We start from the raw sequence: 244,320 nt of genomic DNA, 5'->3' as shown, positions 1-244,320 counted from the left end.
TGACAATTCTTTGAGCCAGTACAGTAGATCAGACAAGTCCATGAAAATGATGTAATAGAGTAATGTATTTTAAAATAAAATTAATTTCAATACACTTTATTGGCATCTAACTCATTACCAGAAGCACCTTAAAACATGGATGTTCACAGAAAAATATTTTGCTTTGTATTAAAAATAATCAAACCCAAATAATTTAACTTTTAGTGTTAAAAATGTGTATGTATTTATATATAGTATTTCAGTTTACATAATAGCATATTATGAAAATAATAATAGCATATTATGAAAATTTCTTGATATTGCTGCAGCTGGAAACATAAGAACTTTACAGTTTGTTTCTTTGTAATTTCACATAGTTTAATGGATTGAAAATACTCTGTACTTGTTTTTAAATCACTCAGCTATCTCAGAGTTACTATCATGGTGTAAATCTATTTGGCAAAGGTTTCAGCCTGCCCAGATGTGAAACGGTGTGTCAGAATGAAAAACCGCTATATTTCATAGGATTGGGTATCTGGCATCTTGGACAAGAGATCTAATCAGCTCACTCAGGTTTCCCTAAGGGAGGTTTCAGACAGTCTTCATTGTGTAGGAGGGCACCCTGGCTGCGCACTGAGATTAGCCTGCAGAGATTTCATGGAGTTGAGAAAGAAAGGTAAGCTCCCTCCTGCTGCTGGTAAACACTGTTATTGTTCTCCATTCTCTGCTGAATGGCACAAATGCAATTCTGCAACCTTAATTACTGCAATAACGAAAGAAATGACACAAAGTGACAAGGAATGTGCTAATTCAGTAAGACTCAAGTAATTGACATATTAGTCCCTTTATTGCTTGTTGCTACTTTCAGGCACGTACTCTTTTACTCATAAATATGGAGTGGATTCTGTGGACTTAGCATGTAAATAATAAATCAGTTAAAAAAAAAAAAAAGTGGAAGAAGTGGTGCCAAATGATCTTTTAGAACCTGTCTGGTCAGTACCTGAACACAGAACATGACTGATGAAGTATATGAAAAAAGGACTTAGCCATACTTGCAGGACTTGCAAGCTGCTTCCCTTTCAATGTCCAAAGATGAAGACTTGCTAAATGTTATTTATATGCTAATCATGAAGAAAAAGGAGGTAAGTGAATAGGCTTCACCAAAATACTGTATTTTTCCCCTGCTTAGACTTCCCACAGTACCATGAAGGAGATGAGTGATATTAATGTTTTTGTGAAGGTCTTACATGTAGCTGCGGATGACAATGTGTGAATCTGTGTTTACACTGCTTGGAAACCACAGTCCTGTGAAACAGTGACAGATCTCCTGTATCTGCCGCCCTGTACGGGCAGTGCGGAGCGCCAGAAAGCTTCGGCACAGAATCAACCCTCTCTCAAGGTCTCAGAACTCAGTGGGCATATTTTCAACTCTTTTTTTTCTGAAAAGGACCACTGCACTTAGGTAACAATCCTGTTTAAAACCCACATATACACTGAATATGTAAATTCCCTTGCAGAAGTCAAGCATTACCTAGCAAGAATGTACAAAGAAACAAATTCTTCTAAAGAACTGAATAGGAAAGCAAGTCTTCCATGCCACAATATGTATCTCTAAAATCATGAAGAACAGGACCATTGGGAATTGCTAAGTTTCAGCTGCAACACTGAATAATCTAAGTAATCCTTTTTCTATTGAACCAAAAGGAAAAATGAAAAGACTTTCATTGAAATACAGTCATAAATTCCATCCATAAGACTTTTCCTGCAATTAAGTTACATTTACTGATCCACTACCCCCTTAAAAGGAGAATTAACAAAGACTTCAATTATTCATGGTCAAACAAAGTTGATTCTATTGCTACAGTCAAAGCGGCATTCTCTTTTACTGTGGTTATTTCTGTGGTATCTTCAAAAAGGGCACAGAGTCTGTGAAAACATGTCAGCTTTTGAGTAAAAGCTATTTCCATGATCAATCCCAACTTCTTACATTTAATACTTCTGCCATTTGCTCCTTTCATGAGAATGAAATTTGCTGGACTTTTTGCCCCCTTCATCCTTTAAAGCGTAAGCTGATTGAAATACACCACTTTTTAAAACCTTTTTCAAACATCCTGAGAAAAAGAAGTCTTTCTCTCTCTAAAACAAAAAACAATAAACAAAACTCACGGGTATTTACTGTTATGGAAAACTTATCAGTGTGGAACTGCACAAAATAAACTCTGTGGAAGGAAGTTAGTGGTTCTTGTGCTGTCAGCAGAGGGCTTAAAAGAGCTGCAGAGGGCCTAACATCTATGAAGAGCTGTACCTACTTCTTCTGCTGCTAAAAGCTTCTGCAGTACTTGCCACTCACTCTTCCACAATTCCCAAGTGCTGTCCATTTCCGCTCACAATGCTGTCCCCCAAGAGTTGGCACCCTCTGCTGTGCCAACTGCTGCCCAGCTTCAGTCTGAAATACCCTAAGTGTAACTGCCTTAATTAAGCAGTGGAAGTATGTGTTTTAAAGGTCAAGAGTTCCCAATCAATCCTAGGAATTTAAGAAGGGGATACTATTGCCCAAAGACACTAAGCAAAACTTGATCTTCTAGAGATACTTGTTTCATTTTCAAAGGTCGAGAATGGATACAGATTCTCGATATTCCCTGGTATAAGAAAATAGCAGGGATATATTTCTTTGACTCAGTAAGAAGTCTGGCATATGAGCTATTAAATGTAAAGTTAACAGGGAGAGAAATGCTTTCCTCAGTAGACCTCCCTAATAAGCACAACCCTGAAAGATGACAGGATGCTATAGAGACAGTGTAAGGATGTTATACAGACTGTTGTGTACAAATGTTTTCATGTAAATGTGCTACAGACTGACAATTGATTGAGACACAGACACATAATAACATAAATACTTCTTCAAAAGGTAGTAATTTGTTTCTACAATGTCATGCTCTCTGAGTCACGTCTTTCATGGAAACATGGAAGTTAATGAATGCCTACCAGGAGTAAAAGAATTCTGCCTGACCATCTTGCAGATGTCAGAGGTTTAATAGATTTAAGTGGGTTTTTTGGTGGCTTTTTTTTTTTTTTTTTTTTTTTTTTTTCTGGAACTAGGTATCATAAAAAAAAGTAACTGAAACAGAAAATAATGCCTAATGTGCAAGAGGTAGGAATTTGTGTCCCAGACATACTGACAAATTCTCAATTAATATCTGAATTCATAGATTTTCCTCTTTTAAAAGGTCTCATTGCTGTTTTGTACAGAAAGTCTTGAAAAGAATGAAGACTACAAGTCCAAAAGGCATATTGCTCCTTTGTACAGGAAATATTTAGAAACTACAGGCCTGTGAATTATGACCACAGGATTCAGCAGTAAGACTTAGAAGTTTAGGTCCTTATTTAAAAAGGCAGTTATGTTTCCAATTTTTTCCTCAAACCAGATTAACTTGATGCACTCCAGCTTCAAACAAGGGACAGAAAGGTGAGAAAGCAATTAAGAGTGTTAAAAAAACCCCTAAATCTTAACCTGTTCTAAAGCATTGTCTTTCTTTCTTTCCTGTTCAACCCATGTATTTATGAAACTTATCACTTAAGTAACACCGACTTAATGTACCAAGAAATGTAATAGTGGATAGAGATTTCTTCTGGCTTTGCTCCCTTTGGTTTGAAAAAGAGGAACTGAAGATGATTATGTGGGTTGGGCACTTCAGTCACAAGTTGCTTACATGCATGACTACCCTTTGAAATTTCTCTTTACTTCATTATTTTTGACTCACACAGCATTGACACAAGGCCTGTGACAATAGGAGACTGCAAAGACCATGAAGAATTTTGAAATAATTCATCTGACAACTATGTTTGTGGGAAAGAACATCAGTAAAAGTGCTGTGCAGGTACTGCAACTGAGCTTTTCATAACACGAAGAGCAAAAAGCGTCATTAAGTTTTGCTGTAGGGCATCTCATGTTTGAATAGTTATATTTAAGTGACATTCTAGCTTTCTCGTGAGAAGCTTAGAAGGTTTACTCCTAGATAATTAATTATAGACTTGCAGTCTAGTTTAGACTCACAGGAAAAATACAGTCTTCAACTAAAAAAACTCCAACATATTGAGGGTCCTTACACAAGGACCACATGTATTACAAGAATTTACCAAGAGCATTGTGTGTTAGCAGTATATTCCAATAAATTACTTTTATTTTTGCATATTTAAAGATAGATCTTGTTAGTAATTACAAAAAAACCCTAAAACCCCCAACCCTTTGACAGGATAAGTCACTTTGTCATCTGAAGAACTGTTTAAATATCACTAAAATTTCACCACAAAATCAGCCTAATTTTTTGTCAACCTTCTTAGAAAATCAGGCTGCCTGGAGGACACAGAAATTTACAATGCACTGTTATTCTCTAAAAGTAAAAATGTTCCTGTGTATTGCATTTCCATGGAAGAATTAAACAGAATTTTGCCTTTTGGATGGTACAAAGTAAATTAATGTCACTATTTGGTATCAGATTATTTAGGAATAACACCACAGAGTAATTTAATTGGAATTCTGAAAATCAGTCATCTAGTCCACCTCTAAGTTAGGCCCAGTTATAACCAGCTTGCTCAGGAGTTTGTTGAGTTCCAAACATTTCCAAAGATCAAGATTTCACCATCTCTCTAAGCAACCTGTTCCACTATTTGACCATCCTTACAGTAAAAGCATTTTTCATAATGGCTGATTGAGTTTTCTAGTGCTCCATCTGCTGTCCATTGTCTCTTATGCTATTGCTGTGCACCTCTGAGCTCAGAGTCAGGCTCTGTTGTCTCTGTACCATCCCATTTGGTAGTTAGAGACTACAAGTTCCTCCTGTAAGTCCTCTAATAGCAACACTGTACAAGTCCAGTTCTTTCCACCTCCATTTCTACATCAGGTGCTTCAGCCCCTGGTCATCTTGGTGCACTTTTGCTGGACTCACTGTGATATGTCAATGCCTTTCTTGAACAAGCCCAAAACTGGATGCAAGACTCCAGATGTGACTTCCCATTTGCCAAACAGAAGGGAAGGATCACTTCCCTGCATCTGCTGCCTATCCTGTTGGTAATAACCACCCAGGATGTGCCTTGTTGGCACATTACTGACTCCCATTCCATTTGTTGTCCACTGGGACCTTAAGGTCTGTTTCTGTCAAGCTGCTTTGCAGCAGTATTGGCATATGGGGTTATTACACCCTGGATGTGGGGCTGCAACTGCCTTTGTTGAACTTCATACAGTTCTTGCTGACCCAGCTTCCAGCCTGTTGAGATCCTCTGAAACCTTTCTTTCCAGTGTATAGACTACTCCCTCAAATCTGGTATTGCCTGTGAACTTGCCAATGGATGGCACTATTCCAGCAGGACATGGCATTGTTGATCATGTTTTGTTCAGGTGGGTGTGTCACCCACCTTACAGTCTGTATCTCACCAATTAGTCTATAAAGATACCATAGGAAAACAAATGGTAAATACTTAAGATTCCAAAGAGTATCTTGCCTAAAATAGTTCATAGTCCTAGATAATACAATTTATTAATTATTCACTAATAACAGACTAACAGAATAGTATGGGAAGTTCAGTTAGGGACTGAATCATATAATGTATCTATTACAATCTAGAAAATTAGTATCTGCATATGGGAGCTGTTTCATAGGAAAGAAAAGTTAAGAAGTCTAGTCACATAAAAATAGATGTTGGATAAAACCTAGACTTCACGAAACCAGCTATTCATAAATGACTGAAGCTTTGTGAGCCCAAAAGTTTGTCTAATTTTTTTCCCAGTGAACAGCAGTTAATCTAATAAATGATTATCACCTCTGTCTACACACTTGGCTCCCTCACTCACAGAATGATGATTTTAAACCTGTGATGCGGAATTGCCAACATTTTTACCTTGCTCTCTCAACAAGAAAAGGGGAAAAAAAGGAAACTGAAGCTTTCCTGTAGGAGAGGAAGCACTACTGTGCTTCTACTGTTTGGAAAATGAAGGACAGTATCTGGGAAACATAAGCTCAGTATTATATAGTAAATAATTATTGGTCATGTCTAGGTTAGAAAAAAATAATCCATTTAAGAGATATTCTCAAGGAAACAGGAGTTAAGAAGAATGAGCATTCTCTTAAATGAAATCTGAGCAATATTTTCCTTATGCAGTACTTAAAAGATCTATATTTACATTATACACAGAAATGTACCACATGCAGTCAAAATGCTTTGAAAAATTAGAGAACTTTTGTATAGTCAGAGTAGATAGTGGAGTGAAATAAACAATGTGTTCGTGGACTTTGGGGCTTATTTTCATACAGTTAAATATGGTAAGTTACCCATTTCCCCATTACACACTACAGTCCTCACCCATCATGGTTCTACTTTTATTATTACATTGATGCAACTACACCATTGTCTAGCCCATTAAGTATCAGTGCTGATAATTAAGATGTGTTTTATTGCTTCTTTAAAGTATTTTTAATGCATGTGTGGTTATACAAATGACATCAAGTCACAAACTACAAATTAAAGCCAGTAAGAATTTTTTTTGCAGCTGACATGAAATTTCCTTCATAGAAAGTACAATATAGTTTGATACTAATGCATGTATATTTTGAAAATTTCCATTAGCCAGAATAGTTGCAAGGAATGTGGAAAGAAACACAGGGTCCACGAAAAACAATATAAAAAGGCTGAAACATGCATTAATTGGAACACTGAATAACACATCAACTGCCCAGATTATAATGTGTACAACACACTAGTGTTTATTTATCTTTTAAAATTCAAATAAATCTTAGTAAAATTATTGCATGCATTATTTTCACACATTTTATTCATGTGACAGATCTAGAAATTATTTTATGAAGCATAAGATTATTTGACAGCTAAAAAAGAAACAGCTAAAACCAAAACAGTTGTTTGCTTTTATAGTAAAATGGGCATCATTATGGTGAAAATAACTTTCTTTAATGAAAAGCTTCCTAAATGATTATTTTGAATAATTTTGGAAAATGCTACGGTGAGTTTTTCTTCTGCAGCTTCTTGTACCATACAGGTGCCTCTTTATTTGTCTGTAAAAGAAAGAACATTTAGTTGTGAGAAAGTGAACAGAAGAAAAACATGCAATCTACACAATTTAAACAATCTACACAAGTCCCCCTCCTTCCTATGTAGTTCACAGTTGAGTTCTTTGCTTAAATGCAAATGTCAAAAACAAGACTATACATTTAAAGTTACTATTACAACATACCAGTATTAAAACCTCCCTATTTCCAGGTTATAAAAATCAGATTATATGGTGAAAATGAAATAATTTTTTAAAAAATACCTCTCACAATGAAAACAGTAATCAACTGTGCCATAAATAGGCTTAATTTGAAATAACGTAATTTGTGTTTTCCAGCTGAGAAACGAATGGATCTTAGAAAAGAGATCTTAGGTGTGCCAAAACTGACCAACACTTTACGCAGAAATATAAAATTTTGCATAAAAGTTCTTAACAAAAATTAATGGAAAATAAAAGAATACAGTAGTTTTTCTGACTCTGTAGAAGGCATTTTAATTGCAGAGACTTATCTGTGAGTAACTTTTCCTTGTCTTCATAATCCTATGGGTTAATGCTACACAGTCAGGACTGCTTGTGGCAAATTCAGTGGTGGTTTGTATAAAATAAAATAGTTTAAGTTTTAATAGAAATAAAACTAATTAAGTGGAGGTGGAAAAAGGTAAGGACTATTCTGCTTCCAAGGTTGGGTATAATCTATAGAATTAGTGAGCACTGTCTCAGTCTGTTGTCCATATACTTGTTCCTTTCTAGTTCCCTTTTCTGACAGCTCCCTATTCATCTTTCCTCCAAGATTTAAAAAGCATTCAATTTAAAAATCTACTTTATTAATTTTGAGATTTCAGTAACAAAAACAAATCTGCTCTATCTGTGTAAGCTTTCAGAATTTTAGAAATTGACCTAAACTGGGAGGATTTTCAAAGAACTACTGATTTCTTTTCCTATCTAAGAAGAAAACTTGTGCCATCTGCCCATTTTCCGTTCCCTACTCCAAAGTCTGTAAAGGCTAGAGTTTTTCATAGAGAAACTGGTTACAATTTTTTAATGTAAATGCAGTTTTTCTGGATCTCTACACAGTTTCTATATCCCTAAGCAAGACAGGACAGATTATGCACTGAAACCCTGGATCATCTACACAAACTATTTGCTTATGTTTCAAATCACTGAATAGCTCCATCAAAAATAATATTTAGGCAGTATGATTTAGCACTACTAAAAGGACTACGGAGGAGACAGAACTGGATAAGCCTGTGTTTAGTCTAATAGTGCTATTCAAGCAAAATCTGAACTCCTAAAATCCCCCAATGTCTTCGCATCATGTCCCAGAGTTGCTACTGTTTCCTACTTTTTATGTTAAAAACCCAGTACGTGGTGTGCTACACTACAAACCCAATATCACTTAAGACACTGTATCTTAAAGTCTCCACCAAGAAAAAAAGGAAAAAAACACAAAATAAGAAAAAAAAAAAGACAGAAAAGAGTTCTTTTTGGACCAAATCAGCACATATGCTATGTCATGTGGATACACCCAGTCCGCCTCAGAAAAAGGTAGCATCATGAAGTTTGTAAATAAGAGTCATGATGTGTTTTGTGATTCAGCATTGCAGCTTGGCTGTCTTGAATCTATCAGTTCAGACACAGTCATAGTCAGAAACTTCTAAACCACTTTCATGAAGCTTTCCAGTACCAGAGGCACTACATCTGAAGTGGGCCACTTCAAATATTAAAATCCAAGCTTTTAGTGTCTGAAGGAATAAAACAGGGTTTTATAATGGTTTTATAGTATTAGGCTTCTTAGCAATAGAAGTGATATCAATACTGGTGTTCTATTTTTTAAGTACATTTAGACACATACACATTAATATACATCAATGCAAGTATGCAGAAATACACCTACTTCCTCGCTCCTGCTTCTCAATGTAGATATGCATAAATCCCACTTATACACAATCATGGCAGATTTAAATTAGTATACATGGTCTGTGAATCTCTACAATTATTAAAATCTTGGTAGCCACTCAGTATTTCAATACAATGGTATTTTTTTTTTAAACCTGGTTTGCTGTGAATCTAAGATACAGAAAGTAACAAAATAGCTAAAAAACATCACAAACTAATTTTTCTCCTCAACATTGACTGTTTCCATAAAGAGCTGAATTAATTATATATCTCCCTTAAGGATGAATCCTCATTTTTCTTTTTAAAAAGTGAGGAGAACCATCAGAAGTTTTGGCACTTACACTTATCATAGTACTTACAAATAATGTTGGCTTGGGTGTAAATATATTTTCTTCTTCATGTTCTGGCAGCAGTTTTACCAAAGGGATTGATTTTTTTCCAGTTGCACTTTTTACATCAATATGAGACTGAGGTAGATTTTGTTCACTGTGTTTACCACTTAGAGTAACAATAATCTGCTTCATTGTGGCTAGTTCCTGTAAAACCACAAAAGAACAATGCTAAGTTATTCAGTTAAATTACATTTGAACCTATAAATACTGCTTTTTTAATAATAAATTTATATTCAGCAAACATGGATCAGTAAATGGAAAAAAGAAGATATACTTGCTATAATTAATAAGATTATTACCTAAACCCTAGCAAAGTAAGAAAATAAAATAGGCACAGAGGATTATACAACTCAAATTTTGTCTCACTTAAAGGCTGTAAAAGAGAACATTTACTGTGTAATAAGAAGCACATTATCTCTTTTAACTTACACTTCCATTCCATTTAAAAGAATTCTTTTGCATTTATTTTTTCAGGCTGAGGGAGTGTACACATCTAATTTGAATGACTGTGACAACTTGTACGTTTGAGCACTAGGTCTTGCACAGAAATTTTATAAATACGTAACTAGGAATATTTCTTAATATCCAGATTAGAGAAAAAAAATCAATGAAGAACCTTTAGAGGATATACAGCAAAAAGAGGATCCGAATGGAAAAGTAGTTTCATGAGAAATGAAAGTTCCAGTGTGGAAAAAGGAACGAGAACATATTGAAATGCAGCCCTTTTTTTTGGCTATCCTAGTAATTTGCTTTGGAAACAATTTGAATTAAAAAATATAATCTTTCCTTAATACTTGGCTGAACAAAACAGATTATTCAAAATGTACAGCAGAGTGACAAAGGAAAAAACATAGCAATTTCTGACTTTACCAGGACATCTTCTTTTGTCATCTTTCACCACACCTACCTCCTAATGTTGCCCCTCCACCCCATGTAATAGGTATGATTACCATAAAATAAGTTACAGAATTTAAAACATTAATTATTATTATTACTATTAGTAGTATTATTTAGAACATTCATTATTGTAGAATTAGAACAGCAAGATCAGTACAAAAGCATTTCAATGTAAATTTTAAGATTATTTTACATGTTTTAAAATATTAGTTTTTGTTTGCTTGCTTTTTACAAATGGTGTTGTCTTCAATAAGCAACACTATTACTGTATTAGCCTTATATATAATTAGCATTCTGTCCCATCTCTCAATCAAAAAAAGGTAATTTGTGTGTATAGCTAAATGACGAATATTTGTTAAATCTTACCTATTTAATATCTCCTGGAAAATTACACTGATGCACATTCTATTTTCATTGAAATATTAGTAATGAACTAAAAAATCCCTCAGCCTTTTAAAATATTCCTGCCATATCCTTCTCTCTGTCCACTGCTGCCTTTAATACAAGAAACAAAGTCAAAGAAACATGCTGAAGCCTTTAAATTGTTGAACACTAACTCAGTTACATGAATGGAAGTTACACTCCACAGACCAGCTTTATCGAGTGTACAAATTGTTCTTGTATCTCAGTCATTTAATATTAACTATTTGCATAATTCAGCCATGTGTGGTGGCATGTTGAAACAGCATGACTGCAGAGCAGCTGTTTAAAAGGACTGCATAGCTGATGCCAACATGTTTTTCAAAGTTGTAAACTCTGCAAAGATGTTGCCAAAGCAACACATAGACAGAATTTCTTGATGAAAATAACTCAAGCAAGTATACAGCAAATAAATACACCATCACAAGAGATTAAATTGTACATAAACAATGTTTTGACATTAGCAAATGTTGTTCCTATACTTAAAACTGTCTTATTCTGTGGACCAAACAGTTGCACGTTTGAACAAGGCAAAACCCAAAAACTCTCACACAGATTTATTCCAGAAACAGAGCTGAAACTTGTATGAGTAGGGTCAAATTCTCTTGTGTCAAGATCCACTTGACAGTTTAAAGTCTTCTCTACTTCATAGAATCTGTCCTGTACTTGACAGCACTGTCTGTTTTCAGACTTGGAATAGGCTCTGGAGAGTCAGCTCTCACACAAGCTTTCCTTGTGACAGGAGGATTCTCTAATGTGAAGCTATAGGAAGAAATGACAGGGAGTGGGGTGAAGAAGCTATTTTGACATCACAGCCAAATTTATCATGAGGATTTAGCTAAGGTTGCCTTAATATTTGTTTAAAACCCCCTCCACATTTAGCAAGAAAGACCTCAAGAAACTTGGCAAAATAAATAGCACAAGAAACACTGAATCCAATAGAATTACTGGTATGTGTACTGCTAAACAAGGAAAAAAAAATGCCAACATATTTGCAAGAGATTTGCTGTTTTCAACAAAGGATATATTGAAAACAAAAACAAAGCTCTGTCTTGAACTACAGTGATTTTAACCAGCTCTTTAGATTTCTCTGCTCCTGAACACAATCTTAATTCTTACCTCCACTTTTCAGTTCCAAACAAAACGTCATGAGTATCTGCTACTGCTGGCATGCTAGCTTGATTCTATGAGTATTATTTTCCAATCTCAAAATCCAGCAAGTTGGTCTACAAAGCTAGCAAGGAAAAAACAGCTCTGGAGATTGTACTTAGCAGAAATATGTGAACTTGTTCCAATGGGAACAAGACCTTTTGAAAGAAGGAGAAGGTAGGGAGAGGGTTCAAAGCAGATGGGAAGAATCTTTTGTGGAGAAGGACATGTACTAGTTTCAGGATAAGGTAAGTAAAGGAAGATGTGAAGAGAAATGGATGATTAAAATTCTTCTAATTTTTATTGTGTCAAGTCCATGTTTCTATGTCCAGGCAGAGCTGTGCAAATTGTTTACTTACAATATTCTCTGTAGAAAACCGTGTTGCTAAAGCTTTGTGTTTCCCAATTTCTCTGGGGAAGTATTTGGTCTTTGACATGCTGGCTACGCAAGCTGTGTGTTGAGGCTTCCAGGTCTGAGGGCTTTGGCTTTGGCGGGCCAGACAGCAATCCTTCTTGGGCAGATTATGAGTACCAACACCTCTGAGTGGATTCACCCAGCTCCTCCCTGGGCTGGCTTTACACCTTTGGTCTCACTGTCACAAACTACGAGAACACAAGCACCCACTCACAGCTTACGCAACATTCTGTGGGGACGTGGCAGTGCGGATACATGGAAAACAATGCAGTTGGCAAAAAAGGTGGGTTAAGATGACACAAGGGAAAAAGTAACCTATGCAGCTGGCACAAAACCGGTGCTTATATATAATTAGTGTCACCCATACAAACAAGTATCAGGACTGTATTATTAAATATTTGGAAAGTCTGTGCACAGCTACCTGATGAATTTTTAAGGAGGTTGCTATGTGTACCAGCTGAACTGCCAGAAATCAAAGTAATGATTCATATGACACATTAAGTGGGATTTCACTCGAACTCAGAACACCTAAATTGCTGTATCTAAATGTAAGTATCTAACCACGAGCTAAGCATTTAATTTTCTATTATGGACAATGTAGCTTGAAAAGTGACTCCATTTAGAAGTGGGACACCATTGGTGTTGTAACATTAGCCTTGCTGATTAGGCTGCTGTTAACTCTAAAGCACAAAAAGGCGTCACCACAGACACTTTCGTTTTGATACTTAAATTTAGTTGTGATAAGCTGAATTAATTTCTCACCTCATTCTCCTTATCATTTACTTTTCTCAGGCTTCTACTTCACCTAAAACAACTTTCATCCTGAATAGCCAGCCTGCAATCATAATTCCCCTTGCACACAGATTTGAAGTATCAAATTATTTTCTTAAAAAGAACTGTGTTTTTAGAACAAGCTTTCACACCACAGATTATCTACTTGGTAAGTTTTCCAAAACATACAGAGATTCATACTTTAGGACAATCTAACATCCTGTATTCCACTTACAGATATTAATTCATATTTAGTAAAGATTATTTAACTATAAAAGAATACTTGAAAATTCTGCATACATAACCAGAAAGGAGTTGGAATTCAAAGTGAGTGAGTAGAATGAATGGACTGGGAACACTGGAAGTGACATAGCAGGAGGTGAAGTAAGGTAACATGTATTGCATTGTAAATAGTACCAGAAGAAACTACTTGCTTATTTCCATTTATTTTTGGTAAGTTATGTCCAACAACCTTAGTTAAAAATAGCAAGAGCAATTTTGTGTGCCAATACACAAGCAGAGGAAGAGATATAAAGGTTGACCTCAATGATCTTAGAGGTCTTTTCCAACTTTAGCGTTTCTAGGACTTTATTTACGTACAGACAAAGGATAGACAGCAGTCTTTTCCACAGTGTCCGTTAATTAATGTTTTCTGGTTTGGCATATTTCCTAAATTCTACCTTGCTAATTTATTAGGCTAAACACTGGTGTTATGGAACTAACTGAAAATCATCAAGCTTTAAAATAGTGTTAAAAGAACCAAACCAAAGAAGTCTAAGTCATTTTTAAAAGGTAAAGTAAAAAAGGGTATTACCTGCTCATATCACCCATACTTCAGAAAATTCAGAGACTTTTTAATGATGTTTGAGCTTAAAGTAAAAGTAAGTTGTAGTTTATTTAAAATAAAAAAGATTGCAATCTACAAAATTAGTAACTGCATACAGGAGCTGTTTCATAGGAAATAAAAGCTAAGGATTTTACCTGTCCATTATGGATAATTGAAACAGTGCCTAGAAAAATGGAGACTGAAGATCAGTTTTGGAATACAAAGGATAAAGTTTGATTCCTTCAACTAGCAATGCAACTAGAACATACGCAAATGCAAAAATACAGCATGCAGCCATATAAAATAGAAATGTATTTTGAGTTACAGATACTATAACAGGAACTCTATTAACATGGGTTTTGATATCCTTGATACACACTCAAACATACATGTACCAAAAGAGCAGCTTATATCTTCCTAATTCAAAATTAATAGAATATTAAGTATTATAACAAAACCACAACTTACATCATCAAAGCAAAATGAAAAAGAACTCTCTCATGTGGGAAATGACTGAGGCACAAAAAGGTGTTCTTTGGTCATATAACTGATAAAGTATGTGAAAGAAATGCCTACATTAAGCATTGTAATCAAGTATAGTATCAAGATATTAATTTCATTTTTTTTCAGTGATTTGTCAACAGTGTAATTTTTTTTCTTTTTGTCTCTGTCATGTAACTATAATCAAAGGAAGAAAGAATCCTTTGTGTGCACTCAAAAGCTTGAAATAGCACTTAATATTATATATGTATATATATATAGTTATAGTAAGTATATAAATTTATACAAGCAGTTTATGAGACATATCTGTATATCATGCTTAGGAAGCAGATGCAAACCAACAGTGTCAAGAAAAAGTAACTGGCTAACAAGAATCATTCACATACATGTCAATTCTTAGGTTCTTACAGCATGGAAGTCTTGCACCACCAATAATCTCCATAAAATGATCTTGAAAAGAAGCTTTACGTAGCTCAAACCAAACAGTTGGAACTCCTCAGTAGGAAGAGACATATACCTATGAGGTCTCAAGATAGCTCATTCTAACGGTAAATTTATGGCTTTTTCATACCATTAAAATCACAGAAGAAGCCAATAGGTGTTGGATCCATCTGACTCTTTCCTCATGCAGTAAATCTCATGGTTGCAGTACTCAGGTAAATGTCCTCTAAAGCAAAAGGAACCCTGATAATAGTATGTCCAGTTAATTGAACCTTTATAATGGCAAGTGGCATTCTACTTTTAGTTCAGCATATAGAATTTAGGAACTCTATATGCAATTTACAATTGCATATATTTATGAATTTACAATTGCAAACTTCACTGTAGATTGTAACTCCAATTTAAAGCAGAGAACTCATATTGTGGAAGCTGAAAAAGAGATTTCTGCCCTAGAAAATGTATCAGGTTCTGGCAGAACCACTGAATTTTGATGACTGACAAGTGTTCCCAGATAAGAACACAGCACAGAATAACACAGAAAACCAACTTCACTGTCAAAATCAGAAAAATCAGATGAAAGACGAATAAAACTAGAGGTCTCCTCCCTCAGTGATGCTGATAAAAAGTTAAGGTCCCTCAAAACTTGTGAGTCAAGCACTAAAGTGACAATTTTAGATGTGTATTCGCACTCCCAATCTTTAAATCTCCTGCACTGTGAGAGCAAAGAATGTATGGTCAGGACCTCCTTTGGAAAGCTGGTATTCTTCACTTTAACTGCCATATGGTCCCCATGTGGTTAAACTATGACTCAAAATAAAATATGTATCCAGTCTGGAGCTTGACTGTACATTCTCCATGCATGGAAGGGATTGAACAAAAAACTGCTTCACAAAAAGACTTTTAGTGCACCACAACCTGAGTCCAGAGACTGGACTCTGCTCAATGTGGAAGCCAAATAGTAGCTTTGAATCTAACAGCCTGGTGACTATTATGGCTGCAGTAACTTCTAAAATAACGTTAACAATAAAAACAATAAATACATTAGAACATACAACTGAGGGAAGATAGCCATATTGGCATGAAAAACACGTTCATAGCAAGTCAGCGTAATCTGTCTTCACATGCATGTTTCCTCTTAGTTATTCAGCTATTGTAGTCTTCAAACAAGTCTGCACAGGGAGAAACAGAATTCAGAAATTGAAGCTACAGGTTTGTTAGAAAATACTGATTTGAGAAATTTAAACAAGCCCTTAAGAATGTCTCTGAAGAATTAAAAGTTCATGTTCAATATACAAACGTTCAAGAGAAGATTTGGGGAAAAAAAATCTACTTCCTCTATCTCTTTCTTGAAGGAAAATTATCTTAATCTGGAAAAAGGCAGGGCAGGGTGGTTCAGAAGGAACCATCTTCAGTTGCCTGTCTCAAGGTGTTCACTATGAGCAAGCTTAATGGGCATATCAGGTGATGGTAGAGAAAATACTAAGGACATTGCCCTCTATGAAGTTCTGTGCGGTTCCTTACTTGGATCCCTCCTACACTCCTACTGTAACTTTTGTGAAAGTAAGGGTATATTAAAAATAAAGTTATATTATTTAATTGCTAATACTAAGGTGGAGAGGTGTTCTCTTTGTGAGAAAGCTGACTGCAGTTTGGCTTTGAAACATGTGACTGTATTCTTGGTTGGATTTCCTCACGTGCATCTTTAGGTATCTTTAGTAATAATATTTAAACCTAGGCAAACTAGCTTGTCTGATTCCTCTATATTGCTGTTGGTGATAAATTCAAAAGTAGTATTAATTTTGCTTATTTTAAATGAGGTTATGGTAAATCACAGTGCCTGTTTCTTTTTTTCTGACTGCAAATCCCTAGATGATTTTCAGATGTAGATACCTACATGATATATATTTAAAATTAGGCAAGATCCATCTCTGCTACTTTGCCACTTGATAAGCAACTTCTCAGATGATCTTTACATTGGCAGTATTCTTTGACAGCACTGGAGTTCACCAATTAAAATGGAGGTAAACAAACAAAGCTTACTGTATGGATTCCTGGCATAAACTCTTTCTGCACAGCAACAAACTAGATGACTGAAACAGAAGAACCTGGTTCCACCTTTCAACATATACAATGACTTGCATACAGCACTTTGAAGTTTGAGTATGGTACTCAAACTTTGGTGTGCACTAGAGAAAGGAGACATATGTGTCATTATCAGGGAATGAGACTCTCAAGCAAAAGTAGTACCTAAAATGTCTCCTCTTCAGAAGTGCTGACAATTCACACAACAAACTACTTTAGAACTATCCTTCGGGGGTTTTATTTCTGCTAGAGACATACTGCAGAAGACAGCCTATGGCCTGGAATGAATTATCTGTTCCCTTTTTTGGCTGGAAGTGGAAAAAAGATCAAGACCAATAGCACGAATTCACAACACTGGGCAGTAACATCAATGATGACAAGTTGTGAAATAGGTGAAAGACACTGCAGAAGCACCATTTTGACATGACAGCAAAATGAAGCAAATGGGCACTCAGTCCATTCTTTAAGCCTTCTTTAAGACTGCAGATGGATAGGAAGCAGTGGCACAACTGGTGCAAACTCAGCTTCAACAGTGGAACTCCTTGAGCTTGTGCCTAGCAGGAGCACAAGCTTTTTTAAAAAAAAAAAGACTGGACATGGCACTTAGTGCTATAGTCTAGTTGAGGTGTTAAGGCATAGGTTGGACTTGATGATCTTAGAGGTCTCTTCCAACCTCATTATTCTGTGTGTGATTCTGTGTGGGTAGAATCTACATCCATAACAGAGCTCAAAGAAGCTTTTAACAACTGCCTATGAAATCAAGAAAACATCACAAGTCATTGTTCAATCCTTCAAGTAAGGCAGAGTGTATTTGACATAGTTGCATCCTAATTGCAGCCATGCTGGAAATGTAAGAAGTCAGCAAGAATTCCAGTGTGAGAATTGCACATATGGTCAATCTAAGGCACATGGATACACACTATAAAGCTGGAAACTGGAAGACAGTATGAAATGTCCCAATCAAACAAATGAACCTGATAACTGGGTGGTGGAAAGATGCCAGACCATATGCAGGATGTTGATAGCTTCTCTGCACTACACTTAATTCACTAGTTCTCTATATCTCAGTGCAAATAAAAACCTTAAAATGAACTGACAGATCTGTGACTATATGGATCTACAAACTACTTCCACTTTCATAAAGTGAATGCATTAGAACTGTGGCAACAATCAAATGTTCCAGCCACTGCAGAGAACAGCTTCTGTCTTTTTAGACACATAAAAATCTCTGCCTATTTCAGCTGTATCTTAGATTTGTTCTTAAGAGTTTAAACTTTCTAACTTCTTAAAAATCTAGGAAATAATCTGTCTCATAATTCAGAAACAGCATGTCAAATTCTTAAGGTTTTTTCATTCTTGTATAGTAGATCAGAAATACATTTTTAATTAAAACTAGGAGTAATTCTCCAAATACTTTTTTTTTTAATCTGAGCCATTGTGATACTCATTTACTCAATATTTAATAAAAAGTATGCTTTCTTTCGTAAGTTCACCTAACAGGAAATGGATGCTAACATGCTAATTTGTTAAAACAGTTTTATTTTCATAAATTATTATATAGAAGTTACTGTATTTTCTGAGACGGTAATATTCTAGTTTAAGTCTCCCTGTTTTTGCTATTTCTTACGGAGTATTTAAATTCACTTTCCATTGGGTAATAGTCAAATGCTACCAAAAAATGAACAAAAGTAAAATTTTTACACAGCTGGATATGCAGTAGAATGAGACAGAAACATATATAGCCAATACAGGATATATATATATACATAAAAATATATATATAAAAGAATGTAACATGGGATACATGTTGAGAAAATCTGAACAATTTCAGATTAATCAACAACTAACAACTTCGTATTTAAAAGTTTATCCCTTTGATTCTAACCCTATCAAAACATAATTTAAAATACACATGCCAATATTTTTATATATATTGCATTTTGCCTGTGAAACCTCCTATTTAGTATACACCTGCTACTGAATAGAAATGAATATATTCACTATGAATAGAAAAGATAATTCTTGCAAGAATATATATGAAAAATAGGAACACTTTCTGAGTAATACAGCTCAAAGAAAAGAATCAGTGGCTGTTAAGTCCTTCCTCTTCCTAAATTCAGTACTATACGGAATTCAATTTTTATTAAAGCTTGACAGCAACAAAATAAGATAACAAAAAGATGAGAAATACTGTTTCAGAGCAAATTTTTCTTTGTAAAAAATGAGCCAGAAGCTTCTCTACATTAGTTTAGCAATGTAAATGTCACTTTGTTTCTCCAAGCTTAAAGCTGAGAATAGCTCCGGGGCTTACTTGTGATGCAGAAATGTCCCTGTAATCTACTTAGAAAACATGCAGAACATTAATAGAAACTAGAATCCTGGAACATAAACGTAGCATAAGAAAAATGATAATTACTCTGTGGCTTAACATTTAAAAAGAGAGTTAAGCATTGTACATCAGCATTTTTTTTATATAAAACAAGTTGCAGCACATAGATGAGCAGGAAGTCATTCACTTTAGAAACACAAATAATTTTGACATTATCGGGTACAATCTTTTTACACAGAAAAGAGGGGGAAGAGGCAGAGATAGAGATTGTTTGAAGGCACCTGTTACCAATCACATCTTTTCATTCGTGTCTTCCCAACCCCTGCAGATACCCCTTCCTTCCCCTCTCCTCAACAAAGCAGTTTTCTCCTTTTATCCACTTAGCTTCCATCCCTGATTAAACACGTACTGCCCTCCCCCTAACGACTCCAAAGCTTTTTATGAGTGTCTGAACTTCTCTCCACCTCTGTTTTTTTGCAGATGGCAGCTGTTGCTACTCTCCAGGTTCCTAAATCCAACATATTGGCTTTCTGTCCTAGGTTATTCCTAGTCAATCTTCTTCAGTGTAACTTAATTACAGCTAAGGATAGTATTAGCCAGACTTTAAAGTATGACTAATAATGAAATGCTGAAAACTCATTTGGAATTTTCAAGGTCATTGCTATGATGGAATTAAAATCTGGGCACAGAGAATTCAGCAGTGAGGGCCAGTCCCCATAGGCAATGTGAAACTAAGAATGGCAAACCTAGTAACATAGAGTGGAATGCTTGAAGTAAGATAAAGCAGAGATACTTCAGGACACCTTGCATTTCCATAAGAGAGGAAAAAAAAGAGTAAAAACATCAGATTTTTCTTTCACTCTTGTGGGCAAAAAACCAGGATAACTATTGAGAAGTACTTGGATTTTGTGCAGGATACTGACGTAAGATGAATGCAAGCACAGAGACTACTAGATTCTCAAACACTGTGAACATTAAAATTTTGGAACAATGTCATGGAATTCTGAAATTAATATGGCCACGTTTCAAATATAACATTCATAAACATTTATCTAAATCCTTCGAAACTTTAGCCTGCTCATTTATAGAAGCTCTGAAAAAAATGTTTAGAGCCCTTCACAAACTACGCATAGCCTAATATGACTAATTAGTAACTGTTTCTCCTCTCCATCACGTGGGCTCAATAATCTTAAACACATTTGGAAATTGCATTTGGCAACCATTCATCAAGAACTAAAATGTAAATCATATTTTTTACATTTTAAAGATAATGAAATAAGTATTTTCTGTTCTTAAGTTCATCTTTTTTCACCTATTCTGTCCTTTTCTCTGTGCTTACTTATTACCTACACAATATTGCCTTATGCTTATCTCCTTTTCTTGCATCCCACCACATTCTCTCTTTGTTTGGACAAAATAAGCCAGACCTTTAATCTCACTCACATGAGACCTCCAGCCTGTTGTGAAATTTCTTTTTTTTTTTTAATCCAGAAAATATTACATAAAAATAAAAAATATCCATCTCACAGATTAAATAAAACCCTTTTTAAAGTTACAGCTTAAGTTTTTAAGATGTAATCTTTAAGAGACTGGCAAGACATTGGAAAGTGGCCCTTTTCCGGTGACATTGATTAAAAAGTGAATGTAAATTCTCAGAATGATATAAAGTAAAAATGTAATTGTTTGTGAAACTGCTTCCAAAATGCAATCCGTTCCTATATAAGATGATGACTTAGAGAAAAGAGTTAATTTGTATCTAGTTAGGAAAAATAAACACTAAGGACATTTTCTTTTCACGCTTTTGAACTGAAATGTAAGAAACAAAAAATGTCTGTGAGTAAGATACTGCATTAGGACACATGAACTTTTAACCTCTTCCATGAACAGGGGAGTTCTGGACAACGCACCGTTTCTTTTATTTTGATGATTGCTTCTGCAAAACAGGGACAGTAATAGCTTTCTGCTTAACTTGTGGCTATAATATTTGTGAGACAGGTGTTCAGTTACAGTGGTGAAGGCCACAGAAATATTCAGTTAACAAATAGGATTATTTTGACATATTGATAAGAAACTGTGAAAGCCTGGGACAAGGAAAGACTTACATGGTTTTAAAGGAAAAGCATTAGGTTTACTCATAAATGCTGAGTTATATATCACATGTGCAATGCTCCTCACCTGCCAATTGGAAAATAAGCTCAACATAATAGTCACTCAGGCAATTAGCATTTTAGTATTAATCTGGTAGACTATTTTCAGTACAAACAGCTCACTAAGAGTTTTTTATAATTTAATACGTTTTTAATAGAATAAGAGCCCCCAATGGTTAACCAAAATAAATTTTAACCCGACCTAGTTGAAGATTCCTACCAATTCGGGTACACTTATTTAGACAGATTTAACACTCAATTTGAGTGACTGACATACTGACATAAGTTAATTGGATTTAAGTAAACAAATAGCAATCAAACTCCATGTCTCTGTAGCCATTTAACTGATTGATATTAACCAGGTTTATTTAAACTACTGCTACATGTTTTCTACTTTGTCCCCTAGCAGACAGCCAGAGCCTGGTTTCTGGTTGCTAACTCCACTTGAAGAGCTTTGGCACAGTAACACATGAATGTGTCAATAAGGCAATAAGGTGACTAGTTCAGCAAGTTTACATTCTATCACTTGTATGCACAGCTGCTAATGTACGGTGAGTGCACAGATGTGTAAAGCAGATAAAATATCAGCAGGTTGTCATATCTTCTTACCTGGTGTATAATATTCATGGGCTGATAATGAAGCATGTCTGCATAAACAATTGCATGTAGGAAATTAACGGCTACTGTAAAGAGCCTGAATTTGCAGATTTTATGTCATAAATGTTGCCTTTCTATTTCTTACGACAATGATTTCATAGTATTAGTTTTCATTATTATTTCATATTTCATTGTTAGTTTTACTTTTTTAGGTTAAAAATTACCGTATTGCCAGACTGCATCACATACTGGAGATTTCAAGCAGTTTAAAAATAGTGCAAATGAAATATTCACACAAACAGAACGTGATTTTGAAGGAACATCTAGTAAAGTCTTCTATTGATGTCTTTAACAATACTGTCTCAATTTTTGTTTTAAGGTTTCCTACAGTATTTCTATTTGAAACATAAAAAGAATTCCATTTTTTCTACTTGCTCTGCTTTTTTTTTTTTTTCCCAAAACCAGTGTTTTCTGAACTTCACATTAAAAATATAAACTCCAGCTAGTTAATTTTCAAGATTTTAGAACTCAGTTTCTACATTCTGTTTGAATTGGAAAAGCTAAAATAGATTTAATTGTGCATGTTATTGGTTTTCTTTATTATGACACATCTGCATCTTAAATTTCTGAAGATATAGTACAATGGTACACATCAAAGCATAGCAAATTTATAACCTCTTAAATGTAACCTCAGGAAATTATTACTAAAACTTCTTGCCAAACATCTGAGTGCTGACAGACTGCCCTTCCAAGTTTTCATCTGGAGTTAGAAAGCCAAGGGATAAAGTCTAGAATTGCACTTCTGATGTTAGAAAATATTAACAACTGTATCAAGCATGAAAGGCAATGGAATTGCCAGGATCACAGAGCTCATTGTACATATTTCTTTCAGTCAAAGGCTGACCATTGGAAAGCAAAAATAAAAACCCCAAAACCACCAACTAACTAGATAAAAGGAATCATGTTTCAAGAGCTTCACCAAAATGGTTTGGTGGATTCATCCCACTTAACTCGAGCACTTAAAAGAGAACTGCATTTCAGTGCCTTTAAATTACATATGTCCATTATGTGCACAAAAGGATAATCTTTGGATGCAGATAAAGGATGGCACAGAAGTTGGTGTTCTATACAGTTTTGGACACAAAAGGCCCTCTTTATCACAGGTAAGTAAGATTGACATATTAATATTTCTACTTGTTTTTTTTTTTTTTCTTTGCTGGACTCTTTCCAAAGAACATTCAAACTGCTAACTTAACAGACAGCAATACACGTTTGTAGGGTTTTTTTCTGGCCGGGTTAGGTTTTTGTTTAGTGATCTGAATGGTCCTACTGCAGCAGTAGAAGTGTGTCAGAGCTCATGCAACAGGAGGAGGGAGGGGGAGAATCAGGAGCAAAGGGGTAAGGCAGTGTTATAGCTGTTGGGTCAACTCAGGCATGATGTATAATTTCATCTAGATTTATGCTTTGAAGAAACATCTTTTTTACTTGTTCTTCCCGGACTATACAAAGACACGTGGGCAGTAAGTTCCAAAGACAGGGAGAGGTCATGAAGTTAATTAGTGGGAAGAATCAAAACTACAAGGTGGGGTTGGTGCAGTTTAGTTATTCGAGTTAAAAGTGTCAACAGTGTGAAATTCAGCTGATTAAAATGAGAACGGAGAGTACAAATAATAATGCCAAAAAAAAAATTAATCTGGAGATCTGAAATATCGCTTTTTAAAAAAAACCTCCACACTATTTACCGGAAGGTTATTAATGAGAGACCCCAGTGTTCATCCAAACAATGTTTTATGCTTTTCTGATGGATCTGGAAAAACAAATAATAATGCCTTGTCTTGACATATAAAATATCTTACTCTAAAATCAACTGAAAAATCTGGCTGCATTACCTTGCTGTCTTGCACTAAGGGATGTACAAATAGCATCAGAATAATGTGCACCCCAGACCCTTCTGAGAGTTTAAAGAAGACAAGGGGCACCGGGAAGGCTTTATGATGAACCTCCAACAGGATCTCAGCATCATCCCAGATATTGATCATTCACGGTAATGCCACTGAACTCCCTCTAATTGGAAAATTTGTATTTACCCACAAGAAGTACACAAGAAATTTTGTCTTAGCAGCTGATTCTCAGTGACCTAAACTAGATTAAAAGGTTTTCCACATTCATTTACTAATTAATTCAGCAAAAAAAGAAGCAGCAGGCCAAGAAACAATCCAGAATTTGGGTCATGAATATAGTCTGAAGAAAACCCCAACTTTCCTTTTTTCTCCTTCATGGGTGGACAGAAGCTTTTAATGCTTTACATGATCAAATAACTAGTTTTCACTTTGATTCCCACAGCAAAATTAAGATTCATCATCAAATTAGACATCTATATAATTTGAAATAACGAACTATTTTATGACATTAACATTTAGTGTAATTTTTCCTGTAATAAAAGAGCTCATGTAAGAATCCTACATAAATTCTTCCAAGATTCAAAGTAGAACTTTCAACTTTCTTCTTCTAAAATTAAAATCTGTGAAAAGAGAAGACTAATCATGAATGTAAGTTCTTTATTTAAAAAGTGTATAAAATGCTATAATTGTCTCCAAAGCAACATTATGAATGTAGCTGTTATCACAAAGAGATAAAAATAAAAATACTTCCAACCCCTCAAACTCTAACATTCCATTAGAAAGAGTTAATACAGTCTGAGACCACACAGGCTGGAATACCTTAAGTCAAAATTGTGCACCTATTGAAACACGTTGCTGGAAGACAGCATTAACATTGTTTTGGCATTTTGCTTGTACTTTTAGCATTTACTTTTAACATACCTAAACTTCATTTTATCTTAACTATGAATATCTTTGGTTTATCTATTCAAGAATTCTAATGTTTCTACTTGCAAACATGAGTGCAACAAGGTAATTCCTAACAAGACATGACAGTTTAATATGTGCAAGGACTGAACAAGGCTGATAGTAACCCTGTTACATGATAGCACGTACCAAACACATAAACCCATAATTCATCTTTTTTTTTTCAAATTGTATGAATCTGTATTTACAGGTTTCATGTCAGTTTTATTTAAAATCGCAAAATGTCTAAATGCACTTAACTCTCTATTAACCCAAAGGGAGAAAATTTGTATTCCTTATTTCTGTAAGCAATGATAACTACTGGAAAAATGTGATGTTACTGCCATTTAAATCTTTTATTAGGATGGCAAAGAAGTAATAATCAAAGACTAACTCACTATCCTGTACAAAGATTTCAATACATGAGATAACTGCCTTTTAGAGAAATTCAAAGTGTAAAACTACTGGAAGAAGTTTGCATTAGAAGTAAAAAAAAAGAGGCTGCTTTAGGAATAAACAGAAGTGACTAAAGTTAAAGCTACACACAAACACAAAAGCTACCTTTTCAGACATTTTCCTGAATCAATTTATCTTATATTTTGTTTCTTAGGAGATTTTTTTGTGCGTTGTACCGGCATTTCAGTTTTCTTCTCTCAAACATGCAACTTCTAACGTTTCTTTTTCACTATTTATATCCTTTCCTGCAGAGGTATCTTTAAACAACATTATCACTGTTTGACAAAACATTTGACATATCAGTATGACTAATATGTCATAATATTTAACAGATGTACAAAGAAATTGGTGAAAACAGTACTAATTTTGGAAATATTTGCTCAATTTCTTAACATTCAGGGTATGAAGAACATCGAAGAAGTCTGTTTCAGACTCAAGTATTTGCTTTTTTATTGCAATCAAGCCTTCCTCCGCCAGCTTTTCTTGAGCATTTGACACAGTTTAAAATTTGAAATTGTGAAATGACACAAAGCAAACTGCTGCAAATCAGGAATCGTTTATGAAGGTACTTAAGGGGCTAATACAGTGTGGATTATGTAGTGGAAACAATGTTGCATAGTTTGAAGTTAGAAAACACGGCAACATTTTTCTTTTATCACTTTCTACTGTTTTTAATCAGCTGCAATGCATGCTCATCGATACGAAACTACTAAAACTACGCACTCAAGGTGTGACAGCTTTGAGAGCATAACTAGTTGGCAGCACCCCCGCTTGGGAAAGAAAGAGTAGGAACAGGAAATTTTGAAAGATATTAATTTGAAAATAGGTCAAGGGCCTCTCACATTGGAAAAAAACCTACATATTTATACAATTATGTCATGTTTCCTCAGAGTATTTTTCATATCATTAATATAAGGATATGATAAAGCATGAATATAATGGTAAGGTTTATAAACTATCTAGAAATGTTTAAATCATAAATTAGTTTGGCTTGGAACTCAGCGAACAGACTTAGTAGTTTTCATTTAAGTTGAGGCTCACTTGTACTCTGCTGTCAATGAAACTGTTTTGTTTTGGTTCTAACAAAAAGGGTTTTTTTAAGTGCTTGGGAGAGAAAGTAGTTTGGACCAATTAATGACACGGATTTTGGTTTATTGATCTAAAAAGGGAATGTCATGAATAGCATGAAAAGGAGAAGAGGGAAAATAATTTTGGAGGTGGACTGAGACTTCATGAGGTGGACAGTCAGTTGTCAATGAATATAATGTATAAAAATGAATGACAATCCAATCTCTGACACCATAATTTAGGGGAGTTATACCTTCCTTGAAAGGAATCTCTCCATCTTTTCTCTGGTGAGAGAAAAGAAAGATGTTGTGAGAGAACTATTGATATACCTCTATAATCACTTTCTGAACAGGTAAGTAAATAGCTGGGTCTCATCGCTCTGTATCTATAATTTGCACTGGTTTTCCTCAAATTCATAATTCCTGATTTGTTAATGTATTTTCTCTGCAAATCCCTGCCAAATCATTCAGCAGCTCTGGGAGAAGATTTAATAGCTGCTTAGGTCTGCTTTTGGTTTTGTATTTTCAGTAATCTTTAGCTTCAGAAAATTCTATGATATTATTCACATTCTCAGATTCCTGCAGTAAACTTCATTTATTTTCATCCTTTGTTTCAGACATTTCAGCAGATTTTCTCTCATATGCCATGGCATATTAGTCTCTTAAGACTGTTTAGATAAAAATCTTGAAAAGAGCCTTTAGGGTTCCCTAAATGGCACAACTTTGTATACTTTTAGATCTGAGAGTCTATTCCAGTCCAGTAGCAACCTGATTCTTGCTTGGATGAAACTCAGGTAAGCATATAAAAAAGTACCCCGACTCTTCTTGGAAACCTGTGTAACTATTGTCTCGTTTCCTCTACCTAAACCTTATTTTGGAGTTGAAAAGGAATTCAGAAGAGCGTATGGGAAATGAACTGAACAATGCTTTGGTCCAATGTTTGGCTACAAGGATTGGGGAGCACAGAGAGGCCCTTAGGCATGCTGTGGCACCTCACAGATTACATGTGTAATAATTTCATTGTCTTTATCTAGATTCTTGTTAAGTGCTTGCAATAACCAAACGCTGTTCAAGGCAAAATAAAAGAACGAGCAGAGACAATAAATCATCAGAGACCTTAACAACTGAGAGTTCAACACAGACCCTCCCCAGTACCCGACAGACACGATCACCTGTGATGCTGAAAATGACACAGAAAAGAAAACCCCAACAAATCAAACCAAAGTAAACAATTTTTTTCTCCATGGTTTAAGGGTCAGTAGCAAAAAAGTGCACTTATGGTAGTAATGCTAAAAGAAGAAGATTACCTCACGGTCATTTAGAAGTCTCTCCAAATCTGCTGCCATTTGATTCTTGACACGCAGCAAAGCTGTCTTGTCTTTACTTAAAAGACTGATAAAAAGAGGATAGGAAATGCAGTAATAGCAACAGATAATCTCTTTTAATCTTGTGTTCTGGCTGAAACACGCACTTTCTAAAGCTAAATACTGGCAACAATAAAAATCTGCTCAAGTAATTGTATCAAATGATCCTTCCCTATATTCAACCATTGAAATTTTTATAAATGGGCCCAAATGTACTGATACACACAACATCTTATTTTAGTCAAACAGAAAAAGTATTCGAAGCCTTCATAAAATGCTTTTTTTTTTTTTTGAAGGGTAATTTAAATGATCAGAATCTTCTATTATCATTTCTTGGTTTCTTCTAGGCAAAATGAGATTATTTTATATGCAAAGTCTCCTTATACCTACATTTCCATATCAAAATGTGCAATTCATTGTTGTGTTAGTCACTAGAACAAACACACTGTATGAACTCTTTTTATACTACTGTATTTAGAATCCTGAAAATAGCAAATACAAGAAAGAAAAACATCCAGCTCTTCCTCCTTTAGCTGTGTAGTTTCTGCAGAAATTGTAAACGTATTTTTGTTATATTTATTTTTTTATTACAGCATAATGCATGGGATCAAGTTTGTCCTATGAACCAAGTATGAAAACTGATTTAGCATGAAGGCATGCCTTTATAGCAGAATGTAAAGCAGAATGTAACTTTAATCATTCTTTGTCTTCATAGTTATAGAACATGAACATTTGAAATGTTTAGCATACACATTATGATTCCAGGCAGTAGTTCTATAGTAATGGAATGTATTCTCCTATTTAGCCCCAGTATCAGTTTTTAACACTAAATTTTAGACTAATGCATGCATAATACCACTATATAATCTATTTTGTTAAAACAGCCATAGAGGTTTTCTTGGAAGACATGTTATATATGCCATTAGAATGACTTAATTAAATAGATCGTACAATATAAACTCTAACATAAATCAACAACTACGCAAAATACAATTCCGCATATGGAATTCAAATATGTAATACTTCAAACAGGTCAGAAGTTCAAAACCAAATATATTAAAATTTTATAAATGAAGCAATTATATATGTTGCAAACACAAATTATTAAATATTTCCAATATTTGATCCAGAAATGGTAAAAATAAACAATATTTAATTGGCCATCTGCTTGTTTCAAATAAGCAACATCATCCTTTGCCCCAGAGATTTTCTGGCAGCTCCTTACAAGCTCTGTATTGTAAATTACGACTGTCAATTCCTTCTAGGCATTAATTCTCAGAAAAAAATGTATCCTTTTGCCAAACTGCTCTGTTTTGTCAACTATTTAAAAGAAAAGTATTAACATTTTAAAAATCTATAAAAATATTTTAGTATTTTCAAGAATTTTATTTTCTGTCACATTTTTAATCATGATGAAATTGCTGTACCTTCTGTTCTTGGGTTCACGTGTTGTAACTTACATATCACTTTTTCTTGGATTTTTGTATTCCCTAAGAACATAAACTAATCCTTCTAGAGGCTTACAAACTTATTAGAGAAACAATTATACAAGTTTCTCTATGACTTAAGTAGTGTAGTGAATAAGCATAAGCATCAGTGTTCATGACTGAACCAGAAGTTCATGCTTGAGGTTCACTTTCATCTACAGAACAGAACATATTCTACTTATACTTCTTATACCTTCTGAAATAATACGACATGAGTGAACTATGTAGAGCAGTTCTAATTTTCTTTGTTTATAGTCAAATATAGGACATAGGTTACTACATCATTCAGTAGCACTTGATGTGTTTTCTGTCAAACACATTGATACAGAATTACCAAAACATGTGCAGATTTTGGATTTTGTAGTTTTGTAATACTTGTGCTTTTTTGTCATTGCAGATAAAAGGGAATAATTCATGTACTCCTGAAAGAATATTGCAAGAGGCATATACACATTTAACGGAGTGAGAAAGCAGTTACCAGACAGAATGATAATATATGACAAGGTTAAACAGAAATACATTCAAAAGTTCCATCTTGGGAAGAAGACTGTTTCAGTCTCAGGTTTTAAAATGCTCTGAACCAGCATCTTGGACAGCAGCAAAGAGGTTCTAGCTTTAACCTACCTTACACTCCCATTGAAGAGTTGTTTAATTTAGTCCAGTGTGACAAATCAGAAAGGAGCTTTACAATTTTAGCTGACCTTAGTGAGAGCTGCGGAAGGATTATCCTTCCCTCACCACATCCGGGTAACCTACTCTTTCAGTTGGCACTAGCCAATTTTTCACCACATAAGAAGGTCACTTCACTGATCTGGATGGACACTGGAGTCTTTTTAAAGGTTATCTTTCACACGGACCACTAAAATAACTCGATTTACCATGTACAGTGGAGACCTGCATCTGAAGGCAACGATGAGCTGCTCCATTTGGTGATGGTGTGCCTCAAGTGTCTTCCTTTGATTCTGAAACTACAGTCTATGAGTCTAGGCAAACCAGGTTCTCACACTGGAACTCAAGGGTTGTAACTTTCACCTAAAAAGATGGGACCATGATGTGCTCCACAGTGGTCAGTGACGGCCTCACCCTGAATGTGGAGAAGGTGCCTGTTGGGAGATGTCATAAAACTGTGGCCCCAAAAGCCCAGGTTAGAGAACTAACTGAAAAGCAGTGCAGGTCCTGCTCTTTCTGTGTGCTTTTCCAGAAGAAACCAAATTGTCTGGGAGGACATCATGCTTTCATGTCATCATGCTTTTAAAGTCTAGCCAGGTATGAATCCAGGTACCAGGAATGCAGGCTTACCATAACATACACTTGTGATATGCATACACATTGCTCATAGCAACCACTGGCTTGTTTTGTCTTGCCTCAGTCAGGATCTAAAGCCAAGGTAGCTTGGATATTGTATCTAAGACATTTTTAGATAACATGATTTTTCTGCAGAATGGATACTAACATTTCCTAGTTTCAGCCTTGTAAACTCTTTTCAATTTGGCCAACTAAATCATTTTAATGTTTAAGTGTAAATATACTAGTTACTATCCTGTTCAGAAGCTGCTATAATTAGATACTCTGAATAATACGTTTATGCTGGACACACAAAATAAACATGGGTTTATATAGTACTGGATTTCATTATTACTTTTATTCAGTTTGAAAAAAACAAAGTTTCTTTTTCAGTGAACTGTGTACTCAAGACGCTGTAAGAAATGGATTGTGCCTTTCTGTTAATGTGCCCTTATAGCATGAAGTTGAATAGTCCAATATTGAATTTTTTTTGGCATTTTATATTCAGATACAGCATTACCATTTAACAAATCAAATACAAATAGTTTATATAAAGGTTTTGTACATATAACTGAATATATAATATAGCTATATAGTGAAGCTATCCCCTGTGTGCAAATTACAGATGGATAGCTCAAAATAGGCAGTTAATATTAGTCTAGGTCAAATTTTGTTCGTAAGTCACATAGTTAGAAAGAGAGGTATAAGATGTTTTGCAAACAAAAGTTCTTTACAAGACAGAATACATGTCAAATCAGTGATCTCTCATTGTGCAGCTAAATAACCACAGCTCAGATTTTAAACAGATTTAGAAGCGTATTACTTAATGATTTTAATTGGAATGCTTCAGGAGGTTTAAAAACCTATTCATGAAGTGTCCAAATTAAAATTACTTTATCAAACTATAAAAAAAAAAATCCCAAACAGCTTTTTAGAAGTTGTGTTACAGGTTAGAAAATGTATTAGAAAGGATATATTTCTACAAATTTTGCTTGGAGCATTTCTCTGGTAAGCTGCAGTACTGTTGGACTAGATGAGGCACATTTCACAGAACGGTAATGTTCTCATAAAGAGCTCATTGCCCATTCTTTGATGGGAAAAACTCATCTAACACTCTACGCAGAGCTTTATGTTTGGATGGCAATTAGAGAACCCAAAATGTTTAGGTAAGGAACCTTTCAGTACAAGGCCTCTTAGTGAGCAGAATCCTTATATGGCTACTGGATTTGCCACACAGTTAAGGCTTTTGAGTAGTGCTTTTTGGGTAACTGAACCTCTTTTAAAACCAGCCATTGGTACTGAGAAATTTGAGTAACTGTATTTAAAATAAATACCCTCTCTTTATGAATGAAGTCCTTCTAACCTCTCCAGTTATTTATAAACCTAGATGTTTTTAGCAGAAAATTATGTACTAAAACTACAATTACTTCACTACACACATAAGAATGAAACTCAGAGATTTGTTTTCCCACAGCATGACATAGTTACAAGCATTTCTTTCCAAAAGGAGTGCTAAATGCGATGTTTTCATTACTGGTTAAAGAACTGTATGCTAGAGAGATTTCTTTATAGCAGCAAGGAGTCATCCTCACACCTCTCTTATTAACCATCACTATTTACTTTTATTAACGAGAGTGCTATGTGGTCTAATATAAATAGGAAATTACTTAACAGAATATTTTGAGATATGTAGACCACCTATAAATTCACCCTGCAGATGCCCTGTCACTCAAGACCAAAGTTTTGTATCTGAAACGTATCTGCAGGTGCATGGCTCAGTTCAGAAGTACATGAAGTGTTCTGCTCCCAGAGCCAAGCTCTGTTTGAGGCCAAGTGTCCATGGCCTGCCTGGGAGAATCCCTAGAGGGATGGGAATGAGAGTGGGAGTGAACACTGTATGTGGGCAACACCTAACAGAGCCTCCATTACTCCAAAACAACCTCTCCTTCTCTTTGAGTGGTAATATGCTTGTGCCTTCACACTTAAACCTCAGCAGTAGTATCAGCATGCCTTTAATAACCTGGTGATGGGTCCCCAAATTGCTCATGCAAATCACAGCAATGGCAGCAGCCTAGCTAAGCATTCACCCCAACCACAGCAGCTCCTGCAGCTCTTATGAAGGTCTGGCTAAAGACCCACAGAGCTGTGTGGAAGATGTCCAGAAAAGACACACTCCTCACCAAACCAACAAAGTATGTCCAGCTCTGCTGGATATACTACTTTAAGACTTTAATGCTGTGTGGTAAGTACTCTGACTGTTTCTCTCCTTTCAGTGAGAAGTCAAATGGGGCTTTGTGCAACCTATCTAATGGAAGATGTCCTTACCCATGGCAGGGAGGTAGAACTAGATGATCTTTAAAGGTTCTTTCCAATCCAAACCACTCTGTGATTCAGTCTGACAGCTACTGACACAGGCAACCTTGAGCACCACTTGAACAGTCCTTCCACGGACTTCTGATATGAAGGCTCTGAAAGACAGCCTTTCCTCTGTAGGTGTGACACTTAAGGATGAAGGCAGGTAAGCTGCTCTAGTTAAAGTGAACTTTGAAGACCATGCTGGAAAGAGACTTAGATGGGCAGGGCTCGTCAAAAATTCTGTATCAAAATGATCTGCCTGAATCTTTCCCATTCCTCTTGCAGAAATAATTGTCAGAAATGACACTTTAATAGAATTATGAGTAAGAAGAATCCTGAACACATCAGTTGCCTGTTAAAGAACCATTATATGTGATTTTACACCATTTTGTGAAAAATTGATGAAGATATGGCCCAAAAACATCCAAAATGAGATTTCTGTCACAGATAGCCTTCCTCGTGCTTGTCTTCCTCTTGTGCTGATTCAACAACAGTCTGTTTCATCACAGAATCAAACTCACATCCAGTACAACCAACAAACTTCTTAATAGAAAATTCAACAGAAAAGTGCTGCAGGTTGCTGCAAAACATTTATAGGTTGCAAGAAAATACTGACTTATCATCCTGGGAAATCTGCTGCAACCTAATCACCCCAGGAGTATGTTCTAAAAAGACTATTGGCCATGATCACTGTGTGCAGAAGGTAATTATGGATTAAGACTAAAAAAGTAAATTCACTTGCAAATAAGTCTTTGCTGATCGCTCCACACTCAAGTTAAGTGGGAAGTGATAGAGAACACTGGCACCGATAACACAGATGTGCCTGTTCTGCTTGGGGAATCCATGATTTACATAATGCAGAACCATCTCTCTTGATGAGCAGATGAGATAAAAACACAACAGAAAAAGAACACTCCTCCACCATTGAATCTGCACACTAAAGAAGGAAGGAAAATTATAATCAAGCATGGAGCAGCTGTATGGATAAATTAAGTATTCAGTCTTGATTCTCAGGGTGCAGGCATATCAACACAACACTGATTTGTCTCCAATCTGGTACTCAAATATGACATTAAAAAAAAAGTAACCAAAAAAATCACAAGTATTTTTGAAGGTCTGCCAGAAAACAAGAATTCAAGCACTATTTTTCCTTTCTTGTGAAGAGTTCTTGTGAAATTGCTGTTTAGAAATAAAACTAATGCATTATTGTGCTTAAAATTTAAAAAATAAAGTACATTGTGTAATTGTAGCACAAATTAAACCTGAGTTTAAAGGGTGCTGCAGAATTGCAGTATTAACTATTAATCATAGGTAATGGTTGAAATGAAATGAACAATTTCATTTTGAAATAGTTTTACAAATATTTAAATTTTTCCCTCAGCTCTGAGATACAGAGAACCCAGGCTTCATAAACCATGTTTAGTGTTTTCACTAATACTTTTTTAATAGCACCAACATTATCAGCAGAATTTAAGGCTCTCCTTGAGGAGCATTAATTCTCTGAACTCATCCTCTCAAAAATATTCCACGCACAAACCAACAAAATGCTGTTTAATAAACTAAGAGGGATAGGAATAGTGAGCTAAATCTTTTGATCCAGCAGAGCTTCACTTGGCATATATTTGGTAGGGATTATCATTAATTTACTCAAATCTCATTCTGATTCAGTTCTGGAATATCTGAAAGTAATCTGAAATCACCTAAGGGATATTTTAATTTAAAACTGTCAACAGCAGATTCCAAAAGGTTATCCTCATGACAAAAGATTTCTTGAATGTAATGGTTCTCTGGTTAGAAATTCCTACCTCTAACCTTCTTCTCACTTATGGGAAGGCAAAGGGCCAACATTATCAATCTTATCCCAGAGCACGACTTCTCATGTGTGCCAGGGAATATCAGCTAACAATTTAGGACCTTTGTTTTAAATGCTGAGTCATAAATAGCAAAATTAGGGATTACTAATATGCACCAAAAGCCCTAAGACATTAGGCTGTTACCAAGAATTTCTCTGGTCTATGAAACTAGGCAAACTTGTGATAGCGGAGTAAAAGCTATTTTCAGTTTACAAGGAATACTGGAAACTACAGGAAAAAAAATCCTACCAAAATATTTGATGTGCAAAGTGTTACTTTTTTTTTTTTTTTTGCTATAATATTTTTTGTCAGGCCACACTTTCATTTACAGAAACACAGACTAATGGTGAGAACACCCCAGCTCCCCACAGTAGAGTATTGCTGGTATGTTTACCATGAACGATCACACTCTGGGGCAGACCCATTTTCTTTCTTAACCTGAGGCCATTTAAGATGCAAAAAATTTCCTTTACAGTTAATCAAGAGTAATAGGCATCTCTAGGAAATAACTTACTCCACCCAAAATCTGAATTACATTTTCGAGATGTCACTTCCTCCATGAACAACTTAGGAAAGTTGACCTAAGTCTGTAATTTAGGTACCTTAATTTGTAGGGTAAATTTAAGAAGAATATCTAAGCATACAGATTATTGGCAATGAGCCATTTAACTCAAGAAAATCAATGTTAATAACACATTTAGATTCTTTTGGATTTCAAAGCATGAAACATACTCTTTCAGAAATTACCTCACCTATTTACTCTCTTTCTATCTTCCTTTTGAAAAACTTTTGGACTACTTAGTGAATAATGAAACCATTCCATCATTATTACCATAATCCAAAAATTTGTGACCAATGTTTTGATATTTTTCACAATTGGAAAGTTAGACACTGTATATAAAGAACACCGTGATTTTTCATTTCCTGGAAAAATATAATTTATCTTTGAAGTGCTTCTTATAATGTAACAAGTCTAGGAAAATATTAAAAACCACTTGATTTTGGAATTTAAAAAAAAATCTAGTCTTACTGAATCAAAATTAAGCCCAGTGAAAGATGTTTTGTCAGAAAGTATGAATGAATATTTCAGTTTATTTATAAACTTATTGATTCATATATAGATTTGTTTGCATAATAAGCATTCTTAGGTATTCCTCAAGGGATAACAAATACCACCCCTAATCATCAAAACACCCTGAATAGATACATATGTAAGACAGTATGTACAGTTAAATACTATCTAGGGTGAACCCTGCTTTTTTATTTTAATTGCTTCAGTAGATTAGTGGAAAACCCTGTATTTTTCATGTAATTGCTTCATAATAGAATCACATTAATGTCTCCTAGTAGTTACTGTTTCCTTTTCCTAAACCAAGACACCACATAAACACCTAATACTTAAAATGCTAATTCTTCTGTAGAGCAGCGGGACTCAGCTGTCAACTTCCTTGAAAATCAAGGGACATATTATTTTGTAACAGCTTACCTGGGAATCAGATGTTAAGGAAGTTGCTGGCAAGTTGATGCTGGGAAGTTGCTCAGTGGTCAGAGAGCAGATGGATACAGCAGCAAATCAGAAAGTCTCCACGAGAGCATATGCTCTAATTATGGCTGAAATATCCTTTACTGGTAGACTATTATTTTTCTCTGACTTTTCTCTTTATTTTTACTGTTGTACAGTTGACATGTCATTCTTTCCTTTTACTCTTCTGAACTTTTCTCTACTTCATGAGAGCTCTTCTCAACTGCAAACTCACTTTAAACCTGCCACAGCTACTTTTCCAAACTTTAAGCACCTTTTTCTGACATTTCTGAGAGAAATAGCAAGTGCTACAGTTCCAGCACTAAGACTGGAGTTGGTCAGTGATGGAGTGTTAACATCTCAGCTTTGTGGAAAATAGCACCATTTTTTTCTAATGATAAAAATATAAGTGATTTTACCTTCAGTTCAAGAGAAAGTAAAACAAGAATCAGTGATTTTAATTACCTGACATCTTTTTCAAGTTGTGCAATATGTTCTTTTTGTAGACTTATTTGAGAATCTCTCTGTTGGACAGTTTCAATGAGGTATTTGTATGGCTGTTGTGCTTGGTTCAATAAAGAATTTGCTCTGTCAAGCTGCAAAAAAACCCCCATATAAGTACTATACATTTTTTACCTTAAAAACACAAGTGCTTTATTATTACTGAATTATTATTAAATATTATTGATTTTTACCAATGGTGTATTAATATAAACTCCAAACCTGTTATTACATACACAAAAATGAAACATAGCACCTTCAAACTGATAACTAGTACATTATCTTCTCACTTTTCTGTTCCAGTTGTGTGCTATTTTCACAGCAATAAGGGTACCACTCTCTACACTTCCCTAATCTGCATTTTCAAGGGTTTTAATGTAACAGTTTTAACTGATTAAAAAAAAAATAAGTAGAGTTAATGCCTCTATTTATGGTCTTATTGACTTACAGTGGCCTTTTCCTCCCTCCTTTAAAAAGGTGAAAAGTTGTATCATAAATACTGCACTTACGTAGCAGTATTTGAGTCAAGTTCAAACCAAAAGCTGATAAAATCACTTTTGGGTCAGCTTTTTAGCCATCTTCTAGACTTCATCTAGATGACTGAACAAACTGTCAGTCAGAAGAATAATAATGGGCTACCTAAGCATGCTGTAGTCTACAGGATCTCTGGTTTGTTCTTACATTAAAAAAAATCAAGAAAGCCTGGGATAAACACTATGTAAAGACAGCAAAGAGAAGTTGTAGAGCTTTAAACAAAAAACCCCAATTAACCCAATTAACTTTGTACTGGATTGTATTGTGATTTAAATTATACAATTATATGGTAAAAGATCAAAAATTTAATGGCAGGATAAAAATGAGCTGAAGATGTTCCTGTGGAAAGTTGCAGGAATTTGAACAAAGGTCACTGATAATGAATCTTTCATCAGTGATCTAGAAGCAAGTATAAAACTGCTGTGGATAAGGAATATATTGAAGTGAAATACAGAAAAAATTTAAGATAAAGAATAGTGATATGGAAGAATACCAAAAATAACAATGGATTCACCAATTTCCTGATGTCTTCCAAGTAAGAATCTGACAGAATATGTTTTAGTCGATTAAAAATTATAATTATACCTGATTAGAAATTATCAATTAGAAATTAGAATTATACCTAAGAATACATAACAAATTCTAGTATTGGCTAAAAAATCCCCAAACTTCACTGTTCACATATCTTTCACTGAAATAATCTATATAATAATATACATACGTATAAAATTTATAAAATTCATGTAATTTAAAAATATGTAGAAATTCCAGTATTTGCACTCTGTGAAGTGCTTAGGTGTACTAATTCTAATTTGTAATTACTGTGGCTTTAAAAATCAAACTGTTAGCCACATTCCTGAAATAGTAAGCCTACAAATTACATACGGTGGCAACATCTAATAGCAAACCTAGTTGTCCTTTTGTTCCTATGAGAAAAATTAAAAGACAATCTTAAAGATTTTTTAAAAATTAGTTTGACCTAATTCTAGGACACTTCAAGCTGAGGCTTGTTAAATATCTTCAAAAGTGATTTAGCAGAAGATCTGTGTAAGAAGTAGCGATGACCAATTAAGTATCAAACAGAACAAACTAGCTTGGCTGGCTGTTGTTCTGTTCAGAAATCAAAATGTTGTCTGTCTGGCTCACATTCTTGTTTAGCCTGTAAAGTAGTCCTCCCTTCAATATTAGTTGCAAAACACGATATAAACTTCTTTGAGAACTTCTATCATAGAGTTTTGGTTAATCATGAGGCCATTTCTTTAACATCAAATAGATAAAAAACACTGTTTAGAAAATATTTCATTTTATGAACAGCTGTTCGGCAATGTTTCTACATATTTGAATTTTTTTGTAATAATGATTTACCTCTTGTGAAATCTGTGTTACTTGTTCCTTCTGATGTTCCAAATCTTTTACAAGCAATGAGTTTTGCTTTTCTAGCTGCAGTAATCTTCTTGCCAAGTGAACACTGTGCCAATAAAAAGCAAGCTCAACTTGAATTTTTTCCAAAATAGGCAAAAGAAATTCACACGTTTATGCTTCAAGACTTGATTGCCTTAATTTTTCACCAATGCTTAAATATTAACATATATAAACTACATAGTCAAACATGCTGCATGGTCGAAGTTAGAAAAACTGTTAGAAAATATCACAAAATTTAGCACCACTAAAGTAATATTCCCACAGTTATGCTATTGTAATATTTTATTCAAAGTAATAACCTATACAATTTGTCAATACTACATAACTGTAGAAATACTGTCAAAATCCTTCATCTAATTATGATTATTTACTTTTTAGCAGATTTACAGACTCACTTTAATTCTAACTTAAATAATTGTTTTAAAATGCTTATTAATATATGTTTTGCAGTAAAACACTGAAAACTGTAGTATTTTATCACTTTCAAAAGAGAGGCAAAATTGTTTTGTCTGACATTTAATCTGCTAAATAATTAAATGTTATTGCCAAATTTGTTTTGAATAACCTCCTATGTAGAGTCACAGATTAACTTTGAAGATAAAGGATAACTAAGCTACTTAAACAACCTAGCTAAAAAATTAGATCCTCAACCTCTTGCAAGCTTCATGTCCACAATCAAAGAGTTTATAATCCATTCAAGTGCACAACTCCATAGGCAGTAATGGGAAGATTCAATATGCACCGCAGAGCCTACTAGATGTCTGCACCGCAGACATCTAACCTAGTCTTCCAAACTCTTATGAATCACAGAATGGGCAAGGTTGGAAGGGACCACAGTGGTCATCTGGTCCAACCTCCAGAGCACGTTGTGCAGGACTACATCCAGGTGGGACTTGAGTAACTCCACAACCAGTTCCTGACTATGATACAGAATATGAGATGGTAAGTGGTCTAAAGCAGACTGACAGGGAGCTTACCACGAAGCTCAGGTTTAAGAGTACGTAAATCTAGATGAGTATATAAAGTTTATCTGAAAATTTGACCAGTCATAACCTCCATCTCTTCCTCAGTAAAATGGAATAGACTTCTGGATTTGGCAGAAGTCTTAATATTCTTCCTCTGTGTTATAAACATACTCTTTCATGCAGTAATCTCATTTAGTATAACAGAGAAAGGAACAATTTCTTTGACTAGTAGCTATTAGAGTGTAAGGGAAAACTTGGATACCTCCCCCTGGCAAATTTAGGAATGCAGCTCATCATAATTTTCCCAGCTACAACCATTCAGTGAACTTCACCTGAATTTGCAAATACTTATGGATAACACAAGTACATCTCTCAAGTATACTTGTCAGTATGATTTGTGACTAGTTTAAAAGGACATCTTATGCTAGAAACATTTGATTCCAACTATACTAGAAAATTATGCAGTGCTCAAGAATGTGATAATTCCTTGTTAGCAAACCACCAAAGTCATCCTGGTAGTGTTCTGCTTTCTCTCATTAACACCTCCCAAGCAGTTCCTAGGCATAGCTAAGAAGTCAGCATGGGCAAGCAAATCATTGCCACTATGCTGTTCACGTGTTGCTTAACCTACACTGAGAATTGTTTTATGGCGATGGGCTACTACATACAGGCCATTTGGTCTTGATGCTTCAAGAGTGTTCCCAGCATAATTTAGCATGTTTTATTTAGTAGTATGGGTGTACAATGCCTACATGTGAAGTAACAAAACAGTTGTTTCTGGCAAGTGGGCAAAGTGGGCAAACTGCTTGAAAAGGTTGGTTTTGTACAAACTTTCAGAGACTGAAGTGGATGATATAAACTTAAAAGAGCTTCTCATTTAGCATCCCATATGTCTGGGATTAAAGAGCAGGTAGTAGACTCCAGAAAGATTATTCACATTTATAATAGATTTTCTTTCCTTAAGTAATCCTAGAGAGCACAAAATTTATCTGTATTTCTTTAATGGTGCTAAACATAGAGGATGATGTCAGAGTCTTTGCTTTTATAAACTTTGGCAGCCAGAGGCATCTCACACATTATCTGCATGGCAGTTTTCCTTGAATCAAAACAGCAGGTAAACCATACACAGTCTTTTATGGCCTTTTAAATCTTTTTAATTCTAAAAGATAAAGAAAGTCTATGAAGTCTCCAACCCTATTATGGAGGATTAAGTCAGTTTATTAGTCAATACCTTTTAGAACAAAAGTGGAGTATATGCCACTTCTAAGCTCAGAAAGTGTCTTCCAAGCATATCTGAAATCCTAGTCTAATCACCAGATTCAGCATTCAGAGGAAATTTTACAGAGTTTTTATATATGTAAATAATCTAAACTGAATCTAATAAGGTGAGGAAAAAGAAGAATCAAAGAGGAACTCAGAAAAGTGCCCAAACTATTGACAAAAGAGGAATAAACTGATGCTTTAGGAAATGGTGCTATAGAATTGTCAACACTTCTCTAAACCAGATGTGCAACAGGGTTATGGCGGTTTTTTGCACACTCCTCAACTTCCAGGGATGATGACTCTACCTGGGCAGCCTATTCCAATGCTTGACAACCACTTATGTGAAGAAATTGTCCAACCTGAACCTCCCCTGGAAGCCTGAGGTCATTTCCTTTTACCCTGTTGCTGCGTGGGAGAAGTGAGTCATAACCACAATACAAAGGCTCACAATGAGCCATTCAAATGTCACTATTATTTCTTAAAGACAATGCATAATACAAATTTATTAGTTCAAAATTACTATGATCAAGAGGTGTGTTTTTCACCTATGCATCATTTCAGTCTATTGATCAAATTTTCAAATTCACCAAGTCAGAGCAAGCTAAAAACAATGCAAGTGGAATCAGATGCTGTATTAGTGAAGATAAAACAGTGATGGTCTGAACTGTTGTCCTTCTTAATATCCTGACAGATATGTTTGTCTTACTATCAAATACAATGATTTTAAGGTATTAATAATGCATATCCTATTATATAAATGTAAACAATGTAACTAATCTGTTTTTACAGCTGCTTAGTTTTATACAATTATAATTAATCTTTCTGAAAGTCAATGACATGAGATTTTTAAAATGACCTACAAAAATATGTGTATGCTCATTCATATGCATCAACCACATTAATAGGTCCTAGTCCTCAATCTATTCCTGTATACCTAAGCCATTGAAAAACCTCTTTATGTTAATCAAACTGGCTGGATTCTAAGACAAAACATAACACATGTAATCTTCACTTAGTTTATCTCAAACAAGTAAATTCATGAGGTACTTTTTTTTTTTACCTTTGCTTTAGTCGTCTTTTGGCCGTTGTAGGAACATTTGCACCATATCCATATGAGAAAAGAACCCTTTCAGCTTCAACTTCATCTTCCACTGCAAAAAAATTGCAGAAAGCTGCTGTTGAAGAACAGTGTCAGAACTTACAAACTTCTAAGCAATTCTATTTACAACTCAACACGCAAAAACATTTTTCTAGAAGCTAAATTTTCAGGTGGTGCAACCTTCTGGACTTGAGTGGAACAGGTTTTTTTAATCATTAGCATGAAATTTAGTGCCACACTTTAATTACTTATAACACTTTTTATTTTTATGATTAACATAAGACTTATGCAATATGAAAGTAAAGGAAAATAGTTCACGTACCTTGAATATTCATACTGTTGGTATGGTCACAAAATACCTACCACTTACATAAGTTTAATTCAGCAGTAGAAGGTTAGGTTGCTTAAGTTTTTAATCTAAAGAATTGATTTTCTGTGCATACATAAGAAGGTAGAGGAAGATAAACTTAGGATGTGTTTAAGGTGACATGACATAACCAACCCATGGGATCAGAAGGGATGTCTGGTGTTGCTAAGGGAGCAGATATCACAGTGAGGCTACTCACTGTGGTTTTTGAAAGGCTCTGGTGATCAGAAATTTCACCACTTGGTGAAAACAAATGCCATCCATTTCTTCAGTGGGAAGGGCTAAAAAGAGATTTTTATGTACATGCAAAATAGAAATATTAAAAATAATCTCTGCCTCCATAGGTGATTGGTTTCTGAAAACACATTTCTAAGATTATAATTGCTTTGAAAAGTAATCCCAATAGCAACAAGATTAAAATTTATGTTCATATTTCCAGTTCTGAAATTCAGATTTCCTCTCTCCTGTAAGACAAAGTGGGCCTGAAAAAAATAAAGAAAAACAACAAGGGCATGTGTGAAGTAGACAGGGGCAGAGAGAGGGGGACAATGAGAAAAAATGAGAGAGGAGAGGTAAAGGGGGACAATGAGAAAAATGGGAGTGACAGGGGTGTGAGAGAAGGAGGGAGAACAAGTAAACACCAGCCCAGGCACCATACAAAAGCTCTGATGAATCAATTAGTTGAGGAGAAACAAATGTAGGAAATGATGTGAGTCCTATCTGACTCATCCTTGTTAATGCTCAAGTGCCTCAAAATCAGAAATACCTCCATTTCTCAACAACTTGCAAAATGCTTTAACTTCTGTTCTCACTTGTCTAATATTCTTTTAATGCTATTTTAAACAAGGATTCTTAAATCACATTTAGAAAGAGAAAAGCCTCTAGAAGAGCACCTGTGGTAATTCACATATCTAGTTACATTAAAAACAATATAGAAATTTCAATAAGTATGACAGAAAAAGTTTACTAATGTGGCACTTAGAAAGGCACCAGCACTTCAGAGCTGTCTTATATATGACAGGGAATTCTTCAGTGCTGTAAACACCTCTGTTTCAGAAAAACATAAAGAATACTTTAAGCTGCCTTTGTTAATACCCTTATTTTTGGTTACATATTCAGTGTCGCAGGTTTCAGAATAACATCAGTGAGATCCTGCTCTGTAAATTCAGATCTGTCCATAGTGTCCAGTAAATGTCACATCATGAAGACAAACACAAAAGAAATTGGAAATACTGTAGGTATCAAAATAATATTCTGTACCAGTGTGTGCTTCTCTTCTCTTCTCTTACAACATTCCAGGCTCTTCACCTGACTTTGTGGTGTAAAATATATATTTTACAAGCTAAGGGACACTTATTAATGACAGTTTCTTATGCTACTCAGCAAGGATGTACTATTGTGTACTTTCTTAGAAAGACACTAACCAATGGAAACAGCTAATCTACAGCAAAAATACCCTAATGTGAAGATTGCACGCTGAAAACAAAGAATAGACAAATGCCAAGGAAATTTACTACTGTTATTCATCATCTCTCAGGCGCTGTAACAAGTGGCTATATAAATTCTTGATAGCTTTCTGAATAGGCTGTTTCATGTCATTTCAATATTAATGAAGTGAGGCATAGTGATCAGGGAGTAACAGTAAAAATTCAGTGATCTCTTTCACATGCATCTTTTCTAAAGGAAAAAATAAAAAGTGTCTATATATACACAAAATTTAAATTTTGTATGACAAAAGCCATCTCACATGTGTAAATAAATATACAGTTTATTAAAAATTCCAGAGAACCCAACCCGCACTGGCATCCCTAAATACCACAAAACAGCAAAGGCTTCATGACTCAGGATGAAGAAAAAAACCCATATGCTGTTTAAATATAAAGAGATGACCATAGGAATGAAGATCAATCCTTATGATCACTGAAGTTGGTAGAAAACTCTGTCTTCCACACAATACTTCAGTCTAAATTATACTCCCTGAAAGCTGGACTGAAGTATTTCCATAACACATTCAATTTGATAAGCAGTTATATTTCCTTTCAGTTATTTTTCTACCTTTAGCTATTTATGGCATATAACTATTAGGGCGTAATTTGATACACAGGAGGAACTATATCTGTCTTCTCCTTCAAAGTGGTTTTTTTTATTTAATACTTACTTTTCTTCTGTTTTGCCTAAGATACTAGACTTAACTAATCTTAATTTTCTATGGCAAATACACTGAAATAGCAAGTTCATTATTAAATAAAAAATATATTGAAAAATATTAAGTTAGAACTTTTTTTCTCCAAAGAAATCAGAAAATAATTATATTTTAAAAGAACAGTTCATTTGGAAACTTTCTTTTTTTTTTGCATTCTGTAGCATAGAATGTAAATTGTAATTAAAATAGATATTTAAGAAGAAGTTAAGAATGATGGTAAAAAAGTTCACTGATGTCAGAAGAAGCTTAAGAAAATGTAAACCAGTGTAAACAAAAAAACAGTGTTCTGAACTCTACCTTCCCCTAGGAGAAAACAAAAGTAAGGTCCAAAAATTCTGTGTTAATACATAAATACTCCTTAGGCAAGTTTATATATATATACACACTTCAAAAAACATGTTACTGACTAAAACAGAAGCATGTATACAGCAAACATGCTTATGGTCAGACTGGAACCTTGGTGTAGTCAAGCCATTCTAAGTACAGGCTGCAGTGCATAGAATTCTTAAAGCATGTGCAGTCTGGTTACTAAAGATACCCTAACATCACTGCAACTGGGTAATGCACACTTTGCTAGACACCACTATTATATGTAAAGCTTATGCAATAATCTTCTATATGGAATACTTTATAAACTGTGACTATTACCTAAAGGACGAAAGAAAGATAAAAGGAGAGGACAGCTGAATTAGTCTGAAATTTTAGAATGTCCCACTCTGCTTACGCACGGGCTAGAAGATTTCAAGATTAGAATCAGTTTCAAATTAGAAATTAATTGCTTTGTGGATTGATTTAGGCTGAGAACCAAATGAATAGAGATTTTACACGAATTTTGCTGTGTTTGGGAACATTTTAATTTCTGTGAATATAAAGACAAAAATTTTGAGAGACAAAAATTTTCAAGCGTAATCAGGTATGAATTTAATCCATGGTTTGGTACTAGTAACAGACTGAGCTGCCACAAGCAACTACTTAATGTCTAATTATTATTAATTCAACAGAAGGAAGAGTTTTTTCCTCCTTCCAATTAGTTAAAAAATTCACATGAATCACTGAAATATAAAACCTGTATTTGCCTGACAACAAAGAGGGCTTCCTGACATTTAAAATGTACTTAAATAATAGAAGAATCCTAAAGACTGTATCTAATTATAATAGATTATTAGAATACGGAAAAGAGAAATGACTGAATACTGAGATGATTTTCAATATGCACAAACTTAGACATATGGATGTTTGATACACATTTACAGGTGCACTTAGAAAACCTGTCATTAATATTTTCTATCAAAATAATTACTGCCTTTTACTTGTCAGGCATAATGAAGAAGAGTGACAGGCACTGTAATACTTGCCAAGTGTCATGAGAAGAACGGTATTGTAATGCCAGAAACATCTACAGATAAAACAATTTGTGGCAGAACTTACTTTCTGCTGTCTGCAGTATTATCTCATCAAGCTCTTTTTCAAGTTTTTCGTAAGTATCTAGTCTTGCTTGAAATTCAGAATTCTGTGTTTGAAGCTCAATAATGCGGGTTTCACTGGAAGACTGAAGACTATAAAATTCCTTTGTAAGCACCTGTGAGAATGAATAATGGAAAGATCAGGGATTCGGCATTACAGTGATTTTTGAAAGTGACAAAATATAATACATGTAAAATGTATACCAGTATGATATTAAATATTTGATGTAAGTTTTGCACAGCAAAGATTAAAATACTTTAAAAAGCAGTTATTCTTTCAGTAATATTATCTTGCACAGATTAAACTCTCAGATCTTAGGCCTGTCTGCTGAGATATTAGTAATTCTAACAAGCTGTCTGAAAAGACAACAAGAATTTTAAAGGAAACTTGTAAAAGCCTGGTAACAACTAAAAAATTCACACACAGCAGTCAAAATAGTGTAAATGCAGTAATTTTTGCTACTTTAACTCGATTCTGATTTCAGTCATCAATTTATGAAGATTCCTTTGAAGAATGCAAATATTAAAAATTGCTATTAAAGCTATACCAGTCTTATTACTTACTTATTAATAAAAGGTAATATGCCATCAACATTCAAGACTTACGTAAATACTTATTCCACTAAACTTAAACAAAAAACTCTCATTTCAAAAGTAGAAGTATGAAGGCCTAAACAATAATTGAAATTTGATTAAGTGCTTGATATTGACCAAATAAATACACACCTAACTGGAATAAGAAAATCCTTGGTATGTAAAGTAGCAATCTACATACTTTGCAGAAAAAATCCCACCAAAACACGTAAAGAAATAACCAAGTAGTATTGCTGTCAAATTTCATACTAACTTCCTAAGTAAAAATCACAACCATTTGGAATGAAGAGTGAATACAGATTTTGAGATACAGAAATATATGCATAGTGTGCAGAGCAGTAATACTAGTCACTGTCAAAACCATGAAAGAATATACAATGCTTAGAGAAACAAGCCACTTGAATATAAAAAGTTCAGTCTAGTGTCACAGAAGAAATAAATGTATAGGTTAAAACTGTTGTTACAGGTTGACACAGTTTAGTTTTTAGTTAAAGTGGAAACAGTTCCCTGTCAGGACCGTGGAATTGTTTTGAGACAGGCACCTATCAGTGTTCATTTTCAAATACTGCCATTGTTAGACCATTGAGGGAGCTAGATGCGACTTTGAGGAATACCCATGTATAATTCTGAGTGGGTCCAAGCCAGCCCTTTCCTTGTGGCAGCAGAACAGGTAACATCAGCGGGGCTGTTCTGTTAGAGCGGCCCGGCCCGGCCCTGCCGCTCCTCCCTTGGGGCAGCCGGCTCAGCCTGGCCGTGCCCCCGGCCCTGCCGCTGCCGCTGTCAGGGGGGAGCGGCCGGAGGCCTGGCCGGGCTCCATGGGCTCCTGCCAGGGGAGGGGACATTGCCTGCCCCCCACAGCCAGCTGAGCTGGGAGGGAGCCGGGCCCCTGATAACACCTCTGGGCCCGGCTGGGCCGAGCCCACCCCGATTGCCACCGAGGGTGGGCAGGGCTCCCTCTCTCCCTCTCCTCCAGTGATGAGGAGAAAGGCGGAGAAAGCCCGGCTGCTCTGAGGAGGGCGGCTGGAGAAGCTGCTGCCTGGCAGAGATCACATTGACCATCGCAGGCCTGGGCAGATTTAACCTTTTCTTGGCAACCTGAATCTTTCAAAACTCCAACCCTTTCCCAGAGAGAGAGAGGAAAGAACACATAGAGACACAGTATGATATAAAGTCAGTGAAAGAACTTATAAAGATTACTGAAAGAAGGGATTGAGGAAGTGGACATTTCTGACTGGACTTCTCTAGACGTAAACCATGGAAACTAGACTAACATATCCCTTCAAATTATGGGAAGATAGGCATTTATGGAGATGCTGTGCAAATTTGTGAGTGGATTTTGAACAAAACTGTGTGATGGACTAAGTGATACTGATCTTATGAAGTGCTGGAACAGAGATAGAGATAAGTCCTTTGTGCTAGTGAAAAAGTGAGAAGATTTCTCTGTTCCCTGAGAAGAAGAATCCTTTGTTCCTTTGAATTGTGAATCTTTAAAAGATGACACCCTAATATGCAAAAGTCTAGACCCATGATCCATAAGCAGCTTGAGAAACTGCTAATGGGAGGGGTCACAGAAGCAGGGTTTTTTACTGGGCGGCTGGTTTTTTGCGGCAGTTAAAACCCACCAGAGAACTGTTCTAAGCTGTCAGTGGGGAAATACCATGGGACATCAAGAGAGACTCCTCTCTCCACGTGAGGAAAGATTATGTTTCAGTGGTGAAACAGACTGAAAATCACAGTTTTGTCTCTCTATGTTGGTTGTGGGAAAATGAAGTTTGGGGAGAAGGGTTTTGAAGAGTTTATTTATTTTTTTTTTTAATTTCAAAATTTTTTCCCTTCTTTTTCCTTCCTATTATGTGTGTTAATAAAACTACCTTTGTAACCTTTAAGTTGGGCTTGTTTTGCCTTTTTCCTCCCAAAGTCTATCTCACAGAAAGAAAAGAGAATAAACACAAAAACCATCACAAATTTAGTGTGTTGACTGAGAAAGGTCAGAATTGGCGAACACAAAACCACTACAACTGGGCAACATATAAACCATCTGTCTCCTAGTTTAGCAAGAAAAACTACTCTATGCCCTAAATAAAAGTAAGAGCTGGTCCAGAAAGCTCTAGCTGAGCCACAAGATACCAATGCCTATGCTATTTATAAAGACCAACGTACTGTAATGGTAAGGAAAAAACCTTAGTACATTAATACTATATATAAGAAAAAAAATTTTAAAACCCCAATAATTCAGTCGAAAAGAACAAAAATAAAAGCTTCAGACATCAAATATTTAAATTCTGCAAAAACATTTCTTAATGAAAGAGCTCTTACGTGCATATTTCTTAATGAAAGAATTTAAAAGTGTCTCTCTGAAGAGAAAAAGAAGTGCCAAAAGTGTTAGTAGAATTGAGTGCCAAATATTTGAGTTATTGTCAGATCAAAAAATTTCCACAAAGAAAATGAACATGTAACTCAAACTGAACTACATTCTCTAAGTTTAGACATGTCTGTGCAATTAAAAGTCTGTTTAGCAACCTCTAAGTTTAGCAAAACTGGCACTCCCAGTGCTTGTGACCACAATTAACTTCATCAGCCAGGATCTGAATGTCCCAATACGGACAAAACAAGAAATTACAGTCTATCTGAAACTCTCTAATTTTGTTTCCACTCAATAGTTCCTTTTCATAAACAACTTAGGCAGGTTCAGCACTAGAAATGTGGGGACCTAAAGACTGGCATCGTCCCCCCAAAAAACAAAGGCTGCCAGAGATGTCACTTTCTTCTGTCCTGTCCAGTTTGTATGCTGACATTCATTTGAAACATACACTACCAATCTCATTTAAATCTCATAAACAAGACTCTGTGATATGTTTTGGGACTAACTTTGGACAGGTGAAGAAATTTTGTTTTAAAGTACGTTTTTGCTGTGGAATACTCACATTTCAAAGATTAAAATAAGTGAACAGGATATGATACGTATGTTTTAAAGATAATAAATTCTAAGCCTGTAGAAATAAACAGGCTCAAGTGGTTAAAGCCCCCCTTAACAGGTGCATTGGCTGCAGGTGCCCAGGCTGTGTCCCTCAGCCAAGGGGGCTCAAGGGCACCTCAAGGAAACTGCATTTAATAAAGAACAAAAATGCTGCATGGCAGTGAGGAGTGAGGGAAAAATTGAGAGAGAGCCACGGTGCTGAGAATGAGGTGAAAGGAGGGGAGGAGGTGCTCCAGCTGCCAGAGTAGAGATGCACTCTGCAGCCCATGGTGAAGCAGGTTGCCAGACCATAGAAGCAGATGCCCATGCTGTAGCCCATAGAGGACCCCATGCTGGAGCAGGTGGACACCTCCAGAAGGCACTGAAACCTGTGGAGAGCCTGAATAGGAGAGTTTCTCCTGAAGGAACCAGGAGGACATGGCGGATCCACGCTGGAGCAAGATAAAGTGTGAGGAGGAAGGACCATCAGAGAGGAGCTGTTAAGGACCGACTTGAAGCCCTATTTCCCATTCTTGCCTGCATTGCTCTGGAAGGGGGAGGTATAAGAGTCAGAAATGTAGGAGGGAAGTTAAAATAAAAGAGATCAGAGTGGGGAAAGATGTTTTACTTTTTGTCTTTGTCATCATCCAATGTATGTCAATGGGTATTAAGCGAAGTCAGTATTCCTCAGGTCAAATCTATTTTGTCCATGATGGTAATTGGCAAGTAATCTCCCTGTCTATCAACCCATGCTCTTTATAACCTTATTTACCCCACACCCATCCTCTTCAGGAGGAGGAATGAGTGACTAGGTGGTTGTCTAACACTCCACCAAGATAATCCATCATACTAGGACTAGCAAGGTTAGGTCTTTTCAATACTGTATACACTATGCTTATCTTGACTTTCTTTGCTGTGAAAAATTTATTCCAGAATTGTCTAGCAATAAAAAAGTATTTTATTATGTAATGATGCTATTACAGATCCTAGTTGCAAATAATGACACTGAATTCACTATACTTGTTTTGGTGAAACTGTCTTCTCTCCCTGCAATTCTCACAGACTGACAGAAGCAGCTTTGTGAAACAAACTGATAAATACACCCCACATGAATGAGGTACTGTCTTTAACATCTTTCCATGAGAGATTGTTTTGCTTTTTCCTCTGCCCATGTTCCATTAAACTGATCAAATATAGTAAGCTTTGTCATTTGACCCTGTTTCTGCAGAATTTGGTGGAGATATTAATTCAACCATGCCAGGTTGTTACTCTTCCCCCAAGCTTTTCCACTTTACATTCTAATTGAAAACAACTATGTAATGCCCTGTAAAGTGTCTCTTTATATAACATACCTCCAGCTTTCTCTGGTATTTCTCACATTCCATTTGGCACTGTGAAAGATTCTTAGCTGTTTCTTGTTGCATGAGTTGAACATGTTCAGTTTCAAAGGACTTTAACTTACTTTGGTGAAGAAGTTCAGCTACTTTGCTTTCTGTGCCAAGCTGCAATAGTCTATACCTAAAAGAAAAATGAAAAAAAAAGTTCTGATGATTCAAAAATAAACAAAGTTGGAATATATCCTAGTTCTGTTCATTAGAGGTATAAATTTCAAAAATGAATACAGTATTTTGAAGGCCCTAATAGATATTAGTATGATTATCTGTGTAAGTACTGTAAGCTGTATTTGAAACATCATTAGGAAAATTAAATATTATAATGACAATACAACACAGCAGGTGGAAAACTCTGTCAATGTTATGTTGTTAATGCAGAATCAAATGACAATGACCTTACATATACCTTATTTTCCTTATTTTTTAAGTGTTAGATCAATGCGAATCTCTTTCTTGGTACACAAACGTATGCACTGAAGTCTATATTGGAGAGACACTAATGAAATGTTGTCCTCACCCTTCACCACCATGTGTTAAATGTGATAGGGAGAAGTGACATTAGACATCAGTGGTATCAAGGGTGTACCCTTTGAGATATCATGGGTATCAGCTACACTGCTTTTTTCCCCAAAAATATGAAGAAAAGTCAGCCCACAGTGGTGTAATAATTTCCACAGTCACTCAGAATGACAGAACCTTCTCAAAAAGCAGAAATGAAGTATAATTTTTAGAAAACCACTACAAGGTAGTTACAAGTGACAAATATTATGCCACTTAGAAGTGGAATTTGAAATAAATCCCTCTGTAGCCCCTCCAATGTTCCAAGGCTAGCTCAGACCTTAGAGGGCTTTGGAGGAATATTTCATGGACAGGACAAAGGATTCCAAAGAGGCTCTGACCCCCAGCTGCAGTTCAAGACGTTTATTCCAGGTGGTGACCAGAGGGGAAAGAGGACGTGTGCGGAAGGAGAGGGTCTTTCCTGAGCTTCTCCCAGGGAGGGGTAATTGGACACAGCCAATAAGGTCAGAAGGGGGAGGAAGGGTTAAACTACATGGTTACAAGCTCTAGGGGTCCCTGAGGGGGGAGGAAACCATTCCCCAGGGAAGTGTAACAGGAACTCACCTATTTTATTTATTCATTCTACTTAACAGGCAATCTCAAAAATGAGGTGTAAAAAAGCTTGCTGATGGAATACTGTAACATTAGATAGTTGAAAATTTAGGTAATGTGAAGAACAGGCGAAAATCTAAATTCAAAAGAGATATATGCAATGTAACAGTTTAAAAAATGGTCCTGACCATATACATAAAACTACTAATTCCTAGCTGACTGTTTCCATTCATAAGTGAGATCTTGGGATTTATTATACTTGATAAAACCATTACAACTTTGGTTTGGTTTTAAATAATGGTCAAAACAAACATTTCGGAAATTACTGTGAAAGATTTATATGAGACAGAACTCACTGTATTACTTTGCAATTCCATGTTGTTTCCTGCATTACCGAATGCTGACAAGCATTCTAGTACCTCACCTCATAAGGAACAGAAGTGTCAGAGCATCAGAGAAGGATAGGAACGGTTACCTCTGACATCCAGCAACATCACACATTCACACAATTGCACTGTGTGGAATGAATCACTCAAGCAAGCTAGGACTCTACAGCTTGGAAAAGAGATGGTATAAGGAAAAGGAGTAAGGGGCCTGTCACATCATGAGAATGGAGATCGGAATCAACTGTATTTTCCAACAGATGAATGAGAAGTCATCTAATGATGCAGAATGAGAACAAATATAAAACGTTCTTCATGCATGAGAGCTGTGGAATTCCTTACCGTAAGATGCTGTGGATGCTAAAAATTAACACTTATTTGGGAGAATACTGAACAACTTGCAGCAGAGAAGTCCGCTGAGAACCATTAAATGCAAGATGGTACTTCGCACACTGAAGCTACTACACAACAAATTGCAGGATTGCTAGATAAACCTTTAACCCAGCATGGCTGTTGTGTTAGCTGTCATCTGTCAAGTAACAATTGCAACACAATTCGACCCTATTTAGTACCTAATCTTTAGGTGGGATGGAGAGTGTTTAACAAAAACAAGGGGATTACTTCAAATAATTTCCCTGAGGATTTCAGATGTAGGAATGTTTCTAAGGCAGAAAGAGGAAGCAATTTTCACTGGAATTAATTTGAACAGAACAAACAGGTGTCATTATGATGCCCCTGATAATCACTCTGTAGACCTCCATCTATAGTCCAATGCAAATAGTTCAATGCATGAATAAGATTGTTTCCTCACTGCATAAGCAGAGCTTGAAAGTTCTGCTTACTGAGCTCATGGAAAGTTTTTCTTCTAAAAACATTTTTTTAATAGTATGACATTTATTCTTAAACAGAGTTACTGCACTCAAGCTGCTAAATGCTAGTTACCTATCTACTACTCCAGCCATTTTTGCTTAGGAATGCTTTTCAAGTGCTGATACTTCTGTCACTGTTTTCTGGCTGTATGTTCCTGTTTTCATATTACCACACAAAAAAAAAATCAGCATTCTTGAATTCTCCACACTTTGCACATGAGTGGCTGCAGACATGACACTAAATCCGATCTGGTATACACATTGTTTACAGTCCTGGGAAGAATGCTTTGTTCCAAAATGAGTTAAGTCTTCATGAAAATACGTGTCATTCAGCCAACAATGCAATGAAACACACAAATTTAATTTAATTATTAGTTATATTTATTGACTCTCAACAACAAATTTGTCCCTTCCACCTCAACAGAGAACAAACAGCAATGTCTTCCTGTACACAGCCTCAGACCTTCAACCACTCTGACCTTCAATGATCTGTACTATACTGAGCTGACACACTGGAAACATGCATGAACAGAGGCAATCCATACTTCTCTGTACCTACTTTCTATACTTGGTGGAGAGAGCTGTTATTCTCTGATGATTCTACTCAATCAGCTGGGTGCTTTCAGAGCATGCTTCTCAACCCAATCATGAGCAATAATTTCAGAAAGAAATTTTATCCACTGTTTTGGAAATTTAAAGTAGCTTACATGAGCGTGATCTGTTTTGCACTGGCAAGGTTATGACAGGTCAGTTTTCTTTTAACCTTACTACACTGTTGATCTCACTAGTAACTCCTTCAACATAGCACCATTCAGAGTTTCTTTGTCATATTTGCTTTTACTCTGCCAGATAGTATCTCTGCTTTCTTGGCTACTATTTCAGCACAAGTGTGTGTGCATGTGTATAGAGTCATGTAACACAATGTGCTGAAATACATTCCTTTATCTGCCTAGATAGTCTCTGAGGGAAAACAAAAAAAACAAAACCACCTTAAGCTTTAATACTACTATTATGGAAAAAATACCAGCAGTGGAATGTGGGTCTGCAGGATTTTTCTCCGTTGAGAAATTTTAGCAAACTTGATATAATGAAAGAGTTTTTAGTCTCACAGAAGAATGAGGGTTGGGAATCAAAGAGAAATTACAGACTGACCAATGAAAAAAAACCCACATGAAAGAATCATCTAGCATGAGGTCTCAATTCCTTTATGTCTCTCTGTCATTAGGTTGACCAGTCAATGATGCCTGAAGTTTGCTAAAGCAGTAACATCATGGTTATCAAAAAAAATATTTCTAGAGTAAAGGAGAAGAGGAAGTACTCAGAGAAGGACTTGAACTCTCTTTTGTAAGGTTTGAAAGATTTTTTAATCACAGGAGCTTGTTTTTCAAGTAGTGAATAATGATATGATAACTTGTCAAAATATGCATACCAGAGAGCAAACAGAAAGATTAATGGTAAAATCATGTATTCTGGATACTGAAGAAAATACTGCATCCAACCGTTTTTTTGAACTATAAATTGTCCATCTACAAAACCTGAGATGTACAGCAGTACTCCTTAAAAAGGTAATTGAACAATGATGTACATTAGAAGACAACAAATTTATAAAATTACCCGTTCAAGAAGTGGGAAATCCTAGTATTGAACTTGTTAATAAGAATGCCAAGCAAGTAAATAAAAATAATGTATCTTACAAAGAAAGTCCTATAAAATTATACAAAATGAAAATCTAATTTTTTAATTTAATACTTTTGTAAACCAGATTATACCAACCTAAAACTTTGTGGGATACATTTTAGAAATTATTTCCAAGTTTAAAAATGGAAGAAAACCCCTGTAAATTGTGAAATCACCCTGAGTCCACAGTTGGGTCAGTTCCAGATCTAGGATCTTTAAAGCAATTAGAATATACTCTCATATTTGTACCAATGTCTGTGCTTTGGTCTAGTGCCAAATTTGCAAAGAAACCTAAATGCTACAGATGTTTCCTCCCTAACCTGTCCTCTTGCAAACCTCCCACTTCCAGCCCCAACATGTCCCCGATGTTCTTGACCTTCTCCCTCTCTGTCCCAGCACCAGCCCAGACGTCTCTTGAATTCCAATTCTATTTTCATTCTTTATTCCCAGGACATCTGTTTTTCTTATCTATGTTCATAGCCTATTCAGCCCCCAATCTTATTGTATAGCCCTACTCTCTGCATTCTAGATTTCTCTCTACTCCTCCATCATCCTCATAGTTTGGCATCCTTCCTCAAATCCTACCCATCCATACCTCATGCAATTTGAGGTTCAAATCCCAGTTTAACTTTCTCACCTTCTGCAACTGAGTCTGCCAGTTAAGGCCTCCTCATTTCCAAAAAGCCCCAACCTGTGCATAAAAGTACACAAATGGATTTTCCTTACTCACTTCTGTGCCAATTGGAGTCACAGAAGGAGTCACAATGGTGTAGATAGACCTCAATTAAATTTAGTCTGTCACGGACTGCACAAATCCTGTCCAAATATGCAGCAAACTGCCAGACTCATTCCAACATGGGTTCTCTAAGGATCATGTTTCCACTGGTTCTCTTTTTGATCCTTTTGATACTAAAAACTGGTTGGCTTACTTCTGAGCAATCAAAAATGCCCCATTAATTATGTTTACATGCTACTCACTAAATAACTAAAAATGTAGGAACTCAGATCCTTAGTTTTCAAATGCTTTCATTGTTCAGCTTTTGCAGTACTCAGATTCTAAGTCTGATTAGTCATATAGACTGGTTTCATAAAATGAAAGTCTGTTTTAATATTTACTACAAAATGGGTAAGAAATCTGTCATTCATTTAAAAATATGTACTTTATGAAGTTTTTAGACCACCTTTATAGGCATTTTCAGGTTTCTGTAGTATTTATTACTTCATTCATGTCTGTCAAATACATTAAATTATTTCTAATGTTGTCTAAAATAACAATGCACTTTGTAACAACAAATTGAAATACCTCCAACAACAATAACAACAATATGCTCTGAGTATAATAATTAAACACAATATGAAGTATGTAATTTAGAAATTGTTTAAGCAATTAAAAATTTGTTGTTGAAATAATGTTTGTTGAAATAATGTTCATCTAAAATTTGTTTTTCCCAAACAACATGCTGAGGGTTTTTTCAGCAGAATATTCTTGGTTCAGGTTGTAATTAAAAAAGAATCCAGAAACATATAGCTTAGACGATAAAGGGTAAACTTGATTTAACATTCAAGTTCTTACCAGATGTTACATTTGCTTCCTATCAAGTAATTAAACATACAGTACTTTTGCATATGGTTCAGTAAAATCTGAGAGAGAAAGCTTAGAAGCTTTGTTTAAAGCTGCTTGCTTCAAAGCAGATTTTTGTGTTTTGCAGCATTCTAAGCACTTATTTTGTATTGGCCTCTGATCCTCATTCTGGCAAAAAAAACCTTCCACATACTATTTTAGAGTTTGTAGCAAGTCCTAGCTCCAAACACGCACACTCAGCAAGATAAACACTTGGTTTACACTCCTTGGAGCTTCAGGACACCTAAACCCAAAATCACTTATGTAATAAATAGGAGTTCTTCAGAATGTATGACCCACATGTTCTTTCCACCCTAACTAGACTAATGCCCAGTGTACATTAGACTACAAGAATGAACAATATGAAAGATGTGTCTGCCTAAAAATGTATGAGTCATGCTGACTGACAGGGGCAGAAATCCATCTTTGTTTCTTTTTTCTTCATCCTTCATCTTTTTTTTTTCTTGTCTCTGGACTATGCAATTGTGCTTTCTTGTATTTGACTCTGACTCTGTGAAACATAAAATTCTCTCCTGCACCAAGACACAGCTTCTATACTACTGGGTGGAGACTGCTTCTGCCAAGCCTGTGCTTGGGAATCATACTTCAGTCATGAGAATTTCCAAATAAAACTTCACCAGAGAGTTTTCTCTCAATCCTGGAGCTCTGAAGGGCATCAAATCTAGCCTCTCACTTACTGTAATGGCATTCGTTATTTTGGGCAACTGTAAAAAAAGAAGAGCAACTCCTCAGTACTGCTGATGCATGCTTGGTTTGCTCACCTACCTAGACTGTTATTACTTGGTTTAAGTAATCAGCATATTTATTGACTCTTTTGTTATTTGTTTCAATGAAATAAATGCAAAAGATGTTCAAATAACCTAACAGAACCTTACCAGTATACAGACATTTATTAAGGATGTGACAGCATCCTTAACAAAAAGGACCTGAAGAAATGAGTGAGCATATAATAAAGGATGTGATATAATTTCACTGTTTCCTCCTCAAAACCTGTTTTTTAGATACCTAAACAGGAGACAGAGTCACCTCAGTAATTTTTAGGAGTCTAATAGTAGTTGCTTTTCTCTTTGCCTATACTATCAGTCAAGATATATAACCTTGTGTTCTCATTTATGTTTCTGGTGATAAAACACAAAGAAGCACGAAACACATGGCTGGTCCAAGAATACCTACCAAATCAGGTATTTCAGGAAATGTAGGCACAGAGATATCTAGTTTGGGAATCCAAAAATGGAAATTACCACCTCACAAGATCCCTTGAATGAAGCTTCAAACTAGCCCAAAGATGAAGCTCAAAGAAAGATTGAAGATTCCTCTTTTTCAAACAGAAAGGCTATGAAATGAGTTCTCTGAAGTCTAGTGAAGAGATACCAGAGGAAATAGCTTCAGAAAAGTCTCCTAAGTTCAGGACAACAATCTAAAAGGGAAACACAGCCAAGCTAAAGGGTATAGATATCAGCACCTCAAGCCAAAGTAAGTCAGAAGAAGCTGAACAGTTCTATGGTTTCTGGCACAGCCTCAATACACTGCACAAAGTTATCTTTTGCATCTGTGTGCACTAGCACATAAAATGGCAAAGGTCGCAGATCTTGGAAGTATGAGAAACATGCTGAACTGAGGTGGACCATACATCTGGATGTGCAGCAGAATAAGCATGATTACATTTCTCATTGTCTAATCAACATCTTTGCTCAAACAAATAAATACTTCATTTAAAAAAATCACTTTGAAGTGACAGATTGAAAGGATCCCTGCAATGCAATATGGTTTTGTCTATTGTACATATTTCAATCCAACAGCTAAGAACCTGAAGAGCATTTATTAAAACCTCATTCAATTTTCAGTCATATTTTCTATGTATACTTTCCTTTATTTGATTTCTCATAGCATCCCAAACCATTAACTTTATTAAACCAATATTTTCATTTCATGGTTTACTTAATTCCTTGCAAAAAATGCCATGCTAACAAAGCTGAATGTTGTACTAAACCAACAGAAAGGAATAGTACAGAAGGAATAGTACAGAAACTTATCCCTCAATAATGTATATTGAATAATGAGGACATAATTAATTGAAATTGTAACTGTGAAAGGAAATATAAAACAGATCTGAATGAAGAAAAGGCCAGTGACTTTCTTGATATTTAACATTGTAATAAATTGCTGTTGTAGCAGATAAAACATACCTGAACAGATCTGATATTGGAAACTACAGAAATTGTTCATTACATTATCATTACTGCACTACAAACATTACAAATATTACAAACATTGTTTTTCAGTGCTCAAGAAAATTAGGGGATTGGAGTCAACAGTTACAGGAAGACTTTGAATCTGTTGTCTGAATTGTTTTTTCCTCTTGGATAAAACATACAAAAATGTGTCACTTTAAACTCTTCTCTCCCACTAGCCATAGAGGTTACATTTAATCAAATACACAGTTAAATCCATATCAATATTTTCTGGTAGTTCTTGTGATTCCACATGGAATGATTGTTATTTGCTAGTTCCTCTGATTTCATAGAAAACTTTTTAAGATACTTTTAGATGTATACATATACTGAACAAAAGATAATTACTGTATTATTTTTAATTCCAATAATGCAAAGAGTGAAAAAGTCAATGTGAAATGATTGACCGAACAGCAGTTACATAAATGACAAGAGCAGTAACTAAATCTCTCTCTCCTTCTAACAAATAAGACTCAAAGGGCATTACAACTACAGACCACAAAAATAAGGAAAATGTTTGGAATGCCATATACCTCCTTAAAACACTCAGAAATAAACATACAAATATTTAAGTTCTTAATTCCATAAATGTAACTTTTATGAAATCAATAATATAAACCCTAAAATTCTGTTTTATACAATGATTGAAAAAAGGAACATCAGCAAGGAAAAATATAAGAAAAGGAAGGATTATCACTGAAGCTTCCTGGAAAAGGACAGGGAGAGAAATGAGAAGGTAGGGACAAATCTTTGGAGGGCAGGCTAACTGGGAGGCCATCAGACAAAGCTGGTAACTGCTGTGCCACCAGAGAAACTGCTTACTCCCCCTCTGTTTTCCCCACTGAGAGTCTGGCAGAACAGGTCAGAAGGTTAGGGTTCAAACTGCCATAATTTAGCAAAGAATTGGTATGTCCTTTATATCATACATAACAGGTTTGATTTAATGATAAGCAGAGTTCAAGGTACAGGCATACCTTGTTATCTTTCAAGGACATGTTCCTAAAAGTGCTGCAGTTAGCAATGAGGGACAGAAAACTACCTTTTCCCCTAATAATAAATGCAATGGATGGTCTTGTGTTTGCAAACACTTATGAAAGGCCAGCACATTGCTGCAAAATATTCCATTTACTCTTCAGTGAAATTACACCTTAAAAATAAGATCTCAGTAGTAAAATACAAACCAATTATTAAATAATTGGGGTTGGATGGGATTTCAAGGGGTATCTAGTCCAACACCCTGTTCAGAGCCAGGTCACCTATGAAATCAGACCAGGTTCTTCAAAGCTTTAGCCACTCAGGTCTTGAAAACTCAAGGATGGAGACTGCTCATAGTAATGCTTACAGGGAAAAAGATTTTCTATAGACCAAGTCAGAATCTTCTGTTTCAACTGACACTCTCTCATCCCTCTTCCATGCTCTGCTGCGAGGGGCCTGGCTCCATCTTCCCAGTGAGCTGTCCAGAGGCACTGGGGATACTGCTGTTAGGAGCCCCAGAGACCAGGCTGAACACACCCCGCCCCCAGCCCCTTCTCCTGGGGAAAGTGTTCCAGCCCTGACCATTCTGGTGGCTCTCCCCTCCATTCACTCCAGTTTATCACTATGTTGCTTGTACTGTATATCCCAAAACTGGTCTCTTCTTGATGTCTTGACTATTCTCCTGATAATACAGCCCAGGATTTTGTAAGAGTATACTGTTGGCTAATACTGAGCTTGCTGTTTACAAAAAGATTTGTTCCCTTCAAAGACAAGAAGGATGATCCCATACAAGATAATCTGCATTTCCTTATTAGCAATTGAATGCTACATAAAAACTATTAATACAATAAAATTCACATACCAAAGGCTGCTATAAATGTACTTCCAGCAGTTGTTTTAAACTAAGTACGATACCAGAAAAATACAAGGCTTTCCATCTGTTTTCCAACTTAAAGGAACTTCCACTAAGCTGCCTGCAGGCCATCAGGCATGCCTCAGTGCAACTGGGCAGCTCAGGGGAGCTTTTGTTAGAAGAGCAAAAGATGGAAAGACATAGTAATGGCAACAACAGAGATGGTCATCAAAGGATACTAAAATGACTGACAGACAAGCAGTGGGTAGGGGAGCACAACTGGATCTGTCTTCTTTCAAATCTAAGATATGTAAAATGTCCTTTCCCATGCAGTCACAGTAATCGGAACCACATTACCATTAACAGGAAAACAAAGCAGTCAGTGTGAAGACCTCTCTTCATAAGCATGACTTAAAAATCAAAAAAGCTCATCTCTGCATTTCAGCTCTAGAGAGCTACCAAATAATAAAGTGTTGTGCACTGGCTGGTTTATTACAAGTCCTAAAGTGTAGATATTTCTGTGTGTCATTATCCAGAAATGAAACATATATTGTTTCTAAAAAATATTTTCCTGAACTATACAAGTCTTTCAAATCAAACAGAGAGTCTCTGTAGGAACAATAAACACAGACAATGGTAACAATAGCCCAAGAGAATATGGAAGATATTTTTACAGCCCAAAACAAAAGGAATGAGCCATAGTCACCTTATCCATGCTTATAAAGCTTGGAGTCATAAATGAATCCTGCAAAGTTACATCACCAAGCTGCTTATAACACTAATGAAACAATCTCATTTTATCTGCAAACATGAAAAAGGTCAAGTGAATCTAAGCTTTCTATATAGCAGCCTATCCCAATAAATTCTTCAGTTATCGAATTATCCTATATTACCTGCTGAGGTATGTGAGAAATGAAAATACTTAAAAAATGCAGTAACTATTGTGCAAAACAATCCGTTAACTCCAAGCCGTCTCCATTCTTGAGCATATTTGCTTTCACAACATACTTTTCTGTATTTTATCAGTCATCTGACAAGTCTAACATAAGTTTTATAGAAAGACCCAACTTCGCCTTTACAGCTAAAGTTATTCATTTAAGAAGAGCAGTATTGTGAAAAGCAGTTGAAAATAAAGAAAACAAAATCCAGGTTTGAAAAGAAGAAAAGGAAGTCAGGATTCACGAATTACTGGGATACTAACAGGCTTTGCAATACAAGTTCCATGCATGCATTCTAAGAAGAGTCCTAGATGTGACAGAACCATCATTTTTCTCCTGAGGCACAACAGCAAAAAGACTGAAATTAGTTTATTTTAGTGCATATCATTCTCAGACTAATCAAATTTTCTGTTTCTCTGCTTCCTCTAATTGTGTCCAGCTCTCTTCTCTTTTCCTACATATCTTTGTCTTAATTTTTCTGTTTTCCTTCCATTTGCTCTGTTCTCTCTCACCATTTCAACTGAACTGAACTATAGTTTAACTGAACTATCACAACCCCTGCAATAACCACAACTAAAAAGTATAATTTTCCTTCTTCTTGTAGAGGACTTGAAAATAAATGTTTGTTCTTTTGGGTCTTTTTCCCTAATGGGGTTTGTGGACAAAGACACTCCTGATCTCCAAACATTCCCTGTCCCATCTGAGTAGCCTATCAAAGTCAGCATCTTTTTGTTGTGGAAGAAAAAAAAACCTCCTACTACTCTGTGTGTCCAGTGCTTTTAACATTTCATCCCTGTCATTATCCATTCTTTCTAGGAGCCCTAGAATGTGGCTCCGTCTATCATGCAACTAAGGAAGCAACTGCAGATGCAATTCTGGTAATCACTGAAGAGCAAATCGAAAGTTTCTTCTGACATCTCATACTGTTAACATTAACTCCTTGATAAAGGAACCCATTCCCTGAACATGGCTTTACACCTTTGTATTCTTATGATTTACAAGACTTCCACTGAATGAGGATAGAAATACTGATAAAAAAGTTAATTTCCTTTCAAAATTGGAAGAATGAATGGTTGCACTTCCATGCTCTTTACCAGTTCTGTGTAAGTGTTTAGGTCATGACTGAAAAACAGTCTACTTACCACTGCACTTCAGTTAACCTTATTTTGTGTGATCAGCAATATTTTTGCTTTGTTTATTACATGAAGGTTTTAGTAGGTGAAGGTGTTTAATATTTTTCCGAAGCTATTTAAACTCTATTCCACTCTGAGCTCCATTCTTAGCATTTCATTCTTCTGCTGTTAAAGTTTGAACCAGGTTAGAACCAGACTGTAGGTTTAATCTGAAACCCCTTACTGGGTAATACCTCAATTTGCCTTAATTCAAAATGGAGTCAATCTTTCAGAAAACAAGAAAATCTGCACACTTTCAGCCATTCTTGGAGAAGCAGTGTTTATAGGTACATAACACTAAAGCATGCTTGTCTTAGCAATGGGATACACAGTCTAATACATTTGACCCATTTATATAAATGGGATGGAGTTTGGCCCATACTTCCACTTCTTTCTAATCTCAGATTTCCTGGTAATCATAATCAGACATTCAAAGGCAAGCAACAAACAGTGTACACTGCAAATGTGCATATAAAAATCATACTTTAAAGAACAGTTACAGGTAAATTGCTTTAGGACATCCAGAGTGTTAGTTACTCCAAGGTGTATTCCCCACAAAACACCATGAGTAGGGGTTAAGAATCTTCAATAAAAACTGCAGAATTACCATCCTGAAAGCAACATAAAGAATAAGGGTTTCATGAGTTAAAGCTTGTGATTTGCAGTGCAAATCTTAGGGGTGAACTTGTGCTGGGAACCATCACAGTGGCACAGGCTCTACTACATTATGATTACAAGTATTAGAGTTTTTCCATGCAGTGAAAAAGCTATTGAGGCATTGCGGTTCCCTAGGCTCACTCTGCCACATGATAAGACGTATTTAAAGGTTTGAAGTCTATTAATATCAAATGTAAGCACGTCAGCTATAAAAGCAGTGCAGAACTTCCCTGCAGAAGAATAAACAGAAAAAAAATTATTCTTGCTGCCTGACAGAATTAAAGAGCCAAACACTTCAAACTGCAATATGTAATGAAGCACTTGCCACATTACCTCAAAAAACATCAGTGACCTAACCTTACAGTAAGTCAAGAATCTGATTGACTCAGACACACACACATTGAAAAATACTTCCTCATTATCAGACTATCCAGTGAGTATGCTGAGTAGGAAAACTGACAATCCAGCAATATTTCTGATAGGAAGAACACTACTAAGAACTTTATTAGTTATATTTCCACTTGCTGCCATTGTTACAGGATGTTGGGGATTTACTGTACAGATGATTCTGGTTGGTAAAAGCAATATAGGAAAAACATTCTGCAGCTTTCCCCGCTAGAAATTTAAAGAAACCTTCGCAAATTCATCTCTGATTTGTTAGAATTTGAAGAGAAAGAATTACACTTACTTCTTGTTGGTGTCTAATCGTGTGATATCTCCAAGTTCTTTGAAAATAGGTCTTAAATCATCACTTTTCACTTTGGTTATTTTTCATCTAGGAACAAATCATCCTAGTTACTTCACTCAGCGCTCCCATTACATGATGAATTAGATCAGTTATTCCTAAGTGAGGAGATCTCATTTTGCCTATTTTTAGCAAATGATATGAGAATAGTGTCACCCCATCATTATTCATATATGATTTTGAACTTACAGGCAGAGGACAGAATACGTTCTCTTTTTCTTAAGTTCCAGGGATATGGAAGTGTAAACTGTCCTCCAGAGTGAAGCTTAAGCCTTACATCAGCAGATTACTGGAATTAAGTCCTTAGATGAGGTAAAAGGTCTCTGTCATGGGAGTGAAGATTTTAGGAAGTTAAGATCAAAAACACTTTTACTCAAAATAGGACCTCCGCCCAAGCTTCCTGTTTTTGTCAAAGAGTTCAGAGACTCTTTCAGATGAGAATCTTTCTGGAATTTTAGTAATAGCTTTTCTTGTCGATATTTTGGACTTTGCACGAAATGTTCCCCTTTAAAGCAGAGTAAACAAAAAACATTATTGTCAAATTTGAGAATTACTATCAGTGAGAAAGCTACCAGTGGAAGTGACAGTCTGGAGAAGTGAAGATAAAGCAGAAATCACAGTTTAGTTATGGACCTTGTGCTCTATTCTCTTCTTCGTGTTGAAAAAGACTACATATGATAATGTAGGACTGTGGATTGTAGGTGACATGCATGAATATTGATAAAGAAGGGAAATTGTCATTAGACTTGAGTGTATGAATGTTCAGATGTGGAGACACATACCTAAGGGAATCAGTATTTCATTAAAAAGATGTTACTTCTAGATGAATAGTGCTAAGATTTGAAATCCAATTGGCCAAGCAGGTTTTCTAAGATGTTTGGGCTTTCAGCAATGAAGGACATTTCCAAGATTTCACTCAAATATGTAAGGTAAGGAGATCAATAAATTAGTCTTCACTTAGCTTTGTGATCAAGTTCATAACGGTGTATGTGCAGACTAGTATAAAGCCAGATCAGATCAATGCAAAAAATACTATAAATTGCATACAGTTTTAGATATAGCCAGGAGTAACCACAGAGATTAGCTTGTTTCACCCACACAACATAAATTACTTTCCTGAATTCTTGTTTGAATTCAAGTATGTTGGTAAGAGTAAAGAATATCTGCTTTGAGCAAAACAGTATTTTAGATACATGTCAATTTCTAACCAGGGACCATTCTGATGTGGCCTATGGCTTAAACTGTTTAAACAATTTTCTCTGAACTTTCAAGGGATATTCTCCCTTTCAAAATAATAAAAAGTTTCAAGCTAATTCAATGCTGCCTGTAACACCAACGCTTTAGGGAAGACACAGAATATTTAGAATTTCATCCCACCTTAAAATTGCTTTTTTGAAATAGAAGAAAATGTTCTTTATGAATCTCTGTTCCCTAGCCATGGAATGTAACACAACTCAACAGAACCTGCTTGTTCACATAAAATATAATCTTTTTCTGAAAGCAAATGAAGTATAGGTTGCCACTTACCATGACACACATCATTATATATCAGTGAAGGAACAAAACTTTTTACAACTGCAGATATCTTTCCACCTAGTATAGCTATTTTTTATTTTGGCCAGTGACAAATATTTTTTCTGAGTTTCCTTGCTGGACTTCAAAGAGTTACTTGTAGGTTTGTAAAGTTAAATTTGTCTGACTTTGACAGAATTCAGAAGTTACTACTTCTATGCCATCATTAGGATCTTTAAAAAATTCGAAACTATCAATTTTTCTTATTTAGGTAAAGTCATATGCTTTTTTGGCATTGCAGGAAGCAAAATCATCACCACACAAGTGCAATAATGTGTGTCAGTACTTTTAGTGCATTAAGTGCTACACCGTTTTATCTGTGCCACTATAACTGTGGCATCATTATACAGAATGCTATATCATTTGGTACTTCTGTTTTATTGATATTGATATTTATAACTGTATTGATATTTATATATATTGATATATTGATATTTATAACTTTTCTGTTACTTTCCAAATTTCCTTTTACTCTATCTTATAATCTTGCTAAACATGACAACCGACCTCTCATGTGAATTATTCTCTGCAGCACATGGAATGAATTTAAAGACTCTTGGCTGATCATGTCAACATTAAAATAGGATAAATATGTTGCTTTGGCACAGCAAAGTCAAATACAGGCCACAAAAGTTTGGATTATGCACAGGCAACTCCCCTCTTCACCATTCCTTGGTATGCTATCATTTACACACGCTCTACCACATATAATACAAACAATAAAAAAAATCTTGCAAATATATCTACTTAAAATGAGAAATACAATAATTAGGCACATGTGAAATTATTAAGGGCAGAGTACAAAACAGATTTACAGAATTGGAATATAATCTTTGACAGTTTGCACAACCAACATCTACACTGCAAGTACTTTTAACTCCAGTTTAGTTGAAGGCATCTCAATTTATTTTTTTTTTTGGCCTAAGATAACTACTGGTTGAGTGTTTTCCTAAAACACTACATTTCTCAGCTGTAACAGCATCTGTCATTCTTGGCATGGAAACAAGCTCTTGTATGAATGTGAGCAATCTTTTTTTGCTTCTTTAGAAATGCAGGGTATGTTCAGCAACTGTACTATAGATCTATAGGAATTTAAAGCATGTGTTTAAAGTAATTCAATGCATCTCTCAGATCATGATCAAATACATCATGCACTACGATTAATTAAATAAACAGCAGATTGAAGTACTTGTACTCTTACAAAGACATAAAATAGAAGCATAAACTTTGTGGATAGGAAAGAATTAAAAGATATACTACAAGGAGAATAATAACTTCCATATTTACTTATTTTTATGTATTTAAGAAAGCATAGTCTATTGCTACTGCAAATATTTTGGTCAGATTTTATACTTTAAATTGCAATAACAAAAGGAATAATACTTAGTGCTTTGGTATTATTCTCCAATGAATTTCCATTTCTCCAGCTCCAGTGGCATTTACAGTTCTCATTTTGCATTTCTCACTGACTTCAAATTAGTTTATGCAGCTTCAAAAAACCAGAGATACACAGCTTGGGACTGTTCAAAAGAATACTAAACAGTAAAATAAAGTTAAGAAAAGGAAGAAGAGAGACCATTTGATATTGAAGGGACTCGAGAAAAGGAACTTTTCTACAGTACTATTTAAAATATGTTTCTTTCACTCTTTGAGAATTTTGCTATGGAGTTTTAATAGCAAAATTTTCTATGTGTGCCAAATAGACTGTGTTTAAAAGGTTTTTTTCAAGCTTTTTTCAAATATTGATCCTTCTATAAGTATTATTAATTCTCAAGGCATTATCATTATTAGAATGCAATTTCTGAAACTGTAATTTGAACAAAATTTGCAAAAATGGTAAAAGAAGAGGTCTGGAGCACAATTCAGTTGGCAGGGACAGAACTTTTTTTCTGAAGACCTAGAAAACTATAAGCATCAGTGTTGTATTGGCAAAACTATTTTTCTTTCATTTGGAACAATCACATTTCAGTAATTTTTTTATTTCCTTATTTTAGGAGATTCTCCTTCATTACATTCCCTCAACAAAGTGATATACAAACTTATTTTTAATTTTGGAAAATATGGTTCTATTTTTCAAACAAATTCGATTTAGAAGATTTTTTGTTATTAAATGGTTCATTTCCTATTTTAGCATTAAAATGGGAGTAACAGAAAATTACTAGTTTCTAACCATCTTTAAAATCACTGAATTGATATAAAATGTGCACACATGCAAGATCAACAAAGAATCTCTTTTCAGTGATCACACATTTACATATATAAAGTTATCTGACAGTCATTTCGTAGGAATGTACTTGTACGTGAGTAAATGCTCTGAGAGTCTGCATTATGAATCATGCATTACAGTTTGCACTGCTGGCATCTTGGCATCAATTTGAATATACAAGGATTTATTTTGTAGGCTGGTAACTGGAGTAGGAAGGCACAAGTAAGCATAAAAGCTGCTTGAATTGCAAACATTATGGAAAGATAACAAGTACTAATATGATGAGGGAATTTCAGTATTTAAGTGATGCTCAAGCATGTCTATTCACTTCACACATGAGCATTAATACACAAATAAAATCTTAAAGTGTAGCAGGCAAATGAAAGCTTAGGACATTATTTGAACTGTAACATAATAACTACTATTCTCTTCCTTAAACCCAGAGTGTAGTAAAAAGGCATTCTTACAGATCAAATATTTTCTGTTTAACAGGACACAAAAATATAGTCCATATGAGTAGCAATTAGCAAAACAAATGTGCCTAAAATCTATATATTTCTAAAAGATAAAAAAGGAGTATCACTTAACATTTCTGTAACTTTTTAACCTGGTAGCTGCTAAATAAAGTGTACAGAAAAGTTAAAACAAGGCAAGTAAAAAAAAATACAGAGAAAACAATGTAAATTGTTTTATGATTTTTAATAATTAAGACAGTGGAAAAATTGCCCTGACAGGTTTGTATGGCTAAACTGTTAAATGATAAGAGCAAAGAAGCAACTTTCAAGTATTTGCACTTTTCACAAATGTTATTTTCCCCTGCAACTCAGTAACGCAAGTTCAAATTGATTGGCATCATACACCAGAGCTAAAATCACAACTTTAGAAACCTACTTATTTTCCTTTTTTACCAATTCCATTTTTGTAGCCTACTGACACAGCATTGAATAGCTGAAGATCTGACATGCAGATTAAAAACATAGTTGATGAGTGACAATAATTCAGACATTTGCATATCCTTTGTAAGTGTGCTTACAGGTGCATTTAGGTGAGTTGTACCTCATGTTGAGTATTTGGAGTAAAAATGACTGCACATCTAGTGAGGTGCTTCTCTAAAATGATGGAAAGTGTGATTCTCACAGGACAATAATAATGTAGCATAATCACTAAATTAGTAAGAATGTATACATAGATGGAAGACTTAGAGTAGGGCTAGGAAACTTAAGGTGATGGTTCCATTCATCCAGACTCCTACAAGACAGAGCAGACTGAGGAGAACGATCTAGATTTGTTACATGAGATTAGGATAACTAAACTGCTAACATGAGCCAGCTATAAAAAAGATACAAAGTTCCAGGAATCACTAAGGTACTTCTAGTGGAAATTATGGTATCATACGAGATAGAGCAGGAAATTATCTGAAACATTATTCAGAATTCCAGTTATGTGTGTTAAAGTGAGGTCAGGATTAAAAGAAATGGAACTCAGATGTCCAAGAGAAGAAGGAATCTATCCCATGAGAAGTCAAATAAGCTACAATCTAGAAAAACAAAGTCTGACTGAGATTTTTAAGAGGACAAAACAATAGATAAATTTGACTAATGCTATCATCGGAACGCTGTGATATAAACCAGGAGAAAATAATCTTGAAATGGAAATTAAAACCCTATCTTAACATAAAAACTAGAATACCTTCCACTAAGAAAAGTACAGTTCAGAGTTTAATGTCTGAAAAGATTACATGGAATGACAAAATAATCAATGATCCAAAAGGCTTATTCTAAAAATAATGTCTATAAACCTTATAGGTAACTACTACATTTCCAATATCCACATTTTATGATTTTTCATTTCTCTGTTTAAGAATGGAAAAAGAAGTACAAAAAAGACAATTACACAGCTAAAAAGTTCTGAAAGTTATATTTTAATTGCATTTTTATAATTTTTTGAGAATTTGTTTGATTGATTTTACCAAAAAACATCCAAATTTGTTAATTTCTCTTCTTTTGTGGCATTTTGCTAAACTCATGCATCATGTATATCAAGACTTGTTGCCAGTAGTTCTGGACAAATTGATATAACTTCCAGGTAACAGCAAAACCTGTTTAAATAATTAGGGAGACTGAGAGGAAAAGGACAAGGGTCTTAAACTTTCTGGAAGAGTGCTGAAATCATGTTACAAAAGAGGCAAAGCCATTACCTCTTCTTCTAAGTGCTCTGGAGTGAACTCAATGATTTTGAATAAGTTAGCCATGTTCTAATAAAAACAGGTCCTTCAGGGACTTGACCAGAGTTCAAGCACCTCCTACCCATATCAAAATAATCACTTAGCTCTCCAAACCAGGAGACTTCCGAGCATGCACAAGGACCTCTACCTAAATGTGCTCCAACTTGGAATGATTTTAAGTGCCTCTGAGGTTAGGTGGTGCTTGAGAACAGGAGGTATTGGTAAGACTTCACTGGAATCTAGTTAGGGAAAGTCTATCCCCAGATATCACTGTGACAACCTGTTGGAGTCACTAGCGTGTGCAAAACCTGTACTTACCAACCATACATCACATTTTGAGTACAGTGTGGTGGATTGCCCCTGGCTGGATCCCAGGAGGCCACCAAAGCCACTCTATCTCTCCCCTCTGCATCTGAACAGGGCAGAAGGATTATAATGAAAGACTCACGGGTCAAGATAAGGACAGGGAGAGATGAGTCCTCAGTTACTGTCATGGACAAAACAGACTCAACTTGGGGAAAAATTAATTCATTAGCAATCAAATCAGAAAAGGGTAATGAAAAACAAAACCAAATCCTAAAATAAACCACATTCCCCACCCCCCCCCATTCCTCCCTTCCTCTCCCTTCTTCTTGAATTTAACTTAGCTCCCAATTTACTCTACTTCCATCCTCCCAGGAGTGCAGAAGGACAGGGAATGGAGACTGCAGTCACTGAAGCCTGCACTCTTACCAATCCTTCCTCCCCAGAAAAGGACTCCTCACACTTTACCCCTGCTCCAGCATGGAGGTTCCTCCCACGGGAGACAGCCCTCCATAAACTTCTCCAGTGTGGGTCCTTGCCTCAGGTGTTGTCCTTCAGGAACACTGCTGTGGGTCCCTGTGAGGTCACAAGTCCTGACAACAAACCTTCTCCACCATTGGCTTCCCACAAGGTCACAGCTTCCTTTGGGCAATCACCACCCCTCCCATGCACAACAGCTCAGCTACACCACAGATCTTTTCTGTCCTTTCTACCCTTTTGTTTAAAAAACCAAATGCAAATTTCCTCTTCACTTGGGTTTGGCAACCTTTTTTGAGTTACTGCAAGGTAGCCAAGACTGAAAATTTTGAAGGAGCATAGTATCTTCCTACCTTCTGTAGTTTCATTAACCAGGTCCAATCCTTTGCATAATCACATATCTAGACCTATATTGATAGAATTTCTGTCAATCAAAATACTTCTGATCATAGAAGACAGCAGAGTTAATTTAAAAAAAAAGGCCAAAAAAAAGCAGCATATAGGGCATATAACACTTCATAACAAAAACATTCCATTTTATGACTGGCCTTTGAGGTATGCTTAAAGGCTTGATGATTCTGCATTGGACAAGAGTAAGGGTAAGACTGATGATAAATCGTAAAAGCTCCAAAACCCATGAATTTCTGAAATGAGGAAAGAGACTATGCTGAACTCCCTTTACTCAGAAAAGCCATGTGGGACTTGAGCTGTGTAGCTTCTGCTGTTTATGACGTGGTTACCTACACCTGAGCCTGTTGTGTGGATTGCCTTTATAAGTCAGTGGAAAGAAACAGGTACTTTACAGACATGATTCCATCCCAGCACAGGCATTTAAAATTAGACAAGACTGATGACAGCTACTGTAAACACTGTATTAAGATCCATGCTGCATTTTACTTACTTTGCTCAGAAACTAATGTTTGAACTCATCCAAAGTCTAAAAGTATATTACACTTTAAAAATGTTTCAAAAACCCCACTAAATTCCGAAACAACAGTGGTATGAACAAAACTGAGATGCCTGAATATGATGTTCAAAGGTTTTCAGTGTTAGAAGTGGAAGGAGGTAATCACCATGAGAGATTCATAGATCAGTTACCATCAGCTATATTCACCGTTTCCATCTCTACAGCTGTAAAAAGGTAACTGGATGGGCAGAAACAAAGAAACGGACTCTGCCATCAATCCCAACACTGACTTCCACTTATCCAATCCCTTCATGCAACTGTTTTGTCTTTGCCTGGCTTAGACTACTCTTCCAAATAGAAAGACTGGGAAACTGAACTGCTCCATATATTTTACAGATGAATCACACTTAGTGAAGCTTTCATGACTGCTATTTTTTTATCTCTTCTTTTATTTACACTATTCCCTTCCCCACCTCTCGTCTTTATTTCCTTTACTCTTTTGCCTATCATCAATCCTCTGCAAGTTTCACAACACAGACATAATGGAAGGAGAAAAATGCTTTTGTCTGGCAAAACAATTAAGATTCTCAATCCCCTCAAGTAACTTCTTCCCTCCTTTTTTCTGAGTTTGTCCTTGATGAAAATTTACCATATTTAGGACCAGTCTTGGGAGGCAGATGGAAAAGAGTTTTGAAACAGGTTTCCTTTATATTTTATACCATATAACTAAGGGAAAAGGGATTCCAGGAAATCTTTTAATGAAGCACTTACTGATCCAAGCTTTACATGTTTTCCCCATTGTCTTCTGATTCTAATAAAAAGCTACACAAACTTTTAAGGCTGATAATTACACTAAGACCTTACTGATAATATGGTGCTGCATCATGAACAACATATAGATGGTTAAAGCCGCAAGAGAATAATCAGAGTTGCAAAGTTATCTGTACCATAACTGACAATACAAATGTTGCCAACAATTGGAAAATATTTAGGGTGGTATTCAAATCCAGACTGCAGAAATGTGCATGAATCTAAGCACAGGTCTCATACGTGAGCAAAGTATCTAAGGTCCCCTTATATTAAAATGTTCCAGATGCCAGGAAGCCAGGAAAATGCAGTTAAAATATAAAAAATTCTTTACAACAATAGATATAACTTTCTCAGAAATGGAACACTAGTCGTTTTGCATTGGGGATTTTGTTTGTTTGGGGTGGCTTTTTGTATTTTTTTTTCCTTTTGAATCTAAACATGGTTGGTCTCCCACATTTTCCTCCTATTCGCACTCCACCCCAATCACTCTTCAGTCCCCTTTAATCATACAAACCACTTAGTCTTGAGTTTTTTTCTAATAGTTGAACTGTCACGGTAGCATCAGGAAATACATTTAAATAGGGCATGGCATATATAACGATAAACACATTAAATCACATTAAGGCAAAGGTGGCGCTACATTCATTTAAAAAAAGTTATGAAATTGAAAAATTTTACAATAAAATAGCATGAAAATTTGCAAAATTCAGCTAGCATACTGAAGAAAGGTATTACTTGCCTGGCTAAAATATCCAGTCAACAATACATTGTGTGTAAACTTTAAGGCTTTTAAACAAAAGTATTCTCCCTATTTTACAGGATGGTTAAACCAAAACATGCTACAGGTGAGGAAAAATTCCCCAATCACAAACAACTCAAACCAAAAGACCTCTGCAAATGACTTCAGGTTTATCACAAAAAACACTTCTGCATTCTGAGAGGTCTATTCACAGTCTTCATTTTAGTAAAATACTCTTTGGAAGCAATTTCTAAAACTAGATGTAACATTCATTTACATGTATCTGCCAAGTTTTAAAATGTTTTAGAAGCTAAACTAAAACATGTTGGAAATGACTCATTGTGGTACCAGAATACATACTGTAGGAAATAAGAACTCATTTACAAGTGGGAGAAATACACTCACACTTCATCTGTGGGAATTCACTAGACTTCCCTTCCAGTAAACATTACATTTTAAAATAATCACGGAAAATATGTTCTTTTAACTGAAGTTTATGAAAGATTTAGACAGCTGGCATAACAAAAGAGACTTACAAAGATAAATGTAAAACTGTCTTCAAAAATAATTAGTAATTCTGCCAAAAGATATCAATTTAGCAATAAAAAAGATGCCATTTTTTTTCTTGCTCTAATGGTTAAACTAAAACTGTTTAATACAGTTGTTCAGTATAAATAGATACCATTTGAGACAAAGGACAAAAGGAAGATTTATTTTACAAAGAAAGAAAATGCAGGGTGGGGGGACAACCCTGGAAGGCAAACAAATTACCGTAAGGTAGCTCTTTTCTAAACTGGAGCATGTCAACTACATTTGTAGATCTGCTCATTTTATTAATACGGTTACCTTGCAGCAAATGCACTACTTTAAAAAGTTTTTCTTTGAAAAGAAGAAGTCATCCGGCACGCAGAAAATAAACCTGAAATGTACCCCATTTATCTATGCATATAGAATACTTTGAAAACAGGAAAAAAGAACTCTGACACAGAAAATGAGACCCAGATTTCACAACTTGCGACCAGGAACAGTGTCATAAAGGACAAACCTAAAATCAAAAAACCCAGCCTCACTAGCTTCTATAAAGGAACTGTAAAAACAAAAATGCTCTAGAGGAACGTGCAACAGACAATAAAGCCACAGTATTTCCTCACTTGGTTTTAGGTCTAAAAATCATAGATATGAGTTATCAATAAAGGCTTCATTCCACCTAATACTGGGCATTTCACAGGGTCATGGGATTTTCATTAATCACACTTTGGTTACCCTTTACTGTTCAGAGAAACCCTCTATCATGAGTGTACTCAGAGATTCAGGAGTCAGTTAATTACCTGAAGTGAGCAGCTTAGACAAGGAAAGGTCTATAGTTTCTAATTATTTTCGTCTAATTACAGTACATTTTGCACAAATAAAACCTTTTCCCCTTCCCATTTTGAGCGTGACAAATTCTTCTACTTTTTATAACCCATAACCAATTCTAGTGACCCCAACAATATATTCAAGGTAAAGCCAGAAGATCTGGCTTTTTGAAATATTTTAAAACTTATGATCTAGATTGTATTTCTGGAATGGAAATGCTAGAGATCTTAGAAAAATCAGAGCAAACATTAAGCAAAATTTCAGAAGGGATGAATCAGTGCATTTCTATATCTGTTTAACTATGGTAACACTTTCCACTAAACAATTAAAATATCTATGAAAACAATTCCAGATGACAAATTCCACATCAAAGCTTACACTAGATTATATACATACACACACAGTAGTATTTATACTAAAATGTTAGCTAAGAGTTGCAGCATTTTGACAACATATTCAATGTTTAAAAGAGATGTACAAATAGGCTTGTAAGTACAAGTATGTACACTTTGCATGTCTATTATGAAATCCAACATTTTATATAAAGACTAAGTGTCTGCCAGGTATAAGCGTTTTATGTAGTGCCCAAGTTTCATCTCAAAGGAACCTATTCCTAGTTACATTTATTCCTACAACTATATTGCCACTTGATGGAAAAATTTTACTTCCTCTTAAGAGAAAGTTCCTCAGTTTTGTTTATTCCATGGGTATGAAGCTGCATAAACTATGGCAATTCTTTTTCACTGCTGGACTACCTCAAAAGGATACACACACAGAGCGTCTGTACCTTCTCCAGGCTCGATGAGTCAGCAGGGGGGTCTGTGCAGGAATGTCTCAACTTTGCAACATTTATTTCTTTGCTAGTACAAAAACCTGCTATTAAACAAGGCTCACAGGAAAGGATTGGCAGTATAGACATATGAATGTGATCTTTTTATGGATTCTGCCCAGTGGTGAGAACTAAAAGAGCCCTTTACTGCTGGCTCTAAAACCCCTTGATAGTGTTATGTATGCACCCCTCCATTCCATTTTGGTTGGGTTTATTCGGTCTCCAGGTTCTGTGTCCTTATTGCCTCTCACCACACTCCTCCCACAAAATTACAAATCCTCTCCTCTCCCTAATCTCCAGCAGCCACCCCCTGGAGCAGACCAGCACATCCACTTTCACACTGTGTTCCCCTTGGAGGCCCATCCAGAGCAAATGTTGCCATCACCTATTGGAAAGCCTATTGGTCTTGCTAAGGTTCTAAGTCACTTTTTGAGGTTTTTTAAATCTAAACCAGCTTCCCCTCACGGATATCATAAATAGCTCAACGTAGTACCACCTTCTTGGTACCCCATGACTCAAATGTCACGTCACAACTAAGTGTCACTATGGCTAAATGATGTTTGCTAAAAATGTTCCGATATCTCACACTGCCACCCTACAGCTACCCAGATCAAGTTACTCCTTAGGAAGCTCCTGAACTCTGGCTAACCATGCCTTGAACATTAATTGCACATTCATTTTGCTGGTTTCACAGAATATACTCACAGTTACCCATACAGTCGTACAAGTAGACGGAACTGTGCCTTTAGATCATTCAGCTAGAAACACAAATAGCTGTAAAAATTATCTAAATAGCTTTGCACCGAGTAAACTGAAGGATATGGCCTTCCCACTGTCCAATATGTGATGCAATACTTCAGCACTGAACACATACAGTTTAAAAAAAAATGTACTGATGTCCCTGAATGTAAACAACTCCCTGAGACAACCGTGACAAATACACACAGGGATACATTCTTGCAGCAATCTTATCTAAAAACAAGAACATATGAAAGGGAAATCAGCCCCTCTAATCCTGGTCTTTCCTCATTAAAGCACTAGTCACCAGACATACCAATCTCATGAAGAGAGAAAGCAACGAAACAGCTGCCAAGGACTTGCATGGTTGTTCCATCAGCTGTGAATAGTGGACTCACTAGCTGTGAGCACTACACATAAATATCATACATCATTCTCTTTTGGGAAGTCCTTGATGTGATTAATTAGGCATTTTCAATGCTGGATGGACTAATGTCCAAGACAAAAAGCTCCTTGTGATTTATGGTATGAAAGTACCTTGGCTCACTGATGTACACTCTTCTGGGTGCCTATGCATGAACATCCTATGATGGTCCTTCATTTATTTACAGTTCTTCATTCATTCATGTACAAATTAACTATCTATCCTCTATTCCAGAAGTAACTACCACCATTTTTCTTATTTCTAAGAGTTACTCACAGGAAATGGGTGTCACCACCATGGAAATGAGGTCCAGCCTAATGCTTTCTTCAGTTGTATCTAGTATTTTCTCAACAATTCCAATGCGATTCTGTAGAAGACAAACTTTAGCCAATGCTTAACTCAAAGCTCTCACTCATCAATGTTAAGTCTTCATGTCCAACATCTCAGAATTTATGATGAGGTTTTAACATCACAAAGCTATAACTTCCTTCTTACACCACACAAGCATCTATTGGACACATTTCTTCTACAGTTTGCTATCTGGAAATGAGTATAGCATCATATCTTTTTCCAGGAGGTAATCAGAATGATTTGAACTCCTTTTCCAGGGAATAACCACAGACTGAGAAAGCAATTACAGAAGATAATTACTATTAAAAGAAAAATCTTGTGGTTTTATTAGACTTAAATATAATATTACACAAATAGCCAAAAGCTGAAGATCAGAATTTTTGTACAGACACACAGAAAATACAATATTCCTGCTTTGAAGAATTTAGCCTTTGAACTGGCATTGTAATACACTGTTTTGGTAAACATATTCAATTAACATTCCCTGGCTGTATTTATGGTCATGTTGTTATTTGTGACCTGCTTTTCTTCTGTATTCTAAAAAACATATATTTGGGAGTTTCCTATAAACAGGTTCTTTTCTCACATGCCATTGAAGTGTTAATGCTTTAGGTTACTTAATGTTGGTAAGGGCTTCGCACACACTTAGTCCTTCATGCCCAGATGGTTAGAAACACTCCAGAAACAAACATTATCTGCATAGGTAACCTGATGTATTTATTAATCTTTGAAAAAATGCAAAAAAACCCAGATTAACAAATTATTCAGATAAAAGGTATCATTTGTATCTTGTCATTACATCAAGTGTAATGTCCCCTTTTCAAAGGGACCCAAAACACATGTAGTAAAAAGGCTGGGAATTTCACCTGTGTTTCATAGCTGCTGTTTAACATAGAATGGTTCTACTGCATCACACGAAAGGCATATGTAGTCTGAGAAAGCTGGCTCCAACTGCAGCCAAAAGTGTGTTTTGAGAAAAGCCAAGACAAACTTCTTCATATTCTGTATTTCTCCCTACTCTCTGCCACCAGTGCTCCTCTGCTTCTCACTCGAGCATTTCCTGAAAGGCGATGTGTTTTCTACCTGTAAAGGGATTCTTAAATTTATCTTGAGCTTTTTCAGTCTCATTTTGAACCCATGTGAAATTTAGTACCTGCAACATGATTTGGTAAGGAGTTACAAAGGACCCCTACTTGTTCATCCTGGCAGCGTTCACCATCAATGAGAAGCTGGGTGTCACAAAAATGGGTGTGTGCCTGAGGAATACTTAACAACAATAGCAAAATCATGGTCTGCAGTGGAAATTTCAACCCAACAATTTAATATATATAAGCAGCAGCAGTAACACCTTTGTAATACACCTTATAATACCCTCTTTGAAGTTATTTTCAACTGCTTTTGGATTTGTTCTCAAAGGTCATGATGTATTTCAAACTTTCAAGGCTAGCAAAAATACCCTAAGGATTTAGAAGAATAAATAAGTAGTTTCTTAGGTATTCAGAATAGCCATTGCAACATTTTAACGATTTGCCTCTACTAATTGTAATGTTTTAAAATTAAAACAGTTTGGCTAGCAGGAAATAAAAGGTAAAAAGAACGACAAGATTTATGGAAAATGTTTATGATATGATTTGATGTTGATACTACAACTTTTCCAAAGCATCCCTCAGAGGCTGAAAATATTTTGTGAGAACTACTTCTTATGATCTGGGGCAAGAGCAACTGAAATAAAAGATTTTTAGAGCTATAAATATAATCATTAAACATTCCTTGCACAGTAAGAGAACGAACTTCAAAGCCTGTGTTCCAGATGTAATGCAAATCAGAAAGGTCAGATATCAGACTAACTTAGCATTCCTATGAGTCTTGATGTAGATAATTCTTCAACATCAAGACAGGTACAGTTATGAAGCGACTGGTTATAGGGCTCAAAACATTCATTCTGCAAGAACACTATCTTAGCTAAGAACGTAAAATTTTAAGATCCTGATTAGCAATCTAAGAACCAAAAACAACTAGGCATGCCTTAACAAGCATGCAGTCTTCCCAACACTATTATTCACCTATTTCATCAAATTAGTTAAGTAGGTTTTCCCCTGTTTATTAAAATGCATCCTAGTATTATCCATTAAGATGTAAAGTTCAAATAAACACATCCTCGGAAGAAAAGGAAGAGAGTACAAGCCTCCCTACTCATTTTGGTAGAAATATAGGATACATAGACTTTTTCTGTAATGGATTTCAGTGCTGCCTCTACAGCTTGGAAACAAACCAGACTTAGTCACCTGGGAAATTGACTTTTTCTTTGCTTCTCCCTCATATTATTCTCTTGTTTTTTTCACTGACTTCTTTGCATTGATTCAGAATTTCCAAGAGGGTGTCTTTCAGCAATTTCCATGACATTCATGAATTTTACCCTTTTAGCTGTACTTTGTATTTAACTTTCTCATCAAAAGAACAAGATGAAGGCAGTTTTATGGGAAACTTGCAATAGTTACTTTGGCTAGGGCTGAAACCTTAACAAGGTCTAATAATGCCATTGAAGGGCTTGGCTTTATAGTGATAGAAATTCTAAGTGTTAAAAAATTATGCATCATATGATAGAAGTCATAAATGAATAGAGCAGCAACAAATTATTATTACCAAAAAAGCATTTTGGAAAGCACTAACAAAGTTAATTGAAACCGAAGATTTAAAGTGGTAGTGATTTTCAAGACCTACATGGCTCTTCAATTCAAGGCATTACAAAGCACTTCATACACAAATGTATCAGTCGTGCAGGGAATAAGAAGTTCTGACAGTAGATTTTATCACAGGGTGACAGTAGTTTTGCCTAAGAACTACTTTGGCCAGCAATCTTCGGTATGGATTTTTTAAAATTTGTTCTTGAAATCTTCATTTGATACAAATATTCTTGAAGAGATAATACGCCCCTATTTAAATATTATTGGTAACTTCAGCACATATATACATTGAGTTAGTAATTTTAATATTAGAATCCTGTCCTGTTTTTGTTAACAATGAAAGTGTAATGTAATAAATGAAAATCTAATTATGAGACTCCTGCATGCTCCATAGAGATTCTAAATGCATTCTAACATTTATTTATTCAGGAAATTTATCCAATTATCTTCTCACCTAAGATAGCCTTCTATGCTTGTGTGCAATTAGTAAGAAGATCTTAATTTCATCTTATTTAAAAACTCATTTGATGAACAGAATTGATCCTGTCTCCATCACCTAAAAAGTTTAGGACAGATGACTAACATCAGATAGCATCTGATGAATTCTGTAATGTACCACAAATATGAAGAGCAAAAAAATAACAGGGATAAAAAGATTCAAATTAAAAAGACTATGGAGAGACTAAAATAAGTCTCTAAACTGTATAGTCAGCTTGCAGATGACTGTAAAGAAAAGAAATAAATCCGTAAACACAAACATGCTGACAACTTTTTGCATACTTCTCTTAACCTATAAAGCAGCGACAAATGTCAAGAAACGTCACTGACTTTTATTCTATTTTGTTTTTTATTTGAGAAAAGCATTTCCAAGAAGAAACAACAGAAATACTCCTAAAGGTATTTTCACCTGTAGCAGATCATCCATTATATAGTTAACATTTTTTAAAAACTGAGCTATGTACATCAACCCAGAAATGCTTAAATAATGATAATACAAAATATTTTGAACTCTTTATAGAACAAACCTAAGGCTCTATATGATTTCTGTAGTCATCACCCTGACTTAACACAACTACAGAAACATGGTTTAAAATCCATCATCTGTGCATCTGTGTATATTCAAACAAGAAAGAAGAAAGTACATAATTAAAAATATCCTATTACGTAATGGACATTGGCAGGAATTGAAACTAGCTTTTACAGAACGAAGGGTTTTTATGAATAGTGTCCACTGTGAAGTTGAAGGAACAGCATTACCATAACACAATTTCCCTGAACACTCATTTGCTGTTTACTGCATATCTGTTTTGTTTCTCTTCATTATTTTACACTTCTCACTTTATCATTACAAAAACAGGAAAAGAAAAATCACCTCAAGTACATCATGTGAGCTGCCATCAGCTGTAAAACAGTAGTTTTTTTCTCACTAAGAAAAAAAAGGTTTTGTATGAATTTCCATTGGTTCCCAATAATTCTAGAATTTTTAAAACAGTTTCCACTGATAAAGTTGAATCTTGGAAAAAGATATAATACACCTTTTAGAAGAAATGTACCGAATTTGACTTTAAAGGAAGTCAACAAAGGCAAGAGATGGTTCTTGTGGGTGAAGTGCTCTAGTATGAGTTCACTCCATATTAGACCTTCAAATCCACTTTAAGAAAAGGAACCATTTAAATTTGATGTTGCACCTTATAGGAAATTAGAACATTTAACCATCAGGAAAAAACAAACAGAAAACCACCGTCCACTTCTACTTTTTTGATGTTGGTTTTATTTTGTTGGTGGTGCTTTGGTAGGTTGGATGTTTTTTCTTTTGGCAAGGAGAAGTAACAGATTAATAGTCAAAAGTTTGAAAATAACACTTCAGGAGTGTTCAAAAGAAGGAAGAGCTGGAACATATTTAGCATCTGCACTTAACTGTGTAGATGATGGAGCTGTTACACAATTGTTCTGCTTATTCTACCCCTAGACAATTTCAATTGAGGTAATACAGCTTTGAAATTAGAAAAAGTCTTAAGCCACATTACCAACAAGTTAAAAATGTTTCCCTTTGGTCATCTTTTTTTTAAAACACGTGTGACATCAACAAGACTTGAAGCCAAAAATATCAAATAATTTAAGTTTTTTGTCATTGTCATAGGTAAATGAAATATGGATTCTCACACAGACATTGCAGATGTATAATGGCAAGGAGAGCAACAAAACTTACATCCTGACATCACAGTAGTCTGCTTTAAGGTTGAAACAGCAGATCGTTTCTCAATATAACTCTTTCATGAATATTATCACTTTGGTATTTTCTTGGCATTTGTGAATAGCTGTTCACAGAAAACTATCACAAACATGAGTTAAAAAAATGAAAATAACTGCACTTGACTAGAAAATTGGGTATTAGTTACACTTCTGATCACAAGATTTGCCAGGGGCTTTATTTAACCACCATTCAGGCCAGTCAACATTCCACATACTTCTGAAGCTTTCAAACATGTTTGTTTATACAGATTATGATACCAGTGGTAACTACGATGAGTCACCTTGTTTTTACTAAAGTAGAACAAGCTGTTATAATCACTTAAATACAGAACTGGACAACACAGGTATTCCTTTTTCATCTTAGGGGTTTCTGGTGATATTAAAAAATTCCTTTGTTCCACAGAACTGTCATATGTGAATCCACAGTAAACTCAGAATTTGGGTGGGGTCTTTCAAGTTAAGGTATTTATACCATCTCAACATGCCAGTTAGCTACTTTGCAGTTCACTTAGCAAGATGATTTGGAATGTGGAGAAAGTCACAGTCACGTCTTGACACCTGTTATGTGGTTAGAAGTGAGGTAGTTTTAAAGAGAGACACCTACATTTCAAAAAAGGCTAGTACGGGTTTTCCATGTTTCCAAGCAGAAAATAATCTTCAGAGGAACAACCTACTTCTTAGAACTCCAAACCTCAGCATTACATGAGGAGAGTTTTATTTAGTTGGAGAGCTTATCACTATGAAAAAGCTGTAAGAGCAGAAGCATAAGGGTATCAAACAAGATTCCTATGTTTCTAATTGCAAGGGAACTTCCCCCCTCAAAAAAAAGCAACAATATGAAAAAAGGACATATTGTATAAGTAGGAATGCAGCTGGACAGAAAAGTATTTTCTCCACGGTTCTTAAGTCTAAAAATAAATATAGAAGAATTGTAAACTTAGTATTTTTATTAAGTAAAAGTGCAAACTCAATTATGATATGCAAGACTAATTTTCAAGAGGAGTTTCCAGTTATATATGAAATCCCCATGTCTTAGTAAATCTTACCAAAGTGAAAGGGAGGAGTCTCATTAGAAAGAAACCCGTGTTGACTCACACTAGCATTTTATTTTAACTCAGGCAGTTAGTTTCACACCAAGTGTCCTGGTCTTCCCTACTCAAACAGCTTTGATTTCCGCATTGTGGAGTCATCATCTTAGAGTTTGCAAACTGAATTCCTTTTTTAGAACCCAACAATCCTCTCCATGTGCTCTAACCACTAAAAGGCATTTGGCACCCTTGGGCCCATTCAGCCGAACAAGAATTAATTTGAAGTCAAGTCCCTTAAACTCATTGTGGATATCAAGCACTCCAACCCATCTCATTTGCTCTAGCACTACTCCTATTGTTTCATATCATCAGTTAGAAATCGTATTTTTTCAATATTTAGGCAATGCTATTTCTTTGGTAGTATCACCACTGCAATTTAGGAGTCATACATAAAAATTAAAAGCTTTAATAAATTTCTCACTATTCTTAAGTTGACAACATTTTAACTGATTACTACTTGTAATTAAAAATTATTTAGAGCAAAGAAGGTTCATCTAGTACTTCCTTTGAGTAGATGACTAGGTAGCACAGTCAGTTAATGAACTGATCTCTACATTTTGTAAAAAAAAAAAAAAAAAAAGTGTATTAAACAACGAATTAAATCCAAAATTAAAGACATGACAAACTTAACCTGAGAAACTTTGATGACTGTCCATAGTTTTACATTACCTCATAGTTTAGCACATATAATAATCTAAATAATCTACAAAAAGTAAGGAAAATGTGTTACGGAACATGAAAGTAAGACTGCTTGCAAACAGGCAAAAAATCAACCATAGTTTCTTTCTCCATGGAACAGAACAGTACACTGGCATAGACAATATATTCTACACATGGAGTATGAAAGACTGAGAAGAGATAGCAGTAAGAAAAGAAGTATGTGGCAAACATAAATGCTCATGACTACTGCTCTCTATCCAAACTTCAGGAAAACTATTAATTAAAGTCATCTTACAAGACAATTTTCTACTTTCAACTAAAGAAAAAACCCCACAAACAGGTTCAGAGTTTGACCACTGCTACTGTACAGTATAAAATCCACATTCTTGCTATGAAATAAATAATTATGTTTGTTTGTTTCTACAGGATTGTAGGAGAAATACCAAACTTTCATCTCGTTACTGCATTGATAATGGGAAAAATTTACCACCAGAATTAAGTCTGTTTGTTCTTTGTAAGCAGAAAGTTAGTCATTCCTCCTACCTCCACTGCCTATATATAAACACTGTTATACCATCTGATTTTTATATGCTTTTTAAAGATACTTACTGTTCTAAGAGTTGATCATATTTTCTTAAAGAATCCTTTTCAGCAAGAAGTGCTCTCTCTTTTTCAGCAACAGCATTATCTCTTGCTTCTCTCAAATTTCTGAAGGAAACAAAAATTGGTATTTTAATAATCTGTTAGAAAAAATATTGCTTTGCTTCATTAATTACTATTCTCTTACGTAAACTTCGATACCACCTTCTTCAACTCTCACAGAATGACAGACGGGTCTACCTATTCACTATTACCTACAGAGGCTTCACTTCAGGTTATTTTCATATATACCAGCAAAGCTTCCAGTTCTGAAATTCTAAAACATAATTATCAAATCATGTATTTCTATGTGGAAGAATATAACTCTAATTATTCTAGAAGAGTAGAAATAAAAAATACTTATGTTTTGCAGGAATTAAATAAATTCCAATAACTTTTCTTGGTACTTTGGGAATAACTGCAGGAATGCTGTGGGCCTAGCTGAGATGATTCACAACTTCCATGATAGATCAAAAAAAGTTTAGGTAAGCACAGAAATCCTACTTCCACATACATCTAATCTAGTTACTCTGATATATAGATCATTGCATATCATTGGTGTCTCCTTCTGGGTTCTATCACTGGCAACATTTTTGATCTGCAAAGAGCCATAAAATAACATTCTATTACAATCAATTGATAGGGTTTTTTTTAACCAAGGATCAGTCAAGATGTTCAAACTACCTCAATTACTATTTCACTAACACATGAACACATTCTCAAAAATGAGAACAACATTTACTAAGTAGCATTTGTGTTTAAAAATTGGAATTAGTTATTAATAGTCTGTTATGCTGCAAGCAGGCGACAGATGAACACTGCAGAAGTCTGTACTAAGGGGAAGCACTGCTTAGATGCTGTATATAAACTCTGTGTCCAGTACTTAGTGTAACACAGCATCAGCCAATTTGCCAGAGCTAACAGTGGCTGTTGAGGATCAGACATCTGTGTTATTACTGTTTTTAAGGATTTTATTATACTGCTGGTTTGCTTCTATGATGAACACATTTGGAACATATTAGATGATCTTAAAGATTCCTTTCAATTTTATCTAAAAGGGATCCTATTCATATGCTTCAAATGTGAGCAAATCCAAGCACAGCTGCAAGGCAAGCCAAAACCATGGCTAGCAGCAATGACTAGGGGGTTTCACTTCCACACCACATTCTTCTGAACTGAACCGCTAATGGGGATGAAACCTAGATCTTCCTACTGAAATTTTTTCTTTTCCCTCTCCCCACAGCAACTTTCTGATTTAAGATAAAATGAAAGACTCAGGGAAGTATGGAATAAAAGTGAAAAGTCAAGATATAAAGGAAACAGAAAATTATTAAGCTCATTTAAATGTTAACCTAGGCCATTGTGTTACACTAAAGGTATATAATTTTTGGTTTAAAGACTATTTTCTAGAATAAATGTTATCAGTGGCACTTTTCTGAATTCAAAGTAATTCATACAAACAGGAAACAGTTACTTAGAAAAAATAAACATCAGAATTATGCAGCAGTTAACTGGCTATTAGAGAAAGATAACAGAATTTTCTGTAAAAATTGAGTTACTAGGCAGAATTTAATGCAGAAATTCAGGGACTGACCTTAAGATTAGATTCTTTAAAACTGACTCATATGAAAATATGGGAACATGGCAATAAATTTTGATTTATTAGATAATAACTTTAATATCAAGCATATTATGTTTTAGAGTTGGAGTCCAGAGCTGTATCCTTAATCGACCGGAGTAGTGGAAGTGGGATAAAAATTAAACAGGAAAGATACGGAGACTAATTTAGAGAATAAACTATTTTGCTTAGCTGAACAACTAACCAACTGAAAATGCAACAGGATGAAAACAGACACAAGTGAGATACTATTCAACCAACCAGACCACAATCACAGATGTGATGCAACTTCTGTGGAAATACTCTTTCTAGAGAGCCAGGAGACACAGCAGCGATGCTGCCGCTGTCAGTTGGGTGATTGCCATTTCAAAGGAGGTGAAGCACCTACCAAATGGCTGCACTTATGAGGCATCTAGCCACCCTACCCACATGTGAAAGTAACCTTCTGAAATGGGCCAGGAATACTATCTGGAAGATCAGGAACCGGGCCGAGGGAGAAGGTGGGATGAGGACAGGCAGTCTGGATGAGGACAGGACCTCATGGGCATCTTTATTAGGTGTTCAGGTTTTCAAACAAACCTCTTGGCAACTGCCATTTACTGCACTTTGTCACGTCCTACTGTTCTAGAATGCAGAAACTGTATACCAGTCAGATTTAACCATGTCAGAAAAGGTGCTCAGGGAAAGCATCTCACATGCTCAACAACCAAATTGTGTTTCATCTATGGGAACAGACTACAGGTAATCCAGTGTCTAACCTCTTGCAGTCATTCACATGCCCGCCCTGTGAATTCACTCATGCTTGCTAATGCAAACATAGTCCATGCTTACAACAACCATACATGTAAAACTGATGCCAAAAAAATAAGGCGTGAAAGCATCACCTCTTTATTAGAGGCCCCCTCCCGTTTTAGCTTCTTGAACTGATTCATCCAAGTGTAACATAAGCACCAATAAATTCAAAGGAACTATCAGGCTTGACAAAGTGGTAAAGAATATGAGCAACTGAATATTGGATTAGCTTAGCTGCAATATCATTCCATGCTCTGAGCAGGAGGACAAAACCAGCATCTTAACTTCATTTTCAGGCAAAACAGCATCTCATCACATTACACAAATTCACTGCAAATTGTTTTGCTCACAATTTGAAGTTCCATTTGTCTTACCATTGAGGCAGACTGCCTTATGGTGGATTTTTTAATATTTTATAGAAAGAACATATGCTAGAAAGCCTTAATTTTTTCATTGCCAAACATGTAGACAAATCTAAGGGATTTGCATTTCAGAAGTAATTATTTCAAAATGAGGAACAAAACTTCTGTAAAGCAGTTCCAGGTACAAATGAAATATCTTTCAGTAGCTTTCTCAATGATAAACAGACGCTTGTGAAACCTCCAGAAGGAGTGCACGTTTAAATTCATACTTTGTAATTCAAAGTAGATTTGCATACAGGAAGTGGTGTGGATGTATATATGTGTGCATGTATTTTACTCACACTTGAAAAACTACATAATAATGTAATTGTTTTTTAATTAGAACCTTTCCACTGGCTGAAAGACAGCAGAAGTCATGTTCTTTTTTCACTTTTCCCAGCAGTAAGAAAACTACCTATTAGAGGAACAGACGCTGATGCCACAAATATCTTTTTACTACTGTCATTTCCTTCTCCACACGACACTTTCAGGACATCTAAAGTGAAGTTAAGTTATTAAGCACTCCTCCCATTTTAAAGCAATAAAATGGGCAAAAAACAAGCTCAAAAGGAATTTTGGTGCCAAAGGTCCAAATCCCTAAGTCCCTAAAAGGCTTATGCATGTGCATGTAATTCCATGGTATTCAACTAGATGGCACACATACAAACTCATCATGCAAGTCTTTGCAGGACTCGAACCTACTTTAAAAGACAATTTTACAATAATTTAGTGGAAATCAATGTGTTTTTTAATCACAATGCTCTAGAAAACCTCAATTAGATTCATTTTATACAGGCCCAATTCTTATTTCTTTTGGGTTTTTCCTGCCTTATTTTCTGCCTCAACACCTTCTTTTCTGGATTCTTGGCACAATTTCAAGATTGCCTCCAGAGCACAACAGGTAAACTGTCATCCCATATTAATTAACTAATACTAGACATCTGAACAAACTTCAAACTATCAAAGTTTATGTAGAACATGGATTTTAATAATCCTTTTCAAGTGACAATTTTGGCTGTCCTTTATTTAATAATAAATACAACAACATACATTTACTGTACAATTTCATTTTAGTTTTTACAAGACTCCCACCTGTTTTGCAACTGAACTTACATTCTTACATTTTGAATACCTCTCAAAGAGTCAGTCAGCTAGGATTATAGCTAAGCACAAAACACTGCTTGCTCATTTCTGCCCCAATTAGGTTATTAGGCCTACACCTTACCTACCTGTTTTCACGTTCATACATCTCTTTTGAGGTGCTTCTTAGTTGCTCAATTTCTTGGTTTGTTTTCAACCTTATTTGTTCCAACTCTTCACGGAGTCTCTTTTCGTATTCTGCTTTATGGTGGTCTCTGTAAATAAACAAATATATTACACTAGTCAAAATATCAAAACTTCAGGCACAGCTTTACAAGAGCAGAATTCTTCTTGATTTTACATTTTATTTCAATCTTTACTCGTTTACCTCTCAATGACTTAAAATACTTATCAGCCTATGTTGCCACATAAATTAAATTAGAATCAACCAGGAATAAATAATATTTAACTGTGAAGAAACATAAGGTTTTTGGTCACAGATTTAATTTTTTAAAGTAATTTAATATTGATTAGTCATATAACATTAATGTTTTTCCAAAACTTCTTTGTCAGCCTTTACTCAAGTGCTTATATTAAGTAACCACTTAACTCCTCACTTTCTCCTTCATCACTGGGTAAGGATTGATTAACCTGTTGATTTGCAATGTTGCTATGCCACTACAAGACTTCCTTGTGTACTATCTGCACCTCATATGAGGGAAAAAGCATCACAAGAAACATTCAAGATTAAATGCAATGGAGATTTGTGAAGTAAAAAAACCCCAAGATTTCTGTATTTATCTTATTAATGTAACATATAAATTATTTAAACCACAAAATTTTTAAGCAACAGATATCAGAAGATATCAGGATAAAAGAATTTCATTTCAGGGAAGCATTGACTGTTATTGTAACTTGGAAGCTCATGACAGATTGTAAGGAATCTCATAAAGAATCTCCCCAACAAATATAGTTATGTTGTAAGCACTCAACAGTCAAGGAATGTCAAAATTTTATAGCATCTAGTTAATGTTCAAGAATAATAAACCAGCACTGAAGCAACTGGTAAAAATCACACTTTTGTTTGGAAACAAAAGCATATTATGAAGATATGGTCATTTACAACTGTAAAAGGTTTTAGATTTCATTTGATTTCCAATCATGTGATAGCCCATAGTTCATCGAAATCAGTACTTTAGCTGGTCAAAAACTCCCTCACATTAACTAAAACCCCAAAATATTATGCTTGCTGTCCAGGTTTTCCTTTATTTCCTGTTCCTTTTATAAAAGAAAACTTTTCAGTTTTTCTTTTTATTGAGACACTGTATTTCAGTTGACCCTTCAAGAGAAAAGCAAACTTATTTCTTCTCCTTCCTCAACTGTGTCACACTATAGCAAATACTGTATGAAGACCTTTTACACAATAAAGAGGTTTATCATAAAAAAACCAAAAAGAAGGTGATTTCTTAAAACAGTATTTCAAAGACTTAAAATTTTATTTAAAATACTGAAGTTCCGGGTGAACATAGTTCTGAGATATAAACATGTAACACAAATTGAAAAAACTGTGAGTGACTGCACTGATAGGAAAAATAATATTTAAAACTCTTCTGATACAAGCTGGAGCTTTGTAATTGATCATTTCAAGAATGCTGTTCTATTTTCATTTAGGTAACAATTTTTTAGTTGTCTATCAGGAGAGTCATATTAGCACACTTCCTCTTAGTGATACAGGACACAAGATTTATGGATATATGAAGGAGTAACTCCGTGAAGGTAGAGTCGGCGACAAAGTATCTCTATAAGCAATGTTGCAGAGGTAGCACGTGGTTTATTGTGAGGGCCTTGCTTGTAGCTGCTGGGCACAGCTAAAGCAGGCCAGGAGAGCAGGAAAAGAGAGCAGAGAGCAGAGGAACCCCCCAAGGTCCCGAATACCGTACATTAAATATCTTTCCAAGTTGAATAGTATGAGTTGGACCAACCAATCTAATACAAGATAACAACATTTACATACAGCCAATAGAAATGTCCCATTACCTAAGGCAAGCAGAAGGGGATTGTTTAATCAAAGGATCTGGCCCTCAGCTTAGCAGGAGTGTATTGTTTAATCAAGGGGGCTGGCCCTCAGCTTAGCAGGTCGTTGTTCACAAGCTGATGGCCCTGTCCCTACACCCTAAATTTCAAAGCTTGCTTTCATTTCTATCTCGCTTGTTGAACTCAGACTCCCAGAATCTAAACCACCATATTTGCAAGGTCTTTCTACTTCATCTTTCCCAACAGATATACACTGAAAACAAAAAGTTTGTTTTATAAGTAACTGAGTAAATCTACAAGAATAATTGCCATAAACTCCCAGTACTGAAAGTTTACTTCCACTACTATGGTCTTATAAAGGTTTAAAAAAATGTTTCTGATACATATTATGACCCCAAAAAAGTGTTATGCTTCGAGTTCCATACATATGGGTTAGCTTTCTGAAAAATAAAATTAATTAAATGGGATTTGTGCAAGAAACAAGGGAAAACAGTTAAATAAGCTGTCTACTGACAGAAGTGAACGGACAATAACTTGCCTGGATGCAACATATTTTTCATACATTTCTTCCCTAGCTTTTTTGGCATCCTCTAGCTGAATCTGTAGTCTTTCAAGACGATCTTCTTCATGTGCACAGCGAACACTAAGCTCCATGTTCTGGCGATTAAGATAATCTTTATCTTTTTGCAACAAGTTGAGGGATTGTTGTATGTTTGCCAGCTATAAAAGGTATTAAAAAGAACACTTAAACACGAATTTGAAGATAAGTATTCAACCTATTTGCAATTCATTTTTAACTCTCTTCTGTGAAATCACCTGAACCAAGACTCTACTTACACTTTAGTTTAAGTAAGTTGATGAAGCTTTAGGCTGAAAAAAAGACTTTACTGACATTACAATTTTATGAGTTTTCATTATTTATTTCCAGTAGTTGGTCCTTTCATCTACATCAGTATCTAAATAGTTCTCAGATACTGAATAGCAGCGGTACTGAATAGTTCTATGTCAGAAGTACTGATGGAGTATCTTGGTGTTAACCTGTCATACTAACTACAACATTCTCAAGAACAGCAGTGAAACATTTAAGGGCACCAGGGTGATTACTGCTCCATAAAGAAATGGTAAAACTGATAGTGCTGGGGCTGATGTAAGATATGATGGTGTTGCTACAGAAGGTTGAACTGATGTCAAAGTGGGAAAAAAATATGTTGAGAACAGCCCCCTTTCTCATCAGATCAGCCATGTTTCCTACACCAAGAGATATTGTGAGACAGTAGTCTCCATCCATTCAAGGTGAACACAGTTACAGAATAGCCAAAGAGCATAAGGACACTGCTGCAAGGTGGCCCAGCTCCATTATCATAACAAAACATAGTTTCACCCCCTTAAAGAATTTTGCCATTTAAGCTCCTGAGGATTTCTCATACCAAGTTCAAAGAATGACTAATAACTTATCAGAAACATGTCTCCTACAGCTATAAAGACATCATGTACATGGTTTAGACAGAATTCACCTTTTCTAAGTCATAGAAGGATTGAAGGTTAAAGAAGATAGTGGAGACAAAGACATGGAGCAAGTAGTTGAACAGAGAACAAGTTATATACAAACAATGCTCTTAGAGGCATGCTCCTCTCCATCAGTCCACTTGCTGAGCAGCACACTCAGGATGAGGTATAAATGCCTATTCTATACTTGATCTAAGAAAAAAAGGTAAACATGGTCTCTCTCCAAGTAACATGTTTTATGTATATCCATAGTGAACAGACTTCATGGACTACTACATGAAGAAAGCAAGCAGTTGCTGCTCCTACAAATACTCCTCTGGAACAAGTACTGTGTAAAACCTTCCAATTGTGCTCTACCAATCCAAGACTTGATACTGTATCAGTATACACAAAAACCAGCACAAACCTTCAAGGAGATTCAAGTAAGAGTTTGAAGTGACATTTTAGTTTAAAGAAGTGCTACTTTTATTTCCTCTGATGAATTTAGCACAAAGTTAACGAGAAAAGCCATTTGCTGCTATTCTGCAGTACTTCTTATGTAGGTACAAACTTGATGTACAAGAAAGGCCACTGTTGTATGCTGGGAACAAACCTGACTTTTGGTGTCCTCTTACAATGCTAGACTGAGGAATTAATAGACTAACAAAGCCTTCAGACTGATACTAAACAGGTATTTTCTAATAGAAACTCAGATGTTTCCCTAATGTTTCTGACAATCTCTACAGATACCTGTAAAATCAGGCAGAGCAATGCCATCTTTCAAGTGGCAGTTTTAGTCAGTATTTTATCTGCAACATTGTTATTTACACAGCCACACCAAGGAACACCATCTCCCCTGAATACTCTCAAGAGTAGTCTGTCTCATTTATTCAGCTGCTAAAGTGTTAACAAGCAAAGCTCTTCCACACTATTCTTGCAGGCTCTGCCTCCCTGGCTGAACACTTGCCTGCCCATGGGGAGTGGGGAATGAATTCCATGACTTGCTTTGCTTGTGTGTGCAGCTTTTGCTTTGCCTATTAAATTGTCTTTATCTCAGCCCGTGCGTTTTCTCCCTTATCCAACTGGGATGGGCAAGTAGCTGTGTGGGGCTTAGTTGCCAGCTGGGGTTAAACCATATCAAGCTTACTCACAGCATTCATCTTCCACAGGTAATTTTTTCCCTGGGGCCTCCCAGGTTCCTGAGCTTACTGGCAGAGTTCAGTCTGTCTTTGCTTCAGCCTTCTAAGTCACATACCTAGGAAAATGGCATGCATATAATGCCTAGCAAAAAATGGGAAGCACTTGACCAGTGTTGAGGGAGATAGCCTATGTTGCTGTGAGGCTGACCAGGCGTTGGAAGGATCACAGAAAGTGATCAAGGCTTCTGATTTCCAGAATCCTTCCTCAAGGAGGAACACTCAGTGGGTTGGTAAATCTAATCTCAGTCCCTGCAAGGATTATAAAGTAAATTCCCCTGGAAGCCATATCCATGCACATGAACGAGAGATGACACAAAAACTAACCAGAATTTACCGAGGCCAAACCTAGCAAACCTGAAAAAACATTAGCTCTGTGGATGGGAGGACCACTGTCCATGTTATTTACTTGACCTTTTCCATGGCCTTCAGCCACCTCTTATAACAGCTCTATTGAAAAACTGGCAAAATACAGATCAGATAGACAAGCATCAGTTGAACAAACTGAACATGGGACAGAAATGTGCCCTGACAGCAAAGAAGGCCAAGCGGCTCCAAGGCTCTAATAGCAACAATGCAGACAGTGGGTTAAAGAAATTATCCTGTGTTCCACACTTGTGAGACTATATTTGGGGTGCTATATCCCATGACATGTATGTCCGAAAGACATGCATTAACATACTGAAGCAGGACCAGAAGAGCTCTACCAAGATGGTCATGAACTGCATCACATGATGTAACAATGGGTTAAGAGAAATACTTGGAACTTTCTTCAGCCTTCAAAAGAGGAATCTCTATGGGGAAAATATTATTGCTATCCTCACATATCCAAGTGGAACACATAAAAATAGCCAGATTCTTGGCCGTACATAGTGACAGACACGATGCAACAGAAAAAAGCTGTAACAATTGATTACTTTTTACAAATGCATTTTCACAAGAGGGCAGACAAATACTGGAGCAGATTGTCCAAAAGGCGGTGGCATCTCCATCATTGGAGATACTAGAACTTGAAAAAGACCTAAGCAACTTGACCTAACCTTGCTCTGTACTGCATGGACGGGTTGGAGCAGCTGGTCTCTTGAGACCATCCCAATAAAATTATTCCAGGATCCTGACAAACTCGATTAGACAAAGAATCAAATTCCCGAGATAAAGAAATACACAATTACTAAGGTAAGAACTTTATGTTTACCTCTTTTGCTAAGTCATTTCTTTCTTTACTTTGTGTTTTGTATGACACCTCCAGTATTTCATAGTTTCTTCTGAGTTCTGACAATTCATGCTCAAATACATCACGTTCACTGTGAAAGCAAAGTTAAACTATTAGATGCATAAAGTGTAATGAACAAAATTCCTGTGCCTTTTTAATTTCTCAGCCTTCTTCCACTTCATTACACTGACTTCTTCCAACTAGTCACTCACAGAAAAAACGGTGATAATCTTAACGTTTTATAGTTATTAGCACCTGCAACAGCATCATTTTATATGAAACCACTGAGGATTACTTAAACACCCAGGAACAAAGAAAATTCTAAAATACTTGAACTCCCATCCTAAATTATTTAATTCTCTCCTGATGCTTCTTCTTTAGTGTAACTTTGGGCTATGTATTTCTTGTCCTAGCAATGATCTGTACGTATCCTTATCCATTGTTTTAGCTTTATCAAGCTTCTGCTGCTATTTCCCATGACATTCTCTTGAATCTTTTGCAGACATGGAAGGCCAATGAAAAGGTGAAGCAATTTCATTCCCATCTTCCTAACAGAGCAGAAAGGAATGTATACTGGTTCTCAGTAGGTACTCTGCCCTGCATACAGCCTTCAAAGCCAAGTGAGTTGTCATGTTTAAAATACACGACACAAAAATTGTGCTGGTGTCCTGAGCAAAAGTACTTTCTGCATGCACAATGAAGCATCACTGTGTCTCCACTCTCACCCTGTCAGAACAGGGAAATGAACGAGCCAGTATGAGCTTGCAGTTTAGAAAAAAGCTAACCAATATTGTATTGAGCATAGCATTGCTTTAAAACTGAGATAACTTGTACTACAGCAGAACTAGATCTGACACAGTGTTTTTTAATGGCAGAAACAAGTCTGGAAGTGATTTACTCCTGCAGTGCTCCCAAATATCCTCATGTAGTTGTGCCAACAGACCTCTCCCCTCCCCTTCCTCTGTGCCTACCCAGCTCAATACAACCTACTCTCTCAAATACTCTTTTGGCATGTTCATTCATGCTTTTCTCAACTCAAGACTTTTAAACACACACTGTTAAACACTGGGGCCATTCACATGAAAGTTATTACAATCCACTTATTAAGATGCAGTTGCATATAGGAAGCAAATCACAGCACCAATCCATCCTATTTGCAACAAGATGCCAGACAGATTCCGAGGCTGTTTTTGTACATATAGCTGTGCACCAAAACCACTGTGAATCCAGAAGACAAATTCCTCTTCAAATGACTTAGTAGGCAAAGTAATTTGTGTCAGTAGCTACGCCTGAGTTCATTCCATGCGAACAACTAAGGATCTGACAGGGTCTTTTCTATTCATAAACCCCATTTTTGAATCCATTTCTCAACAAATGTGCCAAAGACCAGATTTCTTGTACTTGCAAGCACACTGAAAAAGTTACTTGGAAGCCGCGCTGTGAAGTACACATCTATGAGTACATTTACAAGAAGTCTATTTTCACTATTTGGAATTGATTTTCGTAAGATGGATAGTCAAAACATTGGCTATAACAATATAATCTGTATTTTTAAAAAGCTATACACTGGAACTTCCTGCAGTTGAACAAATTCACTAAAGTAATCCTAAGATTATCTGATAGAGTTCTCATAACAGCCCTTTCAAATTTATGGTTTCAACGATATCTTAAGTTGTAAATATTAATTCCCAAGGTCCTGCCCTCCTAACTCACTCTGTAAGCAGCATAGAGTAGAGCATAGAGCCTTTTGTTAGATTATTGCTTTTAAAATATGAATAAAAAAGAAGTACTTGTTCCAAGATGCTTGCCATCAACAGCTTCCTTAGCTGCAATGAGACTGCTAAGCTTTTTTGAAACCACCGTAAATCTGAAAATATAAACCTTTAGGAAGATAATTTGATGCATTGGTTTTCAGAATGTCGTTCATTTTATGTCTGCAATATACTAAAGGAGGTAATTGAACCATTAGTGTATGAGGTAAGGAAAAATGTCTGTGGTGTGCATAAGTCAAAAATAAAACTAAGAATGCTGGTCAATCAAGGCTGATTTTTATTAACATTTATACATTAGTTAAACACTTGAATTACAGAGATACTTACCATTTTACTTTATCATAGTTCTGTTGTCTGTAATCACCTTGCTGAATCAACTGCTTGGTATCAGCCAGTTCCAGTGTTAAACGCTGGCATCTGACCTCAAGCTCTGACCGACTCCTCCTCTCATCTTCATAGCTCTAGAAGTGAGACATTTTGAAATTATCATAGTTGCACTGATATTTACTTAAAGTAAACACCAACTAAGTTCTGTGAAAACCTCTTATGAAGATTCAGGTGGTAATATTTTCATTTGTCTCAGTATTTGGAAATTTAGCACATCACAAAGTAACCAGCTATATAGATACTCAACTTATTTTTATCTTATTACTAATATTTGAATAAATGCACCTATTTTTTGTAATGCATTTGTCCATTAGCAAAACTTCCAAGACGAGTTATCCTCAAATACACAGCTGGTGGTCTGCAAACCTATGCTAGGAGCATGAAAGTCACACTACCTTTACAACAGTTTCAAACAAATGAAGATAATTGTTAGTTAATTGGAAAAAAAAAGAAAGAGGATGGTTTGTTCAGCAAGTTTAGCAACACCTGTTATTATCTGAAAGTTTCCAGCCAGTTACTCCCAAATTGTAGCTATTATATCTGGTAATCTATGTTTGCTGAAGCATATAATGGAAAGGTTTGCAGTAAAGTAAAGTAAAAAGTAAAGTAAAGTAAAGTAAAAAGTAAAGTAAAGTAAAGTAAAAAGTAAAGTAAAGTAAAGTAAAAAGTAAAGTAAAAAGTAAAGTAAAAAGTAAAGTAAAAAGTAAAGTAAAAAGTAAAGTAAAAAGTAAAGTAAAAAGTAAAATAAAATAAAATAAAATAAAATAAAATAAAATAAAATAAAATAAAATAAAATAAAATAAAATAAAATAAAATAAAATAAAATAAAATAAAATGTTTACTTAATGGTCCATCAGCATTAATTTCCAATTTCCATACTTTTATGGATTATTCTGGAAACTAAAACAACAAAAGCAAAGCAAGAGAACACACAGAGAGTATTCATCTTTTAAAATACTAGGTATTCCTTTTGAAGATCAACAGATTTCCTAATCACACTCCTTCTCTCACTCTCCACAGCAATATATACCTTAATCCCCAATCTAGACTTCACTTTTCAGTTTTCTACTGTGTAGGTACTTTTTTCACAAACTTATCTTACTTATTTGTCCTAAATACTGTACTACTTAGCAATTTATTCACAGAAATGACCAAAGTAATAATGCTCATTCACCTATACAAGGTAAAGCTTATAGACTACAAAAAGAGTTGCTTGTTAAAAATTTGAGAATACCCCCATGCATCCAGATTTTTTCCATATCTTACTTCACAGAATACTGCTGAGTTCAGTTTTTTACTGCTGTGATTAAGAGCAAGCTCAATAATGGATGCTTAATAAACAATTACTCTATCTGGCTACTATGAATGGACATCAACAATAGTATTAACTGTAGGTGAGCACAGCCTTAAGATGTCATTACTAAACCGTGCATTTAGCAACTGCGAATTACATTTATTTTGCAGTGAAAGACACTGTATGAGTGCATAATTTTTCAACACTGCTGAAAGTTATGCTTTATACAGTTATAGGAAGAAAACTGTGTAGCTACGTATTAATAGACAACCAAAGTTTAAGGCAACAGCATTTATGGAGTATATGACAGAAGGACACTGATAAAATCCATAGACATCAGCTGAAAGACTGGCAGAATGCCTTCCTGAAAAACCACACCTAAGTGCTTTTAAGACACTACAGAAAAGCTCCATAATCTACTAGCTATATTGTAACTATTCTGTTGATGAAAAAGAATTTTTTGTTTTATATTTTACATGCCTACTTATCTTCACTTTTACTAAAATCACTTCAGGTCACAAATCACAAAAATCACAACACTCAATGTTTTTATGAGGATTCTGCATGGTCTACCATCAAAAATACATCATGTAAAGATGTGATTGTTATTCATCCTAACACATACTGGTATACATGGTTTATGTTTACCCTAATTAATGGATATACATTAAGTAAACTAACACTATAAAACACATTCTTCTTTAGTAAGCTTACATGTCATTATTTATAAAGATAACATCATCATAACAGTAGTCTCTGTCAGATGTTTTTAAAAGGTGTTGTGCATAAGTTAGCTGAAGTTTCAAACATGTAACATAATGGTGTAAGTACCCTGTTATGCAGTGCAAACATGACTCATCTTCAACACGAAAGGTTGGTAAAGGGCACTTAACTTTTAAGTGCAAATTGAATGATTAAATTTAGAATACAATTCTTCTGTGGATATCCCATGCCATTCTGCTGCTAACACCATGCTGGAATTCTCACATCCCTCACTGTGGGCTACTGAAGCTCCTACAATAGTATGTATCTGGTAGATAATAGACAACTACCAAAAGCATAAAATTAAATTGGTTAACCTCTGGAAAAAGTTGTCATAGACAGCTTTAAAGCAACAATTAACAGAACAGCTAAGTATTTGCGAAATCAGTTCCTTGTAATAGCTGAGACCTAAACCTATTTTTGAATTTGATTTAATAAATCAGTTATTAATGTCATGGTAATGTCATGCAACAATATGGTAATTCTAGGGAAGGAAAGTTAAATTCTGCTTTGGAAAAGTGATACTAAAGACCTACCTTAATTAGAGGGGTTTGTCATGTTTGTTTTTTTAAGATTTAATACAATTCCTGAAGAAACACTAATTATACTGCACAGGACATGGCTTTTCATCTATCTAATCTTAAGGTGTCGAAGTAGTATTTTAAACACATGAAGAAACATGACAAAGCAAGCTGATATCCAGTCTAGGCTGTAAATAGGCTGAAACACAAAACGCCCTATGTGGTATGCACATCTCCAGGTAGCACATACACAAGCTTCTGGACTTCCATAGCAATGCATCTTAAAGACACAATCAAGACACCCATGCTTAGGCAGAAGAAGCCTTGCTTTGCATGTGATGAAATTAATTTAGTTTCTAACAATGCCCATATACACTGAACTGATTTTAAGATCTCTGCAATGGAACAGCTTTATCTTTCCATTTATCTTCAAAAGATAGCTTGAACATCTTGATGAACAGCTTTGTCCTGCTGCAGCAAAAAAAGGGGCTTTTAGAAGAATCAAGATACGGAGCTCTTACAAGGACAGGAATGAGGTCCTGGAAATAATACCAATAAATTATATTAGCTTAATTAAGCCCACAAACCTTAAAATAATTAAAGGACAAACAGAACTTCCTTACACTGAATGTGATGGCCATAATACTCCAAACACCTCATGGCTTTTCTTCAGCCTCTTACTCATTTTTGCTAGTACAGAGAGCAGAAACTCAGACTAATGAGATGATTAAAACAAATGAAAAACCACAGTTGTCTTGTGTGAGACAGATAGGCAACCATCGCCTAAAAAAATTCTTGACAGAGCTCCCCAAGAAACCCAGTATTAACCAGTACAGATGGTTTCTACAGGGCATGAGTCAGCTAAGAAGTGCTTTTGTTTGGTTTACAAACACTGTCCACAGACAATGTTTCAAGCAAGAAGATTCTCAGCTTGTGTGATCTGCACCACTTAAAACCCCAAAGTGATGGAGAAACTAAAGATCTAACAGCAGATCTCAGTTTAACGATATTAATCTTCACTGCTATCCTCAATCTGGAATGAGCAGCAGTTTTATAGCAGTCACTGAAATAAACATCTAACTGAATTTTGAGTGCAAAATCCAGGTGACATACTTTTGGAACTAAGTTAGTGACACATAATACATAATGGGGATTAGCTGATGTTTCAAAAAGCCTTTGGTGATAAGAAGATAAACGGAGATGCAGGGAACAGATTAATCAGCCAATCAAGCAGCAGCAACATGACTTCTTTACACCATCTACAGATAAGCCTGTGAAAGAAAGTGATGCTGCTTTTTAAAAGCTTTTTTTTTTTCAAAGATCTTCATCTTTGAAGAATCACCTACAAGAGCCAGCCCTTTGTTCATATCCTAAAGGCCCTAGACAAATGTAAAGCTACTGTACTATTGTGATGTGAAAACAATTCCCTCCAGTTATTTGGATGAGGTGCTGCTTCCTTGTAAAGATGACATTTCGCTTCAACTGTTTACATACTCTGCATTCAAAAATAACTGGTCAATATATTATTTACTGGAGTGCAGCAGCAGCCCAAATGTCAGGAAGAAGCTATACATAATTGGATAAGTAAGACATCTCTTTAGTAACTTGCTATGAAATTGGTGCTCTGCATGTAGATGGGAAATTGGTAATCTGATTGTAGATAGGTCGCTATTTGCCACTATAAACAAAAATGTTGAGCTACTCCGAAGTAGAGAATCTCTGCAAGGAACATATGAAAGAAAAGTTTTGGAATAAGTGCTTCTATAGCAAAAGAAAGTGGAGGAATAGAAAGTTTATTTCTCTGGATTTGAGCTTACTTGACTTTTCAGTGAAATATTCTCAGGTGAGAAGGATCCTTGAGATCACTACAGAGCAGTATAATTAAACCATCTTGTACTTCTGAACCACAGCAGTCAATGTGAGCCATAGCTATGTATTGAAAGAGTAGAAAGGTATTGGAGAGAAAAGGGAACTGTCATAGATATGAACTTTCCTTAAGTCTTAGAAATATTAAACTGCTGCCTCAAGCTCACAGTTACTGGTACAGTACAGTCTTTGCTGCTGTTCTCCTGAACAATATTAACAATAGCAAAAAAAAAGCCAGGCACATATTTCGCCTAAGACCAAGACTTCATTTGTCTCAAGAGAGTTGTGAAGACCAAACGATCAAGGCACTGCTTGAAAGGGGGCTGGGGAAGGGTTCTAGAGTGCAGTCTTTAGAGATACACAAACTCTAGGAGAAACCCCAGGGATCTCAGTCCTTTTGGAGTAGCAACAACAGCCTCAGTTTTCTAATATTCAGACACATCTAGTGCCAAGTGATCCTTTGAGTACAAAAACTTAGTTTACTCTTTGAAGACTATAGATATGATTTCCCTCCAGCTGGAAAACATCTCAGAGAAAATTGTTAGCTATGTCTAGCAAAACCTGACAGCTACTAATCCTGATTCAGAGATGAAGTCTTAGAAAAGATCTATGTTCTACACATAACCAGCTTTGTTTTTAGGATAACCACAGCTTTCAGATACTTTCATGCTATAAATTTTACTGGAAATCCTCAAGGCAACTTTATATCAAAAATAACTGAAGAAAAGGGAGCCCTGATAAAACTGCATCAATACCAAATTCCAGGAAAACATTGCCAAGAAACTCCCAGACAGAAGAAGAAAGCAATACTTAATCTTCTGGAGGTACAAAGAAAAGCAAAATTTCCTTCCAAGAGACTCTCCCAGCCTTGAGAGAAACCCACTAGTAGTAAATTACATCTGTTTGAGGGAAGGTTCTAACCACTTTGGAAACAAACAACGCTGAAAATAGTAAACTGATGTTCAGCATGGGAATGCACACATCAGAGGCTGGTTTTATTTCTGGGAAGCTCCTGGTAATACACCACTATAGTTGGACTTCCTCCTCTATCTTTACCTCCAAAGGTAGTGGTGCCAACATTATTTATACTTGAAGTACTGAGCACTGTAAAAGGAGGACTAAAATAATCCTGTACCATACATTTAGTAACAAGTCAGTCAGCAGTACAAGAACACGGCTTTTACCAGTTCCACCGCCTCCCCCAGGGCTGTGGCTGCTGTACCCGGAACCTGCACTGATCTAAGTCACAGAGGCAACAACTGTGCACAAAGAGCCACTAATTTAGCTGTAAAGTACAACCAACCACTTACACTGACCACTTTAAAAACAGAAAGCAGCAGAACAAATATGTTCCAGTGCTAGAAATCAGTCTTCACAAGCCATTTTCTGCCACCCCTTGTCAGAAACAGCTCCCTACCCTACTGGGTCTGTGTTACAGATTCAGCAGCACACCAAGAGAAGTTTACAAAGTTTTGGAGTCAGTATGGTTGACTTACTTGATTAATTCATTTCACACTTAAATTTTCCAAAAGTTGACTTAATCTATTAAGAGAAGTTCAAATTTTCCTTCAAACTTTTTCAACTCTAACCAAGAACTGAAAAAAACCCAAAACCAATTGTCTTAACTTCAGTGATGACTGCATTTCAAACTTCTGTACTACTAGATTCCTAAAGAAGTTTTAAACTCAGACTTTGTTGATAAAATTACACAAAGAACAGAAATACTGCAATGATCAGAGAAAACTTAAAATTTACACAATACTGGATAGAAACCCAGAAGAAGGAGTTGAAGAGTATTAATTATTAAATAACAGGCAAGAAAGTTCAGCAGCTATAGTTCATGTACCTGGATAAACAAGAACTACTGGAATACAAAAAAAGTACGGTAGAAGACTGTGAGAGCTTAGGTAAGCCTCTGAACAAAACTTTATTTCTTACTGATATATTTTCTTGCAAAAAAGTTTGACCTTCGTGAAGAGCTCAACAAAATTACCCCAGAAGTACACCTTGAAATTACTTTTCCATAAACTGCAAGAGATGCATAGGTATATCTGCTCGTGTGCACCAAGGACATTAGAGATTCTGAAGTGCCCTCACATCCCGATGATGCTCCTCTTACCTTATTTTCTGAGGTATACCTTGTTACAGTGACACTCAGCAAGTCACAAGGTAAAACCTGAACTTCCCAGAATCAAAACACGGAGACTCTTAAGCCTCTCCTCAAAAGAAAAGCACACCGCATCTCGGACTTCGAGAAATAGATCAGTGGGAAAGGTGGAGAGCGCCACCATGTGGTGCAAAAAGAACAAAATTAGAAGTCTCTATCAAAGAAAGGTCTATGTCCCAAAAAACCTGTTTCTAACACAACTTTAATTATTGTTATCGACTATCTTGTTAATTTGCTTCAGCAAAAGTTAATAGATGTCAGTCAAATCTCAAAGGCTCAAATCCTCTTCTACAATTTTATTAAATCAAGGCACATTAAACGTACAATGAAGGAAAATGCTTATGCAAGACAAAAATTAACAGGATTAGTTTAATCTCAATTATGACCAGAGATGTTGACACAGAATAATGCTGAAGCACATAAATGCATACATTATATTGACTACTTTCTCTAATTCAATCAAAATGAGAAATTAAAGTACATGAATTTCACAAGATAAACTTGTATAAAGAATTTCTCCTTACATCTGATTATTCTGTAAACAGAATTTCACAGAGAAAAAAAGGCAATAATTAAAACATGTTCTCAGAGGTAGTAAAATAACAGTGTCATGTAAGTCTCCACTAGCCATGACCTGGAAAAATACACTTTGAGTACCTGAAACTCTTGTCCAAACTCCAGATTTATAAAGAAATAAGCTAAAATACAAATCACCATAGCTGTATACATATCAAGAATAATATATGGATAAGTAAATTACAAAAAACATGCTCCTTATACTATTTCAATTCCTTAGCTCTTTAAAAATGAAAATTAAAAATGTGTATATAATTAGTTTCTCTACTTCTTGTATTTATACCTTACCTGAAATCAAATTATCTTCTTCAGTATAGAAAAAAATAGGAAAACTAAAATACAAATAATTGAAAAACATAACAGAGAAGATACAACTCCAAAGAACTTTTAAAAATACATTTTCGTAACATTAAAACAAAAGATGACGCAAACTACTACCAAGACATCCCCATCTCAAAAACTAAACACTGAACCATGACCGTGTCTTCAGCTGCTGCTGGGCAGATCTCCTGTGCAGCGTCCCCAACTTGAAATCTTGCCCTCAGAAAGCACAACACAGCTCGTAAGAGACTACCCTGAACAGTCTCATGAGCAAATCTTGCAGGGTAGCCACAGCATAAAGTTAGCTGTTATACAAGGATGCATACAGCTTATTTCCTCTTTCCCTCTCTCCCCACAGTAATTTTTATACAGCAAAAAAAACTTTCTTATACATGAATAATGACTTGGAGAATGAGACTTTCACAATATATGTCTTCACAGTTTCTGAACTGAGATAACTAAGGAGCACAGACCTCTGTCATACTCTTCAGTTGGGATCTGGACCCACTTAGTTCTTCTGCCAGACTCTCCTTTTTCATCTGTAGATCACTTAGCTCTCTTCTTAAGGAATGGACTACTTCATAGAATTGGACCTAGAAGAACAAGACAGATGGTCAAATTTGAAACTAGCGAAATTGTGATTATAAAACTACAAATCCAAAACACATCAGCTCAACATTTAATGACAATAATTTACCAAATTATTTCTAGGGCATACCATAAAGGTAAAGATTCTATTGCTGCACAACTAAGGCAGCTTCTACTGACCAATTAAAAAAATACAGTTGCTAATGGACACATGGCCCCCTTGTGCCAAACCTCGAGTCTATTTGATTAACAGTGCAAAAAGAAGAAAAGCCCAAAAACAAACAAAAGCCCAAACAGATGAAAAACCTATTTAGTAATAACCAACTTAACCTGCTAACTCCCCTCAAGCTAATATAAATTTTTATGGGGTGTGTAGAAATTGAGAGATTTGTTTTCTGCCAGCTCAGCGTGCTGAATTTGCACCAAAAAAAAAGCAGGAACAAGCACAGGGAGCAGGAACAGCACATAACCAGGAAGAACCATGACACCTCCTCCACGCACATCTTCAGCAGTAACATGCTGGTGTATGGATTCAACTGCATCAGGAAACTAAGGCTCTGGAAGGCTTGACTCTGCTAAATTTACACCAAAAAAATCCAACCTTTGAAGAGGATTAAAAAAAAATTAACATCTATAATGCGTACTCCTCTCTCTTCCCCCACGCTAGTCAGAGGCACTCTCTCAGGCAAGTAAGTCTCACATCCATGAAACTTTTTCAGAACTTTTCTTCTGATCAAAAAAAAAATAGACTAGAAAACACAGTAGTAAAACCACAAAGTCAGTATTAAAAAAAAAAAAGAGACAAAACAAAGAAGAGCTTTTTTGATATACACCCACATACACGTACACAGAGGTTATTATTCCCAGATTAACTTGATACCTTAAAATGTTGCATTTGGGGGTGTGTGTGAAAAGAATAAATAAGTAGGCAGTGTTTTCAGGCAAAAGCTGCTGCATGCCCTCCATCCCTAATGCTTTCTTTGATATATGATTAAAGAAGAAATGCAGACAAGAAAGCAGACATTAAGTAAGCATTCAAGAGGAAGCTGTACTGCACTTCCATGCAGAAGGAAGACAGATCTCTGTTTTGCTACCTCTAAGCAGCAGAGGACAAAGGAAAGTTCCAGGTATATTTCACATAACTGACAGCATACAATTCTAAAAAACATGGATGCCATAGAAATTTGCGAAGTAAACACAGGTGTAGTATACTTTATACGATAAGGCAAGTGTGCAACATGACTGAAAGAACAGTATTTTTAATTCTGGCATCTGATGATTCAGTTGATCATTTCTCAAGAAAAAAGTAACCTTGATTATCAGTAATTCATTTAAAGCATTGTGGTTTCTTTAGAACTACACCTGTTTTTCCAGTAAGTTCTTGTATTTTTACTGCAATATTCCTAAGAAACTTGTGTTATCACACCACAAGTATTTCTCAAAACACAACAACCTTAAAACAGATCTCCCAGTAGAAACCAAAATTACATGGGATAGAAGTATCAAGGATAAATGCATTTATAGAGCCTTCCCAAGAAAACATCACTGCATGGTGATACGAAAACGCAAATGAATGCAGCAGATGAGGGTGAGGTTAGAGCAGTTCAACTGTTGTTGCTATTTAGCTGGTTTGATAGCCAATAAACATGTAACCCAGCAGTCAAAGCACACACTGCCTCTTGCCAATGCAAAATAGCAGAAACAAAACTTACTATAAAAGGTATTTCAGAAACAACGGCGTATCTTAAAAATCATACATTTATACTGATATGCTGTAAACAGTTACCACTTTCTAGAAATTTTTTTAAAACCTCTTAGCCTGTGCCCACCACGTTTTATTGAAAGATAGAATTAAGTAAAAATGGGTGGGTGTAGAGGCTGAAAAGGTTGGCTTCTGTTAAATGAAGTTCTGTGAAAGCAGTTGCATCAGTTAACTGCCTTCTTAAACAAACAGCAACTGAGCTGCAGTTAGCAAAATGATGTACCTGAAAGACATGGTAACAAAAATCAATTCAAACAGAACTTGCAGGAAACATTTTCTAAAAAACGGCTGAATTTTTTTTACAGTGGAATACACAAGAGGTTTACTTTACTGAACCAATTGAACTGGTGCTTGGGAGCTGAATCATTTAACAAATCAAGCATTACTTGAAAATAATAAAATTATTTTCAAATTTCACATATGCTGTTTCTAGAAACATCTTAGAAATGACTAAACAAAAAACTGAATTTTTATACATAAGTTCAAAACAAAAAAGTACGATTTTAAGAGAAAGATGTGTAAAATCCAATTTTTCAGTTGTCATCATTAGCATTAAACATTACCTAGGCTTTGTTCTGACATGTCACTATTGCACCCCTTTGTGGAAGAACAGTGAAGAACATCTCACATTTGCTTTAATTCCAGTGTTTTAGAGTATCTCTATATACAAAATCTGCATTTAAGTTCTTCCTGCTGTTCGTCCAGTACACCAAGTTTCAAATAAAGTCTAAGCATTATATACATGTTTACTTCCACCCTGGAGAATTGCAAGGCAGTATTTTATATAACTGATAAATAGAAAAAAAGAGTGAAAATTTCTTGCTCAAGTTGTCTAAGCAGAACTCTTTCTCAGCAAGGAAAATTCTACCCTAATATCCATGGGCTATATTATTAGCCTGCATATAGATCTGGAGTCAGAAATTTTAATTGTCTAGAAATGCAAATTTCTCCTTAGGTAAGCAAAGCAGGAAACATCATTCCCTTCTAAGTCCTTTCCCCAGCCTTTGGGAGCCAAATGGATGCAGAGACAGGATGTGTCAAATAGTTCTGTAGCCTCTCAGCACCTGTAAAAGCTGCATAACTCCAAGTAATGAAAAACAACTACCAAGCTTAACTGACAGCTTTAGGTTCACATTAATCTCCTGCTAAAAGAAGTTGAAAAAAGCAGGAAACAGTACTTTACTACAATAAATCTTTAGAATGCCTTATCCAGAAAAAGGAAAGGTCTAAAAATTACTTCTTCAAAAGAAAAAGTAATGTGTGAAGAAGAAAGGAGCTTCACCGAACATTTAAGCAGAGGAGTTTTTGTCACAGATAAAAATATAATTTACTGGTTGAACACAAGAGTAAAAGAATAGAAGGTTAAGGGTAGAAGGTGGCTGCTACTCATCTCTCCTACTCCACATCTTTTTGACAGCCATTTTCTACTCACAAATTAAATCTAAATTGTGCTGTGACAACTTCACTTAAAGCAGCTGACAAGGTTACTGACTCCTGGTATCTATCCTGCCTGGCTACAGGGTCTTTTATACTGACTGTCAATCAATTCCTGAAGTCCTGAACTTCTTGCACACCAGTTTCAATAGATCCACTGACATGGATTTCAGTTTCTGTGAAAAATCCAGTCTTTTCAACCATGGTGATGAAGGAATCAACAAAACCCCATCAAATACTTTTGCAGAGGGCAGTGCACACAGCAGACAGCTAGGGGGTGATAACCTAATAGTACCCAAGCTGTTCTTGTTTATCCCACAGAGCCTTATGATTTTCCTAGCACTTTCAAAAGCCCAGCTTTTTAAAAGATGTTCACAAGAACATCCTTTAGATAAGAGTGACAACCTCTGTACATATCTAGAGCACAGTAAAGTATGACTTTGATCTGGAGAATTCATTCATGTAGAATTTATACTTCAACAAATGCACTAAGGTTTTTAACATTGTATTATTTACAGCTTCCTTAATAACAAGCTTTATAGATAAGCACAATGCTAATATTTTGGTGAATTAAGGTTTACATGTCTAAATCTTCTTCATTCTCATAAATCAGCTGGGATGCTCTGAACACATCCCACAGGCTTTTTACTGCAAACAAGAGTCCACTGTGCCCTCTCCACATACCCACAAACCATAATTAACAAACATCTTAAATCAAGAAAATGAATCTTAAAGTATACATTAAGGTACACTTTGTCTCCTGCATTTAGTCAAATAGGAAAGGGACATATGGAAAGCATAAGAGCAAAGTAAGGGATGCTTGCAATAGCAATAGCTTGCGGTTCTGGCAAATCAAGTTTTAAATTCCTTTTTTCAGCCTGCTGTATTTCATATCATCAATGTATACTCACATTTTAATTGTAACATCCCATCTGCTTAACCTCCTTAAAACACATCAGCAGTTCTACTCTCTCTCAAGAGTTCAGAATCAGGGATTAAAAGGTTCCTCTCTTTACTGGAACCCAGTCATAACAGACTGATCCGGAAAGACATCTGCCTCTGAAGGTCCTTTACTCCTAGTTGGAGATGAAAAAAACCACAGCCCACCAAAATTTACAGCTTGTGATGGACTGGGCCTGCTCAGCAGCCTATATGGCTGCTCACTTGCTGCCTCCCTTGGGAGCAGGAGAAAGTGAGAAGAATGAATAAAAGGTAGAAAACTCAGGTGTCAAGTTTTCTAAACAATTACTGAAGAGAGATGAGCTTAAAAAGAAAGAGAAAAAGCAAAGAACTCACCCCCTCCCAGAAACTGGGGAAACTGATCAAAACTGATACCCAGCCAGTCCCTGAGTAGTAACCACCCTGGGAACCCATCATCCCCCACTTTCTCTACCTCCTATTTATGCTGCTGAAAATGACATTTTATGATATGGAATATTCTTTGGCCAATTCGTATCAGCTGTTTAGCTGTGTCCCCTATCAATCTCATGACTATTCATAGCTTGCTGGGGCAGGGAGAGGCAGAATGGGGAAACAAGAAAGCCTTGGTGTTTGCAAGCACTGTCCAGCAACAGTCAAACACTGCTTTAGCCATCAGGGAGAAGCACAGCAAGATTCAGACTGCTATGAAGAAAGTCAACTCTGTCCCAGCCAGACCCAAGATACTGGTTATATTTTAAAAAGTACAAAACCCAATCCTTACTGAAATATATTCAGGGATAGAAAGCTGATCTTCAGGAAGAGACTTCAGCTTCTCATAGCATTCATCTGTTAATTCCAAGTCTCGCAAGCTACGACGGATATCTCCAGCCCTCTCTCTCAACTGATGATTTGTTTCCTCCAGTTGCTTCTGTCTCAATAAAATAGTTTCCATTTCTTGCTTCATTAGAGCCTGATGTTTCCTTTAAGATGGATTTGAAACAGAAGATATCAGATACTGAGTAACACAAGTGACAAAGTTTCACAATACCATGGTAAAGAAGTGAGTTCTGCTCCTTTTGCAGAAGGGAAAAATTTACAAAGATTAGGTAATTAGTGCCAGAATGTATACCACCATGGTTAAATAGTCATATCAGACACAGTATATAAAAAAGCCAGAAATTTTATAGTCACTGACAGTACAAAGCTGAACCTGAGAACAGACGATCTCCACATAAGCTGACTTGAATTTATGAACTAAATTTAATTTACCAACTAAAAGGTTAAAAACATGTAAAAGCAGAATCTATTTCCACACAAACCCCAAGTAGCTGGGAAATCACTTGAACTTGGATCTTACCAAGTTTCAGCACATGCACAGTCATATCAACCCTTAATTTTCTACCCACTTGTTAGAAAGTTGGAGTTCTTTACTAAAACAAACAGCAACAAACCATCCACTGCTACAACAGAACAAGCAGCCTTACTTGCAGCCTTAAAAAACCATCACTATTATTAGCCTGAGTGATAAGGTTTTATACAGCAAGAGAAACTGCACATCAGTTAATGATGTTAAGAAGTGTTTATTTTATTTAAATCGAGACAACTAACCTACTTTTTTATTTTTTAGCTACAACTCTTGAAAACATATTCAAATTACTCTTTAAAACATCATCATATTTCTGCATTACTTAAGGAATCAAGAAGTACTAACTAGCACTACAAGGCAACATCTACCCCACAGGTAGGGTACAGGTTGTAACAGGAAGTCTGACGTCAACAAAGCAGTCCCACAGGGACACAGTCCATGGTGTGTACAATTTTATTACATGAGGATGAAAAGTGAAGTAAAAGACTGACAAGAAAACTAATGGAAAGATTGGGAATAGTAGTTTAACTTTTTTATGCCTATAAGTAACAGTTTGCACATCAGTACATTTTTACTGAGCACTCCTTTGATAACTCAAGTATGGCCAGCATAAAACTATTCCACTCTGGTGCATCTAAGCATCAGAGTGCCAAACTTTTTTCTGACAGAAAGCTGCTCTCAGTCGAAAGACTTTGCTGGAACTAATCTCAGGTCTGGCTCCACATCCCTGAATCTGTTCTAGCCTTACTACAGGATAGAACTCGGAAGTATTCACATCCTGTAAGCTGTACTTTAACATGACACTATGTAAGTAATGCTCTTCCTTCACAAGTGTGGAGATACTCAATTGACAAAGTGGTTTGGAGAAGCCGGCTAGCCAGTCTATTTTTCAGGTTAACTCCAAATATTTCAGTTTTAAGTGAGTTTCTACATCATCAACCAAAAGCACTTCTGAAAAGTAAGAAGTACTAATTGGAAAAGCTAAATATTTTGCACTTACCTTTCCCATGTCTTCTATGCTGCAGTTATTAAAAATTCCGTTTAAATTGATAGTCCTTTTGTTCTTTATTGGTTTTAAGAACACTTTTACCACCACTTCCTGCTAAATTTTGAATTTAGGTAACATGAAACCAAATCCACGAACTTCAGCCAGTGAGAGTTGAATTCAAATTTACTTTTATGTAAACTAAATATGTAAATTCAATTTTTAGAATGAAAACACTAACATAATCTGCAAAAGAAATCCTATTCCTGCAACTAATAATTATGTTTCTGTTAATAACTTATTTAAACAAATTCAAATTATTTTTTGTCAAAGATGAAGTTCTTAATTTTACTTCCACCATACCTGGCATCTTCTTGCTGTAATGCCAACTGACTATCCAGTCGTAAAGACAACAGCTGCTTTTGATGGATTGCATCATTAAGCTTCTCCTCTAGCTCCTCAATCTAAATATAAAGAATGTGAGTGAGTATAAAACAGAATAAGTTACCATATTAATTTTCATAAAATATTTTACAAAAAGATCAAGTTGAATCAAAAATATGAAGATCCCAATGCTGTAGGCAGTGCAATAATGGCTGTCGAACAAGACCTCTAAATACACCAGGGCTTCACAGGATATGATACAGACCAATGAGCTCCCAATGAGCTAAAAATAAAAAAGGCTTAGTTCTTAAATGGGTCTTTTTCAGCCCAACAGCTATTTGTTCAACTAATTTCAAATTAAGCTAAAACTCAGAGCAGAAAGCAAATAAAAGCCATTTAGCATATAGTATGCTGTAGAAATGAACTGCACACAAACGTGGCGATGTTTTACACCTTTGTTAATTTCATGCATCTTCATGCAAGCTGTACACCACAAAATCTACTGTCAGCATGCTGCTATATTCTATCCCCATTTTCACTAACAAAGCATTGAAAAGTATTCAGATCACCTTTTCTAGTACTCCACAAGTTCAGGTTCAGCCCTGTTATGCTACTCACATGAGTGACAAAATTATTCATCATTTCTGAAAGAAAACAGGTGTTTTTCCCTTTGCATTTAGGAAAGATAAAACTACTTAGATCTTCCCTTACTTATTTATAAATAAAATGACTTGAGCAAGTCAGCTAAGTTTTCCATATCTTTGTTTCCCCTTTTTCTCATTAAAGGACACAAACAAAACCCACCATGAAAACCCCCAAACCAACTAAGCAGATCTCTATTATGTAATCCAAAGAAATTCTTTTCAGAACAGAAGTTTCTGTCATACCCCAACAGCACCAAAACCAAGAAATGATTATATAATCAAAGGAGAAACATTACTTACCTTGGTCAAATATTCAACTTTCAAGTTGTCAATCATCAAGTTTTTTTGTGATAATTCTATTTTAAGCAGCTGAAGATTATGGAGCAACTCCTTCCGTTCAATCAGCTGCTTAGTGATTTTTACACTACCTTCTCTCTCTTCAGAGGAAGAAACATCATCAGTTGGTACTGTGGTTTCCAAGCTGATATCCTCAGATTCCAAGGAGCTAGAAACGTTCACTTTCTTGATTACCTTAGAGCTTTTATGTGACATTTTCTTCCACTGTTCACAAAGCTTTTTTAACTATACTTTGAGATGAGCCCCCTGAAGAATTAACTGCAAGAATCAAAACAATTAAATGAAATGTCCTTATGAAAAACTAAGCACTACATTAGACCACTAAGCAAGAGATGCTTCTCAGTATCACACGAACATTTTTTTTTCACTCAAGAAAAACACTTTGAGAAACTCTGGAGGGCTGCTGCCTGAAGACCCTCTTCCTGAACAATCATTATATCAAGCGTTTTGACTACAATAAGCTAAACAGCAGTGTGAACACCAGCGTGGATCTAGCTTACTAGTATGATGCTATAGTTAAAGATACGCAGGTTGTCAAAAGCACATGCACTGTAAACTGCCGAGACCCAGGAGGTGTGCTCAGCACCCTATAATAGGGATAACACTACTTACTGGAGAACACAGTAAAGGAATACTTTGATCACAGAATCACATAGGTTTTAAAAGACCTCCGAGATCATCGTGTGCAACCTACGACTGAATATCCCCTTGTCAACTACACCATGGCACTCAGTGCCACGTTCAGTCTTTCCTTAAGCACTTCCAGCAAGGGTGACTCCACCACCACCCTTGGCAGCATATTCCAATGCCTAATCACCCATTCTGTTAAGAAAATTCACCTCAAGTCCAACCTTAAACTGCCCTGGTGCAGCTTGAGGCTTTGTCCTCTTATCCTGTAGAGCTCGGTGCCTACGAGGAGAGCCCGGCCCCGACCTGGCTACAAGCTCCTTTCAAACCTTGCTGGCCTTTGCCTTCTCAGCAGCAGCAGCGGCACTGTTCTTGCCAGGGTGGTTAACCCAGCAGCCACACGGACTTTTATACCCACCCGGCACACACCACGGCTGCTACTTACAGACGGCGCTGCTCAGAGCCCAGCCGGGAGAGGAGACGCTGCGCTCCGAGCTCGGGCCAGCGACAGCCGGGCTGCCCTCCGGGGCCGCCACCAGCACCAGCACCGCCACCACCGCCGCCTTCCTCCCCCACAGCAGCCGGGGGCAGCTCGGGAAACGGGGATATCGTTCGTGCCGCAGGATGCCGGAGCTGCGGAAGGCAGCGGGCAGCTGCCCAAGCGGTAACTCGGCAGCGGCGGGGGCTGGGGGGGCAGCGGTCCTGCCCGGGCCGGGCCAGTCCGGGGCTCTGCCCCACGCACCTCGGGCGGCAACGCGCGCGCGCGCGCTTCGGCCTCCCCTCGCGCGGCGGGGGCGGGGCCGCGCGCACGCCATCACCGCGGCGACGAGGCGCCGCTTCCTGCGCCCTGCCCGCGCCGCTTCCCGCTTCCCGCGCCGCTTCCCGCGCCCTGCCCGCGCCGCTTCCCGCGGCTTCCCGCGGCTTCCCGCGGCTTCCCGCGGCTTCCCGCGGCTTCCCGCGGCTTCCCGCGGCTTCCCGCGGCTTCCCGCGGCTTCCCGCGGCTTCCCGCGGCTTCCCGCGGCTTCCCGCGGCTTCCCGCGGCTTCCCGCGGCTTCCCGCGGCTTCCCGCGGCTTCCCGCGGCCCCGCGCGCCATGCTGACCTCGCGGACGTTCGTGAAGCGCACGCGGGCGGGCGCGGTGGTGAAGGTGGTGCGCGAGCATTACCTGCGCGACGACATCGCGTGCGGCGCCGCCGCGTGCCGCCTCTGCCCCCCCGCCGCTCACGGGACCGCGCCCGCGCTGGAGGCGCGGTCCAGCGGCCCCGCCAGCAGCCTCTGCCCCGGGCCGTACTTCCTCCTGCCCGACACCAACCTGCTCCTGCACCAGGTGAGGGAGGGACGGATGGTGTGGCCGCCTCAGCGCTGGGGAGGGCCCGCCGCTGCCTTCCTGTGGGCCCCACCGCGCTCCACGTGGAGGCTCAAGCCTTCCCTGCGCCGGCCTTGTTAAATCCTTGTGGGTATAAAGTGCCGTGTGGGATCCGGCGCCGCGCAGGGGAGGCGCGTTTGGCAGCGCGTGGCAGGCTTGGCCCCTCCCGTTTCTCCTGTGGCTGCTTGATCCTTGCCTGGGTACTCCTGTCCTTCCCTGCCAGCTCCTGAGGAGAAGGCTGCGGCACCAGCGAGCCTGGTCTGGCCTTAGACTATGTTCCAGCTTTAGGGGAGAGTGTGGGGGGACTTTTTGTTTGTCTTGTTTTATAATTCTTTTTTGTTGTTGTTTTCTTGGTTTTTAGTTTTTGTGGGTTTTTTTCTGCCTGAATCGTAGGACTAAAGACCAGTGTTTGTTTTGTTCGTTGTGGTCTGATATGGGTATGAAAATTCACGCAGGGAAAGTTGGTGTACTCTAAAGCAGCGATTGGGATCTTCTTGTGGTCACTGAATTTTTGGATCTTCTGTGGTCGCCGAGTTTTTCTAAATGCCTCTTCTGTTTTTCAGAGTGTAGATTTAGGTTCTTTATACTGTGATGTTGATTTCACATAACGAATAGAAGGTGCAAAATCATCCCATGTACAACTCTAGAAGCACGGGGGCAACTCTACAGCCCATCAATAGCTGTGCAAAGATTTGAGTCTGAGGCAGACTGTAGAGTCTGGGACAGACAGTAGACTTTGAGGAATTCCCAAGCTTGATATTTAGCTTTTTTCTTTCATTGTTTTGGAATACCTGTGTAGAAGGTAGAATAGCCCTGTGCACACACTGGAGACTGTAACTAATTCATGAATCCTAACATGGAGTAAGTATTCTAGAGAGTGGCACAACACTTTTGTGTTTTAGCAGAGGTCCCAGAAGTTGTAAGGATCTTCGATCCAAAACAGCAGATCAGGGGATGTTTTCTTCCTCTTAAAAGTGGACTTTGTGATGTTTGTTGGTATAATTTGTACGTGTGTCCTATAGAGTGCTCTGAGAATGTGCCAGGGTGTGCTGACATGAACTAGAGAAGTGGGGATTAGGAAGTCTTGGTAATGGTAGGGAAAAGTTTTGCCTAGAAACTGAAACAGTTTTGCCACAGTAAGACTTGGCCTGGTGCTTCAGCTTATGCATAGAATAATGCTGGATTTCTTCCCCTATGAACATGGCTTTAAATATGGCTCTAAATCTTTCAGGTCGTGTAAACATCAGGTTTACAGGAGCTTAGTCTGGTATAGCTTTTACTTCTTTTCGCTATGCCCTCTAGAGCCTTATTGCTGTCTCATTTCGCAGGGGGTTTGCACAGGTAATTCACACAAGGTTAGGAAGTGAAGCTCCCATCTTTTTTTCAGATTACATGGATTTCTCGTGTATGTTTCTCTGTCTTGATGTCAGGAATTGGCAAAGAAAAGTGCTGAAAAATTTAACAAAATTCCTTAAAAAAGAAAAAGGTCTTTCAAAAGCAAAGAGCAGCTTGCAGAATGTCCATTGATTTGACTCCATGAACATTAAAATTTCAGTTTAAGAGTGGGATTGTTTCTGGAGAACTTAAGCCCACGTATGTAGGGGCGCGTCAGCCGTGTAACAGTAGTTGGGTACCATTTTACGGCTTGCATTCCTCACAAAGGCAGACAGCCTGTAAATTTCATTACATTTCTGTTGGATTGTGCATAGTTTCATTTTGTTTACTGAGGGTTAATTTTATAGAAACCCATTTTATGTAAGCAAAATTTGAGGTGTACACCTGGCCTTACATTTGCTTGGAATCCTGCACGCTGGGGGTGAATTTGTTGAAAGTCAGAATAAGTCCTTATATTCAGGTCACAGAGAGGCTGGAAAATCCTATTTGACATTTTTTCACACAAGAAGGAGAAAGCAACTTTTCTGAACGAGAAAGCACTGTTCAGTTTCCCAGTGGTGAGAGAAAAAGGCAGAAGGACTACCACTCATTATTCATGTTAACTTTTCATGTATTAGCCTAGGAAATATTTCATGTCCTATTATTGGATAGGTTTAAATAACAATTATGATTAATTTCCATTTTGCTCCTCAGATTGACATCCTTGAAGATCCTGTTATTAAGAATGTCATTGTGCTGCAGACGGTCCTACAGGAGGTCAGGAATCGGAGTGCACCAGTGTACAAGCGAATTAGGGACGTGATTCAAAACCCAGAAAAACATTTCTATTCCTTCACCAATGAGCATCACAGGTAAGGGGTTGTAATGGGTATAACAAAGTTGTGCTGATATCCAGTAAAAGAAAGTGGGAAACAAAACTGGAACATCTGGACTGCAAGAAAAATTAGACTGGTGTCACGGAACTGTATGTTTCTAAGGAATCCTATTGGGAAGTAGTTGGTGTTCCAGGAGCTTTCCTGTTTATAGTTAGTATAAATCTATATATGTTATGAGAAGGGGATTAGAATATTGAATAAGTTGTACAGACAGCATTGTTATCTTGAGCAATAAGGTACTGAATTTCCATTTCAGTGTTCCTTTAAACATATTCCAATGCTTTATCAATCTGTCTGTAGCAGAATTCAAAAATCCATTAAATTAGTGACAGAAAGCTCTAAGAAATTATTTTGCCTTTGTTTGTGCTCACAATTAGTTTCCAATACCGCAGTATCATAGTTCTAGGAATCTTGAATCCGTAGTTCTAACATCTTGAATGCAAACCTCTTCAGTTGTGTCTTCATGTCTCCTGGCCCTCCAGTGGCCTAATGAGTGTTACATGTTATAAAAATGGGTACAATAATGTTTCTTTTGGCCTAACAGCCCTTATCTTGTCTTTTTTTTTAAGTATAGATAGATGCTAAGATTTGTTTTGGTTTGTCAAACACCCCCCTTTGCTTTTAAAATTTATTTAGAGAAACGTACATAGAGCAAAAGCGGGGAGAAACTTCCAATGACCGCAATGACAGAGCCATTCGAGTGGCAGTGAAATGGTACAATGAACACCTGAAGAAAATAGAGGATGAGGAAAAGATTGAAGTTATCTTTTTAACAAATGACAGAACTAATAAGGAGAAAGCTCTGGAGGAAGGAATAACTGCTTATACATGTAAGTGAAGTAGTATGTATGTTTAATTTATTGCTCAAAAAAACTGAGCAGTCACTTTTTACCTAAATCCCATGCATCTCTTGCATAAATATTTATGTGTGTGCTTTTGTAGGTGAGGAGTATATAAAAAGTTTGACAGCTAATCCTGAGCTTGTAGATCGCCTTGCTTGTGTATCTGATGAAGGGGTATGTGTTTATTTTCCTTTTATAAAATAAATTGATTGTAAATGACTTGCAGTACAATATTGCATACTGTTTGTCAGAGTACTGGCATCAGTTTAGAGTACAAGCAGTCTGGACCTTATTACCATTGTGGAAATTTAACTTTTTGACAACTGAAAAGTAAAAAGGAAATACTGCAGCCGTGTTCAGTTCTGCTTATATGCCTGTTAGTATGTGTCTTGTTATCTATAAAAAGCCAGTTGGTTTAGATAACTGTTGTGAAGATGAGAATAATAACAGTTGTTTAAATAAAGTGTATAAATGAGAAACAATTGGAACAAAATGAAAACAAAATATATTGCAAACCATTTAGATCTTTGTTTCTGCTGGAAAATCTATGTTAAGTTATTGATCAAAAGCATTTTCATTTGGTGATAAGCTGACATAAATGCAGGCTGCAGCTCAGAGATGGGCTACATGCTCTTCTACTTCCTTGTGTGTTGTGTTTATCAGAATCTAGACTTATATGTTCATATACAACTGATGTAGCTGAACACTCACCCCAAAAATGGGAAAGTTAATTTCATCAAAGCTAGTTTTAACAGAATAGAGCTCTGTGTAAGAGTGGGAAGAAATTGGAGGGCTGAGGTGTTCTCAGGAGTTAACTGCAGATCATTCAGGTGTAAGCAATTGTCTGACTGCTCCAAAGTCTGGTCACAGTCATGTATTTTCATTATAATGTATATGTGTAATGTTTCCTATAGCTTCCAGTATATATACACTGTGTGCTATACTCTTTACTATGCTAATATTTTCTTTGTTGAGTATCTTTTTAGTCACTATATCCAAATCAACATAAAATTTTGCAATACGTTTTTAAGTAACTGCAGGAAAAGTTCCTAGAATGGCCACATTTTTATGGTTTTGATGCTTCATTAAAAAAAGTACTGCTTAATAATAGTTTTTCATTATTGTGCATATTCATAACTACACACAGTTACAATTAGGGAGTTTGTTAGCTTGAGTGTGGCATGTTCCTGAGCTTGGTTTTGAAGTTAACATGAATATAAAATACTGAAAATTTCCTCTCCTATTTTTCTTTTTTTCCTAAAGAAAGAAATAGAAGGTGGAAAAATAATATTCCCAGAACATATTCCTCTTAGCAAATTGCAGCAAGGAATAAAATCTGGTATTTACCTCCAAGGAACTTACAGGGCAAACAGAGAGAATTATCTTGAAGCTACAGTTTGGGTTCATGGAGATGCTGAAGAAAACAAAGAGGTGAGTTTTAATTTTACCTCCATGCTATAAACTTTAACTAGCCTTAGAAAAGCTTAAAATTTAATTCTTTCATGGTGACATATGTTAAAATGGAGCATATTAGTAATTTTTTACTTGTCTCTTTTTTTTCTGATGTTTGTGCTGATGTTTTCAGTTTTTATTTGTATGGATATAGACTGCTGAAATGCTGAGTATGCTCTTTTTGAAAAAAGATTAATGTATTTAAAATTGAAGTTTGATGAAGTAATTGGTAAAATAAAGACAAATCTTGGTTGTTAATAGTTTTTCAATTGACCTGTAAACAGTTTTTAAAATTGGTTTGAAATATATGGTGAAAGACAACGGAACTAGTGTGTAGGAAGATTGTCAGAAAAAAAACAGTCATGAGCCCTTGTGAGGTTCTGCTTTTTTCCCCCTGCTATTCTCCTGCCTGGTGAGGGGTAGATGGGCTGTTTCCCACCCAGCATTTAATCCATCTGCCTGCCTGCTGGATTCTCAGTTGGTGCAGTTGTACAGATGCTGTTTCCAAGCAGTGGCAGTTGTCTACTCCCTCCCTATCTGTGGCAGCTGCAGGTACTTCTCTTTTCTCTTTTTCCTCTTAGTAGTATGTGGAATCCCCTATCCTGCAAAAATAGGATTGTCTGACTTAATAATAAAAAAAACCAACCAAAAACCATAGGGAAAACATTTCTTACAGAAACAATTGGAGTCTTGAAATAAGCTTGTATGTACGGTAAGAAACCTCAGCAGAGGAAAAAAGTGTATCACAAACATACTGTAAAATGTTCTTTGGAACGTAGAGTCTGTCATACATGTTTATTGTTACATTGCTCTAGATTCGGGTCTTTTGTTTTCATCATCATGAATATTTGCATTTCCACTTTGTTTTCTAAAAAAATCCAGATAATTATACAGGGACTGAAACATTTAAACCGGGCAATTCATGAAGATGTTGTAGCCGTGGAGTTGTTGACAAAAGATGAATGGGTGGCACCATCCTCAGTGGTTTTGCAAGATGATGGCCAGAATGAAGAGGACATTGAAAATGAAGAGGAGAAAGAAAACATTGTATGAAAGAAATAATTTTACTTAACTGTGGTGTTACAAAAGAGATGAAATCTGTGGTACCCTGACAGTGTTAGGCTTTAGATTTCTATATCGTCTTTATAAAATGTGAATATAGAAATTATGAAACTTAATTGTAGTTGTACAGTTGTGTTAAATACATGGTGGTCGATAAAAGGGATCATTTTCAATTAGCCTTTGCTAGAAGTTCCCACATTTAATCTTAATGAATCTGGAAGTTGCTGAATGGTAGTCATGTAAGAATGTAAATCTGTATTTACTGAAGTGCAAGTTAGGATTTGTTAGAGTAGGTGTTGTATCATGCTGAGAGTCACCTTTTATAGGCAACACATACATTTGGAACCTGCTGTAAAATATTTTTGGGTCTTGCAGTAATTCCGTTTAATGTGCATGCAACACACATGCATGTATACCCTGTACAAGAAGATAATTTCTTCAAAAATAATCTTTCCACTGAATTTTGTGGGATTATTTCTTAATAATTATGTGGAGAGTTACTGGAGAATCTTCAGGCAGTGTAAAAGGACTCCAAAAAATTAAAATAATAGATAGCAAAATAACATGGAATATGTTATTTGTTTTAGTTTTCTTAATGGACATCCTTTGAGAAAAATGAACAGCAGAAAAAGACTGCAGAATGCTTCTTCTCCCCCTTTTAAAGCTAAGTTGCATCATATACTGATGTGATTTCAGTCAGGTCACATACTGAAAATATTAAAAGTCATTAAATGCACAGGGAGGCACAGGAGATTCTATTTATAAAGTCATGATAAAATTTATGTCCTTATAATGAGTTACAAAATGTTATTACTAAGTTTTAAGTTCCCTACTGTAGTCAGGCATGAGTTCTAACAGTTTTGTATTTTTAACTTGTGTTCTACCAGCTGAAGACTTCCCTTAACAAGGACATGCTGAGGCCTACGGGAAGGGTAGTGGGCATTATAAAGCGAAACTGGCGGCCTTATTGTGGGATGCTTTCCAAGTCACAGATCAAAGAGGTGAGGAAATAATCCAGTTCTAAATGCAAGGTTGGGTTTTTTTCTTTATTTGGAAATTAATTGTTCCTTTTTCTGGTTGTGGATAGGCAAGGCGCCATTTGTTTACACCAGCTGATCGCAGAATTCCTCGCATTCGAATAGAAACCAGACAAGCAGATGCATTGGAAGGGCAAAGAATAATTGTTGCTATTGATGGTTGGCCCAGGAATTCCAGGTATCCTAACGTAAGTTCAGGCATTTTCTTCTGAACTGTTAACTATCTGATTTTTTATGTTTCTTAGGTAAAATATTTGTTATCTGCAACACTGAGTAACGCAAACAGTGTTGAGATGAGGTTTAAATTCTTCGAGTGCCATGTGATGGTGCAAATTAAGAAAGTCCCTAAATGATTTAATTTGCACTTAAACACCAGCTAAGGGGTTATCATACTTAAAAAACTTACTCATCCAGTTCTGCAGTGAACGTACATGTGCCACTTAAGGTGCTTTGTATAGATTAAGCAGCAACTTTAGTCTGGTTTCATAGAAATGCAGATCTTATGCTCTCATTTTGCTCATTCACACTTACCAATCACTGTTCTAGCAGATACTTGACAAATGCACCCAATGCAGTCGAATTGGCAGTAGGGTAAAAGCAGTTAAAAGTTCAGCATAAATAACAGAGGCTGTATGAGAAACTGAGGACACTGCCTTCCATTTCTGCTGAACACTAGCCAGGTTTTGAAGCATCTTCCAGTGCCTCATGTGGGAATGCACAGGTTGTATTGAAGCAGAGCACAGGTGTCTCCCGCTAGTTTAGAGAAATGAAGGGAACATGGAATATCTGGAAAAAGCATTAAGACAAAGCATTACTGCAGAGAAGTGAGAAAGAAGGCGGAGTTGATGAGGTATTGGGGTGTGAGATGTGTGGCACAAGGCAAACCCATAGAGCAGTGAGAGTGTATTAGTTCTGCTGCTTTTGCAGCAGTGGTTTTTCCTTCCTGCAAAAATGATTTCATGTTTATAAGTTTTGAATCTTAATTGTGGAGAATTTAAAGCCATTCTAAGAAAAGAGTCTGGATGGACTCGGTTCAGACTTACTGAATTAAGTAAATGTTTAAAATTAAATTTCTCTTAAAGATGAGAAAGTTAACCAAATTAAAAAAGATTGCTTTTACTTTGTAGTTTAATAGAAGAATAACCTAAGGGTTAATGTTCTTACATACTTACTTTTGGACAAATGGTATTGCTTGATATGTGTGTGTATGTACCTATATTTTCCTCAGGGTCATTTTGTAAAGAATTTGGGAAGTGCTGGAGATAAAGAGACAGAGACAGAAGTTCTTCTGCTTGAACATGATGTCCCTCACCAGGCTTTTTCCCAGGCTGTCCTTAGTTTCCTACCAAAAATGCCATGGAGCATTACAGAAGAGGTAATAAAAAAGAGGTAAAATTACTGTAGCAATTACTATGCCTTTCCCTTCAGTGCAAACTGTGACATTCTTGAATATCCCAATGCACCAGAAATAGACAAGAAACGTTGCCCAGGACTGTTATGTCTTAGTGGGAGCTTTCAGCTGGATTTCCTGTGGAAACAAGATCTGTTCAAGTTTTTGCATTTTGCTAAAACTACATTTGTTGGGGATGAATGTTTTAAAATAAAGATGATACTACAGGTTTTGTTAAAGAAGAAAAAGATCAAAGAAGGCTTTTTGCAAAGGAGAGAGAGCTATTTTGCAAGGATAGATACTTACAAGGTGTGCAGTTCCTTTCAATTATCTAGACATCTAAGCCTTAGAAAGTGAGACTTGAGAGTAGTCATATCCAAGACAAGTCATTCAGCTGGAGATCAGTCAAAATTTCACTTAAAAAAATCTCATTTCCTCATCCTGCTAATTCTAAGATCGTGATGAAACTATGGTTGCGTTCTGATTCTCTTCCTCCTTTCTGTAAAACAAAAAAAAATAGTACTTCATCTGTTGTATTTTTTTTTTCTGTCATTGTAGTTTCTGCATATCTGTTTTGATCTTTTCATAAAACAAACAAACTACCCAATACAAAACAAACATTCTGAAAATACTTGGTTTCTGTGGAAAATCTTACGTAATGTGCTGTTCTCAGACGGTCATTTTTACCTGGAAAAGGAAGGTGTTCTTGAAAACAATTTTTTGTTTCTGTTATATTTCAGGATATGAAACACAGGGAGGACTTAAGGCATCTGAATGTTTGTAGTGTTGATCCTCCTGGTTGTACAGATATTGATGATGCATTACATTGTAGAGAAATAGGAAATGGAAATCTAGAGGTATTGTATCAATCTAATAATTTATTTACTTACTTCTTCCTTTATTTTACAAACAGTGCAGTAGTGGTAAATGACACATGCAAAGCTCCAGATCTGTTATAAATAAATTATTGCTGTTTGCACAGCTGCAAGATGGTAATAAAAAAGGGAGTTGATTTGCATCAGATCAGTGTCAAAAGTGGGAATTTAGTGTCTTCTAAATTCACCCTGCTTTATCTTCATTTGGCATGAGACTTTACCATAAAATTTATTTACTGCTTTAGTTAAGTGTTATAAACAAGGGTATTTACAGCTAGGATAAGGAACTATGAAAAAAACAACAAAAAAGAGCTAAGCTGCTGTAATTCCTGTGGAGTTATTATTTTATTTTAAAAAAAGGCAGTAAAAAGCTACATCAGCTCTCTACTCCCTTATATCTGATTCAGTGAGATTGACTTCCTTAGAAATTAATTTGGAATTGTAATAGCAGGGTGTGCTAGAATGGAAGGTCAGCAAACAAAAAAGCAAAAAACAAATTTTCAGTGAATCTTGAAGAGCATTAAAGACATTGTTTGGGCCCTCAAAGAAAAGTTGCATTGGTTGTGAATATAACTTTCCCCTAAATGTACAAATGCCCTTTTTTTTGAATAATTGCTGCAACTGTTTTTTAATATATGATGGGTTTTAACTATTCTTATTACAAAATATGGGAGCTGCTGAAAGGAACTGGAAATAGATAAATTGTTTTGTAGAAATGTAGGAAAGTTTCTTTCACTCTTAAACTGTTTCTATTTCGTGAGGTGCATAATGTGGTGCCTGTTTTTCAGGTTGGTGTACATATTGCAGATGTCAGTCACTTTATTCGCCCAGGAAATGCTTTGGATGAGGAGTCAGTAAAACGAGGAACAACAGTGTATCTGTGTGAAAAAGTAATTGTTTTCTACAGCTTCTTGTCTGATTAAGTTTTTAGATTTTCATTGCTTTCCTCTATTAATTTTTTTCTCCTCTCTGAACTAAGGAGAAAAAGAAGTAGACAATTTGTCTAAGACAATTTATTTTCTGTTTTATTTTTTAAAAGCCACTATCCGGACAATATCCCATTCAACTCTGGTTTGAAGCATTATTAGCATGTGGTTCTGAAACCAGAATACTGTTTTAATTCCAGTCTGAAATTGCAGAAGTGGCCTGGTTTTGCCTTTTCCATTGGTTTTTGCATTTTTTGTGATTGTCAAATGTCTGAAGGTTCCTATGTTTTGCATTCATTAACACTGTAGACTTAGTCCTGGTTAGTTCTTCCAGATCGCGATTTCTTTTCAGAAATCACTGTTACTGAAAAGATGATAATTAAAATGAATCTTGGAATGAAAAAAGTGGCTTACTTTTCTTCCAGTAATCTGAGCTTTTTTGGCAAAAAAAAAAAAAATACTATCTCCAAGCTTTTATTATATTAAAAATCAGGAAGTTGAAATACTAACTTATAAAGTACTGATTTTTGTTCTTTACTTTGCAGAGGATTGATATGGTTCCAGAGCTACTTAGTTCCAACTTATGCTCCCTGAGATCTAATGTGGACAGGTATATGTATATGATCCATACTTTGATCCTGGCAAGAAACTACAGTTGCTTATGTAGGGATTTTAACAGATTTTCCCATCATACTCTCTCTCTCATAGGCTTGCATTTTCGTGCATATGGGAAATGACCCATAAGGCTGAAATTCTGAAAACCAGATTTACTAAGAGTGTTATTAATTCCAAGGTAAGTCATGTAAATATTACTATAATTCTGAAATAAAAAGCTGTAAACTGTATTATAAAAACAATGATCAACAGACTTGATAATAAAGTTCTATTTCCCATTAATGATTTATATTTTATTCTAATTCTAATTTCTAATTAGAAGTAGAAAATGGTGCTGAAATACTAAAACTAAAGAAAATGTTTGATTCTGCATTCTTCTCAGCCTCTCAGGCTGCAGTGTTTATGTGTGCAGTTGCTGTGTGTATGATGCATATAGGACATGGCTGATACATACCAGATAATGAGTTAAATTAAGTGGATTCTATAGATGTTCAATACATTTCTGAAAATTTGACTTCTGATGTATAAAACGTGATCAGCAAAAAGAAAAAAAAACTCTGTAAATGCCTGGTATATCTTAATGTCTTGCATAGATCTGTCCTCCTATGTCCACTATTCTTTGTGAATAACAGGCATTTAGGTATTGAATGGAAAGCTATGTATTGTTGTGCGCCAAGTTATGACAGCAAGCTGCACATTCTGCCAGACAGAAAGAACTAAGGGGTTTTTTAGTGTTCAATTATGTATCATGATATCTGTTTTTTTAACCTTCAAGGCTTCTCTTACATACGCTGAAGCACAGATGAGAATCGATTCAGCAACTATGAATGATGATATTACCACCAGCCTACGTGGACTAAACAAATTAGCAAAAATTCTGAAGAAGAAAAGAATTGATAATGGGTAAGCCATGCAGTGTACCTGTTACCTTTTCCCCCACCTTTTCTTCTGACTGTTTTTGCTGTCAAAATATATTATAGTTCTGTCTCCATTTTTCTAGTGAAAATCTTGTGAAAGAGAAGTATTTTGCCATTTTGATTTGCATAAGAATGCTTATCTTTATTTCCCAAAATATATAAACTTGGGATATTAACTTTCTCTTCACAAGATCAAGCAATATGGATCTCACAGTCATAGAAGCACAACTAGAGGAGTAGCATTGGAAATTTTAGAAGCTTCTATGGTGTGTATTTGCATATTTCCTGCAAATCTGAACATTAATTCCACAATTTTACTTTTAATTTCTGCTAATTTTAAATTATAAAATGGTAGTCATGGTAGCCCCAGATGATGTTACAGGCTTGCAGCTCAGCTGCTCTGTCTGCTTTACTGTCATTTTTTAATACCACTTACTGTCTTGCAGAGCCTTGACACTTGCGTCACCAGAAGTTCGTTTCCACATGGACAGTGAAACTCATGATCCTATTGATCTGCAGACTAAGGAGCTCAAGTATGCATTTTATTTATTAGTTAATTCAGGGTAGGGATGGAATTAAAGACGTGTTCAAGTAGCAACAGTTAGCTAAGAAAGTGTTAACATTTAGTTAACATTTGGTGTACAGAGTTCCTGTAATAGTGCAGGACAGTCATAGAATTAGAGGATGGCTTGAGGTGGAAGGGACCTTGAAAGCCTACCCAGTTCTAACCCCCCCTGCAACGGGCCCTGACACTTCCCACTAGACGAGGCTGCTGAAAGCCCCATCCAGCCTGAGCTTGAACACTTCCAATGACAGAGCATCCACAACTTCTTTGGTCAAGCTGATCCTTGGAAAGAGAATTCCTCTGTTTTATTGCAGTATTGATTTAGCAAGTATTGACCTGTATGCTTTCATATGTGAACTTCTTAGGAAAAAGTCAAGAGGTTTATCTCTTGGTCTTTTCAGGCATTTTAATAAGCATTTTTCATTAATTTGATGTTTTAGAATATTTCAGGGTGGGTTTTTTTTCTTCTGACTCAGTATTTGGAGCTTAATAAGCATTGTTTTCAGTCTTAAAATTGCTTGCCTACTTGTGTAAATGTTCAAAACCACTAGTTAATATTATATAACATCATTGGGATGGTGGAATGTTTCTTCATTAGGCACTCAAAGTAAGTGTCTAATGCTTTTCTAACAATATAAAATATTTATCTTGACAGAGAGACAAATTCCATGGTTGAAGAGTTCATGTTGCTTGCCAATATTTCTGTAGCACAAAAAATTTATGATGAGTTCCCAGAGTTTGCCTTGCTCCGGAAACATCCCGCTCCTCCCCCATCAAATTACGACATCCTTGTGAAGGCTGCAAAGTCCAAGGCAAGTTTTTACCATGCTAATTAAGTGAATTAATTATGAAAAGCTGTATTTTCTCTCTGGTTGGCCACTAACTAGGAAGAAGGACTGGATAGCAGTATTTTAAAAGTGTATCAGCTACACCTTGAAATCCCTGGTATGTGTAGCAGGATAATTGTACCTCTAGGTTAAAGGAAGGATCTCATGCTTTTAAAAACATTTCTTAGGTAAAGAAAACATACCACTCTCTTAAGTCTTGCATTGTAGCACTTGTGAGCTGTGAATGTTTCTCATCTCCAAGCCATATAAGATTTTTGAGAGTCTTTGGCTTTGGATCACATACATTATTGATGTACTTAAAAATTGATCAGTTACATCAAATAACATGTTTCTCTTAAAGTCAGGAAGTAAGACAATCTGTTTATAGTTTCCATCTTCTCCATCGATCAGCTAGAGTTTTATTTAGCCTGAAATGAGTCTAATTTAATTAATGAGTCTGGACAGAAAAAAATACCAGTTTCAGGATCTTTTATTTGAGCTAAACCTGTAATTTTGTAGTTACTGTGATGTACATTCACATTTCCTTTCCCTTCAGGTCTTTCCCCAGTCCCTTTTTTTCTTAAGGTCAAGAGAGAAACTCCCAGATGCTCAGTGTGACATAAATAGACAAGGCTAAACCTAGCCCATTTAATTTTCCACTGCTGTAAAACTGGAATAATGATAATGATTTCATTTGTGTTCTGAAAATTATTTTTAAACTGCTGTTTTATTTGGAAAGCTAAATTCCCGTGCATAGGTAAACATACTTTTAAATAAACCAAAGTGGCTTTTTTACTACTTTTGACACAACCATCACAATTAGGTATTAGTATGTTATATTTATAATTGTTTAATAAAACTGCAATTATCTTACCATAATACAGCATAATTTGATCTCTGGATCCTACTTTATTGTCAGTGCTGTATGTGATGGAAAGAGCATTCAACTGATCATGTAATGAAATTTAACTTTTGTTTCTGGAAATTAAAAATGCATTATGTATTTTCACTCTGTCTGAATTTTTATCAGAGAACACTAGCAAACAGAAAAAAATGTCATACACAGTACTAGTTTTACATTTCACTTTTCCAAGTATACATTATAATAATTTGCAGAGGAAATACCAGAAAGTCAGTTACTTACCTTGTGCTTGGATGAGAATCTTTGTTTTGCATAAATACATAGAGTTTTTGTTTTACATTCTTTTTGATTTAATAAAGGGATAGAAAATCAAACCAAAGGAAATAAAACCTTGTTGATATTGGCATAAAGTATTTCTTAGTTCAGAATGGGTGTCTTTTCTGAATTCCTAGGCTACTGACTGCATTTCATTTTTTGCACAGAGCACTAGTAATAATGAGGGGGTGACATGTGCATGGATGGATTTTGTTTGTTTGTTTGCTTTTGTAGTAGTAGCATTCCATCACGTGATTAGGTGTTATACCTGTGCCACTTGCTAAGATTATCCTAGATGCAGCTGTTACAAATCTGCTTATCTTCTATAATATTTGCTAGTAAGTAATACCTGACCTTTTTTGTTTCTTTTCTTCTCTCCTTTCAGAATTTGGAAATTAAGACAGATTCAGCAAAGGCTTTAGCTGAATCATTAGACAAAGCTGAATCTCCAACATTCCCCTACCTAAATACACTGCTGCGAATTTTGACCACTCGCTGCATGATGCAAGCTGTTTATTTCTGCTCAGGAATGGATAATGATTTTCATCACTATGGTTTAGCCTCACCTATTTATACTCACTTTACCTCACCTATTAGAAGGTACTTGTATTTTACAAAAGTTTCAGAGAAAAGAAATAAGTGATTTATTTGTGAAGAAATTGTGGTGGTGTCCATTTTAAAAAAAGTTTCTGCTCAGCATTAGCTTTCAGTTGAAATGGCAGTGGCTTACATGGTGGTCCATCTTCACGTACACTCCCAGGTTTACTGTCCACAACTCCTAGGGTTTAGTAACATTAAAAAGAAATACAAAAATAATAGGAATACATCTCTAGTGCACATGTCTGGCATAGAAATGCACTTCAGGATCAGTCAGCATTAGTCTTAGCCAGAGACTGAGGCGAAGTTTGCTCAGTCATTTTTGATATGGAAACTGTTTAAATTTTGAGGAGACTGTATTTTCCATATGAAAACACTGGGTATTGGGAACTTGCTATTGGCAGCTGTAGTGTGCAAAGAAATCATACTTCTTGGAAAAGTATGTTAGTTTTTTCTTCTGACCACTGAGTTTTGAAGAAAATAATTGTTATTGTGCTCCTTAGAAACATTTCAAGTGAAATCTCTTAGATGTGGATTAAAATTCCTATGCATTTATATGGAGAATTTGTGGAACTTTTAGGAGTCCAAATGGTAAATCTGAGTTCTTACCAGATGTATTCAAAAGTTGCTTCCTGAAGTTCTAATAAGTTATGTAACAAGAAGTTTAAATGTGATTATTCTTTGCAGATCTATGGCATTGAAATAGTATTCTACACTAAATTTTCTAATTTCATGGGAAAGGGAAGAAGAGTTGGCTTAAAATGCCATGGTGAAAGATCCTTCTTTAGTCCAAAAGTACGACTTTGTTTCTTTTTCTGGCACAATAAAGAATTTGTCTTAGCAAACATAACAGTATTCTGGCTCTGCAGTGCATCTTTGGTCAGAAAAGAGATGGACACTCAATTAATAGAGGGTGTTGCCAGCAGACCTTCATTATTACAAAAACTTAAATCTGTAAGATTCACAAAAACAAATGTATGTTCAGAAACTTCTTTATTAATTTTGAATAACTATGTCTTACTACGTCACTGATGATTTTAGCCTCACCTTTGCAGGTATGCTGATATCATAGTCCATCGGCTTTTGGCAGTGGCCATAGGAGCAGACAAGACTTACCCAGAACTCACAGATAAACACAAACTGGCAGAGATGTGTAAAAATCTCAATTACCGGCATAAAATGGCACAATATGCTCAAAGAGCCTCTGTGGCATTCCATACACAGGTAAGCAGTTCTGAGACGTTGAGTGCTAGAGCAGTGCGAGAGCAAAACCAAGCAAGAGTGCAGAAAGGATAAAGGCTGAGGGATGCTTCTGACAAAAGGCTTAAAACATTACTTTGCTCATTCTGAAAAATTCAGAATGGCATCCTGAAGATTCTTTTCGTTTTGTGCTTTTATAAATATGAATGCTTAATCCTACAGTAATGTTATAAATGGTTTGTGATTTTTTAAAAAATCTGCTTTCAGGATATGCTGTGTAATTATCACTACGTAGAGATGTGTATTTGAATGTTTTATTTTTCTGCGATAGTGTATTTGTAACTCAAAAGGGAATGTTCTAGTGCTTTTTTTTTATTTCTGTGTTCTACTTTTGTTACAGCTGTTCTTCAAAACCAAGGGAGTAGTAAATGAAGATGCATATATATTATTTGTAAGAAAAAATGCGGTTGTGGTTCTGATTCCCAAGTATGGGTTAGAAGGAACAGTCTTCTTTGAAGAAAAAGACAAACCAACACCAAAACTGGAGTACAACAGTGAGGTATGTTCTCACTATTAAAGTTTGTTCTTAAACATCTTTATTTTTTTATTTGGTAAGCAAGCAGAATGACTAACATCTATTCTAGTTGGATTTAGAAAGGTAAGAGAGGGTTTTCTAAATGCAAGTTCTTTAATATCTAGTAGTAATACAACTACAGTCTTTGTAAGTCTAAATAAGTAGGTTCTGACAGGAATTTGTTTCTGTAATAGATAGTACTGACATGTAATTATCTGATTAATTACTGAAAAAGCTGTATGTATATATTACAACACTGAATAGTCATTACAGTAAGTTTTGGTTATTTTTATTTACATGTAATGGTGATATTTTCATACAAAAACATTTATTTGTATAAAAACAAGCTGTTGCAAATAGTGAGTATTTGTATAAAATTTGAACTTTCAGGTGCCATCACTTACTGTGGAAGACACAACATTACATGTATTTGATAAAGTTAAAGTGAACATTATGTTAGATGATTCCAACATCCAGCATCAGAAAATGCGGATGGTCTTGGTAGAACCCAAGGTAAGGCACAAAATTCTTTGAACCGTATTATCCTTCAGTAATGCTAAAAGATCATCATGTGGTAAAATTGAACTTTAACCCAGAACAAAAAACATAATTTAGCAGCAGTTTGTAATGATTGCTTGATATCCACTCTCAGTAAAACACAGGTCTGCCTTCACTGGCTGTTGAAAAGAATGGAACCCTCTAAATCAAATTTCCATTCTGGGACAATCAAGGTATTTCCACTGTTGGGAATGATGAGATTTGCTGATGTATTGAATTTCAGAGTTCTGTAATCAAATGTCTCTGATAATCTGCCAAAATTAGAGAGGCTCTTCTCTTTAGTCCAGTGAATTACAATGTACTGTGATGGGTGGTTCAGCTCTGTATATGAGCTGGGTGTCAGGGTAGTTCTGTCTTAAGACTCCCACAATATAAAAATTCTCTCTTTATAATGTTGTAAGAACTGTGATGTTCTAATAGCTGTCTCTAGTCTCAAGACTTGTCAGTTCTAGCTTCTTTGTGCATTTGGGATACTGGGATTTTCACGTGCTCCCACACTTTACGCCTGATAAGTATTTTGCATGACATTACAAAATCATGCTCTTAGAGTAAGGTACATGCCAACTTTCCAGCTTTCTTGGTAAACAGATGGTTGCAGCAATTGAGTATCCACTATCATAGAGGAAAATAAAACCAACCCAAAATACCTGTGATAACTTTTTCCTTGAGAAATCAGACTTCCAAACACATGTAAATAAATATATTCTGATTTTCAAGCTGTTGCATGAGCTTGAACTGTAGAGTGGTTTGGGTTGCAAGGACCTTTAAGACCATCTTATTCCAACCCCCCTGCCATAGGCAGGGACACCTTTCATGAGATCAGGTTGCTCAAAACCCCATCCAACCTAGGCCTTGAACACTTCCAGGGCTGGAGTGTCCACATCTTCTCTTGGAAACCTCTTCTAGTGCCTCATCACTCAGAATAAAGCATTTTTACTAATACTTAAACTAAATTTACCCTTTTTCAGGTGAGGGTGGGGGGAAGCTATTCCCCCTTTTCCTGTTAATGGATACCCTTGTGAAAAGTCCCTCTTCAGCCTTCTTGTAGGCTCCCCTTTCAGGTCCTGGAATGCTGCTCAAAGGTCTCCCTAGAATCTCCTCTCAAGGCTGAACAACCCCAACTCTTTCAGCCCCAACTCATCAGCCTTTCCTCACAGGAGAGCTGCTTCATTCAGCCCTCTGATCATTTTTGGGCCCTCCTCTGGACTCCCTCCAACAGCTCCCTGTCCTTGCTGTGCTGGGCCCCAGGGCTGGATGCAGCCCTGCAGGTGGGGTCTCAGCAGGGCAGAGCAGAGGGGCAGAATCCCCTCCCTGGCCCTGCTGCCCACGGGGCTCTGGATGCAGCCCAGGACACGTTTGGCTCTCTGGGCTGGCAGTGCCCATGGCTGGCTCATGTCCAGCCTCTCAGCCACCAGCACCCCCAAGCCCTTCTGGGCAGGGCTGCTCTGATCTGTCCACCTCCCAGCCTATGTTAAGTTGCATCCCTATCGTTTCAAAAACTGGGAGTAGACAATAAAAAATGTAGCAGAGAGGAGCCCTTGTATTCTCTTGTACATTCACCTGCTGAGCTGCCCTGTGCTTGTGCTTACCAACTCTAGCTTGTCAAGAGCTTCTGTTGTGGGTATGACTCAGGAACATTGGTGGGGCCATGACTGCAGTCTGAGGGACACTTTGGAAACAGACACCAAGTAAGGCTAATGCAACCTGCTGTTTGGGGTGCTAAGAACCTGCTGGCTTTATCTCAGGAGGTGTGCTACTGTTCTCTTTGCCTTTTTCAGCTTTTATTTCAATTTAGATATTATCTAAATCAGAAGTTTCTGATGTTCACACAGTGTTTGTAAAAGGTCTGTACAAGTAAACTCAAGTCTTAGCAGGATAGCAAAAATTGAATAGAAATGTTCTGACTTCTTTTCTTACTGTAGATACTAGTAAATGATACGCCTGCAAGTCTCTCTGCAGAGGCAAGGAACAAGGACGAACCAGAGAAAAAGAAAAAAAAGCTACAAAAATAGCTGGATAAAAGAAGAAAACACAAGTACTTGCATTTACATATTTTTCCCTATGGGCAAAAAATGCTAGAAGCAGGTTTTGTTTTGTTTTTTTTTTTTTAAATCCACATTTTAATAATCTGTAAAGAATTTTTTAAAGCTACTTTTTTATGACTATGAATGCAGAACAAGTTTTAAAATCATGTATATCTACATCTTTGTCCTGTGGTGCAAATAAATACTTCTGCAAGGTGAAGAAATGATTGTAGAGTTTCTTGGTAGTAGCCTTAAGGAACATTTGAGTCTGATAGAAGTCAGCACTTCTGTGCATTCTCTTTAGCACCTCAGAACTGAAAGAAGTAATTGAACAATATAGATATTAAAGAAATGTCTTTATTCTGTTTCACTACTCAGTTTACAATTAAGACATGTTAAAGGACACACGTTAAAACTACTGATATTAATTTAATGTAAACAATGACCATTTTGTGCAATGTGTGCCAACCAATGCATTAAGAACAACTACAGAAACAGAATGGTGAAGTGATTTCCATGGTAATTTGCACAGCTGGTTTCTTCTACAAACCAATTGTACAAACAATTAAAAAATAGGCATGTTTTCATTAAATAAATACTTCCCATCTAATTGAAGACTACAAAACAGGACAAAAAATACAGGCATCCTTAATCACTTCTCACATTCATCCATTTCTGCTCCTACTTTCTTCTTACCTTTAAGAAAATACTAATACAGGATGAAGTTAAATATTTTAGGGATTGCTTTTTTTATTTGTGAATACTTTAAAAGCCTCTGATCATTGAACATATTATAAAGACAATCCAAAAATTAGTTAAAAAGTAAAACCACATCTTAATTATACATGTAACTCAGAAAAATTCAGAAACAGACCATAATTTGGGCTACGCTGCTTAACATTTATTACATTTACATTACTATTTTAGTAATCACAATTGCAAAAATAAATCCTTTGTACAGTCCTTTCAATTGATTATTGTTAAAATTATCATGAGAAACAGAAATGATACAAGGTCATATGTAATCTGTAAATCTCAAAACAAGCTGTCTCCTGCTTTTGAGCAACAAAACTTAGAAGCTAAAGCTAAGAACATGTTTAAGGCTCTAGTCTATAAAATTCATTTCCTAGAAGTCTGAGTTTGTTTCCTGCTTTTAACCAAATTTAATCCCTTAAGAGTTATCAATTCAGTGTATTTTCAGCTTCTAGTAGGGCACTGTTTGAAGATCATGAAATAGCTAATATATGACACTAGATTCCATTACTGTCAATCCCACCTGCATTACAGAAATAGTGATTAAATTGCTACAGAAGTAAAAATAATGCACATCATATTTGGTAATGATCATCATGTTTTCGTTCCTAAAGTAAATGTTTTAATATTTATTTTTGCAATGTGAAAACTACAATCAAGTGATGCAGGCAGATGTTTCCCTTTTTCTTAAATATGCTTTTCAGAAAGTCTTCACTAGGAAATTATTAATGAAAGTATTTCAAGAACTTTCTATTCAAACAACACACAACTCTCAGGTCTAACAGATTGATTTTAATGCCAAGAGATTCTGGTCACACTTCCCCTTTTGAGATTTTTGATGTTTTGCCATCAAACTTAGTTTTGACCAATAGGTTTCAGGCCTAGTGTGCCAATAGCTGCTCATCAGTCACCTTCTGCCACTTTGGTACAAGCTTTTCTGTGGGTTGTGGAATAGAACAAGGAAGCAGAACTTCCATCCAGTATCCTGGGACATCCTTGCCATGAAAAGAAAGACAGACTGCTTCACCTGCAACACTCGTTAGAATGGACTTCTCTTTTTCATTAATCCAACAAAGTTTACCAGAGCTCTATACAGGGCCCAGAAATACCAGTGTATCTCTTCTTTCCCTCTTGGTCACTAGGGCCCCAACATTACCATATGGATTTCTTTCCCCCTATTCACATTTCTAAATTCCAGAAGGTTTGTTTAAACAAATACAAGCAAATTCAGCCAAATCTGATTTAACTACACAAAGGGAGTTCTGGGCTTCTGAGCGCCCCCCCCCTTAAATCCATCTTTTTAATTCATTGATGGTTTTCTTGAAAGGATCAGAGGTTTGCTTGTATTAATGGTTTTGGTAATAAATGGCATGGAAAAATTATTTATATTTTTAAGGATTTATTTAAGTATTTTGGTAATTTCCGTAAGCAACATAATAATACTAGGGATTAAACATAAGAATCAATTAAAAGTGCAATGGTTTACTTTTATAGAAGAAAGGTTGCACCATTTTCTTAGTGATATACTGAGACCAATGAATCTTATTGCACCTTCTTAGATTCCTTCCAAAGAGTACTAGAGCATCAATTTGGACACAAATGTTCTTCAGAGTCACTTGGCAGTGTCAGGTGATCAACTCCAAGTTTAGTACTAATACAATTACCAAAGCAACAACATTATCTTTTAAGGTAACCAATAATACATTTTACTTAAGCACCTAGTAAACCTGACATCACAGATTTCTGTCAAACCAAGGAAAAAGCTGTTCAGAGAATTGCTAAACAGCTTCTTTTGACATAAAGCTCAATTTATATTTCTAAGAGAACTAAACTTGACGTTTGCTCCCATCTCACCCCAAGCAGTTCATTTCTGTCCAGTGACTTGCTCTTGGTACTAGCAGTATTTATGAAGCCACACAATATATCTAGTTGGAGAAAAGCAATCCAAAACCAGACTAATACCCCTTTCACTTTTTCTTTGCCACAAAGAATATCCCTCATGTTTAGGAAGGACAAATCTTAAAATGCATGTGATTTTGCAGTTATCCTGGTTCCTATGCAAGTTATCCTAGGCTGCTCATGGAATCCACCCTAGTCACCAAAGGAATATAATTCTGAAAAAAAACCCCTATTGTTTCTCTGTAACAAATCTAGACGCCTTTATTTTCAGAAAGGATCACTTAATGACACTAATAAATTTCTTAATAAGACCTGAAAAATCCCACATTATTTACAAACTCCCTTAGTATACCAAACAGTTTACTACATTTGCATTAGAAAAGCAAAATAGTATGTATAATCCAGGTAATTGAGGTCATATGTATAAAAATTTATTAGAAACCACAGCTAAAGTTCTCCATCAGAAAACTACATACCACTTCTGTGAATTCCCTGAACTTGATTTTCATTTTTATGTTTCCAAACAGAAATGTTGCAGGTTGCATTTTGACCAAATACTGTGCTATGTGTTTTGGCTTTTTGAAAACAGGATTGCTTCTCTGGAGATTTTGTTCTCAGCAACTGATTGTCCTTATGGCTTAAAACAGAACACTCCTAGGTGAATAAGAAAAAGTTAGTTGTAAAACCATTTTAACAAAAATTCTCCAAAAGAAACAAGATCCAAACTTACTATCTGCAAAATTCAAGTATAGTAAGTAGCACCTCTACCCCTCTGAAATGAGAAAGAAATGAAGTAACATATCTTCTCTAGACAGATCTTTGAAATGTGCTGTCTGCAAAGAACTACCTCATTTCAAGGGCTCACATGAATGTCCGAATGAGCCAGACTTGAATCTTTCAGCCAGCAATGGAATGGTCTGTGCTTTTTTCACTCCCTGGGGATTCTTCAGTTGTAAGAACTGAATGAAGCACTTAATGCCTTCACACTTTTACTCCTAATCTAAAATGCAAAATCTGGTTTAGTCAGGACCCAGCAGTTCAAAGACTAAAAGTGGGAAAAGGCAGCTGTGTGACATTGGCAAGTCCCTCTAGGATGGGTTTGATACCAGACAATTGATTCTGTGTACGTTCACACATAAAATCCATGTCCAACAGGGTCACTGGGGCAGGATCTTAGATAGATACTTTGCCATTAACTTCTAAAAATACTCAGCTAGTGTTCTTGTAAGGGCACATTTGTCCTAGTCTTAAATGAACAGTTTAAAATTTGATGTCAGTGGTCTGTAAGATACCATCAGTCTGCACCCCCCCTTGGCAGAGAAGTGGCTTTTAGCTGGTCACATCCAGAAGTGAAATCAGGGCTGCATGGGTTTACTGGAGGTTTTTTTATACACTGGTACTAATGGTTGCTACTGTCTCCCCTTGAAGGACCTTCAAGACATAGCAGACCATAAATTACTAATTTTGTAGCACCATGTGACCATAATTACTGAGAGGAGATGATATTTGCTGTCTTCTCCAAAGAAACTAGCCTTGCTTCCAACTATCTGGAAGAAGTAGAACTCTTTCCTATCAGTCACAAGATTAAGGGGTTAGGAGCTTTGCTGGATGTGTATTGTCTTTTGTAATGTGTTTTTCAGGTAGGTCCTGAAAGGGCTTGTAATCAAAAGACCTCCCATGCAGAAAGTTCCCCACAAAGTCAGCATGCCAGGTGTGGTCTAGGACTTGACGCTAAGTTTATAAAATTTAGTGGCAGACAGTTTTTCCCCAGAAATGTCCTTCTCCACGGGCACATTTAAAACTTGGCAATAAATGAAGCAGCAAGAACAGAAAAACCCAAAAATTAGACTACAACAGTCATGAGCAGCCTCACTATTACTATTCATGCATATACCTCCGTTTCCTCCAAAATAACGTTTGCTTTTATCACAAAACGTATTAAATTTATTGTCAATTTAAGATATTTGTCCTGCATTTATTCAACATCGTCTCTGAAACGACGCTACATTAACATCTTTATTATCATCTGACAGTCTCTCCTCTCAGGCTCCCTGAAACCAAATGAAATAGGTGAATGGATGCTTTAGATGGGAAGCCTATCACTTTTTAACCACAATTCCTACCTTTGTTCTAAGCAGCTGAGATTTATTCTGAAACATGACAGTATTCACATCATTTTCTCTACAACTGTTTTCAGCCCCCACAGTATCCATAATGCTGTTTCCACAAGTCTGTGTATTGTAACCACTGTCCACCTGAAATAAAAAAGCAGAGCTTGAAAAATGTACTGTCATTTTACACAAATCCCTCAGATACCCGATATGATTTGCATTTGATTAACAGAACTTAATCCAACAAACCAACTATGACCAGTTAATAACAAAAGAAAATCGTAAGCAGGTCTGTCAGCATTAGTTTGGATTAAGTTAAATATACTACTGTACATAGCAACACAAAAAATATAGTTGCTATGCTAACTCCACAGAAAGAGGAGATGGAGGGAAGGGATAAAAGTCATGATACTGCCTGCATGCCATAGCCAGTAAGAGAAAATAACAATTACTTCCAGATTAGTATACATATTCCATGTTATGTTGAGCTCAGTTTTACAGAGAAACAAACAAACAAAAAAATTACCTGAATACTGCTGTTGTCACAAGGAATTGCACTGCTTTCTGCAAGAGGTGACATGCACATGCGAGAGCTTTCGATACTGAAAGTAATGCCTGTCATAAAGCTGGTCATTGGTGTATTGCTACTGCCAATTGTTTCTTTTATCCAAGTGTTTTCTTCTGACACTTCAGCTGCATCAGCCATGTCTACAGTATTACTTTCCTTTAAGCCTTCTATATCCTGAAATGATGACAATCTTTGATGACAACCTTCTGAGTGATCTGGTGCAATAGACACAGTTGCCACAACGAGATGTGTACCATGTGCAAAGGTATCACTGTCTTCCTGATGTAAGTTTATTCCATTATCCATTTCTGGGAACCGAGCTTCTGCTGGAGAAGTGTTTTCCTTGTTTTCCTCATCCTCATCATGATTCTCAACTGCAATTGGTATTCTAATGACAGAAGTCTGATACTGGGCAGTTCCTCTACAGGCTCCAAGCCTCATAGGAGAGCAATTTTTAATTGGAGAGCAACCATCTATGTAAGGACTTCTTGTACATGGGGGTGTCATTCCATTCGAGGAAGAAGGAATATCTGGAGAACGAAAGGTAAATTTTCTTTGGTCTGAAAAAAAAAAAAAAACGACCAAAGTTCAGCTTCACCTGGTATCTGACAGAAAAACTCATCATTCTCAAGGCCCTACAGTCCATTGAATAATTTACAGCCAACTGCAGAGTATTTCACTGACTGTTGCCTCCCAACCCAACCAAACAAGCAACCCCAAAAACCAACCACCACCCATACATTTCAGCTACCATGGTAAAGGCAAGTTTTTATCCCACCAAATTTCTGTGACATGATTTGCTGTATTGCAAACCCTGTATTTGCAAATGTCATTACCATACAATATTCAAAGGAAAATGGGTGAAGGCTGGTTCTATGTTTTTTTTTCCTAAACAAATGTCAATATACAATCAATAGGCATTTAAATTTTTGGCAGCAATGAAGTTTAAGATCAAACAAATGAGAAAACATCTGTGCAATCTCCATATATGTAAAATACCATTAATCAAAATGTGTAGAAGTCATGTATAAATACATATAATCATGCAGAACGTGTATAATCATGTATAAACAAGGCATTAAGCCTTACCAGGTATGGACACAGCATGAAACAGTGACATTTTCCAGAGCAATGAGGACACAAAATGCTTGTGATTTCCTCATTAGTCATTTCATTTCAAATAATCTTCATGATAGCATGATTTGAAAGCTCAAACTAAACATTCTTTGCCCACTGACATTAAAATGCTTCAGGCTGGGTGAAATCAGAATTGTAACCTGACTCAGTTCAGACATGTGGCTTTAAAACCCCTCCCACATTAAATTAAATTAACCCCTTTAACTTTTTGTCACTCTTATTTGGTCTCAGTGCCTTCTTCCAAATTATTTTTGCTAGTTGATCAGTTGCAAGCATATACATTTAATTGTTTTACATATTCCACTGCTGAACAGCAGATGTGATACGCTTCATATAGGAGACTGCTGGTCTGCCAAGCACAGGAACTCATCTCCAAAAAGAAAAGGTTTTGCTAAGAAATTAGAAGGTTTTATAATAAAAATATATTACTCAAGATAGAGTAATACATATAAAATTAAATCATACCTGTGAGTGGCGTTTTTCTTATGTGAAAAGCAATTGGTGAAAAAGCAGGAGAACCATTATGTGCAGGAGACCCCTCTGAAAATGGGGGACTGGTTATACTTCCCAGACTATAAGCTCTTGTTCCTCCCTGAATAGGACTTGATGAAAACTGAGCCTTCAGAATAACAAAAAAAAAAAACAAAAAAAAACCAAACCAAACACAAACAAAAAAAACACCCACAGAGCATTATTTTCACAATGTAAGCTGTGGCTAATATGTATATATAAAATTGTTCAAACTAAAATGCTTAATATGGCAGAACTGGGAAAGACTAATCCTTTACAATGACAGTCTCTAGTTTAGCTTAAATATTCCAATTGCAGCTGTTCACCTGGACCTTATGCCTCCACACAGGGTAAAAGAGCAATGGACACAGACTGTCATGTAATACCAGCTAGGACTATTTCATCCACTGTATTTGAGAACTGTGAGAAACCTAAATAGGGAATTAATGCTGTGTATCTAGTCAAGGGCTTAATGTAAATTTCTTACTCATATCACTGCAGATGAAAGTCAGCCACTATTTATATTTTAATGTAATCAAATCTACTTAATTCAGGAGCAGAAACAAAATTGTTTCTCTTTAAGTCTTGCTTAAGACTATCACGCAAAGAAACAAAACATAAACAAAACAAAAAAACACAAGCAAATAACAAAAAAAAACAAAAAACACACACACACACACACAAAAAAAAAAAAAAAAAAAAAAAAAAAAACCAGCCAAACCACAACAAAATATACCCAGACCAAAATCCACCTCCGCATCCCCCCATCACTTCTGGCACTCTAATTATATTGTAGGAATTCTTTACTAGGTTACCTTTTTTTTAAGCTACAGTATCCTAGCATAGGTAGGTTTTTTCCACACACTTCAAACCACCAAGGAGATGAAAATGTATCACCTAAACCACTTTAGCTGTGCTATGTCCACATGGGGATAAGGTTCATCTTGTTTAATTTAAAAAATGGACATTACATTCTATGTTCTAATAAACGTATATTCACCTGAAAACTCTGACTAATGGGAAAGGAAAAAGCATATTGAGAACTGCACTTCAAAGATCCACAAGTCTTTCTTTCACTGTAAATGAGTTTATGAGATTTAAAGGAAATATAAATACATCACATGTATGTATCAACTGGTATTGTAGGCAGCAGTTCATGGATTTAAACAGGACTTCTTTTGTAGACACATTTTATGAAAAAAAAGGGTTTTAACATGCTTTCAGCAAGTCTTCTGTATGTCTTAATTCCTACTTCATTTTCATAACAAAATTAAAACATAATTACCAATACAAAAGAATAGCAGTGTAACACAATAATTGAAAATAACAAAAAGTCAGTAATATATTCTTTCAAGACTTTTGTTCATATATTTTTACAGAATTTGGAATTTGAAAAAAAAAAAACCCCACAAAAAAAATTTAGTCTAACACCTACTCTCTCATAAAGTACATCCCACCATACAGGCTACTTACTGAACTAGATGTGTCCAGGGGGCTTCTGCACCGGACTGGAGACAATTCTATTGAACAAAGCACTCCAAGTGGCTGACTACCACATGGACTATGCAGAGAAGGGGACAAACATGCAGATACATTCCCATTTTCTTCTAAAAACAACTTTCTTCTGAGTGATGAAGAGCTCAGATTTTCCTGAGACTGATCTGCAAATTCATCAGCTCTAAAATATTCACCTAGAAATATGGGGGGAAAATTGCTTCCAATACTACTGCAGAAAAAAATACATTCCATTACAGAGACATATGTAGTTAAATTAAAACATTTACTCTAATTCACCAATACAGCAATAAATTAATCTGTTTAGGCACCTATCCCAAAGGATTGCTTTGTCATCCCTACAAAGTCTCCTTTGTCTGCTAAGGTTCATTCCACTTCTGCATATCATCCCTTAATAGTAAATTCTGAATTTAAAAAAATAAAAAATATTGGCTTCTATCTCCTTATTGATCTTTCCCCAGAATTGTATTATTCCTCACATCTGAGCTGTCAAACAGGAATTATTTTACTACCCAAGCAAACCTAAATTCTTTTTCAGGTCTCCTATATGCTTTGATGATCTTTATGATACATCCAGAGGCAAACCAGGTTAGACTTGAAGAAAGTCCAAGTAGTTAGCTGTTTACAGAAGGAAATCACAAACTAAGACCCATTAAAATATGCTCAGATTTACGAGATCATTTTATTTTTCTTTTCTCTTGCTCTATTCTAGTTGTATATTTCCTGTAGGAGAAATTTCTCATGAATTCCCAAACTATGTAATAATAGAAGCAATGTTAAGACAAAAAACAAAGGCAATAAATATGGTTGCGTTTTGTTTGCCCACAGTCTGAATTTCACTATTGAGATAGGAGCATGCAGCCAATGTGCTCTGAGCTGTAAGATCAGGCCCTCGCAGCCCCCTTGTCTGAGAAGGTGACAGTAAATGCTTCATGTACCATTTATCATTTTCCATGGCAGCTCACAGTTAATTTGGACTCCTGCCTCCTCACTCAGCAGTCACAGCTCTTTTGCCACCACACAACTTCTAGTCCCCCCATGGTTTCAGGTACACTAAAGCCAGACTTACAGCTCAGTTTTACTCAAGGCAAGGTTGGGCTTTGAGACTCCTGGCCAGCATCTGTAAACCAAACAGCTCTGCTAAGACAAATTACTGCTCTGTTTGGGAGATGCACAGGCTATCTTCTGTTTATTACCTTTCAGGCATTCAGAACTGGTAACCAATTTCATAAAATCATAGAGCATCCTGAGTTAGAAGGGACACACGGGGATCATCGAGTCCAACTCCTGGCCCTGTGCAGGCGCCCCCAAGAGTCACACCATGTGCCTGAGAGCTCTTGAACTCTGTCAGGCTGGTGCCGTGACCACGTTCCTGAGGAGCCTCTTCCAGTGCCCAAACACCCTCTGGGTGAAGAAACCTTTTTGTGATACCCAACCTAAACCTCCCCTGACACAACTTCAGGCCATGCCCACAGGTCCCATCACTGGTCACCAGAGAAAAAGAGATCAATGTCTGCCCATTCTCTTCCTCTCATGATGAAATTGTAGAAGGCAATGAGGTCTCCCCTCAATCACCTGCAGGCAGAACAATTTCCAGTTGTCCTCCATATCCCTCCTTGTTTTATCTTTACATCCACATTCATATCATTTAAGTCACATGTCCCATGCAACACGCATTAACTGTCTATTTAGAATACATACTTAAAACTTTCATTCATACATTTAGTTTTCAGTATTTCACAAGACAAACCCAGCCAACAATACAAAACCAAGTTTTCTACTTACACATTCATAATTAAATTTAGATATTACATGACATACCTAGTATTTTCTCTAAATTAAAATCCACTGGCAAAGACAGCACTGTCTGACAAGCAGCTGCAATGAATAAAACCAACAAAATTAGCTTACAGTGACCTTTTACTAAAGCTGTAGAAACAAAAATTCACTTTCAAATTGCACTGCAATGAGCTATTTAAATTACAGTAGCAATAATGAAAAGTGTTAATTAAAGTATGATTCTGATTTGATGACACTACATGCAGCACACTAGGCTTACAGAAAAAAAGCCAAGAGTTAAGAATGTCTCTCTGGAGGCTTTTATGTTAACTGAGAAGAGAGGGTGCTGAAGAAAGGAAGGATTCAAAAGGAAATGGCAAAAAAAATCAAAATACTTTGGGGTATTGGGGAAAAACAGTAACTATTTATCTAAAATGATGTGGTTTAAAAGGTGTATTAAGATTTCTGATATTTATTTGGCATAGAAAATAATCATGATTCTCTAACCCAAAACAATCCAACCTATTAAATGTTTTTGAAAACTGTCATTTACTTGTAAATCTGAAGCTCACATTCCCTTTTTAATCCAGAAGAAGTTTAGACACTGAGTTGGAAAAAATGCACTCCGCAGTCTACAGAGGACTTATTTTTTACTTGAAAAAAATACAACAGAATAAAATAGAATTAAATTCCTATGCAAAATGGATATTAAAATTAGTACTACCACACAGTTCAAGAAAAACTGTTACACTAACAAACAATTTCCTTTTGAAATGAAAATGCCATTAAAAATGGCTTATTTTTCTTGAGAGAAGCCTGTAATTTTAGGCACTGCCTTTTACTCACCATTGCTTTTCCCAGGCTGCAAGCTCAGCTGTCTTCCAATCGGAGAAATGTTATTTATATCTATGGCTGGAAAACATAAAACTTAAATTTTAACATGCACTGCATATAGCTTTGAAATGTAGCAACATTAAGTTAGAATACTTAATACAACCAAACAAAATTTTTGCATCAATGTTTGAAAGAGATCAGAAAGGAGAACTGAGAAAATGTTACCATTATAGCTATCAAGAGAATTTCAGCATGTTTCTATTCAAAAAAAGCTTAGTGAAGTAGCATCAACACTGCCCAAAACTTGTGTCCTCCTGTCTCTACATGACAGATTTCAAACAAACTAGTTCTAGTATAGCTTAGCTAAACAGGCTGTGTTCAAGTAAATCACATTCCAAAAAGTCATTCAGTGAGGACTGGAGAAAGGTGAAGATACACTTCAACTTTTTTTTGCAGCTGAAGAACACATTAGACCATTTTCTTTGACCATTCACTTTACCAGATTTCGGCTTACATTTCTCTGCCCTTATAGTGACCATCTTAAAATGACAATTAAAAATACACTATCCACAAGCTACATCTCCTTGATAAAAAAATTTAAATGCTTAGCCTTTTCCAAATCTTGCAGAAATCCCCACTTATTAAAGACTTTCATACCAAACAACAGGGCATGCAAACAATACTTTATAGCTCACATTTTCCATCTTGTAACTCATTTGTTCTGTATTCTGCTGGTTATATATAAACTTCAATAAGAGCATTAAGAACAAAATCTAACAGTGGCATAAATGAAACAAATTTAGAGAAGCCACAACTAGTGGCAGAGAGCTAGCAGGATGACAACAGAAATTTATGTTGCTAGTAAGGGTAAAAGAATACAGAATTCCATTTCCAATATGCTTATATGGTAAGGAAAGCAGTTTGATTAAAAGGACGTGCAAATATCTGAAGAACAAAGTGAAGTAGAATAGACTTGGCTATTACCAGTATCAACACAGTTGACAGTTACAGATACAAAGTTATGTGTGTAAATTAAAATTATTCCAGACAGATTATTAAAGTAGAAAAATTTAAGAACAAAGACCAAGAATAACAAAAAGGAAAAATTATATTAGACTTTGAATTAACAAATAATTTTCCAACAAAGAAAGCACTTCGAGGCAACAGCTGAAAATCAATCAGTTGTGCCATATTTTATCACTGGTTCTTAAAATTTAAAATGAGGTTAAAAAAACTTATGCTTGACAATTTCTCCAAAAGCTATGTTATTTTGGGTGGACACACCAAAGCAACTTACATTTAGTTGAATTAAACTGAGAAACTTGCTTGTCTTCATGTTCAGTCCAAGGAGAAGGAACTATGAGTTTTTTTGTGAAAAACTGGAGTAGAATAAAAACAAACCATCTCAGCACTTTTTAAAATTTTCAACTTAAATTTAGACTAGTACCCTGAACAAGAAAAAAAAAGTAGAACATTTCATTATTTGAGGCCCAAAGAGGTTAAAGAAAAAAAATTTGATTTGAAGACCTCTATGTTCTTTATGACAAATAGGACCTTAGATCTTTCAAGTCTGCAAAGTGAAAACTATACACAACTTTCATTTAACAATAATTATTCACTTGAAAAATTCAATTGTCACTACCATGCTTCTTGCATAGTAGTTTAAAAATAATTATTTTTAAATTTTCAGTTTGTTAAGTTTTATTTTGACAATTGAGCTATTTCACAGAAGTGACAGACGCTCCAGTAACAGTAAAAGTGATAAACCAAGGCTTTTTGGCAACACTATTAGTGTATTTGGCTAAATTGGTTAGTGGTAAAACACTTTTGAGTACTGGCACTTCAGTCTTTTTCTGTGAGCCAGAAACTCTATCATCACATCTGCAATGAGAAACACCCTGATGGTGAGGACGTGAACACTATTACAAAGCTTTACGAAACACATGGCAAATCCAGTTCTCAAATAAATGCAAGACTCAAAGTAAATGAAAAAACTCAGCTTGAAACATGCAACTATTAAAGATATAATTTTTATCAGAGACAGGGTTTCAAGCTGTTCAGCTGCATAATCCATTAGGTTATACCTCACAAAGAGGAAATATCCCTTTTAATGCAAATTTAGAGCAACAGAGAATCTTAGCTGCAGGTCAGCTACACAGCTACTTTACAGAATCATAAAACATTTTTTGTTTGTAGAGACAGAAAGCGATAGACCTGCCTATCAGAGACATACCTATTTTTAAAATTGAAATAACTTTGACAATTTCTGTAGTGAATATTTTAAAAACTTCATTTTCCTTATCTGCTAGCCAAATGAATAGTGAAAAATAAAATGAAAAATGGATGGAAAAAAACAAGAATAAAGTCTTCCATCTAACTAAGCAAACTTTGGAAGAAATAAAAAAAAAAAATCACACAAATTGTACAATATTTACAAAAATGCAGTATCACTCCAGCAGTTACTGTAACCCCCCAAATTCTCAATCATTATTTTTAACCTGAAGTTAACTTTAAGAGTTATATTACAGCTACATTACCACTAGCCAAGAAAAATGAAAGAAAAAAATCTGTTGTTTTGACCTACATGTGTCTGAAAGAAGAGGGGAAGAAAAGAAGCGTGTGGATTCCAGCTACAAGTGCAAGAGATGAGGGTGCAGAATTACTTTCTTACTGAAATATAATAGGTTTTCAAAATAGATTTTGAAATCCTGTAAAAGACGTGGATCTTTTCTGAAGACAAACCAATATTTGATAGCATAAAGTTCTATTACCTCCTCAATAGCTTTTTGCCTTCTGTCTTCTGTCTCCTTATCAATTCTAAGTAACAAATGAAAAACAACTCAATTATCAAAACCATCACATAAGTAGGAAAATACAATGTCAAGTCCAGCCTTATAATAACTTACAGATGCTCAAGAGAAACTTAATTTATTAAATTGCACTAAACCATAAATTTTATGTTTTTACTCTTACATACAATAATCTCATACTATAAATTTAGAAATATAAATGCACTTCTCAATTCAGTTGATTTGAAAAAGATTTGTACCATTTAAAAGTACACAACAGCAAATATTCTGTTTACTCAGCATATCTGGACAAAAACTGAGTCATCCCTGATCTTCCAAAATAATATAATATGAATATATTTTACTATTCAAGTTAACATGAGATTAGACTTGCACTATAAAACCAAGCAAACTAAAAAACTGACCTGTAAGGAATTAAAGGGCAACTGAAAACACTCCTGGAATTTGCACTAATATTTGACACAGCCCACTTTCCAAGCACAGAGCTCGCCCTAGTCAAATACCCAGTCTGCCACACTTTCTTCAGTATCATATTTCAGTTTTTAACAATGAATATATTTCCTTATCCAGTTTTTAACTTTGTTTTTAAAAAAGTATTGTAGTTACTTCAGTTACTTCATGATGTGTGAGATTCTATATTTACATTTCCTCTAACGGTCACCCTCAAGCCTGGCTTTCAGTTACTACAATGTAATTTATTGTAAAATTTTTTAATCTTATAAATGTTCATCATTTTCTTAGCTGAACGACCCAATATTTTCATTCACAGTTCATATGCCTGAATTACCCTTGAATAATTTTAGAGATCAGTCAGATAGCAAGATATTATTAGATACACAAGCACACATAGATGTGCCAAACACAAACTCTCACAGTTCTTTTATATATCTGCAATGTTTGGACATGCCACCTTCAATTACATCTGCCTTGCAGAGTTATTGTACCAAAAAAAGAAGCACACAAATCACTGTATTTATGTATATGTATGCACTGAAACATGCAAGCATGGACACAGCAAATTTACACATTGTCAAACTAGCCTCTTTCTAGTAACAGCAGATGATTAAAAAAAAACTAACTTCAGTGATTATGAAACAGTGGGACAGACTGAAAGGACCCAGTGAGACAATGTATGTTTCTATCTACATCACTCATCATCACTGGAACTGTCACCCAAATCATCTCCATTAAAGCTAGTTTGTCTGAATTGTCCAGAAACAATGTAATTAACTCCCTAAAAACATAAGGCTTTAAAATATATAAAAAACATTAGTCTGAAACCTACTGGCTACTAGAGGAAGAAAACATTAAGACCTGGTGATTCAGATACAGCTGGGGACAGTTGTAGTCCTACAGCTTTTATTATTCAAAAAGAGAGATGCAAGTTCAGTCAGACACTAAAACCGGTAAGTTACTTCACAGTATTTTTATGATGAGGCTGTTGAAACACTGGAAGGAGTTGCTTGGAATGGTGGTAGATGCCCCATCCCTGGAAACATTCAAGATAAAGGTGGGTGGGACTGAGCAAACTGATCTAGACAGGACTGGTTTACTATTCTATTCCTGCAGTGCTTCATGCCATGAGGAGCAGTTCTTTGTGAAATTTGTATTTGAGAAATGTACAGGAGAGTCCACAGGATTCACCATTAAGGCCGCCTTTGGCTACTTTCACTTGGCATGTTACTCTCTACCACCCGCATGTAAAATTATCCCTCAAGATAAGTTCCAAATACCAAGACAGTTTTACCCTCCCGTTTCCCTCATGCAAGTTTTTTCAGAGAAAGGAAAAAAGTTGAGATAAGGTCCTCAAACTACTTCAAGTAACTAGCACCAGTGCCCCCTCCTCCACATTACGTCTATCTATACCTTTGAAAGGGAGTACTGGGGTTTCCTCAGCTGGTGTTCCCAGGTCTACCCTTCTGCAAGAGCCCCAGAGACAAAAGAAACCTCACTACAGAGCATTCTGAGAAGATAAACTGTGTTGTAACATGGAGGAGAAGAGGTAGCCTGGTAACGATCACCAGCAAGACATTTTCATGCTTCCACTAAATGTTTTTATCTGGCTGTCTTCCAAACTGCAATTACAGTGGATCAACAGCTGAATATTAAAAGGAAGCAACACATACAGCCTCACCTAAATATTACATCCACATCATGTAAAAAACCGTGTTAAAACATTTGAATACAAAGTCTTTAATTTTATGCTGAAATATTAATAAAGCAAGAGAACAAGTGTTCTACCATTAAAGCTAAATTAGCTGCATAAAAATAAGTAAGTTACCTAGCATGGCTCAAATACATTCCTTGTCGTCGAATGTCTTCCGAGTCTATTTCCACAGGATTTATTAGAGCAAGCTGATCAATAGACCATCTGAATTTTCCTGGTGTCTAAAAAAAGAAATGGGCATCTTAATGCTTGCTATTCTAAAAAGATAAAACCACAGGACAAATCTCAACAGAACAACAAAATAACAGCTTCCATACAGTTTCTGTCAAAAACAATCAAAAGTGTTTCTATTTAAATGATCTACTCTAAGAAAAAGTAAGTCAGTCGGGCTTCTTATCCTGCTGGTAGTGGCATCACAATGATTTACAACATAATATTAGTGGAAGGTTACAGCTGGTATTTACAAACTGAGGTGTCAGTGTCTTCACAATTTCTAAGGACAGGTCTACTAAAGATACATAACATGGGATGAACTTCTATTGCTTCTTGATTGCCATAATCCAGACTGTAGTTCCATGAAAACCCAGTATCCTAACCCAAGATATCCAAATAACAGAGCAGTCTTCCTTTCACTTCCCATTTCTACAAAGACCAGAGCCACAACACCATGTTGCATCCTGCAATGTCTGCCTCATATATACCATACATAGGGCACAACAAAACTCAATTCAGAAACAAAGCAGCTTCACCCATTTATTTAACAAAGTACTATTCAAATATATTTGGAAAATTATCTATCTATTCCTTTTAGTTTCATCTCTATGGCTTATCAGAAAATAATTTCAACTACAAACCACTATGCAATCTGCAACTCAAGAAAAATTAATAGATACACAAAATCATTTACTTCAATACATAAACAGTTCACAACATAAGTGCAATTAAGTTTTATTTGCAGCCAGCCTACTTAGCATCTAAGTAGAAACTGTTTTTCGTCACTTCAAGTAGGACTAGAGTACCACATCCAACGACTGGTCTTTATCTACTTTCTACTGGTTTTAGCAGTCAATTGCTAATAATTAAAGACAAAATAAATTTAGGAAGGGAGGAAAACTAAGTGACGATATTACTATTTAAAAACAACATGGTTCTGTAAAGAGAAGAAACGCCAAATGCCACCAAAGTTCTTTAGCTCGGTACACACGTTAAAGTACACTAAATAAAACACCCTTTTTAATGCATTTGAAAATATCAGCACTATATCTTAGTTACACAACTTAACAACTTAGTTACACAACTAACAACTAGATCTTACAGATGAGGATTTCGTTGACTTAAAGACCAAAGGACTGGAAACAATCTGCTCCTGAAGAGTATAATAATCACTGGGACTTTCAAAAGGATTCAGGATTGTGACTCGTCCCGGAGTTTCCGGTGTTATCTGCATTTTAGCTTCTTCTGTATCACCCATAAGACTAAGTTATACCTGAAAAAGAGGAAGAGCAAAATTAAGGAAAACAATGAAATCACACTTTTGACACTTCAGGGCCACCCTGAAGGCTTTGGGAGGAGAGAACTAATCATTTTAAGGCACCAGCAACATTTCAAAAAGGAAGTTAGCTATGGCTTGGACTTAATGACATAAAGTTGATACATAAGGCTGGTACAAACAGAAACTATGAAAACGAGTTTAAAAAAAAAACATTAAGAAGGGGGTTAAGGAAAAACAAACAAACACTCAAACTAGGGCACAACAACAAGCAAACAAGACAAAAATGCAACAAACAAACAAAACACCCTCACGTAAGCACCAGAAGAGACCAGACGGCCGTCCCGCCTGCACACGGGTCCAGCCCGGCCGCGGCAGCAATAACGCCCCGGGCAGCTCCCGCTCCGCCCGGCGCTAAAACGCCCGCCCTCCGCCTCAACGGGCCGGGGCAGCCCAGCCCTCGCGGGGCTCCCGCAGGACAGCACCTCCCGGGCCCCGGCACCTCCCGCGCCTCCGGCCGCAAAGGGAACGGCAGCCCCGGGGGAAGCGGCCCCGCTGAGCCCCTTCTCACACTTCTCCCCGGGACGGTGCCACCGCGCCGAGCCGCTCGCCGCTCTCCCAAGCCCCGCCGCCGAGGAGGCGATGCCGGGAACGCCGGGTGAGCCGGGAACGCCGCGGACCCGGGCACAGCCACCTGCCGCCGTTATCCGGACACCGCCGCCGCGCCCGCCGCCGCCGCGCCGGGCGGCCCTTTAACCAGCCCCGCCCCCTCTGCGGACTCCGACCAATCACAAAGCGAAGTGTGCGCCGCCGGGCCAATGGCAGGGCTGCTTCTCTCTCGAACGGGCCAATCGCCAGCCGCGCCTCCGCACGAATTCAAAGAAAGCCCGCCCCCGTCACGTGAGGCCGGCGGGCCCGGGCGTGCGCGGGGCGTTCCGGTTCCGGGCGCGGCGGGGTCGCCATGGCGAGCAACGCCGCCAGCCTGAACGCCGTGAGGGAGACCATGGACGGTGCGTGACCGCCGCGGGGCAGGGACGTGCAGGTTGCAAGGGAGAGGGAACGCCGGGCCCCGCCGTGGGCCCTGCACACGGGCGCCTCCCTGGGGAAGAGGGGCGCGGGTTGCGGCTGCCGAGAGATGCAGCGCGTGGCAGGTTTTGTTTTACTTCGTGTCACTTCGTGAAGCGGTTCAACCCCGCAGAGCGAGTGTCTTTGGACCTGACGGGGCTTTTCCTTTTTTGGTTTTGGATTTTTTTTTAATGTAACTAAGTATTTAACATAAAATAAGGGGTTTTTGGTGTCTGTATATATTGATGTGTGTGTGTGTGTGTATTTGCTCTCGTTTCTCGTTATTTGTAACGGTTAATGTAAATGGCGTGACCTGCCTCGGTGCATCTTGGATCTAAGCCCGGGGGCTGGAAGTGAGCGGGAGAGAGGAGGGACCGGCCCCCAGCGGCAGCCTGAACTGATCTGAACCCCGAGATCTTGTTCTTATTTGTGACTCATGTCAGAAAACCAAAGTAAGCCAAGTAAAATAAAATAGAAAACCCAAAACAACCCTAACTACGATATAGAGAAAAAGCTTTGACGACAGTAGTCAGGGTTACAGAACTAAAATGGATTCTGATCTGGAAAAAAAACCCCAGCTAAACCTAGGTACTGTTGTGGGATGGGGAATGAGAGAGGAGGATACTGGTGGTACCGAGAAATACTTTGGAGATTAATAAGCCATGAGAGGTGTGAGCAGGTGAGTGAAGTTCAGGTGCTCACTGTCAACCTGGCTACAAGGAATCAAAGCTGGCGGCTTTTGGAGTTGTTTCTCAGTGTAGTGTGAAACTCTGAAATTCCACAAAATGCCTATGAACAGAAGCTTACATGCAGGTTGGAAAGCAGCCAGGCAGTCTGTTGAGGGTTGTTAAATGTGAAGCCTTTCTCTGAAAACGCCATAATGAGGGAGTAGAGGTAGGCTATGCTCAAGGGATAGTGCTATGAATTTGGTATTTTCTCAGCATCTTCCCTTCTCTTGAAGTTACAGCTGCTGTTATAAAAAGGGGGTTTAGTACAGACCTTCATGAGTTGATCTGGTTTAAAAATTTGCATTTCAGCCACTGATCTCCATGCTCTGACCTGCTGCTGGAGGCAAGGCAGGACTAGGAGGATCATTATGGCTCCTCTGATGCTTCAAGAGAGTAAAACTATTTTGTGCAGATAGAGAGACTTCTTTGGGAAGGACAGAGAATCTAAGTTCTGGTAACTGTACCTGACAACTTCCCTCTTTCCGCTTCTGCAGGAACGATTTAGACAGAAGGGACAACAGGCAGATTTAAAGACAAAGTAAGGCTTTTGAGAACAGATATGGAAAGTGCATTAATCTTCAGATTTAGGAGCCCAGGCTTCATATGTAACTATGTATATATTTTATTTAGGATAGATACAGATATTTAGCAGTTGTTGTCTGCAAAGTTGTTAAGAGCTCAGAATTGTTGTGGGGAAACTGCTACGTCTCTCTGCCAAAGACACTGCCTCAACACTTAAAGATTAGAAAGGACTTCATCAGTATCTGGAGTCCAAAAGCACAGTGTTCCTACAGCCTACATTTTACCTAATTGGCAGGCATGTTAATTGTTGAATTTTTCACTTTTTTTTTTTTTTCCACTTTTACCCATTATCTGTTATTAAATTTCCTGAACCAGGAAAGTATGGTGTTTATGTTAGAAGCTGTAGCTTTTAGCTTTTGCTGGAAAGTTGAACAGAAATATTGTTGAAGTTCAAACAGCAATGGACATGTGCCATGGTCACACTGCAGAGGTACTGTAGAATCTAATTGTTGATGAAGAATAATCTTGATCATTGAAATTTCATAGTCTATAGGGACTAAAGTGCTTTCATTTTTTCTGTTGCAGTTCTCTTTGAGATTTCAAGAATATTAAACACTGGCTTGGATATGGAGACATTGTCTATTTGTGTGCGGCTTTGTGAACAAGGGATAAATCCAGAAGCATTATCTTCTGTTATTAAAGAACTGCGTAAGGCTACAGATGCTCTAAAGGTAATGCTCTAGTTTAAAAAACTTATAAATTTGTTTATAAGAGTCAGATGTACATGCAACTTGCTCTGCTTCAGTTTGTAAATTGTACTTTGATATGACTCATTTTTAAATCAAGCAAATTAACTGTTCAATAGAGGAGGCAAGGAATACAGCTGAAGAAAATGGTACAAATAGAATGTTTCATAGAAATAAAATAATTAGACTAACTCTTCTGAAGAAAAAAAACACAACCAAAACTCACAAATTTTTATTATAGTCACCATTTGTCCCCTTACCTGCATTATACCATGAATAGATTTCTCCTTTAATCAATATCACCTCATTTCTACAACCTCAGATCTAACAGTATGCAGCAGTGAACTTGTGAGCAGGTACATGCAGCTTGTTAACATCATCTTAACATACTGCTTTTACCCTCTCAACCTGTGCTTTGAACCTTTCCAAAGACCAGAAAGAGGGGATTTTGCTGTGTGTGTATGTATAGGGCTTTGCATATAATTGTATTTATCTGTTCAACTAATAGAGGGTAACTACGGTTTAAAAATATATCACTTGCGTTTTGAAGGATTGTCATTCTTTACTGTCTACCTAAACATCACATTCAGGATTTTTTACTACTGCATCTTATATTTGGTTATTTTTGAGAGGTGAAATGGGAAACCTATATCTTGCTTCTATTCTGGAAGACTATACTTTCTTTTCAGTTTAACATTGTTCTATGCTCATGCATATGTTGTATTTGTGTCTGTGCTTACATAAGCATTTAACTGTGTATATAAATAACTGAGGGCTGTTTTACTTCTTCCATTGCTGTCACTGGTTTCCCATTCGTGTTGCTCTCCTTTGCCTGTTTGTGCCATAACTGGTTTAAAGTCTACCAATGACAGTCTTCAACAACTGTGTCTTGTTGACTGGAGTTATTTGGTAATAAAAATATTAATATTCTTAATCAATTAATTGGTAGTGTGATTTATGCAGAAATTATTAGTTTCATTCTTCTGAGTTTTTTGTCAATAACTTACCTGTATGGATGTGGTAGTAATTACCATAAATTATATAAAGTAAACTCCAAAGGTAACTATACTTATGCATTTGAGCCTTTCATGAAAAAGTACTTGGGTAAAATGTGCAAGATAAAAGCTGCTCAGATACAGGATGTAATACAAGCAAACAGATGTGGCTTTTTTAGTAAAGGGTAATGGCAGTTCACAGCATTATTTTTTTTTGGAAAATAGTAGTGTTCATTAGAAAAAATTCCCTAAGTAGTTTTTTTTTTTTTAGACCATGAAGTTCTCTAGGTAAATTTAAACAGTCACAAGAAAAGATTAAATTTAATCTACATGATGTCTCTTTTGGTGACTTGAAATGGTTGTTTTTCTGTTTCTAGGCTGCTGAAAATATGACAGGCTGACATGGGAGATACCTGCATGAGAAGAATGCCAAGTCAAACTTACCAGGAGCTCTGAAGATCACCACTATTACGAAAGAAATGAAATCAGTGTCAAGGTTTTGGAGTACTTCTGTAATACTTTTCAAAAGAATGCTGTATTAATAGCTTTGAAAAGTTTTTTAAAAGTTCATCAGTAATATTATTACGTGGTATTTTTGTGAACTGTTTGTGAATGTAGTGCAATTGCTCTTCTTTGGCATCCTGTACATCTAAAATCATGCCAGATATTGTACATTTGTTGAATGTACTAGTGTGTACCAACAAATCTTGTTATAATGAGTGTAGCTTTGGTAATGCATCCTGTAGAAGTGGTAGTATATCATGGATTTTATCTTTTACTTTGATGAAAAACTACATGTGCAATTTTAGTCTTGCCTTATGGTCCAGATAGGAATGAAGCCCATACTGACTTTATTTTAGACTAAGGGCAGTAACTTAAGTCTCAAGTTGAAAGTAATAAATAAAGCATTTTTTTAATAATGTAGGTAATGAATTGTGCTTTTGATTTCGATTCAAATTGCTGGGAAAACTGTTTAACTTGGATAACAAAAGTTCTTCAGCTGTCCATATAGATATGTCTGGGGTGGAGTGTTTCACAGAGAACATGCTACGTTTGTTAACACCTGTTTTGACTGCAGAATCTAAAAATATTAGGTATTAAGTATTGTTACTGCAATACAATAGTACGTACATGAGAAGCATCTGATTTGGTTGATGAGTATCAGTAAGTCTTGAACAGCTGCTTGGTTCAGGAATGCCTTCACTGATGGCAAAAGTTAATGTCCAGTAAGTGTCTGTGCACCCAGGAATTCTACTTTGTAAAATGGTTTCTTGTGTGTTCATCTGCTGCTGCGTAAGTTTGGGGGGGGTTTTTTAAGGTTTTTTTTAATCTTTTGTTATTCTGTTTTCAAAGTGTAACACTAATGAGACCTGAAGCAACCTGCTTCAGGGTTAACAGGGCAAAGCACATTTGGAAATGAACCTGGAATCTTAATTAAGCCAAAAGTTATATTTGTGCAGAGATAAAAAGTTCTTTTTACTTGAAGAGTTTGTCATATGCGCTCCGGATCCTAGCTCTACAAAAAACAATAAGGAAGCTGAATACATCGTATTGCTGACAAAGAGAATAGAAAAATATTTTATTGCACTGAATCACTTACCTTTATTTCCAGTTAGCCTGGCCAGATGTCATTCTGGGAAGATGCTGTAAATAACCAAACTGGAGAATTTTAAAGTGGTTTCACTTTGCACACTCATAGCATCAATTTAAAAAGGACTTTAAATGTTCATAACCTGAATATTGACTGAATGAAAAGATATCAACAATGAAATTTATCTTAAGAAATCTGAAAATTCAGTAAAATATCATGGAAAGTCTAGGTCAGATTGCACAAATGAGAAATTAGCTCTCTAATTTTCTCTAGACTCAGTACCACAAGTTAAAAATGAGAACAGACTTGGGAAGCATTCTTGCTGGTCTCAGGAGTCACATCTCAGTCTATGAGCTTTCCCTTGTGTAACTTAAACTCTGAAAATTTTCTGTAAACTATATCAAGTGTACCCAAAATAATAATGAAACTTTATTAAAATATATGTTTCTGCTGCTGTGTTTCCTTTTACTCCACAGCCAGATCTTTGGGTAATACAGGAAGTCTGATGACTTCCCTTGAATATCACTCTATTGATTAGTTTTGTGTATTTCCAGGTTTTTTCTAACTTGGTAGCTTGATTTTGGTTTGGGTTCAATGTCCTTGAAATGCTTAAAACCAGCTTGCAACTGCAATATGACAATTTATACATAATTTATAAAATTGTATATAATTCTGGAATTTTCCAGTAAATTGCATCTACCATTTCACCACTGGTAAGCTTACAGCTTTTATACATTATGACATTTTCTGGTCGACCGTTTGTCCAGCAGAATTACAGAGGAAGGGCATGTCTTTGACATTCAAAACTCTAATTTGATGTCTATAAATCTAAAAGTGCATTGTTTTTGTTATTACATGGAACTATATGGTAACATTGGTTACTTAATGTACTAAAGGGAGAGCATGTATTTTCTTAAAGTGATGTAAGAGAACTTGTGACTGCTTTTGGTTTGGGGTACCATCCATAAAAAATACAATAATTTTTTTTTTCTTCTTCCTGGTAAGAAATAAAACCAAAAATCCCTCTAGTAGGAAGTTTTATACTGGAAATATTTGTGCTGCAAGGTAAGTCTATGGCTTTAATAGCATCCCTGCTATGTGAACATGAGTGCTGAGGCTTGGCACTGAGGAGTGAGAAGTCTTGGCTGCACTTGTAACACACATCACCTTCTACTGCATTTAACCAAGAAGCTGGGCAAACAGCACGTGCTTTTCCTCTGCACTCCTTACTTACGTGCTCTTGGAACTCCAGAGAAGACAAACATGGGAATATCTGTACAAGTCCTGACAAAAGTTGTTTTTTCTAACACAATAGCTTCTTTTGTACTCAAAGGCAGCTGCCTGAGGAAGGATAAGAACAATGCAGGCACATTTGGTTGCTTTGCTTCTGTATTCTCCTGGCTTCTAAATGTCTTCTATTCCAGGCTTTCCTGAACATCATATGGTTTGTCTATTTAGAAATTTTCAATGCTATTTTTTCCAGTAGTTGTCTAGTTTCCTGTGGACTATATATGCTTCCTGAATAACAGCAGCCTTTATCAATTGATGTCTGTTGCATAAAAAATTGCCGCTTCTTGTTAATTTTGAGCCTGATTTTCACTAGTTTAATTTAATGTCCCTTGGACAGTAAACTTTTATCTACCATGCCATGTTCTGTAGATATGTAAGTCACCTTTAAATGTTGTCTTCTAAACTGAAATGCATTAGCATTTGAGTGACCAAAAGCATGGAATAGCTTCTAGATTTACTGTCCTTTGAAACTTTTCTAGGTCTCATATATTATTTTCTGAGAAGGGAACCAAAACTTCATACGTTAGCCATGCAGCTAAGTACTGGCTTGCTTGATTACTTTCTTGTTCTTTATTCCTTTTCTAGTACTTCCTAATTGACTTGAGTAATACTTTTAATTTGATCTGAATGTTGAGCTGTTTTCATGGCATTTTCTATGGTAGCTGCAGGATTTCACTCTTTAGTAGAGTGATAAGCTCAGAGGTTATTTTTTCATATGTGGAAACTATGGTTATTTATATCCATGTGTATATTTTGTTTGTGCTGAATTGCACCTGCCAGTTTTTCCTAATCAATCTTCCATGTTTTTCTCCAGTTCATCACAGTTAAGTAGTCATGTTACCATCACTGACTTTATCATTGGAAATTTTGTTGCTTTATCCATTTTTTGGTTAATTATAAGCAAGTCATGCAGCACACAATGTATCAAAGACTGCAAAGGACCACTGGTGACCTAGGGCAGGAGCTGACCATTTCTCTTCATTCCTTTTCAGTGACTGTGAATAAAATGCATCATTCTTACACCACTTGTCTTCAGTGTCACATAGAGCAATTCTCACTGTGAGAGTTCAAGCACAGCTGTGAATCTAGCCCTGCAGAGAGCATGGCATGCCTGGTGCCTGTCAGGATCCCTAGTGTTCTTTCTCAGCTGCTGCTCTCTAGGTGAGCAAATAACTGGTTCAGTCTTAGATTTGCTTTTTGATTTAATCAACTAGTTCCTTCTGAGTTTAACTTGTGTGCTTTGCAGGCACACTTCATTATTCCAGGGACTGCTCCCAGCAGGCTGCATACCAGAGCCTTCTGTTCTTCCCCAACACTTTCCACCTTCAAACATCCCATCTGCTTTTACATGCTCATAATTTCATGCTATAGAAACACTGCAGTCCTTATTATTTGAATATACTGCAAATTAAAAGGCACAAAAAATGACAATAACCCAAGACTCAGCAGTGATCCATGATGTAGACACCTGCTTTAAGAAGATCTAATGCTGAACACAGGGGCTTTACATTAGTATGTGTGATCTGAGCTAGAGACTTTGGCAGGTTAGTTCACTTTGAAGAATCAACTCTGAGTCACAAATATTACTGTTTAATTAAAGTTTGAAAATAGAGTTTCAAAGAATGAAAGGTATGTCAAAGAAATTTCAACCTTTAGGAGGAGTGAGGGCAAGGACAGAGAGTCGCAGACCAGTCACCTCACATAGCAGCAAACATCCAACTGGTAAATTTGGGGTTTTATCAGCAAAGACTGAAAGATAAAACAAGTAACAAGAGACAGAATGAGAGGAAATGGGTGTTACAGAATGGTTACTAAAAGAAAATTGCTTCATCAGGTAAAAATAGTGAAGTAAAACCATAGTGCTGTCTATTTAATGCTTCCAGACCCACTGTTTATACTTCAAGAAAGCATGAGGATAATTTAAATGAAGCCATAAAACTCTTTTGGGATAGATGAGCAAGGCTGAAGAGATCTCAAAGCACTCAGGGGGCGTGCAGGTTATCAAAGAGAAGTTGAGGAGAGACATAATGACCCTGGTTGTGCCCTTGAACATAAAGGAAGTCTTGTGGGTGCATTTTTTTAACCTTGTAGGGGAAATCTGGATTCAGTAGGTGTTACTGAAAAAATCAAACCTTAAAAGTAAGGCAGAACTTCCCGGGAGAGAGAGTAAGTAAACTTTGACATGGCATATTAGGGAAATGACAGCTGGCTACTACTTGATGTTGTTAAAATTAAATCAAAAATACTTTTAAAAGACACATTTTAATCCAGTTTCTGAGGCGAAGTCTATAATACCCCTCTGCAGGGTGTCAGAAAGGCTGGCTGTAGCAGTTCCTTTTGATTGCAGAGTCTGTGAAGGGCAGTGTAAAACGGCTCTAAGTAATGTAAAGAAAATCAGGAATATTTAGGATGACTATCAGTGATGTTTCTGTCAGTAAGATAAATGGAAGCCTGGTTTCCAAGATATTTAAATGTTACCTGATCAAAAAACCCCAAACACCACAACTATTAATTATCTGAACTGGAAATCTGGAATATATTGAGTCTAGGCACTTTTATTATCACTTTATAAATATTCTTATTTCTTCACCTCCAATTTTTACATGTAAGAAGAGACCAGCTCATGAAAATGGATCTCTGAAAGAGCTCAGTGGTGTCATTATATAGGCGAGTGGGAGTTTAATGCTCAAATTTAACTTTCAGTGAAGCAGATGGAAAGTGAAGGAGTGAAGATGATGATGCCAGGTTCTACTGTGGTTACCCAAAGAAGCACTACTCAGGCAGGTCCCTTAGTAGGGAAGGAGGCCTCAGGAGGGTGAAGAGGCTGAGGGACATCTCAGCTTGTATTTATTTATGATTATTTTATCTGTACACCAGATCCAAAATTAGTACATTTGAAGATACCAACAGTTATTTTCCTATTTAATGGACAGGAGATAGAGGAAAGAGAGACTTAAATGGTCACATTGCCTTGGCATTTGGCCTTGAAGCTGGTAAGACAAGGCTGCCAACCCCTCCTGCATTACTGCCTATTGTAGCTGCTGAAATGTGACTGCATGGAGCTGAGTTACCAGCTCTCACTCCATCCCACCTTCCTGGGCTACTGGAAAGCCCTTCATGACATTTCATTTTGCATTCTTAGAAAGCTGCTTGGTACACACCCTGGTTTTGCTCCCGAGCCAGTTTATAGGGGCATGTGGTTACAAACAGAATTATAATTTTCTGAGGGGACAGCTAATCAAGGGCAGAAATAGTCTCATTCCTGTGACCAGCAAACTTGTATTGAATTCAAAGCCTATAGGAAGCAGCAGGTAGTTATTTACTGTTTGTGATTCACAACTGTGAAAACCCCAGGATTTTAAAATAATATGCACATAAATACTGAAACTAAATTGTACATAAGTGCTGCAAGATCAGTGTTAAGGAAAAATATTTAAAATTTGCAAATACAATGCTCTGGTATATATAAGATTCAGTGAGGGATTTAAAGAAGAATCGTACACTGGTCTTGCACATTTTCAAGTAAAGATACAAAAACATATGAGCAATCATTTCCTAGGACATGTAAAGAGTAGCCTTGCTATTCTCTTAAGCAGAATTCAGGATATACTTTGAATTGTGTAATACACAGACAATATTATACAGAAATACAGACTGAACAAAACCTCAGGCTCTTCTCAGAGCAAATGCTTTTCTAATTCAAAAAGGAATGCTTTGTTTAACTTCACTTCAGGTAAAATCTGTTGCAGGCACAGGAACAACTCAAGGTACATGCACAGCTGCTTATTCTTACATGCCATGATGATTGCACTCATTGAAGGCTGAAAAATAAGTCTGGTGCATAAACAGACTGATAATCTGGCCTGCATTTTTAGCATGGTATTTCAGGTTATGCATTTCACTTGTAAGCATGGTATCAGTAATAATGCCACCAGTTTTTGTCCACCAGTGGCTGTCTGCTCTGGTTAGATGACTTCACAGCAGCTGTTCCATTTGTAGACGTGTTGGGCCAGATTCGGCATTGACTCTGTGAAGTTTTATGAAAGTTAGTGAAAATAGCAATAGAGCACATGAATCCACAGGGAATATGGTCCTTTTCATCTTAGCTGTGGCTGGATGGGGGAAATAAAGGCATGATTATGTTTGGGAAAATCCTTTAGTTTTCACATGGGAGGACACTCTAGTTAAAATATGTTGTTTTACTTAATCTAAATATTAAAAAATAATAATTAAAATAGAGGTTTCCTTCAGTGTAGTTTTATAATTTGTCATTCTATGTCTTGTGCTTCCATTTATCTTCTGTGAGTTGGGTTTTATGACAACTAGATCTGCCACAATTCATTATTTTCCTCTCTGCTCTCCCCTCAGTTTTAATTCTCTCATTAGAGAGGGTCAGGCTTCAATGTTTTCCAATTTCTCAGCAGTCATTTCTACAATATTTCCTCAAGATAACCAGGCACTACTCAATAGTAGTTTTCTTGGAGACTGACTTTTCTGCTGGAAATGGTTTTGATAGAACTGTTTTGATTGGTCATCATGTGCACAACTGTCTGAGAAAGTGGAGTTGTGCAATATCCTGCATGCTCAAATCTGCTCTGTGTCCAGCTTGGTGCACAAACTTCTTTATTTAGGTATCCCTAAAATACTTTTAGAATGTTCTATTGTGCAGTGTAGGTATCCAATGCAATGGTATATATATACCAATGTTGTTTGTAGAGAGATCACATAAGTATCAGACATATCTTTCAGTCTTCTAAGATACATCTTCTATTTCTGTTTTGCTGTTACTGTATTGTGATGTGTCCAAGTCACATTTGGCATCTGTTTTTAGTTTTAGCAAAAAATATGTAGGGGAAAAACCACAGGCAGTGCTTTGCCCTAATTTCAACTTACTTGCCTTTATCTGTCCCAGCATCTGGGATGATCAGCAGACAGAACCTGATTTGTCACATGCCTTGATATCCACAAACATTACTATTTTGTCTGTGCAACAATTAAAGCTTTCTGATTAACAATTTCATTAAGAGGATAGTGTTATCATACATTCTCTTCATGTATATGTCAGTAATTTTTTTAAGCCCTTCCAATATTTGTAAAACACAAAGTAGGAGAATAAATAGAAGTATTACTGGAAACTCTTGCATAATCCACTAGATGGCAGGCAAATATTTGCAACCACTGCTGCAGAGTTGTAAAATATCCCTCTATTAGTTTTATATGGATTCTAATAAAGAGTATTTTAGGATCAATTTCCAGTTTAATGAAGGACTGGTGCAATTTAACCTTTTGATTTATTTTAAAAACAGTTTGAATAGTAGAAGGAAGAATAAAAAAAGTGTGCTATTGATTGCATGACTTTGGCTCACAAGAGAGAGAATTGAGGTTTAAGGACTTAACATTTTGTATTTTTTGTATTTCAATTTCACTAAGAAGTGATATAGCAGCAGTAAAATGGCTACAGAAGAGCGAGTTTTCAGCATGGCAAATGGGTAGTGGCATCTTTTCCCTTTCATTCAGAGTAATAAAATTTACACAAACTGTCTTAGAAACTGCACTGAAGGAAGTTCTGTGATCCACGGTAGTTTTTAGCCACTTTGGCTTTTCTTGGTTTCTGTGTTTAAGTACTTTGTGGCAGTTAAACAGCAAACTGCAGTGTTTAAGACAAGAAGGCACTCTCAAGGTAATGGTGCCACAGACTAACTAGTCTAGGAAGATTTACCTCCCCCACTGAGGATATACCAGTGGATGTACCCATACCACAGCAGCATCACAGTTTAAAATAAACACCAAATAAATAGTCAAGTTGTGGTAGATTACATAAGAATTAAGACAACTCCTACCATTTCCAGCAGTGAAAAAGAAGGTAGAAGCAGGATGAATATGCCCACCTGCCTTCTGGTTAGGAGGTAATTTCTGTCCACCGAATGTTTCTGAATCTCTTTCTTCTCCCCTCAAAATGAGAGGGGAATGGAGGTAGGATGGAGATTTCCTAAAGTAGGATATTTAAGGAGGTAGGATAGAAGTACCATATTAATCTTCAGCCTCTCTCCATAGATGATAATCTTTCAGGAACAAGGTGTAGCTCCTGGTATAATCGGATTAGTTTATCAAGGGTTAATGAGTGAAAAGAGAGCTGTCTCTATTTTGGTCTCAGTACTCCCCACACCCACTAAGCCCTTTCCCAAATATTTAATAAAATTGCAATTTTATGCTTTATGGTGGTGGTATATTTGTAGAAAAAGAAAAACAAACCCCAGATTATTTGAAATATCCTTTAACCACTGTTTTTCTCGGCAGTCAGTGGAGAGAGGGAAGCTCTCAGTGGAGAGGGGCAAAGAGAGCACTAAAGTTATTCTGAATTGCTCTCTAAAGGAAACTCTCTATTGACCGAAAAGGTAACCCAAGGAGACTAGTGTCCTGAGGCTAAGATTAGTCTTTGCAAATATTCCCATTAGATCACCTACTCTGACTTCCTGTATTTCACAAGCCTTTGAATTTCACCCAACAACCTCTCAATTGAGTTCAATAACTTGTGTTTAGATAAAGCATATCCAACAAGACATTTGTTCTTTAGTTGAAGACATTAATAGAGATAGTGTATCCACTGATTCCTTTGTTGGTTTGTTCCACAGTTAATCATCTCCTCTGTTAAACTTTGTGTGCCTTATTTCTTGTTTTAATTTATCTGGCTCGAGCTCAGTACAGCTCCTTGTTGTACTTTTTCCTTCTTAACTAAAGAACCCGCTAGTGTGTGGGATTTTCTCCTGAGGGAGCTATTATAATCAAGTCACCATTCTATTTTCCTTTTGATAAATTGAAAGGGTTTTTTTCTTTCTGTAAAACATTTTTCTTTCCAGTACTCATTCTGGTCTTCTTTGCAACCTGTGGGGTTTTCCCCTTCCCTTCAGTCTGATAGCAATCTCACCTGTGGTGTGTGGAGATAAGATTGATCTGATTTGCTCTAATATCACACTCACAATTCCTTTTGTTTAATGCTTCCTCAGCAGCCCCTTAAGTCCTTTCTGGAGTTACTGTTTCACAGAAGTTGGTCCTCCCCTTTTCAAGGATGGCCCAACTTGTTGCCAGTTCCTTACCTTTTCATATATGTGCATTAAAATGCCTTTTGTTCGAATTGGCCCACCTTACTGAACAGTTCAAAGCCCTCTTTCTGTCTGCCTTTTCTTTACATTTACCACCCCACCAGCTTTTTTGTAAACTAAAAATCATATCAGCCAAAATTTTGTCATTTAGTTCCAGGTTATCGGTGAGAAAGCATCAGCTCAGCTACAGAACCTCGTAGCACCCTGCAAAAATCAGGATGGTTGCTCCTGCTTGTGTGTGATCTTGAATTATATAATAAGGCCACAATGTGTGCTTGTTTATATGCTCTTTCCTTATTAAAATCAAGTCTCAACATTGTCTTTGCTTTTAAGTACTGATATTTGGAAGATTTATCCAATCCAGAATCCCATGAAAGGAGTTTTTATTGAGACTGTGTAAGTCATTAAAAAAATAAAAAGCTGTCATGTTTTCTAAAGTCAGAACTCCCATGAAAGTCCAAAAGCATGCAATTACAGATAGTGACTTGATTATAAACCAAATTAATAATCCCATCAAAGAATGAAGTAAGTTTTATTTAACAAGACCTATTTTCTACAAAACCATGTTGACCATCATTAATTACATTCATTCCTTCAATTTTGTATTAATTGAATCCCACATCATCTTATTAGCTTTTCCATTAATTTTCCCTGGCTTTTATGTGATGCTTACTGGTTTTAAGTTACCTGGGTCATCACAGTTTCCTTTTCAAAAGAATGGTACAATGTAAGTACTAATTCAAGAATTATCTAATTTCTCCAGAGTTTTAAATACAGAACATTAGACTCATGATCTTTTGCTTCTTTCCTTAATCCCACTATTTTCCTTAACTGTGCATAAATAGCTCTTTTGTAGTTCCAAACATGAGTATATTAATCTATGATGTATTTTTTAAATATTTCTGTGTTCTACAATTTTGTACGTCTTACTCTTTTAGCTGCTGTTTGTAAATATAGAAAGTAGACAGCGCACTTCTCTGACCACAGACAGTGTCCAAGTATGTCCAATTTTTTTTTTTTTACTGGTTAAAGTGAAAATTCAGGCCTTCCTGATTACTATGGGTATCTTTTTGATGCAAACTTGTAGCTGTTGCAAATGAATCCTGTTTTAGGGCTAACTGTGTTGGAGTCACCAGATGGCACTGTTGCAAGTGTCTTGTTGATTCTTTTGTCTTAGAGGAGGCTACATAAAAATAGGCCTTGAAAGATGTACTTAGCTGTTATTTGTTTATTTTTCCCTTACAGTAGCCCAGCCAAAATCAAACACAAGCTAAATATTTTTCCACAGGCTTTGTGATAGCCTAAAGGTTTTGCCTATGAACAAGCTAAACATAATACAGACTACAAACCTCACAAGTGGCCTAAGTGGTGGCCAAGACTATGACGTTCTTCAATTGTACAAAATGTTCTTTGAAAGTAAGAGTTGTCCTTTGGAGAGTGAGAAGCTTAGGCAGCTCCTACACAGCCTAGCAACATTTAAAGTGTCCCGAGCCACAAAAACGTGAAGGAAAACATTCTGTTATTTGATTCTCTGAGTGAGACAGAATGGTAGGGACTTTTGTAATGTTTCATTATCAAAATCAAGAAGAAACGGGAGTGATAAACTTACTTAAATGTTATGCATGCAGCTTCCAATGAAGGTCTGAAAAACTTCATAAGCCAATTTCAAATCTGACACCCAGAGAAGAGTGGCAAGACAGAGGACTGACAATGACTGTGACCAAAAAATTATGAGGCTGAGTAATGAACTCATTCATCTCCTACACTCGTTTGCTTATAAAAGTACTAATTGTAGTAAAAAACCAATATATTGGTAATATATTGAATACCTTTGCAGATATACATGCTACTTTGATGGGTTTGGATTGCATATTTCCTATAAAACTATTTTCATTTTTAGTAAAGCTCTGAATCCAGCTTACTTTTTTTTAGGTCCTACTTAAGCCTTATATGTTCATCTGCTTCTCAATACAAGGATTATGCCTGGTTATGTATATGTGAATGTACTTGTACATGCTTAATCTTTAGTTTGTAACATACATATTCAAAGTGTGAAGCCTCATATTTGACACTTATTTAGCATATGGTTAAACACCACTGAACCACTTGACACTGAATGTGCAATACTTTTCTTAATTAAAATACCTGATTGCATTCAATAGAATAAGGATAACCAGTTTCATGGGGAATGTCCCCATAAAACACTTGTGCAAGTGCAACCTATCCCAGATAAGCAAAACGGAATTATAGCCATATTTATCAAAAAGCATAATCTTTGTATTTTATATGTATATATATATATATATACACACATATATATGTTTTAAAGTAGACTCACACCATGTCCACCATGGACAGTAATTCACTGGGGGGAAATATAATTTGATTTATCAACACTCAGCAAATCTTTATTCATACAAAGTGAAGCACAGGAACATCAGTATATACATTTAACATAAGCTTTGTGTTTTAAAGTCATGTCCAAAATACATGCCCTCTAAGCATCACAGAGTACCATTTCTCTCACTTTAAGGTGGGAGGCCTAACCAGAGCTGCCAGTCTTGTACAAGTGTTTCCTAGAGTGCAAACATTTCAGGTGGAATGTTAAACAAATACTTTAATCACTTCTGTAAGGTTATTCATAGCCACTTCAATCCAAGTTCATTGGCTTACCACACTGTCACTGTGACTTTCCACCTCTAAGTAGGTGGCCGTGTTGCACACCAGTGATTTTGCTGCATCTCCTTTAGCTGATGGCAATCTTTCTGCAAAGAAATAAGCACTGTTGTTAGAACACTGTATTGAACCATATATGAAACAGAAAATTCCCCTCAGGACCATTTCAGGAGCTAACACCTTTTGCAGCCCTGTGGGGCATGTAGTCGGGGTTGTCCTCTCTCCTGCCAGGCACTGGCTGGAGTTTTCTAGCTCTCCTGGATGTATGTCAAATTGCCGGTTTAAATGCAATGATGAGTAAGGGCCTTCAGATAAAGGTACAAAGGTGTTTCACATACTATGGACATAAAAAACACATGTAAATACTTCAATGGATTCCTTGAGTTGTCTGTAGACATACTTTTTATATTTTTTCCTTGTATCCCTTGTCACAATTTATCATAGTCACCTTACTCTTTGTGTTTTTCAGCAGTCATTTACATGCCATCCTCACTACACCTTTTACTCACTTATGTGCCTGCTCTTGCTGGGTTAGGGATAATATTTTCTCAGGCCACAGCTGAAATGTTAATCCATGCAGTACTTCTGTCACTTCCATGTGGATTATTGTAATTCCTCTCTGGTGTCTACCTGATTGCAAAACTTCACAAGTTCTGTTTTACATAAATGCTGCGGCTGACATGCTTATTCATCTTAAACCAAATTAGCATATCACTCTGGTCTTTTGATCCATGCTATGGCTGCCAATCAGAGCAGTGCTGCCTTCCTACACGACCTGGCATGCACTGGTGCGTGATGATGGATTCTGACCACAAATATTAATGCAAGCATATAGTTTAAGCAGCAAAATATTGCCTTGCACCTTTCGCACACTATAAACCACCTTTTTCTTTGCTTTGTATTGATGTGCTAACACTTCTAATAGCCATGCTTAAGAATAATTAATATATTCCTAGCTATTAGGAATGGGAATGTACTCCTGAGGCATTCTAGTTGACATAATGTGCCCTCCAGCTGCAGAAAGTCATGCTATAAAGTTCTTTTCTAAATGAGGCTTTTACTGGACAAACAGGACTCCACACTTTGCAGGTTTTACCTTCAACATGTGATATGGAACTGTTCAAGCCTGTGTCTGCATGACTTTGTAGGGAATAGCATGCTAAGGAAAGGAATTCACAAGCAGCTTTCCCCAGACTGTATCCAGGGTTTGGAAGTCTTTAGCAATACAGGAAATGACGACTAGATATCATTTTTCCTGACACATTTCCATGGGGAATAATACCACCAAAGCACAACACTGTTCTATTTTAGGTCTAGGAACACTGTGTGAATTTTGCTGTTGAGAAGATAATTTTTAAAACTACAATTATTTGAAATGCACCTATTTAATAAAAGTTAATGCTGAAGAACATATGTCTCACAGTGTTACTGTACTCTTTCATACCTATATAGCCCATGAAAGCACTCATCTAGTTTCTGCTTTGGGTTGCAATCCTGTATTGAATATATTTATATTTCCTTTACAAGCTACAATAGAATTCCCATGCACTTGAATAGTTTATGATGGAGACCTGCTTCCCACATGCTATAACCTGACTGCAGATATTTAGCTTGAAGATTCACCTTGTCTACCTTCACATTTGCCTTAATGAGGTCTACTACTGAGCTGGTTGCCTTAGGCATGTTGTTTGTTGATGGACAGATGCAATTTTGGGGCCCAGTCTGACTTGTTTTGTGGATAAATCAAATTATATTAATTTGCTAATTATCTAGATTAAATTAGATACAGCCTTTTATTATTGATCAGATGAATTTCATTCTTGGAGACACAATTACCATTAGTCATATAGTATTTTAGCTGAGTGCAGTCCAACTGGTTGTATGAATAAATGTCTACATGCTGAGGGCCTCATACTACAAATGTCTGAAAGCTGTCTTATTTGAAAAGTGTCAGTAAATCACATAGTAACTAAAAGACACCAGGGGAAATTTGAAACTATTGTTATAATCTGACAACTATTCAGTGCTTACACCCTCCTTACTAGTGAGTTACACCTCTATTAGGCATCAAAAGAATAAAGCCTCAAAGCACCGTATATATGTGTGTACAGATGCTTAGACACAATGAAAGATATGTTACCTGTGTACATTCTACTACACATTTTTTATTCTAGTCTATAGATTGAAAAAACCTGCAGCACAGAGGGATGTAGTAACTTGGTGAACAACCTGGGTCACACTCTCCTTGTCTTACATGAATATGCACATGAATAATGAGACCAATTTTTTTGGCTTTCTCTAGTAGCAGAACTGAAATTAAACCAAAGAGCTTCCTTGATTCCTTCTACTATAATGTTTCTCATCTCAGCAAAGTTAGGTACTTGTGTGATACTAAAGCCAGCATTTTTATAGGGATTTCAGATATATAGGCATTTTAAATATAATTATTTGTAAAAAAAAATCAAAATATTGGGTAAATAGTAAAACAGACATGCTATTTAGTAAAATAGTTTCAATTATTTTAGTTAGATTCTTCATGCCTCAAAAGTCACTAATATGTAATATTTACTTTTTGCAAAGAAAATTAAGCAATTGTCTTTGCCAAGTAGAACCTTTTATATTATTTGGCTATTAAGTTTTTTCATATACAGTGCTATTTAATGATGAAAAAAGAGAAAGAAAAAAAATTCTACATGTAGTAAATCATAGGTTGTAATTCCTCAAATGCCTAACATAAACAAGTATCTCTGGAAAGTTGCTCTGGTTTTTTCTTGAAGAAGTACACACACACACATATACATATATTTAAATCTACACCAGATAATTAGGTGTCTTTGTGCTATAAACACTGTAGTGCACTGAAACTTCTAATATTTAGCCTATTTGCCATAAATATTAAACCTTGATTTATTCATAGAGCTGCAATGAAGTACAAACATGTATACACACATATGTACCACCAATTAGAAAAACTGATATACACAGTGGAATATTCTAATGGGCTGGTCCTCTGTTTATTCTCAAAATTGTTTCCCTCAGGCTCCATTTCTGTTACTGTACCATCTCAAGTGGATTTGAATTTGAAAGTGTTCTCTAGTTTTGAATGTTAATGGATGTCATTGCACTGTGGCTCTACAAGAAGGAAGAATATTACTATCAAACAAAAACACTGGAAGTTTTGAAGATGTTTTTCAAGCCACAGCTCTGACAAAAGTAAGGATGCTTTTATTTTTTGCCCAAGAAAACAAATTAATCTTGCTGTATAAATAAAGGAAATTTATTTATTTATGCAGAAAACATACTAAAGCTTGTTTAAATGTGCAAAGTAAAGTAATCAGATGAAATTAATATTGATAAGAAATGATAGTTCCTATTATGTTAAGCGTGCACAAGGTCAAGACCTATTCTGGGTTCTCAGATAATTGAAAGAAAATCATTCTGATGTTTCTTAAAATTTGACTTATGCTAGCAATGAATATTTTAAAAAATGAATACCTAACCAATAATCCATCCTCGATGAAGATTCAACTAAACTTGCTACAGAAATTGCCTTTTGGTTCAGCCTATTTATTTTAAATCTAGGACTCTCTTATTCGAGATTTCAGAAGAAAGCCATTTTTTATGGAGATTGCAGTGTAATAGATGAAATGCTGGCAGGATTTTTTTTATACAAGATTTGGCAGGAGGAAGATATCTGAGCTCATACCAAAAATATCAGCAATCTGTATGCTAAACTGTAAATCATGCTGCACACATTAAAAGCTCTCCCATATACAAACAAAATTTGTCTAAAGTCATTACTTTCAGAAACTAGACAGTCTGGGACAATAGTAGGTTCTTAATTTCTTTACTTCTCTTTCAACCAGTCTTTCCATATTAGCACTTTTTTACTTTTTTATTGTTTCTTTTTCTTCTAAATTATATGAATAGAGGACATAAGTTATTTACCATAATGCATTTCAAGAGCCTAGGGTCTAGATATTTTAGCCCTTCCTTTACTGAACACTTTTTATGCCCACAAACTGTCACTTTTTATGTCCTTCTGGTGTCTGTGAAATTATGCATATTGGTATCATACATTCAGAGAAGAATTTTACCTTTGGACCCCACAAACATGGAAAGCAGGCTGTAACAGAAACTAGTGTAAATCATTTCTTCTGGAAATTTTTTGAAAGTATGGAAGGGAAAAACCAGTAAGGTTCAGTGTGGTGCTCGCAGAGATGAGAGAACAACAACACAAAAACTTTGTATGCACCTTGGCATTCATATGTAGTATATTGATGCTTGGATGCATAAAATATTTTGTTCTGGTTATTGTTTAGTACAAGCTCAGGCAGCCAATGGTTCAGTTAATCAGTATATTAAATAAGAAGTTACGTAAGTATGATTTTTCAGCTCTCTCTCTCTCCTTGATCTTTGAAGTGTGTCACTCTTTCATTTTGCCATTCAACAGCCTGACATGCAAAAGCTTTGTTCAGACAGTTTAATTTAATCACTGCCACTGGTTCAACAAGATGATAAAATCCCCTGTGCTGTACAACATCCAACATCCAGCTCACTGTTATCTGATACTGTTTGAAGCTCCTCTCATGAATGTGTGCTGATAACACAAGAACTCCAAACATGTCATAAACAATATATTAATACCCTTGATTGAATTCCATTAGAATAAGAACGAGATGAAGTTTAGGCCGTCCAAGAAGGCCGATGTAATAAAATGTAATTTGGACTAATCTTTCTGAAGAATGCCTCGTGTTTGAAGATGACAGTCTCCCATCAGAAGCAGAAGTAATTGCTTGTTGAATACACTGGGAGCTCCTTTGAATTCTGGCCTTTGTACTTTGTGCACTTTCCAGGTGTCTCCTGCAGCAGACAATCTGCCCTTTTGTTTCCACAGAGAGATGGTAGGACTGCAAATAATAAAAGAGGCAGTGTTTGTTTTAAGGAACAGTGGGGGGCCGGATGGAATTTCTAGGAGCTTAGGACTAGAAGTGGGGCTGTTTAAGGCAAAAGCAAAGCAAAGGACTTAATAGGTAACGTAATTCAAGTAATCTGTTTCCTTAAATTGAGTCAGGAAGAGGTAGGAAGGTATTTCAGCCAATGCATACCTACAGATAGCAGAAAGCATAAAGGTTAACCTGTCTCTGGAGCAGATCTTTACACAACAGAGTAGCAACACTGAAAACTTGTTTAGCCAGAGAATTTAACTGGTTTAAACCAGAATTTTCAGGATATGTAATTTATTAAATTGATATGGCTTAACACAATTTTTTTTCCTCTGGTTTTGTTGACAAGGAAGAATTTCTTAAATTACTTCGTAACCAATAAACTAAAATAAATGGCCATACTCTGATTTTGTAATAAATGACTTGTTTATTTGCAGCAATTCCTGTTTTTTATTAAAAAATTACCACACATTGACAATATCCTTTCTGGACCAAAAAATCTATAAGGCAGAGACTTTTCTTAGAATCAAAAAAATAATGAAAAAGGAAAAAAAACTCCAGGAGGCTCTTTTTAAAAGAGGAAGCAGTTTGGCTTTGTTTAGCTCATTTTCATTTCAGTCCTATTGAGTTACACCTGATTCTGTGTAACTGGGGAGTAAGGACATCCAAATACAGTCATAGGAAACCAAGTGTCAGGAGTTGTCAGTGCAAAAGGGCAACAAGTTTATCCACAGATTGGATCTGTGAATGTTTTTACTGGAGCCAACAGCACTTTGCATTCTGGTCCAGTGAACTCTTCCAAATCCACCTCCACTCTGAAGATAGGTTGGTGGCATTTCCCCATTCAGGCTTTATTTTTCTGTCTGTGTAGTGAGCTCTTAGCTCTGTTATGTGAACATCAAAATATCAGCTGAGATTGCTAAGATTACTCCTGCAAAAATATTTGCCCATACCTACAAAATTCAAAGGCATCGCAACACCTTGAAACTCTGCTTCCTTTTAGCAGTTTGTAGAGGTGGAGTAAATGAGCTTATTTTTTCCCTCCCTCTCTCTCCCATAACTGAGGAGATGGAATATTGTCTTTGGCAGAAGAATAGTTTCACGTTTGCTCATTTTGTCTCAGTGAATACTTGTAGTTCTTAGCGCTATTGTGACAACACTTTCACCATTTCCTATTCTCTTCCTGAGAAGCTGCAAAGTACAGCTTCTTGAGGAATGGTAATAGCTGCAATTTTAATTTGGGGTAATTTGAAATAAATACAGCTGGCATTGCAGACAGATAAACTCTGATTATGACAGAATTGTTTTGTGTGACATCTCAGCTTCTTTTAGCCTAGAATCTGCAAACACATATGCTTAGCTTGAAATCTGTGAAATCAGCTGTGCCTCACTGGAGCTGCTTGTATGTTTGAAGGAATCAGATGCTTGGGGGAGGCAAATGTAAAGTTTTTGCTGGATTGAGACGTTCAGCACAGCATTTTTGGTGTTTGGGAAATGCACAACATACATCAACAGCCATTAAAATATGTTTGAGGAAAGAATTCTCGAGATTGATTGTTTCTTCAGAAATGACTCAAAAAATCAATCAGAACTGTTTTAGAAATATGCCTACTATGCACCAATATCTAGTTGTTGGGCTTTTTTAACAAAATTTATCAATCCATTAAAGAGGAGACAAGTAAACAAAAATGAATTGTCATTTGTGTTATTTTATTAGTGTCACATGAGATTACAGCATATTATTGACTTTAAGAATATTTTACCCAAGGAGATTTGTTTTAACATGCACAAATCACGATCAATACTAGATATGCAAATAATTTTCATAAAAAGTTACAAGGCAATTTTTTTTGTTTACAAATCCCCTGATTATACTTATAGTCTATGAAAAAAAATCATCATTGTGGCATAGCTAAGATGTAATTATTAAAAAATGGATTATTATTTGCATTGTTTCTTACTTTCCCAGGTGCATTATTTTGTGACCAAATGTAATTTCTGTGCTCACCCGGTTGTAGAGTGGTTAGATCGCCTGCACAGTTTTTGCTGACTTTGCTGCCTTAGCTTGCTTTATCAATTCCTTCTTTTCCCCTTTTTTCATTAGAGATCACATATAGTTTAAGAGCTGTAATCTGAAACCTTACAGCTCTAGTGGATACTTAAAAGACTCATTGATACACTTTGAAACCTAGTCAATTGAACAGCATTAGCAACAGCAGCATCTAGCCATTAGGCTATTAGGATCATTTGCCGAGGCACTAAAATTAAATATAGGGACACTAACAATTCCCCAATTATATTGTGTTAGTATAATGGCAGTGAAAAGGATATTATTTTAGTCAGCTCAGTGCCACTATTGCAAGAATCAAGATGCTTTCCATTTTGTGGATGTAGATATGTATTGGCCAGGAGACTTTGACATTAATTTAATTCCCTCTGCAGGCAGAATAGCTCAACACCATGGACAAGATTCAAATCCTACCGGTCAAGGGCAGCTTTTCACAGGCTACATATTTAATAATATATTTGTGGGGTTTTTTAAAGCATTTAAAATGATACGTGTAAGTTAAAATACCATCTAGAAAAAAAATCCGTATTGAGGAGGCAGAGTGAATGGTACACAGTCCAGGCAAAGAAATTATTGGTCTCTGTTGGCTGGTCCCCACAGCTGTGACCCTCCTGTCCAGCCTCCCACATGAAGCATATGTCTTTACAGATCCCAGGAGAGAGTGCTTCCAGGGAAAAGAAAGAATCTGACCCAGAGTCATAAAAAAACAAAGGAAGTCCTGGTCTAGCACTAGGAGTCAGCTATAAATGTGTTTCTTCTGTTTTGAGTTGTGTGCAATCCTCTATTGCAGTAAGAGAGAAGAAAACTCTTAGAAAATCAGTCAGTATGAGTTAGTTTTTTTCCCACTGTAGAGGAAAGCCAAGCTGTACTAGATTAAGTGGTGCTAATAACAATATAAGAACGACTTTATCACACTCAAGCAGAATTCCCATTAGCCTGGTCCCAACAGAAACAGCAGCAAGTGCCTAGAAATTTACATGCAGTGATACACATCCAGCAAACTTTTCCCCAACTCTTCCTGAACTAAGAGACACTGCTGGATTAGACTTTCTTTCACATAAAAATAGAAGAGCTGGTCTTGGATCAAGCAACCAACCTTGACTCAATTTGAATTCAATGGAAAAACAAAGCTTAAGTATATCTGTTGCTGGGTATCTTAATAATAGTAAAAAAGGATGAATTAATAATTTCAAGTAAGGTAATGAAGTCACTTACATGTGGATTTAGATAGTCATATCTACAGGAGACCTGGAATTTCCTTTATTTAAAAATATATGTTTCTATGCAAAGAAAGTGAGGAGACATCTAGAAAAACAATCCAATGTAAGAGAAAAGATTATATATCTTGAAAAGCATTTTAGGGACAAGCAGAAAATGTAAAGAAGAGGTAAAAGAATTTTTCAAGGAAAAAAACACAAAAAGAAAGTGAATTCTGAAAGCTTGGGAGCCAGTAGTAAGTACCTACACTGGTATAGCAAAAAACTATACTTAATAACTCGTGTCATTCCTTCTAGCTTTGCTTTCCTTACTAGTGCTGTTATTCCTACTTCAATATTTTTTCCCTCTTGCTCTGCTTTACATCCTTGTGGCACTCCTTCTGTGTTTATTTTCAGCATTCATCCAAGCTAGGTACCTTTCCTGAATTTTTGCAAGGAATTAAATTAACTCACTTCTTCCTATAAAAAATTCTTTTCTATCTTGTAATTCTTCATCTTTTCACTCTTCCTCCTATACCATATTACTACCTTAATTAAATAGCTTAAGAAAATGTCTTTAGTCTTACTCCAGCCTCTCTCATATAGTCTAGTTGGTTACAATTGCTTTCAATATTTTTAACTGTGATTACAATTATTTTGATTCTGATATTTTGGATTTTTTGAGGCAAAAGATGCCTTGTTGCTTTTGCAAAAACATTTGCCCAAGAGATGGTGCATGTCTAGGTGCTATTTTCATTTCTAACCTTCCCTTCCTCAAAATAGTTGAGAAAATATGTTTCCTCAACTCAGAAGTCATGTGTTAGAACAACATTGAGAACAAAGAAAAAGAAAGCTTTGAGTATGAGTTCCTTCTGACTAAATGGACAGTTTACAGAGAGAAACTCCAAAAGGCTGTACTGAAGTGGAGAAGTCCTGAAGAAAAAGCAAGGAGAAAAGAGAGACCTGAGACTGTAAGATGACTCACTGTAAGAAAATGACCCCCTTCCCCAGTATACCTCCACTTGAAATTGGGCACTGGAACTTTTATCCAAGCACACACACACAAAAAAACCCCCTTAAAAATTCCCAGATTTTGACCTTGGTTCTTTCAGCACAATTTTTTTCACTTTTTGTGATACATCATGAAAAAAGACTCTTCTAATTACTGGATTGCTTTTACAGATATTTGAGAGCAAGACCTTACTTCTAATTTGTATTTACATTACATTACATTACATTACGTCTTAACATAACTTAATACTTTAATCTGTCCTGAGACTGAATGGAAATGGTGGGTGGGGAAGCTATAAGGAAAGTGAAAATGCCATCCTGCTGGGGTGTGGATAAGTGGTATGCTTTCTCTCGTTCAAAAATTTACAGCAGGTCTGAGTTTTTGTGAGGTGTGTAATCAACCTGTGGAGCAAGGAAGCAATAGAAATGTCTGGATCAATGTTTCTGAGTTTAGTGAGGGGTTTTGAAAAAAGAACATGGAGCTTTTCTGTCAGGAGAGAAATACTGCTCTTGTAGCAGACAGCTTTTCATGGCACTTTACAGCTTTATTTTTCTTTTCTTCTCCTTCACACTGTAAAGATAATGTCTTCCAATAAACACAACTCAAACATGTTCTTTAGATGAAATCTAAATAAAAAACCTTAAAAAAAGTAAAATGAAAACAAAGTTTGGATGCTAATGTCAATGTACAATATACAAATTTTTTTCTGTCTGCCCTTAATATGCTTGTCAAATCTTCAAGAGCAACCAATGCAAACCCCGGAATTATGAAATTAGTTCAGAATAGATCAATGTACTGTGGTAACAGCATTGAATTTTTCTTCATCAGCAGCTGAATCACACTGTTCATAACATTTGCTGGACAGAGTGCTCATGAACTAGATTGTTGCTTCACAATCATGCACTATTAATTTTTGCTGTAAATGTGTTTTTGCCACTTGGTAATTGGATTTTAAAAGAAAAAAAAAGGCAGAAAACTTTTATTGGGGTTTTTGAACCCTGTAGAGGATAGTGACTTTCCCTTTCAATAATTTATAACATGGCATACTCTGAAATTTGTTAAGTGTGCATACTGCAGCTATAATAATTTTGTAATAAAGCAAGCATGAACAAGAATCTACAGCAAATATTTTGATTCCATCAAGTTCCAAAATCATTTGGTACTTAGTCCCAGCCAATCATTTCATCTACTGATAATATTGCATTTGCACCTGCTAGCAAGCTAAAGGCTCTCTTCACCTCCAGTTTTTGACCGTACCTGTACAAGTAAACAAATAAACAGTTTTGTGGCCTGGCCTTAAGCACAGCCCAGAATCACCCATCTTGTCCAACTAAGTTGTAGCAAATAAGGAGCCACAACAACTTGGGCTCTTATGTGTATCTTTAATGATAGCTGGGCAGAATTCTGCATGAGCTGATGGCTCTTCTCAGTAAGGAGTAGAAACAGGGCTATTGTGTTTGGAAATAAAGGAATTTTAGCTGTACAGATGCAAACAGTAGGGGATAATTGCAAGACACAGCCCTTGCATGGCGCAGTTGGCTACTTCAGCATTCTCTCAACTGGCTGCTGTCAGTGACTCAAAGGCCAAGATCCAATATGTAAATCTGCATCCTAGCTGTTTTTGTAGGAGAGAAATAGGCATTTCTAATGGTAGACATTCTAAGATACTTCAAGATGGGGTAAGTCACATCCTTTTTCTTTCTGTTGATTGTATAGAAAACTGGCTCAGATAAACCTGTTGAAGCAGGCAGCTGCAACTGTCCAGGTGAAAGAAAACCAGGGTTCAGTCATTCTCAGGCCTCCCTAAATCCTTGGGGCCATGCAGCCGGTCTGCCCTTCAAGCAAAATGGGATTATCCAAGGTACAGAGCTGGTTCTAGGAGAGCAAGCAGACTGCAGTTCCCTCTCCATGAGTAGTCCCTGGTGTGGTGCATGTACTGCAGGCCACTTGGTGTGCTGGGGAAGCCCTCCAGCTGTGCCTGGCTACGTTTGGCTGAGAACGTATCACATACAATTGTATTCTAGAGATAGAGTCCCCCAGAAAGGGCACAGAGAATGGGTGACACTACTCTGGAGAGTCCTAGAAATCTGCTGAGCTGGGAGAGTGGTCCATGTGTGAATAATTGGGTTCCTTTAGCTGTTAGGAGGTGTAAGAACCTGTTCCTCTACAGGTCCCACTACTATGAGCTTCTTCACCCCTATGCAAATAATGCAGTAACTGGCTTTGTCTCTCTTTATTTGGGTATATATCAGTGCTGGTTCTGTATTCAGTCAATTAAATCACGTGCCCAATTGTTGTAGCACACTATTAAATATTAAGAGAAAGGGAAATTAAGTAACACTTCACCCTTCTTAACAATTTATAAGCCCACCTAACCTAAATGACAAATTTGAGTAGGATGTGTTGTGTTAGGCAGATTTAATGCAGTGCAGGATTTACACTTGGCTGCTGCTATAGCAAGTTAGTGCTAACCAGACGTGGGCAGGGTGGGGCAGATTATGTGAACCCTTCATGGCCAGGAGAAACTCATCTAGAGAGAAAGCTAAGGCAGTTCCAGCCTGATTCTTTTTAATGTCACAGTTCATTTGCAGAACCATAACTGGAATCAAGAATTAAAAAGCCTTGTATAAAAGTCAGTAACATTAAACCTTTAAGACTCATGTTTCATGTGTCATAAAAAGTCTATGAAAGGATTTTATATTCTGTACAGTGTTTTAGCACTTTCAATCATTTTTTTTCCAACATAACTTTTGTGAACACTTTTATAGCCTCTAAATGAAAAACTAAACTATGTGTCATTCAAAAAAAGGTTTTATGGATCACAGAATTTAATATAAGTTCTGCACCATAACAAGGAACTGATAAACCTATATTAGAATTAATTTAAAATGTAGGAAACAGTTTTAGAAGATTGTGCATCACACATTGTGGTAAACAACACTAGTAACTAAAAAATGCGTTCTACAGGCACACTCTTTGAGAGTGAATTGAGATGCCTTAACAGAAATAGTTTAAGTGGTTAAAAAATTATGTTTATGTCATCTATATTCAAATCTAAAATTTTCATGTAAGGGAAAATATTTTACATAATGGAATAAACTATAAAAAAATCATCAGATGCACATGACAATAAAATCTGAGTTGAAACTCTGTCCAATAATATACAAAATGATATAAGGTCTAATCTTTCTCTAGGGAAAAGACTGTTACTCCCCAGTGTCATTAACATTTATGAATTAAGGCTTCTTTATGAAATGGCAAAATTAAAATTATATTCTTCAGGTGCTAAGCCTATAATATACATCTGTTTTACACTAATGGGGAAATATCTTATTTCTTTAACACATGATGGTTATGTGCTAGTATCAAAGGAAGAATGTATCTTAGGAAATATGTATAAAAGTAACAATTTGCACATTTCATCCCCTGTAAAATGCTGCACAGGCTTAAGCAGTAATTTTCCAAAGACTTTTGCAAGGTAGATAAGTATAATCTGCCAAATATTTAGACTGGAATCTCATTGATTATTCCCTGTTTCTCATGCTGTTTCTGTTCAGGTCTATTTGTTTGTGATTCAAGAGGGCCAAAAGGGAACTTCCCTTCTAGATTTCCTGTTCAGGGAAGCTTTCTCTTCTGGAACTATTTTTATATCACTGACCATGCCTATAACTCCATAGAAAAGAGAAATAATATGAACTGTAACAATACATGATGAGTGGCAACAAAGAAATGCATAAAAAGAGCACCATATTCATTCCTCTGAGGTTTAGTTGTTAAAGAGCTTCTTGTCAGGGCTTCATGTTATGGATAATGAGAAAGCAGTTGTTCATTAGGCTGAAATGAAACTTATTCATTCACAACCCCTGCCTGGCATTCACAGTTCTAGATGTTCCCGGCAACAGACAATCTCTCTGGAGGCCATTATTTATAAATGGTGGATGGTTGGATACTTAACTTACTTGGCTAAGTAGGTCTTACCAAAGTAAGTGTGAGAGCACCTCAAAGCTCTCTTATCTAGATGCCTAGGCCTACAGTGCAGATGAGCTGGGTGTTTAAGCTCACGGGGTAGTCAGCTGCCCATTCCTGCTCTGTGCATACATGCCCAGTTCTGTGTCAGGTGAGACCTTTGGGAGCAGTGCCATGAGGTTCACTGGGGTGCTTCAAGTGACTGAAGGTGGTACCAGAAGCTGCCACACATGTAAAGGAATCAAGGATCTTTCTGTTGGCTATCACTGGAATTTGGACACCTAACTCTCAAGCAGCTACTGGATGGGATGTGGCTAAATCTAAGTGAGTGAACATGAAGCAGAATCTCAATCCAACCCTGTGTCTGTGGGATAAAGAGCAGCCATATGAGGAGGAGCATACTGGAAGACCAGGATCAAATGCCATATTGTTAGAACTGATAATGGGGAACATAGAACAACAACAAAACACTTACTGACCTAGATAGAAGTTCCCTTTAGTAAAGTGTTGAAATTTTGTCAGTGGCATTACCTATGCTTGGATACATCTTCTCTTGTGCTGACAGGACCCTGAGTTTCCTTTTCCTATCTTTTAGAAGGTCAGGGACACTTCACATGATTTAATATTTCTGTAAAGTACAGTTTGGTGATTTGGCCACTCACATAGGTTGTAACAGGTTCTCTGTCTTCACATTTCAATGACAGGAACAGTAGGCACAAACTGAGTGAGAGAAGAAAGCACTGAGTATGTGTCCTGCTTGTTTTTACTGCCTACCTGTGCAGACTGTGAAGAAGGAGTAAAGTGGCTGTCCTGGGGTGACTTTATGATGCTTGTATCCCCAATTGTCTGTTTTGTTTATGCTGGATATTATGCATATCACATATGAACTTTGTCAAAGTTTATCAGAGAGCTACATACTTTTTTGTGTGTGTGCTTGCCCTATCCTTTTTACACTCTAGTGTGCCCAAGGAATCTTGGGCACAGTCACCACATTATGCAAAATCTGTGTATATTTCACTTTTTTGTCTATCTCTCCTTCTGTTAGCATCAGTATTGCCAGGAGATATTCTGCTAAGGAAATGCCTATTGAACTTAACTGCTCAGTACCTTTTATATTAAACATTTAAGGATGTGCTTAAATTGAAACATAAGTCTATGATTTTCCTTTCCAATGAGGTATTTAAACATGTTTAACTTTTGGGTCTAAAGAGTGCTCTTATAGGCTTTACTAAATTTGTGACAAAATAAACTGGTTTTTAAGTTAAAAACAACTAGTGTTTTGCTAACTCTACATCAACAGCAATAATTTCAATTTGCCATGTGTCTGGATTTTGCTAGCTAATTTTAATTCACAGACATTTCATTAGAGGTGAATTCACTGTAAAAGAAATAGCCTTGTGGTTTTATGAATCTTCTTGGGAATTTAAGCAACAGGCTTGTTGACAATGTGCTGCTTCCCTGAAAAGTCAACCTTGTAACTTGTATAACTATGCCTAACCTTAGCAATGCTTTTAAAATTACTTGTACACACATCACCTTCCCTACATGTTTTGACAAATGACACATTTCCTTTGGTGCTTCTTTGTGGGTAACAGCGTGTGAGGATATGGTACTGGCAAAATTTATTACAGTTATTTTGTAGTTGATATTAAAGAACATGATGTATTATATCAGGTGTCTGACCTTTAAAGATGTTAGGACCCAATTCATTACAACATAAAATTTACATATTATTCAACATTCTACTGTCCTTTTATGAAGAAGTCATGATGCATACGTACATGAGATTTAGGGCAGACAACTATCCCTGCACATTGAAGACTAGAGATTGAAGACAATGTGAAATAAAAAATATTGCAGTTTGGAAAAGATTCACTTTTTTAATCCATGAAATGGATGACTCTGGCTGCACCTTTTTGAACAATGTCTTAGGAAAAATAAATGAAGCACACAGAGGCAGTGCTGTATTGGATATTAGCTGTATTCCTGTGTCTTTTGTAAATCCTGACAAGACCTACCTGTCTCTGTTCCCCCGTTTGATGAAGTTTTGCACTGATATGATATATGAAGACTCAGGCTGGGGCATTTCATCAGTGAGAAACTGATGAGTATTTCTGTGCATTGTGTTTGCACATACTCAGCTGGAACCCACCCTGAACACTGTACCAGCAGTCCTACCTTTTTTTCTCTGCTTAGTTATTCTTGTTTTGGGGTCCATGAACATGCATTCTTTGCCACAGCAGCTAGCAGCAGCTGCAGTCTACCCCTTTCTATAACTGATACACCTCAGGTGTGCAGCTGATATTGTGCACCTGCTTGCTGTGCAGTCAGTTGTGGCTATCTGGAGATACCCCAGGTGTTCACACCAGCAGCTGTTCTGCTGCATTTGTGCCACTGCTCCAAGACCTTGCTGTTGCAGAGCGTCCTATAATTTCATACCAGTAAAAGCACAAAGGCAACACATGGGGTTGGCTAAGACACTTGGTACAGCAACTGTAAATTGTCCAAGCTTCAAAAATCTCTGTAGACGAGTGGAAATGACAAATAAGCAGTACACATTGATTTTTGTTGGAGCTGGATGGCTCTTTCATTCCAAACATTTTCTGTATCCTCTTGTAAAGGCTGTGCTTCTCTACTGATCTGCATGACTTTGTTGGCTTTTTATGGCATCTTGAGGCAGCCTGTTCCAAACCATCAGAATTTATTGACAGATTTCAGTGATGTGTCAAGATCATAGGCTTAACATGATTTTTACTTGGAGAAGAGTGGATCAAGACTGGATCACTTTGCTTTTTGTTGTTCTAAGAGTCAGACTTCAGGGGTAAGATACAGATGCCTAGATTTAAGTAGGTAAAGTTCCTTTCTGAGGGTCTTTAAAATCCTATATTTCTCTCCATTAGTTAGACAGAGAACACAGTCACTTATGATAGAATTGATTTGCTAGACTCCCCAAAATTTGGCTTTAAGCTCAGCTACCCTGTTTTATCTAAGGTTTGCTGATTACATAGCCTTCAGCAACGACTTGGACCTCGGCTTTGAATTTGAACAGATTATGGATTGAGAATTCCGCCCTCTGTTAGGATTTGGGACACGGGCTCTTTATTGTTATAGCAAAATATGATAACACAGACAGTAATGTGCATAAGAGATGAAAAAGAGGACTGAGACAAGTATATGTCCTGCCTGAGTTAAGCACAGTTTTACCTGCAAAGCCAAATTTGCAAGAATGTGACTAAACTACCTTCAGAAACCATCTACACTGATAAAAGTTTGGGTAGTTAAGACTGATAATAATTATGGTTTAATTTACCCCGGACTAGACATATGCATTATGAGACTTTTTATTTATATGCTCCACCTGCATAAATGTTGCTGTATTTATTTTAAAAAGTTAACCAGAGCACTGGGCATTTATCAGATTTTTGTGAAGAATTGATACTGTCTACTTATTTTCTTACAGATAATAAAGTAATACTGGGAAGAACTTATTTTGCCATAACTTAGCCTTCTAGATGTTGGGTGCTAATTATTAAGCTAGTCCTGAACCTTTCTGTAGCCAGTGGGTAAGGATGAACACCTACTCTCCCATCCAATTTATGCCTACAGAGGTTTAGTGGTTCAGCCAATCTCCCTTTTGTCAAGAGAGAGGCAGGATGACCAGCTTGGGGCTAACTTGTAGGTGGCTCAGATTTGATAAAATAATCCCACACGTTATGGCCAACATAAGAGATTGCAAAAGAAGGAGAGAAGGTGTCATGGTTAAGGGAGCTGAATGCAACCATAGGGAATTTTACTCTATCTGTGCATCTGTCAGAGAATTCCTGTGGGATGCTTGGCAAGTCACTGAACAGGTGGTCAATAATTGTGTATTTCTTGTGTTATGGGTGTCTGGAGTCTGATTTACAGAAGCAATAAGCATTCACAACTGAAATGGAAGTAAATTGTAATTTTACTGTAGAATGCTACATGCTCATAAATACTTGGTTTTGTTGTTCTTAAACTGAACATTGCAAACCAGTGAATACTTTGGGGCCTAAATTCTTTGTATCATTATTCCCAGCTGTAAAGTGGGAATAATGACACTCATCTCCCAGAGGTGTTAAGAAAGTTTTACAAAGAAGCCCTTGGGGAAACAAATAATTCTGTGTTCAGAGCAGGATTTGAATTGTGTGCAGCAAGACCCTGGTTCATATGCTGGACAGTGAGGAGGAAACAATATTGAAAATCTGTTTGTTAACTAAGCCTTAGCCTTAACATGAATTCAATGAAGCAAGGGAAAAAGATAGAATGTGATGATGCCAATTTAAGGGTTCTTAAAATGCAGGTGCAGGAGCAAATTAAAGTTCTCAAAGGTAACTTTAATTTTGATGTTTCACAGTTTTTGACTGACAGAATCTCGCAAAGTTATTTTACCACATCTTGGTTTATCCCACCCAGAACTGTCACTTTATGTCATATAAACAGCCATCAGTAGTGCTTTCTGGATGGTGGACATCAATCACAAAAACATTAGCCACTTGAGTTAATGGGTAGGAATACCAGATTACTGTGTTTGTCTTGTTAGCGCAGCGGGTTCATCCTCTTCACTGAATACATCATGAGTTATGCAGGGCATACAAATAAAGAGAATTTCACAGTGTGGATGCCTTGTGTGGATAATGTGGTGGTTTTCATAGACACTATATCTCATCAGACCATGGAGTTTTGGGTTTCCTGCTGTTCTCTGGGAGAACAGCACTTCTGGGCACAAACTATGCATGACTTCACACTTTGGACTTAGGTCACCTTCTTCTTCCTAGTGGCACTTTTCTACAAAATTTTAGCACCAGCTCTCCATTTTCTCCACAAATCATGCTCAGTCTCATTCCCTCAGGGTATTCAACAATAGATGCATGAACCCCATTTTTCTACCATACAGCTTCTTGTCCAAACTCTTCTCCCAAAGTGCCTGCCCAGCATTCTTATCCTGAGATCCACTCAGTCTCGCTCCAAATACTTTTTCACATAGTCCATATCCCATTTGTCTCCATGTTTCCTTTTCCAACACACTTACTTACACAGGAATAGCTGCAGTGTAGATACCTACATTTAGATAACCTGAATTTCAGTTCCAGTTGCAAGAAAAGCCATTTGCAGTTGTGATGGGGCATGCCTGACATGGATAGGATCTCCCAGGAATTAATCTGGTAAATCTTAGTCACTTACAAGCACATTTTACATAGCTTCAGAGATTTGAAATACACTCAAATTTGAGGTAGGCTTACTGAAGGTGAAAATTCCCACTGCAGTGATAAATTGGCCTTTAATTGCTCTGCAAATGCTACCAGAAATGTCTGGCTGGAAGTGTGCTTGAAACAGTGCCCCCTTCACCTCACCTCAAGCCTGCTGTACCATGCCCCTTCAGGCTGCCTCTTACAGTCCCAAACAACAGCCTCAGTCTGCAAGAGATAAGTTTCACATAGTTCCCCTCTCGTGTGCAGAAGTGCATTTCTGGCATTCTTTGAGGACATCTATGTCATGTCCCAAGGACGTGGGAGAGTTTCCTTACAGTCTCCAGAGCTGCGCTGCTACATGTGGAAGATGTGAGCTGAAAGGCAAGGGATGAAACAGAGCAAGGGTAAGAAGAGGGTGCTTGGCAAAAAAATGTTCACCCTAAAAATTCTTGCAAAACAGTTGAACAAGTTCTGGGTAACCTTCTTAACAGATTGTAGTGCCATGCCATCTACATAGTCCTCACCTCCTCAGGAAGCTGTGCTCATTCAGTGGTTTCAAAATTGTTTCAGATCCTTCAATTAAGGATGCCACATAGGCTTTATGCAAATAACCAATATCTTCATTAAAAATATGAACGCTATCCCTATGAAAATGACCTCAAACACCAAAGGCATGCCCTCTATACTTTTGCTGATCTTTGCAACTAGAGCATTCAACACACTTTTTTTTTCCCTAGCTATTAAGTTTGAGAGAAATAAAGTGAGCACGTAAACAACAAGAAAATTAAATAAATAAACATTTGAACACAGGAAAATACAAACTAAAATAACAGGTTTTATTGAAATCATATAAACTGATAATAAAGCTTGTGAGCTTGTGAGCTACAGGCTGGAAAGAGATCTTAATAGAACACATAAGTACTACAGAAAATCTACTGATATTACAACACATTATTTTCTGTAACCAGGAGAATAAATCGTCACATAGAACCCATTTCAGATTTCGATGCATTAGCTATGGTGTGAGGACAGTGTATGAGCAGGCATTTTATAGATGAAATGACCATTTATGTCCTATTACAGGCTCTCATGATCCAAAGAACTTTGCTTTTAAGACTCATGCACAAGTTGCAGCTCGGTAACCTTCCTCCAAGCCAGCAAGGTGTTTCTCAGCACTGTAGCCACGTTGTGAGCACAAAGACTGCTTCAGCTCTGTTCCTAGAAAATGCTGTCCATTATTCTGATTTCACTTCTGTCAGATTAGCACTGGCATAACTGTACTATTCCAGAGCATTGGCTCTAACTCAATAGTGACAGAAAGGAAATCATACCTGTGAAACCAAGGAGGCGAAAATGAGTGAAACTGCAATGAAAAATAAATGGGAAAAAACACTCTGTTTTTTCCAGAAGACGATTGAAGAAATTACGTGAGTGTGAACACCTCATTCAGAAACTGACTACACTTGCCTTGGACAGGCATGTGGAAATTCATGTCCTTTTTTAAGTAAAGTATTTCTTGTCTTAGCACTCCATGAGTTTAAGATACTAAATGGATTTCCAAGGATAGACTTTGAACTGTATTCTCCTCACCAGCCAGCTGGTCACCTGTGTACCACCAACAGGATCTCTCTCCTTGATCAAGTTAAATTGCTTTGGTGCCTGCCCTGGAATCTGGGTCCTAGTGTCTCTGGAAGTTTCTTGCTGCGGTGGATTTAACCTAAGGATCAGACGAATATGCACAAAACTCACAAAACTTCACTAAACTTCAGCTGAACCTGACACCTGGGCTATGACCAGGCTTAACTATTGAGTCCTAAATGGAAGCAAATAAATAAATAATAGAAGAAACTACTGTGAAAAACTGACAAATTAAAAACTTGTTTATGAGCAGTGACAGCTGCTGAGATATTTAATTGTTGTTTTATTATAGCAATTTTTAAGGAAAACTTTTTTCACGGAATTACTTTTACACTGAACATGTATAGAGAAAATAAACTAGTCCTTCTGAGTCACTAGTTCTCTTTTTCTAGGAAAAAGCAAAGGCAATCTGGGTGCTGTGTATGCATGCATGTGTATATGAAAAGTGGATTCCTCCAAAAAGAAAATCACTCATTGCTTTAGCCTTAGTAAAGAAATAAAAGAATTAAAAGTATCAAAATTTGCCGTTTTACCTGATAAATGCAGCAAAAATCACATCTGCACAAACAAAGGATGGAGCTTAGACTATACTGCTCAGTACGGGAACATTGGTTTCACAAACTCTTGGGGAAAAAAAGGTAATTTTAGAGAGTCCGCAAGTCAGAATATTCTGGAAACCTGTGACTGTGAAAGAAAACGGAACAAAATATAATCCTAACAAAAACACGTGAAAAGAGTCTCGAAGAGGGAAAATTGGTCCAGGAAGCAATTTGTCGTGCGAATGTCTTTGAAAGCCTCTAATAATCGTTATTCGGTGCCAACAGCCGTGGGTGCAGTGCATCGCCCGGCTGAGGGTACCGAGGGCTCCGTGAGCGGCGGCGGCGGCGGGGCTGCCCTGCCCGCGGGGCTGCCCTGCCCGCGGGGCTGCCCTGCCCGCGGGGCTGCCCTGCCCGCGGGGCTGCCCTGCCCGCGGGGCTGCCCTGCCCGCGGGGCTGCCCTGCCCGCGGGGCTGCCCTGCCCGCGGGGCTGCCCTGCCCGCGGGGCTGCCCTGCCTAGGGGGCGGTCTCTGGGGCTGCGGGGGACACGGAGGGGGTGCCCCGGCACGGGCTGACGTGCGGATGGTTCAGGAGCCCCGCCACTGGGAAGCAGCTGCCACTGGGAAGCCGCTGAGAGGAGAGAGATGCTCCTGAGCCGGTGCGCCGGGTGGGAAGAGAACTGGGACCTTGCAGAGGGGTGGTACGGCGTGGAACAGCCCGAAGAGAAGTTCAACAAAGCAGGGTCACTGCGTGGGAGCCAGTCCTTCACTGCGTGACAGTATTTGCGAGCTGTAAAGCTGGGAGCTTTGGGACAAACGCGGGTGCCAGAAAGGCACCACGGCCCGGACCCTCCTCACGAAGGGACTGACAGCCGCTGCCCTGACCCGTCCCTCTGCCTCATTGCAGCAAGTTTGTTTCGCCCCAGCAGTAGTGACTGGTTCGCTTGGCACTTTCCCTTTTGTTAGAAGAAAGCCTGGAAATACGTAGTGCAGTTCATAGCACTCCCCTTTTTTTTTTTTTTTTTTTTTTTTCATTCACAGCAAAGCTTTCGAGATTTGACAAAAACGAAACAAAGGGAGACAATAAAAGAGGGGGAAAAAAAACAAAACCAAAAACAAGAAAAGAAAAACAAACGAGGGAAGGAGAAGAGAAGGCGAGCGCGGCTGGGGCTGGCCGCTGCGGCGGGAAGCGGAGGCGCCCGCAGCAGAGGGTGCTGTCTGCCCGCGGTAGCGCCGGCTGCACGGGAAGGTCACTCAGCCTATTGATAAATCACTGTGCCGTGATTCCTAACTGACAGCTCAAACTAACATCAAGCTGGATGAGAGAGAACAAAAGGCCATCAAGCAGCCATTTTCTTGACACTTTTATTCAATCACCAGCAGATTGCTTACGACAGCAATAGCAGCTGTTTTGTCTTCATCTTTCCACATTTGATAAAAGGTGTCAACTCAAATTTTTGTAAATAATTCACTTACCCCTACTGCACACACCAGCACTGTTCAGCATATGTATTCTGTGCGAGCAGATCACTGAGGCAGGTCAGGGCTCAATGATATCAGCTGAAGGTCATCTGTGATCTAAACGGAAGCACTGATAAAGCTACAGTCCCTCAAGGTCAAAGATAAGAACTACACTGAGATATTTGTAATGTGGACGAAAGGTTAAACAATAGAGAGAAAAGTATGGTATTGTTTCAGTTAACACACTAATGATTTTTCTATTGTTCCTTAGGAGACGCTGTTCCAGAGGATTCAGACGCTTAACCCTTTTTGAGTGCCACGTACATGCAAGTGCTGGATGTGAGCAATTAGAGAATATCACTTCCCAAAGTTGGTGATGATAGGCAGTATCTCAGAGCCGTAGTACAGCTGAACTGCAGAAGGGAGCAACAGCAATTTTTATTGCAGGCTTCGAAAAGAAAAAAAAAAAACCAAAAAAGCAACCCACAACTGGATGTTGTATCAAACAATAACAGTTAAAAAGATTAATACATTTAAGTAAAATACAGCTTACCTTGAATTTCTTCTTTAAATAAATTTAAGTCCCAGACCTGAGGAGAATTAGAGAGTGTACCTAACATTTCCTGCTGTAACGTCTTCCCTTACTTTAAAGGCTTAGAGAAACTAATAGAGAGATCCTTGAATTATTGCAATACGACACTCTATCTGATGTTGGCAGTAGCCAAAGCACTGAGATTAAAAATGATACATCCTTCAATGCTAGGTTGTTTTTTCTTTTTTTCACCCAGTTATATTACTCAGAAAATAAATCTAGACAACAAATAGTCACTGTTTATCACTATTTGGTTTATACTTTCTAATAGCAAAAGTATATGTGCATTTGAGATTCTGTCTGTGCTCAAACAGCAGGGAATTTATTGCATGCAATTGATGTACGTGAAGATCAGAGAACAGTTGCCTTACATTTTCCCATTCTTTCTGCCTCAGTGCTGTTCTAAAAACAACTTTCCTTTCTCCAGTGTATTTCTCGTGGAGAAATAACCATAACTAAACAAAAGAAGGTCTCTTTTTATTTTTTGCTAAGCAAAATCAGGAGTACTCCTAAGCAGGATTACTTTCTTACTGAAAGCAGGGCTCCTGTCTGCACCAATATTAATCCCTCTTTACCCAGCTATATATGAGCTAGCAGAAACAGTGTTAATTAGAATTAAGCAAATGATTTTTCAGTGATTCATTTTATTTGTGGATATTTCTTCATTTTCTTCTGGAATATTTACATTACAGTTTCTTCAGAGATACATTTTTCAACTTGTTTAATATTCTTTGTGACTTGAAAGGTCTTATTGAATTGACTAGGAAAGGTTTTTTGGCAAGATCATGCCTAAAATCAGATCGTGTTTTGTGGCACAGACTGATCATGTAGCTCATGTGGCAATATTTCCCTCTGTTGGTTACTGTGTCCTAGATACAAAAGGATGGCTTGGAAATAACACTAGGATTTTGAATCTGTCATCAAGTATGCAAGACTAAAAACTTCAGAAACTTTCCATTTTTGGTCTTGCTATTATCTTGTTCAAAGTGTCATTCTTACAGGAAAGTAGACCACTAAAAATTAGTGTCTGTATGAAGAATTAAAATGTGATGTTCTTTCATCACAAAGGCATTGCTCGTGACTGCACATGTATAGCAGTGAAGGGTGCTGTTATATTATTTAATTGCCTTTGTGGAAAAGCACTAGCAAAGATTTATGAGGACAATGACCATTTACTTTGTGTCACGTTATGTAAAAGCAATCAATGTATTCCGTTTACCAGTTTACTAATTCTGCATTTGCCATTCTATGGCACCCTACACAGTAACTGTAGAGAATAATCTGTGGGCTTTAGATCTGTTGCATCCCTAATATAGGCTTAAACCTCTTCCTTAAGCATTAAGACAAGCAAACTGGCATTAGTCTTCTTAACTCATGTTTACTTTCCTTGAACACATAAGAAGTATATGTGCCTATTAAGGATATTTAAGCTATATCTAATTTTGCAAATAGTCACAGAATAATTTTTCTGACCTTTGCTTCTGGAGCCAGCTACATATTATGAAACTGCAGTCAGGATGGGTAACTGTCAGAAATTATCCTCCTGTCTGAGACCAGCTGCACTGCCTACACCTCGTGTTGGCCAGTACCTGCCAGTCTCTCTGCAATTTTGCTGTTGAATCTTCAACTTAAGTACAAGGAGGGTTGACAGAAAAGAGCATGTAGAGAAATGGCAAGGGAAAACAGGAGTGCTGAAGAGTGAGGGAAAGAAACATTTAAGGAGCAGAGGCACCAAAATGGGCATGGAGGGTGCTATGGGACACGGACACAGCAGGCTGAGGCTCTGATTGGAAGAAAGTAGGGCACAATAGAGGCTGTAATAAGACAGAATTTTCCTTACTTGTATTGAACTTGAACTTTTTTTTTTTCTAGATCTAAAACCATAGGCACTTAAAATGAATCACCAGGTATTTTTAATTTATTGTGAGTAATGTGATTTTGGCCATGACTGTGGGATCATTTGTGATAATTGATTCTGGATGAAAATGCCTCTTTCTCATCTCTTAATTTGCACACAAGGTTGACTTGCACTGAGCTGCAGGCCAAGAGCATTTTACTCAATTCTATGTCCTCCATAATCTTTATTATTAGATATCCTTCTAGGTAACTATCGCTCATACATTTGAAAAATAAGAAAAGTAACAGTTTGACAATGTCACTGAATTAAATCTATAAACAGAATATGCCCTTGCCCAATGCCATTGACTGTACTGCAATTAATATAAAATAAAATAAACCAAATAATGCTCTTTTGCAGCTCACAGATCTTCAGATCTTCATGCTATTCCATCCTTTACCTTGAAACAATGTAAGCTGAGAAACTAGGCTGTTTGCATAGCTTTCTGTTAATAGAGTAGACCATTGTGTATAGCAAAAAAGCACCAGGAGCACTTATGGTTTTAAATCCAAATCTTCAGGTTTTATTTTTACAGATGATCAAGCTTGCCTGTTAAGTCTGCAATCCCTAGTCCTCAATTTGCTTTCAAAATAAAACAGAAATATCTTTGCCTTTTAAATTCATTCTGCTGCCTTTTAAATACTCTAGCAACCTTAAAAGAGGGGTCTGTGTTATGTTTTCATAAGACCAGATCTAAAATGGTAAACTTTAAATATTTTTAGGACTTCTCTCTGGCACCAAGACTAATTGGCATGGAATGGCTGACATCTATGTTGTTAAAATCCTTGCCCTCCGGGGTAGCCACATGTAAATTGCTACCACTTAATCATGGTCCTTGGTTTTTGCTGGCTCCTAAATAATGCCTGGGAATGTCTGGAAGAAGGTTGTTTGGCCTGGGCCAAAACCACAAAAAAACCCTGTTCTGATGGTTCAGCAAGATGAAGAACCAAGATCCAGAGTCTGGGAATATTTCTAGCAAGTAATGGTTCTTGAGAAACCAGAGCAGGCTGCTGCTCTCCTTCCTAGGTCTCCATGCAGCTACAGTGCCTCTCAAGTACAAAAAAGTAAAATCTTCTATGACTGACAGAATGTTTTGGTGTGCCTGTGTACAACCTGCACAGAAATTAATATAAATTCCTTGCAAAATTGATTGAGATTTAGCTTGTAATACACATTCAGGAAGCAATCTTGGGTAATATTGTTTCACAATGCTTGTTTACTGCTTAGTGGAAGTGGATTCCTTAGGAAGAGGTTGAAATATTTAATTGTAGAACGTGTATGGCATTGAGAGCAATGTATGCAACAGATATTACCTTTGTGTCCAGCGGGTGGACAACCTTGCCTGAGTGCTCAGTAAAGGTCAAAAAATGAATTAATAAGCTTATCTTTCCAGAAAACAAGCTTCGTTCTAGAAGGCATAACATTAGTGTTTACCAGGCTGCCCTGGGGAATCACTAATGATGTACAAAGCTTTCTATCTATAGGTCACTGATTTTAATCCAAACCAACTCAGCAAAGACTAATTTTTCTTAGAAGTTCCATTGGTTTATGTGGGTTGAGTGGGTTTTCCAGACAGTGAGACATAATTATGTGCATAAACTTCTAATTTGAAGCATGTTTGTCTGACACAATAGATGTTTTAAATTTTTTCCAAGTGGCTTTTACATCAAATTTGTAAGTTCTTCATAGCTAATGATTTTTTCAAAAAGTATCTAATTTAAATGTAAAACTTTAAAATGGTAGTGTGTCGGCAACATCTCTGAAGACATGGTGCTATTAATTAATCTCATTTTGAAAAACATCATATTTCTAATTAGAATTGGTTTTGAGAAGGAGGGTTATAAGTTCAAGTCCCAAATCACAAACCCACCTCCTTTGGTCTGTACTGTTCGTCTGGGACACTTCAATGTGTCTATAAAATGCCTACTGGAAAATCCTGTATCTGAAACCCTAATCACTTCATTTCTAGAAACTTACAGGTGGGAAAGAAGCAATCCAGAACATTTCTGGAGACAACACAAATGCTAAGTGAGGTGCTGCCCTGCTGGACAAACCAGTTGGTGATGTGCCAATGGTAGTCCCAGGTGTAGCTACTGCTAAAATCTGTGCTCTACAACTTCTTAAAGAGAGTGAGGAAGGCAAGTCACAGAGCACAGCCCAGAGGCTCAGAATGGTCAGACTGATTTCCTCAGGAAAGTGATGGGTGAGATCTTGTGGGAGGCAGCATTTAAGGAAAAAGGACATTAGGAATGCTGGCAGGTCCTTCAGACAAACCATCTTCAAGCTGAAGGATGGGCCACTCTAATGCTCAGGTAAACTGGCGAATGTATCAGAAGACAGGCTTGGCTGAACCTGGAACTCATAACCAAATTCCAGTGCAAAAGGCAGTACAGAGGCAAGGTTCATGAGGACAGGGTGCAAATAAGAACACACAAATACTGTGCAGAAACACTATAGATTTGAAACTAGCAAAGGGCATCCAGTAGAGCTTCCATCACCTTGCACCCCATTGCTGAGGTTTCTGCTGAGCCAGTGTTGTACCCTGGCAGTGATAGAGGCTAACAACATCCTGAGCAGTAGCAGTGGGAGTGGAGACAGCTGATAAAGAGAAATTATTAATCTCTGACTTCTCAGAAATCATTAACCTGTATCCAGAATGATGCAGCCAAGTTTGCAGCCCAGTACAGGAAAGACATGGATAAGCTGAAGTGAATTCCAAGGAGAGCCACCGAGGTTGTTTGGCCTTGCAAAGGTGAACATGATGGACCAGCATTTGTTCAGCCTGGGAAAGAGGCAGTTGCAGGGGACCTAAAAACATAGCAGTGCCTATGAGTGATTTTGGAAGGGATGGAGCCAGACCCTTCACAGAGGAATAAAGTGGGAAAAGGGCATAAACTGAAACAGAAGAAATTCCATCTAGGTGTATGGAAAGAAATTACACTCTGAGGAGAGCCAAGCATTTGATCAGGTTGCTCTGAGGGGCCAACCAGTCTCTACTCTTGGAAAGTTTTGAGTCTTGACTGCATAAAGTCCTGAGAAACCTGGTCAGAGCTACCTGTGCTCTGAGCAATTACTTGAACTGCTGTAGTTCTGTAGTGCTGTAGACATCCTGTAGTGTCTTCACGCCCGAATGATCCTATGATCGTGTTGGTAAAGCTGGAATTAATTTAGCTGCCAGTTGTGAGAGAGTTCTTTGATGAGAGAAGTAAACCCCACAGTCCCATTTCTTAATAATATTACTGAGTTTTGATGCATTTGACATATGATTTTTGTAGTTCTGAGCAAAAATCTAGCCTACTAAACATGAGCTGGACAGAATAAAAAAGTGGTGGTGAATCACTCTCAGTCCTTAGTTTGAATAAAAAATAATAGTTGCCACCAGCTGTTATTACCAGCTCTCATGGAACAAGCTCCACCTTGTATGTAGTTTCATAAACTCTGCTGAGAAACCTGAGAGCTGAATGGGCAGGATGCAAAAGGAGCAGCCCACAGTCTCCAAACAAGTGCAGCTGACACTTATTATTGAGATGGTGTGGGAAAGATGTGCTCAGCCAGTGCTGGTGATGTACCTGTCCTGTGGTTTAACTGAGCACTTTGGTCTTTGAGGCTGTCAATTTCATAAGGACTAAATTTACTTAAAAAATAACTGACAGATGAATATAGAGAGCGTTTTGTTGCTCCAGCCCTGGAGTGGGGACCAGGAGACCTGGGTTCTATTCCCACGTCTGTCAAGGGCTTCCTGGACCATCATCTTACATCTTTGTTTCTCAGTTTCCCCTTGGGCATAATATGGATAATACTTACCCACTTTACAGGGCTTAATTCATTAATGTCTGTAAGGTGCCTTGAGATCTGTGTGCACAAGGCACATTAGCACGGCAAAGCATTTAGTATATTATTTTATTATTTAAGACATCTGGGACCATTTCCACTGATGTGCTCTATCCATTTTGCACTGCTTTGGTGTTGCAAAGCAGCCATATTCCTCTTTAACAAGCCAGTGAGGCTGAGTTTATGGCTGACTTAAAATACCAGCCATTGAAAGCATCTGAAGGCTGCTACCAAATATGGCTGTTCTTTTTCTATCCATTTGTTGAAAGGATGACTGATGATTTTTCTCTTCAGAGGGTGGGATCTGTGCAGAATTTTGCATGTTCAATGATAGGCATTAGTCCAATAGTGGATGAATGTTTTGGCAAAGTGAAAGATAGGAATGATATTGGTGCAAAAATATATAGGTATATATGCTAGGAAACTCTGATGTAGACAAGAATGTGACATCCTCTGGCAAATTTAGGTTGGCCTGAAAAAACAGTGGGGACTTACTGGGCCAAATGCTGGTACATTCAATGCACCATTATTCAATCTCTTTCCACTTTGTCCTTTAAATATTGGGGGTTTTCTACATTGCTTTCATAAATATGGTCACAGAATTTTCTTAAATAAACTAGTACACAGCAGTTGGCTTTTTGGTAGAATAGCAATTGTGCACCATGGGGAATTATTCTCATGAAACAATAAATTCTGGTTCAACTTCATACATGCTTATTCACACACACAAACACCCATGTGTGCACACATTTATGTGTTCAGTGTGAGATACAAAAGGAGAGACCTAAATATCAATTAGCTACTCCTAGGTCCTCTGAATGATAAAATTGTCATTCATTTATTTAAAGTGACAATAAAAAGGAGTGGTTTAGCAGGAGTTTTACCCTTTTGTGGGACACATGGAATGAAGCCCAAGTCACAGCACAATCTTGATATTGATCTCTCAGTGAGAGAGTTAATTTGTCAATGACTGTAATTTGCCAAGCTTTATGAATCCATTCTTCTTCCTTTGGAGGAATATTTCTCTTCTAGATCTGTGCTATTACTTTTTTTTTTAATGCAGTAAAGATAAAAAATGACATACATCTCTGAAATCTTTCATATACATAGAAACAAGTATAGGACTGGTAAAAGAACACAGGACTGAAAGGCACAGCAACAGTCCTCTCCCCATCTCCATGCTTTTAAGGGCACTATTCCATGTAATATTATTTTTTATCCTACCATAGCTACCTTGAAAACTAATAAAACTTTTGCCCCCACTTCTTCTATAAGAAGGCAACTCCAAAAGCTCAGTACTCAGAGGGACAGGAGAAATCTTTCAACTTCCCCTCAAATTATATCATGTACAGATTTAATGTTAGACTTCCTAACACTATCCTTTTCCCTGTTTGAACTCCAAGGAGATAAGCTGGCAGGTCTAGGGGTCCAGGTTCCCTGGCAGGAGTGGGCAGAGATATGCAATCAGGAACAGCACATGGCTGGATTGCTGCTGGTAGAAGTGACATGTGACCATAGCTTTGGTCTCCTTTCTGTTCTCTCCTTCTCATTCTCCTGACTATTCTATTAGCCTTTTCCTAGATTTTTCCCCCCATCTGACCTCATCTTTCCTGAATAAGCAGAGCCACACATAGTATTCCAGGTGAAATGTGAATCGTGTGTGATGACATTAATATTTTCCTATATTCAATGGATATAACATCCCTGCTATTTATCCAATTCCCAAATTTTGGAAATTAGGCAGGTGAGGCAGAAGGCAAGCTGGGTTGAACAGGAATCGTTTCTTGGAATTAAGGCAAAAAAAGGAAGGTGTATGCCCAGTAGAAGTGAGGTTGGGAGAAAAACACAGAGGTGCTCCTCGCCACTGTATGCAGAAAATTTGTGTGGCCAAAGCTCAACTGGAATTGAAGCTGCCAGGATATATTGATGGCAAAATGCAGTGCAAAAATAACATCAATGTATTACAGGATGAGGATGGTCACCTCACAAACAGGGAGAGACACAAGGCACACCTGTTTAACACATTCCTTTCCTCTTGTTTTCAACACGGATGACAGACCAAGGAGGGCCCAGTGCCCTGAGCTGGAGGACTATGACTGGGACAATGGTCAATTTGCAGTGGACTCTGAAGCTGTGCTGGATCTGCTGCTCCAGCTGGATTCCCACATATCTATGGGGCCTTTCAGGATTCATCTAAGAATCCTCAAAGACTGGCTGATGTCATTGCAAAACTTCTCTCAGTGATTTTGAGCAGTCTTGAGAATCTGGAGAGGTCCCAGCTGAAATCTGGAGAACATCCCAGTTTTCAAGACGGGCAAAAAGGAGGACCCCAGAAACTACAGACCTTTCTGTCTCATTTCAGTGCCTGGTAAAGTTGTGGAAAAGGTTATTCTGAGAGGTATTGAAAAACACCCCAAAAACAACACAGTCATTGGTCACAGCCAGCTTGGCCTCATGAGGGGAAAGTCCTGCTTATCAAACCTGACTCCCTTTCATGACAGGGTAACCCACCTTGGTCAAGGGAAGCCAGCTGATGTAACCTTTTTGGATTCCAGTAAAACTGTCAATACTGTCCCTCACAGGATCCTGAATGTCCAGCACACAGTTGGATAAACACATCATGCAAAAGGTGAGAGACTGGATCATAGGCTGGGCACAAAGGGTTACAGGGAATGGGGTGACATCAGACTGGGGACCTGTCACTGGTGGGGTTCCACAGGGCTCCACCCTCAGCCCTGCGCTCTTCAACATCTTCATAAATGCTGTGATTCTGTGATGGGCTCTAGGAGCTGGCTTTTTGCAGATAAAACACACAGGCTCATGTAAGTATTCTGTGACTGACTGACACAGCCTGTCCTTTCTCCTCTGTCATTTCTAATTTGTAAGCTCCCATCTCAGAATCCAAGTTCTTGCTACTAGTTCTTAGTTTTGTGACCTTCCATTTTTTACAGTAATCCATTTCAGCCCATTTCTTGTATTCTAGCAGTGAATGTCACCCAGTCCCTCCTGTAGGATATTTCAGTCTAATAAAAATCAGCCTGATTTTATGGCAAGAGCAGAGATATTGAGCCATGTGGGAAAGCTGAGCTCCAGTGGTACCCACACATTCCTGCTCAGAAACATGAGACTGAGTCTTGGGTCTACAACTCAGAGGGGACAAGAATGACTACAGGTACACCCAGTGATCTAAACAACAACAGTGTTCTACTAGGCTCCTAAAGAAGCTCATAAAGGGGCTGTAATCACTACAGTTTGGACAACTAGGTACTCTAAATTTGCAGAAATTATCTTCACCCTGGGTTTGACTAAAACATGGTGAATTTTTCAGCTATTAAATTTGGTGAGTAAAGACTTGCATAGAAAATGTTCCCTTAAGCCAACAATAAGAAAGATCATGAAATGGAGTTTGAAGTCGTATTTGAAATATAATTTCTGGTAACCAAACATTTAAAATGTTAGACTTGTCCTGGACTGCGCTAAATCCAGCCAGGGAATAATCTCTTTGATTGTAAACCCAAATAAATTCCAGCCATGTAATATGGTCACAAATTCTCATCTGGTGTGTAACTAAGTGGTTCTTACATGGATAACATTCTGAGGCAGCACACAGGGACTCAAGAAGCAGCTACTGATTGACTTATCTATGCAACTGAATCTCCTACACTATTTTTATGTTTGAATATGATCAGATAGGTAAGTATTAATGAATTTTTGTTGTTTTATTTTCTAACCAGACTGGTCCCTTTTGATCTAGCTACAAAATCATAGATTTAATTATATATCTTTAGTTCTGACGACTGTTTTTACAGGTTCACTCCAGGCACTCCCTTTTCTATAATTTCCAAAGGTCCTGAGAATACTAATCTTTAAAAGTACCTAGAGTTCATATGTCTATTGTCATGTCTGTAAAAACTGAGATAAACTTCAACCCTGATATACTGGTCTACATTTATTTGTATTTTCAAAGGTAGGTATTTGTAAAGAAAGGGTCCAAAAATCTACATTATTAAAACCTTACAGTAACGATAATATTTTTCAGACCTTTGAATGAAGATAAAGCTGATACATTTGATAGCTGTATATTATTTATTTATGTTATGAGAAGCAACAATCTAATCTCATCTCACAGCTTCCATAACAAAAAAGGGCTGAGCTGTAGAGTGGTCAAAAGGCAAATGTGGCTGACATTGACTAGTGAGTCAGCTCTTGTCTTGATATAGACTGTCACTGTGGAAAGAACAGGAATACTTGGCAACCACAATCGTTAGGCACCAACTTCAGAGTCACACAACAGCATTGCCTGTCATTCCCTGAAGCCCACATATTACTGGGTTTAGAATGAATAAATTTTAGATGACTGGTGATCTCATAAAATACCACTTTATTTTTGAGAGCTTTCAAAAAATATTATTCAAAGAAATGCATGGAACTTTCAATACTAGTTTAATGCAGCACCACAATTAGAAGTGCTGTTTTGTGACATGGTATTGATGTTTAGCTGACATCAAGTAACTCTATCCCTTGCCTGAAAGTGCATATTGATAAGGACAGTAAACAGACATGAGACTAGGTGCCTTCCTCCAAGTAATGATTTATCAGTTACACAGTGTTTGAGACAACATCCTTTTACAAAACAGAAGGGGATGCAAAGGAGATCAGGTGGTAGCACTTGAATCTGCCCTTTTGTCCATTAGGGTAAGATAGACTGCAGTAACATAATTGCATACAGGCACATTATATATTTGATAACCATACTGCAACTGGAATGCTGCTAATGACCAGCAAAGTGAGGATCAAGTTGGAAATAATGCCAGATTTAGGGGCAGAGCTGATGATACCACTGCATGCAAATTCATGAACTTTGGTTCATACCTTTAAGTACTTGCATGCATGGTACAGTTTTTCACTGAGGTGTGATGATGCTGTGTTGGAACCACGGCACAATTGGTGTTAGACTGTCATCCAAATCAGATTTTTAGTGTTTTGTGCAGCTGCCACAGCTGAACTGGACTATATACCCCATGTGAATACCAATTGCTGTCTAGGATGAGCACAAAAAATAAAGCAGATGCTCGAGGCTAAAGTTTTAAAATGGGTAGATGCACTTATAGTAATTTTCAAATTCACTGAATGTGCAGCAGTTAATGTCTCTTCACCTCCACATCTCAGAGACAGAGATTTTCTTGAACTCCCTGTATACAGCCTGCCTACTCCCTAGCATACAATAAGTATTCAGGGTGATTCTTATTACTAAGATTTAGTTCCTCTAAACACACAAAAGCCACAGACCTTTCCTCCAGAAGCCCTTAACAACGTGTAGAGATTTAGGACCAGGGTCAGATGCCCATACACAGATGTGCATTTACATGAGATATCTCAGCATTTACCTGAGAACTTGGACTCAAGCAGCTGGGGCAGAAGCATATGGGTTTCCTACAGGTTCTGTGTAATTTCTGTCACCCTATGTCAATGTTCAGCATGCCAAGGACACCTCAAAAGGGTGCCTATGAGTGAACAGCTAAGCCATGCCTGTGGTGTCTATTGGGTATGGTGTCTAGGCTGCCACTGACTCAATGGCTGATGATGAGATTCATGCCTAAAGTTTGTACTGTTGTTTCAGATACTGTGAAGTATTTAATCAAATTCTAGTTGCTGTCCTGGGAGGCTACAGGTCTCCCAAAAGTTGTGTGTCCTGTCTAGCAGCCCTGTGAGGATATCTCTGATCCATGAGAACCTCTGAAATGGCCACAGGTGCCTTTCTTTAGGTAACTGAATTTCACCTAGTGTGTCTATTTTAGAGTAAATCAAATAGCTCTTCAGTTTCTATAGGGTACACCTATCCTGACTCTACAGAGAGCTCATCTCATGCAATTTAAGACATCCTTGGTATGCACACAGAGCGGGCAGATGTGACATGGGACCCAGGGGAGACATGAGCACCTCTGGAAGAGTGTCTGACTCTTCCAACATAGAGAGGGTTCTAATAGTACTGGATACTGAGATTTAGACTGAGCTGAATTAAGCTCCTCACTTAGGAGGAGAACCTAAACATAGCCACTGACATATGGAAGATCTGATCTCCAGCTGAATCCTTCTCTGCAAGCAAAATTTAGCTGCTTGAGCATGAGACTGCTGTCACATGAGGTGGCTTGGGTTTTCTTGTTTGTCTCCAACTGCAAATGCATCTTGGGCTTTCCATAAATTTTTTGTCATACCTGTCACGTCTGTAAGCTTTATAAGTGGCATCTCAGGTGACTCTTGGTGCCTACCTTGAATGACTAAATGGTGTTGGACCCTTGGTGTTAAACCTTTTTTCCTTTAGTCTATAAAAATCACCACCTTTTTTCTTAATCTCATTTTTCCCCTCTTGGAGTCATTGACCTTTTTTACACACCAACAACAAGCTGAAATGAAATTCTACAGGTAAGTTTTACAAATATTTTCACCTTTTAGGCACTCATCCTAGACATTTATATCTGGACCCCTACAATGCATCTAGAAAGGAAAAAAGTAAAAAAAAAGTTAAACATCCCCCAGATCAGAGAATCTTCACAGGAAAAAAAAAAAAGGTCTTTATTCCTCAATTTGCTATCTCTCTCAGCAGAAAGAACTGAAGAAATCTTTTCCTCCTGTGATTTTGACATGCAATCTTGATAAAGAAGGAGATGGCTTTTAAGGAAATGAGCCAGGGCATCCTTTTCCTCTTTCCACTTAAGATATCGGGCAAAATATTCTGCTTTTCTATGCAAAAATCTCTTCCATTCTCTGAGACAAGGCATAAGCATTTATTCTTACCAGCTAACTCCCTGCAAGAAACCAATCTGCAAAGACATCTGAAAAATACCCCTTAATTGATACCAAAAAAAAAAAAAAAAGAGAGTAAATTGTAAAGATGGAGACATTTAAGATTGTGTATTAAGGACATGTCATCATTTTAGAGGTTCATAACTTAACCATAAAAATTTGCTCCAGGCTGAAACTTGGCATGGAAAGCTGCCATATTTGTAAGTAGGTTATTTCATTTCAGTCAGGCTACATTACTAATGCACTAATGCAACGTGAGCTGTTATATTTATTAACTTGCATTGATTTTTTTTTTTTAATAGAAAAGGACAAAAGTATTCCTTTCCTGTACAGGTGGAAAAGGGATACACAAGCTAGAATTTTTCTTCCCATGTGCCAGCCTAAAAAGGAGGAAATAAGAGGAGATTTATTTCTTTCTTACAGAAATGTAGGAAAAGCTAGCAGGTGCTTGTTTTCCAGTCTGGTTATGGGATATTGTAAATGCATAGTAACCTTTTATTACTTTGTATTGTTGATAAATTTAGAGCTCTGTAGACAGAACTATCTGCATAAAATCTCCTGAACTGATAGAAACCTTGTTTTCAAATGGATTTTGGCTCAAACATTGTTTTCAAATGGTGTCATATAACAGGATCTGCCATCAGTTTCTGCAAGATTTTTTATGTTTGGAAAAATAAACCAATATTTTTTAGAAGGTACCAAAGCAAGTATGAGTAGGTGTGGGCTTCTAATGATTTTAAAGTGGTCTTTAAGTCCTTAAAAATCTCAGATTTGGATGATTTACTGGGCAATATTGAAATACACTATCTACAGCAAATTTGAAGGAAGGAAACGAGAATACAGAAATAGATATCCTGGGACTTGTGTGGGGTTCTTTATATACTCAATCCCCTTCCAACACACAGGCCAACTGCCTCTCCTAAAGATTTGTCTAGTGTGGAAACCTTGCCAGAGTATAATTTTGGTGAAATTTCTGTCACTGTTCCCCGTCATGAATATTTATTTACTTCCCAATGGAAATCATTGCTCATATGAAAGGGAGTTAACGGTTCTTAATAGCCCTTTCTGATTTGATTGATGTTTTTGTCACTTCCTCCAGTAAATAGGTTTCTATTAGCATACCAAATATGCTATCTGTCCTCTCGCTTCTGCAGGCACTTACCTGACCACTTACTTAGGATTTAAATATCCCTCATAGGGGTTTGCTTTCAGTTTAGGGGCTCTTTTCTGCACAAATGGGTGAAGGACTTTCTGCAGTGAGCTTGGGTACCTTACACAGCAACCACATCGAATCTGTTCAGACTGGCTGTTTGGAGGAGTTCAGTAAAAACAATAGAAATTTGTTCATACCTTATCCTAAGGACTTGAAAGGGTAACACTAGTAAGAGAACAATGTACACAGACATTTAATCATATATTTATATTTCAGTTCTCTAAATTTGTAATGGGATGATGTTTCAAGGTAGAACAAAGGCTGGAATAGTTTTTTTCATGGAAAGACACCCCAAAGTCATATATCATTTATATGCCATATGCTAACTTTGAACAAGGAGTGTTCAGAGCTAGCAATGTAGTATTGCTGCTAAGGAATAAACTCTTTTCATTATTAACTACCCTTTTCAAGACTGAAGGGTTCTAGTTCCAAAACAAATGCCTCAGTGTTGCTCAAGTGTTCTTAATAGTGCAAATAATGTAAATTTTGTGTATCTCATATTATAGCTCTTGTGTTGGATTACAGCCAACAGATGGCATAATGGAATGGACATTTTGGTCTTTTTCCCTGTGCAAAACTCATATGTATTGCCCAAACATATAAATTGTTGTTTATGTGTTAAGCAGAGGGAATATCTGGATGCCACGGACAAACCAAAGTGAAAGCCATGGCCTTTTTATTAGTGGGAGTAGTTTGAGGTGAAGACTTACATCAACAAGTGGTTTAAAGTGCAGTTGCCTACTAGTTCACATAAATATTGCTATTATGCTGTAAATCTGTATTCTTGTGAAGATAAAAGAACAGAGGAAAATAATTTATGGAAACATAAAATAGGATCTATGATCGTAGGAAGTACTAATTTCTGGATTGTCCTTATTGCTTAGTAATTTTCTGCCTCAGAAATTCATTTCTTGATTGCAAGCAGATGCCTTTTTTTTCCCCGTGAGGAACACACAGAGCAAGGTGCAAGATTAAAAAAAAAAATGTTGCCTTTTGAAGGGCTCTGATGGAAAGCAGGTGTTTGAATTCTAGAGAAGGAGGCACAAGACCACTATCTAGTGCTTGAAAGTTTATGGGTACATGCTGCTAAAGTCATCTAGGCATCCTTGCTTCTAGGTGCCAAAGGTATCGTCTTGCCTGACCTGAGATCTCAGTTAGTAACTAAGAGATTCACAATTAACCTTTTCAGTTTTCTCTTCAACAAATCTCTCACAATTTATAACACTCCTTTGTGTAAGCTATTCTTAATCTAAAGAAATAGCTAGGAAAGTATAATGAAATACTTTATGAGAAATGGAAATCCAGATTCACTGCAGTACAGCTGGTGTAAGGATCAAAACCACTGTGTGCATTTTTTCCTGGAAATGGCAAAAATGTTTTTAATTTTTATCAGAGATTTTAAGCTGCTGTGATTTATTTAGTATTGCAGGGGAAGCAAATGTGAATCTCATGTAAGAGAATGATAAATGAGCATCAGTCTTTAAAACTGTGTGGATGCTACTGTGATTAGCATACTGTTGTCCCTCTCTCTAAATCAGACCATATCAACTACCTCTCTCTAAGATAGTTTCTTGTGAAGGGGTGAACATTAAATGGTCCTTGGCACTTGGCTTTGAACAAAATATTGGTTCCTGACTCAATATTATGTAGTCGAATGGTCCAAAAGTAGTCCTCACTTTAGAACCAGTGTTTGGGTTAAGCCCTTTCTGATTTACTATTCCAGATTAGGGATGGGTTTACCGTGGCAAAAGAGGAGATGTAGTCAGCAACTCACATTGTCTGATCTCATACTTCTGGTTGTGGTTTTGACAGCAATGCACACAATCTTTATCAGATAAGCAGGGAATTTTTTATAAAATAAACTCTCCTCAGACAGGCAAAGACCTTCAGTCTTGTATTTAAGAATTCTGCATTTTTTGGAGACACGTAAGGACTTTAAATTTGTTATTAATAGAATACTTATTCTATTAGACTGGAAGTAAATACGATTACCAAATTGCCTGAGTTAACTTGGGCAACTGGGTACAGCCAGCAGCAGCAATTTTCTTGGCTTCCTAAGTCACATTGACCTGAAATGCTAGGTTTGCTAAATCAAAGGCCTAGGTAAGAATTTCATATTTTTGTTCATTTATGAAAATTTTAAAGAACTCAAACATCCATCATACTCCTTTAGTAGAAGGAAACAATCTTTGGTAGTTTACTGCTATACTAAATTTCCATGCAGTAGGATTTTGTTGTACTAATATAAAACCAGCAAACATCAAGTAGTCCTGCACTGCATCAATGCTACAGCAGCAATTTTCTGCATTTTAGCTTTTTTCCAGAGGAAAAGCCAGCAAGCAGTACTTAGGCTAAAATATAGTCCTATCATTTTTACATAAAATATTGATAAGGAATAAACACTTAGTACCCCTAGTGTGAATTCACTGGACTTCACAAAACCCTAATATATGGATTAAGAAATGTTAACATAATCCTTTTATGGGAACTAAAATCAATTACATGTCAGCTTTGTAGTATTATAAATGTATTTAGTCAGCATAGAATTTTTCCAGCAGCTCTCGTTGCAGATTGAAATTGACTAACCAGATGTTAAATATTAAATAGAACTAATCAAAGTATGGTTCAAGAGATTTTAAAAACAATGATCAAAGAGAGCTATTTATTACCTGATTCATGTTTCTATTCAAACACTGCTCCTATGATGTTATATCTACCTGAATTTAGTTTGCTGCAAGCTCTTAATTTTTTTCGGTTAACATGAATGAGGAATATAATTCAATAAAAGTATGTTAATGTAGTACCATAGGCAGAAAGGCACAAAGCTCAGGGAATTACAAGCAAAATTTGCTGGAACAAAGTGTATGTTAGGAACAAAATTAATATTAGGCCTGATCTGAAGATGACCAAATGTAGAGATATTCTTTCCTTCAATTACATGCATTGTGGGTCAATATGTAAAAAAAAAGTTTTATATTGTTTGCATGATAAATTTCATGCATAGCTTGAGCAATATTGTAACTATAACAAGAATAGCTTCTGGCTGTGATGTGAAAGCAGGAGGGGCTCAGTCATTGCAAAAGCAAATCATGGGTTATGCTTAATTGCAGAACTATTTTAACACAGAATATGTAAGATTGGGCTCTGAAATCTGCAAGAAGTCACATAATTAGCCTTTTTGTTTTCAAAGGGGCTGAGCACTTCTCAGTCTCACTGAAGCCAGGAGAAGTTCAGGTGAGGGGCTGGCTGCTCCTCTACCTTTCACTGCACAAGGACAAAGAAGCTCTCCATGCAGCTGAAGAGCAAAATGGATCAAAGGAAATGTTATTTTATTCAAGGCATAATCCATATGTGAAACACATTATCTTAAGAGTAGCCACGAGCCAAGCACCTGGTATTTGTTGAAAGAATATAACTTAAAAGCATAGTTGCACAAAATGACTACGTTGAGTTTGATAAAATAGAGTGTCTGTCCCCATCCATTTTATAGTTTAAACATATCCAGGGCATCAGAGATGGTGGGAAAACATCTTTTCCAGAGGAAATTTTGTTATTTTCTTTTATTGAGTTTATGTCTTGATTTATCCAGTGGTAGATGTTATCAAAGGCAGATGACTCAAATGGATGGAATACTGCTCTGATTGTTTGTGGCTTCTCCTGCACTGTAGTGGTTTCCTCAGATCACAAACACCTGGAAAAATCACAGCAAATATCAAACAATTATCTGTGATTTTTTGTTCTTGGTGCCCCTTTCCCTCCTGAGATGTATCCGTGAGGGATATGGCACAGAGCATAAACTCCAGGTCCACAGCCAAAGGTGCTTTGTGTTGCTGAGAGCAGGAAAATGACTCACAGATCCCTAAAGTCTCTCTCTTCCTTCTTTTGTATTACAGAGAGCCAGCTGGGCACTTAAATTGAGAAACCTATGGCTCTGCCAGCAACTGAGGGACAGATGCAGGTCCCAGACCACAGCAAAATCTCCAGCCTTTGGATGTGAAGGTCAACAAGACCGGGATCAGCTGGATCCTTGTGGTGAGGCTGCAGCATAGCAAGTGTGCCAGGATGCACCTTTAGGCTTCTAGTCAGTAAAACTTGGTTTAGTTAAAATAGATAACAACAGCCCCCCAAAATAAATCTGTCCTTAGTAAGTATGTTCAGTGACACCATTTAAAATAAAAGAAATATCACTCTCCATTTTATCTCTTTCTGGGCTGATTCTTAGTTTTCTCCATCATGGCTTTCCAGAGTGGCAAGATTATTTTCCTCATAAAGCTACACAGACTCCATGCAAACCCTCTAGTCATAAAAAACATCCTGCTTTCTGTCAGGCCTAAAATTTGGATGTGGCTTCCCTCACCCTCCCTACTGCAACCAACTCCTTTGCTCCTTAGCCTTCCAGCCCACTCTGCGTATATCTCTGTCTTCCCACCTTAAACTGCTTCCAAAACTTCCCCTGGAAAGAAATCTCATTCTCAGGAAAGATGTAGCCCTCTCTTTTCAGAAGGTTCACCTCTGCCAGAGTACAAATGACAGAAATAAATGAACAGGCACACTCCCTTTCTAATGGCTAGGCACACCTTTCCTAACAGTATAAAAGAGAAAGAGATATACACAAACACATAGATATTATTTGTATATGTATATGCCTATACACAGATATGCACACATATAAAAATAATGTAGACACACATAAATATATATGTTTTAGCACACAAAAAATTAAGAAGAGATAGAGCAAATCAAACATTTTACTTCTTGCCACAAAGACACATTTTTCATCCAACACTTAGGAGTTATGATGGTAACTAAAATGCACAATTAGTGTCCAATGGTCCTTAGACAAATGGGAAAATTTGTGGAAGCTATATGACATTAAATACAGTTGTCATGAATAAAAAAATTTCTCTCATCTTATTCTAAAAATTCCCGAATTTCTTTGGTGATCTTCTGGTTCTCTCTGGAAAACATGCCACAGACAAGCAGAGGCATAGAAAATTACAACTTCATAATTCAGCTTTTCCAAAGTTTAGAGCAGCTGGAAACAGTGATGTATTTATGGAAAGTGCTAAGAATCCTTAATTCTAGGTAACAGTGCTTTTGCCACTAGTGTAGCAATTATTTGTCTAGCCTTGCACTGAAAAGCACTTAGGACTTTCAGTCTTAACAATCAGCCAGAAAATAACACATCTTCTGCATAAAGGATCATTTTACATCAAATTTTATGTTTAAGCAGAACAAAAATGATTTTTCTGTGTGTTAATCTCTCTTTTATGGTTTAAAAATATTAAATAATGGATTTTTTCCCCCAAATACTGTGGTAAACCTATTTAGTCAAACCTGGATAGTCCTTGGGAAGTAAAAAGCAAACTAACCACTACATGTAAGAGCTACAAAATGGTTTACTTTTATTACTCTTGTACAAAAAGGCCCCAAAGCCTCAGAGCTGTGATTCTCCAAATCACTGCTTTCTAAGCTTGACTGATTGATTTAAAAGCTTGCAAGAGATTTATAATGATTCACTGTGTAAGCCACTGATTTTATATTTAAGTCAGAAGACTGCTTTTAAATGACAGAAAACTTTAGACCTAACACTGGACTCAGCAGGTGATCCACTGTTTGCTCAGAATTAAAATGGCAGCATTTTGCTGGCACAAGTGTTTGAAGTGGGGTTTTGAAGCACAGACAGAATGCAATTTATCTAAGATTATTGCAGAGAGCATTGAAATCTATGCCAGAATTTTCAAAGCTCCCCCTCTCTGTGTTTAATGTGGTAGGTATGCAAATAGCTGGATGATCAGTATTTTTTCCACAGGTATTCTCAAAGATAATTTTAAGCACCTGTCTTTTGAGATTCTGTACAGATGGCCAGAATTTGAAACAAGATTAATTACTCTAGTAATTTTGTATTGGTCTAGAAGCAGAATTATTTTCACAGGCTGATTGATTGTGGGATAAAGAAACAAAAGGAGACTGTGGTGTGTACAGTGGAAATAACAAATCATGTATACCCCAGTACTCATGAGGAGTGAAAACAGAAAAGGGAATAGAGGAGGAAGGAATGAGGAAAAAGAGGTTATTGCTTCTTCTCTTCTAAGGCTTCATCGAGGACTGACCTTGACTGTTCTGCTGTGTGAGACTGGTTAGACAAGACAGCAGATTGGGTGAGGCCACTGCACTTTTTAGCCACAAGGAATAGCAAATTTGCTAGGGATACCTTGTCAAAAACAATTCTCCTCTTGGTAGGGGTGTATAGGGCAAGGTAATGTGCTAGTTAGCCTGCATTTGGAGAGGTTCAGGCTTGCACCTTGAGTGCCCCCATCTTTATCAGGATGACAAGAAAGTATTTGATGTCAATACCCAGTTCAAACAGAATTTACCAGCAGTAACCTCTATTGACTATCCACCTGAAACTTCTGTATTTGTGAAAGTGAACACTGGAGTTGTTACCAGCCTGGCATGGAAAAACACTGGACCACACCAATATAATAAATCTAGCACCAAACCCACACCATTATTTCGACAGGATATCCTGCCTATTATTCCCCTTCACTCTTCAGGCAGTGAGCTTGCCTCTGTGGTCCCATTGTCCGAAATTCTGGATCAAGTGAGCTACTCTCAGAACCTCTCTGTTTGGGGACACTGTCACAGGCATTTTCTTGATATTTCTTTCTCCAAGATATATAAAAAATGAGGTAAGAATTGTCTTCCAGATTTAGGACTGTAAGTGCAGGATGGTAAATTAAGCTATACACTAGTTTTAAAAGAAGAATAAAATATTTTCATGGAACTTTTTGCCAAAAGTAATGTGATTTACGAGTAATGAGTTGATAAGGTGTTTCTCAGACAGTAAACGTCTAGAGATTAGAACATCTTGAGATGCACATCTCTACATGGTGTCACACACAGGAATGTCTCTGTATGGAGGAATATTTTTAAAACTTTTCTAAGAACAGCAAAACCCCAAATTCCCTGTTATATGGTTCCCAACTCAACAGATCACATAGGCTTGGGAATGATAATACAGTGGTACAGTTACACATGTCCAACCCAAAAATATGTCCCTTGGTAAAGGTGAAAAATAGAAAACCACTATTTTATAGCTCTACATATCAATGTGCTACTTACTTTCTATTTTCCTGGTACAAATGCTGAGGATCAGGGTCTTTGTCTTGATTTCTTTTATCACATAAACTTACTGCAAGACAGTAAGTCAGGTCCCTTCTCGGTAGTCTTAGAGATCAACACATTACAAGCAGCTGTGGAAGAGAAGGGTGCAGTTGTGATTCCCTGTGCATCACTGAAAATGAGTTTTTAAACCAAAATTTGTGGAAAAAAGTTATAACAGCAAGCACCAGAGCTCTGGACCAAGCCATAGCTGTGAGATTCTCAGCTGGATGACAGCATGAGTAGGGAAAGCAGGACTTCTGTGCTATCAGTTCCTTGTATTTAATTCCTCAGCAGATGGCAAAATCCTACCCACAGCTCCCTATTTATTCTTGACTACTCTTTCTGGCTGGTTTAACATTTTATAGACTGTTTTTCCAAGTGTTCGTTTCTGCAACACAGCCCCTAAAACATCATGGAAATATTTTGTCTTATGGCCATTTTGTGACTTGGTGTCACTGGTATCTCATTCTAACCTGGTATCATTAAGGTAGTACTTTCCAGCTTGTAAGTAAATGATATATGTCTAGCTCTTAGTTTGCCTTATTCTGAGAAGCTGGTGTAACTGCACACAATATTAATCTCTCTACAAATTGGCTGCAATATCTTTTTCTTTAGAAGGCAGATTTTAGTCACTTTATCTCTTTTTAACCCAGGGAGTAATATTTTATATTTGAAACTTTGAAGGTGAAAAATATAAGCCTAGATTAAATACTTCTGGAAAATCTGAGGAGAATTGAATTAATTTTTTTCCTGAATTCAAGAGCTTTTCATTTTCTGAAATGTTTATGAAATGTCTGCTGTCTGTGCCCTTGCAGCACTCCAAAAGTGAGTAGATGCTAAGACTTGTGAGTATTATATTATATATATTTATTTGGAAAAAAAACCCCAAAGCACCAGGACAATTATCTATATTAACTGTTTTATGTTGATGGTTTTTCCTTTTTCTTGTTTAATGTTGCATGTCTGATAGAAGAGATGTCTGAAACAACAATTCAGGACTTGACATAGTTTCAGTCTCTTTGTTAGTATATTTTCTGTTTTCATTAGAGACAGGAAGCCAGTCTTCTTATGTGTTTGATATAATTCTTCTGCAGTCACATCCCAGCCCTCAGTACTTTGTGAACACTCTGGAAATACAAACAATACAAAGCATTTGTTTTTAATTATAATTCAAGATTCAGGTTGCAAATGATTTGCATTATGGCTCTTAGCATAGGCTAGATTTACAGCAAACACATTAAAATAATTAACATTATTCTTAAATATGAGTCAGTAAAATTGAAAGTGACAGATACTAAGCTGACGAAGGTAATAAAAAACCCCTAATCTAGTTGAGAGTGGCTGAGCAATAAAAATACACCTTTGCAGAGAGCAAATGTTTCATGCCAGTAAGTCTTCAGAGAAACTGTCCTGAGTGTATTCAGCTGGGGCAGACACTGCCACTGCTGCACCTGCCCAGGTTAAGCCCAGGCTCAGTCTGAGCTGACCCAGCCCTTCTGTATTTTCAGATCCTCAGGAAAAATGATAGCACAGAGCTGCTCAAAAGGCTCTATCCTTGCAGCATCTTGGATCAATACCTGTTTTCAGAGAGCTTTGAGGCACATGGTGAGCTACGGGGCAGGAGAGGGAATAAAGCTGAATTGTCAGTTACTGGAGCATAGGGAGACCTGTGATAGATGGCACCTGGTTGATGTGTTTTCTGGCTAGTTTTTCATCACTGTATGTCATCTTCCTTTTAAAGAGCTAGTCAAGAAAGGCAGCCTAAAAGAAGGCATTTCTTTCCTTTATTTTGGTGCATGCAGGGGAATTGTGGGGTACAGTTTAAAGAATAGGGAGACCTTGGCTCATCCCCGGGAGCAAGCTCTGGGAGGATTTTGCCAGGTGTTGGACTGTTGGCAGGGAGGGAGTGAGAGGCACCATGGGGATGGAATCTGTGGGGTGCTTGGGATGGCGACTGCCCATGGAAAACAGGAAGCTGACAAGCAGCCAGAGCACTGAAGTGGGGAATCTCTCCCAGCTTCTCCCAAGGACCGGGGAAGACACACAAAATTTGCTGCAACAGAAAAGCTGTTGGCCAAAGTACAAGCCCAAAGAAAAGAGCACATCTAGCCAGTGGGCAAGGAGGATAGTGGTTTATTAACTCTTTCATTTCTATTCTCTGTTATTTTCAGTAGTTTTATTTCAAAAAACCCAGAGAGTTTGGGTTTGGAGGATTTTGTTGTTGTTGTTGATTGTTTGTTTGTTTGTTTTAGATAAAAGTGAAGGGCTTATGCAGATTCAGCTGAAAGACTCTGGGTGAGTTGGTGTCCTGTATCAGGGCTGTATTAGTTAGGAGGGGCAGATATCCATTACATAACGCTATGTCAGCATCTTTCTTCTTTAATTGTAGAATTTTATTTATGTGAATGTTTATGTGCAGTCTTGGTGCACAGAAGTTTCTTAAGGGCAAGACTTTGGGTCCATAAATAGCATTATGTGCAAAACTGTTGATGGCACTGCACAGAAGCTGCACTATCTTATCCTCTTGTTTCATCTAGACTGTCCTTTCTGGCTGCATGGATCTCCTTCCGCACTTGGAGATGTATAGTACTAACCAGGTTTGAGCTGGTTCATCCCGCATAAAGCAGGAGTAGGAGGGACAAGCGACAGCCACATCTTAATCAGCAGGAAATAGAAAATTGAGGCAGAGTCTAGACATGCTTTTTGCCTGCTGGTTGCTTTGCTTTGACATGCATAACAACATAAAGAGCATGCCAGTGTTTTTGCTTTTGAGCTGGGCTGCATTGAGGGTTGCCCTCTTTGTTCTTCTTACATTTCTGTAACTCAAAAAAATACCCAAATGCCTGGGTATCCAACTGGTGTAAATACACCATGGTTGATGTAATTCAATCAAACAGCTCAAGATCCAAACACCTGATAAGAAGGAGAATTGTTGTGTTAGTCTTTCATATCTGTGTAGATGCTAGAGGCTGATACCATGTGGCACGAGCCAGGATCCAGTGCAGCTGCGAGGAAATGGACCCAGAGAGACTGTGCCAGCTTATCTCACCTGAGCAGAGGTATGAGCTCTTGGAGCAGACGAGTGTTGTGAGGTTTGAGAGCTGCTTACCCTGTATGATCAAACAGAATAGAAATCACTCATATATTTACCCTGTTTTACACGTACCTAAAAAGTCTGGAAGGAATTCTGCTAAGTGTAGCTAAGTTTCAGCGATAAGGAAGAGTAACTATAGTTTTGTGATCAACTAAAAATATGCATCAAAGATTGTGGAGGCAACCAAATAATTGTATTTATTACAGTAGGTTATGGCTTCCTTCAACAGCTTGGAAACTCAAGATGAGGGATATGAACAGTTAATGAAAACATACAAAGGAGCAGGAGGGGTGTGAAAGACATAGTTTTGAGATCTATTTCAATGTATAGAAAATAAAAAATTGGTGAATTTTGAAGGTGAAATTTAATCTTAAATTCAGTTTCTTTTATTCGTTGCATGATGTCACCATAACCCCTAGGTGGTATTCAAACTTTATAAATCAGATTTGTCTGTTATTTATTCTGTTTGTCATGTATTTGACGTGTAGTGCAATTTTCAGAGATTAAAATGATATATCCCTAATTCTTGGATGCTCTTTGATCATATTTATTCCTTTGCTCCTTTAAACATTGCTGAATAATTGTATATGCATTCACAGGCTGACAAGCACATTCCCTGTTTGATGGGCTAATTATGAAGCACACTGGTGTCGTCGTAGTTAAGTTTGTAACTAGCTTTGAGCTGTAAGGCCAGTTTTGATCTCTCATCTAACTATACTGGAATAAAGCCCTGCAACAGAAACCTAAATTATATAGTATGGTTGGAAAAAATTTGTCAAGTTTTATGGCTAGTTAGTATTTTAGTGTTAGAAATTTTTTTTCTACGTTGTTGACCTCTCAGAGCTGTTGCTTATCTCTGTTCTGGGAAAGTATGTCACGTTACTGTTGGATACATTTAGCCACTTCTGAATGAGTTTTGGAGAGCCTATTAAATCTATCAAGCATATGGAGGGGAATTTCAGCATTTCACTAGCAATCTTTGGAGGATTTTGTACAAATTTCTGCAAGACCCCAAGGATAGCAAGCACCTGGACTCCAGAGGGTGGGTTATTCTCCTGCACGACCTGCCTGTCTTTGTATAGAGTTGTATTTCACAGCTCCATGGTACTGAAGTGCTAAATAAACCTTCCAGAAATTAGTTTAGAATAAGAGTGTCACATAAAAATCTTCAATATCCCCTGAAATTCCAAAAGAAATGTGTTATGAAGTCGTATTTGTGAGAGCAGAGCCAGCCTTGAGCCTATACCTGGACTCTTGGCTAAATGAGGATGCTCTATCTGTATTTAACAGCTGTTAACCTCCCTGGAGTAAAACCAGCTAATGCTGCTGGCAAAGCTGGATGTCACTGGGGAATAATAAGTTCTAATGTGGTATCTAGTAACAGCCATACTTCTTCTGATCCATCACAAGGGACTCTGCAGAGGCAGAAGACACAGTGAGACATGAACCAGCCAAGGTGCAAAATTACATTCCTGTGTTACATGTATGTGTGCACACACACACACACACATATGCACACATGCGCACATGCACACACACACACAAACACAAACACACATTCACCTGCCGGTGTCTTACTGGGATCTGGGATGCAGAGCCCTTTGGACCCTTCCAGCCTCCTCACAAAGCAGAGCTGCCCAAGGTTGCAGGAATGCTCATTTAAATACCAAAAAAAATCATACCACTGGAACATAAAAAAACCAAAAACCACCAAACCCCCCCCAAAAAACCAAAACCAAACCAAAACAAAAAAACCCAAAACAACAACAACAACAAACCCCAACAAAAACCACACAAACAAACAAACAAAAAAAACCTACAAAAAACAACAAAAACACACACACACAAAAAACCCCCCAGAAAACGAAAAACAAACCAAAAAAAACCCCACCAAAACCAACAAACCCCCAAAACCCCAAACCAAACAAGCAATGCCCCAAAACCTCCCAAAAGAGAAAACAAACCAAACCAACCAAACCAAAAAATACACAGAGAAGTTTGTACAGGAAAAAATCCATCCCATCCCTCACACCTGGCAATCAGTCTTTCTATCTGCAGTACAAAAAAGCTGGCAATTAGAGGCAAGGAGAGGCTGAAGCAGGGGATTGCAAGCAGCAAACCTTCCGAGGATAGGGGCTCCTGTCAGGAAACTCACTGAAGGGGAACCAGTAACCGGCCCAATTAAAGGGAAGATGTTTCTGGGAACTTTCATCTCCGACTACCATTGTAATTCTGGTATAGTGTTAGGCTCTGCCTTCTCTCAGAATCTCTCTTGTTCTGTTACCTGGTGGAGGGGCAATCTGTGTTTTGTGTTAATGCACTTACACTGATGCAGTTTAGCTATGGATGCAGTTACACATCCCCGTATGGTAAATGTGTGTGTGTTTGCCTGTATATGTGTATGGAATAACTACAGGTATAGATACGAAAGTTCTGTACAGGAGCAATCTTTTTGCATTCTGTAAGAGTGAAGCTCTGCTGTTAGACACATACACATGGAGATTATATCTATATATATCTATATTCACACCGGGGTGAGTGCCATACTGGAAAATTTGTCTTGTATTTTCTGCTGTCCAGAACAGAATTTTACTTTTCACAGTTATTTCAATTTTGACAGAAGGTGAAGAGTAGAGGCAGTGACAACACCAAAAGGAAAAAAACCTGCATTCACTAATAGAATGTTTGAAATCCTGGCTTAGGAAGTTTTAGCAAGTAAAGTACTCTTTTGTCAGGGTAAGCTCTATTTATACTGGAAAGGCTTAGTGGAATAAAACAACAAACCATACATGATCTGGAAACCTCACCAGGGGTTTCACCACTTCTAGTGTAGCTTTTCTGCGCAGAGAAAACCCCAGTGTGGGATTCTTTCATGCCTCTGGACAGGAAGGTTTAATGAAAAGGAGGCATGTATGGGTCTGTTGGTTTGGCACTGAATAAACACGTGCCTAATTATCTTTAATATAATTTCCCCTCATACTTTTAACCATTTTTGTGTCAAATTACGTGGCTTATTCCACAGACACTCTAGATGATTTCTAAAACCCTGTTTACAAACCCCACTGTTCTTTTTCTAGGAGGTGAAATATGAAAAAAAAAATTGAATTTCAGTTTTCCAAGTTGCAATGTCATTCTGACACAATGTTTATTAATAGAGTGTGGTGGTGTGGTAAGAGCTATTAATTCAATCTCTTTCTCCTGGTCTTTTTTTTTTGTTTCCTAAAGAAGCTCAGTCGGTTTCATCTTTTGAAAGTCTAATAAGTATTTTGAACAGGTTAGAACTATAAATCTAGTATTGCTAAATCCTACTGAAAAAAATTGCTTATGAAATATATTGATTACAACTGATAATGATTTTTCCACCCTCTCTTCACTGGAGGCAAATAAATAACTATGGAAGTACAATGGCATTGTCATGGCTGGAGCTTTTCCTTTAGTACATTGTAGAAGTCTGTGAATACCCTTAGCAATAAGTCTTATTTTTCAGTGTGATAATGTTCATTGTCTGTGCTTCTAAGTTCTGACTGAATTTGATAGTGAATGCTAGTGATTAACAATTACATGTCCTCAGAATTTCTGATTTGTTTCCTGTGTCAGGACTGTGAGTCTATTAAGAAGCGATTAGGGAGGATCTCCTTCAAGTCTCCTTCACATCAAGATTCTCCCTTTTTTTGGTTCAGTTAACTTGAGGTGGGAGTTGCCTGTGATATTTTCTACATTTCACCTTCCGAGGTTATGGGCACTATTCATATGCCAGATCTCCCTCTGAGATGAATAAGTACGACTTTTATGAATTTTTCTTCACTTGTAGAATTTAATTTACATGAATAATTAGAAAGGGATGAGTTAAAACTCCTATTTAAAGAGGTAGCATCCTTTTGTTAGCCTATTGTCTGGCTTTGGAACCCAGTTGTTTTAAAAAGGATCTGGGCTCTTCTCCATAGGGGTTTTCCTCTTTGTAGTTTTGCCTTGATCTAAATCAGCCTGTTGTAAAGCAGATTTTGGGATGGAGTCTGACAAATAAAAACTCTTATCTGGAGAACTAAAGGAACTTTCAATTTTCCCTCGGAAATGTTTGCCAGCTTTTTTTTCTGATGTGGTCAGGGTTTGCTATGAGATTTATGACAATGTTGTTTAATTCATACATCAAAATAAATAAATTAAGTGCTTAACTTCATTTAGTTCTTTGTGCCATTTCCTGTGCTGTTAGGGCTTTAATGAGCCCAGCTGCTCTGTAGAGTTGCTGAGGATGGAAGCTGGCCTGGGAGGGGAAGGAACAGCTTCTCTTTGAAGTGCTGTCATGGCAGGATCACTAAAGCAAGGCTTGCAAGGGGAAATTCCTGTTTCCCTTCCTATTCTACTTCAGTGGTCTTGATGGCAGCAGTTAAATAGGGAGCAGCACTAAGGTTTTCAGAATTGGCTTCTCAGCCATTTGATGCCAAAATTCCAGTGGGTACAGGGGAGGAGAGAGAGAGGGAAAAGGAAAGTAAGTAAAAGAAAGGGGAAGAAAAAAAAAAAAAAAGGGGGGGGGGGGGGAAGAGCCAGATGTTTATAATTGCTCTGAACAGGCACCCATCCGAGAGCAGCACTCACCATCACTCTGGTTCCCTTCCAACACTCACTACGAGAGTTGGAATTGCTAAGGTTACCTGTTTTTTCAACAACTGGTCTGAGGCTATGAGAGGAGACGAAGCATAGCTTTATCTGTGAAGGGTAGAGGAAGAAGAAGGCGACACCTCATAGTAAATGGTGCCTCATCAATATTCAGAGGGCTGCTCAGTGTTTCATTGGTGTTCAAATGTCAGGTGTTCGGTCCCTTTAAATTCAGTTACAGCAGTTCTCCTTATCTCCCGCCAGTAATGTATTGCTGAACAATTATGGTCAAAGTCATTTGCAGTCTTGTGTTTGATGAGTGCAATTATCCATCCTGTGTTTGCATCTACATTTGTGTGTGTCTCTGTGTCTGACTAAAACAATATGAAAGAGGGAAACACTGGATTACTCCCCTTCCCCATCATCCCTTCAAATCTGGAAATGCCCAGCAAGACCCTGGCATCCAGCACTACTCAGCAGATGGCCAAAAATTTTGTCCTCTTAAAGATTGTTGTCAAAGAGTCTCCTATTTTACCTACCCAATGCATTTATTTTAGGGTAGCTTACCCTATGAACATGAAATAGCTGTTCTTCTTTATAGTTAATGACAAGGTGCTGGATAACCACCTCAGGTGAGAGATCAAAATTTTTAAATAGCTGAAGTTAGCTGAGGTAAATCCTTCCAAGAGTACCAAACATGAAGAGGCAAAACTGCAATGTGGACATGTCTGTTCTCAGCAAAAGGTCCCTTTTAACATTTCAGGACAGAAAAACTGTCCTGTCCTACTGTTGTGGAGGAAACAAAGGAAAGAGAAAACTGAGATAGTAGTAACTGTAATGTGTCTGCTGAGAAACCTTAGCAGGATCTTTCTTCTTTTTCCTGAAGACAGTCATCTTCTTTCACACCTGCAAAGCAGGTGCTAAGCAATAACAGTGTCTTACAGGAAGGGTATTTTAAAATTTTAGACTTTAAAATTTAAATTTTTATGCAATCCTAAACTCTATCACAGCTGTAGAGCAGAGCCTGCTTGTTTAAAATATCTTCTGTACTTGGACTCTCTGCATCTTTAAAATATTTAGGGCCAAATGTACTGCTGGATTTCAGAAAAACAACTGGTTTTTTTTTCTCTCAGGAACAACATTCCAGGGAGAGTACTTCTCTGTTTGCAGCCAAATATCTACAAGCATGTAAGCAGTTAAATTGGCCATGTCCCTGGTGTTTTGGAGAGGCCCAGAACTCTGGGGAATCTCACCCTCTGTCTTGGACACATTATAGCTTGGGTTGCATTTTAGTTTTACAGTTTGCAGTATGGGCAAGTGAATTGCTCTGTGCCCCCTTGGGTGTGGTGGTTTTGGTGTGGATGCTCAGCAGAGCTCCTCGACCCCAGCGTCTGCTGCTCACAGCTGTCGGCACCTGGGAGCAGGACCTCCCTGGGCCCTTCTGGTCCTGTGTTCCCAAAACCAGGCAGCTCCCTCAACACTTCTGAACTGAGGCCTCTTTCCTGTTTAAACACATACTAAGTGTGGATTGATTTGCAATCTTTGCATGAGTCCTCTGTACATTAAAGAGGATTTAGTTTAAATAGCAGTGTTGAACAGTGTCATGAATATTTTTTGTTTGCTTGCATTCTGTAAAATTGTGGGGTAGTGTTGGCAATTCTTCTGTTCTATTCCCATGCCTATAATAATCAGACAAGCCCTTGGAGTGCTTGGTTACATAGGTAAGATAGTTAGATAATGTAAGATAATTTGTATTATTTCAAATAAAACACCCTTGTATTGCTTGACTTTGCAAAGCTAAGAGATCTAAGATGATTTTTTTTACTTAGGCATTTTTGCATTAAATTTGCTCATCAGTAAACTTTGTTGTTTTTTTTTTTAAGGCCAACTGTATTACAAATATCAAATTGCTCCCAATGGAATATTGTTTTCTGATCCTTCAAGGGACTTCTGTCTTCTAATGGAAAGACCTAAAGGCATTCTAAAAGCTCAAAGGAGTGAATGGAAGCTCTTTTCCTTTGATTTTTTTACACATCTGTACTATCAAAAACTACTCAGCTCATTCTTTATTCATCTAAGTTTGCCCAAGAATCATAAAAGATACCTTAAATGTGTTCTTTGACCTGAATTATGATACAGATAATACACTGAGATACAATATGCTTCCCTACACAGTAACCAGGTAGCATCAATTTAGCAGTGTTTTTGCTATGTGAATGTGCAAGTCTCTATCCTTTTATTTGCTCTAATTTTTGACTTGTCCAGAAACAGAGAATCTGTTATTTTTGCATTCTCAGGTGATGCTGAAAAATTAATTGTGAGTTTCATCCTCTCAATTTGCTTTTTTTTTGCTTCTTGATATTTTTAAGGAAAGGGGAAAATTTAATACTTGTTTTCTCCCTCAGAACTTCAGACAACGGTGTAAAGAAGCTGGCAGTACCTTATAAATATTTTCATTATTTGGGAAGGGAAAATATATGAAAGCAATCAGTTTTGTTAATCATAGCCTTGATATTTCCTCCTCGAACTTTTGGTGCCACATCCATCTGTTTCTACAGTTGCTTACCAAAAAAAAGAAAAAAAAAAAGTGCATGCCAGGCTCCTCTTTCATTTTAGTTTTCCTTTCTTTCTTCTGTTGACATTTCTTATCTACTCTCTGTCTTATTTTATTATCTGTTCGAATTCCCAGTTTATATGGTCTTTGGTCTTGACCTCATGGATTTGTTGTCATCCATAAATTCTCAGCATCTTCTTGAAATCTCCATGTGGTTTCCACTATCCATTTGCATTATTTTCTAATCTCCTCATTTTAGGAGAGAAGTAACATTTTCTGAAATCAACTACCTGTACACATGTCTCATCAAACATTTATCTCCCTTCTCCCTATATAAACCCATGTGCTGAATGCCACATTTATGGCTGCTTTGACTCTTCATTCCTCTTCTCATGCTGTCTCTCATTTATGTCCAGTGACATTGTTTACACCTACAGCAGTAACTTTTGTTCATCTCCACTTTTTTTGGCTGTCTCCATAGGTTTGGCTTTTAAGTTTGTTCTACACCCTCAGCTGTCCTTGCTGCTCCAATCCCCCTTAGACACATCCTCAATCACATCTTCAACTTTCTGGCCTTTCTTGACCCTTTTAACTGTTAGTTCATTACTTACGCTGAGTCAAAACCTTGACTTTCATATCTAAAACATGTTAAAGTCTAAAAAGTCTAAAGCTCTTCTCTTTCCTCTAAAAAAAAAACCAACCTACATCTTTCCATCTGGAGATAAAATTCCTGCTTAACAAGAACAAATTCTCTTTGATATTTATAAACTTCAAATGCATGTCATCAGATACCATTACCACATAGTCCTATGCATGTGTTGGGTCTTCTGTTGCTGGTTTTGTCTGCAACATTAGTGTTCAAAAGCTCTAAAACACCTTTTCTCCCATTTTAAATGTAACTGCTTTAAAACAAATTGCATTCAAGTGTGGCTTTGTTTTGATGTGGCTTCTGCAACATCCGAGTTGCACAATTTAGTTGTGTGTTCTGTAAAAGAACACTCCTTTTATGATTGTTTTTTGTCCTGTTGTCTAAAAAATAAAATAAGGCCCAACACTTCAACAGTGATTAATCCTAGAAGAAAAAACAGAACTTGCTATGATATTATGAAAGACACATTTGGTTAAAAGTTCAGTAAGTATTTAGTGTTATTTTGCTTCTTAAGGTTCTCTAACAGAATACTGTAAATAAAAATTCTAGGTAAAAATCAGAGGAAGTGATCATTTATGGTCAAGATAAAAACTTCTAAAAATAGGCCTGACAGAGCATTAACTGCTTCAGGAACTGATATTTTATACCAGTTAACTACTGATTATCTTTAGATAAAAAAGAAAGAGATTAATCAGCCATCACACAATGACAATTAGACAGAGACAGTAGAAAGGGAAATTCTTTCAAAATCTCTGTGGAGGTATGACAGTGAGGGATAGAAACAGATTAATATATTTAAAGGCTATTTATGAAAAATATATGTAAAGAGGAAAGAAGAAAGACCATAAGTAAATGTATAAAGCAGGAAGATACTGGTAATAAAAATACTTGTTGGTATAAAAAAAATCTGCTTTTATGATTTGTTTGTTTGTTGTTTGGTTTTATTTTTAAACATATGTATGTTTTAGCATCTTTGTACTTCAGCAGCAGAAGGGGATTCATTATGATTGTTAGTTTCCTGTGGTGGTGTTACATCAGGTACATTTTCATTTTCATCAGTACTGCTGCTAGTACCATCAGCTAATGTGAAAATTAAGAGAGGAAGAAAATTATTTCCTTGTATAGTCAATATGAGCCTTGGCTTCAGAGTCAAACCCCAAGAGGGCCTAAGCATCTACCATTGATTCATTGGGCCATTGATTTATTCTTTTCAGACCCTCTCAGGATCCGGGTATAGTAATAATGTCACTACATTGCTGTGTAGTCCTGAATGCAGTGTGCTAACAATCTTTGTTCATCAACAAGGTTTTTCATTGCTCTGTATTTATTTATTTATTTCTAATCTAACATTTTTAGTCCTTCCAGTTCATTACTCAGTCGAGGACATTGTTGTCAAGTGTATTTCCTCACTATCTTATATCTCTTCCTCTTGCATTTGAAGAAATAGTTACTGGTTCACTATAATCGCTGACATTTCTTCTGCTTTCATTTGTTTCTGTACCGCTAGCTGTCTCCTCAGTTTCATTATTATCAAATAGCTCCTCAGTGATACACTGCTGTTCCTCATCTTCATATTGATAATTTTATTTTCACATGTATCATCCTGATCTTCAACATCTTCAGTGCAGTCCTCAGAAGATGAGTCATTTGCAGCAGACAGATTTTCATTACTGGAGTAATCTATAGAGTCAGGATGTGTTGGTCTATTCTTAGGGATATTGTTTGCTCCTCTGTTCCTTTCATTATATCTTGGAAGAGATGTGCTTGATGTACTTGCTTGGTCATTATCCAGATAATTAAAATCAAATGTACTTATTTTGTAGATTAAACAAGAACATTTTTTACTATGATTGTTTGTGTTAGAAGCTTTAAAAACATCTTAGTATAAATGCTGAACTTAATTTCACTGGCTATTTAAACATTTAATGTAAGAAATATTTTCATTCAATAGATAAAACAATGTTAATTTTTAATAAGTTTGCTTCACTGAAATATATATGTTGACACAGCATAATTTTGGACAAAATGGAGCAAGACACATAAAAGAGGAGGTTCTGGTAGCTTCTGTGTAAAGATTGTCATTTGCACCTGTTACAGCAGTTACTGCTAGAGGCCAGAACTCTGGTAGAAGGTAAGAAAGGTTACCATGTCTGCAAGCTGTGTGTGGGTAACCTTTCCAGCCAGAAGGACAGAGGAAAGGGCATATATGTTATAAAGCAGGGCTGAGTCTGAGACTGTCCCAGCTGACCTGCCCAGCTGAAGCAGGTCATGTTGACTCCTTCCACAGTCCTTGGAGAGATCTTCCTGGAGGAACGTGTGTCCATATGTTGTGAGTGTTTGAGCAGAAGATGAATTTTTCTCTGGAGCTTTTTCTTTCCATACACTGATGGCTGGTTGAGACTACATGTCCTATTTCTGAAGCTAGGTGAAAAGTATCCTTCCCAAAAGACATGTTGGTGTAGGTGTCTCGTGTTCATGCAGAAGTTCATTCCTACTCATTTGCTTTTGAGGAGTGTGTTCAACCACCAGCTCCTGGGAGGTCAGCTCTACCAACAGGTCACTGACAGATTTTTTTATAACTAAGTCACACCAAGCTTCTTCTGTGATGGGCATGCAGCACATAATATTTCATCTTCCCCTGAAGTTATGCTTTTTGTCAGTAACTCCACATTGTTGTTTTAATTGCCAGTAATATGGAATTTTCATTCTCAAGTATATAAAAATAAGTTTAGTTAAAAGATCAGAAAAAGATTCCTACTAGATAAGTTTTGCAATGTTCTCTGACTTCAAACACAGTGAACTTCACAGTGTACTAAAACAAATGGCAAACTCTTCAACTATGTCTTCTGGCAAATGGCAATATTTCTCTTAAATCCTATCTAATATTTACTTTTAATTCTTTTTAATAGATTTGGAGAGCACCAGGCTGGGACAAACCTCAAGGATCATCCGGTCCAAACTTTCTTGGCAAAACCAGACATGTTGACTCTACAACATGTCCAGCTGATTCTTGAAAGTGTCCAGTATTGGAGAATCCACCACTTCCCTGGAGAAATTATTCCAATGGATTATTGTTCACATTGTGAAAATTTTTTCTCTTGTATCCAATCAGAATCTCCCCAGGAGTAACTTGTATCCATTAAGCCTCATCTTTTCCATGTGTCTCCTCGTAAATAGGGCGTCTCCATCTTTTCTTTTAGGGCTCAAGCTGGTGTGATAGTTCACAAACCAACTCTTCCTTCACTGACGGTGGATTTGTGTTTTCATCAACCTGAATTTTTGTTCTGAGGGCTCAGGGCCCAACAATGCTGGTAAAGACAGAGGTGAAGGAAGAGATTGAGAATCTCTGTCCTTTCGGCATTATTGGTCACTAATTTTCCTCTCCTGCCTTGTTGTTGTTGCTGTTGTTGTTGCTTTTGTAAACATTTCCAAATCTGAGGAAGTAGACTTGACCTATGAAATTTTATTATGCATATCTGTAACACTGTTATGAAATTTGAATCAATATGTTCTGTAGTACTTAATTCCCATCAATGTCAGTTTCCCTAAAATCACTGTGCTTGTATTTTCTTGTACACATTGTGTCCTCCTGACTTAATATTTCTAATACTGTTTGTACAAGATGTTCTGTAGATGCAGCCTTATGGTGCTAATCATGCTTGGCTCATTCCCTTGAACTGGATCCAGAATAACCTCATTTTGCATTATGGTTATCCTCTTTTAAGGGTCCTTATATCCAAGAGGGAGATTTAAAGTCTCAAAGGGTGTGATCTAGTTAGGGTCATTCCTTCTTCATATTTTTACATAAAGTAGGGAGGGAACTAAAACGTTGTACAGATTCAGTTAAGGGAAGTGATTTGGTAGATGGCAATAAGTTTTGCCAGCACTGGCCTATTATTTTGCTTTTGAATATCCTAGTAATTTTTTGTCTCCTTTTTGTTCATAAAATTTCTTTTGTGCAATTTTTTGGGCTTTCATTAAAACAAAAACCCAGATGCCAAAAACTAATCAATCAACAAACAAAAAACCAAAAACTCAATAAAAAATCAGGAGCTTTAGAATGCTTGGACTTGGAGTTGAAACAGAACAAAAGATCATCTTGTGCCCCTTAATGTTCATTGCTGTCCTGGAACTATATTATGGATTGTAAAAACAAGTTCTTCTGCCTTGAGGTTCCAATATATATTTTGAAGAAGAATGGTAATTTCTGTGTTCAGATAGCAATTTTTTTGCATATTTCTGAGCTTCTCTTGAGTTTTTGCACACAGTCTTGCTTTTCTGAAAAGCAGATATTTAATTTTTCCTTCTCTATTTTGCTGTCTAAATAGTCTGTATTATCTGATTATCTGTGGGTTGTATATAAGTATATAAATGTAAAGATGGTGTTACTGAGAGTAGGAACATAAAGAAATCATGCTCATGGCATTGACAGTGCCTGAGAATTCTCAGCATACCTTTCTGTTTTGCTGTATCATCTTTCATAATACAACACATGCCCTCTTCCAAAAACAATGTAAAATTCAGAAAAATAAGGGGACATTATCTTTGGAAATATGCAAGATTCAAACAGAATAACTTTGGACAATAATAAATTCTCTGAGAAAAGGCAAAAACTTTTTTCTCATTTAGTGAATGACTGAAAAAACAACCAAAAAAAAGTTTTAAAAAATATAATTTTATTGTCTCCCATTTTTACATCAAACCTTTAGGATAAGAATTGTTTCTATTAGAAAGAAAAATGAAAGAAAATTTTTTAAAAGAGACCTAAGAGGATAAAAAATTGGAGCTTGAACCTATTGAGCCAAAATCATTTGCATAGCTCTAGTTACAAGTCAGAACTGAATACTATCTCATAGCAACTAGGAATTGTTTCCACATTGAAGTTGATCAAAGATATCTGAAGGTCAATTTTTCCCAATCTGGACAGTATATATGTCTCCAAAACACTCTGTTGGCATTGTCATGCCAATCTGGCCAACCAATCTGGTCAAGGACTAAACAAATACAAAGGCTTAACTTCTGGCTTGGCTTGAGAAGTTGTTCTAGAGCACGCCAGGGACATTTTGGCAGGTTAACATGACTAAGACATGTAAGATTCAGCTCCTAAATCTGTAATTTACTGCTAGTAGCACTTCAAATGTCCCAAAAAGGTAAAGTAATTTGGAATATTCTCTCTTATCTGCCTTTAAGAAAGGGTGGCCACAGTTAAAATAATACTGGAAATACTTCCTTTTGAATGTTAGTCTTGTGTGTTGTCCTTGAGACCAATCCAGTCAGAGTCTGGAAGGAGCCAGAGTATATGGCAACAGACAATCTGAAAAATCATGGGAAAATTTCTGAGCTTTTGTGTTTGCCCCATTTTATTTACTAGCAGAGTAAATCTCCTCTCTCTGGGTCAAAGCTGAATCTTGAAGGTGGACAGCATTGCTGTTTTCAGCTTTTTCACTGGTTGGATAAGCAAGGGAAATTTTGCAAAAGATCGTATTTCCCTGTTCTCAGGAAATATTTTGGGCTCCAAACAGCCAATGCTCACAAACCTGAGATATTTTTCTATGCTGTGGGAAAAAGCAAAACTTTATTCTCACCTTCACGCTTAGTATTTCCTGCTGTTTTGGGGACTAGTGACATAGTTCTAGGTAGGATTCTGGAGAGAGGTGAAAAGCAGAAGGAATTTTGTGCCGTGTGGTACTGCAAAAAATTTATCAGGTTGCTATTGATTATTTTGGTGCAAGAGCCCACAGTTACCAAGAATGAAATCCCATATTCAGAAAGTGACACTGGAGTGGGTTGGGGGAAGAGGTGGAGAGGGGGAGGTAAGGCATGAAAAGGGTTGCTCTTTTTAATGAATATTCCTGCGTTATTGTTCTGCTGCCGGCTTTGCTAAAGTAAGACATCTTTATGACTGGTAGAGCACTTGGGAGTCCTGGGATAAAGGCACTACAAGTGCGAGGTATTCTGAGCAGATGACTTTGAGCATCTCCTTCATTGCTCGGTGAATCCATACCTCACTTGGGAAGGGAGCTGCTTTTTGTATGATTGGTGAGATGATTGATTTTCAACTGAGTTTGAAAATTTCATACTTTTTTGGGAAGCAAAAAATAAAATACTTTCATGATGGTCTGCTGTAAAACATTGCAGCTATTTGCCATGATGTTGACTTTCAATAACTGAAAATTAAAGGTCTACTGAAATAATTTTGATCCCTAGTGATTTGACCCAGTCTCACCATAATTCAGAGTCAACTTTTTGTCCCCGTATAGTTCCATGATTTGCAAGCTGTTTCTGGCAGCCGTCTTTGTCAAATCAATGATATTTCTTCTTCTCCTAACTTTTTGGCCCTTTTCCCTCATAATTAACAACTTCATCAGATTTACGTTATTTAGGTCTACCTTTCTAAGGGACACAAACTCCTGAATGAAAATACTGTGCCATGAGTAAATTTTTAACCCATTTCCTTGCCTGACGGGATTGTATTTCTTACATACAACATTCAAGTGGAAAATGCCTGTCCTCACAAATGTTCCATTTTATTTCATATTCTTAGGATACGAGAATTAAAGCTAAACCTTCATATCCTCAAATTTCAGAGTAAATTACATGTTAATAAGACTTAATAATGCAATTAACTTTGTTCATGTACATAATTAAGTAGCAAAATACTCTTAGTTTTTAGGAAAAAAGGAGGAAAACAGTAAGTTAATGCTGCAGCTTGGATAAAAGTGTTTGGGAAACTGCACTTAACTTTAGGTAACTTTAGTGTCTGTCAAAAGGAAGTAGGCTGATGCACTTGTTAGAAGTAACTGGTGTACTCTAGTTGCTGCTCTCTCCTCTGTCTCTCATGTAATACCTAAGGCTACCCACCTCTTCAAGAGATTTTGGGAATAAAAGGTCAAAACTTTAACTTTCTTTTCATTTGGCCTGCAAATACTCATATCCATTGAGAGAATGTGGTCTAGCCCACTATAAAATGAATCTGATCATTCCACTTGAGGTGGTTCTCTTGAACAAAGCTTATCTCAGAGAAAACTTACTTCTGTAGCGTGTGTTTTGCCACCAAGCTGCTGCTCAACAGTTTTTATCACAAACATAGCATACAATGTTACTCAAAAACTCTGCAGAGATGGAGACCTTTGAGATCATCCCTCAGTGACTGATACACTTGTTCATCTCAATCAGCACCATTTGGTACCTCACAACTTTCAGACACAGTCCTACAAATTTAACAAGTAGGATGGTTTACCAAGATACAAAGCTGGATTGAGAGCCAGACGCTTTAGTCTCTTTTCCACGCCTGGAGATGTCAGCATGTGTGTTCTGTAACCTGAAAATAGGATGTTTGTACTCTCATAGGAAATGTATGAAATAGAACTTAAATTTGTTCTCAGAGATATAAAAAATCTGTGTCCTGTCCCGACTATTTGAATCACTACAAACCACTGCCATGAACCATCTCCCAGTTGTCCTAGGTGCTGGAAAAAATCAGAACAAAAAGTTGGTGATGGATATATCGAGTTTTGAATTTCAAACTATAAAACCACAGCAGATTGATATGGACAGATGAGGAAGTAGCAGGAAACTGTAAGTCAGTGTGATGAGAAGTGTTGCCAGCACTACCAACCTAACTGCTGCCAGACGTTTCAGAGGCCTTGCAGCAAATGGGTTTGAAGGTGGATGTTTATGGAAAACTCCCAAGAATGAAGGGTAGCATAAAAGAAAATGTTTGAGGATGTAACAAATGACCCATGGGCATGGGCATTGTTTGCCAGCTGGTGTTGGGTGCTGATGTTTGGAAATACAGAGGGAAAAATAGTGTGGGGGCTAGACCACGAAGGGCCTGGGTGGTAAACAATGTAGTGTTAGAGGAAAGAGTTCTAAAAATAGATTATATGGTCTAAACAACAGTCTAGGAAAATGGAAGGCTTGTCATGAAAAGTTGCCATAATCAAAGATTGAAAGGATGAAACACTGGGCAAAAATTTCTAATTGTTTGAATATGCAAAAAATGCTGTTTCTTTAAGAAGATACACATAGAAAATCTACAAAATTTAATTGTAACTTCCACCAGAGCAATAAGTGTGCTATTTGGCATATATACTAAAGTACTGTCCAGAGAAAATGAAAAGGACAAGCACAGAGAGAACAAGGGTGCCTTAGCCTTGCTGACTAGAAACTTAGAAAGTGGTGCTGAAAAGAAGAAAATCAATTTTACTGGCCAGACTTACTTGCCAGATGCAATGGCTAGGACCCAACTGCATAAACCTCATAGCTGAATTTGCATTTTTGTGTGAGATTTTCTTAAAGTTAGGGTTGCAGAGGCCAATATGGCTTCATAACCGTTCTTCACTCCCAAAATTAGAGGCTGAATGAGAAGCTTCAAAAAAATCTAAAAAACTCAACAAACAAACAAACACAAAAAAAACCAAAAACAAACAAAGAAACAAAACACACACACATAAAAAGCCCCAAAAACCAAACAAAAACCAAACCAAAAACCTTCCCACAACTCCCTCTAAACAAACAAACAACAAAAGCCAACCAACCAAACAAATAAACAGAAAGACAACCAAAGAAGTAAGAGGACTGGGACAGCAAACTGGATGATCAAGGGAAGACTTGATTTGTAGATGTTTGAGGAGTAAACAAAGACTGATTGTGAACTTTGCCAGAGAGGAAACAGAGGCAATAAGGAAAGGAGTTTCAGCAGAGGGCAGTTTTAGGGATCTAACATGGATTTGACAGAAAATTCTCAATACTGACTGTAAACAGACTGGTGAAGTTAGAGATGAAGGGGAAGAGCGATGCCAAGGGGGGATGAGTGGGAGGCAGAGGGTGTGAGAAGTTCCAGCAGTGGTGGCTACGCTTTACAGAACTTCAATGGAAGCATTAGATGTTGTCATGTTTGGGTAGCAAGACACAGTAATTCTTGTCACAGCAGGCTGCAACTAGCTGTTCAGACCCTGATCCCACAGCAAATCCAAGTAAAGTTCATTTGTCTGAGGTGTATAGGATGTTAGGCAAAATGGGTTTTCTAAACCAAATACTGAAATACTGGATTGTGCCAGTAATTCAGTAATAGTACATTATCCTTTCTCTTTATAGTTTCATTATAATTTTTTCAGACCTTTATTGAGAAAATTAGGCTTACTGGGATCATCTGCTCTAGTCTTATTTATATTTCACTATAGATACACTCAAAATTCCTACTGCCCTTACAACAACTTAAAAATAAAATCTAAAAACTGCTATAAACCAAGAAGCCCTTTTTCTCTTGCATAAAAAACAAAAAAACCCTCCCAACTTTAAAAAAAACCTCTATACTGACATTACACAATTAGCAGCTTTCAGTTTGACATATTTCATACTTGGAGATGTTTCCTTGAATTATTTTTTTTTAAAAGACATTTTATATAACAAGTTAAAAATAAACCTTCATGGTGCTTTAGCAGCATGAACAGAGATTAAAACTTCAAAGACAATTGCAAATGTGCTGCAGTTACTGAGCATGTGACTCTTCGAAAACATTGGTCTGTAATATGAGAGTTAAATGTCAGAGCTCTGTATTTACCCCTGAATGGTATAGTTGGGCCCTGCTCAATGACACCACGGGAACAATGTTTCACTGTATCATTTAAAATACATTTTCCTTGTGATGTTTTCCTCTCTGTTAAACAGACGTATTGCAGTATGGTCAATGTGAAATGTATAACACATTAAAACCCCCATCTTCTTGCTGGGAACAAAATAATGAAGTAAGTTGAGGCTGTGTTCAAGATAAGGGATTTGCTTGTTGAGTAACTGGCTTGATAAACTGTTGCCAACTATACACTGCCAAATAAAACCAAGCAGTGCTACATATAAATTTAAACAAAAGTTATATATATATATATTCAATGTCCTTTTGACTATTCAAGAAGGAAACATATGAGTGCATGCTTTATTATCGAAGGGCATTTGTTTTCTTCCCCCCTTCCCCGTCTCCCCTTTATTATGGTCCTGGATTGCTACTTTTTATCTGGGAACACTGAGTGCAGTTTCTACAGTGAACATAGATGAGAAATAGATGTGGCAATATTTTCTCAAAGTTAGCTCTTGGGAGATCAAATTTATGTAAATTACTGCTTGTCATGCTAAGGATTTCTGTCTCCTTTGTAACATCCAAGTTTGATGTACAAATCTTGGGTGTTGTAGGGTAAGGGTAAAAGCTGAGGAGCTTCTTTTTCTTCCTCCTTTTGAAAGAATTCACTGATCTTCTCTTGGCACCCAAGTATTGTTTGTCTTCTTCCATTTGCCACTCCAGCCCACAAATTCCTTCTCAGAGTTACATTTTAGCATAGATGATTTAAGACCTTGAAATTTCTGCTTTATTCAGCCAAAGGAGCCCAGCTGCAGATGTTCTCAGGTAGGCCACTTCCCTGTGCTTTAAAATTGCTGCTCAACCTTCTCCTGCATTGTGTCACCAGGAGGCTCTGGACTCCAGGGCTGGGCAGAGCCACAGGCTGTGCATCTTCCTCATTCCATTTGGCACAGGCCCCACTCCAGGTGCTGGGCAGTGGGCACAAGGGGACTGCCATGGTACCTGTACTCATGACACATGTATCCCATTTCCTTAGACCTCTTTCCTCAGTAACCGAGACACTTTTGAAAACTTGCTTCTTATTGTAATTTAGAACATAAGGTCTTTTGTTTAAATATCATTCTAGCCTTTTATAAGTCCCTTAAAATGTGGCTCTACATTGATAAAAATAATGGCAATGAGGCGTAAGGCTTGCCGTTAAATGTCTAATTTCCATCCACTCCAACTGCATCTCACCTCCTTTCTCATTACTGATCTAAATACTTATCACACTAGCCAACACAGCAGAAGAAGACATGACATTGGTTCCTTGTCTTCCTGTGAAAACATGCAGCAAGGGTCAGGTGACCATCACTAAACTGTTCTTTTTTAATAGAATATTATCATTATTATTATTATTATTACTTTCTGCTTAAGCTGATGTTTGTGCACTGAGCATTAAAGAGCTTGCTTCCTGAAGATACAAATCCTCCTTCTGTATTATATTTACAGGTTTTTTTCCCACAAGTGGAACTTTTGGAACTTTAATTCTCTTAAGAGTTAATATCTGCATTGGCCACAGAAAGGAAAGCATTTTGTCCTGCTGGTGCAGCCTATCTTTTTGGTCTGCTCCACTTCCCAGAACAATGACTACATTGCCCCCTTGCCATCTCTGGCAAAATATGCAAAATATGTTTGCAATTATCTGTGTAATGTAAGTAATATGTGATGTGTGGTTACACACATTTTGGACTTAGGTTTTGAAGTCTTTATGCACAAATATGTTGCTTTAAAGCAACATGATAGCAAAATGTGAGAATTGTGAATAATTGAGGCCAAGCTACAATTTTTCTAGGATAAAATGGAGCCATTGAGCCAGCTGGAGAGGGAAGAAAGCATTTTCCATGAGCTTTGCCAGATAGGCTCTAAGGAAGCTTTCCTCAGGCTGCACTAGGAGCCATCAATGTATTTGCTAGAATATAAGATTTTTAGTATCTTGCATCAACCCTTTTCAATAACCATCTACACTGCCAACCATAGGCATTTAAAAAATCATGAATCATGCCCCAAAACAACTTGGAATGGACTTAAAAACTATAACACATGGGGGGAAAATGGGGTTTAGGGATCTCACTGAGCTTCTAGCTTGTTTCATGACTCTCTGTCCACTAATTTTTTTAAGGGTGTTGGGTTTCATCAAAAGAAAATGAAGAATCGGATTATTTTATTATAATATGGGTTTATGAGAAACCCCAGAGTTCTGGAGGCCATAGTGAAAATTGTGGGGTTCCTTGGCTCTACAAAGGGGCCTGCACATGTCTGACTCCTCTCTGGTCAAATTAGCTATTCCTTGAGTGGGCAGCCCAGGGAAAGAGAAGGAATAAAATAGTGAAAAAAACAGGTAGGGAATGGCTGCTCATTTGGAGGCCATAAAATTTTCTATCACTCTTCATTCACAGATTTTATAACTAGGTGAACAAGGGTTGAAGAGCAGGATGATCATGCTTCAGCATCTCCAAAGCATTCAGACTTCCACTGCATAGTTTGAAGCAATCTAGCAGACAGTGAGTTATGTGAAAACTTATTGTCATGACAAAGATCATAAAAAATGGAAAATGAGACAATTAAAGGACCCGTGACAAATTTTATAACAAGTATAGAAAATAACACAAAGGTAATCCATTGTATTATCTTTTCAAGGTTCTTCTCACATGTTGTAAATAGGGTTTATAGTACTAGCTATTTTTTTGCTACTTTGCCATCAATCACCCTGAGGCATTACTAAACTATTACTTATCTGCTGACAGGTAAAACGAAACTTTAGTGCTGATATTACTGAAGTTTTATGAGTAAGCATCAAGAGCTCAATAGTAACCAAAAGACAAAAAAGTAAACTTTGTTAAAATATTATGCTGAAATTTTTAGGTTGCTCACTTTTCTTTTGCTCTCATGGCAGTTTTTCTGCTTAAATCATTTGAACTTACTGGAAGGCAAAGACAATGGACTCATGGCTGACAATTTTTCTTTTGTTGTGGCTTAGCTTTTGAGTAAGAATTTTGTTGTACTGCTACCTGATATCTAGAGAAACTTCAGGTTTTGGACAACCACCCTTTTAGAAGTATATAATTTTTGTGCTTTTCTTTTAGCTTCCTAGTATGTGCAAATTCTGGGTGCAGGAAACTGTTACAGTACTGGGCAATTAATGAGCTGAAATGGAAGTATCTTTATGTAGTTCTTATGACTAAATCAACAGATTTCTGCATGAATCCTGTTTCCCTTTTCATGTCAACTTTGACAACAATACAAAGATAGCATTATCTCAAAGGTGGGTATTGCAGAGAACATCAGCAGTTTAAATAGCACCACCAAGTCAAAAAGAACCCTGAAACTGTGAATTGTACTAAATATTTGAAATGGCTAAATTGTTAATTATAACCATCTAGGTTATCTGTTGGTAAAGGCCCTCTCAATATATATTTTCAGTGTTCAATCTTCTCATCTTGTTCCGCACAAAATGAAGCTGAAAGAATTTCACCACAGTCTGTCTCTGCAAGCATAAATTTTAAATATATTGAAGCTTTATTTTTGCTTCATATTTTTCTTTGAATAGAGAACACCAAAAATCAATCATATATCTGGGATTTAGCTGCTTCAAATAGAGGTCAGCTGAAGAAGAGCTGGCTTGGTATTAAAGATAATCTACAATGTCAAGGTAAATGTTTAAAGCAAGCAGTTTTTAAAATACTGATTTTAATAAGATGCGTGACCCTGATGCCTGTTATTTAGTCTTGTACATCTTGCTAACATTAGCTTTTCCAGACTTGGCCTTCAGAGCCACCATCACTTGCTTCAGCAGCAGATGTAAGTATTAAACTTCTTCATACAGCAATTTCTCAGCTTACCAAAATTCTATTTGCCTGCTTGTTCCAGTGACAGGCTCAGCCTGCTATTACATCTAACTGAAAATTAGAATTAGTTTACTGTCGACTAGAATGGACTTCTTTCTAGAAGTCTAGTTTTTAACAAGTCTAGTTGTTCCTTTGTGATTTACTACTGATATGGTAGATTACAATATTATATTTTTAAAACATCTTTTTTTATCTTTGACTTCTGATGCTTCTTAGGGAATGGAAACACAGATTTCACAGATAATACTGAATTGAGATGACACGTGAAAATCAGAATGATACAGATGATAAAGAATGTTATAGTGGTTCAAGTACCTGCAGGAAATAAAGTTAAATTAATCTTGAAAAATATTTTGAAATATAAAAAGAAATAGTCTGGAGTGCATGGATAAGAAGACAGTTTGGATAAAATTTTACCAATGCTGAATTCTGTGGGAGCTTTGCCATTTAATCAACTCAGCTGATACTTAGCCCTTGGCAGATAATATGCAAGGAAATCAAGGGATGGTAGATGGCAATAAAGTAGGTATGAAATAGCTGGAAAATTTTGCTTTTTATGCAAGTTGGTATGTTGGATGTGTAAACATCTGTGTTAAAGAATCCAATCCAAAAAAACACATTCTGGAGTTGGTATCTCATTGTTTAACTTCTGTTCAGCCACATCATTCATTATGAACATGCGCTTATTTCCAATTCACAGAGTCAAGGGTGACACTGGAGTTAGTTTGGAGACTGAGCACAGGAGTGTGAGGAGGACTGCACACACCTCGTGATCCATCCTTCCTATCAAACACTTGCAGTACATTCTGGAGTCAACACCAGTCTGCTGTGTGGTTGGCTGTGGTTTTTGAGATGGCCACAACATTCAGCGTGCTTCAGTAAAATATCAGAAGGCTTCATGCATCATCAAAAAGTCCTTCACACCTTTTTTCTTTTGTTTCCCAATGGCAGCTCCACCTCTTTCCCTCCTTCCTTTCTTTTTTCTTCTCCTGGCTAGCTTGCTCCTTCCTGTCCCTTGCATGGCCACCTAACCTTGTCTGTCCCACATACAACATCTTAACCCTTTCTGTCCCTTCCACAACCTCCTGTCCCCTCCTCCTCACAGCACGGTCAGCAGACTCAAACAGAACACACCACCAGCTAACTCACTCTTTTATCCCACCCACAGCTGTGAGGGCAAGGCTGTTCCCACTCTTGGATAATTAACCCAGCTGCAATACATCAAGGGCAAGACTGCCTTTAGCACTCTCTCCCCACAGTCTGTCTCCCCACAGTTTGCCTTGTGTGCTTTTCCTGATGGAGGACTGTGGTTTCTGTCCACAGAAGATCAGCGTTCCCCCTCAACCTGGTGTTGCCTGAGAACTGACTGAAGGTACACTCTATCCCCTCATCCGGAGAGTGGATAAAGTTATTAAACAGGACTGGCCCCAGGAGCCCTGGGGAGCCCCACTAGTGACCAGTTACCAGCTGGATGTGACTGCATTCACAGCACCCTGGGCCTGGCCAGCCAGCCAGTTTTTACTGTCCATAGTGCCATGAAAGAAGCACAGCATCAAAGGCGTACTTACTTGTAGGATTCTCAAAGCAGAAACTATATCCTTGCAAATAGAGGACTGGAAATTTTCCAAAATTTTTGGTTTTGCTTTTCCTAGAAACTTAAGAGGGTAAAGGCTTGATATGATTGTAAGACAGGAAATACGTTTTAATCTTATTTTGCTTGGCAGAGATAGAACTTGAAAGGTGAAATGGGGAGATCTAAATAACCTTTATTTTCACCTATGTCTTAAATTATTTTGGGATGTATTCTATTAAAAATAACTAGACTATAAACATAGAAACATAGTGAGATTTACAGTCATGTTGGAGAGAACATGGGCAGACCAGGGTTGTCTGTCATGACTAGAACACATATTAGCAGGTTGTTTACATTCTTGGGTTGAGGAACAATTGAGTACATTTTTTTTCATGGTTGGTTTCTGTAAAAGAAAAAGGAAATAGTTGTTTGTAGCAAAACCACATTTACATCATAGTAGATGTAATCTAGAACAGTTGTGTGAGCTCAGCAAAGAGAACTAGCCAGTAGTGATCATGTGCAGTAGAAATAACTATTTAAAATGGCAGGGATCTCTAACAAAGTTACAGAACTCACTGAAAGGTATTCTCTGACTGCTTGCTTTTGTAAAAGGGCTTGATCCAGTGCCATTTTTTTTGTAGTGTCCACTCTGACCCTGAAACCGAAACTGCAGAACTGACTGTGGAAAACTTTTGTGAAAGAGACCCCAAGCTAATAACAGTGGGCCGAATAGGTAGGATGTTCCTCTGTCAAAGAAGATCACGGAGTTAAAGTGCAGATTAGAATTTCAATTCCTTGAAAAATTACTTAGCCACCAAGCTGTTGGGTTGTTTTCTGTGATTAGTAATTTTCTTTGAGAAAAAGGAGAGATCCCAAAATGGTTAAATATAGATTTTTTAACAGCTAAAAAGGTCATTTTATATCTTCTTTTACCTGAATAGAATAAGGATTTAATCCCTTAGATCTAAAAATGTAATGTTTGGGCAATTTTTATCATAAATCATTTGCTTCAGCAGAATAATTGACAAGAAATGCCTTTGCACAGTAGTTCAAATAATCTGCTTCATACTGAAGGTCTAAATAAGAAATATACATAGGAATTTAAAATCACAGTCTATAAAGAGAAATAAAGTTTTGAAAGTGAAAATTTAATGTGTTACTTGGGACATAACACCCTGAAATAACTATTGGATTCACAAGCAGCTCAAACTTAATGTCTCATGCTAGGGCCATGAAGAGATTTAAGTGTGTCTTGTGTGTTTTTTTGACAAGTCAGGAGTATATCAACTGCGTGCCACAGCAGGACCATATTAGAGATACCAGGAGCCTAACCCATGGAATGATTTGAGGTCCCCACCTGTAGAAATGAAAATGCATAAATGTCATAACTCTTCCTGTGCTCTGTAGGGAAGGCAGCTCCACTGCAGTACCTCACTCTGCTATTTGCTGTCTGATATATCTAATCTGCCTCAACTGTCCAGTCTCTTGCTATGATTCATTTCCTCAATATGTGTTTGTCCTCACACACAATTTTGCTACTTTACATGTAGAAGCAGCTCTTTCCCCTACTGAGATACAAATATTGGAAATTCTGAAGTACGAAAGTTATACTCTGAAATACTGAAATGAATCAGTTTATTCTGTACTTATGAGAACAGTTAGGATTTTACACATCATAAATGCATAGAGTTTGGATATATAATGCTTCTGTTTGGATATCTGTGATTGTCATTTTTCCTTACAATTTGATACCATGTCTCAACACCAGCTTCAATCATGGATTGAGTTTTCTTTGCCTTCAGATTCTACTTGCATATGTTTGTTTTCCTTCTGTTTCCCTCATTATCCACTTCTGCTGTTCCAAATATTGTTTCCTTTATAGGTCTGAAAAATGTTACTTTTCTTTTTAGCACAACTTTTGTGGTAATCAAGAACCTGTACCATCAGGTTGCCATATTCAAGCTCTTATGAGCAAAACTGCATTTTCATTCCTGTTACTTAACAAGAAAAATGAAGAAAGTAAAAGAGTAAGATTTCAGCACTTAGGAATCTGGATTAAAACTGAAATTTTCAGCTTAAAGAAGATATATTCCTGAAGTTTGTAAAGAAAGTTGAGAGATATATTTAGACTAAGGTGTCCTTGTTCCTGATCCTCGAGAATGGAATTGTCTACTCAGACCATATTTCAATGCCTTCCAACAAAGGTGGGACTTCTTCCAGCAGAAACGTAAGTCCACTGGAAAAGAAAGGAGAAAAACATATACACTCATGTCTTGCCTTCATTTAGGTTTGGAATATGGCTAGGAGATAGACTTCTCACAGATTCCACTTTATACTTAGCCAAATGTGAACACTTATACACTCAAATAAAATTCTTGCTGTCATCTTCACCACCACTGTCACTGTGTCACCCATGCCTCCCAAACTTCCAATTGCCCTCACACCTAGCACTTGTCCTAAACATCTTCATCCACATCTCCTGACATTGAAATCTCCTTTACTTCAAATGAGTTTAAAATTCAAATGGCTTCTTAATAGATGCTAGTGAATTGCAATATTGCCACCATTTGTCTTTGATAAAACACCATTTGTCATTATTGCTAAAACCTCTGTTCCTCCTACCCAAAGTGTGCTGACAGGAAGGAGGTGTTACTGCTGCTTTTGATTCTGTCATGTGTTTTGTTTTGCCTTCTTTTTTTTAGTTTTCCTCATCTTTAGGGCTTGCTCAGATGATATTTGAGGGTGTCATTTCTTCAGGGGTGGAGGTTCTGTCCTTCTGCTTCATCCATCTCCAAAGGTGTTGAGAGACAGAAAAGTAGAACCCATCCCTTCTCTGCTAATGCTTTGTCCTTCACAAAACACAGAGCAGGAGCAGCACAATACATTTAATATTCTTCAGAATTTTAATGCTGCCCTCAGATGTGAGAAATTCAGTTCCTCTATTACCTTTTCTCCCAAGGACTGATCACAAAATTTAGACACTGCAAGAAGAAGAAAGGAGTTCATTGACTTGCTTTGTCCCCCCAGCTACCAGAGCTGTTTGTGGTTTTTGTTAGTCTATTTTTACACAGGAAAGCATATGATCACTTGCAAATATTAACTTAGGCTAGACACCTTAGGCCCCCATTTAATTTAGGAAAGTCTTCTCAATTTGGCATTAGCAAATGGGTTTTCTAAGGCACTTACTACTTCAGTGTCTTTTCTTCTCCTCGAGGGAAGTAGCCCATAGAACCATTTTGTGAATTTGTCTTGAGATCCCTGGCTGAAGGAATTTTAGCAAAGATTTAGTGTTTTGTAGACAAAGGTTTCAGACTGAAGTACTTTGAGTAGAAAAATGAAGCATTCCTGAAGAAACATGAAGAAAATGTAGGAGACTGTGGGTTTAAAGGAGCAATTTTTCAGTTTTCTCAGATACTGTTTTCAGCAGAAAACAACTTTTGAAAGATGAGAATCCAGGCTGTGTTTGGGAGAGCTCAGAAAAGCCAGTTCAGGACATACATAGGTGTTTTATATTTGCTACCAGCACGTGTCTGGAGAGTTTGGAATCTGGTCTTTTATTCAGTTCTGTCTGTTACAGTGATCTGCCAACTGACGTTAACAAAATACTCCCACCAGTTTCACTGAGTGATGGATTGAGCCCCGAGGGCTCTGCATGGTTGTGCAGGCCGGTGCTGACTAGTTGTGTGTCTGTTAAATTTTTTTTACCCATCCAACCTTGCCACACAAAGAGTACTGGTAAGCCACATAATGGAAGGCACGTAAAACCAGTTTTTAGGTAGAATATAGCCCTTGTGGGTAAATAATCGTACTTTCCTTCCTCAAGTACTGCATTAGAAACAATATTCAGTATAAAGTACAGATAGCCTGATTGTAAAGCAAGATTGATACAAAAGGCAAGAAGTCTGCAATAAAACCTTCTAACCTAAATCATCTGCATTTGTGTACAAGCATTCATATTTAGCAACAGTCCCAAGGCTGAGATTAAAGCTGTTTGGTAGGTTACTTCAAGGCCTTTTTATTGCTAAATCTTATTATGTCTCTAAAATGTAGAAATTAATCACCTGTCATCAAAGCTACAGTGGATTATTGACTTCTAAGTGTCTCTAAGAAGTGATTCATGACAGAATGAAACAGGAGACTGAACTAGCACTGAAATTCTTTTTGCATGTGATAAAAAGGGTCTATTAAAAGTGTTTGAACAAATGCTGGCTATTAGGTAATCATCACAAAGGATTTTGTTATCAAAACGTGGTGCTCCTTGAATAACCTTATTCAGTTTGTAACACCAATCCCCTAATGGGGAAGATATCTGGAGAATTTAGATTGTTCATCTGAGAAGCCTGACATTAGCTAAATTGCAGCAGGATATTCTGATCTATCTGCAGGACAATGATGGTGGAATATTGTTTGCATGCACTCCCAGGTATTTTAACCCCAAATCACGTGAGTATTCTAATTAAGAATCACTGGGTTGTGACAGGAAAATTTCTTATGGTTTGGATATTTTGCTGTGTATTCAATGTCAGTTTTTCTTTGAAACATGTCAAAAAATGCTATGAGGATATACTGCTGAGGGGAAGAGAAATTTGGCTTTTGATTACGTCAAAATGAGTTTCTTAAGGATTTACAATGGCTCCCATTCAGTTATAGCTATCATAGCTGGTAAGTGACTGTGTGATGTGGTCCAGGAATGCAAGCTGCATTGGCTGGGACTTCTGGGAGAACTCTATATATTTCTGACTGCTCCTGGCAAGTCTGTGTTTGTCCTACTAGGAGGTCCTGCTGAAAATTAGAAGGGAAGCACTCAGTAGAGGTGTGTTGATATGCATTTCTTCTCCAAAAAGGGAAATGTTAAAATTATTTTCTAAGAAAATCAAGATGAGAACATAGAGACTTTGAAAAGACGTTTTCCTTATGTTAGAAGGCCAGGTTTACAACAAACATCTTTGGAAAGGTAATTTCTTAATGTATTTTCAGAGTTTCCATAAGTCACTCATTCTGAGTCTGCAGAGAGGGCTCCAGTTTTCTTCTTTTAACAGGCAAGGGCATAGGCTGAATGGTACCTCCTCTCTAGAATTTCAGAGCATGTGCTCTCACAGCATCTCTGCACTCTAGCACTAAGTATACTCCCTTTTACCTGTTGCTTACATGCATTATAAGACAGACGCTGAATTTTCACTTAGAGTCGCTTTGTTGTCTAATACAAGTTAGGAGAATATGAAGGAAAGATGTTCAGAAGACTGACCGTTATGCTTTTAGGTATTACAAGATCGGGGAGAGAGATTATAATTGCAAAAATAACAAAACACCAGTTTTCCTAATCCATGTGCAAACCCGGAATTTCTCTCTAGCTGTTTAGTACCCCTCATCAGAAGTAGCTGGACATGCCTTAGCTGCTAAAGTCAACCCTCTAGAGTTCCCAGAGTCATTTTGCCATGTGATGGCTTCCACTGGGCTCAGAAGCTGCATCTTCCTCTATCCCTGCTTCTATTTTTCACATTGATTTTTACAGAAAAATGGTGACATTGATTTGGATAAAAATGGAAATGCTTTTGATAGCACCATGTGGTGTCAGGCAATTTGGGCACTTAAAATGATTACTCTCATTCAATCTAACCTTCTCAGAAGGGAATTTGTGTGTCCGTGTGTCTGTGTTTGCCTGTTTTCTATGTGCTATAAAAGCCCCTTTTAAGCCTTGCAGCATGTACAGGGGTTTTTTAAAGCCTTACAGTGTGTACATGGTTTTCTGCCTTTGCTCTTTGTCAGTTTGCTGCTTCTGTCCTCAGCGTTGTAACTGGGTTGTTAATTTTGAACTCCTATGGCTTGGTTGACTAAGAGTGTCACATGAGACCTTAGATGCACGTACATGCTGTGCACGTGTGCTGTGTGCCCATGGTCCCTGCAGAGATGCCAGGTTACTGATACAGAGGACAGAAACAACTTGCTCCACACATCATGTGGACATGCCAGTGTGAGTGAAAGTTTTCTGTTCTTGTTCCTGTCCCCCTAAATTGTCACTGACATTCCTCTGTTTGTGGTTAAACAGTGCAGGGCACGCTCCTCCTCACACGCCTTAATCATGCTCATCTGTGCCGCTGCCTTGTGCTAGTGGTGTCTTCTGGAGACAAACTCAGCACCACACCCCTGTAGAGCTGTCCAGAGGGCTGTTGCACCCCAGTGTGCACAAGCACATGGGGTTACTCACCTGGACACACAACTTTGCAGTTTTCTTGATGAGCTTCATGAGCTTTTTGTTGATCTGGTCCTCAAATTTCTCAAAGTGGCTCTGGATCAGAGCTCAGCCATTCATTTGTGTCAGGCACCCTCTTTAAATTCTGTGTTGTCTGCAGATTTGCTGAGGATGCAATCTGTGTCATCATCCATGTTGTTAATGAAGATGTTGAAAAATATGAGCCCCAGTACTGACCCCTGGGGTACTGTGCTTGTTACTGGATAGCAGCCATATGTTGAATCATTGATCACTACCCTTGGGGTATGGCAGCACAGCTGATTTTCAACACACCTGACAGTCCAGTCCACTCAACATTGCTATTAACATAGAAAAACTTATCCTTTGGGGATATTTTTTAAAATTTTAGAATAGATTACAATGGAGAAATATCAACTATTTAAAATATGGCAGATGTGGCCAGTGATGAAATCAGAGTCCATGTGTCCCTCATACTGTATTCAGTGTATTTTGGGTTAATTTTTGAGCCAAGTAACACTGTCACATCAAAATGACTATAAATGATCTTTTATTTTTAGGTTTTTTTAAAAAATATGTATTATCTGTCAATATGGTATCCTTGTTTGTTTATATATTTTTACTAGAAACTGTGGTCTGTTTAGGGTCAATAGAAGCTTGCCTGAATTCGTAGTGATGTTGCTAGGTAGTCCTAACATATTTATCATAGGTATTTGCAAACACCTTGTGGCAATGCTGCAGAAATACAGCATTGATGAGTGTTAACCAGAGTTAATAAGATTCAGATGTGACTGATGCAGATACCATAGTTATCATCCTACTAATATCTGTAGCAAATCCAAGAAATAGATTTTCTAGAAATACAGCCTTTTACCATTTGAAATAAAACACTCTACTGCAGTCTGAAAAGCCTCACAGTGATGTTTCCAACTTCTTGTACACCTTTAGGCAAGAAAACAGAAGGATTCTTTTCTTACTTTGAATTGTATCCTATTCCTTCACTTAGAAATATGTTACTGCTTATCTTATGAATTTTTATTTTCACTTGACGTAAAATTTTAATTAAAACATTGTTGAAGAAATTTTTCAGCATTAAACTGGAGGTGGGAATTCAACACTGGCCTATTGT

The 244,320-nt window shown here is 36.9% G+C and overlaps 4 protein-coding genes across 6 annotated transcripts; 2 read left to right on the top strand and 2 right to left on the bottom strand.

The window, feature by feature from the left end:
• Nucleotides 1-6,421: 6,421 nt before the first annotated feature.
• Nucleotides 6,422-114,493, bottom strand: PIBF1 (progesterone immunomodulatory binding factor 1). Of its 3 annotated transcripts, none has more exons than XM_063392213.1 (18): nt 114,274-114,493; nt 112,279-112,593; nt 111,314-111,414; nt 109,381-109,579; nt 104,368-104,487; nt 96,328-96,461; nt 94,211-94,319; nt 90,873-91,054; nt 88,450-88,575; nt 84,380-84,478; nt 50,856-51,021; nt 45,919-46,069; nt 41,882-41,972; nt 38,537-38,639; nt 36,602-36,732; nt 27,579-27,663; nt 9,295-9,471; nt 6,422-7,043 (listed from the first exon to the last, which is right to left on the bottom strand). In XM_063392213.1, the coding sequence occupies exons 2-18, from the start codon at nt 112,528-112,530 to the stop codon at nt 6,987-6,989; spliced, it is 2,283 nt and encodes a 760-aa protein (XP_063248283.1). In that variant the 5' UTR covers nt 112,531-112,593; nt 114,274-114,493; the 3' UTR covers nt 6,422-6,986. The 3 variants fall into 3 exon arrangements, with proteins under 3 accessions (XP_063248283.1, XP_063248282.1, XP_063248285.1); XM_063392212.1 differs by lacking the exon at nt 114,274-114,493 and adding an exon at nt 113,408-113,553 and having other exon boundaries at nt 6,423-7,043; XM_063392215.1 differs by lacking the exons at nt 6,422-7,043; nt 27,579-27,663; nt 114,274-114,493 and adding an exon at nt 113,408-113,553 and having other exon boundaries at nt 9,330-9,471.
• On the top strand, nt 113,587-133,459 carry DIS3 (DIS3 homolog, exosome endoribonuclease and 3'-5' exoribonuclease). Its single transcript, XM_063392211.1, has 22 exons — nt 113,587-113,894; nt 114,045-114,288; nt 116,416-116,573; nt 117,234-117,427; nt 117,540-117,613; nt 118,703-118,870; nt 119,774-119,938; nt 120,841-120,954; nt 121,041-121,178; nt 122,219-122,365; nt 123,121-123,237; nt 124,044-124,145; nt 124,727-124,791; nt 124,890-124,974; nt 125,572-125,699; nt 126,160-126,246; nt 126,934-127,090; nt 128,668-128,882; nt 129,935-130,103; nt 130,480-130,638; nt 131,044-131,166; nt 133,134-133,459. The coding sequence occupies exons 1-22, from the start codon at nt 113,587-113,589 to the stop codon at nt 133,221-133,223; spliced, it is 3,207 nt and encodes a 1,068-aa protein (XP_063248281.1). The 3' UTR covers nt 133,224-133,459.
• BORA (BORA aurora kinase A activator) lies at nt 133,416-151,569 on the bottom strand. The gene is made up of 13 exons (XM_063392216.1): nt 151,379-151,569; nt 150,634-150,804; nt 149,433-149,539; nt 147,113-147,158; nt 145,639-145,720; nt 144,354-144,419; nt 143,550-143,606; nt 141,687-141,904; nt 140,169-140,322; nt 138,525-139,126; nt 138,011-138,142; nt 136,364-136,541; nt 133,416-133,549 (listed from the first exon to the last, which is right to left on the bottom strand). The coding sequence occupies exons 2-13, from the start codon at nt 150,787-150,789 to the stop codon at nt 133,536-133,538; spliced, it is 1,812 nt and encodes a 603-aa protein (XP_063248286.1). The 5' UTR covers nt 150,790-150,804; nt 151,379-151,569; the 3' UTR covers nt 133,416-133,535.
• Nucleotides 151,570-151,670: 101 nt separating this feature from the next.
• MZT1 (mitotic spindle organizing protein 1) lies at nt 151,671-155,787 on the top strand. Its single transcript, XM_063392217.1, has 3 exons — nt 151,671-151,817; nt 153,708-153,853; nt 155,241-155,787. The coding sequence occupies exons 1-3, from the start codon at nt 151,769-151,771 to the stop codon at nt 155,262-155,264; spliced, it is 219 nt and encodes a 72-aa protein (XP_063248287.1). The 5' UTR covers nt 151,671-151,768; the 3' UTR covers nt 155,265-155,787.
• Nucleotides 155,788-244,320: the final 88,533 nt, after the last annotated feature.

The sequence above is a fragment of the Prinia subflava genome, chromosome 3 (assembly GCF_021018805.1).
Source record: "Prinia subflava isolate CZ2003 ecotype Zambia chromosome 3, Cam_Psub_1.2, whole genome shotgun sequence".
Lineage (NCBI taxonomy): Eukaryota > Metazoa > Chordata > Aves > Passeriformes > Cisticolidae > Prinia > Prinia subflava.
This window is presented reverse-complemented; position numbering and strand designations above follow the sequence as displayed.

Bases quoted from the DNA above. Each gene is read 5' to 3' on its own strand.
- BORA (XM_063392216.1), bottom strand. From the start codon at position 150,789: ATGGGTGATACAGAAGAAGCTAAAATGCAGATAACACCGGAAACTCCG. The intron at 143,607-144,353 runs GTGAGTAAAAGG...TATTCATTGCAG, and splicing joins GCAGCCTGGGAAAAGCAATG to CTGCTTGTCAGACAGTGCTG. The intron at 141,905-143,549 runs GTATGTCATGTA...CCATATTTCTAG, and splicing joins TAATTTAGAGAAAATACTAG to GTGAATATTTTAGAGCTGAT.
- MZT1 (XM_063392217.1), top strand. From the start codon at position 151,769: ATGGCGAGCAACGCCGCCAGCCTGAACGCCGTGAGGGAGACCATGGAC. The intron at 151,818-153,707 runs GTGCGTGACCGC...TTTCTGTTGCAG, and splicing joins CGTGAGGGAGACCATGGACG to TTCTCTTTGAGATTTCAAGA. The intron at 153,854-155,240 runs GTAATGCTCTAG...TTCTGTTTCTAG, and splicing joins AGGCTACAGATGCTCTAAAG to GCTGCTGAAAATATGACAGG.
- PIBF1 (XM_063392213.1), bottom strand. From the start codon at position 112,530: ATGTCACATAAAAGCTCTAAGGTAATCAAGAAAGTGAACGTTTCTAGC. The intron at 104,488-109,380 runs GTAAGGATTGGG...TTGTTCTTCTAG, and splicing joins CTATCCCTGAATATATTTCA to GTCCAATTCTATGAAGTAGT. The intron at 51,022-84,379 runs GTAAGTATCTTT...TTTTTCTTTTAG, and splicing joins TATGATCAACTCTTAGAACA to GTATAGACTATTGCAGCTTG.
- DIS3 (XM_063392211.1), top strand. From the start codon at position 113,587: ATGCCGGAGCTGCGGAAGGCAGCGGGCAGCTGCCCAAGCGGTAACTCG. The intron at 116,574-117,233 runs GTAAGGGGTTGT...AAATTTATTTAG, and splicing joins TTCACCAATGAGCATCACAG to AGAAACGTACATAGAGCAAA. The intron at 120,955-121,040 runs GTGAGGAAATAA...GGTTGTGGATAG, and splicing joins CCAAGTCACAGATCAAAGAG to GCAAGGCGCCATTTGTTTAC.